At 36.8% G+C, this 288358-nt stretch overlaps 1 protein-coding gene across 1 annotated transcript; it reads right to left on the reverse strand.

The window, feature by feature from the left end:
• Positions 1-50164: 50164 nt before the first annotated feature.
• LOC131079886 (uncharacterized) lies at positions 50165-225599 on the reverse strand. Its single transcript, XM_058017928.2, has 13 exons — positions 225448-225599; positions 224877-225221; positions 154753-154840; positions 138711-138802; positions 138368-138486; positions 82696-82811; positions 82446-82573; positions 82279-82365; positions 51546-51606; positions 51340-51380; positions 51101-51221; positions 50909-50983; positions 50165-50508 (listed from the first exon to the last, which is right to left on the reverse strand). The coding sequence occupies exons 2-12, from the start codon at positions 225209-225211 to the stop codon at positions 50924-50926; spliced, it is 1248 nt and encodes a 415-aa protein (XP_057873911.1). The 5' UTR covers positions 225212-225221; positions 225448-225599; the 3' UTR covers positions 50165-50508; positions 50909-50923.
• Positions 225600-288358: the final 62759 nt, after the last annotated feature.

A 288358-nucleotide genomic window follows, 5' to 3' on the forward strand; every position in this document is an offset into this window, starting at 1 on the left:
CACTCCTAGGTCTGCAGCCTTCTTCAGTAGTTCAGACTCCTTCATCTTTTCTTTGAGTTTCTTCAGCAAGTCCTCAGTGCTTTCTTGAGGCTTGTCTTCCTCACCTAGGTCAGTGGAGGTATTATGTCTTGAAGCCGACCTTGTTTTTCAAGCATACTCTTTATGGCCTCTTGACTGCTGCACCCCTAAGGTGGATTTCTTTTGCTTTGTTTTTGATGCACTGGATCTAACCCTCTGGCTTAACCATTTCTTAGTCCTATTGATAACTATCTGGTAGACCTTCTCCATATCTGTATCTTCGCTTGCAGACCATTTCACTGGGGAGAGGGGCCTCTTGGCTATCCTTGATTCTTTATAAATTGGATCGAGTAACTCTCCATCATCCCTCAGGTCTTTAGGGAGGTTAGTCTCGATACCAAAGTCTCTAACCTATAGCACGGACAACCTATTATAATTCTTCTCCCTGACTTCAAAACTGGCCTGCAAGTTGGCCCAAAAGTCTTCCAAGCTGGGCCTATGTCCCTCATATGCCTTAGGCATAGCTTGCTTAAGTTTCCCTTAGGGATCATAAAATTCCCTAGTATGATTATATTCTTTCAGGTTCAAATCCTGAAGTTGTTGCTTGACCAATTTTGCCACTTGTATTTTAGAACAGGCAAAGTACCCAATGGACACCGAAAAGTCAATACCTATTTTGAGTTTAGAAGATAGCAGTGACTGGAGACCAAGAAGTTGTCTCACATACTCCAACAGGATTACCCTATCGTTGCAATAATAAGGCAGCAGCATTGGATTCCCTGTGAATCCACTAACTCTAATGTAAGTGGAACATGGGTTTTGGATGAACCAACATGCCCACTCCCAGATAATAGCCATGGCTTCTGGGCTTATCTGATATCCTGCGTCTCCAACCAACTTAATGATTATAGGGAAGATGAAGGCATCATTAACCCTCTTGAAGTGTGTCTTTGCATTTGTTAGAGTGAGCTGGGAATAATATTCTCATATCTTCTTTTGTCCCTCCTTCTCTCCTAACTGCCCTTCTACCTGTAGGCCTGGAAACTTTTCAGCTCTGGCAGCTACCCAAATGACATAGGACGTGAAAAAGAACTTATGGGTATGTTGCACCTCCTTCATCTACTTACAAATGTTATCAGAAAGGATTTGCGGCCAATCAAAGTATTGCTTTCCTACCAATATGGTACTCATAAATTGGAACATCCAAGGGTGGAAATGCTTGCAGTCAGGCTTGCCGAAGGCCCAGTTGAGCATAATAATCAAGTCCCTTTGAGGCTCTTTGAAGTCTGCCCTCAGGACCTCTGTAGCTTTGAGACCTGTTTTCCTCTCTTCTTCCAACCAATTAGTATTCATGTGTCTTTTGTTGGCTGACACCTTCTGATTCCATGTTTTTGAGGCCTCTTCTTCCGTGAGTGAGTTTGTCTCTTCCCTAGTTGGGATTCCGAAGACGAACCCCAGCATATCCGGTGACAAGTCAATAACAGTCTTTCCATGTGCATCCATACACTTTCTTGTCCCTGGATTGTAGAATGGAGCGATGGTCATTATAAACTCTAGTGCTTGAAGAAATTGCAGGAATACAGTAGCTTCCACAAAGACCCAACCTCTTTATCCTTCAGTGGAGAGCATCTAGATTAGGTTTATCCAATTGGGTTGCAATATCCCCAATCTCTATGTGTCCCACTTCGGTGTCTGTGACCCATTTAATTTGATCGTCCATCTTCGAAACATGGACTTGTCCTTGATATTGGTACTTCATGGTGGCTGGAAATCTGTCAATTTCTTTACCTCTCTTGTTGATGGATGAGTCCATCTAACCACTGTAACCTACAGGCAAAACACAAATTTTAGTCTTCAATACTAAACATAAAACTTGATCCATTTCGAGACTTCGGGGCCCTGGGGTAAGCACAAAGGAAAAAGGCTCGGAACTCCGGGGATCCGGGGTTTCGAGGTGGAGTCTATAAAACCTCTTAGAACTCCGAGGATCCGGGGTTGCAAGGTCCAGATTTGGGGCGATCCAAAACTCCAGGGATCCGGGGTGGAAGGGAAAGCGAAACCCGAAACTTTGGGGATCCAAGGTTCAGGGGTGGAAATGGAAAATGAAACCCGGAACTTCGGGGATTCGGGGTGGAATGGAAGGAAAAACCCGGAACTCCGGGGATCTGGGGTGGAAGGGAAAGTGAAGCCCGGAACTCTGGGGATCCAGGGTTCTAGGGTGGAAGGCTAAGCGAAACTCAGAACTCCGGGGATCTGGGGTTCTGGGGTGGAAGGCTAGGGCACGCCCACAAACAACAAACACAAAAGAACAAAAAAGAACAAAAACACAAAAAGACATCTAATCTAGAAAAACACAAGGAAAGAAAACTAATTCACCAACCTGGTGAATCAAAAATCAAATGGACGCCAAGAGAGAGAGCTCGGGATTCCGAAGGTTCGCAACTTGGAGCTAGGGAGGAAAAACTCTAAATGCACAAATGAACTCAAAAAGCTCATTATCTCCTATATATAGCCTCCCAAAACCCTTCCGTATGAAAACCATAAACACGACCCCAAGACTCCGAGGTTCCGAGGTTCTGGGGTCGACAGAGAGGTTAAAACAAAAACCACCTTGGGACTCCGGGACTCCGGAGTTCTGAGGTCAAAAGACCCACGACCTCGGGACTCCAAGATTCCGGAGTTCTGAGGTCGGAACAACAAGGAACCTCGGGACTCCAGGATTCCGGAGTTCCAAGGCGAAACTAAAAAGAACCTCGAGACTCCGAGAATTCGGAGTTCCGAGGTAAAAACAAAAAAGAACCTCAGAACTCTGGAATCCCAGAGTTCCAAGGTAAAAACAAAAAAGAACCTCGGGACTTCGGGATTCCAGAGTTCTGAGGTAAAAACAAAAAAGAAACTCGGGACTCCGAGATTCCAGAGTTCCGAGGTAAAAACAAAAAAGAACCTCAGGACTCTGGGATTCCGGAGTTCCGAGGTAAAACCCAAAAGGGACCTCAAGACTCTGGGATTCCGGAGTTCCGAGGTCGACACCAAAAAGGGAAGAAAGAAACTAAAAAGGGGGTCCATATTTTGATTCAAGGAAACCAAATGGGGAAACAAATATGCTAGGCATAACAGTTCATTTTAATTGTTCAACAATGTTATAACTAGAAGACAATGATGAAGCCAACTGTTTAGATTTAGCTGTGATCGTATCTGGTTGTTTGTTTGAATAAGTTGGTAGGTTTGATGTTGTCAATTGATTTGATGATGTCTAATCAGGAGATGAGGAACTAGCTCCTTTGAGAGTAACTTTTTTTTTAGTGTGGGTCACGACATTCATAGTTCGCGGATTGTTTTGCTCATCTTTGGTTATGATCACATTGCAATTTTCAGATTGGGAAGGTTCAAGCATGTTGATCACATTATCATTGTTGGTATAGATGTAATTCATTTTAGCACCTCCCTTGGATTTTGAGGAATCACTCTGCTCATAAGCAGGTAAGGGATCTTTGAAAGCTTTGTGATTAGCATTAGTTGCATGATTTCCAACAATAATTTTACCGGCATCAATAAGGTCTTGAATCTTGTGTTTGATTTTCATGCAATTATTTGTTGTATGACCATTGTTTCAATGATATTCACAGTAATCATTTTCCCTCCATCATTTGGGTTTGACTTTGGGATCATATGGTTTGGAGTTGTTAGGCAATGTGATCAGATCGTTTGCCAATAGAATCTTAAGAGCCGACTCATAGGATTCTCCTAGAGGAGTAAAATCACGTTTAGGATTTGAAAGCCAAGGGTTCTCTTTAAACCACTCTTTTGATTTCTTAGGAGGGTTTTATGTAGTGCTTTCAGCTACTTTGAGGGCTTGTGTGCTGCTATTCATATTAAATACTACTGGTTTTAATTTTGGTTTAAAGGTATCAACCTTTCCATCATTAACAACATTTTGTTATTATCTTTGTCGTATTTCCAGTATTTGTTCTTCTCTTTGGAACTAGAGCCTTGCTATGTTTCTTTATAAAGTGATATGTCTTCTTTCCTTATAAGCACATCTTCCATTTTGAGAGCACTGTCTACCATATTGTTTAATGAAGGGTATACTTGCATTTGGATATTATATTTCAACTTAGGAATCGGATTATTAAAAAAGATGTCCATCTTCTCAGAATCGGGAATGGGTCATGAATATCTAGAGAACATCTTTCTCTGTTGAAGGAAAGTGAGAAAAGGTTCTTCTGTCTTCTATTTGGTATTACAGAGCTCAATCATGGTGACTGGATGATGAGTGTTATAGGAGTATTGTTGGAGAAACAATTCAACCATCTCCTCAAAAGATTTAATTCCCATAGGCATGATTGAAAACCACTTCATAGTTTGTCCTCCTAGACTTCTTGGAAAGAGACGCATGAGATATGTTTGTTCATGCATGAGCTCCATACATAAAGACTAGAATTCTCGGACATGGTCTTGAGGATCTGAGTTACTGTCATATTTGTCAAACTTAGGAATTTCCACTCTTGAAGGAAATGGAGGCATGTAAAGGGTCTTGTCAAATGGGAACAGGCATATCGTGCCCAAAGAATATTGCGTAGATGATTTATCATTGTTTTTCATTTCCTTGATTTAAGTTTGTAATGCTTGCAATTGTTTGTTTACCAATTCTAGTGGTGTCTCTTCTTCTTTAGTGATAAGGCTTTAAATGTTATAATCAATGGGAAGTTTAGCACCTTGTTTTGCCAACTCTAGAAAATGTTCTTCTTTTTCCCTGGCCATGATAATTTTCATCATTTTTCGGAAATCCTTATCCTTTTGACAACTATTTATAACAACTTTTGTAGGTTCAGAAGCTTCAGACTCGCTAGATGAGGAGTCACTATCCGTAGCATGGGTGCTAACATTATCATAAGTATTGTGTTTAGAAACTTCTCTTTCTTGCCTTTCTCTAGACATGGTGGGAGATAAGGGTTGATCAAAAATTGGTATACTTGACAATGAAGGTTTGTCAAAGATGGGGTCTTCTATAAAGAATGGATTAGTCTACAATGAAAAGGATTGTCCCTTACCTTTGGAAGCTATCTTACGAGAACTTCTAGTTTGAACATGCATTTATAATTGATGTGACCGAGAGCTAGACGTGATACAGATGTCAAGATCAAATCGGAGTTAGTTGTTCGTTTGAGGTAATGATTGAGTAAAGTTATTGAGACCAAGTCTAGTTTTAGGAACGATCTATCTTGTATAAGACGTGATCGAAGCAAATTAGGTTGATCAAATTGATGTAGGATTGATTGAACTAGCTGAGATATAATCAACAAAATTGTGTAACACAATGACAGGGGTACACTATCAAGATTATTTATGCTCAGGTTGAAAAAGACCAAATTTATGCTCACTGCAGATTGATTAGGCAAGTATGACAGATTTGAAAAAGAACGCAAAAAGATAGGCTTCTGGACTAATAGAATCAGAGGCTTGTACGACATAATATTATGACTCAAACGAAAATTTAAGGAGTCCTAGATGATACAGACAGATATTCGTATGAGTTGTTGTTTGTACTCGAACGACAATACAAGCTTATCAGACGATAAACTGTCAAAGATGATGATAACTCGTACGACAGTGTATGTATGACCAGACAACAATTCCCACTGGTAGTACAAAAAAATGGCAATGATGACTCCCTACTGTTATGACTTGTACGACAGTTTTCTGTTAACCAGACAATAATTCTCACAGACCAAGACAACAAAGTAGAAGACTCGTATGGCACAGGACTGGACAGGGATGTGTTTCTAACAAGGACAAAGTTTTGACCATTGAGTTTTTGATGTTTTGATTGTTTTCCAATTTCAGGGTTTCAGTTTCTGTTTCCAGGACAGAGACACAACAAACACACAAGATGTAAAGTGACTTCAAATAGCACGCTAATCCTAAGGAAGTTAGCTAAGAGAGAAAACCTTTGCTTGCAGACTTAGGTACACACCTAATAGCTAATTAGAATACAGCCGCTAAGTCTCACGCAATATATTCTCAACACCGTATTAGCTGACTCCAAATGCTAATGGGGGCATGATATGGAAAGTATCTTGGGAGAGTTACTATCTCTCTTGCACAAAGATTATCCCCCTTTCGGAGGTGAACCGGGTAGCTTCTATCTTAGAGTTGTTAGTAAGGATTTCCGTTTGAAATTACCCCTTGCAGTCATGCAAGCGTGATTGAAGCCTATAGCTCGACAAGGTACCGAAACAAGATGTAGTCATGCAAGCGTGATTGAGACCGTGAGGCCCTACAAAATGCCTGATATGAGACATCTCAAAGAGAAAACTCAAATAATGTCGTCCTCCGAGACTTTAATCCTAAAAGGCCTATTTATTATAGCTTGGGTCTAGTTGTACTCTCTTGGGTCGTTCTCACAAGGTGATTACTTTTTCCCATTGTGACAGGCCCGCTAAAGGAACACAAATCTCAAACTAGAAAAGCTTCAAGGGTCTAGATTTTTTATTATCTATGCAAACAAGAGCATACTCTCCTACCTTTTAGACTTTTCTCAAACACAAAAGATAGATTTGTTCATTTACCATGTCACAATTTAAGTGCCTAGAAAATAATAAAGAATACACAAAGTTTACTTGAATCTCCTCAGGCAACCTGCAAAAACAAAGAATCAGTAGTCATATTATTTTTGAGCGACAGGAGTGGTCTTCGACAAACGTTCTGCAAAAACTGGTTAGGCTATGAAAAAACTATCTCAGGTAGACAGAAAACAACCCAAAGTTAGCATTAGTACCATTAAAATTCAATGAGAATCCCTAAAAATCACTCTGCCTTTTGATACGAGAAAATGGAATGTTGTACGAGTATTCTCACCAAACAGTATGACAATTTACCACAGACCGTATGAGAAGCCATAGATTATCATGCTACCCCCTGTAAAAAATCGAACGAGTTTTAGTAGCAATTGTACGGACAAAATCCAAAAAATAAAAATGAGTTGATCTACACAGCCAAAAATTGTAGTCTTCAGCCCCACGGTGGGCACCAAAAATGTGTGTGTGAAAAGTGGTAATCTGTAAGTTGTAAGGCACAAACACTTCAATAAGTCATTGCATGCATGGATAGACATATATAATCAATTAATACAAAAACCATAACAAATCGACCTATTGCCTTCTAAAAGATGCGAGTATAGACTTGCTCTCATATTTGTCTAAGCAATACCAGTGACTAGACTACACCAAGACGAAAGATTTAATCTATATGAGCACAAGATTAAGCTAAATGGATGCAAGATTAAGCTAGATGAATGCAAGATTAAGCTAGATGAATGAATATTAAGATAGATAAATTCAAGCAATCATGATTAAACTAATATGCAAAAAACTAAGATACAATAATCTCAAAGCACAATATTCTCAATGACTCTAGAGCAAAAACTGCATAATAACAATAAATCTCCAGGGTGTTTTGAATGAGAGATGAAAGGCTGAATTTATAGAGAATCCAAAGAGAGACCAAAGGTCAAGATTGATTAATGATGAGCGGTTGAGATTCCTCAAGAAAAAGCACAATGTAGGTGAATTGAAATAATTGGATGCTTTGATTCAGTTTCAGAGACGATTAGATTGAGTTCATCTTGAGATAAATTCCAATTAAAGCTTGATTGAATGCATTGAGATTATAAGTCTGAGTTTTCATTGGAGATATAATCAATTGGAGTCATGCACTTGAGATAAAAAAAGTTGATTCCATGCATTTGAGATAAAATTAGTTGATTCCATGCACATTCCTCTTATTTGCTCAAGATTTTTATTAGAAAAACCCTCTTCAATGCAACTAAACTTCTTTCCTCAAAACTTGCTTTGAGTTTTAATTTTAGAGAAAATGATTTATTCAATTTAATTGTTTTTCTTGATTTTCTGAGATTTCTCAAGTTATCTCAAATTTAGAAAAAGAAATATCTCAAGTTGATTTATTTTCTCAATTTAATTCATTTTTGTAAATTAATTCCTTTTTTGCAAATTAATTTATTTTTTTAAATTAATTCATTTTTGATGATTTAATGGCAAATTTGTTTACTGATTAAATATGCTAGGATATTTAATTAAATAAATAGGATAACTGATTAAAATGATTTACTTGGAATGATTAATTAATTAAATGAATATTTAATTAATTCAAGATGAATTATTTGCCATGTGACATTGATGATTGAGGAATTAATTAATTAGGTGCTCAAGATTGATTTCATTCCCTTTGTTTAGGACCTTGGTGATGTAACCGAGATTAAGTGTAACAACCCACCATGATTCATCCAACAAAAATTGAGTATATTTTTTTTTCTTGTTATGTTTTATTCAATTGCATACTCTAGGCATCCATCCAATAGGATTGGGCATTCATCCATTCGGGATGAGCTTCTAACCATACGGGTTAGGCAATTGTCCATCCGGGACGTAAATTCCATCTATCCAATACGGGATAGGCATCTACCCATACGAGGTAGGCATCCATCCAAACGGGATAGGAGATGCTCTGGCCAGAGACTTAGACTCATCGGGACCATTCGGGTCCTGAGCCACTCACTAAGTACTACATTCTTCTAACAAGAATGCACCGAGGTCGCCGTCCTTAGGAGTAATAAGAAAATAATACAAGCTTGAATTCCGCCTCGGAATTTGGCTTAAAGCCTCGGGAAGTCAAGCGAATCCATACGGGATTCCTTCCGAGTATGCATTGGATTAAATTTGATTAACTTATCTTTCAATTAGGATTCTTACTCAACCAAGCCTAGACCCCACCCACAAACGCCTGAGTACGAGGGACAACTCCATCCCAAGACTGCCTACATACCCGCTTCGGCACGGGATCAAGGCGTAAAGTATGTAGTTCTATTTTCTAATCTATGGTTTGATGTAAACTGATTTTTGTGGGTACGCAACCCTTTCTAGGGTCAGTGTCTCAGACAGTTTCTCTGCGGTTGCTACCCACGAAGGTAGCATTTAAGCGAAGGCTCAAGATGGCCCATTGCTTGTGGCCTAACAAAATAACTAGAACCTAATTCTTATCATGAGCGTCACCCAATTGCAAATCACCAATATCCCTTCGAGGTGAATAATTAAATAAAAAAAAATAAGTAAATTTCACGAGGGCTCTTAACTTGACCATCCCTAAGAGGGGTTTACTATGGTTTATCTCAACGGATGTGGAATTCAATTAAAAGTTATCTTATTAAATCATCGATCCAAGAGGGATTACCCGCCCCTTGGATTTTTAACTTCCAAATGTCCCTTATTACTCCCCGACGATTTATAGGGACGATGCCACAGACGTCGTTAATGCAGCTTTATTAGGCATTAAGTGCAGTAGTTCAACACGACGGCATTACCCGTAAGCGTGACCCAGAGGCACCGTATATACCGAACGCTGCTAGTTTTAGTTTTCCAACTCCATTTGTTTAGTTTTCTAAACTAACATCATACTTGAATATAATTATGAAATGGATGTACATAATTTAAACCATAACTACTATTTGAACAAAGAATATCATTATTCTACAATTAATTGGATTAATACATGTATTGGCATGGTAATGATAATTGTGAACTTACGAGTAATTGCATGAAAATTAAGGAATACGAAACAATCATAATGAAATGCAAAAGTAACGTCATTTATATTCAAAATGCAGAATGTTTTCTCTATCGCAAGACTTAATTAGTTATAAGGTTACAAATTTCTCATGAGTGACCAAATTGAATAATAATGAGACTTTACTTATCTCCAAAAATTATGGGTCAAATAATCCATTCATTTCTCTAAGGAATTGAAATAATACATTGAATTCAACTCTTGTTAATTTTAAGGAAATTAAATTTAACTAAACAAATGTACATGAAAAAGAAATTAATTTAATTTTAATTTAAAACGATACACAAAAATACTTAAATGTTAAATCGAATGTTAAAACTTCCATCGAAAATTCCTACGGCAATCTCGTTTTATTAATATATATATAAAACCAGGGGGTGGGGACCACGGGTCCCGCCACTCCCTACGGTCCTGCATGTGCAGGCCCGTAGGGGTTGACGGGGCCACGTGGTCCCCTCCACTCCCCTGCGGCCACTTGCAGTGACCGCAGGGTAGTGGGGGTACCACTAACCCTGCCGGCTTACGGTAACGCCTTTCTGCGCTCGTATGGTTATTTTCGGGGTCTGTGCGTACGTGCGGTTATTTTGGGGTCTGTGCGTACGCAGTGATTGATAATGTATCATTTAAATTGCAAATTGACAATGGGGTTATATAATCTATATATATATATATATATATATATATTTGTATATATATATATATATATATATAAATATATATATGGTTTCAAATTCTTTACAGGATAATTTTTATTCAAGAAGGTAGGAACAGGTAAAATAACTGAGTAATTCTTGGTTTGTCTCCTTACAGAAACCAGACCTTTAATGTATGTATATATATATATTTTTTTTAAATCAGAATCACAGAAAGAGAGAGAGAAAGATTTATCCAGCCATTACAGGAAGGGAGTTGTTCTCAGACTTCTCAGGAAATTGGTTTGTTTCCAGGGTTATTCTCAAAGTCCAGGAGGATTTATTCAACTGGTAATTTCAGTGAGCTCTTTATTCAATCCACAGAGAGTTTTCAAAAAGAAAATAATAATAAGAATACTCCTTAAATGAGATTTGGATAACAATAACTAGAGAGATGAAAGATGGTCCTTCTTAGCCAGAATCAAAAGAATAAGAGTAACAATTTAAATCTGGATCTAGATTTAATATTACATTATATTTTTTTTTTTTTTAAAAACAGTGAATCTAATTCTTTGTCAAGCAAATTTAATCTACTTCCTTATCAAGAATCTGAAACTATTAATCAACAATTGTTCTATTCTACTCCAAAATTTAAAACTAAATTTTATCAAAGTTTGAAACAATGAATCAACAAATTTATTTTTCTTTCTATCAAACATTTTAATCTACTCCAAATCTGAACTAAATTTTATCAAAATCTGAATAATGAATCAACAAATTTATTTTTCTTTCTATCAAACATTTTAATCTACTCCAAATCTGAACTAAATTTTATCAAAATCTGAATAATGAATCAACAAATTTATTTTTCTTTCTATCAAACATTTTAATCTACTCCAAATTTGAACTAAATTTTATCAAAATAATGAATCAACAATTTATTTTCCAAAATCAAGAATCCAAACAATGAATAAACAGTTTAAAACATTTTAATCTAATTCTTATCAAAGTCTGAAACTAATTTCATGAATGAATTTCATTTTCATAAAATAATCTAATCTAATCTACAACAAGAACAAGATGCACAAACTAAGCTTGAAGGAACCTGGATGCTTGCAAAAATGATGTAGAGTCTTCCTTGATCCTCCAAATTGAAGAGAAATCCTCCCAACAAAACCTTGGCTGCAAATGAAAAATGGACTACAAAGGAGAAATTGCAGAATTTTCTTATGGAATAGCTAGCTTTTCTTTTGAAACTTGTACCTATTTTATAAAGCAAATTTCAAATTCCCACTACCTAATTTTAAATTAAAAAAATGAGATTCTCTCCCAATTTGGCCTCCATGCAAATTAATTGGGCTTAGTGGGAGGAGTTACATGCAAGGAGGTGGAGAAGCCTCTAGAAGCTTCTTATTCCTCCTACAACATGTGCCTTAATGTGAGGGAAATTAAATAACTAAATTAAAATGCATTTTCCATGTGTGTGTGGTTTATTAATTTATTCCCTTACAATATTCAATAATTCATCCAAAGAGTATAAATAAAGTTTTGTATTTAAATCAAAAAAAATGATAAAGGAGGGTTGTGACATCCTCCCCCCCTTAATCTGTGCATCGTCCCGATGCACTTATTAAATGCATTCAAAAGAGTTTATAGTTCATGTTCAAAATAAAAAGGGAAATAGTTGCTGCATCTCCTTAGTATCCTCCCACGTGGCATTCTTTTCGTTGTACTGGTCCCATTGCACCTTGCACTGATCAACCTCTCTGTTGCGCAACTGGCACTGGCGCCTCTCCAAGATTCTGAATGGCTCTATCATTATTCCCCCCATTTCTTGGACCTGCAAGGCATCCCAATTCAAAATGTGTTTCTCGTCAGGTACATACTTCTTAAGAAGAGATACGTGGAAGACATCATGGATTCGGCTCAATTGGGGAGGCAAGGCCAACCGATAAGCAACTGGATTAATTCTTCCCAATATTTCAAAGGGTCCGACATAACGAGGTGCAAGCTTAGTCTTTTTCCCAAATCTTATAGAACTCTTGTGTGGCCTAACCCTTAGGAAGACTTTCTCTCCTACTTCAAACTCCCTTGGTGTTCTGTTTTTATCTGCATAACTTTTCTGCCTATCCGAGGCTTCCTTCAACCTTTGCCTAATTTCCTTAGTTTTCCTTTCCATTTCTTTCAACATATCTGGCCCAATAATCACTCTATCCTCAAGACTATCCCAACTCAAGGGTGTTCGACATGGTCTACCATACAAAGCTTCAAAAGGTGCCATTCCCAAAGATGTTTGATATGTATTATTGTAGGCAAACTCTACCAAAGGTAGGTACTCTTCCCATTTTCTCTGTTGGTCCATGCAGTACATACAAAGCAGGTCTTCCATAATCTGATTTGTCCTTTCTGTCTGACCGTCCGTTTCCGGGTGGTATGCGGTGCTAAAATTTAGTTGAGTCCCTAGAGCTGATTGAAGAGTGGTCCAAAACCTGGAAGTGAATCTTGCATCTCTGTCTGATATGATTTTCTCTGGTACTCCATGCAACCTAACTATCTCCTTAATGAAACGTCTAGCCAAGGTGGGTGCATCATCTGTCAGATTTCCTGGTATAAAGTGTGCCACCTTAGTGAGCTTGTCAATTACTACCATTATTGCATCATGCCTAGAAGGTGACATGGGTAGCCCTTGTACAAAATCCATACTAATAGCTTGCCACTTATGCTGGGGTACATCGTGCAATTGTAACAATCCAGCTGGGTGCCTATGTTCTGCCTTTACTCTTTGACATTCCAAACATTTAGCTACATACTTGACAATATCGCTCTTCAACCCTTGCCAAAAGTATAACTTCTTTAGATCTGCATAAAGTTTGTTAACTCCTGGGTGGCCTGAATAAGGGGCATTGTGAGCCTCCGATAAAACTACTTCCCTTAAATTCCCTGAATTAGGAACATAGATTCTGTTATTGTATCTGAGTAGTCCATCTTCATCAAATGTATACCCTTCGACCTTAGGGTCGGTCGGGTTGTGTCTTATAGTTAATTTGACTTGCTCATACCATGGGTCATGTCCTTGCTCATCCATTACTTGCCCTTTGAAGGAGGTTTTGAAGGTTGCTATAGTCATCAAGTGCCTTCTCCTACTTAAGGCATCTGCCACCCTATTTTCTTTCCCCTTAATATATTCAATCTCAAAGTCATATTCACTTAGAAACTCTAACCACCTTCTTTGTCTGGCATTTAAGTGAGGTTGGGTAAAGATGTATTTTAGTCCTTGGTTGTCCGACTTAAGCTCAAAGGGCTTCCCTAGTAAGAAGTGTCTCCACTTTTGCAGGGCATGCACAATTGCTGCCAACTCTAAGTCATGGGGTGCATAATTGACTTCATGAGTTTTTAGCTTCCTAGATTCATAAGCCACTACCCCTTCATCTTGGACGAGTACTCCTCCTAACCCTTCAATAGAAGCATCTGTTACAACTGTGAAGTGTCCATTTGGGTCTGGTACCTTTAGAATGGGTGCTGAAGTTAGTTTTCCCTTCAAGATTTGAAATGCCTTATCACTTTGCTCGGTCCATACAAACCTTTTGCCCTTCCTTTGCAACGAGGTGATGGGATTTGCTATCTTAGAGAATCCTTCCACAAACCTCCTATAGTAACCTGCTAGCCCCATAAAGCTTCTTACCTCTGAAACATTCTTAGGGATTGGCCATTCTACTATCGCCTTTATTTTATCTGGGTCGACTGCTATTCCTTCCTTTGATATTATATGCCCAAGATAGTGAATCTTTTCCTCAAAGAAGGCGCATTTGGACAATTTTCCATATAACTTATGTTCTCTCAATCTTTGCAAAACAATTTGTAGGTGCGCTAAATGTTCCTCTTCATTTCTAGAATAAATCAAAATGTCATCCAAGAATACCAAAACAAACTTATCCAAGTAGTCATGGAATACGCTATTCATCAGGTTCATGAATGCAGCTGGGGCATTAGTTACTCCAAAAGGAACTACTGTGAATTCATAGTGTCCATATCTCGTCCTGAAAGCTGTCTTCGGAATGTCTTCTTCCTTAATTCTGAGTTGATGGTACCCCGACCGAAGATCTATCTTCGAGAAAACTGCCGCTCCTTTCATTTGGTCAAAAAGGTCCTCTATGCGAGGTAAGGGATACCTATTCTTTATGGTAACTTTGTTCAACATCCTATAGTCGATGCATAGCCTTAAGGTTCCATCCTTCTTCTTAACAAATAAAACTGGCGCTCCCCATGGTGATACACTTGGCCTTATTAATCCCTTAGCTAAGAGTTCCTCTAATTGCATTTTGAGCTCTTGTAATTCGGTTGTGTTCATCCGGTAAGGTGCCTTTGATACTGGTTCAGCTCCTGGGAGTACTTCGATAGAAAAGTCAAACTTTCTCTTAGGGGGTAAACCGGGTAGTTCTTCTGGAAAAACATCCCTAAACTCCTTTAAGAAAGGGGTATTTTCAAATGTTGGTGTATTTTCCTCCTTTCCTTCATCAATTTCGACCATAAAGATTTGTCCTCCTCTTCTCCTTTCCTTCTTTAATTGCATTGCTGAGATAGTTTCTATATTAATGGGTTTAAACTTTCCTTGGATTTTGACCCTTTTCCCCCCATCATCCAAACATTCAACAATTTTGCTATAACAATCTACATTAGCTTGATGGTCTGCTAACCAACTCATTCCCATAATTACATCATATAATCCTAAGGGTGCCACATAGAGATCTACCCTTGTTTCGAACTCAGGGAATTGTACCTTTGCCCTTGGTAAACACTTAGTCACTTCTCTAGTTGCCTTATCCCCATATTGAACCGTCCATGATGACTCCATTTGATTAACTTTTAATGCATATTTGTTCACTAATTCAGGTGAGATGAAACATTCAGATGATCCAGTGTCAATTAAAATTGATATTGGTCGTTCAAATAGTGTACCTGTAGTTTCCACGGGAACATTCTGGTATCTCCTTCTTTGGTTCCTAACTGCTGCATGAATCCTCTGTTGGGGCCCTTGTTGGGGTTGATTGGCCCTAATTTGTCCTTGCATCCTGGGGCAATCTCTAGCAAAATGGTTCTCCCCGCACATAAAGCATCCGCCTGGAGGACCTCTCCTACCTTGATTTCTAGGGGGATCATTCCTTGTTTCATTTCCCCTGGGTGGATAAGTTATCTTGTTCTGCTGGTCATTCCTGTTATAGTTGCCCCTGTTATCATTGCCCCTGTTATTATTGCCCCTGTTATCATTGCCCCTGTTATTATTGCCCCTGTTATCATTGCCCCTGTTATTGTTGCCCCTGTTATTATCATTTCCATTCCTCTGATATTGATTAGGCGGTGGTCTCCTTTCGGAAGAGTTATTCCTTTGACCCTTGTTGAAATTAGTGTTTCCATTGAATTCTTGCTTCCTTTTAAATGAGTGGTTCCCATTATAGTTTCGTCCTGCTAGTGTTTGAATCTTCCTCTCTTGCCTTAGAGACTTTTCAAGAACTTCATTCATGTTTCTGGGTCCATGCATATCAACCTCTGCCCCTATGTTGGTATTCAGCCCCAAAATGAATTTCCTTGCTTGGCCTTCTTCATCCCTTTGGTACATAGGCACATACTTAAGCAACTTGGCGAACTTATCCCAATATTGTTGAACGGATAGGGACCCTTGACGTAGATTATGGAATTCTGTCACTTTCTCATCGAAGAACAATTGAGGGAGCCACCTATCTCGAAAATGGTGAACAAATTGATCCCATGTGATTGTATCCCTGTTATACCCATTTTGTTCCTTGGTGTTGGTCCACCAACTAGCCGCCTCCCCTGTGAGTTGATAGGAGCCCCATAAAGCCTTAGTTGTTTCGCTGAAATCTCTTAGCTCAAAATATTTCTCCATTTCATTTAGCCAATTCTCAGCCCCTTCACCAATCTGCCTCCCATCGAACTTAGGAGGGGTGATTTTCTTCAAATCCTTGTAGAGTTCTAATATGTTATTTTCCTTTCCTTTACCCATCACATTTCCTTGATTGCTACCAGGGTTTCCATTCTCGGTACCGCTTCTATTCTCATAGTCATTCTGCCTTTCCCTAAGATCCTGTAGTGATTGTTCCAGGAAGTTGATTTTATCTCTTTGTTCGGTTAGAAGGTCGATTATAGCTTGAACCCCATCTCCGTTATTCCCTAGGTTGTGTCGATCCTCTTCATGATCTTCCTCATGGTTTCCTTCATGGTTCTCCTCATGGTTTTCCTCACTTTGACTCCTGGTACGTCTCCCATTACCCCTTCCTCTTCCTCTTCCTCTTCCTCTTCCTCTTGCCATTCTAGGTTTTACCTAAAAGTTAAATTGTGTAGTTAGTTTCTTCTTTTTGTAGAATAAAATTTAATTTCTATTATTGTAAAACATTCCCTTAGTTGAATAAATTGAAGTGAGCACAAGGCCTAGATTTGAAACTTGGCTCTGATACCACATGTAACAACCCACCATGATTCATCCAACAAAAATTGAGTATATTTTTTTTTTCTTGTTATGTTTTATTCAATTGCATACTCTGGGCATCCATCCAATAGGATTGGGCATTCATCCATTCGGGATGAGCTTCTAACCATACGGGTTAGGCAATTGTCCATACGGGACGTAAATTCCATCTATCCAATACGGGATAGGCATCTACCCATACGGGGTAGGCATCCATCCAAACGGGATAGGAGATGCTCTGGCCAGAGACTTAGACTCATCGGGACCATTCGGGTCCTGAGCCACTCACTAAGTACTACATTCTTCTAACAAGAATGCACCGAGGTCGCCGTCCTTAGGAGTAATAAGAAAATAATACAAGCTTGAATTCCGCCTCGGAATTTGGCTTAAAGCCTCGGGAAGTCAAGCGAATCCATACGGGATTCCTTCCGAGTATGCATTGGATTAAATTTGATTAACTTATCTTTCAATTAGGATTCTTACTCAACCAAGCCTAGACCCCACCCACGAACGCCTGAGTACGAGGGACAACTCCATCCCAAGACTGCCTACATACCCGCTTCGGCACGGGATCAAGGCATAAAGTATGTAGTTCTATTTTCTAATCTATGGTTTGATGTAAACTGATTTTTGTGGGTACGCAACCCTTTCTAGGGTCAGTGTCCCAGACAGTTTCTCTGCGGTTTCTACCCACGAAGGTAGCATTTAAGCGAAGGCTCAAGATGGCCCATTGCTTGTGGCCTAACAAAATAACTAGAACCTAATTCTTATCATGAGCGTCACCCAATTGCAAATCACCAATATCCCTTCGAGGTGAATAATTAAATAAAAAAAAATAAGTAAATTTCACGAGGGCTCTTAACTTGACCATCCCTAAGAGGGGTTTACTATGGTTTATCTCAACGGATGTGGAATTCAATTAAAAGTTATCTTATTAAATCATCGATCCAAGAGGGATTACCCGCCCCTTGGATTTTTAACTTCCAAATGTCCCTTATTACTCCCCGACAATTTATAGGGACGATGCCACAGACGTCGTTAATGCAGCTTTATTAGGCGTTAAGTGCAGTAGTTCAACACGACGGCATTACCCGTAAGCGTGACCCAGAGGTACCGTATATACCGAACGTTGCTAGTTTTAGTTTTCCAACTCCATTTGTTTAGTTTTCTAAACTAACATCATACTTGAATATAATTATGAAATGGATGTACATAATTTAAACCATAACTACTATTTGAACAAAGAATATCATTATTCTACAATTAATTGGATTAATACATGTATTGGCATGGTAATGATAATTGTGAACTTACGAGTAATTGCATGAAAATTAAGGAATACGAAACAATCATAATGAAATGCAAAAGTAACGTCATTTATATTCAAAATGCAGAATGTTTTCTCTATCGCAAGACTTAATTAGTTATAAGGTTACAAATTTCTCATGAGTGACCAAATTGAATAATAATGAGACTTTACTTATCTCCAAAAATTATGGGTCAAATAATCCATTCATTTCTCTAAGGAATTGAAATAATACATTGAATTCAACTTTTGTTAATTTTAAGGAAATTAAATTTAACTAAACAAATGTACATGAAAAAGAAATTAATTTAATTTTAATTTAAAACGATACACAAAAATACTTAAATGTTAAATCGAATGTTAAAACTTCCATCGAAAATTCCTACGGCAATCTCGTTTTATTAATATATATATAAAACCAGGGGGTGGGGACCACGGGTCCCGCCACTCCCTACGGTCCTGCATGTGCAGGCCCGTAGGGGTTGACGGGGCCACGTGGTCCCCTCCACTCCCCTGCGGCCACTTGCAGTGACCGCAGGGTAGTGGGGGTACCACTAACCCTGCCGGCTTACAGTAACGCCTTTCTGCGCTCGTATGGTTATTTTCGGGGTCTGTGCGTACGTGCGGTTATTTTGGGGTCTGTGCGTACGCAGTGATTGATTATGTATCATTTAAATTGCAAATTGACAATGGGGTTATATAATCTATATATATATATATATATATAAATATATATATGGTTTCAAATTCTTTACAGGATAATTTTTATTCAAGAAGGTAGGAACAGGTAAAATAACTGAGTAATTCTTGGTTTGTCTCCTTACAGAAACCAGACCTTTAATGTATGTATATATATATATTTTTTTTAAATCAGAATCACAGAAAGAGAGAGAGAAAGATTTATCCAGCCATTACAGGAAGGGAGTTGTTCTCAGACTTCTCAGGAAATTGGTTTGTTTCCAGGGTTATTCTCAGAGTCCAGGAGGATTTATTCAACTGGTAATTTCAGTGAGCTCTTTATTCAATCCACAGAGAGTTTTCAAAAAGAAAATAATAATAAGAATACTCCTTAAATGAGATTTGGATAACAATAACCAGAGAGATGAAAGATGGTCCTTCTTAGCCAGAATCAAAAGAATAAGAGTAACAATTTAAATCTGGATCTAGATTTAATATTACATTATATATTTTTTTTTTTTAAAAACAGTGAATCTAATTCTTTGTCAAGCAAATTTAATCTACTTCCTTATCAAGAATCTGAAACTATTAATCAACAATTGTTCTATTCTACTCCAAAATTTAAAACTAAATTTTATCAAAGTTTGAAACAATGAATCAACAAATTTATTTTTCTTTCTATCAAACATTTTAATCTACTCCAAATCTGAACTAAATTTTATCAAAATCTGAATAATGAATCAACAAATTTATTTTTCTTTCTATCAAACATTTTAATCTACTCCAAATCTGAACTAAATTTTATCAAAATCTGAATAATGAATCAACAAATTTATTTTTCTTTCTATCAAACATTTTAATCTACTCCAAATCTGAACTAAATTTTATCAAAATAATGAATCAACAATTTATTTTCCAAAATCAAGAATCCAAACAATGAATAAACAGTTTAAAACATTTTAATCTAATTCTTATCAAAGTCTGAAACTAATTTCACGAATGAATTTCATTTTCATAAAATAATCTAATCTAATCTACAACAAGAACAAGATGCACAAACTAAGCTTGAAGGAACCTGGATGCTTGCAAAAATGATGTAGAGTCTTCCTTGATCCTCCAAATTGAAGAGAAATCCTCCCAACAAAACCTTGGCTGCAAATGAAAAATGGACTACAAAGGAGAAATTGCAGAATTTTCTTATGGAATAGCTAGCTTTTCTTTTGAAACTTGTACCTATTTTATAAAGCAAATTTCAAATTCCCACTACCTAATTTTAAATTAAAAAAATGAGATTCTCTCCCAATTTGGCCTCCATGCAAATTAATTGGGCTTAGTGGGAGGAGTTACATGCAAGGAGGTGGAGAAGCCTCTAGAAGCTTCTTATTCCTCCTACAACATGTGCCTTCCATGCAAATTAATTGGGCTTAGTGGGAGGAGTTACATGCAAGGAGGTGGAGAAGCCTCTAGAAGCTTCTTATTCCTCCTACAACATGTGCCTTAATGTGAGGGAAATTAAATAACTAAATTAAAATGCATTTTCCATGTGTGTGTGGTTTATTAATTTATTCCCTTACAATATTCAATAATTCATCCAAAGAGTATAAATAAAGTTTTGTATTTAAATCAAAAAAAATGATAAAGGAGGGTTGTGACATTAAGGGCCCATGGTTTAGATGACCATTTTTAGGGTATTACAACCCCCACATGACAGAATGCAACCCTCTGCACAAATCTTTCTTCCAAAATCCTCTCCCAAAAAAAATACAAAAGAAGAGAAACCACCCCAAAAAACCAACCATCAATGAACCACCCCATATTCTAGAAATTTCCAGAATATAAAAGAATTCCTTTCCAAAACAACACTCAGGAAAGGAATTTCCAAAAAAGACTCACGCATGCACAAAAGACCAAAAAAAAAACTTCTAAAAGAAAAGTTAAATTAAAACTTTTAATAACAAATTCACATTGGTTAAAATCATAAAATTTATTAATTAATAAAATAAGATTCTAAAAGCAATAAATAGAGCTTTTATTAATTTAAATAAAATAAATAAAGCTTGTTCATTCATTATTTAATACAACTAAGGTATTAATTTATTAAACAAAATATTAATTCATTAATCCAAACTAACTTATTAATTTTAATCCCCTAATAACTTTTAAATGTACAACCATTGTCATAACCCTCTTTTTTTAATCTTGATTAGACTTGTTGTTGTTGTTGTTGTTGTTGTTGTTGTTGTTGTTGTTGTTGTTGTTGTTGTTGTTGTTGTTGTTATTATTATTATTATTACTATTATTATTATTATTAATCTTATGAGTAATGTTAGTTAGAGATGAAAAATTGAATAAGTATGGAATTATTTTGAAATAGAAGAATTAATAAGTGGTGACTCGCATGTGAGGTCATAAATTATTTGGGAAATTATTTATTCTCTCAATATTCTAAATTAAGCACATGGTGTAGGAGAAATAAGAGCATTCTAGAAGGGAATTTCAAATTCAAAATGCATGGTCAAATGTAACTGCCACTATGACAAGTTGTAAGGAATATGTCTTGCATGAAATAGTTTCAAATTCAAAATTTAATATGCATGTAACCCCCACTTTTGCATGGAAAAAGGAATATGTGAATCAATTAATTCCTTTAGTAGTGGAAAAATGACTCCCTTTCTATATAATGGATTTCAATTTTCAAAATAGTAGTTCATGGTTTTTGGATGAAAAGTATTCTAGAATTCTTCATGTTAGTAGTAGGATTTTGTGAACACTTTGTAAGGTAGAAGATAGGATTTTTTTAAAGTCTCTCGGAGGAGATTCTATCAAGCCACAAGGAAGCGTTGAAAAAGATTAACTAAGAGATTGAAGTTGATTCCTACAACAAGTTCTTCGTCCAATTTAGGTTCCCCCTTTTCCATTCACTTGTTGCATGTATGAATCTTGTAATCTTCAAAAGAAATCTCTTTTTAATCTCTTTTAGTTTTTTTTTTAGTTTCCATGTAGGAAAATATCTGATATTATTTTTTTTTCTAAATATGAAAATCTCATTTAAATCTTTTTCAAAGAGAAAATAAATGATCTAAATTTTAGGAATAAAATAATATAAGTAAATACCTTTGTTTTATTAAAAAGAAATCAAGATAGAAAGAGGAAAAAAATCATGTGCTTTTCCCTGTGTGAAATCTTTCCTCAAAATATGCATTGTATAATTTTTTAGCCCAAATATTTTGTACAATTTATTTCTCTGGGAAATTTTCCTCTCTATGAAACTTTACCTCTTATTTCAAATGCATGTGTGAAATCTTTCCTCAAAATATGCATTGTATAATTTTTAAGCTCAAATATTTTGTACAATTTATTTCTCTGGGAATTTTTCCTCTCTATGAAACTTTACCTCTTATTTCAAATGCATCCTGTAAACTATTTGTTTGAGAAATATTTTCTCATTATGAAAACTTTATCTTTATCTCAAATGGATTTTTCTGAGAAATATTTAGCCCTGTGGATAACTGTCTTTGTATCTATTCACCCCCGTGAATGCTATATTTTTCCCTTCCGAGTCTCTTTTTCTCTTATGAGTTCATTTATCTCTCAGGATAAATTATCTCTCTGTGCATTTCATTGGTCAAAGTAATTTGTTTTCCTGTATTTATTCATCTCCTCCCAAAATAATTTACCTTGGTCTCTTTTGCTGGTATGAATTTATTTATATCTGGGGATAAATTATTTCTCTGTGCTTTTCATTTCTCTGAATATTTTTTATTCATGTGTTTATTCTCCTCCCAGAATAATTTACTCCATATGTTTGGTTGACTCTCAGCATATTATTCTCCTCTGTTAAATTACCTCTCAGATTTATTTAACCTCTGCATTTAAACAAAATGAATTATATATATATATATATATATATATATATATATATATATATATATATATATATATATATATATATATATATTATATATATATATATATATATATATATATATATATATATATATATATATATATATATATATATATATATATATGTCTCTGTGTTTATTTCTCTAGAAAATTTGTCTTCGAAAAGTATAATTTGTGAAAAGCTATCTCTCTGTAAAATTTTTGAATTTTTTTTATTCCTAGAGTGAAATCTGTAAAATATATCTCTCTTTTTTTTTTCTTTTTTTTCTCAAAGTGAAATTAGTGAAAAACTCTCTCTGTGAAAATTTTCATTTCTCAAAGTAAAATCTATGAGTTCTACCTCTATGTGAAATCTTTACCTCTCAAAATTATGATCTGTGAAATTCATCCCTTTGTGTACAAATATCTTTGTCTATTTATCTTTGGAATACTCATCTACCTTTGTCTATTATCTCTCTGGATTACCCATCCCTGTGTACAATATCTCTGTAAACAAGAAATTTTATCTAATAAAAATAGGAAATAATAGTAATAATAATAAACCTCAAAATCATTATATATATATATATATATATATATATATATATATATATATATATATATATATATATATATATAATACCCTTCTTTTTATGATTGTTGAATATAATAATTATATCTTTATTTTTCCATGGGTTAAAAGAAAACGCTTTTTGTTGTTTCCTATTTTAAAGAATTCTTTTTAGTATCCGCTCATACTATATTAAGAGAAAGTTTATTTTTTGATTGTTATGAAATAATTAAATTTATTTATTTTAGTTATTTAATAAAATAAAATAAAGTATTTTATTAGTTGAAGATAACTAAAATTTATTAGTAATAATTAAAATTGTTTTATTAAAGGTAAAGGAAATAATCATATCATTTTAAGATTATTTAGTTGAAATTTATTTATATTTAAGTTGTTAGCAAAGATTTATCTGTATCATTAGGATTAATTTGCAAATTTGAAAATTAAAAATTATTCATATTAGTTGAATTGATTTATAGTTAAGCATTACAAATAATTTTAATAGTTAAAAATTTGTTCAATTTATTTAGAATCTAAGAATTTATTCTTAAGTGTAAAATATAGTATTAAAGAAAAAATTAAAGTGGTAATAAATTTCCTAGGAAGGAGGACGACAAATGTAACTCATGATAAAAGAGTTTGATATGGAAATTTAAGTTGTAAATTTGGACCTTTTAATAAATACTTTATCTATAAAGATCTCACTATCTCCCTCAAAGATGGGAAAAGAGCCTTTGGGGGTTTTAAAGGATAAATATTGCATAAGGAAATGGTCAAATTACACTTGTGGAATTCAAATAGATAATTGAACATTAAGAGATTTATTATAATGAATTAATCCTTCTTAGGACGTAGATAAAACGGTTAAATCTCCTTATTAAATAAAATAGTTGACTTGAGGAAAACAAAAGAAAGGGAATTGACATTGCTCTCATGCATCTTGGGAAGCTTTTGCACCAATGAATTATTCCAAGTATTGGATTCTCCCTTACTAGTTAGTCTCAAATGGAACCTAGTAGTAAATGGATTTCTCCAAAACATTCAATACATTTCAAATATTTAATTTCTTTATTTCGAAACTACCCCTTTGTATATTTAAATTTGTTCAAGTTTAAGGGATAAAATAATTTACCTACTATGTAAATGTGCTTAGATTCATATCACTCTTCATGTATTTCGATCAATATGAATTTCCTTCAATCCAAGAAGTCGAATATTTGATTCGTCTCTTTGTTATATTTCAAGGCATAGAGGATGGTCATTTCTATTAATGGTCAAAAACATTTATCTTCTTGCTATAAAGAAACATGGGGCTAGTAAAGGACAAGTTACTTTTATATTGCAAGTAATTAGTATAGATATATTTGATTAACATTTAAGTTTCGAAATGATTTTCATACAATCTAAAGGGTATAATCTATTTTCGAAGAATAGTGGTATTAATCAAGGTGTAAAGAAATTTTACTTGAAAACCAAAATAGTTTAGTAAATGGGTGTGACAAAGGTTGAAATCTTTTACGTGAGATTATTAAACCTGACTTACTTTGCAGACCTCAAATTTAGTACTTATCTCTAACTTATAAATTATCTAATGAAACTTACCTTTGAAGCTGAACAAAGTTAGGATTCATTGTTCTAAGATTATTGGGTTCTATCATTATTAAGCAAATGAGCTTTCAAGAAAACCACCCCATGATCACTTGGAGAGTAATATAATAAATTTTAATTGAAGTACATTTTAGGAGAAATCATTAGCTCACTTCTAAGAATTTGGAATTGAAGAGGTTGTTATATGTAGGAAATATCTAAGGATAAAGTTAACATTACTTCAAGTGGAAGAAATAGTTAGTTATCTCTTGTAATCTTGCAAGGAATTGACATTGGTTCTAAAGCAACTAGAGGAAGATTGATTCAAATTGATTAGGTTCTTTATTTTAGTTGATTAGCAAGTATTAGACTCTCTTCTAATCTTATTTTCGTACAATTAGTGATTAAAATATTGTGGTTATTAAAGCTTATTGTTAATAGTTCTTTTCTTTTTTTCTTCAAATGAGTGAATATTAAATTCATTTCCAAAGTATTATTATTAGATAATTTATTTTTCTTTAAGCAAATTAGTACCTTTCAAGCAATAAGATTCATATTTAAAGTAAGGTTATCATTTGTAGAAAATACTTAAAGATAGAATTCATGTTGCTTCAAGTGGAAGAATTAGTTGGTTATCAATAATGCGGTTACTTTCAAGCTCATTAATATTAAGTTTTTCTTTCAATCAAGTAAGTGTTAAAATTCATTTCTAAGGCCTTCCACCTAGGCATTGGATTTTCTTTAAGCAATTTAGTACCTTCCAAGAAGTTTTTCATGTTATAATTTTACAAGTTTTCAAGCAAAAATTCTTTATATACTATAGTTCTTTTTCATGATTGTATTAGTATATTGTTTTACATAAGATTCATGATTTCAAAATCAGAATTCTTAGTTAGACAACTAAACAAGAGGAGACGAAACCAAAACCTTAGCAACGTTCGGTATCTATGGTGCCTCTGGGTCACGCTTACGGGTAAGGCCGTCGTGTTGAACTACTGCACTTAACGCCTAATAAAGCTGCAACAACGACGTTTGTGGCATCGTCCCTATAAATCGTCGGGGAGAAATAAGGCTCATATGGAAGTTAAAAAAAAATTCAAGGGGCAGGTAATCTCCCTTGGATCGATAATATAAAAAGATAATTTTTAAAATGAATTTACATCCGCTCAGTTAAACCTTAGAAAACCCCATTAGGGTTTGGTGGTGTGTGATAGTTTGGAATTTATCTATCTTGATGATTTTTCAAAGTATGATAACGGATTAAGGGTGACGTATTTAATAGGAAATAGGACCTAGTTGTTTTAGGCCACAAGCATGAGGCCACCTTGAGCCTTTTTGCTATAGAGCTACCATCGTGGGTAGCAACCGTAGAGAAACTATCTGGGACATTGACCCTAGAAAGGGTTGTGTACCCACCAAATAGTTTACATTAAACCATAGTTAGAAACCAGAACTACATACTTTACGCCTTGATCCCGTGCCGAAATGGATATGTAGGCAGTCTAGGGATGGAGTTGTCCCTTGTACTCAGGCGTTCGGGGATGGGGATTAGGATTGGTTATGGGTGAGTAGTTGGTTCTTGAAGCTCCTTGGTCTTTTAATCAAATGGTGCAAATAATAATTGAAAGGTTAAAATTAATTCAATGCATACTCAAAAGGAATCCCGTATGGATTCGCTTGACTTCCCGAGGCTTTAGGCCGAATTCCGAGGTGAAACTCAAGCTTATTTATGTAATTATTTTAATACTCCTAAGGACGGTGACCTCAGTGCACTCCTAGTAGGGGAGTGTAGTCTTTAGAGAGTGGCTCAAGAACCGGATGGTCCCAATGAGTCTAAAGTCTCTAGCTAGAGCATATCCTATTCTTATGAATAGATGCCTACCCCATTTGGGTAGATGCCTATCCCGGATTGGATAGATGAAACCTCATGTCCCGTATGGACAGATGCCTAACACGTATGGTTAGATGCCTAACCCGTATGGTTAGATGCCTAGTCCCGTATGGATAGATGCCCATCCCGGTTGGATGGATGCCTATCTCGTTTGGATAGATGTACCTGAGTATGTGATTGAATCAAAAAAAATAAGAATAAGAAATCAATATTTTTATATATTAGAAAAAAAAAAATCAGTTGAGTTCTTGGATTAAGTTAAGTGGGTTATTACAACCATAAACATCAATAATTAATTTATTAAAAGGGAAAAATAATAAATTAAATTGACTTCTTTAAAACCATCGTTTAATGAAAATTTAATAGTTAAAAATTACCCAACAAAAAAGATAATTAGCCACACTTAAACAAATGACAAACCAACCAACCAAACAAGGATGTTGGATTAATGCCTAAGTGACGATCCCATTGGCTAACAAAGACAACTGACATTGCTCTAACCGAGCAAGGACAAGGGTAACATAGACGACCTTAAGACCAACATAAACCAACATACACTGCTACACAAAACAATAAATAACTAACATACACCTGATATTACCATAGAAGTCAATAATATAAAGTTCACAAGCCAATAGTATAACTTCAACTGCTGCAACGTAGGTTAGTACATCATAATCCCTTATAAATATAGTCATTCTTCATCTTATGAAACATTGCCGAAACATATTCAATATAAGCATTGAGTCCTAAGTCAACCACACATCCTCAATTATCCATATTCCTAACTATATTGATTAGCATTTAATGTCGAATTTACCTATTGACAAAACGATAGCAAAGGTATAATGTCACAATACCTCCTTATTTGTAGCCGGCCTAGAGGGGCATTACACTTCTATTACTTTTTCATATGAATTTGGATAATTTTTTTAGAGCATCTTCACTACATTATTGTGCCTAATACATTTATTGATCAAACTACATAATACAAACAAGGAGAATGTTAGATTTCAAGCTTGATTACTAGTGAGTTTCATAGTAATAGATTATGAGCTCCAAAGATTATGTATTTATGATTTACTTCCTCTCATCAAAGAGAAAGTGTCTTTATGTCTTATCCTTCATTTTCATATCCATATGGTATTGCATATAAGAATGAGTGCTTTATTTGAAATCTCTCATTTATCTCATTATGTTTCTATCACTTCTTATTTCTACGAGGTAACATCAATGTCAAAAAAATTAAAAAGGAGAAAACGACAATGCATCTATTGTTACACATAGTGAGGATCATCATGAGCTCATCAAATAAAAATATTTTAAGAACTCATCAAAATAGAGGAGCCTCAACATTGCACATTGGAAAAAAATGGCACACAAACTTGGTGTACATATGTCGTTTAATAGACTAATCTATTTTTATATCCTATTCTCACTTAGTTAATTAAGTTTACTTAGGGCATTTATACTTTTCTAGTTCAGAAAAATTGTATTTCACATGTGACTACATATTTTTTAATTTCATATTGATTGTACATTTGTATTTCCCAATGGTGTATCGTATATGTGTCCACCTCTAGCTTTCATTTGAGCAATTTCTTGTAACCTCTATTATATCACTTGTATTGCACATTACATTCTCAATATAGAATATCATTATTTTATCATTTTAGTTTCTATATCTTTTATTAGCCCTTCAACATTATAGATATTTGATAGCTAGTTGTTATATGGTATTAAAAAAAAGGATTGTCTAGATTTAGTTTATTTTTTAAAAGACTTGAAAAATTGTGCTTTGTTATATGATAAATTAAATAGGAAAAATGAGGGTCTCAAACCCTTTATAGAAAAACAAAGTTAATTGGTCTATCACAAGAGCCACGTAAACTAGTAAATAAACAAAAAAATATAAAAGGTTGCCAAAAATTAGGGCATAACACAAACACCACAAAGTCTAGAACAAACTAAATATGACAATGGAGGATGGTTAGATCCTCCCAATCCTTAATGATACTATGCAACTCCACATCCCAAGAAAGAGTGTCATCAATTTCAAGCTACATGTATTTCAACTTCTTATTGGCCTTCACAGCTTATCGACATAGATCTACTTCTTTTCCATTAGATAAATCATAACATCATACTTAGAAGTGTTTGAATATTGAAACATCTATATTTACATATTAATTATCTCCTTTAAAAATATATCTCAAAAAAAGAAATGTTATCCTTCATGGAATTCCAACTCATTTATAATCAAAACACAGACACCCAAAATACCTATGCCCCAGAACTTCATGAAAACACACTACAAATAGCAAACAAAGAAAAAGGATTGCAAACCATGCCAACTCCTCTAGTCACTTGTCGACATCCTGAAGTAGCATAGGAATATGACTCAAGACAAATCAATGAAAGATAAGACTAACTTGACCAATGAGTCAACAACCATACTAATCCTTGTCAATGTTGATTACTTGTGTGATGATGTGTAGTATCCCTCCTAGGCTCACATTTTGATTTATGTTGTGATAGACTTGTTTAGACTCGTGGTTGATGTTTTGATGATATTTGATTGACACTTATGATCTTATTTACACTCTAGATGCTTATTGATGATGATGGATATTTGATATGACTCATGGTGTGGGATGACTTGTATGATTGATGATACATTCTAGATTACTTGATGGATGGATTTACATTGGATGGATCATATGCACTTGATATTCCTATGTGGACTATATGATTTATGATGATATGGTAGTGTTAACCCCTATGTCGTGATTATGGTTTCATGTGATGCATTGATGTTGTTATTGTGTGATTGTCTTCGTGAAAGGGACGATGCCTTATCACTCATTGCGAGCATGATATACCATTGCAATTCTCTTTTCACTTGCTTGTTTATCATGATGTATATATGTTGTATATGTATCATATTGTGTTTGGTGGTGGTTGCAGGATTGCAGGTACTAAACATCGACTCCACCTGGTCTCACAAGTTTGAGCATGTCCTATCCCAATGGCAAGTTGTTGGAGATGGTATGAGCTTCCTTCACTCACTCTAGGCTTGGTTGTTCACCTTGTCAGTTGTGTCGTGGCGCAAGTTGGTGGTTAGAGTCTTGTGTCGATGTTGACACTTTTGTCTAGTTGCTTGAGGTGATGTGAGTGTGTGTTTATTGTTTAATTAACAATTGGATTAATGTAATTTAATAATATTTATATTAATATATTTAATTTATTATAAAGTATGGATATTTAATTATTTGAATTATTTATTATTGAGTCTTGACTAATGTGATTGAGTTTGATTTTTTGATTTATTATTTAAATTGATTATTTGATAATCAATTTATTGTTGATATTTTGTATTTATTTAATTGGGATTAATTTTATTAATTTATTAATTCATTTGATTTAAAGTATAATGGATTTGTATTAATTATTGATTGTTTTATTATTATTATTGATTTATTAATAATTTAATGTTTATGTTTTATTGTTGGTATGATTTTTATATTTATTTATTAGTTTCTATTTATATAAGCCTTTTGTTTACTTATTTATTATTGGGACTTGATTTATTAATAATATCCCCTTCGTATTTTTATTACTACTTTAATATTATTTGTATAACTGGATATAATATAAAGTGTACCTACCCTCTTTCCTGATTGGTTGATTTTATAGAGGTAAGTAAATAATACTTACCTCGAAACTATGCAAGGTAGGTAAATAATATAGTTTTTAGGAATATTTTGATTGGCCAGTGCATTTCTATAGTTTTGGTTAATTTTTTTATTTATTGGTTTTTGCTATGCGTTGCCAGGGTTGGCATTTTTGTGATTATTGCTTGAAGATTTTGGATTCTTGATTGCTTGAACTTGGAATTGGATTGATGGAGTTGGATTGGATTGATTTGTGCTTCTTCAATTGTCATTACCATCACTTCTAGATCCAGGTTGGAGGATATTGACCTTCTGCAATTTGTTTTTTGGAAAAATGGTGTTTCCTCTATGTTTGCATTCTATATGGAGGAATGGGGGAAACAAATTGTATATGGGAAATGAATAAGGATATAATTATTTATTTGCAAATATTGAAAGATTTGGGAATTGGTTTTATATATATTTATCTTTGTTTTATTTGCACTGGTTTATTTTTCTGAGAGTTTCACCATAAACGTCTCTGTGTGCAACTTTGATTTCCATGATGGTTGGACTTTGGGTCTTGTTGGAGTAAAATTGGTTTTTCAAAATCCCTTATGAGTTTATAGGAATGATTGTTTTCTCAAATTGTGTTTTCATTTATTGATTTGGGAGTTTTATCCTTGAGTATTGTTGGGAGTCTCTGTGGCAAGTTGGAATGGATTTTGAATCTATGATTCGGTCAATTGATTTAGTTTTCTACTTGATGTTTATGTAATGGATGCTATTGCATCTTTTTGGATGGTTTTGGAGTCCAATTTTATGCTTTAGTATTTTCCCCATGCTAGTCATGAGTTTATTCTTTCTGTTTTCTGAGTTTTTACCTCTCTAAGTCATATGCGCAATTTTGAGAATCATATGCACAATTCTAAGTATCATATGCGTTATTTTGTCATATGTGCAATTATGGGAGTCATATGTGCAATTCTGGGTATCATATGCGCTATTTTGTCATATGCGCAATTCTAGGCATCATATGCACTAAATTATGAGTCATATGCACAAAATTTTGAAATCATATGCGCTAAAAGATAAGTCATATGCGCTAAACGACAGGTCATATGCGCGAAATTGTCTAGTTTTGTCAATTTTGTCCAATATGGTTGCTTTTTCAGATTTTGGGTTTTTACTAGAGGCATTTTATGATTGTTTTGAGTTTCTTAGAAGTGTTTATGATGTTATCTTGATAGTTTTATGTTTTATTTGAGCTCCGGTAAGATGGTTTGTGCCTTACCGTTGAGGATTATGTGTATGAGTTGATTTGCTCCAACAAGAGGATGAATGCCTTGTTGTTGAGAGATGATTTTATGTGAACTCCAGTGAGAGGATTGTGCCTCACTGTTGAGGATGTGATTGGTTATGTTTGAGTAAATAGAATGCATGTCTTTCTCTTGTTGTTTGTTATGCTTTGATGAGTGAAGGATCTAGCTTTATGTGTTGGTTAATTTTTTATTTGTGCTTAGTATTGTATTAGTTATGTTGTGATTTTGGATTGATCTCTTATTGAGCCTACATGATGTTATTGTGATGTTTTTGTGATTCATGTTCACCCTAAGGTCTTGGTCCATGGATAGGGAGAGTGGGCTCTCGTATATGTAGGACCGGGGTCATGAGCAATAGACTCTAAGAGGTTCCTAAAGAAGATGCTTAGGGTCTAGACTTTTCATGAGACCACATGAATAGTTCTATGTTTAATTGCAAGTGATAACCTTAATAATTGAGTAGTGGGTTTGGGTAATTAGGAATTCACATAATCAAGATAATGAATATGTTATTTTTTGTGCCCCACTCATAGCCCTTGAGTGATGACTCGGGATGAGTTTGGGAAGACTGTTGGAGCATTTAACCTATCTCCCTTTATTGGCTCCAAGGTGGAGATGGTTCCACATGTCTATAAAGGTGTGGTATGTCCCCTTATTTGTGAGGATAGCATGTTATGACACTCTTCCCTACCTGTGTCCATTATCCTTATGACTTGGTTATTGATTATGCCTTTGGGAGTTTATTGATTTATGTATAGCCTTATGATGTGGTTTGAATCATTGTTATTGGTTGTTATCTTGTGGTTGTCATGTTGACTCCCTTGGTTGTTGGGTGTTAGCCTAGGTCTTGAGTGTGAGTTGGAATGGGCCATGTCATCTCCTAGTAGGGGGGGTGGTTCCTATTTGGTTACACATGATCGGGTGGTTTGATTCCTTCTTCCATCGAGATGTTCTCCATTGGATGATTGTGTGCGCGACTATGGATTCTATGGCTCTTCATTATGCGAATGAACGTGCAGCTGAATTTTATGTATTGAGATTTTTTAATGTATTCATGACGGCATCAAAAATGTAAAAGACTATGTACTTGTACCATGTAGTCTTATGTAAAAGGTTATGAAGTTGTATGAATCTTATATGATTCATAGAGTACATGGTATAAGTACCATTCATTATATGTTGCATTCTTGTTATGCCACATGAATCTTATTTGGTTTAATGCAATGAGTTCCTAATTTGGAAGGTAGAGTAGCATTTGATGTTATAATCTTGCATGTGAATGGCTAGATATGGAAATAGGAACATTTAAGTTGGAACTTTAAAATGAACTTAGATAATTAATGGGATTATGGAGATATGTATCAGTAGTTCATAATCTCATGATAAGGAAGTAATGAGTAGAACTTCAATGTAATGTATGATATTGTTTTCATGATATGGATATGTTATTAACATGTTGTTAGTAAGTAGTGACGTTAAGATACCCTAAGGAAATAATGAATGGGTATATGTTTATGATTAAGATGTTAATTCCGCTTGCGTTAAAAATTGTATTTAGCTATGGTCATGTTCATGATATTCTATGATTTTTGGTAGATAGTACATGATGCATTTGATATGTTATGGTAGTTGATCTTAGTTGTGTATGTTGAATTAGTAGATTTTTTTTAAAAATATTATCTTTGGTTGTGGTTAGATTATGTTTATTTCTCTAGGGTATTTTGGCAGGAATTACATGATGGTAATAACAATGTTTGTTTCTAGAGATTTAATACATTGTATAAGATCTATCTTTTTGTTTTTGAGGGTATCGTTCCCTATATAAGACCGGTTGATGAATGATAGATAGGGATTGATCAATAGTTTGATTAGACATGTGATTGGTTTGATTTCAAACTTGATTGATTGTTGTCTATTGTTGCTTGATTTGATTGATGTGATGTTTTAATTTATTGTGTATCTTCTTATACATTTGTAGTTGCAAGGGACAAATTTTGCTTTGGATTTTATTGATTGATTATTTGATTTCTAGGTCATTTTTCGGGACATTTTAGGATTTTTAGGATTTTTTCAGGACATTATTTGATTTTTATGGATTTTTGTAGGACTTTTTGAAATAGGATTTTGCCCCCAATCAAGACTAGGACCATGTAGTGCAAAAATAGTTAATTGGACTAACTCAGTGTGAAAAGAAGATTCTAGTATTGATAATTGATGAACCTTGGTCTATGAGAGGTATGTTGACATGGACTCATTCTAGTAAATGATCGCCAACATTGTAAGAAAGTAGAGAAATATTTTTTGTATTTTTTTTGGTGGCACATAGATCCATTAGCATTACAAGATTTTTGATATGTGAAAATTGAGCCACAATTTTTTTCGCTAGCTCACCCCATGAGCATATTCTAGGCAGGAGGTGAGAAAACCATTCCATTGCTTGCCCTCCTAGACTATGAGGGAAGAGGTGCATTAGATAAGTATCACTATTCGCAACCTCTATACAAGCAATAAATAAATTGCGGATATGGTCTCGAGGGTTGCCTTTTCCCTTATACTTTCAAATTTTGGAGCTTCAAAGTTTGGCGAGAAAGGTGGCATGTACAATGTTTTATCAAATTAGTAGGGTATAAATCTTCCATGGTATAACTTTTCTTTATACCCTTGACTTGAATACTAGACATATGGCATTGTAAACTCCACACTTGTTGCATGTGTATATCAACGTCTGCCAATGGAGCCTGGATGTTAATATTGGGATCAACGAACATATTAGTATTGGTATATGTGGATGGTTGCTGAAATGTAAAATTGTCAAAGAGATAAGAACTGATTGAAATTTGAAGCGCTTGATGGGGTGAAATAAGTGTAATGGGTATTGACGTTACGTTGTGTTCTAGTGAAGGGCTTTTGGAAGTTTTTCTTGTGTGGTGAAATATTTTGTTGACTAAATATGGATGGACTGAAGTGGAGATTTGAGATGCCCTAGTCATAGCTTGGGAGCGAGTACTACTATTCGCTTGACATGAGGCATTGATGTTCGCTTGAGAATTTGAGGACGCATTTTAAGTTGAGCTCTTACTTTGGGAGATACGAGAGCTTGCATTAAAGTGACACCGGTTTGATCGACCAGTGGGGTGTTGTTGAGTGTAGAGGGATGATACAATGACTCGCTCAATGCTTTGGGTGGTGCTCACAAAGGGAAGAATAGTGGATACTTGTCATGAAAATGAACCTTTTGAAGACCCCATGCTTTGATAATTTTGAGATCCTAGTTACATTATTGTGGAAATGTTGAAGTTGGGGGCCAAATTGTCACCATTTTGCATAAACAATAGGGAATTCCTATTCTATTTGTGGTTGAGAAGCGCATTTATGACTGCAAGGATTTGAGGAACTTATTGGGCATCCTCAATTTCTTGAATGGTTAACCTGTTTTGAATATTCTCTATGGAATATGTATCATTAGGATTAGAAGTTGTAGCATGATCCATTAAGGTAGCTACTTTTCAACCTTGTTTACAAAAAATGTGATGCAAGGGTTATAGTACTTGCAGGATTGAAATTTGGATAACTATTGGGATCCATTGGAATTTTCACTCTTTGTGACCGGGTATAGGTCATGGGGGACACCTAGAAATGCAGTAAGGATGACAAAGATAAAAACTGTTTTTGGGTCTTTTTGGAATTTTGAAGTTAATGCAACTAAAGAATGGCAATGCTTTTTAGATTTTGACATAATACCTTGGGTGATAATAGAACTATACTGCAACAATATTTTTGGATTTTTTGAGATTTTTAATTAGAGTGTGATGATTAACCTAATAAAAGACTATGCAATTCTATAAGCTTTATTCCTAGGAAATTTATGAGCACAAACCTATGGATGTTCACCTAAAAATTTGAAAGAGGCACCTTGAACTGAAAAATAGGATGATGGATGATTGGGGATTTGATAAAAGTTGTGATATTGTGCTAGACTGATGAGTGTAAGGGTTGAACTTGATGATTGATTGATAATGAAATTTTGATGAGGTCTTGGTATCTTAACAATGACTAAGGTTTAACCCGAAGACCTCATTTTCTTATTTTATTGGGAATAAATAATTCCTATGGTGCAATTTGTTTGAATATGCTAATGTTTGGCAAATTGATTTTTTATCTAATAGATCTCTAAAGGGAACTAATGATGCAAAAACAAGACTAGATGAACCTACAGATCCTAATGACTTTGCCAATCATAGAGTTGAAGTTGATTCTGGATCTAAATTAGACATTTTGTGATTTGATTGAATTTCTAATTTTTGGCAAACAATTGTGTGACTGAAATTGGCAGATGCACAACAAATTGATATCAATTGTGGGAATATTTTGTCAATGTGTGAAAGATTGTGGGCAATTGCATGACATATTTTAGTAGATGCATAGGTTAAAAGCCAATTGCATGACAGATTTATCAGTTGCATGACTAAATTTTCAGACAGTTCTACAAAAGGTTTTCATGGAAACTACATTATCAGGCAATCAGAAAATAATGAATACAATTTGGCTACTGACTTAGACTACTCTAAAATTTAGAGTTTGTATTAAGGGCCTAAATTAACTCGAAGATTAGATTGACACTACTATTATAAACACAACAATTTTGACAAACGCTTTAGAAGCAAGCACTTGTCCTACTCAAGGCAACAAAGGATACTACTTGATAGGGCCCCCGCTACGATAAAATATCTATCCATAGCATATAGATTAGGGTCTGATCCTACAAAAGATTTCCCTTCTCTCTTACCCTAAAGATTCAGAGACCTTATGAACTGAGGAGTTCCTATTTTACTATGGAAGGTACATGAGAGGTATCTACAGGGTACGATCTACACTCCCTGAACTATCAAGAATAGGGTTTTTGGCCTCTAATTACCACGAGGGCTTCACTTAGTGACCCTGGGTTCTATCGCCTGCATTCATATCATACTAAATAATCCTCTTATTTTCAAAAAATATTGCCCTAAACTCCTTTTTTTCCACCCCCTCCCCATACACAGCCTGAATTAAAAGCCCCCCTATTTGCATAAAATATTGCATTTTTTCATAGCCCAAATTAAAAACCCCCCTATTTTCACCAATGGGCAATATATTGCACCCTCATTTTTGGGATATTAAACCCCCCAATATGAACGAATGTGATATGATATTGCTTATTTAGTGAAGCCCTCGTGCTAATTACAAGGAATTTTATTCAATATTTGGGGAAACTAATGCATACACATTCGGCGGTGAGACACTTAAGTCTCTAATCAGTCCTATGTGGCTCTAAGTCCAACCTGAAATTGACATCGTTGGTGTATGATTATGCGTGAATGAAATACCACTCGAGGTTAATCCTAGGGGTGATGGAATTTCCAAGAAAGCCTCTCCTACTAGAATCCTATGATTTTCTCTTTCACCTAGGCTCCACGAAGGTAAGGGGAGAGTATCCTTCTCATAGGATTCTGGGTAAACAACAAAAACGTGTCGAAGCACCAAATAGTCAAGCAATGGTTAATTCCATTAGAAATCCAAATGTTTGCTAACTACCAAACATACAAGTGTCACAACCCTCCTTTATCACCTTTTTTGATTTAAATACAAAACTCTATTATGTTCCTTGGATAAATTATTGAATGAATATTGTAAGGGAATAAAAATAATAAACCACACACACATGGAAAGTACATATATATTTTTAATTTGTTATTTTTTTTTACCTCACCCAAATTAAGGCACATGTTGTAGGAGGAATAAGAAGCTTCTAGAGGCTTCTCCACCTCCTTGCATGTAACTCCTCCCACTAAGCCTAATCAATTTGCATGGAGGCCAAATTGGGAGAGAATCTCTTTTTTTTCAATTAATAATTAGGTAGTGGGAAATTGAAAATTCTTTTATAAAAGAGGTACAAGTTTCAAAATAAGTGTTGGCTATTTCCATAAGAAATTCTGCAAGTTAAATTCTCCTTTGTAGTCCATTTTCATTGGCAGCTAAGATTTTGTTGGGAGGATTTCTCTTCAATTTGGAGGATCAAGGAAGACTCTACACCATCTTCAAGCATCCAGGTTCCTTCAACTTAGTTTATGCATCTTATTTTTGTGGTAGATTAGATTTGATTAAATTATTTATGAGAATGAAATTCATTTGTGTTCTGTTAAAGAATTAGTTTTAGATTTTGTAGAAAATGAGGGTCATTGTTTAAATGAGATTCATTGTTTAAATTCTTGATATGAAATTTGTTTCAGATTTTGTAGAGAATGAGATTCATTGTTTAATTTTTTGATAAGAAATTAGTTCAGATTTTGTAGAGAATGAGATTCATTATTTAAATCCTTGATATGAAATTAGTTTTCAGATTTTGTAGAAAATGAGATTCATTGTTTAAATTTTTGATAAGAAATTTGTTTCAGATTTTGTAATTCTTAGTTTCAGATTTTGTAGAGAATGAGATTCATTGTTTTAATTCTGATAAGAAATTAGTTTCAGATTGAAAGAAGTAGAGTAAATGGAAATTAGATTCATTGTCTTCAGGTTATTTTGATAAAAATTGGATCTCCCTGTGTGTACAAACAATTTTCTCTTTTCTCTGTGAACAAATCTCCCTGTGTGTATAAATAAATCATCTCCCTTCTCTGTGAACAGATCTCCCTGTGTGTACAAACAAATTTACTTCTTTATCTGTGAATGAATTTCCCTGTGTAGGAAACAAAAGAAATGAAAGAAAAAGATATAAACTATTCCTTTCTCTGTGAATGAATTTTCCCTGTGTAGGAAACAAAAGAAATGAAAGAAGAAGATATAAACTATTCCTTTCTCTGTGAAAGAACTTCCCTGTGTGAAAAACAAAAGAAATAAACTATTCTTTTCTCTGTGAATGAATTTCCTGTGTGGAAAACAAAGGAAATGGAAAAATCCCTCTGGTTACTGCTTCATTTTGTCCCTGAAATTAATCTACAAACATTGTTAATTACCTATTATTACCCTGCTCTGAGTAATCTTCAATAATTTTAAAAGAAAAAAATTATAATACTCCTGTATAAGAAAAATGATAATGATAATATTATAACATATATATATATATATATGAATAACCAAAAAGCGAGAAATCTTATCGAACGTTAGAAAAACCTCCCAAAAAAAACTCCCGTAACGCATGGCATTTTCATTGGACGTCGGCAAATGTGCATGGACGGTTACGTTGAACCGTCGCAGAGTACGGAGGGGCCCGCGGGTCCCCTCACCTCTGCGGACCTGCGCATGCAGGGCCGCAGGGGTGATGGGACCCGTGGTCCCCACCCCGCAACCCTACATACCATCAAAATGTATAAACAAAGCCTTTGCCATTTAGTTTAAAATTTGTTTTTTTTACTATTTCGAAATTTGAAGTTTTAATTTGTTTTCTTTTAAAATAATAATCTAAGTTAATTACTATTTAGTTAAATTTTTAAGTTTGATAATAATGACATTTAGGAAATGATGAATTTTTTTTTTCCTTAGTGTAAATTTAAGGATATTGACTTTCAATAAAAAAATGGGATTAATGTGTAGCAAGATCGTAATTAAACTATCCTTAATAAACTTTAAAATTGTAGACTATATTCTTCTAAAAATTAAGAATCGTTGGGACACTTGATTGGTCCTTAGAGATTAACTTACCTTATTACAAATACTTAGATTTAATCGTTATTTTGGATTCGTTAAGTCTTCTTACATCATAGATTAATTGCTTTCGTTAATGGTTCATAGCATGCGAATTATTTATAGGATAATTATATCTTTCATGCAATTACTATTATGCAAGTTTCATTTGTTATGCAAATTACACTTCAAGTAGTTACTTCAATTTATTACGCTTTCATTTTGTTATTCGTAGATTAGAAAACTAAACAAAGGAAGTTGGAAACCCAAAACTAGCAGCGTTCGGTATATATGGTGCCTCTGGGTCACGCTTACGGGTAATGCCGTCGTGTTGAACTACTGCACTTAACGCCTAATAAAGATGCATTAACGACGTCTATGGCATCGTCCCTATAAATCGTCGGGGAGTAATAAGGGACATTTGGAAGTTAAAAATCCAAGGGGCGGGTAATCCCTCTTGGATCGATAATTTAATAAGATAACTCTTAAATGAATTTCACATCCGTTGAGATAAACCATAGTAAACCCCTCTTAGGGATGGTCAAGTTAAAGCTCTCATGAAATTTACTTTCTTTATTTATTTAATTCATCTCGAAGGGATATTGGTGATTTGCAATTGGGTGACGCTCATGATAAGTATTAGGATCTAGTTATTTTGTTTAGGCCACAAGCAATAGGCCATCTTGAGCCTTCGCTTAAGTGCTACCATCGTGGGTAGCAACCGCAGAGAAACTGTCTGGGACACTGACCCTAGAAAGGGTTGCGTACCCACAAAAATCAGTTTACATCAAACCATAGATTAGAAAATAGAACTACATACTTTACGCCTTGATCCCGTGCCGAAGCGGGTATGTAGGCAGTCTTGGGACGGAGTTGTCCCTCGTACTCAGGCGTTCGTGGGTGGGGTCTAGGCTTGGTTGAGTAAGAATCCTAATTGAAAGATAAGATAATCAAACTTAATTCAATGCATACTCGGAAGGAATCCCGTATGGATTCGCTTGACTTCCCGAGGCTTTAAGCCAAATTCCGAGGCGGAATTCAAGCTTGTATTATTTTTTTATTACTCCTAAGGACGGCGACCTCGGTGCATTCTTGTTAGAAGAATGTAGTACTTAGTGAGTGGCTCAGGACCCGAATGGTCCCGATGAGTCTAAGTCTCTGGCCAGAGCATCTCCTATCCCGTTTGGATAGATGCCTACCCCGTATGGGTAGATGCCTATCCCGTATTGGATAGATGGAAATTTACGTCCCGTATGGACAATTGCCTAACCCGTATGGTTAGAAGCTCATCCCGAATGGATGAATGTCTAATCCTAATTGGATGGATGCCCAGAGTATGCAATTGAATAAAACATAATGAAAAAAAAAATATACTCAATTTTTGTTGGATCAAATTTTGGTGGGTTATTACAACAAGAACATAAGGAATAAAGATATAAAATCATATCATTGTCCAAGTTTCTACAAGAGACTTGTTGGTAGTTTGAATGGTTTATGTCTTCGGTCCACAATCACCACACACTAAAAATTAAAAATTAATATCGAAATCTCAAAGCAAGAGAACTAGAAAGGTCGAAAATGGTAACAAAAAATACGAAGAAATAGCATAAAGTAGAAATATATACTTGCTAGATTTCAATAGGCAATTACATAATTTAGACTCACAATTGCGTGAAAACCAATTGTCATATGTGTAAGTCCAACTTCAAATGTGTGATGGATTACATTCAATTGCATAAATCTAGGAAACAATTCCACAACTCCTCTATCAATTGTGTAAATCCTCTGTCAATTGCGTAATTCATAACCCGTAGTTGCACATTTTTTAGAGTTAAGAAAAAATCAAAAGTTAGTTTGATGTTGGTTCACATGAGGTTCACTAGATGTGTATGAGAGAAAAATCAACATGCTAATTAGACTAAATAAGGTAACCACTAAACCTTAAATCTAATAACAAAGCCCAATCGAAACACAATAAAGGAATACTTAAGAGAAATCAACAAAATGAAACAATCATGAAACAAATAAACCCAATTTTGATGCTCAAACACTTGGCCTCCATTGTCCTTCTTTTCCTTGTATTGGATGATGGCTCTCAAAGTTGCACTTGTGAAAAATTTGCAAAATAGATGCATAAGAATGCAAAGATAGTGGTTGTTGATGATAGAGAATTGATGCTGAATTTATAGATTTTTTTAAATTTGATTTGACGATCGAGATAGATTTGAGAAGAGAGATGATCAATGGTTGAGATTTCATGAGACGGGTTGGTGGGATATAATCACTCAATGTAACTGGATTTGATTGAGAAAATCATTCATCTGACTGGCATGACAAGTGAATAGATGAATTGGTTAGAAAAAGGTGATTTTGAAAAAGGGGAAGTGACTAGCTAGTTGGGAAAAGTGATTTTTGACTCACCAGTTAGAACTAAGTGTCACCGACAGTTAGGAATTTCCACATGTGATGTAGGAATTTTGAAATGAAATGTCATTTGGAGGAAATTTTGGTTTTCGAAAACATGAAATTGAAATTGGAATGAGAAGGAAATGAAGTTGATTTGAATTTGGAGGTAAATGAAATTTATTCAAAATAGAGGCAAATGAGATTAAATAAATTTAGGAAATTTACTTAATTAAGAGGACAATATTTGCTAATTAAATAATTCAAAGAAATTATTTAATTAAGAGAACATAGTAGAAATTGATTTTAATTAAACAATAAAGATCACTTAATTAAAGTGAATAATCAAGATTGGTTAAATAATGAGATTGTTTAATTAATATTAGGAGGGAAATGATTAATTGATTAAGATATTAGATGGAAACTTGGATTATGAATTTGGCATATTAGTTTGGAAGAACAAAGTTAAATTAATTAAACAATTAAAATTGTTTAATTAAGAAAGATGAACACTTAGTAAAATTGGCGTATGCAAGGTGCAAGACAATTTTAGGTGTCTACAGTTTGCATTCTACACAATATCATTAAAAAATAGAAAAATTATTAAAATAAAAATCAACAATCCAATTGCTAAAATTAAGCAATAGAAAAAATAAAAAAATTCATCGATAATCCCTTAATCATAGGAGAAATAATAAAAATTCTAAGTTGATTATAGAAGCTAGTAAGGAAAAAGTAAAGGCCATTGAATCTCAAGATTGATCCTTTATAAAATAGGAGCCTAGGAAGTTGGATAGACCAAAGATCGCATTTTCTATTAAACATCCTCCAAAGTTCCAAATCTAATGCCAGCTAGGAAGAACAATAGATAAATCAAGTTATGTGTTGACTCTAGAGATACTAATGGTGCTTCATTGAAGAATTTCTAGATCTAGTTCCATCGATGATTCAAATTTTATAAGCTAAGCCTAACTCTAAAGAATTCTCTATTTTTCATGGTTTCTCAGGGTACAATCAAATTTGGGTAAAAGAAAATGATTAGTATAAGGTGACATTTACAACCAAATGGTATTGTATTCTTACACAAACGTGTCTTTTGGGTTATCTAACATTGAGGTAACCTTCTAAAGAACAATAGATGTTGCTTTCAAACATATCATAAATGAAATCATCACAATCTATCTAGATAGCTTCATAGTGTTCTCAAAAAATAAGGAGGACTATTTTATGTATTTGGAGAATAATTTCTAAGTTTCAAGAATATACCAAATCCCTTAACACAAAAAGGTGTATCTTTAATATTCGCTAAGATAAATTTTTAAACCATGTGACTTCAAAAGAAAGAATTACCAATGATCCTTAAAAATACAATCAATCCTATCACTTATTCTTCTAAATAATAAATAATTACATCTCCCTAAAAAAATTAAATCTATTATTAAATTTGTTTCAAATTTTGAGAAATGTCAAAAGATTAATATATGAAGAGCTAATAGAAAGTGTTTTAGCCAATCAAGAAAATTATATATATATATAGCTCCTATGTTGAGAAGATCAAAATTCTCCAGAGAATTTCACATATGTTATGGACATGACTACAACATTATTGTTATTCTCATACAAAAAGCTAACAAAGAATTAGCATGGGAACTCGATCTCTTTGTTCCCTCATTCTCTCAAAGATTGTGAAGCTAAGTATAATGTGATGGACAAGCAAACTTACACCTTAGTCAAAGGGCTCACTAATTTTGGGCGCTTAACAGGAAAATATATGATAAAAGCATTGGTGATCTATTCAAGTATTAAAGAAAATATCATGGGTGGTGAAATTAGCAAAAATCACATAAACTGTCTAGAGTATGATATTGATATTAGGCATGCCAAGCTAGTTGAACATCAAGCCTTACGTTAGCACATTGTTGAGTATCTCAATGCTCTAATTAATTATGAATAGCAAAATTAAGGATGGATGAATCATAGGATTAAATTCATGTGGAAACCAAGCAATATCCAAGTGATTTATATTCTTCTAAGAAAAAAGCATAGACTCAAGGAATTCTATACACCTTGATAATTGGTATCTCTTTTAGAAGGAACTTTGATACATTATCGTTTAGGGGTGTAAAACAATTCAAAAACCAATTTTGTTATATTAATTTCATATTAAAGTAATTATTAGGTAGTTCACTTTTCTATGCATACTAAGGTCATAAAAATTAAGGAGAGGGATATTTCTAATCTTTTAGGTTATAAGTTTCTAAGTAAGCAAATAAATTTATCGTTTTCTTGTAAGTCAATTGTCATTTTAGTTCAAAATTGTGTACCATTTTAAGTGAATTTATTGGTATAAATAAATTTAAAAAATTTCAAGATAAAATCAATTTCTAAATATACGTTCTACTAGATTCATTATGGTTAAATTAGATCCAAACCACAACTTTTTCAATTGAAAGTGTTCTCTAAATACATATGTATAATCATTTGAGACTAATTTATCAAAATGAAATTATTTGGAAAACTTGATGTTCTCACAATTTCTACTCACTTTAACAATATTTTAAAAAATCTAAAAATATCCTTTTGTAGATCTATAAGTATAGTTTTTCAAAATATAAGTTTTTTAATATTTTAATTATTTTTTATATATTTTTATTATTATTATAACTAAAAGTAAGCTATCAATGCCAAAATATAAACTTGATTGTCTTCTCAAGAAAAACACTAAAGTTACAATAGCAAACAAGAATGTACAATAATAGAAGATAGAAACATAAGAATACAAGTGAGTGTGCATAATCAAAAGATATAACTTAGAGGTCCAAACACTATCATTAATGATAATGCAAAATCCTTAGTGCCAAAATGTTAAATATGGCATATGTCTGAAAAGATCATCAAATCAATATCCCAAGGCAATTGCTTGGTGGACGCCACTAAGGACCATGAAAGAAAGAAAAGAGGAGATTGTGGCAGGCATTGAATCATTAATGATTGCTCCATCCGCTCAATTCAAAAGAGTTTTGATGGTGCAAAGAAATGTCAAATCTCTATGTTGTATTCTTTAACATATACTTTATCATGTCTTTAATTAACCAATATTGTTCGTTTTCTATTCACTCCAAATTTATTTTTAATCCCACGCCTATAAAGGCACCGCACAATGCATTACGCTCTCCAATGAACCAATTAAAACATTTTGATACGTTTAGTCTTAAAATTGTGTGCAACATTCAAATCTACAAATGAATGGCAAGATGCCTTAATTTTCATCTTAGTGACACAGAAAATCGATGCAGTAAAATTAATTTCTAAGGAATTTCAAAAAAACATTCCTTATACAATTAAAATAAATTGAACAAAGCAAAGTACAAAATTATTATAAAAATAATGAGCAACTCAAAAAGTGCTAGTTTAATATCTTTTATGATATTTTTTTCTTTTTGAGTTTTAAGATTTATTAATAATTAAGATTATTAAAATAATTTAAATTTTTTTCAATTTTGAATTTTAAATATAGATCTGTAGTACGTTATTTATAATAAAGAAGTTTTCAGTTAATTAAGAGTTTTTTAAAAAAATATTTTTATACAACAATCATTTTTTAATTTAAGTATAAATAGTAAATTATTCATAATTAAGAATTTTTTTAATCAATCAATAAGAATTTTTGTTTGTCTTATATTATTATACACTCATAATAAAATAATAGAATGAAATTTTTAATTATTAAAATTGATGAGAATTATATATGATTTTATTAGAAATTGATTATTTTGTATTAGTCAGTTAATACTAAATTTGTGAGTACATTCCAACAATCACCAAAATAAAAACACTCTTAATAAAATTCAAATGATCATCAAATTAATTAAATTAAAATACTAATCGATTTTAAATCTTTTCTCAATTTTAAATTTTTTTTAAACAATTTGTTGATAGTATGTTATTCATTTTTATTTTTTAAATGAATTATTAAAAAAAAAATTAATATTTTTCAAACAACAATAATAAAGTATTATCAAAAATAATTTAAATTATTTTCACTTCTAAGTTTTAAAAATAAATCAATTATTCATACATTTTGTTTAAGTCAACGAGTAAGAATCATTTTTTTTTCTTATATTATCATACAACAATAATAAAGTAATTTGTGATGTTGGAAATAATGAAAAGAAGATTAACTATCAAATTTACCTCTAGTTATATTTTTTTCAATTGTGTGAATTAAATATTTATGTATATTTTGAATACAAAAGGAAGGGGAAAACTAGATAGGTTCAAACATGTTTTGTTGTCACTTTAGAGGGTGTTGCCCATGAATAGTGGTACCATGAAGCACCCAAATATTTACTTAAGGGAGTTGGTATTATTTTAAAAAGAGGGTACAATTCAACACTATGTAATAATATTGCACTAGCATCTCTATAGATCAGTGTTAGGGCATGCTAGCGAGCAGCGATTATGATCTCGCCAATAGCAAGCTATGGTTAGTCAAGTAGGCCTACTTACCGATCTAGTGCATTAGTCGGGGCCGAATAGTGAACCAATAGGCCAACAAGTGACCATCCCCATACCTTCCGTAAAGTAAATAGATCTGAGGCCCCTCCATCTACACACACGTGTGTGTGTGTGCACGCGTGTGTGCGTGTCTATATATATTTGCAATGCCCCTTTTACATGGATAGAGACAACATTGCCTCTCTCGTAATGAAGTATTCTCAAAGCCCTTTACATCCATGAGAATTTCACCCAAGTGCATTATGTCTACTCTCTTGTTCAATTGTGGCCACGAGGATTTCCTGGATCATTTCCCATTTCCTAAATGGCTTATGTTACATTTACTCATTCTCCCTATATTTCTTAGTAAGAATTGAATAAAATCAAATTGAGTCCAACATAAACAAATTCAAAGAACAGACACTAATGATAAGGTATTAGAGGTACAATACTATATTTTATAAAAAAATATTAGAATAATTTGGAATGAGAAATATGTACACCTCCAACATATATAGTAACCAATTACTACCTCTAGCCATTTAAAAGCATAGGTCAGCCTCTTGTCACCATTACCGATTATCTTATCATCCCTATGGCGATACAAGGTGTGCTCATATCAATCACATTAGACCCAACTCAAATTGGAAGAATAAGAAAACATGAGAACTTACTGGGTTCTAAAGCAACAAGTACATGTATTAACACGGACCATTTTCTCAAGATAAATTGACAATTCAAATATTTCGTGTGTAATATTTGCAGATTAAATCAAACTTCAGGTACATGGTATTACTCACATCCCCCCTAGTGTTATCATTTGCATGCCCAAATGAGAACTCTCATCCTCACAGCCTCCACCGCAAGACAACACCGTAAAAAATAACTTAAGATGCAAAGTTTTCAAATTTATTGTCTATAATTTATTCCATAACATAATAACTTTGATTTTGGTGGAATAGTGCACCCTCTCTAGCACCTATACCTTCTACCCAATTGAAATTTAAATTGAATGTCAATCTGTCTAACCCTAAAACATGTTTCCTCAAGAAAGTTCGCAAAACCCAATTCCATACTGAAGTATAGGACCTAAGACAGTAGAAAAAGAAAATGATTGTTGTTTGAAATTGTCGCTACAAACATCAATTTGTTTGATCAAATTTGTAATGATCACTAAGGGGTACGCCTGTATTCAATGATTTCTCATTACAAGAAAAAACTATGTGAATATGCATGATCGAGTTCATTTAATAAAAACTTCATTTAGACTTTAATTTCTGCCACGAGAATCATGTTAAAAATCAAACTAGAAAAAGCTTGAAGCTTCAGATTGCAGAATTGAACATTCAAAATTGATGTGACGGATCCTTTTTTCATGATTCGAGTTCTTGCAGAGAAATAAACCCATTCAAATTTTACCAAGCCAATAACTTCACGCAAGTGAGTCATACAACTCGTAATTTAGTACTATTTTACTTTTGCCAGATGACATAAGAAAGTGCTTCAATTAAGCTCCAAGATAAAAAAAAAAAAATTGAAAAAAAGATTAAAATTAAAACTAAATCTAAGCTAAAAAGCTAAAACGATTGAAGACACAAAATATCTACCATTTACCTTGCAATGCCCAAACTATATTTAGGTTGCAATGTCTAAAAGGATGTACGAAAACCCATCAAATTAGGATCAATACTTACCTTTCTTTTCTCGTTCTCGTCTAATATTACTAGTTTAAACCTTCTCAATCTATGAGGATGGATAGATGTCCATGACTAACAATTGTTCAAAACCAGCAAGAATCAAACTTCAAAGTGAGACATAAAGCATCTAGGGTATATGGAAAACAACCATTTTGAAACTCACCTCTTCATACAAAAGAAATACCCATAACAACAAAAATAACATAAGAAACAGAAGTTAATTGAATTCATTATTAGTTCATCCAAAGCAATTTCATTCAAGCTCAAAGTACCCACATTAATGCATTTTTGCAAATATTCTCAGAAAAGGGCATCTAAATAAATGACAAATCTAAAACCAAAAATGGGCTTTGATATATTCTCATTTGAAGTCATTGAATTGTTTTGTATCAAGTAAAACTATTGCTGCAATTGGAAGATGTGAAATGCATTCACCAGGCAAAGAAGCAAACAAAGACGAAATGATGCCAGATGACCTTTGGGTGGAAGCTGATCTATGTTGAATAGATATGAAAACAGAAGTTTGCTACTATATTAGCTTCAAATTTTTATTTTAACAATCTTAAAGCTAAGCTCCTTGTCATCAAAATGCAATAAGCATTCAACTGAAAACTTACCCTATAGACACCAAGCAAGCAGAGGACAGGCCAAAAACCAAATTCTAAAGGGACAGATATGGCTTCACCAATTTGTGTTCGATAATGAAAGGAAATGTAATAAACCCATTTTGAGAGCCTATGTTGATATTTTAATGCATACAAATGAATTCCATCCACTACAATGATATGACTTGAGTACAGAAAATTGTTTTGTCCAGTACGTCCTACTCTTCCAGTATCTTTTTCTTTGGGATTTTCAACTTCTAAAGCTTTTTTAATCATTTTTAAATCCTTACCTTTCTCACAATACCATCTTAACCAAAGCCTATGCACTTTAACAATGAAACGTGAAACGCATACCTCATAGGTTAATAATGCAAGGTGTTATATAAGTTGGAGAATGTAAAGGATAAAAGTAATGCCAAGGTAATATTTAATATAACCATCAAGTGGATAATACACATGCAAGTAGGGCTACTCTCATTACAAATTGCAAGAAAATTGTTCTCAAAGCTTTTCAATATGAGTACGATGACTAATTTGATTGACTTTACATGGGATTTCACATCATCACTCTTAGAAAGGATATGGCTTTCTTTGCAACATGTCCTTGTTTTAGAATATACGTATGGCCTACCAATTCAGTCTAATCTATCCTGAAAATAATTTTCACTATTAACTATTTATGGACAATTCTTTCAAAATGCAGTTCTTCATTCTCATCTCAAAAACCGTATTACCATCAGAAGGGGTTATAAACCAATGAAACCAACCAATGACCGCAAGATGGAAGCTTAACAAAAAATACAATTGAATTCCATCTGGACGAATATATTTGGATATAGAGGCCATCTGTCCACCTTTTAGGATTGTCAGCTATAGCTTAACTAGAACTTGAATTACCTTAAAACAAGCAAAAAGGTCATTCAAGAGTTCATACATTATGTTACACAAAAATAAATAAAAATCTCAATTCTAGAGTTTGATATTCTATTAATTCATGTTAACTAACCAAACAGGATCTCACTGTCTTAAGAATTTGAAGTTTACAAATATGACACACATAATTTGTATTGAAGAATTCCTCATTGTATCCAACATAAAATTATCATGATTGCAAAATTCTGAACCCTTCCAATAGCTTTTGTAATTGCTTTTGTTATATGGTGTGGATAACAATTTCTGATATCATAAAAGGAAGTACAAAACCATCATTACCACCATGTTTTGATCTGTTCCGATAGATTTTGCAATTTAGTTAATATCTCCTTCATTAACTCAACAAATAAAGGACCTGCATTTTGATGAAGACCAAAAATTGAACATTCAGTGTTCAGAAGAAATAGGAGTCCACCTCATTTCTATGTCAATATATGTTTTCTTTCTTCCATCATTGATATTTGTTCCATCCAATGCAACAATATGTGGTGGGAGGTTTTGCAAATAAGCAAAACCAGAATCTGTGGACCAGTACTGAGTCCATTTGCCAAAGAGTACCTCATCAAAGCTTTGTGAACTAAAGATTCTTTTTTCCTTATGTTCAGTAAGAAAGCTGCACAGAAAAACTAAAATTTGATGTGCCTGCTAATTTGAAAAAGGGTACTCGTCAATTACACATCTTTTTGGGTCATCTCAACAAAAAGGCATATACTTACGAAGTTGCTGATTTCAGTTCTTTCATATTCTATAAATCATTCTTTACATTGGTATCATTTATTTTGCCTGTACTTATCATTTGACAAACAAAGGTTTTGGCATTTTCTCTCAATATTCACTATTTTATATTAAATATTTAATCATGTCAAGTTGCGACAAATTTTAGAGATAAAATCAAAGAACACCGTAGCACTTTGGAGTGCAAATTAAACATTGAATGCAAAAAAAAAAGAACATCCAAAATCCTGCTAAACCTTCTCAAGTGCAGGTTGATCAATTCATCCAAGATGGACATTTGGTAACTGATGAAGAACAATGTTACCAGAAATGTGATCTGCAAGGTTCCAAAACAAGGGAAAGGAAACATTAAACTGTCAAATTCACAGAATGCTTAAATATTCCTCTAATTTAAGCAGAAATGTATCTTTAATGATAAAAATTGCTGGCTTTTCTTTAATTTTTTGCAGAAACTAGTTAATTTTTCAGATTTTGGTGATCTTTTTCTGAAAACAGTAACATTTCATATTTTTAGTTTTGTAAGAAATCATCAATGTCCAAAATCCCCAGTGGATCACCAATTTCGGTAAGACTAGAAAACACATCCATATTATGCTCATATTGTTACAATGCAGAGATTCAATTATCATCAAAAGTTAAAACTCTATGTCAATCAGAAAAACAGTAATTGATTCATGAGCAGAAATTAAAAATAAACATGAAAAACTGGGACCTACCCATTGATTGTCAAATTACTTGTACCAGCCAGCCATAAAATAACGGAGACCAAAACAGAACGCACATGACAGAGCCTGCAAAAACAATATAACTTCAGCCATACTATTATTTACTCTTCTAAAATTTGTATCAACATATTTTAACTGAACCATAAAATCATTACAGCCAATTGAAGCTTTAAAAATACATGCCTGGAATGCTAGCAACTTGACACAAAGTGATAGTTCTGAACATCTCCCAAACAATCTTAGAAACAAATTGACAAGATTCATGTCTTTACTTCCTGTGAGTAGTTGTGTCTGAGGATCATAGCTGTTCCAGTATCAAATAATTGGGAACACTTTTAACATTTCATTCCACGGATATTTTTGAATTCAAATATTTCCAAAATTTTGTTTTACAAAACAGTTCTGCAAAAAATATTATATACCTTGGTAAACGATGTCGAGGACAAGGCACAATTTTGAAAAGCTGTCACCATACATGTTCCACAACAAATGCACGTTATTGATACTGTTTGTAAGTTTGTAAGAGATACTAAATATGCCATGTCCTTAACTTTGTATGAGAAAAGAGAACAGGAGAGTTCACAAAATCAACAACCATTTAAATATTGTGGAGACACTGAATAATTACCTGTGGACATGAGTAAAGGAAATTTAAAACTTCTGGTAGGAAGAATAATAGCAGGGTTTCACTGCAAATAGAACAGCCATCAATGCATTAGATCTAGAATAACTAAAATATGTGCAGTGTTTAACAAGTGCTACTGTTAATAGATAAGTAAAGAAATCTGTTTAGTTGATAATTCTGTAATCACGTATAACAGTGTTGTCCTCATTTTTGTTTTCAAAAATGATGGACCATTATATAAAAAATTTGTCAAAAAAAGAAAATTTTACTCTAAGGCATGCTTCCCCAGGCAGAATTTTGCCTTACCCTTGGACTGGACTAATCCTCAGTCCATACTTAAACCACGTTTCAAATTTCATCGCATTTGGAGTTCGTTTGCTATGTTTTTTCTTCAATTTCGGGTTTTTTCTTCCTGACTGCAAGTGGGAAATTTTCCTTAAGTTGCAAGTTTTAATTTTCCCTTTGTTTTAGTATTGTAGGGAAAATTTAAGTTAATTACAAGTGCACTTTATGAAAAATAGAACTTGTAACTTACTTTTTATTTCCCCCTTGTTGCTTTTTGGCTTTTTAAGTCATTGTAGGAACTTTTTAGACATATTACAAGTGAACTTTAAATTATAAAGTTTAAATAAACTTGTAATTCATTTAAAAATTTCCACTTAAGTGATTTTTGTAAAGTTATTTCAATTTCAATTAAAGAACAAGTTATGAACTATGTATGCTATAAATGTATATGAGGAATTATGTTGAAGTCTAATAATTCTGATTTTATCTGCAGGTCTGAAAGAGAGAGATCATTTATGTTTTCTATGTCTCCTCCAAATGAATTTAATTGGTATATATATCTTTTAGGCAACCGGTCAATTGGTGTATTGACCGGTCATGCCTTTTAGGCATGACCGATCAATGCACCCATTGATCGGTGCCTTTGTAATTATACTATTAACACAAGGCTGTTTATCGGTTCAAAACCTCGATAGCATATTGTAATATAATATAATGATTGATCAAGATAATGAATCGGTTCATGTAAACACCGATAATTCAAAATGCACGATGTATGTAATCCAACCGGTGCAGTTGTTAACCACTGTTAATTCCAAATGAAGCGGTGTATGTATTAAGCCCGATAACAAATATGCCCGATGATTAAGCCTGATAACAGATGTGGATCGGTGCCAATAGTTATGCACCCGATAGCAAGTATGTATCAGCTAATAACCCGATAACTTATAGCATTTAATATGCTAGGCAATGTTTGTAAAATCCGATAATCATATGCAATATAAGTTTAGACATGAAGCATGTAAATAACAGAACAAGGAAGGTTAGAAATATCTTATCTTGCATAAGCTACCATGCATTAACACTCCCTCTTAGCTTTGGAAGATAGATAAGGCAACCTGCATCACATTTCCTTTTCATAACTAAGATAATGTCAATCAACAAAAATCATTTATACATGAGAAGTACCATCAAGACATATGATACAAAATAGAAGAACATCACCTGAGTATGTGACATAAAGTATTATTTTAACATGTGATAAAAGTAAGAGAATCATCACCTGATCATGTGAGAAATCACCAAAACATGTGATTTGTAAGATTCATCAAGATATCATCTAACACGTGATATTAGTATTGCCTAATACGCAATACTTAAGGATAAGTCTATGAGAAAGGTTAGTTTCTCATCATATCCAAGTTGTGATAAGTGCAATAACATTTGTAAATGTTTATCACAACATAGTCATGGCAAATCCATGACTTACCAGAGATCCAATCATGATCAATGGTTGAGATATCACCTACACGTGATATCAGTATTGCCTAACACGCAATACAAGGATAACCATATGAGAAGTGCTTAATTTCTCATTATATCCAAATTGTGATAATGCAATAACATTTGTGCAAATGTTGTATCACAACATGGTCATGGCACATCCATGACTTACCAGTGATCCAACATGATTACTGGTTTGACTATCATAAGATCGTCACCTTATGATGTCTACATACAAGTGTTCAGTATCTGAGAGATCGTCACCTCTTAGATATGAACACAGGTGGCAAGAAGCCAAGAGATAGTCCAGACATGACAAAGAAGTTTACACATTAAACATCTTAAATATATGTAAGTATAGATTACAAAGCAGATTACCTTTCTAACATACCTAAACCCTTTCTGAAGTGATCAACCTTCACTCTGGAAAGTGGTTTGGTCAGAATATCTGCAGTCTGATCTCCTGTACACACATATTCTAACTTTATCGCATTCCTGTCAACCATATCTCGTACATAGTGATATGGAATCTCAATATGTTTGGACCTGTCATGAAATACTGGATTTACAGAAAGTTTTATACAGCTTTGATTATCACACTGAATAACTGTAGGTTTCATAGGTTCTCCAAATAATCCCACGAGCAATTTCCTTAGCCATACTGCTTCTCGGGCAGCCATTGAAGCTGCAATATATTCAGCCTCTGTGGAACTCTGAGCTACTGAAGATTGTTTTCTGCTGATCCAGGATATCATGGCTGACCCTAAACTGAAGCAACACCCTGAAGTGCTCTTTCTGTCAGTCACACTGCCAGCCCAATCTGAATCTGTAAATCCATGTAGATCTATGTCAACCTTTTCATATTTAAGACCAAGCTTTAGGGTACCTTGTAGATATCTCATTATATGTTTTACTGCAACCAGGTGTATCTCCTTAGGTTCACACATGAACTGACTTAAGGCATTAACAGCATAGCAAATATCTGGCCTTGTATTTACTAGATACATCAGGGACCCAATCATCTGCCTGTATTGAGTGGGGTCAGTAGGTCTTGATTCTGCTGCTGCTTCTTTAAGTTTATGGAAGTTGGTTTCCATAGGAGAGGTCATGGGTCTGCAGTTTAGCATTCTAAATCTTGTCAATATGTCCAAGGTGTACTTCCCTTGGTTCAGTACAATATTATCAGAATTCTGCCATACTTCCAATCCTAGGAAGTAATGAAGAAGCCCCAAGTCTTTCATATCAAATTCTGTGGATAGATCTTTCTTGCATTGATCTATTAGGTGATTATCTCCTGTAATTAATAAGTCATCAACATATAAAATTAAAATTAACATATCACCTTTATTTCTTTTGAGGTAGAGATTAGGATCTGCATCATTCTTAGAGAAACCCAGCTTTGAGAGGTAGGTGTCAATTATTTCATACCAAACTCTGGGAGCCTGTTTGAGCCCATAAAGAGCTTTCTTGAGTCTACACACATGAGACTTTGCATCATGAATTTCAAACCCTTCAGGTTGCTCTAAGTAGACTTCTTCCATGATCTCGCCATTTAGGAATGCTGTCTTAACATCCATCTGATGTACCTTCCACCCCTTTGCTGCTGCAATGGCTAGGACAGCTCTTACTGATGTGTACCTGGCAACAGGTGCAAATGTTTCTTCGTAATCTATTCCTTCCTTCTGTGAGAACCCTCTAGCTACAAATCTGGCCTTGTGTTTTTCAATACTACCATCTGCAGCATGCTTGATTTTAAACAACCATTTAGAAGACACGATAGACTTCTTGGTTGGCCTAGGAACGATCTCCCAAACATCATTCTTCATAATGGACTGATATTCTTCAGTCATGGCATCTATCCATACTTTATGTTTAAGTGCATCTGAAACATTGTTAGGTTCAGCTTTAGAGAGATCATTCATAAGTGCAACATAGTTGACGAATTTATTAGGCCTCTTGCTTTCCCTGAAGGTTCCTGAAGGAGCAGTGAACTTCTAAGCTTCTGCTATAGTTTTGGTGGCCCATAGTGGTCTTTTCTTGTGATTATCTATAGGTGGGTTTTGTGTTTCACTTATAGTTTCCTCAAGATACTCCCTCTGAAGCTCAGGAATAGGTTCTTCTTCTAGGTTAGACGTAGGATTATGAATTTCAGGTTCTATTGTATTTTGAGCCCTTTTGAAGGCTAAATCTTCTTCGAAGATTACATCCCTATTGAGTTCAATATTTCTCTGTCCTTGTACATAGATTCTGTAAGCTTTAGAAGTTTCACTGTATCCTACAAGTATTCCCCTTTTTCCAGAGGGTTCTAGTTTTAGTCTTTTCTCTTTAGGTACATGAATATAGACCGGACACCCAAATATCCTAAGATGGCTGATATCTGGTTTTGTTTTGGTAAAGACTTCCTCAGGAGTTTTATCTTCAAGGTGTGAATGAGGACATCTATTTTGTATGTACACAGCAGTGTTGGTTGCTGTAATGTCCCAACTTCGCAAATTTAAGAAAACACGTAAACAATGATTTTTAATGATTGATTAACTCATCTAGGGTATAAATTTGTCTAAATTCATTTGAGTTTATTTGTTATCAATAAGTCAATTCCATATTTAACTCCTAGTGGGATAAAAGGGATAAGCTACCTTAGGATGCCCATAGCGCTTATCAGGCCCAAGGACGGTACACACCCCCTTGGCCCTCCTGCCATAAGCCCTTTGTCAACTGCAGTGGGTGGTCTACCTGGCAGAGGCCTAGTTCCTGCTATCCCTGTTGCCTAATTCCTCATTTACCCCGCTAGGTTTAATTATGTAATTGCTTTATTCATAATTTAGTAGTAATGCATATTATATCTATTTGCCCTTAATTGCATAATATTATTATTTCCTTAATCAAGAGTTGTGGTTTATTAATCAGTTCATTTATTAAACTATTTACTAACTTGTTCATTCCTGATAATTTATTCATATTGTAATCATATATATACTCATATATATATATATATATATAATTTTTATATTAACTATAAAATTGGTCTACCATTTGTATAATATAGAATGCATTTAATGGAAAACATATACAATTATTTAAACTTCTATATATATATATATATATATATATATATATATATATATATGTTTTAATTATATTAACTTTATCCTTTGTCAAAATTCATATGTTACGATATAAATTAAGTAACTATTAAATTAAGAGAGAAATAACAATATATGTCATAGTATGGAACCTGTTAATTCCTCTGCGTTTCCCGTTCCCTGTCTTCCGTGCCCTCTTCTTTCTTCCGTGGCCCCCGCTACTGTTATCCCGCGCTTCTTCCGCTTCCGTCTCTCTTCCCTGCGTCTCTTTTCTCCTCTGTCCTCCGTTTTGTCATCTTCGGTTTGCATTTAAGTATCCGCGGGGAGGGTGTGAGCGGCTATCGCTATGAACCGGTGGCGTTTCGGTGGTGGGTTGTGACTGCTGGTAGACACCACTACCTCCTCCAGCCGCACTAACCCTCGGTTTAACTTAATGCAACCCGTAGTTTTACATATATGTTAAACATGACTTGTTTGGTAAATGCCTGGTCAATGTGTTAATGATATCGTATGGCTTTTTTAAGGTATGCTTAGGATGTGTTATTTATTATGTTCTTTTAATGATTTATTTTTTTATAATGTATGTGTTAATATAATAATTTACATTATATATCAATATTGCATTGTGTCAATATAATAATATAGATGTTAATATAATAATTTATATTATATATCAAGTAATAGTTAACATTAATAATTAATTAAAAAATATGATTAATACATATATAAAAATTTAAAATAAGGAGTATTTTATTAAATAATTACAAAAAATGTGGGGTTATGACAGTTGCTTCTGCCCAAAGGTTCAAGTTTAGATTTTGATCTAGTATCATGGCTTTGGCAACTTCTACTATGGTCCTATTTTTCCTTTCAGCTACTCCATTTTGTTGTGGATTATAAGGTATTGATAACTCCCTCTTAATCCCAGAATTTTTACAAAAGTCTTTAAATAGTTCTGATGTGTATTCCCCCCCATTGTCAGTTCTTAAGGTTTTAATTTTGTTTTCAGAGAGATTTTCTGTTAATGTTTTAAACTCTTTGAACCTACTTAGGATCTCTTCTGATTCTTTACATTTCAGAAAGTAGATCCACGTCTTCCTAGAGTAGTCATCAACAAAAATTACATAGTACAAAAATCCCCCTAGCGAGGGTACGGACATAGGTCCACGTACATCAGAATGAATTAACTCCAAAACTTTGCTAGTTTTCCTAGTACTATTCTGAAATGCATTTTTGGTATTTTTACCTAAGGCACACCCTTTGCAAGCCTCTGAATGATATTGCTTCAACTTAGGTAGACCTGTGACAAGGTTCCCCATGGTTGACAAAGCTCTATAATTCAGATGACCTAATCTCCTGTGCCATACTTCATTTGCATTAGTTGCTTCATGGATCAATGCTAGATTGGGCTCTGTACATAGCTCATACAAATAGCCTTGTCTTCGACCAATGACCTTAGCGTCTTTGATGGAGGATCTCTTTGGCCAAGCCAACACCTTGTTTTCCATGAAGGTCACTCTATATCCTTGATCTTCTAATGCTGATATGGAGATTAGATTTCTTTTGATGCCTGGAACATATAGTACTTCTTCAAGTCGTAGTGACATGCCTGACTTCAGTTTGATGGTGCAGGTTCCAATTCCTCTGACTGGATGTGAAGAATCGTCTCCGATGGTTACTTCCTCATCATCTTTCTCTATCATGGAGTCTAGTATTTCTCTAAAGCCGGTGATGTGTCTGGATGAACCACTGTCGATCACCCATGAGTTAGATTTGTTTGAAGTATGGCTTGTAAGTGCTGAGTAGAGGACATAGTTCTCGGAGTCATTTTCTTTTCTAGATTTCTTCACTTTTGCAAATGTGGCTTGCTTCCCTTTCTCCGGACAGTTTGCAACATAGTGTCCGAATTTGTCACACCTATAACATTGAACATGTGATAGGTCTTTCTTAGAAGTGTTCTTGCCTTGTTTGGCTTTTCTTTTCTTGAATTGCTTCTTTTTGTACCTTTTATTGATGTTTGTATTTAGGACTTGCAAGTCTTCATCTATATTCTTCTGTTTTATTCCTACTTTGTTCAATCGGGATTCTTCTTGTAGACAGTCATCTCTTAGTCTTTCAAACTTAGGATATTTGGACCTTGCACTGATGCCTTGGACGAATGTGCTCCATCCACTAGGCAACCCATCTAAAGCAATGAGTGTTAGTTCTTTGCCTCGGATCTCGTAGTCCAAAGTTGCAAGTTCATCTTTTAGAACTGATATCCGCATGAAGTAGGCGTTGATTGTCTCCCCTTTGTTCATGGTGATATGATTTATTTCTCGTTTTAGTGCTAGAGTACGACTTGCATTTGATATCTCAAATGTCTTTTCAAGTGCCTTGAACATTTTATAAGCTGTCTCCTGCTTTCTAATGATGGGCATTATATTATTTCTTACCCCATCCACTATTATTTTAATAGCCTTATCATTTCCCTCGATCCATGTGGATTTCTCGGTTTCATCTTCTGGTTGTGCACTTTCAGTTTGGACATATGAATCAACTTTGTTTTCTCTTAAAATCATTTTGATTCTAAACTTCCAAGCTGAAAAATCTTCGCTACCTCCGAGTCTATCTTCGAATCTGATAGCGTTGGCCATTATGGAAATGTGATGTAGTTTGTAACTTAGTCCTTGAATTTTATCAAAATTGAATAGCCTTAGGTTCGATTACCTTGGCTCTGATACCATGTTGAGACATGGACCAGCTAGGACTCGAACCTAGGACCTTCCATACGCTGCTGGAGTGCTCTACCACTGAGCTACTGGCCCCTCTTGGACCAGTCCATCGTCGGTCCGGGTGTGGCTTATTTCCAACACCAACATATTTCTCCTTGCATGGCAGGTCATCGGACCCAAATTCCGACCTCGCAAGTATGCCTACGTATCGAATCGGTCATCGGACCCAACTTCCGACTTCATCCATATCGTAGGGTCTTTGAGGTTGGCGCAGTGCGCTCAACCCGGGGAGTCGACCCATCGAAACATACACCTCCCCTCATGTTGAGACATGGACCAGCTAGGACTCGAACCTAGGACCTTCCATACGCTGCTGGAGTGCTCTACCACTGAGCTACTGGCCCCTCTTGGACCAGTCCATCGTCGGTCCGGGTGTGGCTTATTTCCAACACCAACACCCCCCCTTAAGCCACACCTCTCGTGTGCTTGGGGCTCCTAGCCTGGACCTGGCTCTGATGCCATGTAAAGTTATTTCAATTTAAATTAAAGAACAAGTTATGAACTATGTATGCTATAAATGTATATGAGGAATTATGTTGAAGTCTAATAATTCTGATTTTATCTGCAAGTCTGAAAGAGAGAGATCATTTATGTTTTCTATGTCTCCTCCAAATGAATTCAATTGGTATATATATCTTTTAGGCAACCGGTCAATTGGTGTATTGACCGGTCATGCCTTTTAGGCATGACCGATCAATGCACCCATTGATCGGTGCCTTTGTAATTATACTATTAACACAAGGCTGTTTATCGGTTCAAAACCTCGATAGCATATTGTAATATAATATAATGATTGATCAAGATAATGAATCGGTTCATGTAAACACCGATAATTCAAAATGCACGATGTATGTAATCCAACCGGTGCAGTTGTTAACCACTATTAATTCCAAATGAAGCGGTGTATGTATTAAGCCCGATAACAAATATGCCCGATGATTAAGCCCGATAACAGATGTGGATCGGTGACAATAGTTATGCACCCGATAGCAAGTATGTATCGGCTAATAACCCGATAACTTATAGCATTTAATATGCTAAGCAATGTTTGTAAAATCCGATAATCATATGCAATATAAGTTTAGACATGAAGCATGTAAATAATAGAACAAGGAAGGTTAGAAATATCTTATCTTGCATAAGCTACCATGCATTAACAATTTTAAGTTATAGTAGGAGTTTTTCTCCTCCATTACAAGTTTTATAAAGTCACTTTTATTTGTAAAAAGAATTTTATTTTCCCTTTACTAGTCTTTTGTTTAAAAACTTGTAAAGGGAGTTTTATTTCCCTTTCACATATATTTTAAACTTGTTGTTTGCTCTCACAAATCCAATTTTGCCTTATGAGGGGAAGTGAACATTTTAAACATGTAAAAAGGTGAAAGAAACCTGATTTCTTTTGTTGCATGCATCTTTAAACTTGTTGTTCTCTCCCAAGAACCCGACCAGCATTCTCCTTCCTAGAGTTCGATTTTGCAAAGACTTCTAGTCCGATTTTTGTGGAGAAATCTTAGGAGGAGGAAGGCGTTTTGGTTTCATGCCTATTTTTCATACATCTTGAAACTCTTTTCACGCCATTTGGTGGATTCATTTGCTGGTTATAAGGCGTTGAAACAACAACACCTGTTGTAGAAATACCACGATTTGCCTTTGGAATTTGCCACGAATCCTCTTCCTCCTTAGCCGTTTTTGCTTGTCTTGCTTAGACGTGGGGTTTGGATGAAGATTTGACCAATTCTCATGCTATTTTGATAGCCATTTTTTGCTGCATAAGGCGTTTTGGAAAAAGGTGGCTAGGGTTTGAATCTCCTTCTTGTATCTATTTAAGAGGTTCATTGTCTTCTCTTTTTGTCATGTCCCCTCCTTGATCATTATATATAACCTAAATGAAGTAATTATTATTAATTAATATAATAATTATCAACAAATGGTTACAAGGAATAATTAAATATTTATTTATTGAATATTATTATTTAATTAATATTTATTAATTAATATTCTTGAAATATTTAATTAAAATGAATTAATATTATATTTGAAAATTATTATTAATAAATAACAGTTTGTAACTGTAATTGATCAATAATGAATTATTAAGTAAACATTCATTATCATTTCTAACAAATATAATAATAAATAAATTCAGAGAACAAATAAAAACAATATATAATAATAGATGAATCCTGATTAATAAATAGGCTTAATTATTAAATCATATGCTAAGTAGACTACTGGTGTGAGAGATTGTCCCCTCAACAATGGACAGTGATAAGTCTAATAATGCAGCGATTAATATAAGGAGTTACAATTTAAAGATAGCATCTTGCCATTACCCATAATAATAATGCCTGCGATTTGTTTGATGAAGTGAATGATTAATAAGTTGTTATGAAGAATGACAAATCTGAAGGGACATTACACAATAAAGACTATCGTAACTCGGTGGCACCAAATGGAGTATCCAATTAATAAAGAAGATTAATTAGTCATAAGCAAACACTAATTAGAGAACAGTGCGATTAAATTAAAGAGGCATGATAAGTAAACAGCGATCATTTTGGAAAGGTGCGATTAGCATATGAGAAGAAGAATTAATGAATAGTTGTATCTTTTGGTAGCGCCACCTGTCATATTCACAATCAAGATATAAAAAAGGCAATTCAACCATCGAATGTGGGGGAATTTTTATATGTTTGTGTTTCATTGTCCTGTATGGGCTTGCTCATAAAAGTGGAAAAGGATATCAGATATACTGATAAATGCTGGGATATATATATATATAATTATTCCAGTTGGATCGCTCTTCTAAGAGCAATTGCCTTTGGCACACCAAACGATTGCAAAGAAATATACAACAGTTTGAATTGTACTTGCAGGTTATTGTTGTGACTTCAGACCGTATTAGGGAAGGAAGAGAACATTAAGTTACTAGTAGATTATTACGTCACGGGCAATATGCTGCGACTACTCATTAACTAATAACTGTTGAATATTAAGTTATGTCTGCATTCTAATTAAGAAGAAAGATTAGATCAGAACTATTAAGTTACAGCAGTAACATCCTTGACCTTGATGGTATGCATGGGAATGTATTTTACTATATGAAGTATGATAATGTTTCTATGCAAAATTTAATATTAATAGGAATATTAACATAGAGTGCAATATGTATTTAATAAGGATACCAAATATCATGACAGTGGCAAACCAAATCTGACATGCATCAGATATGTCATTCATTACCAACTAGTAAACATATTACTAATTAGGATTGTTTTAAGTTGGTAGTAGTATTATATAAATTATATAGAAGGATATCAGCTAATACATAAATAATTGGTACTATTACTTTATATATATATATATATATCCAAATCAGAGTAAGGAATGATATAAGCATTGTAAATATAGATATTGATAAAATATAATAATTATAATTAATATAATACCTTTAGAAATTAGTAATAATTCATATAATTAGTAATTAATAAATACGTAAAGGATTTATAATGGATCAGAATAAGATTAATTATTTAGTATGGTAAGACAACAAGTACTTCATAGACTAAAGAAAGGATAGAACATCCCAGATTTGATTCATGTTAAGATAGTCTTGACTCTTAATCAAGTTAGTTCAAGTCATAAGTACTTTGAAAATAGATTAATTATGGTTAAAATTGACCAAACCCTAGTAGGGGACATTACACTTTCAAGGATTGCTTCTTGCTTCTTGGAGGAAGTTTTGATTGATCAAGGTATGATTCTTTCCTTTCTTCTTTGTTTTTATTTCTTGTTTTTTATTGTTTTGTTTCCTTGGTTAATTTGTATATATGTTAGTTTTGTTCTTGCCTAAAATTGGTTTTGTGAGAGATTTTCCCCTTTGTTCCAAGTTTGCAAAGCAATTTGCAAGTTGCATTGTCTTTCCCCATTTTCCCTCTTTACTTGCCTTCAGGATTTTAAAACCCGATTGCAAGTAAGATGAAAATAATTGACCTTCCCCTTTGGTTGGAAAATTTTAACCATCTTTTGGTGAAATTCCAAGTTTTTAAGTTGGAAAATACTCATCCTTTCAAAATCGGGTTTTGAAAACCGGATTACAAGTTGAAAAGTTCTTCACATTTCCTTGAAAATGATCTTCCCAAAATCTTTCCATTTTTGCTCATACTCATTGCCTTTATCCGTACATACCATTCCCGCCATTTCCCACATGTCAAAATCTCATTTTTTACCCACTTCTTCATTTTCTTTTTTACAAGTATACTTGCATTCAAATTTTAAAAGTCCGATTGCACATTTGTTCTTCCCCACTTGTATACTTGTAAAACATTCCCCAAGATCCGAAATTGGTCAAAAGCCAAGTTTTGAGCATCCTTATTTATTCCCCATACTCCTTTCACAAAGTTGCGAAGTGCAAAGGTTAAAGTTTTTCCCATTTGAAGAAGGAAATATGCTAGTTGCAGCTGATCTTGATGTTGCTTTGACACTTTTAAGCCTTCATCGCAGCATGCCAAATTGTTCTTCAATGTTAGATTTACCAAATCTTCCGTTCCAAAGAAGATGAAATACAAATATGACAAATACCAGAATGAGGTCTCCCCTTCACAAGTTTCCTCTCCTTTGGATCATATCAAGGATATGGAAATTGGGCATTGATCCTAAGGAGGTCATTGATCTGGAGGTCATTGATCTGGATGGCATTGATCCTAATAGCAATTGGAGAGGACAAGATGACCAACCCCCATTGTTTATTGAAGATGAGATTCTTGATTTTGAGAGGCAAGCAATGGAGGATGTGGGTGCAGCAAAAGAAACCATAGGATTGGATGGCATTGATGAGGCAGAGGAGTCATTGACATCCACTAGCTTGGTGTAGGTCGAGTCAAAGCCACAAGCATAGTCTTCTATGTTGAGCGAGAAGCCACAATAGAATCCAAGGATTAAACCTCGACCTCTCCCCAAGTTTTCACTAGATTCAGGAAGAGTAGGATGTAAAATGTTGTATTTTGTAAATGCAATTTATGAATTACAACGATGATTTTCAAAAGCAATCATCATATCCCCTCAGGATTTGTGACATGGTTTAACAGCCTCCTGTGAGGTCTTTAACTGAGACGGTAGCAATTTCCTGAACACACGCATCTTTTGGGAGAAACGGCCAAGTCAATTCCCTTTAAGTGGTATCAGAGTAGAGTTGTAGGTTCAAATCCCCTCGGGTAACACTGAGGGAGATATTGTTGGTATGTGTCTAGCCTAGATTGTCGGTTCAAGTTCGGGCACGAGTTCGGGTTCGAAGAACCCAGTACGCCGGTACGGCAAAATTTTGAAAAGGGGTTTGGGTTCGTTTGGGTTCATTAGTACAAAAACATGTAAGTTTTATATATATATATATATTGATATTTGTGAAGCCTATAAGCATGAATTAAAATTTGCATGTCACATAGCATCATATAAACAACAAAACAAACATAAACTTGTAATCATAGCATCATGATCATACCATAATAGCATTCATATACATCAAGTTTAATATCAAAATGACAAAATATTCAAGTATCATTGTTTCAACTTTCAACAATATAAACTTGAAATTTAATCATCAAATGGATCATCTAATTCATCCTCCTCCTCCTCCTCCTCATTGACATTGACATTAGATGAGCCAATGCCACTTGCACTTGCACTATAAGTTGGCTCAATTTCCGAGTCATCAAATGTCAATGCAAGAAGCTGAGAAGCAAGAGCATCCAAATCAGTATGCTCTCGCTCTATATCCCACATCTTTGTTTCCCCTTGTGTGTAGTCATGTTGTTTGTGTGAAAGAAGACGTAGGTTGGAATGCACATATACTAAATTCTCCACTCTTTTTGATAGCAGCCTATTGCGCTTTACAGAGTGGATGAAAGAGTATGTGCTCCAATTTCTTTCTGAAGTAGATGAACTAGCAACCTATGAAGACAAAGTAAACAATTAAAGTTATACATTAATAAAAATAAAATTACTAGCAACCTATGAAGACAAAGTAAACTATAAATAAACTAAAACTTGTAAATTTAAAATTTTAATTAATTAAACTTACTTGTGATAAAACTTTTATAGCGAGGGGTTGTAGGTGTTGGAAGCATGTGCCATGGAAGTACCACCAGCTATGAGCATCCTTCTTGGATCTATGACGAAGTGCATCAACACTTAGACCATTCCCATTTGCGAATTCTATGAACTCATTTGTAACAACATCTCGCAAATCATCATCGGGATATAGTCTAAGAAATGTTGCCTTGTACCCATCAGATACTTCTAGATCTCTCCATGGTGAAATCCTTCCTAGTTTATCAAGAAACTGATTGCTATAGTACTTAGGTGTCAAGGCATAGGCAAGAAGGTGCAAAGGAGTGGTCATCTTATTCCACCTTTCTACAATAATTACTTCCAGTTCTTTTAAGAATTTCTCCTAAGGATCATTCTCTTTTTCATTTATAGTGACCTTTATTTTTTCAAGCATCGAGTCAATGCCATCATAAATCTCACCTATGCAAGGCCTATCCATGTCTGTATAGCGAATCATGCTCATGATGGGCTCAGTGATACTTAGGAGATATGTAACAAGATCCCACCATTTCTCACTCAATATTCTATCCCTAATTTTTTCTGCCCTCTCAGTGCTACTTTGCTTCCATACAGTCCAATTAGTGTTGATCACCATATTGCATAGTGCCACTCTAACTTTCACAAGTCGTCTTAAGACGATTGTGTTTGATGCAAAATGGGTCTCAACAACCTATAACACAAATTAATGCCAAATGATTAAAAAATAAAGCCAAACTTTAAAGAAGAATACACAATATAGCTTACACAATGATATTATGAACATTGAAAATTAAAAGAAAACAGAAAATGTAAAATTAAATTACTATTTCACTTACCTTCAATAGCTCCAAATTCGAATAGGTTCTAAAAATCCCTTGAGACATGTGGTGGTTTGTGATGAACATCTAGATGTCCTCAGCCTCTACATACACATCTTTGATCCATTTTATTTTTTGCCCAATCCTTTGTAGCATAAGATTGAGTGAATGTACCGCACAAGGTGTCCAAAAGATGTGATCATAGCGTTGCTCAACCAACAAACCAGCAGCTCTACAATTTTTTGCATTGTCCGTTATGACTTGGACAACATTGCGGGATCCCTCAGACTCAATGGCAGAGATGAGAATTTCTGCAATAAATTGGCCATCTTTTATTTGGCCCTCACAATCCACAGCTCTCAAAAACATTGCCCCTTTAAGGGACACTGCTATGACATTGATCAAGGGGCAGTTTTTAGCATCTTTCCACCCATTTGAAACAATTGTTACACCTGTCTCAACCCATGAATCCCTTATGGGTTTCAATGCATCTTCAACCCTCTTCACCTCTTTCTCCAATAATGTTCCACGTACCTTCTCATAAACGGGGCCCTTATACCCTTTTGGAGCCTCATTAACACTTTTTATCATTTGCTTCCAATATGGGGAGCGAACAACATTGAATGACAACCCATTTGCATAAATGCACCTTACTATATCTTCGTCAGCACTGTCTCTACTCTCATTTTGGAATGCGGTTTCTAAAGGCCCCTTTGTTCTTTTACGTGTCAAGGGTGGTTCACTTTGAGGTTCATTTGTGGCAAAGAAGGGGTGGTCTTCTACTACAATAGTGGGCTTAGAAGGGCCTTGCATTCCCTTTGTTTTCTTTGATGCGGTTTGGTTCAATCTACGGGCTTCCCTCTCTTCTGTCGCCTCATGCTCCCTAATATATTTCATCACTGTCTCATCTGGTATAGGTTTACCATTTTTTCCAGGGCATTTTTTGATGCCTCTTTCTTTAATTCCACACAAATGGCCTACCACCCGATAATATGAACTATTACGTTCAATATCACATCCATGGCATTTCCAACGGAATCCCCCACCTCCCGGAAGTTGTTTTATAATGTCCACATATTTCCATAAGGGAGAATTTGGATCATTTCTTTGTTTTGCAATTATTTCTTCATTGCCAATGGAGGAAGATGTAGATGCCATTCTAGTTCCTATGGCAAGAAATAATATAAACATATTCAAAAACAAAAACTAAATAATGAAAAAAAATTCAAGTTTCATGTTTGACAATTTGTGAAACAAAAATAGTTGGAAAAAAATGTTCAAAAACCTACCTCTTGCAGCCAATGGAAGCTTGAAAATGTATGGAAATGATGCTGCAACACTTGTTGAAGCTTCAAAAATCAGTCATCAACTCCTCTTTGATCTTGGAAGCCAAATTTTGTTCACCCTTTCTTCAACCTGCTCTCATTAAACTTTTGTTTGCAACACAAATGAGGTGAAATGAGTCAATAAAATGTTTTAGAAGTCAATTTTAGGTTATAATTTTCACTTTTTACAAGGCGGATTTGAAAAAAAAAAAAAAATTTGCAATGTTTTTTGACTTTACGGGCCACCCAGCCGCCCGGGTTCGACTGGGTCTACCCGGGTTCGACTCTCTGGGTTTTTCGAACCCTGGTCGAACCCAGGTCGAACCGGACCCGTACCACAAACTCGGTCGAACCCGGACCCATACCAGGGCGGCCCAGGGGCGAACCCAATAACCTAGTGTCTAGCATATCCCCTCGATATTTGTGACATGGTTTAATAGCCTCTTGTGAGATCCTTAATTGGGATGGTAGCAGTTTCTTGAATAGATGCATCTTTTGGGAGAAACGGCCAGCTCAACTCCCTATAGGTGAAGTGCATTCAAATAGTAGGGTTCTATGTAAGTGCATGCTTGAGTGCAAGGTTCCAAGGAAATGTATGCTTGAAGGACAAGCAAAGAATTCTCTCAAGGTCTAATATCAAGGGTTTGAGAGATGGGATTCTGAGGTAACCAAATGTAGATGATGAGGGTCCAAGGATTTGTATGCCAATAGCAGAAAAAAATGACAGGGATCCAAGAATTAAAGGGTCTAAATACCACACTAACACTTTCACAAGGTAGATCATTATCAAAAGCCCTAAAAGGTCTAATAAGGAATGTGTGGGTGAAGCAAGGATCATGGAATTAGGACGTTAGGTGAATAGATGGGCACAAGTCCAAAGATCTATGGAAGAGAGGGAAGTGAAATGTGGGGGCAATGGGAACGAAAGGAAGGCATGACAGTATGAGAATGTCTGAAAATCCTCCCAAGGTTAAAAAGTAGCCTAGACATCCTCCTACTTAGGATTTAGAGACATTACACCTAGAGACATAAACATCACACATTTGTTGACCTAAATATTGTATAGAAAGTTACATAATGCAGTTTTGCTATCACAATTCTACGTGTAATTGTCTTCTCTATTTTCCTTGTTCATTTATACTTATTTCTAACATCTCTCATTCATAGATCATTTTCAGTATTGTTGATGTGTTGTTTATGCACATGCGAACACAGAATAAAATACCAAGGTATCTTAGCCTCTCTTGAACAAAGTCTCTCATATGCTGTGTTCGCGATCAAATGAGACAACTCCAAGGTTACGAAATGCCAGGTCTTGACTTGTGGATAAGTTTAGTGGTTTGATGTGATAATGTTGGAATCACAAGGGGACTTACGTTGTACAAGAATGCACAATCTTATCATGGATCGGGATAGGTATGCCGATAACTTAGGATTTAGCAATGAAGCTCCGGACTTAATTCTTACTAAAAAAATGGGCAAAAGGAATAGAGTTCAGGAAATCTATTCTAAACCTAAGAATGTAGGAAATGATGAGTGGATCTAGTGGAATCAAACCAGGCAAGGTCTCACAATTAGGTATTGACACAAGCTTAGTGCAATCGTCTAAGGTATACTTAAAGATTTTCAGGCTATCACCATCAAACGTTGACACCATCCAAGTTGATGCTTGTCAAGGGACGCGTAATAGTTGAAGTTAAGTTTACTTAAATTCTAGTTGACCACACAAGGCGCACTTACCAGCGGCAAGAGGCTAGTGGTATGGATTAAGGATTCCACACAAATAAATTCAACAAATCTTCCACTCAATCTAACATACATGAAAATAAATTCTAATCTAACTTGGAGGAATTGAGAACCATGAATGCAAATACAACACTTGAAGAGCAAAATCACCAACAATTGAACAATGATTATGATTCAAATAGCTGCAGCATATACCAACAATTCTACAAAAACTCTCCCTTACAAATGAGAGACAAGGAGGCATATATAGAGCCTCAAAAGAAATGAATGGCCCAGATTGATTCAAGATCAACGGCCAAGATCACAAGATAAAACCCTAATTAGGGTTTGTACAACCACCATTACATTGGCCAATAAGAAACGAGGGTAGGTAAGATAAATAATATTTGGTGTAGCGTCATGTGTCACCTATTCCCTCCTTGAATGAATGTTGACTTGGTACCCTTTGATTGAACGGATGGTGACTAGGATGCCACCTCAGCTTACCTTGTACACTTAATCAATTTGCCTTGTACATTCTTCATCTTCACAATGTTTGGAAGCCTTTATGATACTTTGCATTCCATCCTTATGTTAAGGAATTCCATGAACTGTTCCCTCCTTATGTTTGGAAAATTTCCCAATCTTGGGATCTTGAATATTTCCTTCCTTGACGCACTTTGATATTGGAATTCCTTGATGTAGTTCTGGATTTCTTGATGTAAAATCCCTTGTGTTCATTTCTTGAACTTGCTTTCCTTCATTTGTTCACCATCAAAGTGAAGTCTTCTTCATGATTGTTCTAGTCCTCACCTTCGCCTTCTGGAATCTCTATCCGGAAATCCCCATCCAATCTTTGAAGTATTGATCTTCCTTATCCTCATTGCGTGCATCCTCCTTCACCTCAAGCCCTGATCATCGTACTTCCTTTCCTCATAAGAGTCCTGCAAAACAAACAAGCATTGAATCAAACACCCATGTGATAAACTTGATTTCAACCTTGGTGGGAAATCCATCCACATATGGACTGATCATTCCTCATAACCATCCACATTATCCTTGTCCATTCTTCACTTGGTGGAAATTTGATGCCTATCTGGACAACTTCCTTCCTTTGTAATTCCGTCCTGCAGTGGAAATCCGACCCTCATCCAGACTCACTGTCCTTGAAAATCTTGTGTTGACTAGATCACCATTCCATGGAGTGGAAATCCAGACACCATCAGGACTTTGTTCCTAACATTTGTCCCAACATGTGATAGGTAGTTTTAGAAAATTGTAACACCAACTTTGGAAAATATGAAGGTCCGGATTGAAATCTAGAAAAATCTCCTCAAGAAAACCAATTTTCAGACTTAGGATAAGTCTGATCATAATTGCTAAGTCTGAAGACATCCATGTAAACTCAGAAAATCAAGTATTTGGAGCCCAAAAACGAATGTCCAGGTCTGGAAATATCACTTGGAGGTCTGAAAACACTCAAAAAGTGATAGATTTTTTATATAAAAGTTGTAATAAAAGTCTGATTTTCTGAGGACAAAGTCTGAATACGCCCTCCAATGTCTGAAAATACTTAGAAAATGGTGTATTGAAGTCAGATTTTTCTGATTCTTAAGTCCGAATACACCCTCTGAAAGTCTGAAAATACTCAGAAAATGGTGTATTGAAGTCTGATTTTCTGATTCTTAAGTCTGAATACACCCTCTGAAAATCTGAAAATGGCTCCAAAAAGTCTGAAGACACTTTGAAAATGATGAATATCAATGGCTGGAAGTGGTCACACCCATGTCACATGCTTGCATTTGAATTATTTTGACCTTCAAAACTCAGAAATGGTCACATCTGGGCACAACTATGTGGCTGGAAATGAAGTTTCAGTCTGAAGACAACCTGGTATACTCAAAAAAATATCAAAAATGGTGCCCGGAAGTATACCACAATTCTGAAAATGCTTGGAAAAGGGTGTGGAAAAGTCTGATTTTTAGTTCTTAAAGTCTGAAGACACCCTTCCAAGGTCCAACAATGGCTGCCCAATGTCTAAAGACAACCTGCAACTTTAATAAATCGGTCATTTAAACTTGTCGCAGTCATAGGAAACACCTCTATTTGATGAATTTCACCTTCCCAAAGTGAAGTTTGTCAAATCTGGACACAAACAAAGAGCTGGTAAAAATATATCTAAGTCTGAAGACAAATCTGAAAATGGAGTTTCAGACTTGGATCAGCAATGGAAGCTCCACCAAATGCCCAAAAAACTCATAAGAAATGAGACCCAAGTAAAATTTTCCAAGTTGGCAAGTGGCTGGAAATGAAAATCAGTCTGAAGACAGCCTGCAACTATGGAGTTTCAGACTGTAACAACAATGGCAGCCCCTGAAAATGCACTGAAAACTCCTCCAAACAGCCCTTAACCAAAATCGCCTTAGTGTGGATGAGCTAGGCAATGAAGAATAATTCTGAAAATGTGTTCCCAGCCAACAATGGAGGTCAAATCACTCCTAGCAATGGCGCCCAACAAGGTCTGAAAATAATGGCAGCCACCAAGCATGAAGAAAATCACCCCAAACAACAGCACAAAGCACTCCCAAATAAAAATCGAAATTTTCCCAGCTATGGCGCCATTCCAAAATTCTGAAAATGTCTTGAATGGCAGCTCAGATCTGCAACAATGGAGGTTGGAACAACCAAGCTGGAAAAAATGGAGGAGGAAAGAATCCTCAACCCAACACTTCACTTCAGCACTTTGCCAAAATTCGCCAATAAGGGAGAAAAATCACCTTTCATGGAGACACCTGGCAGATTTAATAATAAAATAATGTTGGAGAATCCTCTCATATACTTGCTTTTACCTCTCACTTTCACCACACAAGCAATATGGGATAGAACACTTGCTTAAATACTTGCTTGGTAGAAACCTAACTTGCTTCTAAAAGGTTCAAATATTAAATGTTTATTGCAAGTTATTCAATTTTGCTTTCAAAATTTTAAATAATCATTAATAATTATTTAAAAGCAATTAAATGGGGCTTATTTATTAAAATATTGCAATTTAAATCAAAATTAAGCCTCCAGGGGAAAATCGACTTGGATTGGGATTGAAAAATCCCTTCAAAAATCATTAAAATTGTCAAAAATTCCCCATAAGGGAAAATCAATCCTAGCCTGGATAAAAATCCATGCATAACTTCATCAAAAATGCACACAAAACTCCCTAGGGGAAAATCAATGGCAGTCTGGATTGAAAATCCACACTTCAAACTCGCTTAACTTGGAAAAATCACTCCATGGTGGAAAATCGACCTCAGTTTGGATGAAAATTTGGACTCAAAATTCATTAAAATGCTCTCAGTGGAAAATCGACCTCTGTCTGAATGAAAATCCGAACAAAAATCCGCACTCACTTGTCACAAATATCCTGGTGGAAAATTGACCCAGGCATGGAATTATCCTCAACATTGTCCGCACTATAGTCCGCACTCCTGGTGGAAAATCGATGGCAGTCTGGATAAATCCTGACACTTAGCCAAATTTTAGCACTTCCAGGGGAAAAACAACCCAAGTATGGATAAATAGTGGTGGAAAATAATAGCCAGTATGGATTTCAAGGGAAACCCATGTGTAGTGTGGATTTTGAGTGGGGGAATGGGTTGGGTAGTCTGGAATGTGGGGGGAAAAACACCTCTAGCATGGAATTTGACCCTCTAACCCTTGGAATATGGATTTCCCTTAGGATTTTATCATTTTAACCACTTGTTGTGACCATTTCACACATCGCCCCATTAGAATGGGGACCCCCTCTTTTTCGCTTTTGTTTTGCTTATTCTTCTCTCTGCTTTTAGGGTTTTGAGTGAGTGAGTTGTCTGTCTGGGCTAGGGCTAAACCTTAGGGGTTTCTTTTGGGTGTTATTCAAGTAGAGTCCAGTCAAATTTTGAAAGTTATTAAGTGTCCTCCCAAAGGGTTGAGACGATTGAAGTGAGGTAAGCCTTTCAAGGGAGTCAAGTAGGTCTTAAGTTAGGTCTAATCAGGGTTTTTGGGGGTAAAAATCCAAATTTTAACTAAGTGTTAGATTTTGAAGGTGAAATTGTGTGTTCTTGCCTAGGTAAGTTTTGATAAAATTTTGGAAGTAAGATGATGCCTGAGACACAAAAATCGCTCCTGACCCTTGCTAAGGGTCCAGGGCGAAATTCATCCTAAGTGCAAATTCTTGTTTTGAGAAGGCTTGCTAACTGGTTCCAGGCCTTGAGAATGACCTAACTCTGCCTTGTGAAGTGATTGGAGACTTAAATTTTGGATAGTTTAGCCAGAAAAGGTAAATTCGCTCCTGACCCTTGCTGAGGGTCCAGGGCGAAAATGTTATTTAAGGCATATTTGTCACTGACTTTTCTAAATTTTTTTTGTGCAGGGTCTCCAGGAGAGATGATTGGACGTGACTTGATGCTTTTGAAGATTTGAAGGCATGGAAAATGATGAATTTTGAAGGCTAAGGGGAAATTCGCTCCTAACCCTTGCTGAGGGCCCAGGGCGAAATTTTGATTTCCCTCATCTTATAGTGAAAAAAGGACCAAGTGTTGGACATGAGTGGAAAATCAATGACTTTCTCCATCCACCTGAAGGAGTTTTAACTTGAGATGATGAAGGATCTTGTTGGAATCATCAAAATCGCTCCTGACCCTCTCTAAAGGTCCAGGGCGAAAAAACTTATTAGAGTCATTCCTGACCTTGTTTGGTCAAATTGAGATATCAAAGGCGTGGTGGAGGACGAAATGAGCGTGATAAAGCATCCAGACTTGATTGAAGATGATGAAATGATGGAGTTTTGCCCAAGAAGGGTAATTTCGCTCCTGACCCTCTCTCAAGGTCCAGAGCAAAATTCTTTATATACACATTTTTAGACCTTTCTTGGATATGAACTTTTATTCATAGCGTGAAACAAGATGAAATCTTCCCTAGCAAAGGCATTTCATGATGAAAAGTGAAGCATTTTGGTCTAGAAGGCAAAATTCGCTCCTGACCCTCTCTGAAGGTCCAAAGCGAAATTTTCAAAAGGCACATTTTCTTGCAAAGTCAAAGTGATTTTTACAATTGGAATAGATAAAGGCAAGTGTGTTTTGCCCGTTGAAGATAATTTGGAGGGCTAACAAAAGATGGATAAGCTTGAATTTGCAAAATCGCTCCTGACCTCCAGTAAGGGCCCAGGGCGAAAAACCTAATATCCAACCTTTTTCTCCAAAATTGAGCAAAGCTAAGCCTAGGCACAAGGTTGAAACGATGTTTGAAATGCCTTGAGGTGGAATTGAGATGCTAAGATTGCAAATTCTGATGATAATAGGGAAAATTGCTCCTGACCCTCTTCAAGGGTCCAGGGCGAAATTTTCAAGTATGCCCACTTTCCTTGCATTTCGAGATGATATTTTTGTTCTCAAGACTCAGCAGGGAGTGAAGTATGATGTTCTACGCCTTAAGAGTAATTTGAAGTTGGAATGATCAAGAATTTGTGCAAAATCGCTCCTGACCCTCACTGAAGGCCCAGGGCGAAATTTGCAAAACCAACAACTTCCCTTCAAGATTGCGCTAAGGCAAGGTTGTGCTAAGGTGGAAAGGTCCTCCAAAACATGATGAACAAGTATTTACCTCCAAAACTTGATGATCTTGGCCTAAATTGCAAAAGTCGCTCCTAACCTTCACTGGAGGCCCAGAGCGAAAATCTTTGAAGTCCTTATTTTGCATTGCAAAAGCAAAATCAAGCATGCATGGAACGAGTGAAGGAGATCATCGCTTATCCCACAAGGAGAGTTGACAATTAAAAGACGAAGGATTAAGAGCAAAAGTGAAAAATCACTCTGGCCCTCTCTAAGGGTCCAGGGCGAAAAAAATCCTAATAGCACTTTCCTCCTAAAGACCAAATGAAATCAAATTCAAAACTCCAATTAGAAATGCCATTTCAATGCCTAGATGAAGTTTTGGGCAAGAAAAATGAGGAATGCAAGAGCAAAATTGAAAGTTCGCTCCTGACCCTTGCCAAGGGTCCAGGGCGAAGTTAGTAGCATTCTTTATTTTACCATATTTGAGCATTGATATTCCCCAAATCCCTCAAAATTTCGAAGCCTTTGAAAAAGAAATTAATTAAAATTAAATTGGCATTTAATAAAGGACATATTGACATTTAATAAATTAATTTTGAGCCTTAAAAAAATAGAACTTTTATTGTTAAGGCATTTAAAATTAATTTTTATGAAATTAAAATTAAATATGGAGCGCTTAAGGTCTTATTTTTATTTATTTTATCAAGTTGGCCCCTCCTTTTTGCAATTTTATTTATTTTTTAACCTCTTTTTGCCAAGTCGGCCTAGAGGGAGCAAAGGGGTGGGCGCTCTATATATTGGAGGTGTTTTTTTCATCATTCAAATCATTCAATCATTGCTTCAAGTGCGAATTTGGAGAGCAAGAAGGAGGTGCGAAATCTGGTCTATTTGGAGCGAATTTATTTCAAGTGTTGGAGACTAGAAGGAAGTGGAATTGATTCTTGTGAAGACTAAAGGAGGCGCATTTTTATTCAAGGGAGAACTTTGATCTACATTTTGCCTAGCGAAATTCATCTATTTTTGCATCATTTCTTAGAGTTTAATACTCAAGAGGAGGTATGGCGAAATCATCTTGACACCATTGTTGAAGATTTGAATTTTGAACTTTGGTTTTGAAAATTCCAAGTATTGCATAGTTAATTAGGAAATGATAACTCAAGATTTATCATGAAGTTTCCTAATTAAAATCCTAAATCTTCCTTTCTACTCTATATTTCTACACTTCAAGGTATACTACTAATTGTGAAATGTTGTGTAGGTGTCAAGATGGCGACTCCAAAGGCAGGAGCATCTACTAGTCGCCCGGCTCTCATGAAGGAAGATCAGAAGAATGAAGAATTGGAGACTAGGATCGTGTCCAAATGGAGCAATATCGGAGATACCAACTTGGGAAACTTCAATATGAATAAGTTTTGAGAGGTCCCCTACATTGGCAAGCCATCACCTGTTGCGAAGAGAATAATTGAAAGTGGCATCATCAAGGCGGCCGGTTTCCCTCCAACAGTCGAGTGTCATAAGCTGATGATCGAGTGTGCCCGCCATTATGACTCACAATCAAGATCGATCATATCCAAGGAAGGAAACACTTTGGCTTACCTTTCAGAGGAGGCTATAAGTGAGGCTCTCCATCTTCCAGAGCATAAAGATATGATTTACAAAAATTTAGAAGGAGCCAGGTCAATGTATGAGGATGATCCCGACACTTGCCTGAATCTCATCAATAAGAATTGGTTGCTCAAAAGTCGTCCTCGCCTGAGCAAGATTCCCAATACACCACATAGGATCGACTTCCAGGAGGAGTACAGAGATTTGATAACTTTGCTCAATCGAGTTACAGGGGCTCCTCAGGCCTTCTACTTCGAAAAGTGGATGTTCTACTTCATACAAGTGATAGTCCAAGGAAAAGGAACGATTCATTGGGCTAGAATTATTAGCCATTGTCTGGATGTGCAGTTGAGAAGGCTAAGACCTACTAAATCATTCCACATGAGCTCATATGTCATATATGCCCTGATCCGGAGTTTCGAATATGCTGGGCTACCTCACAGAGGAGTGATCGGAAGAGGACCCGGAGAGGTGAGGGTTTGTGACTCTTATGTTCATTTGCATCATCCTCCTAGAGGTGACTACAAGTTAGTCAATGACACCTTCACGATGAACATCACTAGGATATTGCAAGGTGGAATTCATAATTGACTATCTCTAGATGCACAAGAACTTGTGAAGAAGTATGGTGCATGGTTCATCCAGTTTCAAAAGTTTACATATATCAGAGTTCATGGGTGTCCTTCACCTCCCTACATGTTGCCGAGATATCCGACAGACAGAATAGTGCTACTTGAGGTGACTAGACAATTGGCAGCTTATGCAAAGGCATTCAGACACAAGCATGGAAATGGAATTCTCGTGCCCATCATATTGGGGAATTCAGTTGAGGTATGTCCTAATACTCAAGCCTTGAATGATGCAGAGAAGGAATTGGCTTTATATTCATTCACATTCTTTGCCTCGAGGGAGAATTTTGATCCTCATGGTTATATGGAGGAGACAGTTGGTAGAAAGTACAAACACGAATTTCAGGTAGAGGACTTTTGGATGAATCTCTCAAGTGATTTAGAGGTTAAAAGAAAGATGCATTCCAGGCTACCCTTAGATCTTATCAGGAAATGCAAAGTTTATAGGGTAGCAGATCAAGCACAGGATAGCGGTAGACATCTCCAGTCATCTTATGACAGAGAAGACAAAGCAGTGAAGATAGATTGGAATGAACCTGAGGTTTTGGACTTGAGAGCTTTGATGGCTCCAGTTTTGTCATGTACTCGCAGATGGGTGGATGTACAACATCAGAAGCTAAGAGAGCAGAACATACCAATGACTTTTACTTTGGAGGAAAGACCAGAAGAAGGAGGAGCGAGCGTAAGTGAAGACAATTCTCATCCTAGAGGCGCAAAGAGGAAAGAAAGACCTGAGAAAAGAGAGCCCTCCAAGAAGAAGCAGAGTCCAATCGAGATCGCTCATCAGGCACATCTTCTCGACATGGAAAAAAGGCAAGTCAAGCTGAAGGACAAGAGAAGACGGTGCCTGAGGTTGATGAATCTATGGAGTCCATGGTACAGAATGATAAACCTAAGAAGGGGCAGGCACCTCAGCATTCATCAAGTCAATCTCCCCAAGATGATGAGCTACATGAAGAGAAGAATGATGATGAGGCGACATCTCCTCTTCGAGAAGATGAACCATTGCCTAAAGAAATACAAGTTAGAGAGACGAGATCCGCCATCCCGGATTGGTTGAAGGAGAGACTAACGAGGGTGATTGTGATTGAAGATGAAGATGATGTAATTGACTTAGAGAGCCTTATAGGAAATTCTCAAGAAGTAACGGAGAAGAAGAAGGCCACCAAGATGTCCAAGGTGATCAGAGATGAGACAGGATCCAGGAAATTGCAGATAGCTACACCAGTAGTGGACAAATATGAAGGTGAAATCCTTGCAGATGAGTATGATGTAGAAACGTTTGAGCTTGGTCCCCTCACTACTGAACAAGCACTGGATGAGGCAACCGATTCATTTGAAGCACTTAAAGACAAGCTTAAAGAAGAAATGGAAAAGAATAGAAAGCTTGAGAGAGAAGTCGGTGTTTGGAGAGGTTACTTTACCCATCTCAATCAGCCCTTGGGACGTCAGGATCCGGCAGTATCTCCTGTGCAAGCACTTCCCCTCGAATCAGTTGGCGAGGCAGAAAGAGTCAAGAGCTTGGTTCAGCTTATGAGCTCTTGGATTGACAAATCCCACACAGTAGCTGTTGAATTTACAAAAAGAATGATGAAGACAATCCACCGAGCTATCCAGGTCCTTGAGATCGTCCACAACCTAATGATAACTGTAGCCGCTTTCGCTCACACTAGAGATGTTATCATTCCTGTTCTGCAAGTAATCAGGCAAACACCAAGGAAGATCCTAGCACAAGAAAAGATAATGGATGGAGGAGCTCATAACCTACTTCAGTGGTCAACTCTACTCCAGATGAAAGAGGTTCTTTTCGAGGACATTAGCACCAAATGCAATCAAGTTGAAGGTGTCATCCATCCAATTCAGGATAAGGTGTTTGAAGTGTTATGTACCATTCTCGGCAGGAGGATCGAAGTTGAGACGGATGTGGACCTCCAAGAGTTGGAAGAGAGAGTCAAGGTCATCTTTTGCAAAGATGAGAATGTCATCACAGATGAGCAACGGGATCTAATGTTCACTACTATGCTCCTAATTGAGAAGATCAAAGAACTCGAACCTGGATGGGAAGCTGCTCTTCTCACTGCCTTTGATCAGGTTATCCACTTGGAGAAGCGCATGAAGAATCTTCCTGAGATTCCCATTGCTGAGATTGAAGGAATTGTGTCCAGATTCATTGCATATGCTAAGAAAGAGCATTGGAAAGGGAATAAGGTTCTAGAAGAAAGGTTGTTATAGAATGATGTGGCATCTTAATTATCATTGGTCTATGTTTCCTCGACTTTTGTACCAATTAAATATTTGGCTATGCATTAATAATGTTCATCTAAAAGGGGAACTTTTTGTAACAAACCCTAATTAGGGTTTAGGTGTCAGAATCTCAGCCGTTGATCTTCTTTTGATCTGGGCCGTTCATTGTAATTGAGGATGCTATATATACCCTCACTCATTTTCATTTTGTCATTAGAAATTAGATGTGAAGGAGATAGATAATAGTTAGAGCTTTGGAGAGAAGAAAGTTATTTGTAGCAAGATTGAGTAGTGAAGAAAGAATTTCAAACAATTGTTGTCTATTTTGGCTTTGAGATCAATAAAATATTGAAGTTATGGTGTTTTATTGCAATTCTTGTGGCTATCTTCATGGTTGTTTACTTTCTTGAATCATTCTCAATCGAAGTAGTATTTAAGTTTGAAGGACTAAGTGTTGTGCTTGATCTTTGGTGAGATTCATGTTCCAAACCACTAGCTTCTTACTGATTGTAAGGACGCCTTGCATGGTCAACTGGAGATATTTAGATTGCTTGAACCTTCAGTCATTATTGAAATATTGATATGTATCTTTATGGTAGTATCTATAATTCTTGATGATTTGAAAATCACTAATCACCTTAGAAGATCGCATCAATTTCAGTAAAGTTGTAATTCCTTGGCAATACTGAAATTGGTAGAATCTTACCAAGTCTAGCCTACATTGAGTCACTCTTAGGATTAGATTAGAATTCATCTCTTGCAAACCCTATCTTTTGATCTTTTTTTTGAGAATTTGTTAGTATTAGGAAAAATCATGTTCCTGCAGTCAAGCAAGAGTAACACAGACCAGCTTTCAAAGTGCGTAAGACCCCTTGAAGAAACAGCATTCACAACGACCACTGGTGCTTATCCACATGTAGAGATCCTACAACGAAGAACCTTGAAGTCACCCTGATTGATCCTTTTCGCGATATCTTCAGCATTCAGAGGCTTTACTCAAGAGAGGATAAAGTACCCTTGGGTATTTTATTCTGTGTTTGATAGTGTACAAAATACACGTCAACACCACTCAAAATCACTTAGAAACTTTAAATTTACACTGGACTTAGGCAAATTTTCCAAAAATATGAGCAAAACGCTACGAAAATATTGGAATAAAGTGCGAAATCAATTTAAATAATACCTTAGGAGCGAGAAAACAACTCCAAAAGGTTTGTGAATACCTTGGCACTTTAAAATCGCTGACACGCGTGTTTAAAAACACGTTAACGCTCAAATGGTCAACACTTCGACAAAATTTAGGATCATTAAAATATCAACGTTTGCAACTTGATCGTATTCAAAATTCAAAAAACCCTCTCATCGGCAAAGGCAAACACTAGGAGACTAGGCAAAACTTCCACTCTAAAAAGCAAAAAGTGGGGGTCCCCATTTGCAATGGGGCGATGTGTGAAGACGTCACAACAAGTATTAGTTTGGTTTGGCAAAAATGAAACTAGTGGCTGGCCTAGGTAAAATAATTCTATATTAACCCATCCATTTAGTATCTTTCTAATTTGTCAACCTCTCTCATTCACTACAGCTGAGTCTACTGCTGGTTATGGGACTGGATCACCAGAATCTACAGGATCTACTTCTGCATTGTCCACCAGGTCGTCTCCCGAGCTCCCAATCATTTTAATTCAAGTATTGGGTCTTGATTTTATGTGCGTTTAACATGTTTGGTTTTTGTTGGTTGAAATCAAAGCGAAAAAACGGTGTTAGGATTTGTATTTACATTGTCATTCATCTTACCTGTAGCTTTGCATGCATCTAAGTTATTCAATCTATAAATTTTGAATGATTTGGGTGTGTCAAAATTAGTTCACTTATCCTTTTCCCATGTATGCGAATTTACTGGTCTCTGATTTCAGCCAGTCAAAAAGCAATTTTTATTTTAGTTTAGTTGTTATTCCATCCAATTGCAAGTATTTTATAACATAAAACCTTGTTACCTTTCAGGTCTTGTATTCATTCTTGAGATTAAAAGATAGGGCACGATTTCATTTCAGTTAGTTATTTCCTTTATGCCAAGCCACTTATGAAATATTGTTAAGTGTGCATAATTGTGTGTTTGTGCATAAGAGGCAAGGTTTAGATTAGTTTTCTTACCCTTGGAATTTGAAGAGAGCTTTATCTTCACAAGCTACTTTGTTTTGTGTTTTCTTGTAAAAGAAAAACTAAAATGCTAACAAGTTCTTAACAAGAGTATAATTAAAAGATCATCAAAATGATTTCAGAAGCATCAAATAAACAGGTATAGACAGCTAAAAATATGCCAAGATAATTACATTGAGAATCGCCAAAAAAATACCACCACCATAGGTAGTTGAACAAAACCATGGACCAAACAGACATTCAAATTACAATGCCAGTTCCCCTAGAAGCAGCCAAACATGACTTGGAATAAAACTGAAAAACCAGGCCCAAACACCTTCAAACACATTTGTGAGAAAAACTAGTGCAAAAACCTGGTTTAATGAGCTAAATTCTATGGAACGTGGTATAATGGCAATTGAATCCCTATAAACATGGATTAAAAAAAATGATTCACTGCCAAATAAACATCTAATTTTGATCCATACTGTTTATAGGTATATTAAAAGATAGACTTTTAAATATAATGAGTATAATAAAAAGATCATCGCATTAATTTCACAACTACCCGATAAACAGGCATAGACGGCTAGAAGATGCCAAGAAGATTGGATCAAGGATCAGCTAAAAAGGCACCACCACCATAGGTGGTTGAATAAAATTATAAAACCATAGATCCTTAACAAGAGCATAATCAAAAGACCATCACATTAGTTTGAGAACTACTCAAAAAAACAGTCACGGACAGCTAAGAAGATGCCATGCAGACTAAATCAATGATAATAAAAAAATGCGTCACGAACTTTTTTTTTTAGTTTTAGAAATGATGGGTATACCATACTTCAATATCCAAAATATTGCAAAAGCATTATTGTAAATAACAGTGAAGTTACTACCTACTGGATGCTTAGATAGGATATAAATAGAAGGAATGAAAATTCACCTGAAATGGCCAAGTATGCCAGCCACTGCCAGTGCCATTCCAGCAAAGTAAGTAAAAGTATCACCAACAAACACAGATGATGGGTACCTACCATAAACATTATGAATAAGTCAATGCTATGATGTAAGCGAGTTGAAATAGATGTATAAAAATGTCAAAACACATACCAGTTATAAGAAAGTAAACCCAGAGAAGCTCCAACCAAAGGCTGGATAAGATAAATAGAGAAGGCATGGGCTTGTTTATATTCAGTATCTGAAGACATTCCAATTTGCATGAGATTATGGATCAAGATCTGCAAAAAATCAGGAAGGAAGGTTTATATTTATTGGATTCACAGCCAAATTAGCAAAATACATCTAACACTGGTGATAATCACACTTTCAGTAAGGAGAACAAGTGCGAGCTGAATCTTACCGCTGAGGAAATAACAATGGTTTGCCCAACTTCCAAACCATTTATACCAGCATGAATGTTTATAGAATTTGTGCAGAATACTGCAAGAAGAAACATGTACAGCTTGTATATCCACCCTATTTCACCAAGCCACATATGTGTTATCATTTATTTAGTAAATAGATTGCATTTTTCTAAAAGCACAGATACATAAACAAATGCGAGAAATACACAAAAGAAAGAAAAGAAACGGCATGTAACTTGGATCAAAGAATCATACCCTCAATGAAACTAGTGTTTATGAATGCAAAAACTTAATCAGCAAAGAGTTAGATACTCATTTCTATTTCATGAACTGCCAACATAGATGCAACAAACCCTTTAGATGATGGGTACCACACGCATCAAACAAGACAGACACTGGCACCAATAGAGAGGGGTTGGAGCAGTGTTCCCTGGGATTTTAAGGCATTTCTGAATGGGAGGCCGTTTTGGAGATGGGTGGGCAGGGGTAGAACATCCCCATTCCATGCTCTTTTTTTATATTTTTTGGGACACCCCCTCAACATGGGGGACATCTCCTGGAAACATCCTTCAAAAGGGAACACCAGGATACACTGAGGGGTCCCCAATGTCACTGTGAAGTCTCAAGGATGTCATGATATCCCCCGTGGACTGTCCTACTTTAAGTCATAAAAAGAATTAACTTGCTTTTTTGAAATTTTCAGAAACCTTTAACAATTGTGGGAGACCCATAAGTACTCCCAAAATTAAAAAAGTACAAATAATATACCCCTATTTTCTCTGGCCCACTATCATTTTATCATTTCTATTTGCATTTTCAGTTTTTGGGTTTACAAACAAAAAGAGAGTTCAACAAACAAAAAACTGAAGCGAGGTGAAGAAAACAAAGGAAGAAGAAGGAAAAAGGAAAAGAGGAGGAAGAAGTTATGTAACATATCCTTGTGTGTTTATGTTTTCTTCTTTTTCATTTTTTGTTTTGATTTGATAGTTTCAAATGTTTGCAAATACTTTCGAGTTTGATTGCTTTTTTTTTCCATAACCTTGAATGATGCTATTACGAACTTAAATATGTTGAAGTTTTTCAAACCTGCAAAGTTGCTGTTTTTTCTTGTTTTAGGCATGCTAACACTGTTTTCTTTAAATTGATTTTTGTGAGCCAAAACTGTTGTTTTTTAAAGTTCAGATCTTTTAAAAAGTCTGCTGTTTTTTATATTCTTGATGTTACTTTTTGTTGTATCAATTTTCAAGTTGGATTCACTCGGTGACAATAATGACCTTGATTTGGGTGATGAAAATGAAGGAAATGTGTGGAAATCAACTAAGGCAACCAAACCCCAGCCACGAGTGCATTGCAACTGGATGGCCCTTCCATGTTGTTGGCACCACATGCCAAAAGACCATTCGAAATGAAACATTTGCCTAGAAGACTGGAAAGGCAGCAGTACAAGGGTTAATGCACACTTTCTACATACCCTTGGTAAAGGGGTTGGGCCAAACTCACACTTGAGGAGAGGGCTGAGATGGTCAAATTATTTCAAGGGGCATAATGCATCAAGAGTTTCATGTATACTACTAGATTCAAGTATACCACATCCCTTTCCATCATTTAAGATGACTGCAACAGAATTAAGGGGGAAAAAGAAAGCCACAAAAACATCATCACTGAACCAATCATAGATATGTTCAAAAAGTAGGCAAGGGAGGTTGTAGATCAAGCGATTGCAAATTTCTATTTTGGTAATGGCCTTCCTTTCCATGTTGGTCAACCTCTTTTCTACAAGGAGCTTATCAACAAGGTAGGCAGAGCTGGTCCTAGTTATGTGAGCCCTACTGAGACTAGATTCAGAACCACCCTCCTGCAAAAAAAGTGATTCCAAAGTTAACTTGTTGATGGAGGTGAATAAGGCCTGAATGGCTACAACATAATAATGGATGGGTAGATGGATGTTAGACACCACACATCATCAACATTATAATTTCATGCATTGATGAACCTTACTTCTTGAGGGAAATTGATTGCTCAAGAAAATGAAAAGATATTGAGTTTTATTTTTAAACCCTGAGAGAAGCATGATTCAATAGCATTGGAAGCACATTGCAGAACTAAGCATGAATTAACCTCAAAATACCACATAGCATCATATAATACTTATTATTTAGTGAAAAAAACACTATAAACTTTAATGTCATGATAAATATAATTATTATTTAATATTGAAAGATCCCTAGCCAGGTTATACTGAATTTTTTTCTGATTCTTATGCTGCTGTTTGAAGGTTTTAAGGCTGTTTTCTGAGGTTTTTTGCTTGGGTTTGTCACCAATAGGTTGTATAGGGTTTTATCATGAACTGATGCCAATGAACCAACATTTCTGAATTCAAACCAAACTTCAATATTAGAATAATTATGTCATGTTCAACAATCACATTTCAGATGTCATATGGATCTTCAAAAACATCACCATTATCACTTACATTAAATATACGAAACTTGAAGAACCTCAAGCAATGCCACAAGCACTCGCACTAAAAGTGTGCTTTCTATCTAGTTCCTCCAATGCGACATACTGGGAAATGGAAACATCCAAGTCATTACACTCTAGTATTAAATCCCACAATCTCATGTCCCCTTCCCTATAGCCATGTTGATTTTGTAAAATAGGGCACAATTTGGAATACATGATAGATGAAAAACTCAGTTTTTCTGTGACTCACAAGTAATGCAAGTAAATCAGCAAAAAACTCGTGGACAACTTTTTAGAATAAATCACATTGACTTTTTTCAAAAAATCGCAAGTAGAATGCCATAAACTCATCGTCTAAAACACAAAACAACTTAATATAAACACCCTAAAAAGCATTTCAAGATACACAGTTTCTAGTAGTCACAACAAAGACAATTTTTTTCTGCACAGGAGAGGTAGGGCATGACACTGCAGGTGCATTCTATATGTATCTACAGCTCAACAGTGGGAGACAAAATCTAAGGCCGAACAACACATTCATTAGCTCCCATATTTTTTTCTGTTAAGCAGGTTGGACACATATCTGAGCCATTTTAATTTTATGACAAGTCACCTTTGGGAGTATGGAATTCATTCAAATTTTATACTCGTAGCAGCTGCCATAATGCTTGTAAAGGCAAACGATCGACTTTTTTCAACAATCATGATGCATACTTAAGCAAACAACATCAAAAAATATGTCTCACAATATAATAGGATTGAAAATCAAAAGACTCATGTTTTTGCGATTGAAGCCCGAAAATTATAATAGTCACAGAACATTGAAATTTTATTTGAAGTAAAGATGTAAGCCACTACCATGCCGCAATGAGATGAAGGAAAAACTTTAATTACTATTTCAGCCAATTCATTTTTACTTCAGGGTGCCCAAACTAGAGAAAATTTTGATAAAACTTATCCTTGACAAATTACCTCAGTAAAAGACTGTTTTGGCAATCATTTTCCAATATTGAATTGCCAAAAATTTTCTCATTGAATGAGGAAACATTTCAATACAAAATATTGATGAAAAATCCAGATGGCAAATACTTTAGTTTCAAAGGAGGGACAGCTGCTTCCAATTTCAACCTGATTGTCAAAGTTCTACATTTGAGATGTTTATAAGTTTATTAAGAAGTTTTAGTCCTATATGTTTGCTAGTTTCAAGTTTATCTTTCATTAAATCCAGCTAAGTTTAAGAATGTATAACGTTGTCTATGCACTTACTGAAATGCTGCAAAACATGACTGACATATTTTCTTATTTATAGCACTTCCTTTCATAAATGGAATTGCTTTCAGAAATCATTCAAATTTTATATGTATAATCAGATATAGTATAACTAAATATACCTATTAATACAATTATAATTTTCTCTTAAGTTATTATGTTGTCTCTCTTTTTTGCTAGGATTCGTCACAATGGCTTCTGCAAGTAGAGCTACTGGCAAAAAGAGGGATCCTTTCTGGAAACATGGGACACCAGATGCAGTGCAAGGGTAAGTTATTTGTAACCATTGCACGAAACCTGTGAGCAGTGTCATAAACTAACTCAAACATCACCTTGCATGGCTCACTAGAAATTATATTACACCATGTGATGCTTGTTCTAAAGAGGTTGAGAGGGAGGCATAAAGCAGTGCTTGCAGCATATAAGAAAAATAAGACAGATAAAAAGAAGACAGTGGAGGCAATGGTAGCCCCAATGACAGATTTTAGTTCTACAAGATTGGGAAGTGGGGGACGGGCAGCCATATGTCTAACTTTTTTGTTCCCTATAACACTCCTAGTGCGCAACCTCGATTGCAAGGAACTTCATGGAATAAAGAATTTCAACAATGTTGTCCTCATTTTTCTTTTCAAAAATGAAGGACCATAACATAAAAAATTTGTCAAAAAATGAAAATTTTACTCTATGGCACGCTTCCCGAGGCAGATTTTCGCCTAATCCTTGGACTGCCTTAATCCTCAATCCATCGTCGAACCACGTTTCAAATTTCATCGCATTCTAGGTTCGTTTGCTATGTCTTTCCTTCAATTTCGGGTTTTTTTCTCCCTGACTGCAGGTGGGAAATTTTCCTTGAATTGCAAGTTTTAATGATTTCTTTTGTTTTGGTCTTTGTAGGGAAATTTTTGGCTAATTACAAGTGCACTTTATTGAAAAAAGAACTTGTAACTTACCTTTTATTTCCCCCTTGATGCCTTTTGATTTTTAAGTTTTGATAGGGTTTTTTTGGATAAGTTACAAGTTAATTTTAAATTGCATGTTTATAAATAACTTGTAATTCTTTTCTAAAAACCCTATTTTAATGTCTTTTGCTTGTAATAAGGATTTTAAACCCCTATTACATATGTGCAAGTTATTAAAACTTGTTGTAGGGATTTTATTTTCCCTTTACACGTAATTTGTAACTTGCACATCTCTCTCCAAAACCCGATTTTGCCTAGACATGAAATAACGTGACATTTTAAACTTGCTATTTTGCCCAAAAAACCCGATTTTCTCCATAAAGTGCAAATTGAGGAATTTTGAACTTGTAATTTCATTTCTAAAACCCGATTTTGCCTTGTTGAGGGAAAAGTGACAATTACAACTTGCTATATGGGAAATAAAACCCGATTTTCTCTATTTCATATGAATACATGAATTAAAACTTGTATTGTCTTCCCAAAAACCCGATTTTCCTCTCCTAAGCCAATTTTGCCACAAATTCTTCCCAATTTTTTGTGGAGATATTCATGGAACAAGGAGGCGTTTTTGTTGCTAGGCGGTTTTTGTGAGCTATGGGACACGTTGCTGCTGTTTTAGTAATGATTTAACCCTCATTTTTTGCTAAAATGGTTTACCACGTGGTTCTTTGAATCCATGTTTTGGGGAATTTAAACTTCATCAAGTTGAAATCTCCTAAGGCAAAAGCCTTTCATACCTAGGCGTTGAAGTTGGAGGGAGATTTGGCCACTTCTTGTACCATTTAACTTGCATTTGGTGCCACGTTTTATTGCTTATGGCGTTTTGGTAAAACGTGGCAAGGGTTTTCAATTACGGTTAATCTCTATTTAAGAGCTATTCTTCCTTCTTTCAAAGATTGATCATCTTTTGAAGAGGCATTTTCAGATTGAAACAAGGTATGAATTCTTTTATTTTCTTGTTTCATTTTCTTGTTTTCTTGTTTTCTTATTTTCCTTTCTAGTTGTAGATTTGTATATATGTTGATTTGCCCCAAAAATCGGTTTTGTGAGAGAGATTTTCCCCTTTGAAAAGCAATTTTTGAATTGCATTGTTCTTCCCCATTTTCCCTCTTTACTTGTATTCGGGATTTTAAATCCCAATTCCAAATTGGATGAAAATCATTGTTCTTCCCTTACGGTTAAAAAAGTTTAACCATCTTTTGTTGAAATTCCAAGTTGCAAAGATGAAAAATACCCATCCTTTCAAAATCGGGTTTTTAGAACCGGATTGCATGTCTAAAGTTTTCCCCTTTTTCTTGGAAATATCATTCCCAAAATCTTTCCATTTTTATCCATCCATATCGCCTATATCCGTACTTCCCATTCACGTCATTTCCCGCAAGTCTAATTCTCATTTTTCACTCATTTCTCCATTTTCCATTTTACAAGTATACTTGCATTCGGGTTTTAAAAATCCGATTGCATGTGCATTCTTCCCAAACTTGTATACTTATAAAATTTTCCCCAAGATCCGAAATTGGTCAAAGTCAAGATTCCTAGCATTTCCCATCTTTCTCTCACAAAAACGTGAAGTGCAAGAGTTGGAGTCCTGCCCATTTGAAGGAGGAAAAATGATGGTTGCAGCTGATTATGATTTTGCTTTAACACTTTTAAGTCTTCATCGCAGTATACCAGGTTGTCCTTCAATGTCAGATTTGTCGCCATCTCCAATTCCAAAGAAGATGAAGTATAAATATGATAAGTATCAAAATGAGGTTTCACCTTCTCAAGTTTCCTCTCCTTTGGATCGCATAAAAGATACGGAGATAGGGCATGTGGATATGTCAGAATTTGTCAAGAGGGTGGAGGATCCGCAGGATAGCAATATGCAGCGGTTGTTGGACAGCCATATCCATCATGCATCTTCTTTTCCAGTGGCTGCCCTAGAACCTGAATTTGTTCTCGCTTGCACCCATCGCTTTGACAAGGAGATAAGAACCATTAAAAATGATGATGGTGAAGCAATAATCCGCCTTGACGCAGACACAATTGAAAAAGTCTTCAGAATACCACCGGCACCTGTTTATATGGAAATCTCCAAAGATAGTGTAGTTGAGTACTATGTCAAAAGGGAAAAGGACTGTAAATGTCATATTAACAGGTGGATTCATGAGCCACGAGCCGCCTTCTCAAGATGGGCTAAGCTGTACCGCTATGACTTCAAGTGGGAAATTGGAGACATCATAACTCTCCTCAGCAAGATGATGAGTCTTGAACACTCCAATATTTTTGAACCCTGGATGTACCAGTTCGTCATGTTCATAAGGCAGTCCCATCATATATCATGAGGAGAGATTATCAGTGATGCCTTGTGCCAGCACTTGCAGCAGTCCCTTCCACCATGACTTTCTATATGAATTCATACTTAGTGTATTTGGCAACATCACTCAGACATTTCCCTAGTCTTTCTACCAAGGGTGCCCGCTCGCTTATACCTGTATGGGAATACTATGATCAGCTGCCTTTGAGACCCAGCAAATTGCATTTCAAAAGAGTTCACGATGCATTCTTCGGTTACTTCATTTGCCAGTTTGACAAAACTCTGAAGAATAGAATGGTATCAGATGAGGCATGGGAAAGAGTGAATGAGTATGGGTGCTTGTTTCTTCAATTCCCGACCTTTACCTATATGAGAGTCGGATGCTATAGTGGGCAGCCATACATGCTCCCTAGATAACCGACTGATAAGATCATACTTATGGAGTTGGGAAGACAACAACATGGCTGTGCACGCCCATCAGTCTGTCAGAAACAAGGTCGGAATGGGGATTTCTACAACAAACCCATTGAAAATTGGCCGGTATTCTCTTGTCACATCTGTCAAAGCCAAGGCTATGGAGACTGAGATGCGGGAAATTAAACTCAAAATGTTTAAATCCAGAGCTGATTTTGATTATCGGGGTATGAAGGAAAAGATCAAAAAGTCCTTCGTGCATGTGCATCATATTGAGGATATCTGGGTAGATCTCCGTACAAAAGTGGAAATTCTGAAGATGGATTACTGCAGGCTTACTGTTGAGCAAGTTGTTGATTTGAACTTGGTGGATATTCCACAAGGGATGATTGACGATGGGCATGTACTTGATCTTGAATATATTTCACGAAGGGTTGAGGAAGCTCCACTTCCTTTAATCCAATGGTCGCATAAAGAATGCACGTCCATTCTTGAAAGATTTCAACCTATCTTAGCTAACACCAATACTTGGCTCAAAGGTAATGGTGTTAGACTCATCAAAATCAAGGTTGGAAAAGAAGATGATTCTACAGGGCCTCTTGGACGTGAGTCTGAGATTCAGATTGACAATAAGGAAGGTGCATCATCTTCTGGCACCAGGATCAAATTGCGAGTTAGTCGGGCAATAGTGCTTCCTCCTGAGGAGGCGACGGTTCGTGGAAAGGAAAAGTCACGGTTTCATGTTCAAGTGATCGATCTTGATAATCCAGAAGAAGGGCATCAATCTGATGATGCTCCTAAGTCTCCAGCTTCGGACTCACCTCAGGAGATTCCTTCCTCAGTTTCCATTGAGACGCCCCTTTCTCCTCCTGACATAATGGTGGAAGAGTCTCCTCAGAATGTCGTTCCTATTTCAGCATACGAGCGGCCTCCTGATCATCAACGAGAGAGTGTGTTTGAAATTCCTGAGGATACTCCTGCATGTATCCAATTGTCAGAGATTGATACCTCCACTTCTGGTTTTGAAGAATTTATGAGGCAATCTTCATGCCCATTGGTTACTGAGCAAACCATGGTCGCCATCCAAACAGATACTCCTCCCAAGATGACCACAGTTGTTCAAACAGAAACTGCTTCTCCTTTGCTCGCAGCTCCTACTGAAGGAGAGTTGATGGCTTTACCTCCATGGCTTAGTTCTTTTAATCCAAAGAGGAAGAAACAAGAAATCTCACTTGATGCCTTTGATTATCAGCAACTTAACCTTTGATTATCAGCAACTTAAACAGTATAGACCCAAGGTTGCTAAAAAGGCCAAGACTATCTCAAGAGTAACTGTTGATAGCAACAAGATGAAAGTGGTTGAAATTGTTGAGCCTCTAGCAGATAAGCCACTTGAAGAGATGTTAGTTGTTGATTACAAAGTCACAAGGGTAGAATTGGGCAAGCAAACGCATGAAGTAGTTAAACATGATGCCCAGTATTCTGTAGCCTCACTGGTGCAACGATACGATGAACTTCTAACTAAGAAAGATAAACTAGAAGAGGACAACCGGCAACTCGTTGCAGCTGTTCGTAAAATCACAAAACCAACTGGTGAAGTGAGTAATTCTACAAGTTCTTCCAAGGCACGAGAATCAATCCAGGGAGTTGAGAGAGCTGCTCAAAAGGTACAAGCACTGAAATCTTGGGTTGATTAGCTTCATAATCTATTTGCACAAGTCTTGAAGGAGGTTTTCCAAATGATGGCCAAGTTGAAAACTATTGAAGAACAATTGAACCAAGTTTCTGATACTTTCAAACGGAACTTGGAAAAGGTAGAAGACAGCTTGACTATTTGGCTTGAAATTCCTTAGCAAAAGTTAAGCATTCTTCTAGAACGTCAGGTAATTCCTTCAAGAGTTGTATACTTGGAATATCAGGTGCTCTTGGAGAACAAAGCCCTTGTTCTTAAGTCACTTATTGAAGACATTGATGATGCTATGAGGCTGCGAATGGAATTTTTTCAAGATATGGTCTCTCATTGTCAGAAAGCTTCATGCACCATCATGGGTCATGATGGAGAATTGTTGATGGAAGAAAAGGTTCTTTCTGATCTACAGTTGAAGATCCGTCAAGAGTGGAAAAGTGAACCATTTTCAGCAGCATCCATTCAAGCCTTAGTGACTTATCAAGGTTACTGTAATGTCCCTACTAGTTAGTGATCACTGTCCTGCAAAACAGATTGTTAGAATACAACAAATATATATATATAAAACTAATCTACTTGCAATTTTAAATTTAAAATACTTAATTAACACTAATCACAATTCTTATCTAATAAAAAGGATACGACTACCATACGGAGATATGTCCTTAGGCGGCTGTGAAGCTCGCCTTCTTGGAACCCATCTTGGTTCCAAGCCATCTAGGAAATCGAAGGTGAATTTGATTCCTGTCTTGGATGTAATTTTTTACACCCAAGCCATCCAGGAAATCAAAGGTTAATTCGATTCCTGTCTTGGATGTAACTTCTTACACCCAAGCCATCCAAGAAATCAAAGGTTAATTCGATTCCTGTCTTAGATGTAACTTCTTACACCCAAGCCATCCCGGAAATCAAAGGTTAATTCAATTCCTGTCTTGGATGTAACTTCTTACACCCAAGCCATCCAGGAAATCGAAGGTTAATTCGATTCCTGTCTTGGGTGTAATTTCACACCCAAGCCATCCAAGGAAGACCATATGTCAATTCCTTGCCTTGGATGATGCATCTCATCATCCAAGTCCATCAGAGGGGACCGGCCAGATCCGTCTCTTCTTGGATGAACTTAATCAACCAAGTCATATATATGCATATAGATCTTCAATATATACTGCCTTCCAAGGATTATCATAATCCCTCCATTAGGCTAAGGGAGTTTCCTCCCTATAGCCTCCCTCACATTTATATTACATTTAACAATTCATTACTATTTTAGTATTTTTCATTCCATAATCTACATTTACATATTCTTAGTATTCCATAACATATATTCAGAAAACTATTCATTAACATATATTCATATTTATTTATTAACGTATATTCCAAAATATTCATTACTTATATTCATTAACGTATTAATAATAATAATATTCTTTGTAAATTAATAATCTATAAATTAATAATCAATAAATATTATTTTCTTCTTTTGTATTTTAATTGTATTATTATTTATTATTGAATATATAAATTATGTTGATAATATATAATATTCAAATCATGTTCATAAATAATATGTAATTAATGAATTTTAAATAATCATTCATTGGTAATTATTATATTAACTAATAATAATAATTTCTTCATTTAGGGTCTCTCTCTTTCTCTCCGTATATATATAATGATCCAGGAGGGGACATGACAGTTACTTGCGGGTAATTCAGTCTTCCTTTGAGAGAAATAATGCCACAATCCTTCGTTGGAGCGATGTTGTCGTGAAAACCATGATCGTGGCCAACAACACCCATGAACCGGATCCTGATGAGCTACAAATGATCATCCAAAAGTTCGAAGGATTCATGTCTTCACATACTGCAGCTTAAGTGTTTTTCAACACTTAGTTGTATTTTTCCAAATTTGTAACCTTTTAGTTGTAGTTTTTCTTTTGACAAGTTACATGTAAAAGCTTTTTTGTAAATTGCAAGATAAGTCATTACTTGCACTTTTGTAATTACATGTAAGGCAACTACAGTTTGAATTCAGTTAGGACTGTAGTTCGAATAAATCTTAGTTAGTTATTGAATTAGTCTTGGTGGTTGAGAGAATCTTTCTAGTTAGTTAGGATCCTCCCACCTTTTTCTCAAGGCTCCTCTTCTATAAATACTTGAGGGGTCTATTGTAATCTTTATCTTTTTTAAAGCAAGCAAAAACTTTGCCAAATTTGCAGCAAAGAAGTCTTTGAGCTTTTATGTGTAAATTGAAATATTGAAAGGAATAGAAGAAAATTGCTCAAGCTTTGAGTCTTTGTGCTACATTCTTGAGTTTATGTCCCATATTTCCTTTCTTGCAAGTGTTTCTTTGAGAACTTAATCGAATCTGATTTGCACTCTTTGAGCTGCAAGTATTGAAGATTAATTTAGTTAAAGTATAAGTTCTATTGGGAAAAAGTTGTAAGACTTTGTTCTTACACTTGTTCGTAACAGAATTTAGAAGTAGATTTTATGAGAAATAGCTGTCAGTCTTTGAGCTTATACTACTTCCCATTGTTTTAAGTAGAAAAGAATAAGATATTCAAGTCTTTGAGCTGTTATAATTTGTTCTTGATAGAATTAGTATAGAAAAGGGTACATAGGACTTCACATAATCAATTCTTTGAGCTTGATATTGTTGTCCCATCCTGAAGGAAGTGACGGAAGTCTTTGACCTTTCAGGAAACTTCATTTATTTTCTCTCATTTCATTTTGAAAGTTGTTACTGCTGTTTTATATTGAATCGCTATCACTTTTCTGTGAAGAGAAAAAGATATTGTCTTTCTTGAAAGAAGAAGAAAGATTGATGTCCCATCCTATTTTATTTTTAAAGTTGTAGTTAGATAGGGGGAGTCTTCCCTTAATTAGGAGAGTTTTATTCACACACTGTGGTTGAAACCACAATTTTGTATATTTCCCCAAGTGTACAAAATTTTCAACCAACAAACAGCAAACAATGTTGGCATGTGCTAGACTTTGGTATTACAATAGTCTACCATTAGTATTGTTTCTAATACATAGAGCAATTGGTCATTGCATTGATAGTGGTAGGTAAGGCGCAAAGCCCTAAGTTGTCATGAGTTGAGTGGGCCATTATTACAGTATGAGGTCCAAAACACACGACTAGTGGAAGAACAAATGAGAGTTTGGGAAAAGAATGGCTGCACCATTTTATTTGATGGGTGGACAAATGTCAAGAATAGGACACTCATTAGCTTTCTAGTTGCTTCAGGGGGGGCAGTTGGTATTTTTAAATTCGGTTGATGCCTCCAATGAAGTGAAAAATGCAAACACCTTGTGCAACGTGTTGGATGAGGTCATTCAAATTGTGATCGATAATGTAGTTGCATATGTAGCAGTCGGCAAACTTCTACAAGCTACGCATCCAACATTATTTTGGAGCCCTTGTGCAACCCATTGCCTTGCTTGCTCCTTGAGGACATAGGGCAACTAAGCTAGGTGAAAAAGTGGTTGAAGATGGAAGGGAAATCACAAAGTACATCTACAATCACACATGGGTCCTCGAGCTTATGAGACAACACACTGATGCTAAGGATCTCGAGCGATTAGGAATCACACGCTTTGCCACTAATTTCCTCACCTTACAGAGCATATTAGTTGTGCATTGCCCAACCTGAAGCAAATGCTTGTGAATGAAAGATGGTTGGAGAGTCCTTATACTAGTGAGCCTAAAGCAGAGAAAGTCGTGAAGGCCATTTTTTATGATAGATTTTTCAAACTCGTTGTCATTTCCCCCCCTTGATTGTTATATATAACCTAAATGGAACAATTACTATTAATTAATATAATATTTATCAACGAATGATTATTTGAAATTATTAAATATTTATTTAATAATATTCTTGAAATATTTAAATTAATATTATAGTACAAAAATTATAAACAAATATTAAGCAAGATCGCAGCATTATTAAATAGTATTGCTGCCTTAGAACCTTGATAAATTCAGAATATAAAAGAGGCAATTCTCCCAAGGGAGTATTGATAAATATCAATTAAGATATAGATACTATTACTATTAATCGATATGAGGTGAGGCCAAGATTTAGTCATCAGTAATAATGAACAGCGACTTGCAAAATAATCAGTTATCGATAATAAATTGCCAAGTAAGCAATGATGATTAGTATCATTGTAGCTGTTGGGACCTCCAAAATTTGCAAAATTTTGAGGCCCCAAGTTGAGAAAATTTGCTTGAGACACTCAAAGACACCCTTGCATTTTCAGCCCATATAGCCCATGTTGAGGGCAAGTAATTTGAAGCCCATTGATTATCATGCAAAATGCCTTTGGGGAAGTATTGAGCACTTATCAGAGATGGCTTAGGTCATCTTGTAGCCTCTCATGGTCAGATTTGACAAGTTTTTCAAGCACTTGATTTGAGGGGTCAACAAGGGTTCATTGTACGCACATTTTCAGAAAAGCCTGAGTAGCCTACTTTGGAGGCTTTAATCTTGCACTCAGTTGATTGTCATGACGCACTGCTTGTTCCGCTGTGTTCTTTGCAATTTTTTGTGCCCCCTTGTCCGTTCTCAGATTCCCATGATCTTATTTGACATGTTTTCCAAGCCCAAATCATTTGCAATTTGTCAATTTCTGCACTTTGCACAGTGAAATGCTTTTCAGCAGAGCTCACTTTGAGCGTTTATAACTTGTGTCCAAATAATTATTTCATCAAACCAAACGGATCTTGTGATTCCTTGTAGCTAAATGAGCTTGTGTGCAAGGTTCCAGACTCTCATGACATCGTTTGCTATTTTTTTGAAATGGATTTGAAACAGGCTTTGAAGAGGGTTTTGACAAATGACAGTGCAGAAACAGCTGAGTAGTGATCTTTGGTGATTAAAATCTTGAAACTCAGGAAGAATTAAGAGAATTTGCTTTGCAGAATGATACACAATATATCAGACTACATTCTTGTCTGGTGGCATGGTCTCATGAGGCCATTTGACCAGTTTTTAAGGGCGGTTTCCAGAGCCTCCGGGCTTGTTTTGGCCATTTTGCAAAGTGGTCGAAAAATCAAATTTCAGTGATTAAATTTTGCATATTCTCGCTCTAGATGCATTTTGAAGTGGTTCTTGAGCAGTTCCAAGGCTCAGTTGTTTGAGAGCGAAAAAATTTTGAGGTCGGGCCAAATGCCTTCTCAATGTTGACATTAATATTTTATTATTTAAACCAATCCCATTATTTAAATAACAATATGTATATGCAAAAAATGAGGGCATAGTTTATATATGAAGTCTCCTCATCTCGTATGTCGAAATGCATAGGTAGGGGAATGTCGGTTTTAAATGAATTTTAAAGCTATTTTTTCAAATGCAAAGTGATATTTAAAGAAATGTGCGGGGGCCAACATTTTATGAAATGAAGTTCACTTCCTTGCATGCCCACGTAGATATAGGTGAAAAGGGTGAAAAGGATGCGGGGCCATGAGGCAATCCCGCACCCCCGTGGGTACTTTTGTTATTTTTCATTGTATTGTGCGAGCATGCGGATAAAGAGGGATTATTGGCAATGTATGAAAACTTAGGGTTTCTATTCAGCAGCATCAATGGCAAATTGCAAAAATGAGGTAGAATGACATGAAATGTGATTGCAAGTGCAGATCTGAGATCTACGCCCTTTCTTAGCATCATCCCTGTCTGTATGAAATGTTCATGTGTCTCAATGGCTTTGGAAGCAGGTTATGGACATCCATCGAAGCATAAGAAGGATTTTGTTTAGTGTTGTAAGTTGCAACATCTGGTAAACATGTATGCAAAGCATGGAGATGTAGACAAATTTCGTGATCTATTTGAAAATGCCCAAAGAAACGTGGTCTCAGGAGTGTCATGATTGCAGAATTCGCACAATACAGATATGCTAATAGGCACGAAGTATTTGTTGAGAGGGTTTAGAAACTTCAAGTAAATGCTATTGGCAGGTTTGAAATCATTCTCCAAGCCTCTCTTTGTTGTTGTCCCTACCTGTGCCGATAAGGAAGATCGAGACAAGGATGCGAAATAGATTTGTTGAAAGAGCTTTAGAAATTTGCAAGCAAATGCATTTAGCAAGGTGAATGCCAAATTCCACGCTCCTATCTCAGTGCTCTGACAAACAAATACGCCAAATAGGGGAGTTTAGAAATGGTTTTGGGCATCAAGTTCCACAGCATAAAGGATCTTCATTGAATGTTGTAATTGTAGCGTTAAGGTGGGCGTGAAATGCGAAATCTGGAATCACAGAGAAGGCACATAAGCAGTTAGAAACGCTTCAAAGCGATGTCAAATCATGGAATCGCAGTAATCTCAGAATATGCACCAAATCGATTTGTTGATAAGGCTCCATAAACTCTTATAAAATGCACTTGGCGAGTGTGAAGCTAAACGCCACAACCTTTCCCAGCAGTGAACCATATGCAAATATGGAAGCATTGACACGGTATATCAATTGCTTCAAAGCCTCAAAGCGTCGCCATCGCATGGAATGTAAGTAGCAACATATGCATGAAAAACATATATTGAAGAGGCCGCAGAAACTTTATGGCATTGATGGCAACACTCGTGAGAAAAATCCAAAAACTGATATACAGCTATTCGCTCTCATATACTGCTTACATTCATAACCTAATTACATTCCTTGCTTACTTATAAAATGACCTACAAGATCTCATACATATATGAGTCTTTACAATACATCATGTCAGCTATACAAATAATTTTACAATACAAAACAATATTATTTCCATGTCGGCTTAGAGTGCCGGTGTGATCTACTGTCGCTGTAGACTGGATGTCGGTGGATAACCCTATAGTGCCTGCCGGTGCCGGTAGATGATGCTTGTTGCCGGTGTAACCTGTGAACCATATTACCAGTTGGTTGCCATCAATGACAACATCAACCATTCTCATCTAAGTGTATAATGCCAACAATCTCCCCCTTTGGCATTGATGGCAACACTCATGAGAAAAATCCGAAAACTGATATCCAAAAACTGAGTGTGCTCCCCCTAAGCAAATGATCTCCTTTTGTAAATTTTTCTCATACACAACTACTCCCCCTTTGACATCAATGGCAAAGGATGTCAAAAGAATCAAAGAATTCAAAATTTACCTAGAAACTTGTAACCGGTTATGTACAATCTAAAAAATGTCTGCTAAAACCAAGTTAAGACCTTGCAAAAATTTAGTATTATCAGAAATTATGATCTCTGTCTGTCGGATTATCCCAGTCAAATAATGCATTTGTTGCTCTGATGATCTGTTGTCTTGAATAGATGCTTTAGACAGCTCATTCCAGTGTGTTAGTAAGTTGTCCAATCTAGGACCACATTTGTTCTTCAACTCCCGGGTCTTCATTTTTAACCTCGCTTTCTCCCTTTCCAATTTCTCAATCTTCTCTTCATAGATTGTCATTCCTGATCCAAAACTGAAGTAAGTTCCGAAGAACCTATCATATTGTCAGCTATATCATCAATTTCTTTTTGTCTCTTCCTTATTTCCTTATCAATATCCTTTGTTAAATGGTGAGGCTTACATGCTTCCCTGAACAACTCTTTGTGTTCCAAAATGGTGGAATTTAGTGCCGGTAACAAAGAATCAATCTGTACAGTACATTCCTTAATTGTCTTGTCAAAGAATTCACCTTTCTCCTTATTCACCCTTTCCTTAACGGTTTCTTCATTTATTTTATCCACAGTTTGAATATTAGAAGAAATGAATTTGGACAATGTGTCCAATTTACTCACAGACTCAACAATGTGATCAACTTTACATGTCGGTGCAATCATCTGCAAAATTGGTAAAGTATCATCAATAGCCTTAAATGCTAAGGCATTGCATTCTGTGATCTTCTTTATTGAATCTAGAAGTACATCTATAACATTTGTTGGTCTATAATCCATGGTGGAAGTGCTAGGTTCTGCAGTTGGTTTCTTATCTTCTCCGAATGTTTGCACATTAACCTTAACCACTTCTACTATCTTGCTTCCTGTTGATGTGTCTTTTGTACACGACCAAACACAGAATAAAATACCTAAAGGTACCTTATCCTCTCTTGAATAAAGCTTCCCCGAATGCTGAAGATCTCGCAGAAGGATCAATCGGAGTAGCTCCAAGGTTCTAATTGTAGGTTCTCTATGTGTCGATAAGCTCTTGCAGTATGATGTGATTTTGCTGGAATCACAAGGGGACTTACATTCGATGACCTGAGAGTCTGATTTGCTTTGGATATCACTGGAACGTGGGTCTTTACTGATCCTTAATTTTTAAAAAAGGGAAAAGGATAAGGGTTGGAGAAGGATCTAATTCTAACACTAAGAATGTAGGAGCGATGGATGACCTTTGATGAAACTTTAACTAAGTCTTGCTTTGACATGCTAGGATCATCTCCACAAGGTTAGTGCGATCTTCTAAGGAAGGTTTTATGATGTTCAGATCACCGCTACAAGCATAGACACCGTCAGGTTGATGCATATCAATGAAGAAGCGATAATTGAAGTTAAGCTTAAGTTGAATGATTCCAGTTGACTACGCAAGGCAAGTTTGCAATCAACAAACCGCTAGTAGTATGGATATAAAAATTTCACCATTGATCATACAAATTTCTTCCATTCATCTAATAACATGAAATTAAATTTGAGAAGTATAGAGACCATGCAAATTGTAGAATCGACACATAGAATTCACCATTCCTTCAATGAAGTTTACATGTCTTTTGCAACAATCTCTTGGCAACAATCTTTGCCTTCTCTTTCTACTCTACTCTAAAATACTATGTCTATCTCTTTTTGCTAATTCCTAACTATTAACTAATCTCTGACTACTAACTATTAACCTTTACAAATGAGGAGCCAGGGATTTATATAGAGAGCCCTTTACAAATTGACAGCTCTGATTGACTTAGAATCAATGGCTAGGATTAAAGGATAGAAACCCTAATTAGGGTTTGTTATAACAAACTTCCTTAGCCAATGAGAAAATTACATTCTAGAAGTGAGGACCAATAGGAAGCAGGGGTAGGTACACTGAAGTTTGTGCCGCCTCCGATGAGTCAGGTACATTGAATCTGGACATGCTGAGGTGGACCAATCCAATTGGAGGAAAAGTGACTGAGATGCCACCTTGTCTGACGTTTGTATCTTGGTTGATCCTCCTCTGTCCTTGATGCGAAGAATGATGTACCTCCTTGACTTCCATGTGCTTGATGAGGCTTCCTCATTGTCAAGTGTTCTTTCTCTAGTAGCATACCTCGCCTTGAAGTGTCATTCTTCTCTATCATCATGTGGTTTCTTCATGTGGTAGAATGAGGTCTTGAGGCTAGCTTGCAACTCCTCAAACACTTGAAGTCTTCCAACGCTTCAAAACGCCTTGAGTCCTCCTTTATGCATCTGGAACGTCCTTGATGGTGATGGGCTTAGAATAGGTCGTCCTTGTCTTGGCCCAATTATCTTCCACCTGCAAAACAAACCAAAAGATGATTAAGTACACATGATATATTTATCTCACATAGCATTTTCCACCTTAAAAAATCAACAAAAAGGCATTAGAATGAAGTTCGCTCAAGATCCTCCCCAAGGACAGGCCCTATAAAAATTTTGCTCTGGACCCTTTGGAAGGGTCAGGAGCGAAATTTGCATTTTAGCTCAAATTTCATCATCTCCTTGCCTTGAACTTCTCTTGACCTTTGAATTTCTTTCTCTTGAAGACATCATTGATTTGACCTCCAAAAAGACCAAAAAAGAGGATTTTGCTTTGGACCTTGGCCAAGGACAGGACCTATAAGGAATTTCGCTCTGGACCCTTTGGAAGGGTCAGGAGCAAAACTTGCATTTTAGGACAAAATCTTCACATTTTGTGACCACAACTTGTTCAAATGCATGTCTAAGGATGCCTTTAATCTCAATCAACTCTAGGTTTGATGCAAAATTGGAGCAAAATAGAGGTTTTAAGAATTTCGCTCTAGACCCTTTGGAAGGGTCGAGCAAAATTCACATTCTAGGACAAATTCTATCATTTCTCTACTCCAAAATGCCTCCAAGACAAGCATATGCTAGCCTTCTCTCCACCAAAGTCTAGGAATCCACCACTTGACCTTTATCATGAGCAAATTAGGTGAAAATTGAGAATTTGGCTCTGGACCCTTTGGAAGGGTCAGGAGCGAAATTCTTGACTTGCTTGTTTTCCTTCACCAAGGTCTATCCTTTTCACTCTCTATTCTTGGACTCTCATCTTTGGATCCCTCTCCCATGCATGCAACACTTGTTTGACCCTCAAAATGGCTAGAAAGGAGAATTTCGCTAAAAATCATGGCCAAGGACAGGACCTATTTAAGATTTCACTCTGGACCCTTTGGAAGGGTCAAGAGCGAAATCCTAGTTTAAGCTCAAAATCTTGATCATTGATGGCCACAATCAATTCAAAGGCATGCCTAGGGGTCCTTCCAAGCTTAATCTACCTTGATCCACACTTAGCTTGACACAAAAATGGAAGGAAAAGAGGGATTTGGGGAATTTCGCTTTGGACCCTTCGGAAGGGTCGGGAGCGAAATTCTAGTTTTGAGCACATTTCTTCATTCTTTCAACTCCAAACCACCTCAAAAGGCAAGGACACGTCACTCCACACCTATCTATGCCATAAAAACCAAGGATTTGACCATCTCCAAGGGAAAATAGGTGTCCTTCAAGAATTTCGCTATGGACCCTTTGGAAGGGTCAGGAGCGAAATTCTAGTTTTAGCTCAATTCCTTCACGTTTGGTGATCATAAGCAACTCAAAGCCATGCCTAAGGACATCTTCAATCTTGATCCACACTTGTCTAGACATAAAATTGAGAGGAAAGGGAGGTTTTGGGGAATTTCGCTCTGGACCCTTTGGAAGGGTCAGGAGCGAAATCCACATTCTAGGCTTGACTCTTCATCTTTTCAACTCCAATCCATCTCAAAAGGCAAGGACACGTCAATCTACTTCCAAATACGCCTAAGGAGCAAGGTTGGTAGTCTAAGCAAGGAAGCAAATGAGGCTTATGAAGAATTTCGCTCTGGACCCTTTGGAAGGGTCAGGAGCGAAATTCACAATCTTGGACAAAATCCTCACTTTTCAATGCTTTCAATCACTTCCCAAGGCAAGAACATATCAATCTACCTTCCAACATGCATTAGAAACTAAGAACTTGGCCAAAACAAGGAAGAAAATGAGGTCTATGGGGATTTTCGCTCTTGATCCTTTGGAAGAGTCAGGAGCGAAATCCATGTTCTTGGTTGGTTTCACACTTCCTTCATCCAATCCTTCTTCAAACTTGATCAAATTCACCTTCCTTTCACCATATTTAAATGAATCCACCATCAAATTAGCTCAAGACAAGGTCAACCTAGGGCTTAAGGCAAAAAAGAAGGTCAAATTCAGGATTTTGCTCTGGACCCTTTGGAAGGGTCAAGAGCGATATCCATCTTCTAGGTTGATTTCCATCATTTCATCGCCTCAAACCTCCTTTCAAAGACAAACATGTATCCAAGGCCTCCAAACCATGTCTTAGAAGTTACAAATTTGGTCATGTTAAAGAGCAAAATAGAGGAAATATGAATTTCGCTCTAGACCCTTCGGAAGGGTCAGGAGCGAAATTCTCATTTTAGGCTCATTTCTTGATTCCCTTCTCCTTTCCTTGGCTTGGACATAACTTGTTAGGCCTCCTTTGATCTCTATCAAGCTCACCTTGGCATCCATTTGGAGACTTTGTGAAGAAAAATAGGGTTTATATGAATTTCGCTCTGGACCCTTTGGAAGGGTCAGGAGCGAACTTCACCTTAGGCTATGATCCTGACTTCATTTTTTCACATTTCTTCATTCAAACATGTGGTTTTACCTTCATTCAAGCCTAGGAATGGGTTAGCTCATAGTTTGGGTCAAGGTTGAGTGTCTTGTAGAGGAACCCGCTCTAGACCCTTTGGAAGGGTCAGGAGCGAAATTCCTATTCTAGCCTCAATTCACCTTCAAACTGACTTGACTTTGTCTTAGACTTGATCCTAGATCCATTTCCTTCCATATCCTTGCAAATTTGCTCAACCATTCAATGATTTAGGTGAAGAATTTAGGTCCTTTGGGAAATTTCGCTCTGGACCCTTTGGAAGGGTCAGGAGCGAAATTGAAATTCGCTTTGGACCCTTTGGAAGGGTCAGGAGCGAAATTGAAATTCGCTTTGGACCCTTTGGAAGGGTCAGGAGCGAAATTTGACATTTTAGACTCTCCGTCAGGATTCATATATGGAATATAACATTTTCTTTCTTATACTTTAAGTTATATTCCATATATACTGTCAAGATGTTTGAGAGTGGTTTCGGACCTCCAGGAGTTATAATGCAAAATCTAGTTTTTGGAGGATTCTTCAATTTTCCAAACTTAGTCAAATTTCAGGATCAGGATGACATTCCAGACTTAGCCAAATTTCAGGACATTTGAAGATCAAGATGACATTCCAAACTTCATCACTCAACAATTTGACCTAACTCAAACCTTCAAAGATGATATTCACTCACCAAACTTCATTGACCTCCTCAAACTCAAACAAGACACAATTAGCAACAAGAGCAAAACTTTGTCCTAAGGAAGACTCTCAAAGATTACCCTAACCCGGAGCATCCACTGACTCACCTTTTAGCTAAAACAGAGCATGCTATCTTAGTGATCCCTCTGGCAACACTCAACATGCAAAGGCTAATAGACAAAACCCTAAAAGACCTAGAAACAAACCCCAGAAAGCAAAAAAAGTAGGGGTCCCCATTTGCAATGGGGCAATGTGTGAATACGTCACAACACTTCCATCATTAACCTCTTCTTTATTCACTGTTTCTTCCTTATTCTCACTTTTGTTTTCAGCCTTATTTTCAGCCTTACTGTTATCCTTACCGTCTGCCTTGCTGACTGTCGGTTCAGATATACTCTGTTCATGCCTTGTTCCAGTTCTGGTTCCTGTTTTTGCTTCTGCTTCTACCGGTATCTCACTATTAGGCTGAGTATCATCAGGAATGGTTTCTGTTTCCTTAACTTTAGCTGATTCCTTATCCATGACAATATTAAAGTCCTGAGTGTCCACATTCATATTAAAAAGAATGTCTAACTCCGGATCTATGTCATCTTTTGTCATCTCCTCTGCCTTCTCTTCAGGTTGACTATCGGTTTGTGCTGGTGCCTCTACAATTATTGGTGAAGTGTCCTGTGTCAGTGGAGGAAGGTTATCCTTGACCATGATATCAAGTACACTTCCAATTTTCCCTTTACCTTCATCTTTCTGATATACTTTGGTAAATGACTTGTCCATTTTCTGTCTATCCTTCTCTTCTTTCTTCTCTCTCTCAACAAAAAATATATCCCACTTATCCGATATTTCATTTGCTATTTCTTTAACTCTACCGACCATAAGACTAACCTGTTGATGACCACTCACAAAAACTGTTCTATTGGCTTTAGATATCAGATCATCAATTTCCTGCTTGGAATTAACAGGATGCACAGCTAATAGAGCTTCTACCTTTAATTTCTTGTCAAGCTCCATGACAGACATTCTCTTAGCCTCTAATCTTAAGTATAAATCATTAGGTAGATCGTCTACAACTTCAATAAGAACTTTTTTGTATATATCAAGATATAAAATAATACTTTCTTCTATAGTATCCTTATCCGAATCCTTGAAAGAATGATAGAATTTATTCACATTACCAAGGTTACCATCTTGGGTGATTTCATTGATCAACTCTTCCGATGAAAGAGTATCCGGTGCCTTAGGTTCAGGTTTCTTCTTTGGAGTCACTTTCTTCTTCGGACCACTGGGCTCTGTTATAGCCTGTTGTTTCTTTCTCTGTGTCCTTGACTTCTTGGGAAATGGAGCAAGTGTCGTTGAGGGTTTTCTTTTCTTTTTGTCCACTCTCTTGAATTCGGCTGCCCGATTAGTGTCAGAATCAGATGTAGTAGCCACAGGGGAAATGTGAGCTATCGGTTTCTGCTCTGATTGACTTTCTATCACACTAGCAGCAATACCACCAAGATTCATCAATCCTTCTTTAACATCCTTTAGCATCTTTCATTAGTTTCTCTCTCTTCTTCCTCTGCTTCATCATAGCAACACCACTTTCAATAGTTTCAACATTACCAAATATTTCCTCTGTTGGTTCCGATGGAGCATCTAGGAGTATTTTAGCATATGAATCTAAGATGTGAGAATCCACCTCATATCCCATCTCAGTAATCCAGACAGTTCTAGGTCTAACTGCCTCCATCCAAATTTCATCTCTTTTCACTACAAAGCATATCCGTTTATCATACTTATCCACAATGCTTTGGGGAATCCTTTCTCTTTGTCTCATTTTAACTTGGAAATTCTTGAAATAGTGTTTTACCAATTCATCACCATCAGATCCTATATCGGTAATTGCCTCCTTTATCTGTTTTCCAACAAAAATATCATAGGCAGAATCCTTATGTCCTATACCGGGAATCTCTTTTGAAAAGTAAAGCATTAAACACACAGTCAGACTTCCAAATTTAAAGGTTCCTTTCTTATCACCTTTGATTTTGTGCAAATTCTCTAACTGTTCATCCTTTAACCATTCCCAGATGTCAATTTTAGCATTGTTTAATATCATCTCATGAGCACTATGAATGCAGGAACTAGATACAGAATTCAACCTATTAGTATGAGCAACTTTATAACCAATGACCATACTTGCAAATTTAACATTGTCATCTTTTATATCATTGACCCTAAGTGACCCATTGTCGAATGTAGCTCCGGTTAAGCTCATAACCTCTTTGTTAGAGATTTTCTTCTTCTTGTCAGGCCTAGTGCCGATGGATGGTAAACCAGTAATAGCCATTATAGCCTCTTTAGTAATCTTAAAAACTGAGTCCAACCACAAATTCACCATGAGCCCTGCTAAGAACATAGCGGACGGTTGCATTTGAGAATTTCGGCATATGGAGGATATCAATGAAACCTAAATCCTCAACTACCTTGTGTTCCGGTTTTACTACCCCATTCTTGTCAGTGATAACATTCTTGTACGTGCTCTTCAAATCTTCGAACCCTAAACTTTCTATGTTACAATGTATGTATGCCCTAGGGTCTTCAACAAACGCAACTCCCTTCGGGATTATAGAAAATGCACCAATGGAGTCATCCAGTTTTGCTATCTTAGGAATGATTTTGAAAATGGGTCTAGGTCGTTTTATGTTCTCCACAATGGTAGGGTTTGCTACGAATTCAAGAACGGAGGATGAGGAAGCCATTGCGAAAGATAAATACCTTTTAACTAAGAAATCCTTGAATGCTCTGAAAGACCTTTGCTGCTTCGTTTTTAGAATGCCTTTGCTCAACTTCACTCTCTTCGAATGCTTGGATGCTTGGTGAGATGAAATGAGAAGTTACAGTGCCTTTATAACCAAAAAGTAACTTACAACTGCAATAAATGCTTCGTCGTTGAAGTGAAAACTCCACATATCTGTCGGTAAAGAAGAATTATAACTTCTTACCACCAACCAAGGGTACATGCATGATTTTCAATTTGTTGCCTTACCCCTAAGGATTATTCCTTAGTTAGATGAAGAATCTCCTGCTGGTGCAGGATTACTCTATTCTACCAGTGAAGTGACAGATTCATCAATCCTCTGATCTCTTTTCCTAATCCATTGTTTAGAAAATTCTTGCTTGATTTCAGTCACCTTCTCTTTGCCTTTGTCATTAGATCCTTTATTGTTCGCCCATATAGTCTTGCTTCTACAAAATTTTGCAATATGCCCTATCTTTTTACATGCATAACAAGTTACATTGTTTCTCCGAATAGCTTTTCCGTAACCTTGACCGGTTTGAGTTCTGCATTGATTAGATAAATGTCCAAATCTACCACAAACATAGCATTTCACATTCATTCTGCAATTGTCTGAGTTATGACCATTTTTATTGCATTTGGAACATTGATCGGTGGGTAAGTTTGTATTCTGATTATTCCTAAATCTGCACTGATTTGCTCTATGACCATATTTGTTGCAATTAAAACATTTCCAATTGAATTTATGAGCATTAGGTTGCCTTACCGATTTGTTGTGATCATGATCGTTTGCAGTCACGGAACTTTCTCCATGTTCAAATCCAAATCCAACTGTTTCTCCATCAGGTTTATGACTTTTCAGCATATCATCAAGATTATATGATTTTTTCTTGAATTTGTCTTTGTATTCATTTGCAGTGATCAACTCACTGTCCAAAGTGCTAACTTGTCTCATAAGTTCCTCTTTGTCATGTTGCATGTGAATCAAATCTATTTTAAGCATATCATTTTCATAACTAAGCCTTAGAGATTCATCTGATCTTTCATTAAGTCTTTCGGCCAAATCTTCTTCATTCCTCTTTCTATCTTCAATATCCTTGCATAATCTCATGGTTAAATCTTGCATCTCATTCTTCATGTTATTGTTCTCTTGTCTCAATTTCTCTGCAATATCTCTAAGAGTTTCCTTTTCTTCATCATCTTGATTTTGCAATTGCACATGTAATTCTTTTCTCTTTTTCTTTGCTATAACCAGGTTATCTTGAAGTGCTTTGATGAATTCCCAAGCAGTTCTGAGTTCATCTTCTAGTTTGATATTCTTCAATTTTTCTGCATCAAAATCTTCAAGAGCTCCTTCCAATTGTTGTCTCAAACTTTCCATCGGTACCGGTTTCAAAATCTTCCTCAAGCTGTTAGGCTTCTACAAATAGAGGACTAGGCTATGATACCAATTGTTAGATACTTGATCAGTCCCAAAGACACTGAGAGGGGGGCGTGAATCAAGGTCTAACCGGTAAACAAAAGATTTAAACTTGTTTGCAACTTTATAACCCAAATTAATATACCGGTAAGCAAATAATAATGCAGTAAAGAAAAACAAAAGTATAACCATCAATGCACACCATAACACAGATATTTTTGGCGAGGAAACCCGGTAATGGAAAAACCTCGGTGGGATTTGTGACCCACAATATTTACTCACTGGCCAATATGAATAAATATTACTTATACAATAAGGGCCTGCACATGCAGGAAGGCCAACAGCCTAGAGCTCACTGCTCAATACAAAAATGGAGTCCCACTGACTACAATTGGATGGTTAAATCCAATGATAATGTACTACTCAAAATAGCATCTGCAATGCTGGATTTAGTACCGGTTTAAGCTCGCTCATAAAATAATTACATCATAATGCATATACAGTTATTCGCTCTCATATACCGCTTGCATTCATAACCTAATTGCATTTCTTGCTTACTTATAAAATGACCTACAAGATCTCATACATATATGAGTCTTTACAATACATCATGTCGGCTATACAGATTATTTTACAATACAAAACAATATTATTTCCATGTCAGCTTAGAGTGCCGGTGTGATCTATTGTCGGTGTAGACTGGATGCTGGTGAATAACCTTGTAGCGTTTGCCGGTGCCATTAGATGATGTTTGTTGCTGGTGTAACCTGCGAACCATATTACCAGTTGGTTGCCATCAATGACAACATCAACCATTATCATCTGAGTGTATAATGCCAACATGTCTATTGTTCAATTTTGTGCTCATGATCTTAGATATGACTCTATGCCCAATAGCTAGGCACTGATCTGTGATATTTTTCAGATTTGGTTTATAAACAATCAATCTTTTCAAAATCATCTTTCTTTTCCCTGCCCTTTCTCCATGTTATTATTTGTTCTCCATGCTAATCAATGAAGTTTGTCCAATATCTGAGCCAATCCTGAGTGAAATTCATGTTTCTTGGCATATTTTGGAGAGAACGCAATCTGTTATGCAATGCCTAATTGAATGCATGTCTAATCCTTAAGTGTTGCTGAGAGGTCCACCCAACTGGGTTTTGCAGAGCCTGAAGTGTAGAAGAATTCCCTATCCCTGGAAATCTTGTCAATTGGCCCTCTAGCTCAGAATGGTTAATGCAATGAAGCCTTAAATCATCTTTGTTCTGACTACTAGGTGGAAAACACCAACAGTGGCATTGGTAATTAGTGATGGCACAAAGAGAACTATCAAACAATAGTTACTAATGATAAGTAGTTGCGGTTTCACAAGTTACTAAATCAATCGACCAAAAAGGCATGATTTGTTATGGAGGAGGTTTGTTAATAGAAGAGGTATCCCATCGCATATGAAAAGGTGCAATCCTTTAGCTTTGCAAGATATAAATGGGAAGAAAGCTATTAAAAAATAAAAAGGGGATGGGCACTTAGGAGAGGAGAATTGAATCTATTAGGAAGTCATAGGCGGCAAACATCCTTGTTCTCAGTGGTATGCATGAGGATGGCTTAATACGTATGCTTAATATATGAAATCTGATAATGCTTAAATGCAGAATTTAATACTTATTAATATAGACTGCAATACGTATGACGGTCATTCTTAATTTCTTGTGCAGTGGCAGATCATATCTGACGCATGTCAAATCTGTCTGGCCTCACAGCCTCTAAATATAACTAATGCTTTTAGGCAATGGGTATTAATAATTTATATAATAGGTAATTAGAAAATAAATAAATATTTGATAATATAATTTAATTCGTTTATTTATTTATATTCAAATCAGAAAAAGATAATGGATTTATATATGATATTGATTTTAATAATTTATATAATAGAACTGAATATGATATAAGAAGAGAATAATATGAAGACAGTAGAATAAATCAGATAATATATATATATATAAAATCTATACACCAGACTGAAGACTAATCTATAAGAAGATCATATGTAGCGACAATTTATAATATTGAGGCATATACGTCAAGTATACAAATCAGAGGAAGTTGTCAAGATAGGCTCTATCTTCCAAACCAGTCTTAGAATCTTAAGTTTAATATTATAATGAATAGTATTCAGTTTTGATAAAATTATATTTATTAATATGTTATAACTCTCACTTTAAGTTAGAATTATTATCTCAAGACTAAATTACGTAAATCCCAAAAGGGGACATTACACTTGTGGAGGAGATCATCAATTTAAGTTTTCAAACTTTGATTGATGATTTATTTTTTAATTTTCTAATATTACAATTTGCTGATTTTGTTAAAAAATTTATATCTAGGTGTTAGAACCACTAGTGAGGGTTCTATGAATGGTGGATGGGGACAAAAACCTCATGGGATATCTATATGAGGCCATGGATAAGGTCAAAGAGGCAATTCAGCATTTGTATGGGTCAAACAAGACCAAATATGAACCCATAAGGAGCACAATTGATCGGAGGTAGAATTGACAATTCCACCAACATATTTATGATGTTGCCTACGATTTGAAACCCAAGTTTTTTTCTCCCCTACTATCAAAGCAGATGCAAAGGTTCAAGTTGGCCTCGACACATGTATTTAAAGATTAGTTGATGATGAGAACCTTCGAGACCTCATACCTGATGACTTATAGAGTTATAAGAAGGCTGAAGGGCCATTATTTTCTTCACCTAATTGCACTTGTCGGAGAGCCACCCTGCTGCCAAGTAAAAAAAATGTGTTTAATTTTATTTTACCATTTATTTTACTCTTTAAGTTTATTAAAATCTTTACCAAGTTATAAATGGCGATTTTAAACACCTAATCTTCAAAGGCTTGCAATCTACATACTATCTCAGCCCTGTAGTGCTTCTGGTTGTGAGCGCAATTGGAGTGTTTTTTAGGCCATTCACACAAAATAGCACAATAGGTTGACACAAAAGTGCTTGAATGACCTTGTATATGTGTGGTACAACCTTTGATTGCATGAAAAGAAGGTACAAGAGAAGGGTTCACATGAAGCACCTTGACTTTGATTTATATTCAGCAGATTGGATTGTTGTGCCTGATGGTGCTACTAGTGATGTTGATGTGGATTCATTCTTTATTGATGATCACTTAGCAAAGTTGGAGAGGAGGCAGTTGAATGGGAGGCCGAAGTGGAAGCATGTGAGGAGGCAAAAGATGAGGTTTGTCATCCACCAGAGGTAGTTTCCTCACTTGTTGAGGCACTTACTGAGGATATTGCAGCAGCAGCAGCACCATCTACTTCAGGAACACCCACGCAGCGGCAACAAACTTTTTTGAGCTTTAGTTGTAGATGACATTTATGATTTCTAATTTTCATTAATAACAAAGCTTGAACTTAATATGTATTCTGAGCTCCAAAACTTTGCCCACTAGAGTGTACAAAATCAATGAACAAACTCACAACTACATCCTACAAATCAAGATTAGGAGTCCAATAAATGCTACTTTGCACCCTTCAAGGACTTTGAAATCTCTATATGTGGCAATACTTGTTAGCACAAAAAGGATTACAAGTTCAATGAACTCACTAATGACTAAATCCTACAAATCAAGATCAAGAGTCCAATAAATGCTACTTTGCATCCTTCAAGGACTTTGAAATCTCTATATGTGGCAATACTTGTTAGCACAAAAAGGATTTCAGCACTAAAATATTTTGGACTCAATGCAAAGACAAGAAGATGTAGTGGGGTGGTCATTTTGTCCCATCTATATTCAATAATGTCATGTCCCTATTTGAAGAGAATTTCTTTGGAATCTTGCTCTTTTGAATTTTTTATGGTCTTTATCTTCTTTTCCATTGAGTCGATGCTATCATAAAGCTCTCCCAACAAGGCTTATCCATGTTCATATAACAGATCATAATCATAATGGGTTTGGTGAAACTAAAATGTTCCACATTATCCCACCAAATGACAACTAGGATCATCGGCTTAACAATTGTTGCCTTCTCAATGTTGGATTGTCTCCATATGGACCAATGTGACTAATGCAAGTGCCTCTTGAACAATCAGAAGTCATCTCAAGATTATTGTTTTGGAGACAAAATAGGGTCTTAGCAACCTTCAAATTAAAAAAAAAATAATTAAAAGCAAGCATCAAACGAGAATTTTAACATTAAATTAAATTAAATTCTAACATAAATAAATTTCTAACTATTTAATGTGAAACATAAATATTTATATTGTTTCACTTACCTTAAGCAGCTCCAATTTCAAGAATGTTTTGAATATGCCTTGCGACATGTGATGGTTGGTGACAAACATTTGAATCTTTTCAGCCTCGTAAAACACCTTTTTGATCGATCAATTTTGTTGCCAATCTTTTGCAACACAAGGTTGAGAAAATGGACAATACAAGATGTCCAAAAAAAATGTGAATGGCATTCCTCAACTAACAACCAGCTACTCTACAATTTCCACAAAATTGTTTCTGGATTAGATTGTGTTATAGATTTTTTCCTTATGCTCTCTATTATCATCCTAATGATGGATCACGCAGTGTGATTTGAAACATTGATGAAAAAAATCTCTAGCACAATCTAATCTAGAAACAATTTCGCAATAATCTCCATGAATAGTGGAAACCTAATATCATTAATACTCTACAATTATTTGCTTTGTTCATTATGACTTGAACAATGTAACAAGGTCCCATTTCCTTAATGGCCTACAAGAAGATATTAGCAATAAATTTCCCATCCTTCACCTCCCCCTCACAATCCAAAACTTTCAAAAGCATTACCCCTTTAGGGGTCACTACAATCACATTAATAAAGAGCTGATTTTTAGCATCCTTCCATCTATCGGAACAATGAACACCACTATCTCAGCCCATGATCCCTAATGGGCTGCAATGAATCTTTTACAAAATTGACCTCCTATTCTAATGAGATGCCATGCACCTTCTCATAACTTTGGTTCTTGTAACCTTTTGGAGCTTCATTATTTTTTTCATACCATTTCTTGCCAATATGGTGAGCAAACAAAATGAAAATCCAATCCATTCGCATAAATACTTTTCATTATGTGTTGATCAATAATGACTAGGGATTCATTTTGAAATGCCATTTCCACCAGTCTCCTTGGTCTCTTGTAACCAGATTTTCTTGAACCATGATCAAAAATGGGTGGTCCTCTACCACAACTTCATGATTAGATGGGGATGGAGAGAGATTCATTTGTTGAGGTCTTTTCTTTGGCAGCAAAGAATGGTTTGCTCCACAACTTGATTCATCTACTTGCTCTTGCTCTTAAATATAATGTATCACTTTCTTTGATGGAATGGGTACACCATGCTTTCTAAGGCAAGCTTTGATGCCTTGTATAGAAATGCCACACAAATGGGTTTTTAGCCAACTATATGAGCTTGAATACCTCACACCACATCCATTGCAAATGTAAATATACACCCCACCACCTGGAACATGTATCATATCAACATAACTCCAAAAAAAGAAATTTTGGATCCATTTTAAAGCAAGGTCAACTCATGTAGCTTCAACTAGCTGCCATTGCAATTGAAGAATGGAAGGAAAACAAGAAGTTGAAAACAAAAGTACTAATAAAAAATTTCAAAAACTTATATTTTATGAAAAGATCCTCTATAATCTCCTTGGCAACAAAAGTCCTCTTACACACACATAAGTCTAACAACATAATTGCTTTTAAACTTTCAACAATAAATCTTCAACTCTATTTGAGTAATGATAAGCATGAATGTAAGTTTAGCAACAAGGAACACTTTTTGTCTTCAATAATTAAAAAAAAGATAATGCAGAAGTTGATGATTTAACTTCACAAGCCAAGAATCATTTGCAAGCACAACACCTGTCAGATAGAGAAATCAAGCAAGAATAATTCTCAACACAACCCGAGAATTCTATATTGATTGCACAAAAGATTTCATTAAAATAAATTAATGAATCTTTATGAAAGTATGAATGAAACCCTAGATGCTAAACCCTAATGCAAGATTAAATTATCTAGTGCCAAGTGTCACAACCATAATGCATGAGACAACTTAAGCTATTATTAGCCTAAATAAAAGGGAAAAGCACGTAAGTTTAGCTCAAGTGAATAAAGTAATTAAAGGACCTAATTAATTAAATAAATAGATAACATGTCCTAATTTCTCCAACAAATAAGTTTGTTTTCTTGTTTACAATGGCTTAGATGGCACTTTTAGCATTAGCAATTCATTTTAGTCTACCGTAGTCAAATTCAAACAATAAAAATTATTTAAAAAGCAACAAAAGAAAATCTGTCAAAAAATGGGCAAGTTCCACGTTGGCATTGCTTCATTCCCTATCTTCTATCTGGGTTTGCCCAAGTTTGTCCAAGACAAATCCACAATAATATTCACACATTGCCTAAATCAAAAATCACACCAAATAAAAATCTAGATCTAGTGCAATTTAAAACTAGATCCAAGGTCAAAATCAACGACTCTAATAACTTAGTTGCAATGTAAGGATACAATTCCTTCCAACAATTCTAATGATGAAAGTGATAATGGAATTTGTTACGGTTGATGGGAGGTTTACTAAAGTTTATAGCTACCGTTTTGTGTTTCTCAATCATTTTAGATATGGGAATAAGGTTTCCTTTCCTTATTATCTGGTTTCTTCCCTTAATGATTGTCTGGCTGACCACATTAAGAACCCTAAGTCGAGCCCTTTGGCTCATCGGGGATTAATCCTTTTAATTTATGAGCACTTTGAAGCTAGGGTTAATAGGGTGAAGGCTAGTTTGGAAGATAAAGATGAGGATTACAACCCTAGTGATGGTTCTGATGACTCTGAGTCTGAGGTTAAGGTCGTCGCCTCTACCCCCCCTAAGAAGAGGGTCAGAATCCCCAAGAAGAACAATGATGTCTCATCGGCGGAGGAAATCTCTAGTTACAAGGTGAAGCCCAAGGGGAAGGGTAAGAGGTTAATTTTATCTGATTCTGATACGGGGGGTGAGCAACCTCCTAAATTTTCTGGAAACCAGGAATCGGAACCAATGGACTTGGACTCCCAAGACTTACATGACAAGCCTAAAATGATGCTCGATATTTTGGGAACTACAAGAAGTGCCTCGGTTGATATGTATCGGTTCCAACGTTGGGTGTTCCATGATATTAAGACTCTGCATCTCAAGCAGAGAACTACCTTAGCTAAGCTGGAAAGGGTTGAAGGGGTTGTGGAGAAAGAGGGTCAGGCGAGAATTAAGGACAAGGGGAAAGGATGTGCTTCAGAGAGCAATGAGTGTGCCTTGTGGAAAGAAGATGAAAAAAGAATGATGTTGGAGTGCCTTCAGAAAAATAGTGAGGCTATTGAGCTTTTTAAGAATAGATATGATGAAAAGTTTGGGGAGATTAGCCTGAAAATGCAGAAAATTGAGACTGCTCTCAAGAAGATCATGGAGAATAGTGCGGCTATGCTGAGAGTATCTACTACCAATATGTCGGCAATGGTGGCTAGATTGGAGAAGATGCACAATGACAGGAACTTTGTGGATCTGGAGATGGATGTTGGGGTCTCTAGCTCCAAGGATATCCCTCGCTCTACGAGGAGGACCAGACAAAGCACCAAGGCTGTGGAGGTACCTATGCCTCAGGATCCTCTCAACCTCAAGGAAGCTACAAAGACCATGTTGATGCTGGAGAAAGAGGCTACCGATGGTCTTAATATTTTAATGTAACTGGTCATCTTTTTTGTTGTTGTGTTCGCTAGCACCTCGCTGGTTTTTTGTTGTTCTTTCCTCTAGCTGTTGTGTCTCTGTTGTCCTTCTCTCTTGAAGCCTGTTATGTTTCTTTGATGTTAATCTTGGTCCAGTTGCTTTGATGATCTATCTTTGGATTATGATGTAAGGGGTTTCGGGTCCCCTCAAAACCTGTTTTTGCTTAATCAAAAACAATTCTAATGATGAGATTTCTAGATATCTAATTGATAATGAAGACTGATTGTTTAGCTTGTTGGTGAAACAAAAACAACTATGGATGTCTTTCTTCACAACCTCATTTGTCATTTTGATGCTTGTCACTTGTAGACTCTAGATGATACTTTAAACTTTCAGCTCATTTGAAGTGAATTATATTTTCAACTACTATGATCATTGATATTCAAATTATTACAATTTGATGTATGATTCAACAATTGGCATTGTTTAATCATTATGACTTCTATCCAATATCGTGCAGTCAAACCAGCTGTATACTAATCAATTGATCCTTTTTAATACACTTCATACTACATAATGAAGAAAGCAAATTAGTTTGATGCTTTTTGCTTGTGTTACTAAATTTTTAAATACAATCAATGGTATGGCCAGAATTTTTGCTCAACCAAAAGTGGGACTTCATCCCAAAATGTCTCTGCTAGATTTCAACAATTAAAACACCCAATCACCACAATAGGATGCAAAAATCTCCTTATGTTTGCCATGTCATAACTATCATTGACATTTTCCAAAGGAAAAACTAATTTTAGCTACCATTCTTGCAGATCATGGTGTTGGACACAAGCTTGCTCAGGTTTAGCCACAGTTTGTCACAATGCACTTGTTTAAAAGGCCACAATTAAATTTCTTATGGTTTCTCAAATGCTTGGCAACCATCAATAGCAGAAAAATTGTGACACGCCAGTTTCTATTTCTGCAGGGAACCAAAAAACTCAATTACCCTAGCGGTGGCATCTTTCCTTCCATCCCAGGTCTCCATCATGGGGATATCAAAACTTAACCAATCATTACATTTATCATAAATTTTATTTCCCTGATTTATCAGGAACTTGTCATCATATCTTCCATGTTGTTTCATTAATCTTCTATTACTAATCTATCACCCAACTTTCAGTTCCTCTTATCCTTTTTTTTGGGTTCATTCTACAACCACTTTCCTCTGAATTTAAATAAACCCTCAACATCTTACTGATTCCCAAAATTCTTGTCTTGGAATCAAATATTTGACAGATTTTTGGACCTCACCCTACACCTAATCTAATTAGGTTATAACAACAATTATATCTCCCCTACATTGTAATGGATTTTCCTTAATTTAATCCCAAACCTTACATATTAGTCTCTTAGGATACCCCCCAACTTACCCCTAAATATGTATTTTCTGCTAGACTATTTTATGTGTCTTCCAAATTTATACCCAACCAACTTTAAATATCAATCTATTATAGTTTTCCCTAAATTGCCAAACAAAACATTACACCACAAGATACACACAATTTACTATAGATGCGGCATCATTATTATTAAATCATATATTCATTTTTTCTTACAATGAGAAAAATAAAGGAGAGAGAATTTCTACATGTCCTACAAGGTTGCCATGATCATAGAGATTATTTTTTCTTCAATGCCATTTACAGATGACTTAAGAATCAAGAAAATCTTGGAAATCTTTAACTATCATGTCTTCAATGGATCTCCTCAAAATATCAGATAAACAGCAAGGATAGAGATTGTATAGATTCACACAAAACAAGGACAAAATTAAAAACACAACGATACAATTACCAGAACCATATAGTCAATAGGTTTTGTACTTTACACCATGACCTACAGGCTCTCAAAACTCTTTTATTTGCTTTTAAGCATCACCCACAAATCAACCACAGTTTGTCGTGATTATCCTTTTATAACCATGAAATTGCCAATGCCTAGGAATATTGAATAGTCATCACCTTGACCATAGATCCAAGACTCAGATTTGACACGGACTCAGAAAGAGTGACTCAACTCGAGACTCGAGACTTGGCAAAAAAAAATCGGCACAGACTCAGCAAAGTGAAAAACCCAATAAATTTAAGGATTTTTAAGGATTTAAAACTTGTTTCATGCACCCTTGATTAAATAAACCTAAAGGACACAATAATATCATCAAATAGAAGCTAATTTGATCACATACACAAGTATACATAGATCACATAAGTATAAGCTCAAATTGTAGCTGCAAGAAACACCACACTTAGATATATAGATATTGTTAAATGTATACGAAACTCATGGAATATGAAATCCATGACATCAAATGTTCTTAACAAATATCAAAATAATAACTAGAAGTCTATGGCTCTAAGGAGCCTGCATCCTTCCTATGAAGGCAGCTAAGGTAGCACCTGGATGATGTAGCAGCAATAACATATTTTAAACTATAAATATGCAGAAATTTGCCACAAGGGATATGTATTAAGTAGATTTTTATAATCATGATTCATCATTGGCCTATTACTTGCTTAGCCTTATTGTTTGATGGGGGTTTAGGGGCAACACCAAAACGAGGTTAAGTGTAGCACCCCTCTTGGGGGTTTGAAGGTGAGAGAGAGAGGTAGAGAGATAGGTCTAGAACTTGGGGGAGACATGAAAGAATGAGATAGAAGTAGAGAGAAGGGATAGAGGAAAAGTGATAGGGAGAGATAGGTCTAGAGTTCAAGGCCAATATATACATGAAATATAAGACATATACATAAATGTTATATTTCATGAATATATTCTGATGAAGAAAATGAGACTATCTTGAAACAAAGATGGGTAGTTATATGTTATATTTCATGTATATTATGGGGGCATGTCATAAATGAAAAACACATTGAAATTGTGACTTTAAAAAAAAAATTTAAGCCTGGTCAAGTCCACGTGACGAGACTCGCACAGACTTGGCAAGTCTAGCAAGTCCAGGGGACTCAACAAGTCTCCCCAAACTCAGCAAGTTTGACGAGTCTAAGAGACTCAACGAGTCCCGCCCAAACTTGGCCGAATCCGATTCCAAGTTCGAGTCCTTGGGACACACTAAGGATGACCAACTCACGACTTGCCGAGTTTGTGTGAGTCTCGAAACTCTAACCTTGACACACTCAAGCTTTCCAAATTAATCCCATTCTAGCATAAATACAATTACTTACATCATCTTATAACCATTCTCTTACTTCAATTTTTTCAACTTCACAGCTTAGTAATAATTTGTAACTTAAACTTGCAGAGAAGAGGAACCATGTTTACCACATCTTAGATCTCAAGCAAGCTACCACTTACATCAAGTGTTTGGCTTTGGACCAAATATAGACGTATTTTAATTTAACCATCGAATATCCTTATTGAAAATATGGACCAAAGCTTTTGAATATTGAGAATGAGATGTACTCAGAAATAGGTATATGGTATGTTTTTCATTTATGCAAGGACAAGTTAACTCTTAATGATGCCTTGTCAAACATGCTAAACCATCAAATGGATAACTTGCCAAACATCTCTCATACAGTTCTCAAATATTCTATTCATATACATATTTAAGTCATAATATTATTTTTATATTATCATTTTCTAGGATCAACGGCGTAGAGCATTTAATTAAGTCTTTATGTGACCCATCTCTCACAAGTAGTCATTTCTTCTATGCCTCATCTCTCAAGTTTGAATGGTTCACTTGAGACTGCATCAAATCAAGCTAACAAAGGTGAGAAGGTGAGATTGTAACTAGCAAAACGAAATATTGCCTAGCACCAGTAAATATTGTCTTGTCTTGCACAAAGAAACCAGGGCTTTGTAACCCACCTCAGTAGTTTTCCAACTCCAGTGTTCTTAGTTGTGGAGTTGTGCACGCATTCAATCCCACTTAGTTTGCGACTTCTTGATGTGTTTTTTAGGCACCTCTAACATAGAATAAAATACCAAAGTATTTTACCTTCTCTTGAACAAAATCACCTCAGATGCTAAATATTTGATCAACTAAGACGATTCCAAGGTTTCTAATATCAGTTGACATGTGGGTAACTCAATGGCGAATGTGATTTTGTTGTTTACACAAAGGGACTTACACAAATGTTCTAGAGACTTGAAATTATCATGAATTGAAATAGGTTTGCCAATGCTTTCCAATGACATGATTTTACAATATGAGCACTTGATCTATTTCTAACAAAGATTTTCAAATAAAATGCAAAAGGAAAGGGTTTAGAGAGTTCTATTCTAATCCTGTCTTAAACCTAGAATGCAAGAAATAGCAAATGACTCGATGAAATTCAACTAGGCTAGGTATTGTCATCAAAGAACAACTCTACACAAGCTTAGTGCAATCATCTAAGGTAATTAATAGATGCTCAAATTCATACTAACAACACTAACACCATCAATTCGATGCATATCAATGAGCAAGCACAAATTGAAGTTAAGTTCAAATTAAATTCCAGTTGACCACACAAAGCAAATTCACAATCAGCAAATAGCTATTGGTATGGATAAAATGAATTTCATATGAAAGCACTCAACAATTTCTTTTATTCACTACAAATACTTTAAACAAATTTGTAAACTAAATTTGGAGGTAAGAGAACCACACATTGCTTCAAAATCTCATAAACATCACCAAGTTTCAATGATCAAATTCAATTTGGCAACATACAGGCAACAATTCTCAGTAATCTCTCTCTTACAAATGAAAGGCAAAGGGATTTATGTAGAGTCTCCAACTGAAATGACTAGCCAAGATTCATTTAGAATCAAGGGCCGAGATCAAGCCAACATTGCCCTAATTAGAGTTTACATCAAAAGTGGAATCAAAAAACGAGGTCCAATGGGATGATGCCTAGTCATCGAGCAAGGAATCTTCTAGAAGATTCCGACTTGCATCCCTCTATCTAGCTGAATACTCAACGAATCTAGCCAAGACCGAGTTGAGTTCCTCAATCGTAACATTTGGTAAACCATCTTGTTGCAAATCAATCACATCCAAGGCATCCGAGCAAGCATTGAAAATGTTTTCTCAATCTGGCATAAGCTTTTGCAAGTTGTTAATGTGAATCATGAGAGAAACCAAATTGTTCAATTGATTCTTTCTTATGGATTCCAACTGTTTGAAATAAATAAACTTCATTTTCTCCTTCAACTCTTCCAAATTCAATCTGCTAGAAGTGTGGACATCTTGTCCCAATAACTTTTCAATAGATGTGAGGATCTTGGATTGTATCTCTTGGATTGATCCCTCCATCTCCATGCACTCTGCTTCACATGATCAAACACCAATTTCTTCATGGCCAAAGAACAATACCATCCATGGAAATCATACACATTACCTTCTTGAACAACTCCCTTCTCGATCAATGTGGATGTGGGGATCCGCTTCAACACCTTGAGGCAAGGAATAGTCTTTTCTTGCACTTGTTGAAACTCTTCCCATACTCCCTCCAAGTATTGCATCCCGAATATGAGCATTGTTGTCTTATCATATGCTTGGACGAACTGAGATAGGAAATCATTTGCTTGCTTTGGAACATCCTCTATCCATCTTCCAACCTCTTGGTATGTATCCCTCATTGCCTCATGATCAACAGGTGATCCATGAGCAATAGCAATGGGCGAAACAAAGGTAGGATCCTCATGCCTTAGGGAATCCAACCCTTCAATATACTCCTTGAGTCTCCTATTTTCCATCTCTAGCAATCCTTTCTTCTCTTCAACCTTGTTCAATCATGCCTCAATTGCCTTGACAGTATCATTTAGCTCTTGGAAATCTTGCTGCTTCGTAGTAGATCCAAGGTCAATTATAGTAACCTAATAATCCATAGGAGTGATCACATCTCTAGTCTTATCAATTGTAGGGACAGCCACTTGTGCAATGTGTGCTCCTGAATCATCTCTAATGATCTTAGAGAATTTCTTCACCTTCTTTTCTTTAGCCTTACCAATCCGGGCTAGGAAGTCATCAATATCTTCAGCGGGCTGCACCTCTATCACTTTCTTCTTCTCCATGCTGCTCATCAACCAATCGAGAATTGTAGAAAATTCCATCCCATCCTCAAGTTGTTGATCCTCATCAAGTCCTCTCAAGGCTGAAATCACTTCATCTTTTGCTCCTTTCTCCTTAGTCAAATCCACCACATCATTACCCAAATGGACCTCAAGCTAAATGGTGGGAGATCTCGGTTGCTCTTTGTCATCTTCATGTGGTGCCGATTGTGTTGATGCATGTTCATCTTGATCATTCTCCGGTACGATTTCTATGTTGAAACCTTGCTCAGACTCACTGTTATTCTTTGTCATTTCATTTTCCTTCACGGATGAGGAACTCATGGTAGATTGAGGAGTGTTACACTTATGCTTTTTGTGCCTTGATTCTTGACTAACAATCTCCTTGCCTTTCATTTGTGATCCTCCAAGCATACCTTTTCTTCTTTTAGGAGCCTAACTCTCCTCATCATTATGTGCCCTTACATTGCTTATCACCCTTTCATCGTCATTGAGAGAGGACTCCTCACTTCTCATCTTCTCATAAGTTAGGGTGGTCTTTTATTTTCTCAACTCATTAATCTACTCGTCCACCCATGCACTGGAGCACTCATTGACTTCTCTCATCAAAATACTCAAATCTACCAACTCAAGCTACGACCAATTAGGTGATGGAATAGGCTTCTTCTTCTTCACATATTGTGGATGAATATGATTCCCATCATCTTTCACCTAATCTGGAATAGAAAAGTTACACTTCCTCGTGAAGTTGTTGTCCTCATTTTTGTTTCCAAAAATGAAGGACCATTACATAAAAAATTTGTGAAAAAATGAAAAAAAAATTACTCTGTGGCATGCTTCCCGGGGCAGAATTTTGACTAATCCTTGGATTGGCTTAATCCTCAATCCATCCTTGAACTACATTTCGAATTTCATTGAATTCTGGGTTCGTTTGCTATGTCTTTCCTTCAATTTCGGGTTTTAAAATCCCAACTGCAGGTGGAGAATTTTCTTCAAACTGCAAGTTTTAATGATATCCATTGTTTTGGTCTTTGTAGGGGAATTTTTGGCTTATTACATGTGCACTTTTATTAAAAGATGAATACTTGTAATTTGTTTTAAATTTCCCTTTGTTGTTTTTATTGTTTTTATTGTTTTTGGTTTTGTTTAGTTAAAATAGGGATTTTTTGGTTAAATTACAAGTAAACTTGTAGTTCTCTCCAAAAACCCCTACTTTAATGGTTTTTACATGTAATAGGGATTTTAAACCCCCATTACATGTGTGCAAGCAATTCTAACTTGTTGTAGGGATTTTATTTCGCCTTTACAAGTAATTAAAACTTGCATCTCTCTCCCAAAATCCCGATTTTACACATAAAGTGCATTTTTGACAATTTTAAACTTGCAGTTTGTTCCAAAAAACCCGATTTTGGCTTTGTAAGTGAAAAAGTGAAAAATAAAACTTGCTATATGGCTAAAAAAACCCGATTTTGCCTAAACATGAGGAAAAGTGAAATTAAACTTGTCTTTGTCTCTAAGAAACCCGATTTTCACTTACCTATGCAAATTCGAACTTGTCATATCTTCCAAAAAACCCGATTTTCAGTTGGAAGCAAATTTGTGGAAATTTTCAATCGATTTTTGTGCAGATCTTCTAGGAAGGAGAGGCGTTTTGGTTTCCACCCTATTCTTATGCATTTGAAACCACTTATCACGCCATTAGGGGTTTGCATTTACTGGTTTTTTGCTCCAAATCAGCAACCACGTGTTTCCAAAATGCCACATTTTGGGGGATTAAAACTTCATGAAGCTGCAATCTCCTAGTTCGTTTTTACCTCTCTCACCTAGGCGTGGAGCTTGTGATAAGTTTTCAGTCATTCAATGAGCCATTTAAGATGCATTTGTTGCCACGTTTTTTCCACGTGACCCTCCTTTGGCTGCTTATTGGAAGGATTTAATGCCATTTCTTCATCTCCTCCTTGGGCGTTTGGCTTTGATACTTTCATACATGGTGTTTCCCTAAGGATTTGGCCCTATTTACTTGCATCTATTACCACGTTTTTGCAACTAGAAACGTTTTTTCCAAAAAAGTGGCAAGGGTTTGGGGATTGCGGTTTGCTTCTATTTATTGATTTAGCTTCTTCATTCCAAAGATTGTTGCATTTTTGGAGAAGCATTTTCAGTTTGAAGAAAGGTATGTTCTCTTTCCTTTCTTTCCTTCATTTTATTATTTTCTTGTTTTCTTAGTTTTCTTTCTTAGTTGCATTTTTGGAAATATGTTGTTCTTCCCCCAAAAATCGGTTTTTGTGAGAGAAATCTTCCCCTTGATATGCAATTTTTGAATTGCATTGTTCTTCCCTAAATTCCCTCTTTATTTGTATTTGGGATTTTTAATCCCGATTACAAGTTCGCTGGAAATTCTTGTTCTTCCCTTACGGTTAAGGAATTTAACCATTTTTTGTTGAAATTCCAAGTTGAAAAGATGTGAAATATCCCTCCCTTTCAAATTCGGGTTTTAAAAACCAGATTACATGTTGAAGAGCTTTTCCCATTTTCATGAAAATGACATTCCCGGATTTTCCCATTTCTATCCATTCATGTTTCCCATATCCGTACTTTTCATTTCTATCATTTTCCGCAAGTCAAATTCTCCTTTTCCATCCATTTCTCCATTTGCAAATTTACAAGTGTACTTGCATTCGGGTTTTAAAACCCCGATTGCATGTATGTTCTTTCCAGCATGTATACTTGCGAAAATTTCCCCAAGATCCGAAATTGGTCGAAGTCAAGATTTTCCCATTTCCATATATTTCCCCTCTTCCTCTCACAAAATCGTGAAGTTCAAGAATCGAAGTTTTTCCCATTTGAAGAAGGAAGAATGATATTTGCAGCTGACTATGATGTTGCCTTAACTCTTTTAAGTCTTCATCACAGTATTCCAAGTTCACAATCAATGTCAGATTTGTCGGCATCTCCAGCTTCAAAGAAGATGAAATACAAATATGACAAATATCAGAACGAGGTTGCACCTTCCCAAGTTTCTTCCCCTTTGGATCGTATCAGAGATACGGAAATAGGGCACGTGGATATGAAGGAATTTGTTAATAGGGTGGAAGATCCACAAGATAATAACATGCAGCAGCTGTTGGACAGTCATATCCACCATGCATCATCTTTCCCGCTTGCTACCCTAGAACCTGAATTTATTCTTGCTTGCGCCCATCATTTTGATAAAGAGACAAGAGTCATCAAAAATGATGATGGCGAAGCTATAATTTGTCTCGATGCAGATACAATCGAGAAGGTTTTTAGAATACCTCCTACACCTGTTTATATGGAAATCTCCAAAGAAAGTGCAGCAGAGTATTATGTGAAGAGGGAAAAAGATTGCAAGCGACATAACAATAGGTGGATCCAAGAGCCACGAGCCTCCTTCTCAAGGTGGGCGAAGTTGTACCGCTGCGATTTCAAATGGGAGATAGGAGACACCATAACTCTTCTCAGCAGGATGATGGGCCTTGAGCATTCCAATGTCTTTGAGCCATGGATGTACCAGTTCATCATGTTCATAAGGTAGTCTCATCATATTTCATGGGGAGAAGTCATCAGCGATGCCTTGTGCTAACAACTTGCAGGAGTTCCTACCACCATGACCTTCTTCATGAATTCATATTTGGTATATTTGGCAGCATCACTTAGACATTTTCCAAGTCTTTCTACCAAGGGTGATCGCTCACTTATACCAGTTTGGGAGTATTATGACCAGTTGCCATTGAGACCCAGCAGACTGCATTTCAGAAGAGTCCAAGATGCATTCTTCGGATATTTCATGTGTCAGTTTGACAGAACTCTCAGAAACAAGAGAGTATCGGATGAGGCATTGGAAAAGGTGTGCGAGTATGGATGTTTGTTTCTGCAATTTCCCACCTTCACCTATATGAGAATTGGATGCTATGGTGGTCAGCCACATATGCTTCCCAGATACCCGACTGACAAGATCATTCTTATGGAGTTGGGAAGACAGATCATGGCTGTCCACACTTTTCAGTCTGCTAGACACAAGGTTGGAATGGAGATCTCTACCACAAATCCATTGAAAATTGGCTGGTATTCCCTTGTCACATCTGTGAAAGCTAAGGCCATGGAGACTGAACTGCAGGAAATCAAGCTCCAAAGGTTTAAACCTAGAGCTGATTTTGATTACAGGGGTATGAAGGAGAAGATCAAGAAATCCTTTGTGCATGTGCATCGCATTGAGGACATCTGGGTAGATCTCCGCACAGAAGCCGAAGTTCTGAAGATGGATTACTGCAGGCACGCTATTGAGCAAATTGTTGATTTGAACTTGGTGGATATCCCACAAGGGATGATTGATGATGGGCACATACTTCATCCTAAATACATTTCTCAGAGGGTTGAGGAAGCTCCACTTCCTTTGATCCAATGGTAGCACAAACAGTGCATATCCATCCTTGAGAGATTTCAACCTATCTTGGCCAACACCAACGCATGGCTGAAAAGTAATGTTGTTAGACTTATAAAAATCAAGGTTGGAAAAGAAGATGATTCTACAGGACCTCTTGGACGTAAGTCTGAGATTCAGGTTGACAACAAGGAGGGTGCATCATCTTCGGGCACGAGGATCAAGTTGCGAGTCAGTCATGCAGTAGTGCTTCCTCCTGAGGAGACGACAGTTCTTGGGAAGGAAAAATCACGATTCCATGTTGAGGTGATTGATCTGGATAATCCAAAAGAGGGGCAGCAATTTGATGATGCTCCCAAGTCTTCAGTTTCAGACTCGCCTCATGAGATCATTCCTCCATTTTCCATTGAGACGCCTCTTTCTCCTCCTGATTTGCTTGTGGATGAGTCTCCTCAGAATGTTATTCCCATTTCAGCATACGAGCCATCTCCTGATCATCAACAAGAAAGTGTGTTGGAAGTTCCTGAGGATATTCCTACTTGCATCCAGCTGTCAGAAATTGATACTTACACTTCTGGTTTTGAAGAATTCATGAGGCAATCTTCATGCCCATTGGTAACTGAGCAAACCGTGGTCACTGTCCAAACAGATATTCCTCCCAAGATGACCACGATGATTCAAACAGAAACTGCTTCTCCTTTGCCTACGGCTGCTACTGGAGGGGAGTTGATGACTTTGCCTCCATGGCTTAGTTCTTTTACCCCTAAAAAGGAAGAAGCAAGAAATCTCACGTGATGCCTTCGACTATCAGCAACTGAAACAGTCTAGATCCAAAGTTGCTAAGAAGGCCAAGACTATCTCCAGAGTAACTGTTGATAGCAACAAGATGAAGGTAGTTGAAATTGTAGAACCTATTGCAGATAAGCCACTTGAGGAAATGTTAGCTGTCGATTATAAGGTTACAAGGATAGAGTTGGGTAAACAGACGCATGAGGTCATTAAACATGATGCTCAGTTTTTTGTTGCTTCGCTGGTGCAAAGGTGTGATGAGCTTCTAGCAAAGAAAGACAACCTAGAAGATGAAAACTGACAACTTATGGCAGTCGCTCATAAAATCACAAAACCTGTTGTTGAAGGGAGTAAATCCATAGGTTCTTTTGGTTCCCAAGAATCAATTTGTGGAGTGGAAAGGGCTGCTCAGAAGGTACAAGCACTGGATTCCTGGGTTGATCAGCTTCATGATCTATGTGCCTGGGTAATGAAAGACATTTTCCAGATGATGTCTAAGTTAGAGACCATTGAGGAGAAACTGGATCAGACTTCTAATACTTTCAAAAAGAATTTGGAAGTGTTGAAGAAAGTTTGACAATCTAGCGTACCATGCCCCAACAACAGCTGAGTGTTTTACAGGGGCATGCCATCATCTCTTCCAGGGTCATGTACTTGGAATTTGAAGAGCTCCTGGAAAACAAGGCCCTTGTTCTTAAATCCCTCATTGAGGAGATCGGTGATGCAAAGAGATTCCGAGGTGAAGTTTCCCGAGATATTGTCTCACATTGTGAAAGAGCTTCTTGCAACATAGTAAGTCAGGATGGAGAGCTGATTCCAGAAGAAGAAGTTCTTGCTGATTTACAAATGAGGATACATAATGAATGGAGGAGCGAACAATTCTCGGCCGCTTCAATTCAGATATTGATGAAACACCAAGCCTTTTTGCATGAAATCCAGTCTATCCTGGATAAAAACAACTCTACGCTCCTCCAATGTCATGACACTATTGTGAAGACCATGGTTGTTGCCAAGAACACCCATGAACCGAATTCCGAGGAACTACAAACAAGCATCCAGAAGTTTAAAGAATTTGTGTCTTCACGTAATGCAACTTAACTGTTTTTCAACACTTAGTTGTATTTTTCCCCTTTGTAATCTTTAGTTGTAATTTTGTTTTGACAAGTTACATGTAAAAGTATTTTTTGTAAAATGCAAGTTACACATTACTTGCACTTTTGTAATTAAATGTAAGGCAACTACAAGTTGTGTCCAAGGACTGTAGTTGGAATAAGTCTTAGTTAGTTATTGAAGTCTTAGTTAGTTATTGAATAAATCTTGGTGGTTGAGAGATCTCTCAAGTTAGTTAGGATCCTCCCACCTTTTTCTCAAGGCTCCTCTTCTATAAATACTTGAGGGGTCTATTGTAATCTTTATCTTTAGGAAAGCAAGCAAAAACTCTGCCAAATTTACAGCAAAGAAGTCTTTGAGCTTTCATGTGTAAATTCAAGAATTGAAAGGAATAGAAGGAAATTGCTCAAGCTTTGAGTCTCTGTGCTACATTCTTGAGTTAGTGTTCTATATTATCTTTCTTGCAAGTGTTCCTAAAGAGCTTAATCACTTCTGATTTGCAGTCTTTGTGCTGCAAGTAGTTGAGTTTAATATAGATTAAATTAAATATTTTGTTGAGAAAAGCTGCAAGTCTTTGTGCTTTCACTTGTTCTTAAGAGAATTTAGGAATAGGTTCTGTGAGAAATAGCTGTAAGTCTTTGCGCTTATACTACTTCCCATTATTTAAAGTAGAAAAGAATAGTGTTTTTCAGTCTTTGAGCTGTCATAACTCGTTCTTTATAACATTAGTGTAGAAAAGGGTAGATAGGACTTCACATAATCAAGTCTTTGAGCTTGATATTGTCGTCCCGTCCCGAAGGAAGTGACGGAAGTCTTTGCGCTTTCAGGAAACTTCATTTCCTTTCTCTCATTTCATTTGAAAGTGGTTACTGTTGTTTATATTCAATCGCTATCCTTTTCTGTGAAGAGAAAAGGATATTGTCTTTCTTGAAGGAAGAAGAAAGATTGTTGTCCCATCCTATTTTATTTTCAAAGTTGTAGTTAGATAGGGGGAGCCTTCCCTTAATTAGGAGAGTTTTTACTCATGTGTTGTGGTTGAAACCACAATTTTGTATATTTCCCCAAGTGTACAAAATTTTCAACCAACAGAAGTCCACTGACATAGGAGACCACATCTTCCTTCTAACTTCGAGCTCATCAATGAGATTAGCCCAATAATCATCGATGTCAATCCTGTGTGTGAACTTTCCTCCATTAGCCGTTAAGATTCTTTGAAATGGACCAAATCGGTCCCTAGCTCTATAAATTCCAAGATGAAAGAACTCTAGCTCTTCATTAACTGTCTCTGTTGCCGCTGCGGTGGGGCATATCTCCATCATCTTCCCAAGCGTGATAGGAAAAGCAATGCCTTGCCTATGCCTCCCCTTCTAGATGCAATCAAACTCTGAGAGTTGCCTCACTACCTCAAGTAACACCATCTTGTCTGTCGGATAACTAGGAAGCTTGTATGGTTCGGAAGTAAATCCCTAAATCCTTAGCTATGTGAAGGTAGGAAATTGAATATACCATGATCCATACTTCTCAACAAGTGACATTGCCTCCATGGATAATCGTTTATGCATCCCACCTTGCAGCAACCGTGTGATGTACATGGTGAAAGCATCGTTCATCCTTCTATATTGTTCTATCTCATGCAAGTGGAGTTGTGGATAACAATCATACACCTTGTATTGTCCAGGCCTATTTCCAACTTCGCTCTTGCATATCAATCCTTTGTAAACAATTTGCCTTGCTAGCATGTAGACTAGGTAGGAAGTCATGTAGAAAGTCCCTGTTCTTTCCAAACTGCTCAACTAGATGTCTAGGTTGTCACTTATACTCTTTGCCCAGTTGATCATCACCGTTCCATCTGATATCTCCTTAATGAAGTAGAACATTCACGTTTCAAATAGAGCTGCTTGAGGTGCTCCCATGGCTCTATTGAGTAGAAATATCAAATCGTTGTACTCTTCTTTGAAGTCCGAACATAGGATTTTCTTAGGTAACTTAGAGTGGTGTCGCCTTGTCTCAAGGACCCACTCATTATTAATGAGTGTCATACATGACTCCGATCTCTTTTCAAACATAGCTTGGGCATCTTCCTTGGTTCTCTCTTGCATGTCTTGATATCTTGGGACTCCAAATGCCTCCGCAATTGACTCTTCGGCTAGGAATGCAAGCACCAACCGCTTAGGCATTTTGATCGTCCTGGTTTGTGATTCATAGTGCCTTGCACACTAAACAATAAACTCACTGCATTGTATCAATGGTGGGAAACCACTTGTGTGGTAAATTCCACTCTTCATGATATTGACTGCCAAGGAAGAGGGTAGATGATTCTTCGTTCTGTACATTCTCCGCTTCATCCTCTTCCTATCCAAGTACTCCATGTTTGTATCTCCAACTTTCTTCCACTTGGAAGATATCTACGACTCCGGATAGTAACCTTCTTGGACATTCTTCAATTGAATCTTCCTCGCAGCTATCCCTGCCTTAGAAATAGTACTTGTACGAAGCTGGAAGTCAATAACATGTAAAATTACTCAAATAGTTAATTTTCAGAATTATCATACATTCTGATTTTGGAATAATTTTCAGACTTATGAGCTCATTAAAATCAGAAATTGAACAATATATGACAAATTCTGAAAAATGTGGGAGTTTTAATCAAAATAATGCATTTTGCCTCTGACGACCTGAATCTCAGACTTAAAATGAATCTGATTTTGATCACTTAAGTCTGAATACACCTCCTTAAACTCAGAAAATGGGGGAATTTGATACCCGATACAGTGTTTCAGGTCTGACTTTCTCTTTTTATGTCTGAGAACACCCTTATAAATCGAATTTCAATGACTGGAAATGGTCAGAGTTATAGTGCCACCCCCATATTTGAGGCAATCTGCCCTCAACCGGCTGGAAATGATCACACCTTACCCTCAATCGATGGTAGGAAGTGATGTCTTGGTCTGCAAATGATAACCGGAAGCAATGTTTTAAGCATAGTTCCAGGACTCGCCTGGAGAGCCCCGAACCGAGTGACCCTAGCCGAGTCTTAGGGACTCGTGACTCTCCAAGACTCGCTCTAGGCAAAAATCACTAGAAATTGGTTTTTTTGCCAAGTACTGCCGAGTTTTTGCCGAGTCCCGAGTCGGGTCAGCCTTGCCGAGTCCACGCCGAGTCCGAGTCTCGTTTCTTTGGTTTTAAGTCTATTAATGGCGTTTTTGACCAGCAATGGTGTCTTCTTCAATGTTGCAAACCTCCTCAACAATGGCGAACTTTGGTGCCTTAGGCACAAAATCACACATTTCCAGCAATAGCGACTTCAATCCTTCCTTTCCAGCCCTCCAAGCATCATATCAGCCACTTAATAATAATAAAATAGTTGCTGGACTCTGTCTTTTATTCATATTTTCACCTTGAAATGTTACCACCCAGCGAATGTGGGACAAATAAAATGCCCATCCAGCAAGGTGGAAAATCACACCATATAGGGATATTTAAAATTTAACTTTGTTTTGTTTCCACTTTGTCCACCCAATGCAAATGGTGGAAAATCGATATCTATAGGGACTGATTTGCAATTAAAATCACATCCAAATTTAATTTCCAGCCCTTTGGGAAAAATCGTGGGCCATTGGGACACCAAGATCTTCAAGTAAATTTGCCCCATTTTGATATTTATGCTTTAGGTAGAAAATCAATCCCCATCTGGACATGCAAATTCGCTCAAATCGTCACAAATTAACCTCAAGTGGAAATCCACCCTTCATCGGGACTCATTTCCTATTAGAATCTGATCAACACTTATCATAATACCTCTAGGTGGAAAATCAATGTCCATCATCAAATCCTCATATTTTGTCCCAAGTGGAGAATTGACCTCCATCAGGACACTCAAATTCATCATTATTTCGCTTCATTCAATCAATTTTTCCCTCCAGTGGAAAATCAAACCTCATCAAGACACTCAATTTGCACTTTACCTTGGTCATTTACCCCTAAGTGGAAAAATGTGGGTCATCGGGACTCACTTTCTTTATGCATTTTCATTCTTGGGTATGGTGGAAAAACGACCTCCATCGGGACACATCCTTTGTCTTGAGTGGAAATTCCTGAGTCATCGAGACTTTCCACAAAATCATTTGCAAACTAAGTCCAGGAGTGGAAAACCGCACCTCATCGGGACTATGTCCATTTTCATCATTAAATCAACACTTTCTTGCTCAAGATGGAGTGGAAATTCATGCTCCATCGGGACTTTCATCATTTTCATCTCCATTACTGAGTGGAAAAATGCCTCCCATTGGGACTCTTGGTTTTATGCTTTAATTGCTTGGTGGAAAAACATTTTCCATCGAGACTAAGCTGATTTTCACATTGTAAAAGCCCAAACTCATCTAATTTCATCATTTTACACAGTGGAAATTCTATTTCCATCGGGACTTTTAACATTTCGTCAAGATTTGAGGGGTGAAAAATAGGAGTCCTTTGGGACTTTGTGCAATTTTGACTTAATTCACCTCCTAGGAGTGGAAAAACGACTCCTATAGGGACTTTTAACCCTTTAGCACAAAATTCACACCAATTTGCAACATTTTTAACATTTTTGCTCACATTTCGAAGGCTAGTTGCAACTTCAACACTTGGAAGATTTTAGGATCATTTTAACATTTTGACATTTTTAAACATTTTGACCCTAATGACATCAAAACATAAAAAATTAATATTGCTTGCACTTTGAAGTCTTGGAAACATGACCACAACTAAGGGCGAGACTCGGACATTGAAAGCTCAAAATTGCCATTTGACTACCAAAACTCTAAACTAACAAAAATGGAAAGCAAGAAGAGGGGATCCTGTTGTGACCTAATCACACATCACCCCATTCCAAATGGGGACCGCCTACATTTTTGGTCCACTTGGTCTTTTGATTGTGATCTTTCGAGTCTTTTAGCGATAGTTTCTTCAATTTCCCCAGGTCTGCAAATGCTTTGGCAAATTTTGATCAAGTCTACAAGTGTTACGAGTAAATTTGGCTAAGTCTAGAGCTTGTTTTGTCTATTTTAGGGTTTTCGCCCTTCAGACTTGGAGTTAAGGTCATTTTTTTAGGTTTTTGGAAAATATGAACATAGCAATGGAGTCAAAACCCTTCAAGGAAGCTACCAATGAAATTTGAGCGAATTCTAAGCACTTACTATATTTAGTGAGTCTATTTTTAGTTTCACTGCATCTCGAATTGGCCTAATTTTGCATTTAAATGAACTTAATATTTTTAGCGGTTTCTATTTTAATAAGTCTATTTTTAGTGTAACCCTGTCTCGGTTTCCCCTAATTTGATGTTTGGAAGTACTTACTATTTTTAGTAAGTCTATTTTTAGCAGGTCTATCTCAGGCAGTTGGCAGGACACTGATGGCAGAGCATTCCTAAAAATCCAAGTCCAAATTCAGAAATTTGAAAAGACAGGCAATTGATCCAAATTTGGCAAAGGCACGAAAATTTCCTCTAAGGCATGAGAAATCTTCCTCAATCCTAAGATGGCAGTCAAAACTGGAAAGATGAGATACTTACAAGTCAGGGAGGAAAGCCAACATTTTCCAAAAGTCCTTCACCTCCTAAAAATGGCACTCAAGGAAGGGATAGGGCGCTAAAATCAAGTAAAGGAGGAATTCTTTCTTCCAACTAAAATTAATTCACTATGCCCAAAAAGCGCTCCAAGAAGAGTTTGAGCACTAAATCCATGTTGAGGAGGATTTTTCCTCCAAGAAGGAAATTCCTTCACCATAGCTAAAATGAGCTCTAGAAGAGGTTTGGGCGCTAAAATGGGGTCAAGGAGGAATTTTTGTCTTACCAAATTCCTCCTCTACAAGCAAATTGCACTCAAGATGAGAAGTGGGCGCCAAAATGGGGGTGAGGAGGAATTTTCCTCCACACCAAGAATTCCTCCACCTTATGGAAAATGCTCTCAAGACCAAGGTAGGGCGTTGAAGTGAAGCTGGGGAAGAGTTTAAAATTGTGAAATTCCTTCACACCTCCCAAAAAGCACTCCTAGTCAAAAATGGGTACTAGAATCAAAACATGGAGGAAAATTCATTTCTACCAAAATTCCTCCATCACCTAAGAATGGCGCTAGAAGGGGGACATTCAAGCAGAACTTTCACTCAAGAAGCGGCATCAAGATGGGAGAAGTTTTTCTCCAAGTGTGAAGAGGACATTTCATTGTTGGAATTCAAGCTAGAGATTGTGCCAAGTGTCTCCCTAGGAGAGTTGGAAGTCGTCATAGCCAGGTTTGTCGCATTCGCCATAAATGAACAGGATAATGGTCGTCCAATTTGGACGAGAATCTATTAATTGCATGAGAGCATGATGGCGCATTTATTGCTAGTGGACATTTTGACTGAGTGGTGGCATATTCAATGCATGGCAACTGTCATATTTGAGCAGGTAGTGGCTCATTAATGCATGATGGGCGATTTTGAATGTAGTGGTGCATTTAATACATTATGGACGCCATTTTTGAAAGGGTAATTAATAGATAGTGGCGTGCTTCCTCATTAATGATTATTCCCACTACTTGGCGTCATGTTTGGGAATCTTTTGGTCAAACCCTAATTAGGGTTTTGCATGTTTAATCTCAGCCATTGATTGGGTTCACCCCTTCATTTGTAATAGAAGCAGATTTGTGTGAGATTGTTGCGATAAGTTTCTAAAAAATAATAGTGAAGAATTGGCTTTTGGTGTTTACTTGTGTTGTTTCAAAACTTGCATGGTTTCACTTTCCTCACTTAGTTTAGATTTTCTTTAAGTATTTAGATGAATGAAATAGATTGCATTGCTTTATGGTGAGATCCCATGCTCATACCTTTTGCTGGTAGATGATTTATATCCGCGGTGCAAGGTTGGACGGAGCTATTGTACATGCGTTCTTAACTTAAATTATTGGATGAACATTGTTCTTTGATGGTGTTCATTGATGGTTTAAAATATTACAAGCACAACCTCTGAAGATTGCACCTCCTTTACGTAGTTATCTAATAGTGGCGAAGTAAAGTGTGGTTGATCTCGCCTGAGCTTGGTTATTTGTTAAGTTCTTAGATTTAGTTTAGTCTTTCTAAACCCTTTCCCATTTTATTTTCCGCATTATCTTATTGAAAAGTCCCAAAAAAGAGTTATCCATTGCCAAATCATTCGCAAGAATCTCCTTGAAATTTAAGAAATTTGTTTAAAGTCTTCTTCAAGTGTGCATAAGTCCCCTTGGATTACCAGCAACATCAACCAAAAGAGCCTATTTTCATCGTAAAGTTGCTAATACGCAGTTGGAATCTTGGAGTCATTGTATGATCTTCCTGCAATCTTAGCATACATATGATTTTGATCAAGAGAGGATAAGGTGACTGTTGGGAAACTTTATTCTGTGTTGGTGTGGTCACAAAACACCTGTCAACAGGTCCTCGTTTGCAATGGGGCGATGTGTGAAAAGGTCACAACACTACTCCATTTGAAAAAAATCAAGAAGCATTGTGTCGTATGTATAATATGATGGCACACAATCAAACCATCAATACTGATGAACATTTTATTCAGCCCAACAAAATCAATCTGATTGACCGAAATCTCACATTTGAGTGTGTGGTCCTTCATAAATTGTCAACACGAGGATTGTTCAAACTTCAACCAAGGGATGTAATGCATATACCATTCCACAAGAGAGATTTGGACCTAGCCTACTAGAAAGCAAGGAAACGAAATGAATTAAAATAAAACCTCTTCTCTACTTCTACTCTAATGGGCTATGGGATTTTCCTCCTTATTCAAACAAGAGGACCCTTCTTTGTTGCATCTAAATGGCCTCCTCAACCCATAAGTGAAAGTAAGCTAAGACAAAATGTAGGAGAGTTATTGTTATTCCGAAATTACATCACCAAAAATTCTATCTATCCCTATAATACAATATGAATTCTCCTTTATTAACAGGCTACCTCAACATATTATATAGGATCAAACTCTATTAGTGGGCAACAAATCCAACTAATCCTATATAATCCCATCAAATCAGTAGGTTAAAAAAACTGCACTAAATTGAATCTAACTCGCTCAACTTATTTGTAAATTTTAATTCTATCATATCTAACCAACTCATTTCGGAGATATCAAAACCCTATAATTGCTCCACTGTTCTAGTTTACTCATACAAAGTGTGTGTGTTTTGAGTTTTCTTAATTTTATACAACATCCATGAAGAGACTGTTATTACAATAAATAGTCACATAATGTTGTTTATAACATTAATAAAGCATCATTTTTCTGCTTAAAATGATGCCAAGAAACAGACTTTTCGTTGACTCATTATTGCCCCCTTCTGAATATGTGATCTCTTCAACAACACAAATCTCTCACTTACTTGTTGTACTGCCTCCTGATTTATTGAATTCATTTAAAAAATTATTGCTGAAAATTCATTGCCTTCAAAATATCTTCGTTGTTTAGTTATAAACTTATAATTGCATCACCAAACTGGCCTTTATGGGTTTTCCACTTAGTGCTCCCTTAGACCACACATGCAGAAGCCAAACCTTTAATCGCCATCAATAATATTATCTCCTCCAAACAAAAGCTACATGAAAACAGAAAGAAGCGAACTCAAGTTTGCACCTTCTGATGAGAAAGAAAGGAAAGGAAAGGTCAACTTTAAGGTCTAAAATACCTAGCTCCCTGCTTCAACTGCAGTTTACTTATAGCATATGAGACCACCCTGTATTCACAGTAAGAAGGAGATGTATATGCAACCATCTATACCATCAAATTGCATTGGTCTACAACATACAGAATTACCATGCACTTGACCATGCAGATTATAAAGTATTATGGTGTTTGCTTGATTGACTAGTGAATTGTAATTCAGACATATAGACATATTACCACAAAACATAAGGGAATTTTATCAGCTATAACAGTGTCATAAATTTCTAATTGGATTTTTTTAATTTCATTATGCAAAGTAATCCTTGAATAAATAATTTAATTAAGACAACAACAACAAAAAAATCAATATCAAATAACATTGAAAAGAAAACACATAAATAAATTAAACCAAATTATTTTAGTTATAGTATTCAAAGATAAATAAGTTATACTTTTATAATCAAATTTACTAATAAATCATCAAAGGGATTGTGAACAAGTGATGAGGTCACTTGTTTCTCATGTTACTTTGGTGGAGCATGCTAGAGGAATGTAAGGAGGAAGGAGAAAGGACTAGATTCCTTGCAGGGGGAGAAAGGAGGGGAGAACAAACAGAAGCATTCAAGCTGGAAGAGACACTGGAGGATCATATGAGGAAGATGACAGAGAGGAGTGGATGCCCTGCAGCAGGAGATAGGAGGTGAGAAGTAGGAGCATTCAAGCTGGAAGAGTGCAGGTAGGACAAAGAAAGAGTGGCATACAAAGTGAAGTTGGAGGAAGGAAGAAGAAGATCCCCATAGTTTGAATTGTAATTACAGCGGTAACTCCCAATCATAGAGCATTAGTTAAAATGGTATCTCAGCAAAGAAATTGTAAAGGATGTGGATCGTGTGAACAAACCCACACAATTTTAAAGGTGGGACCCCTATAGAAACCAAAACTAATTAATCTTTACAAAAATTACTAATAAATCAATGCTATTTGTGATCGAGCTGGCATTACAACTGAAAGTTAAGGTCACTCTTACCTAGATCCAATACCTGAATTCCCAAGTATGGATGAAGAGGCTTTGGAATGACAATGGTGGTGTGACCAGCATACGCCATCAATAAAGGAAGAGCTGCGATTGAAGGTAAGAACAGTTTTCTGTCATGCAAGAGAAACAAAAACTTTATCAAGTATCTCATTCAGTAGATACAAGGAGTCCAATCAAAAATTCCCAAAAGTAAAACAAATAAGACTACAAACGTAGAGGTCAACAAGAACATATATCGTAGGCAAAATCATGCATTATATGGTGATAAGAATTCCTCACCAAAGTAAATATAAACATCGTAGCAACTTAAGGAAGATGAGTAAGAAAAACTTACATGCGCCAAGGAATGTCAAGGACATCATCCACAAACCCAAGAAAAAGCATAAAGCAAATGGATCCTAATGCTGCATTGTACTCCACAAGCCACTGGTGCCAATAAAATAGCAGAAAAATGTCACAAATGAATTATGATATAAACTGATAATAAACAACCATCTTTATTGATGAGAGTCTTGTACAAAACTAGTAAGAAAACAGCATTTAACATTCACTAGCAATAGACTCACATAGTCACCTGGAGAGATGGGGGTACGGCATTGGTATGAGGATGGGATACCACTTCAAATGAGGTACCAAAATATATAAATAAGGTTATAACTACCAGTATATTTAATATACTCACCAAAAGATGTGAGCAGGACTCTGGTATAACCCTTGTCCCTGTACACAAATTTCTTACTGACTATGCAATAGAGACAGAAGATTCAATCCTCAAGCGAACAAGAAAAAAAAAATTGCTTTCAAGGGAGAAAAAAAAAATGTTCAGTTCAAACTTCAAATAACCATTAGCAGAGCATAATTTCGACAATGAGTGTTTATCAAATTTCTGTCAGAAGTAATATTTTTATTTATTAACTTTGAAGCATTGTATGAAATGTTATACAAAGTTAAGACTCGTATAGAATGTAAACAAAAATTCAATATGATTCAATAAATTTGTGTGGTATGTGAAAATACAGGTTCAATATAACATATATATACATTCACATATCTGTTTAAGTCCAAGATTTGAATTCCGATCATCCACACCTGTCAATCATTTTACATGATTGCAAATGCGTGAGGAATGTTTCACTTCACTCCACATTTACCACGTATATATATATATATATATATATATATATATATATATATATATATCAGGCTTACTATATATCACCCCACAGCATTGCTTGACTTAACACAAGCCAACACCATGGGTTTCAATAACTGACTCTGTTTGCCACAAGACATTAGATTTCACTTTTGTGGGCTTGTGCTAAAAACCTAGCTTAATCTTGCACATTATCCACTACACTTGACACTAAAGCTATAAATTGGTGATTATACACAATAATTCATATACAATAAGATTATGCATTATGCATACTACCGCACTGATTTTATAAAGAACCCCCTTGAGACACCAAATCATTCTCTTTAATTCATAATAATTTTCTTAAACTTTCAAACTTGGTTGTACTAAAACTTTGGTAAATGTGTTCTAAATTTTTGAAAACATGTTGATCCACAATCTCATTTGCCAATATGTGGTAATAGCATAGTTTAAAAACTAGTGAAACAGAAAAACTTGATAGGCCCATATGTGACTCTGACCTAGCAACTTGGCAAGCCCAAATTTGACTCCAACCTAGCAACTCAGCAAGCCCAAATTTGACTTGGACTCAACAACTTGCCAAAAATTAGCAAATGATTGTAAACATCCCCATTCATGACTAAACCGGTCAACACCCTCCTGTGCTCAAACAAACAACAGACATTTAATCAACCACTTACAATGGGATAACATTCCTTCAACTAGAAGAAAATGTACTCTTGATGAGCTGTGACTGGAAAGTGTGCCCTCAACAGGCTGCAACTAAAAAATGTGCCCAAGGGTTGCATTTTTTTGGCATTTGGCATCTGTGTGGTCCAGGGTGTCTTCACATGGCACAATACCTGCGTTCATGTCTTCACATAATGCAATTACTGCAATGTCCTCACAGCTTCCAGTGGGTTTTTGCTAAGTTTTGTCCCATTTTTGGTAATTGACTCGCCAATTTCTGCAAAAAATTGCCCCTGATTTTTTGGGTGAGTGACTCAGGAGTAGTGTTGTCTTGTGTGTCAAGCAAGTTTGTTTGTAAGCTTTTTGCAAGTTTTTAATGTATGGAAAAAGCACCTTGAATTCTTTTTATTTGGCATCAAGGAAGAAATTGGCTGGTTTTGCTTTAGAGTTGGTGTTGCCAGCAGTTGGAATTCTGAATTTAAATAACTTAGGCTAGCACTTGGGTTCACATGTGTATGGCTTATTATGTACAATATTTTCTTGTCTGACTTCCTAATTTAGTGTAAAGTGCCGTAACTCATTTCAAAAAGCAAATAGCAACTGCGCTGGTGTTTCAAAAAGAGTAACACTTCGCTGTACGCTAATACAAATGAACTAGTTTCCTTGTCCCTATGACACACGAAAAAAAAAGAATTATAGATGCAAACATTTAGCATGATTGTAATGTCCCTTTTTTCAAAATTGAGCCAAGTTGAAATCCAAAATGCCCATCAAACATTTTCTATGGGATTTGGAAATTTTGCAATAAAGAAAGGGGATTAAAATTATAATAAAGAGAGCCCTAATGCAAAGTTAAATATAAGATAACGTCTCTTATAATTAAAGTTTATTTGAAACAACTCCCCTCAATTATCAATCAAAGGTCATGAAGGAAATTTGAACAGTTAGGTCTTTTGGGTGAAAGTCTATTTAAGAGAGGCCAAGCAAGGAGGAGGCATAGTTCAGTGTAAACTGAGGACAAAAACCCCCTAGGTGTTGAATTGGAGAACGAAAACCCACAGTTCCTTAGAGTTATTTCATATAGGAGTCACAACTGTTGAAATTTCAGATTGATATTAATATTAAACTTGTACCGAAGAGGTGCTGTGACTTCTGAAGTAAATTCTACATTCTTTTTGGGCAGAAATATGTCAAGTTTGCAACTGCAATCTACATAAATAACAGCTAGGTACCATCTGCCATATAAATCACTGCTACTAGAGCATGATAATGATTTCCTTATGATTGCTGGTTGCTCTTGATACATTACATCATAGGTGCAGCAGTGAAAAAGGTTTCATACAGCTAATTATTATTCACCAAGCTGTTAGTGCAAATGTCAGTGGACTAACAGCTGGGTACCATCTGCCATATAAATCACTGCTATTAGAGCATGATAATGGTTTCCTTGTTATTGTTGGTTGCTGTCAATACATTACATCATAGGTGCAGCATTGAAAAATATTTCATACAGCTAATCATTATGTATCACATATATAAATTACATCATTATTTAGACTGCGGCATTGCAAGTTAGGCCATAACTCAGATATATGGTGGATCCATATGGTATTTGCAGCTCTCAGACCATCTTCGCAACAGCAATCTGAGTCTGCATTATGGTGTGCAGCCCTTTAAAATCACTGTCACAGAAGGACATTGATCATTGTGGTGTAATGTTCCATTTTCAAAATAAGCCAATTTATATTTATAGAAATTTGCTCAGAAAACTGAAACATGGATTTATAAGACATTTGCCCAAGACAAGAAGGTAATTCACTAATGGATAAACTACTCACAAGGAAGGTAACTAAAGGAGATTTAAAAATGGCACGTAAACGAAGATATCTTCAGGTAGGTTTAAAGAATGAATAAATTAAAATTATACTTTATCAAGAAACAAAGGGTGTATGATGGGTTGTCTCCCACAAAGCAATAAGATATATGTTTGTGTAATAGTCTATTTCATTGGCCGGCATCTGTGTCTGCCAGTTCAGTTCCTATTATGACTATTAAGTTGCCCTAACCACCTAACCACCTACACTTCTTTCTTATATATATGTGGGTTCTTTCAATGATCAATACATGAAAACATTCAATATCTGCACCTTTATATGATATCAGAGCAGTTAAAAAAATCCTTGTGCCTGTGCATCAAAATCTAGAGGATTAAAAGGCGTGAAGATGCAGTATATAATGGCAATTTAATCTGCACCTCCCATGTTTTATTCTCTACATTACTCTTGTGCTTGGGAGTATGAAAAGGTGTGGTGATTACCTAGGGCAGCGATGTAGAGCAGGTGCGACTAGCATACCAAAATCACAGGCTCTAACTCTCACCATGATTGGTTATGTCTTTATCTGTGCAGGCCACTGTTGGGCGATGGTTTAAATCTAAGTCACAGGATACGGCAATTTTCATGGATGAGGTTCGAATTTAATCGAATTTCAAACTTCTATAAAAAAATCGAATTTAATCGAATTTCCTCTATAAAGCACTGCTATCCGCCTCTAAACACAACTCAGCTGGTCGTGGGTATTCTTCGTATATGCTTTGTATCTATTGGGTCATGGGTGTCTGCAATTGCTGGGTCGCCCTCGGATTTTCTCCAACAAGGGTTGCTATTCTGATAATTTATTACAAGTATACATGTATTTAAAAATAAACAAAATTATAGAAGGCGAATTTTATCCGATTTTTTTTTCGAATTTTTCCCTTGTCGAATTTCATCCGAATTTCATGGCTGTCGAATTCGAATTCGAATTCGAACCTTGTGACTTAGGTTTAAATGATTGCCCTACTACTACTTGACCCTTAAGATGGAAGAACTATGAGCATCGCAAAGAGGGAAAACCAATATATAGTACATAAGTTGGCCGTAAAAATCTGTGTGTAGACCACCGTGAGAAGGTGCATGGCGAAGAAGTTTGTGTGGAGGATAAACCTAGTAGTGTTGTTATTAATACAAAAGAGGCATTGCAATCTTGTTGAGAATTCAATATATGCTAATATCTTTGCATGAGATAAAGAAATATTGCGCAGGAGGAGCCAATGTAGACCATTATACCAATTCATAGCAGAGCAGCAGTGAGTACTGTATCTTCACGTGCATGCCACTATTTTATTTTTTGAGCCCCCATAGAGATGATAAAATGCATATTGTCTTTTGGACAAGCTCTGTGTTTATTTTCATAGCTATACAGTTGTGTTAATCCGAGAGCATCAAGAGATTGGAGAGTGTTTTGTGATTGACATATGGGGCTTTCTCTAGAGAGCTTGCTGTATATGCTGATCATTCTATACCAATGACAAGTTGATTGCATGAGTTTTGGTAAAAAGGGAGCACAAGAATAAGGTGGTTCCAGGCAATGCACACCCTATTTACTCTTCTCTGTGAAAATAGATTGGCACAATCTAGTAAAAAGGGAGCACAAGAATAAGGTGGTTACAGGCAATGCATACCCTATTTACTCTTCTCTGTGAAAATAGATATTTAAGACATTTAAGTGTTTTGAAGCTAAAGAGATTTGATATTGATAAGTTAGTACTTAAATGTCTTAACTATCTTTCAAGAAGAGAAGTATAATATTAGTTATGTGTAGTTAAAAATATTAGATTATATCTTTAGTTGCACTTGATAATGGAAGAGAAGATTTTCTTCTAAATTGATTTGAGTGCCACTAATTAATGCTGATTAATGTCACATTATGGAGATTGAGTGTGATTGGTGATTTGTGGTTTAGCGATTTGCATTGCTCAGTTTTTTTATCATGGCCACACGTATTATTTGTCTTGACTAGGTTTTTGGAGAGTATCTAGTAGAGGATATTGATGAGGACAATTACATATCTCCAATGGAAGCTTTGGAGTATGGGCTTATTGATGGAGTGATTAATCAGGAGTTTATTGTACCGATGATCCCCCTATCAAAGGTTGTATTACTTACTCTGGTGTTACTTTTGGAGGGTAAGAACTAAGAAATATCATTTTGGAGGCACCAGAGGATGGAGGAATTTTCATCATCTCAAGTTAGCTTCTCGCTTTGTGATGATGCTTTGCTTGAGAAGCATTTTTGGCTTTAGTTTCTTAGCTTTCTTTTTTGATACTAACAGTTTTGGCAGATGTGTATATTGTGAAGTTGGTTTCTTTGAAGATGGATAAGGGGTTTGGTGTAGAGCTCAATATGGATGGTTGCCCAAAGAGTTCACGTGAATTTGATCGGGAATTATCACCCTTACGAGGGTCAAAGACAACATGATGGAGCCCTATGTGTGCGTGTAATGTCCCCTAATAAAATGACCTTAAAATATCCTAGTTATGGTGTTTCAGATCTTAGTGTAGGAATTAAGAGAAAGTACCTCAACCTCTGCTGTAGTCAAATCTGCAAAATAGAGTCAGAAAATACTACAAATTACACTAGGGAATGATTATATAAGAAGCTATAACATAAAAAGAGATTCATGTAGCAATATCAGAAACAGAAACATAAATTATGATAGTGGAGAATATAATCATATAGGGTGTCTTGTTCAACAATTCCCCCTACTCAATATCATCATGTAGGTTGCCTTATAGCAGTTCTCCCTACCCAATATTATCATGTAGGGTGTCTTATAGCAGTTCCCCCTAGCCAATATTATCATGTAGGGTGTCTTATAGCAGTTCTATCTACCCAATATTATCATGTAGGGTGCCTTATAGCAGTTCTCCCTACCTAATGTTGTCCTGTAGGGTGCCCTATAGCAGTTCTCCCTACCCATATTATCAAGTAGGGTGCCTTTAGCAGTTCTCCCCACTTTATATGGATTGGTTTGGTTTATTTCTGAGATACCGGTTCTTGGGGAAAAAGGCTGGGTTCGGGTCCTGGTCCGAGCCTAGTTTTCGCTGGGTTCCACCCGGGTCCTGCCCAGGTGGTCAGGTTCTCTGTGGGTCCTGCCAGTTCCACCCGGGTCCCGCTCAGCTGGCCAGGTTCTTTGTGAACCACAAAGAACCCGGCCACCTGGGCGGGACCCAGGTGGAACCCAAGCGGACGCGGGAGAACCAGGGCCCGTGGGTTCCCAAAAACAAGGCCCACGGGTCATAAAAGTCAAAAAAAAATTAAAAAACAACTATGTATCATTTATCTATTATTATTTATGTATCATTGTATGGAAAAGTTACATTGTATGTTTGAATATATATAATTTTGATGTTTTAACATATATATAATATATGACATATTTATATATATAATATATATATATAATTAAAAATATATATATGTGTGTACGGACATACCCGTACCCGTACCCAAGAAAGGAAAAAAAATTGCCGAATCCGTATCCGTATCCGTACCCGAATCTGTAACTTAGGTTTATTCCGATTGATATGAATATTCAAATTATTACCAGCATTCAGATTTTTACCAATTATTTAAGTTACTGCCAATACTCAAATTATTATTAGTTATTCATTCCATTACCAGTGCTCAGTTCTCATCAGTTATTTAATTTATTACCTGTATTAGAATGATTGTTAAATTCCAGTTATCTGCTCCTTACTTAACTAATTCAAAGGACTGATAATTCTCAGATCATTTCTAGTTTATTATCATTATTTAATAATTACAAAGCTTACTGTTCATTTGCGTGCAGAAGCTAATATTATGGATAGCAGATTAATCTATTACGATTTGGATCGAATATTCATTCTCAGGATTATACGATTGTTGCAGAGCATAGATAACCGTAACAAACTTACTTGATTAGCAGAATCTGAAGAGTGCTGCAAGGACTTCCAAGTAGAAGTTCGTAACAGAGAGAAGGATGAATGCCTGGGAGGGTTTGAAGTGTATTTGGTCTGATCACGAGCCTTTCTATCCTCTGTGTCTTCCACATATTGCGGGAGCCCTCCTTTTATTTCTCTCCACACCCGTGGTGGAGAGTCACATCCTTAGGAGGCGTTTTTAGTGGCGGTGACTCTTTGAAAAGACACTCGATATTAACCACCTCCTTTCCTTTCGGCTAGTCAGGTGATCGTTGATAAATAAACAATGAGCTCTATTAACAATAACACTTAGCAAACAATGTGGATAATAATAATCGGTGCATATTATTAATAATTATTGAATTTTATTATTCTTCTACCATGTCTCATAACAAACAAGCCTGAATATATATATATATATGCAAAGCATCATATTTCATCACTTTTTCCAGAATATATAACCATAAACGACTCTAAAGTACACTGTGTAAATGTACATAACAGTGGACTGTTATCAGATATTAGTATGCAAAGAATATTGTAGAAATATGGTGCACAGGATCACATACCAGAATGTATCAATGTCTTAAACATGGATATGACAGAGAGTTCCTCACTTACTGTGAGTTCAATCTGCTTATGGTAATCACTAAATGCTGTGAATATGAGAAGTTCTGCTGCTGTTTTATCTACTATGGGATAGGAATCGTATTCATGCCTTTCCTTGATATCTCTCAATGTGAGGAAAGGGTCACACCTCTTCATCATGTATGCCCTTTGGCAAGAGACACACCCTTTCACCATTAGCACCCTTTGAAAGAGTGCAACCCTTCATTATTTCTGCCCTTTGAAAGGAATACAACCTTTCACAATCAGATCTGCACTTCTTATTTAAATCAGATCTGCACTTTTGATTCCCAAATTGACCCCCCCTTCAAATGAGTTCTCATCTCCCTTTTATACCTCATATTGGGAGAGTCACAACTTATCATTTCATGCCTTTTGACCATTTGTTAACTTAATTAAATTTTATTTATATTTAATTATATTCTTTTATATTTTAACTCTAATTTTATTTTTGTTCTTTTGTTTTTTTTTTAATTTTATTATTATCGTTCAATATTAATTCTATTCCAGAGTGGGGACATTACAGTGCGGAGCTCAATATGGATTGCTGTCGAGAATAATTCGGTGTTTGTGATTCAAGAGTTTGGGACTGAAAGCCCGAGAATTCAGCTTGGAGCTACACCTTTATGAAGGTTGACCTTCTGGGTAATGAGGCAGCTTGATGGAGTTCCACTTGATTCAGGATTTGTTTCTTCAAAAAAAGATCTCAAAAAAATGCATTTATTTTAGGTAATCAATTTTTTTTGTGATTTAAGGCTTAAGGGGAGGTTCCTTGGTACATTTGCAAGAACAATGTAATAAGGGGGAGGGAAATGTTGGTGTAACAGTCTATTTCATTGTCCGTCTTTTTGTGTCTGCCAGTTCAATTCCTATTATGACTATTTGGTTGCTCTAACCGCCTAGCCGCCTACACTCCTTTCTTATATATGTGTATTCTTTCAAAGATCAATATATGAAAACATTCAATATTTGGGCCTTTATTATATAAGCAGAGAAGTAAGCATCAATGGGAAGAAAATATGAAGTGATTTGCATATAAATAATTACAGCCAAAGAAGAAACAAACCCTCCAAGGAGAAATCAAGAGGTTTAAGGACGAAAACCCTTAACTTCTCATATCAAGTTATTGGATGAAAATTCATAACTTGACCAGAAAATAAAGGACAATCATTTAAGAAAATAGCTGCAAATTAGGAGGAGAAATATAGCAGAAATTCAAACTAAGATTATTATTAAAATTATTTGAATATTATAATAAAATTCATGATTTTTATTTAAGTTATATTTATTAATATTAATGCAATTGCCATTTTAGAATTTGAAATATTATTTGAAGGAAAAAATAAGCAATGATCTAGAAAGGGACATTACAAATGGTATCATAGCAGCAATCCTGCCAGCCTGCAAGGTAAAGCTAATATGATGGATGCATTCTAATCAAAGAGATTGAAGGACTATGAAAGAAAGAGGACATGTAACCTATTCAAGAATTATTGTACAAACTTTAGGCCCCCAAATTATTGACAAGTACCAAAATTTGTCAAAAGATTTCAAAGCTAGTGTTCCCCTTGATGAGTACTTGGAGGCACTCAGGAACCATTATCCCAACAAAAGATATCTATACAAATACCTAATAAAAAAGGGCTATGGCAGAGATCGTGGACCAAGCTCCAAAAGAATCATTAATGACAGCAGAAGACAATACAGAATTAGAACCATAGGAAGTTGCTAAACCCAAGGAAGAAGAAGAGCTGATACTATGTGTTGAAGATGTATCCATAATTGCAGATAATTCCCAAGAAACATTCACCCAATTCTCTGGTGTGGAAGCAATTAAACCATGTGCTAATGATTTGCAATGTATGGAAATGATTGGGCCATGTAATGGTATTGTGAAGAATGGTTTGTCTAAAATTGACCCCCATGAGGAGGAATAGTAAGATTATTAGGAAAACTCCATAATGATACACATTGACTACATGGAGGTTGACTTGGAAAAATTTGAACTTCCTTGTTCCAATGAGTTCATTGATGGGTTAATTTGTAATCATGAGGAGACTTCTGGTTTGCACATGGCGAATCTAGGAGAGGCCAACATGAACACCATAGGACAATGGATGCATTCACCAAGTTGTCACTTCATCACGCTTGAAGAACAAATGGAGACAGTTACTTTGAGGTATTTGAAGCTTGATGAACATAACTATTCTAAAATTCATGTGAGTACAATTCAAACCATGAAAAAGACAATAATAGTGTGTATTTACCTTTCGTTATATCCTTTCAACATTTTTTGTCATCATGGACAGTACTCTAAGCATGGATAAAAAGTGAAAGATACGACCTTTAGTAAAGGACACCTAGATCTTGTCCTTTTACTCAAATACAAAATTGGCTTTGCACAAAGGAGTGGGATCTTGATATTAACAACACTCCCACAATTCATCATGATGGAGGATGCAACATTTTTCTATCATTTTGGACTTCAACCATGGCAATCAAGAGTTTATATTCATTCCCCAAGATCTTTGGTACAAATGAAATGAGAGGGCAAAAGATCATGATAGTGTATGATCTCATTCAACATGATCAAGCCAATCTTTTTTATTCTTTTTTGAGGCGAAAATCTAATGCTATATATATGAATGAGCAGAATTTTTATAGTGCTTGGGTTAAGCAGAGCATATTGCTTCATAACAAACACCTAGCACAGCCACCTGAGAGAGCATGGCACATAGAGATGGATTTTCATATGCAAGGAATAACTTGTGAAACCACCCTATGGGAACTAGACATGATACGGTATTTCCCATCTCCTTATTATGGTATTCATTGGATGGAACCTAAGTTACCGGTTTTGGTATGGGGTTGGGTACAAGTACAGGGTTCTGGTATGTTGATACGGCTAATTTTTCTCTTAGGTACGGTACTTTTTTTGGGTATAACAATATTATGTGTTTGTATACATGCATGTGTGTGTGTGTGTGATAATTAGAGTTTTGTTGCGATTGTGTACTTGAACCAGCGTGGTCCTATGCTTGGACCCACATTGCACCACCACTCTCGAAAATTTGATAAGGGCTTGAGCTCTAGTGGAGCTTGAAGAAGTTAATCATGTTGTAATGTTAAGAGGTTTGGATTGCTGCATGTTTGAATATGAGAAATTTCTATGCCTCTCTATCTATGTCAAAGACCTTGGTCATAAGTGGAGGGTTAGATGCAGTTGTTTTGATTAAGTAAAAGCAAGTATTTGAAAGGTACTCGAACCTTGTACAAGCCAGGAGAACAAAACTGCTAGAAAAAAGTCCCTGATCACTTCAAAAAGACAAAATGATCCCACCGAAAGGGATCAACTAACATAACATATCATTAAAAACCCAGAACAGACAGTGAAAGGAAAGCATAGAGACAGCAAAAAGACAGAACCTAGGACACCAACAGAGACCTAAATACTATTCATAATTTCCTCAGCATGAACCACCATTTGTTTCATGTTGTTCGCTGAGGTCTTCAGTTCCTCCAGCTCACGACCTTTGATGTCGCCCTTGATCTTTGTGTTGGCTCTAGTCCTCCTTTCATGACCCTTCTTGTCCAGCTGCTCTTTATCACCATCCTTCTCAGCATTGTTCTCAAACCTGTTGATAAGGATGTTCATCTTGTCCACCGACGATTTGAGGATTTGGAAATTTTGGTCTGCAATCTTCTTGACGTTGAGTTCCAACCTATCAATTCTGCTACCAAAGTCATTCATTTTATTTGCCATTTCCTTTCTATCTCCCATCTCATTGACCTTTTTTTCCGTGGCTATGACTTTTCCAACCATACATTCAATAGCTTCCTCATTATGCAGAATGGCAACCAATTCTTTAACATGTTCAGCCAGGGGCTTATCACCAACCGTAACTCTTGCGATAGCCTGCATATCTGTTTTCAAACTGTTGATATCCTTCACCATGGTAGCGATGGTCTCACAAAAGGCTTTAACAGTATCATTGTCACCACTGCCACTTTTATCCCCTTTTGCAGACTTGTGGTATTCACGTCCTCAATATTGCCCATCACCGAGTTACCCTCCCCTTCTTTATCCTGACCGTCAACCTTCTTGTTTTCATCAGTCTCCTCAAACTCAACCAGAATGTGGTTGATGTCTGAATTGTTACCCTTTTTAGTATTCTTCCTCTGAGTCTGCCTTCCAGTAGCTTTCCCTTTCTTTTTTTTAACAATTTTTTTCTCAAAGGATTCGGTTTCAGAATCCGACATTTCTGATTCCACAATAATCCTTCTCTTCTTGGTCCTATTCTTCCCTTTTTTGCTAGTTTCTTCCGATTCTCCCTCGGTCTCCGATTCAAAGTTTAATCCGCTAGCTTCAATCTCCGTTGTCTCATCTCTTGCATTTTTGCCTTTAATAGGCTTTTCAATGCACTTCCCCTTAAGCATTTTATAAACCAGGGCCATAAGCCCCTGGTGGAGGGCATGGTCGCCTTTAGGGTCCTTTTGAACCTCCTTTATAGTATGATCCATTGAGCATGCTAGGTAATAGGGTAGGCTCACCTTTTCCCCATGACGGAAGTGGTTGAGCAAAACAAAGTGATGCTCGTAGGCTCTGGTAAACCTACCATCTAAGGTAATGTATGCAATAGAAGCGAATAAAACAAACCTCCATGGCCTGCAAATTCTCTTCGGAGCATGGTAGGAGTTGTCGATTTTAATCATCTTTCTCCTCTCTTCGTCCGTGACAGGAAACTTATCTGCTGCTTTATCTGATATGCCTCGGTCCCTGTAAAATTTCATTCCCTCAGTAGTCATCCCCGTGGCCTCGGCAATGACCTCTTCATCAACATTCATCATCTGGGATCTGATAAGGATTTTGCCATTTGTTAACTATAATATCAAGTAATCAAGTAATCATTCCAAATGTGAATGAAAACCAAACTGGAAATAGTAATTTATATCATTGTTTCACTTTTTTCTTATCAGTTTGGGGCATGATCAATGACTCATTGAGAGTGAAAAGGGTCATTCAAATCTAGTTTATGATCAAATTCTTTGTATAACTCTAAGGTAAGGTTACAAGGTTTTGATCAAACAACCAAAGAGAAATTCTTAACTCTAAAGGAAACATTGAACAAATCCTTTCCAACAACTCCCAAACCGAATACAATGATACAATCACAAGATTAATTTTCAACTAACCCCACTAAATTTTCATTTTCAACTAAAACAAAACAATCACTAGTAGATAGTGAAAGGACTCTAATGTGGAGTGAAAATCTTTTTGTTGTCTTTGGGAAAAGAGGAGGAATTTGCATTCACCACTCTTCCAAGGCAGATAATACCATCTATACTGTATAAGTGTAATCATAGATGGACTACTCGCCGGAAACTCGGCGAGTTTTCAAAAACTCGCGAATTTTTTGTTTGGCAAGTATCTACGACTTTAACTCGCAAAAGAAACTTGCCTACTTCTTAGGAAAAACTTGTCGAGTTCTTAGAAAAAACTCGTCGAGTTTTTGGTGAGTTTTTCACCAAAAACTCCGCAAGTTTCCAAGAGTAACTCGGCTGCATTAAAAAAAAGGCCCAAACATGTCAAAAAATATCTAATTGTTTTTTTTTTCAAGTCAATCTCATTCTCTTCATCATAATATATACATGAAATATAACATTTAAGTAAGAAAGGAAAAAGACATGTCTTTTCTTTTTCCTCTCTTATACTTTAAGTTATATTTCATATTGACAGGGTGTTTGAGAGTGGTTTTAGATCTCTAGGAGTTATAATACAAATTCTAGGTTTTAGAAGATCTTTTAAATTTTCAGACTTGGTCAAATTTCAGTAATCAGTAGGCTCCTATTAACATTCTCTCACTCTCTCTATCTCACTCACTTTATCTATCCTGAATTTTAGACCTATATATCTCCCTATCACTCTTCCTCTATCTCCCTCTCTACCACTCTCCATCTCACTCTCTCTTCTCTCCCCCAAGATCTAGACCTATCTCTCTACCCCTCTCTTTCTCACCCTCAGACCCCTACAAGGGGTGCTACCCTCAACCTAATTTTATTTTGCAGATACTTGGTGGCAAAGTTGGGGTGGAAATACCCCAAATCTCAAAAATTTTGCCCTCAGAATCTTATGTCAAGCTTGTTCATCCAGTTGTGAGTGCAATTGGAGCTTGTTTAAGGCCATCCACACGAAGAAGAGGAGCAAGTTAGCCCAAAAACGCCTCAATGACCTTGTCTTTGTGCAATATAATCTTCGGTTGCACATAAGGAAGGTAGAGGAAGCACCAATTGGTCCAATTGATTTGGATGATATAGATCCTTATAGTGATTGGACAGCATAGGAGCAGCCTCATTGTTTACAGAGGATGACATCAATGATTTGGAGAGGCATGCTACCGAGGAGGAAGGGGGTGGATTTGGTTTCACACTGGATGACATTGAGGAGGATGAGTCATTGCCAGTGCTAGGTGCAGCTAGAGGCAGAGCTACATCCAGGATGGAGGATGAACCACAGCCTGAGCTAGTCATACCAAGCGAGGAGGCACAGTTACGCAGCACACCTACAACAGACTTCTAGGGCTAGACCCTCTAGTTCTACCTCTCCCCTAGTTTTTACTAGAGCTGGGAAGAGGAAGATGTAATTGTAATGATGTATTTACTTTTGGTTTTACAAAAACTATTTATTATTTTGCTTCCAAGCTTCCAGCCATCAGCATTCCTCATGGGGATGCGATTTTGTAGACACTTTGCATTTAAATATATCTAGAATCAGCTTGTTTCTTTTGTGTTCTCATTTATTGACTCATTGGATGCATATTCTTATTATTTTTGCAAAAAAAATGCATTTTTAATTAAATTTAAGCATGTTTTTAAGTTGTCGAATTTTCGCCGAGTTTTTCCGAGTTGCTCCCAAGTTTGTTTTTTCAGGCCTTGGCGAGTAGTTCATCTATGAGTGTAATACTGTTCAAATTGCTCATGTTAAGGAGGTCAATGGTGACATGACCGAATGGAAGAAGCAGAATTGGGATTTGTTGGCCACAATCTTCCATTAGTTCTAATGATGGTTCAAGGTGGTAAAGGTAGAGGTTCTAGGTGTATGGTGCTAGTCATGTGAGGCATGGTCAAGGTGTTGCTGCTACAAGGAATGGTAAGGACATGGTTCCAAAGTTGCTACTACAAGGGACATTGATCCTTCTAGTCATGTATAGAATGTTTGGTGGTGAGTTGCTATCTCTCTAGCAGCCAATTGTTGCACGTCAAAGCTATGGCCCATATGGGCACAAGTTGTATGCTTTAACACTTACTTGTGGCTATTGGAATGAATCCCATATAAAACCCCTCCTATATCTATCCAAAAAAATTTAACACTCTTAGAGAGGGATTTATTGGGGCCCTCACTAATATAATACCAAAAAACCAATAACAGACATTCAATATGAACAACCATAACTACAAACCAGACCTCAAAGAAAAACTAAACCACCAGGTGACAGCAATCTTCGCAAAGGAGGCTTGAAAGGTCTTGACGTTGACAAGGGATGCATGAATGAGATAGTACAGAATTTAATGCATAGATTAATAGCTTCATCTAGGAATCTTCAAAGTTTTCATTGTCTAACATCAACATGAACTCATTTCAAGGCCCAAGATAACATTGAGTGAATCTCCTTCAACAATAACTTATCAGCAGTCATTGTCTAACACCAGATTTGCACCTGCCACCACAGCTATCCATTCTGCTTAATTATTAGACTATAAGTCTTATGGACAAGATCAAGAGAGCCTTTAGAATCCTAGATTAAGACTACCCCACCAAACTTGGACTCCCCTCTAAAGTTCCATCGAAGTTGACCTTGGATTGGCCCTCTGGAGGCAGTTTCTAAACAATGTTCTTTCCAACAATCTTACCAACTCCTACCCCTTGAATGGGGAAAATATTTATACATTTAATCAAACTGTATTCTCCCTTTTGAATAAATTTGCATATATTTATTAGGGAAAATAAAGCCCAAAATACTATCAACATTGGATAAAAAATTGAAAATCCCTTATTGAGATACTAATCCCAAAGACATGCAAGCTCTCCATAAACAAAAGTAGAACACCTATAAACATATCTGGGATTACATTGAAACATACAATAGAATCTGAGGTAAAGTTGAAATGCTGAAACAATATAGCCACCACCAAGTACACAACTCCAGTCACGAGACCAAGTGACTCTGGCCTGCCAACCATCAAAAGGCAATCAAAGACATCATAATTAGAATATTAAGGAAAGGTTTAGTATGTGTAGAATTATCACCCAACATTTCCAAATTTAAATTCTTTGAAATTTTGGTCAAATAACATTAAAAAAAATTCAATTCTACATTTTGAATTTTCTAAAGCATAAATCAATTGTTTCTATAAAAGGGATAATCTTAGAATGATTATCTTGAACTAAGCCCATTGAATATTTGAACTTAATGATCCTTGCCTTCCAAAGTCATTTATACTAGCTATACAAAAATCTTATACTTGTCAAAATAGAAAAACATTGTAGCTTTCAGCAGAATGAATTATAATTCCAAGCCAAGTGGTTCAAATACTTCTAATCTTAATCTTACTTTTGCTTTGCATTGTGTAGATTTAAAATACTAACTACTATCTATAACTAGCATCGCTACGCACTATGCATAATTATGTAGCATCGTATTGAAAGCCAACAACAAAAACAAATTGAACTTTCTGAATTTATAAAGAATAACACAAGTGGTAAATTTTGAATAGAATGGTTAAAAGCACAGAAGACTGTATATGGAAGAGTAGTTATTAACTTTTGGGATGTATAGAACCTCAACATACCAACACTTAAGCAAGAAACCTCAATCTATTAGAAGAACATCTCCATAAAATGCAGTAAACAACAATGATAAGTTATGGACCTTAGATTGGAAGATATCTTCAACAACAAAATTATTGATTGTCCCAAAAGGAAATCCATATAAAAATTTCCTTGGAAAGAAATGGGAACTAAACTAGCACATGGCCCCCACAATGAAGGTATGACTTATTGAAAAAGTAAAGAGAAAACTCACCCATGTGTTGCCTCAAACCACCATAAAAATTGCCTAAAAAGAATCAGGAACTAAATTAAAGCATCAGCCCCATAATGAAATGGTGGATAAAAAGGATATAACTGAAGTCAAGAGGATCCAACCAACACCACAATTGCCAAGTTGAACGTTGTTGATACTTTTGGGAAAACTAAGAAACTTCCATCCCATGGAAGTGGGAGGAATAACTTTATGCCTCCCTTTATCCCTTAGGTACAAGCACAAGACTCGGAACAACTCTTGTCTCCTAAGAAAAGTATTGGAGATTCTGAGAATGAAAGCAGCTAACTCTAAATGCAACATATTCCTATTGGCTAAAGCAAAGATCAGAAAGCACACGCACACAAGATTTGAAAGGACTAATAGCTTAGGCAAACAACAACACAAATCTAAGAATTGAAAAGCTTCATTGCAGGCAAAGTTACAACCTAGGTAGACAAATATCATTAACACATAATATATGTTCAGTTCAATTAATGAAATTACAAACACAAGAATGATAGATTAAACAATAATTTCAGCAACATAAGTGTATCTCAAGCATAGATGGAAAACTCTTACTCAGCAATAACTATTTTTGCCCAACAATTTTAAAAACTCGGGACTCGGCAAAAACTCGGGAAAAACTCAGCAAAAAATTCTTCAAAAACACACATATTACTAAGTTTGTTGAGCATATTACTAATTTCCATCATATATAAATCAAAATTAGAATTTAATACATGCCATAGACCAAAAAACAAGTTCAACTCTAAATAAGTTATAATGTCGTTTCCACTAGCCATGCCATATGTAGAAGTTGCCTCATCTAAACAGATTTTTGGCAAGTTGTTCAATAACATCTAAGTAGGCACACTCAAGAGTTATATTCCAATTCCTCGTCACCCCCTCATTGTAATCAAGTTTTTTATTTGATAGATTCCAATAACTAATGGGGATTTGGGAGTGGAGACCCCAATGAGGAGGGGTAGTGTCCCTCATGGGGATCTAGGGGCAATGCCCCCAACGAAGACAAGGATAGTGCCCCTTGTGGGGGTTTGGGTGCAATGCTCCAACGGGTTCGAGGGGCCGCCAAGCCCAAATTAAGGCCTTTGAAACCTTTACCACCAATGAAAATCGCACTTTTTCAACTGCAAGCAAGAAAAAATAAATAATATGAATTTGGAGTTTTTAATACAAAACTCGCGATTTTTTGCATTTACTCGGGAATTTTATAGGAAAAAATTGTCGATAGTTTTTGGGCAAGTAACTCTTTTGGCATTTTGACTCGGGAGTATTTGCGAGTCAAAAGAGTATTTGGTGAGTTTTTCATCTATGATCTCAAGTATCATTAAGAATTCCTTTGCTCCAATAGCATATTTTTAAGGTCACAAAATATCCAATTTTAGGGATTTCAAATAATAATTCATGTATTTCAAAAATCATCGTCTTTATAGAAAAATGCTTAAAGCTACTAAAAAGGCATAAAAGAATTAATTTTAAAGCATAAAACTATCCTAAAGAATGCATAAATAAAAGGTAACTAAAGCAGCCTAAAAATAGGCCCTCAACCATCTATCCCAAAAATAGGACCTCTAAAAAAGCAACAACCTTTGAAAAATAACTTTCTAAAAATAATAATTCTAAAACAAGGAACTATTGAAAATAAAAAGTTTGATGCATAAATTTTCTCCTTGTGAATCCCTAAAAAAGAAAGTTGCTAAACATAAAAAATTTTAAACATATACTCACTTTGAAACAAATGGATTTTAAAACCCTAACTATCAAGCATGGAAACCTTATTGTGTCCATCCTAAAAACAACAAGATATGCAAGAAATGGACAAAAAGCAACCTCAAACCCTAATGGCACCCTAGCAAACGCAAAAGAATAATAATCAATCATATTGGGCACCCTTTTCAGCAGCAATTACCACTCAAATTGGCAAAAGTAACCTAGGAGTACTTATGGGGCACCTTTTATGCTACAAAACTAGTAAACAACAACTTGGAGCACACTTTTGCCATTTTGCCACTCAAAAACTTGGCAAACACCTCCTAGGAACCCTTCTACTAGTCTCTTAGCCACTTAACCTAGTAAAAGCAGCCCAAGAGACTCCAAGAGGCTCTCTATACTTAAGCTAGCAAACCACTACTTAGAGGACTCTTTTGCTATCTCCACCACTTGAAAACACAGTTATAACTAATGAGGAGTGCTCTTGGGAGTCCTTTGCAACTTAAAACACTTGGTAAACTCATCCCAAGTGCTTTTCTAGAGCCTTTCAACCACTTTTCCATGCCTTAGACAAATCTTGAATATCTCTCTTCTCCAAGCTCTAATTTACATCTCATCTAATGCATTGGGAAACTTATTTCGTTAGCTATGTAATGACACTAATTAAAATCTACAAGCACAACATCCAATAAAATGGGAGACAAAAATTCTATAATCTCTTTTAGAGTACAAAAGGCTTACGCAAACTAGAAAACAACACTTTACAAAAAAATATCATATGGGTACAACAAAAACCAAGGGTGATCCAACTTCTTTTGCTTCTTCAATAGTGAAGGAGCACATACTTGTGATAGTGAGTGTGATATGTGATAGTGAATGTGACATGTGCACAAAATAATATGTGTCAAAGAACTGTTGGAATTTGAGTTGTTGATATTTGTGATCAAATCTAAATGGTGTCTTGAGAGATGATTCTCACAAATAACTTTGGTGTGAAGTTGAACCCATTAGGAAAGATTGATTGAGGTTTCCTTTTGGTGAACAAGATTGAAGTGGAGGATTAATTAAGTCAGCTCAATGGTTGGCAAGCTTTGTGTTTCTAAGTTTGTCTCTCTTACTCAATTTAACTAGTGTGAGGTAAGCTTTTAGACTATGGTTGTGGGTGTCATCTTTGTTTAGTACCCTAGTTTGCACAATCCTGTATTATGTTAGGTGGTTTCCACCTTGTAACGCAAAAGTATTCAACCAAATGTTTACATGCTTCTATTAGATTCCCTCATGTCAAGCCCTCAAAATCTATAAAGGCACCAAAAAGGAAAAGAAATCGCCCTGGATGATGTTTGTTTGAACCAAGATCATAAAAATTTAGCCTTGGAAGGAATTAAACCTAATGTTCTCTACTTGCCCTACAAAAGAAAGGCTAGAATGCTAATTGTTAGTCGTACAAGCTCAAAGCATGATATATTTTAAGTACATCAAAGAATTAAGGGCATAATGAATTTGGTTCTAATTGAGCTTGGTAACCTCTAGGCTCATGTGAATTTACTATGTGAAAAAAGGAGTAGAGCCTTCTATGAAAAAAATTCCCAGATGAAGACCCCAACAAGATTGTAAATAAATTTGAGAAAGAAAGAAAGAGAACATGTTAACATACACGAATGGCCAAAAAAGTATTAAGGGGCAATAGGTACAATAGCAAAGTACTAGGACAAAAAGTGCCCTAGACATTAAGCAATAAAAGTGAGAATAGATAGAAAATGGAGGTTAACATAAAAAGTTAACCCTAAAACTAATACAATTATAAATAGAAAAGTGTGGGGAAAACCCTACAATGTAGTAGAAACAAAGACCACCCAAGCAAAGAATCAAAACACTCTAGTGTTAGTGTTTAGTGACCTAATGTAGAAGCCACCAATATTATATCATTATTGGAGTACCCATGCCAAGTCTAAGAATGTTCATCAAGGAAAGTCTAGGGCCAAGAGGGTCAGGCTAGACAATCCTTGGAGGCAACCAATTCTACATAGGACCTCTCATAAAATTCAACATTGAAGAAATATATGTGGTATGAAAGAGACTAGTGATGTGGGATTGCCCCTAAGATTTGTGTTGTGGAAGAGAGGTGTGATAGGATCCTAAACATCTATAGAGATAGAGCCAAGACCATCAAAGTGGTAGTCAAGATATCCACAAGAATAAGCCATAATAGATTGCAAGGACGAGCAATGTCTCACCAATGTGTCCCTAACCATACATGAATCAATAATTGTAATGTCCCTAATAAGATCGATTAGCTCAAATCCACCAATTTTTCCAATCAACTAAAATTCTACCTCTTTTTTATCACTAAGTTCTCAATGTGGGCAAGGTGAGAGCATATAGAGAGTAGAATGGGGACTATTAACAGATAAGCAACTTATGCTAACTAAGCAAATTACAAACAATATCAAACTAACATAATCGATCGATGCCAAGCTAGCAGATAATGATATGCAAATTCCAATCATGCCAAACTAGCAGATAACAAGCGAATATGCATCAATGCCAAAATGGCAGACTGTATCATCCAATTCTGGATCAATGACAAAATGGCAGATAAAGACATGCAATTAAAGGGATCCAGAAGTGAACAGTCCAAGATATTTAACTATATACATATTGCGCATGAAAATTTTGATTTATGATGTAGAAATATCAAAACCCAAAATAAACAATCACCTTCACAAAACAATACCAACGTTATTTGTAATGTCCCCTTTTTGGGACATTAGAAATCAATTAAAATAATTAAATTTAAGTTGTCAAATAATAATAAATTAAAGACAAGTTAATTTAATTATTTATTAAAGCATATTTAAGTGACTTTAATGTCAACATCAAATTATAAAACAAAGTCACTTTATTAAAGGGAATTCCAAGAGACAGGCAAAGGATATGTGAAGTCACAAGGATGTGCTATTTAAGTACATGGAGAGGCTCATTCTGGTATGCTTGGTTTATGCTTGCTTATTGTTCTCTCTTGAAGAGTTCTGGGAAGCTTTGGCTTTCAGCTGGTTTAAGGATGGAAACCCTCAAGCTAGGAGGCAATGGACGGAAACCCATTGTCTGTTGGAGATATCGCTCAAGTGTCTCACTTTGTGCATTCAAATTCATATTGTTGGTTATCCAATCCAATTGTAAGTTATGTGGCTACGATTGGATTTTTCCATTGTTAATCATCTGAAGATTTTAAGGCAATATCCATATGTAATTTTCAGGTCTTTGTTCTAAATTGTTATTATACGATTTACAATGGAATTTGTTGTAAGTTATTGAATGAATAGAAATCAGTTGCATACAAATTGTTTGTTAAAATTTTATGTGGATCATTTGGCAAAAATCTGGAGCAAATATCCATAAGGGGATATTTCAGTGGTATTAGAGCAGGTTTTCCTGCCAGCCTGTGAAGTTCTATGAGTGACAGATGAGTGCAGTCTTGGTTGCATGGTGAAGCTAATGATATATTTGAATAAAATAACTTAATGAAATTCTTGGCTTAGTCATTAGAAAGATTGATGAATATTATTTATAAGCGTGTGCCGTCAGAAGTTTCCTTCCACAACATGCAGTTGCAATCTGACAAATATCTTTTAGGGTTAATTGAAGAGGGAACGGCTTTATACTGATATCATTCATCACGATCTTCTTTTCTTTGGCACGTGAAGTCAATCTTGGATGCTTGAAGATCTTCAGTTTGGCAATATAGTCCCTCGTGCACAGCAGATTAAATCCTATTATGGCTAACCGCTCCTATTTTTATGTTGCGAGGATTCCCTGAGCGGCGATTGGATGTCAGTCGCGGTGTATTTGTCGCTGGAGAAGTGATGCGTTTCTTTGGCACAATTCCTTCTAGCATCTACGATATCATTGAGGATTATGAACCTTGAAGAAGTCACGACAAATAAAAGGAGGAGAAACTTTGGTGCAAATAATATTTAAGCCATCAATAAGCTTGGACAATGTTTATATTTCATTAAAGGGGCCACTTCATATTGAATGCAAATATTATCAGCTGTCTCATTGGGAATCTATTAAACTTGATACTATACAGCGGTGGCTTTAATATTATATATCTCAATATTTGGCACCGATAATCATTCATACTTTATAAGTGTTGCATATATTAAAATTAGATTTCCAATTTAATAAGGTCAGACTATAGTTCCAAGCAAAATATTTCTTGTCGTCGGGAAATAAAGAAATTTTATCATGTCATTACTCAATGTTTGAGCCAATTCCATTGTTCTTTGCAGGTGGCATTTTCAGTTGACGGAAGGACCTTTTTACGAAGAACTTGGTCTTGCACAATTTCAACATTTCTGAGTTTGGATGCAATTATATTCTCCTCTGCGCAATCTTGAGAAGGATCGTGGAAATACCTCTCGCAGCCACAAAACATTATCGAACACTCTATAGAGTGCTCGTTGGTGTCCTCTATAGTTGCGTTGAGGGTCCTTATTGGAACCACGATCATTAAGGAGCAGTTCCCTTTTCATACTCATCCTATGCCTATCGTGGGTTGAAAGTGGTTACAGTTCTCTGTAGTTTGAAGACATTTCTTCCTGTTCAGATTGGACCACATTGGGAACGATAATCTATTGGTGAGTGTTTAATAAGACTTCATATAAGTTGACTTGTGGAAGAAAATATCTATTGAGGGTCATCATTTCATTGCAGTTCGAAGCAATAGAAGATTAAGTATTTCATTGCATATCGGGTTGAGAAGCGCGGGGAATTTTGATAGAACCCAGAGATCCAGTGACTCATCGTAGGGATGTTTGGCAGCATTTCAAGAGGGCAAAGAGATGTTTGTTCCTTCCATTTTGCCAAGTCGTTTCTAAACTTCATCGCAGTTTACATTGCTCTCTTGCGACTCAGGATACAAGGCATATACCCTTCCTGAAGGTGGAAATATTTGCTGAGCGTGGAGTTTGGGAATAGCCTCAGAATCGAGCCACCTTGCATTCAAGCTGTGATCAGTTTGGAAGCTATCTAATGTTTGGTGCAAAATTCATATTACCCTGCAAGTGTTGTGCGTGACTCCTCAATACTGCTGAACAATATTTGCCATTGCTGGTGGTGTATGTGTGGTACGAAGGGGCCAAGAATTAATTCTAATAGAGTTGGAACAGTAGGGAGGTGCAATTGATGATGTTTTTCATTTTAGTATTAGAGTGGATTGCTACTGATCGGCTTTATGTGTTCAAGCTGTTTGGAAACTTCTAGGAAGTTGAGGTTAGAACTCTTATATTAGTTATTGAATTAGTTGGAGTTTTGCATTTTTGAGGAAATAAGTGTTTTTAGAATTGGTTTGATGCATGTGGTTGATATATTCTTTGAGTTTCTGCTTTGTAATGATTTGTATACAAGTTTATACGACAAATGCACAAATCTGAAATAGCAAACTGAATATGTTAATGAAACTCAGATTTAAATACATTCATTTTGATGTTTTAAGGAAAAAAGTGTCATATCTGTTTGGGAAAATCAGATAATAGTGAGTTGTAAGGAAAGTGTTTGACGAAATGTCAAACATCTAAATTAAGAAAATCTGAACAGAACTAGTGGGGTTCTTACGTTCAAGACAAGAGTTAGTGCCAGATTTAGGGTAGCTCACTACAGTTCAAACATGTTCAGAAGTTTCTTGGGCCAGTATTGATAATTCAGAAACAAATGTTCTTCTTGTGTTCCTGGAAGAAATTGGATGTGATTCGTTGTTAAAGACTCCGTTGTTGTCCTAACGGAATACAGTGAATTGAATATAGAACAGGGGTTACTCCTTACAGTGGAATTCAGAAAAACGAAATGAAGACAATGGCAGATCAGAAAAGTGTTTTTTTCTCAAAAGCATTCAATGATACATTCAATGGAGAACAATTAAGGGATTTACAGAAAGAAAAGGAAGTAGGGAATTGGCTTTATGTAATTGGATTACAATTGAGGTCCATGAAATTACCTGATGGTATTCTTTCTACATTAGAGGAATTAGATACATTTATGTCTCATGTAGATCAATCAGATTGGAGACTTTTGAATTGAGCTTTGCAGCCCTCAATGCTTTTTTTGGTTTAGCACAAGCTCATGGAACATCCATATGAAGAGGTGAGAATTGCAGTTGCTTCTTGTCACAGTGAGATCATAAGAATAACAGCTCCTGTAGAACCCTATAATAATGATATGTTGAAGAAGGTTCTACAGCTGATTGTGGAGAGCCTACAAGGGTTACATGATGTCAAAGCCCCTACTTTTGGTAAGAGGGATAAAATTTAAGAAATTATGGCAAGGTTGAGATCATTCATCCTTATGTTGGATATCCAATGTAATAAGTTGATTCTTCAAATGTTTCATTCAAGGTTGTAAATATCGGCAGAAAATCGTGAAAATCGCGATATATCCCAAGTCATTAAACCTGCCAATTTTATCGTGCAAAAAATCGGAAACGATTTTTTCGGTAAAAATCTTGCATCGTTTAACTGAAAATCGCGTAAAAATCGCGCGCCTAAAACGACGGAACCCTACAAAGTAAAAAAGTAAAAAAGTTGAAGTTCAAAAAAAAAGAGGCGAAATCGGAAATCCGCCTCGCATGGTGTTCGAACCAGAGTTTTTGCCCCCACAGACCTGCTGAAAGGTGCCACAAACAATGGTATGATTGCAAGAGACGCCGTCGATCTGATGAAAACCACAGCAAAAAATGCCTTGAGAGATTTTCGCAACCCTAACGCAATGTATAGACAAAGATATATTAAATAATAAATACATTATAAGCTCACGGGAAACTCCATCGCAATCTTAACATGTATTTATTATTTAATATATAATATGTAATGTATTTACTATTTATTATTTATATATTAATAAGTTAAAAAATAAAATTTTAAACAATTTAAATTATAATGTTTTTAAAATTTATTGTAATGTATAAAAAAATCATTATATAGTTTTATTTTTAATAATTTTAATATAATATATGTAAAATATTTATATTAGTTTTAAAATTTGATATAATATTATTTTATTTTAATAAATAATAAATTTCATCATTTTATTTCAAATCTATTTTATTTTATTATATTATTTCAAATTAATTTTAAAATGTTAAATTATTTTGACAATTTAATCAGTTTATTTATATATTTACTATATACATGTGTTTTTTTAAATATTTTAAGAAATTATATATTTTCAAATGTTCGATAATTTTGCTGATTTATTGCCGATTTTTTCCTGATTCCCGATTCTTAAAAAAATTTCGGCCAAAAGATTTATTGCCGATTAAGATATTTACATCTTTGGTTTCATTGCTGAAATTAGGAAACGTCACCCATACAAGGTGAAGACAGATATGTTCAACATCTTATCCATGATCCTAGACGAGAATGATAAAGTTTGTAAGCAGTTGCGGTCTGATTTGTTAGGCATTTGGAGAAGAGAGCTGCATATTTCAACTGCAGCCTACGATCCCTCAAGAAGTTTGGTTGAATAGAAAATTGAGAAATTCAAGGAAGTATTGACTAAAGAGGAGCTATGTTCATTGGGTTTTCAGATTTCTGGATCTCCCAAAAAGAATAGGAACCAAATGAGGAAAGAGCAGATATGTTTCAGATGTCAGAAGGCTTGGACACTTGATCATATTTGTGGAATTAATAAGGAAGAAGATGTTTTGCAGCCAAGTGGTAATGAAGACAGAGATACAAATGAGAATGGTTTCATGACTCATGAGGAGCAAGCTAAAACTACAACTTTGAATACGTCTCTTACTGGGCATGATGAAAGCAAAAAGGATAATGGCTTTCAATCCGCTACGGTGGATAATATGAAGGAAGAATCAATCACTGCAGGTGAGTGGTATTCCAAACTCTTTATTTGTGATTTGCAGATCCGTATCGATAGAACATTTGAAGCGAAAAACTTCTTTGATGAATCCATAAATGACCATAATGTTGTCCCATTAGCGCTACATGAAGATTGCTTGACATCTGAGAGTGATGGAGATAATGTTCTTACAATTGAGAACAAATCAAAAGATGAAGTGTGTGATAGCTCATGTACCCTAGATGACTGTGAACAAAGACCTTTAGCATTGCAGGATTTGAAGGACAGATTATTAGTCACAGAGGAGAGAGTTGTGCAAGTATTAACCAGGGTAGATAAATCCCACGAATACATTGAGGATCTTACTTGGAAAACTCAAATTGAGGAGAGACAAAGGGGAGTTGCAAGTGGAGTCACTAGTATTCATTTGCGCACCATCAAAGAAGATTTTAAAAGGATAAAATCCAATTACTTGCAACTACTAATGGATAGGGATCTTGCTATCAGGTTTGCAAAAGACAAGGAAAGAGAGGTGGATGAGCTTTGTCTACAACTGACCATGACACATTATAGATCGTTCAAAGCAGAAAATCAGATTTCTATTACAACCACTCTCAAGGAAGAAGAAGTTAATTCTAAGAGCATGGAGATAATGCAAATCATTGAAAAGATCATTGGTAGGGAAGAAACAATGCTCAATATTTCTACCATTGGTTATTCAAATGATGACAATAAAGAGCAGGAGGACCAGCAAGGAAACAAACTCATGAATTTTGATGATGAAAAATCAGTTTGCAGCAGTGAAATGGCTGTTGTAACAAGGTCAACGGGCAGATTTCAGAATAGTTTCAATCTTGGGGCAGCAATGTATAATGGTCTTCCAATGTTGGAAAGAGTTGGGCATGAAGAGATTATCAAGCAAGACAAAGAAGATGAGTATTTCATGAGTTCAAATAGCAGTATGCTAATTGGTTTTGAAGAACACAAGGTGATAGATATGCTCTATGCAGGAAATTTTAGTAGGGAGCATCACTTGTTTAAAGAATTCATGGCTATGTATGAAGCTGTAAGTATGAATCCAATTCCCTCAATAGTTTTTTTCAGTTAAGTTGGGAATTGATGGCATGATGGTGAGTGCTAAATTTAGTCACTTTCAAATTTGGGAAGTGAATGTTAACAAGTTCTTACCATTAGATGAAAGAAAATGCATTCTTGAAGAGGACATAAATCAGATTTTCAGTTGTAATAATGCTGATACCATTTGTTGCAGCAGGTTTGCAAACTTGATTTTATGTGATAACAGGCTTCCAGATTGTAATTTTGACAGAATAGAGCAGCAGAAGCATGACGGATATGAGTTCAATGGGTGTGAGCATGGGTTTTTGCAAAAAGAAGAGAGTACTTGTCAGCTTGATTGCATGGTGAGGAGTGCATATCATTTCTCTTTCAGCCCACAAATTGATGAGTTGAACATGTTTTTGATGACAATTAAGAAGAGACTGAATGATTGGTATAAACCGAGTTGTACTTCATCATGGTATGAGATATCCTCTCCTTTGGAAGGAGGATTGGCAGCATGCAGGATTTTCAGTTTATATTTTCCAAATGGTTGTTGTGCTAGGTTACAGAGAGGTGAAACGGAGAATGAGTTGACTTCTTCAGATAATGAGGGCATTAGATTTCAGACTTGGCCTTGGGATCCAGGAAAACATATGCAGATTGGTTTGATCTTTTGTGGATTGCTCAGTAGTTTAGCAGAATTGGACAGGGATGCTGAGTTTATTTGTATCATGCAGGTACATCTAATAGATGATGGAACATTCTTAAGAATTGTTTGGGATCCTGGCATTGCTTGAGGACAAGGAATCTCCATTAGAAATCAATTAAAATAATTAAGTTTTAAGGTGCCAAATAATAATAAATTAAAGACAACTTAATTTAATTATTTATTAAAGCAGATTTAAGTGACTTTAGTGTCAACATCAAATTATAAAACAAAGTCACTTTATTAAAGGGGAACTCCAAGAGACAGGCAGAGGATATGTGAAGAGTCATAGGGATGTGCTAATTAAGTACATGGAGAGGCTCATTCTGGTATGCTTGGTTTATGCTTGATTATTGTTCTCTCTTGGAGAGTTCTGGGAAGCTTTGGCTTTCCGCTGGTTTGAGGACGGAAACCCTCGAGCTGGGAGGTAGTGGACAGAAACCCATTGTCTGTTGGAGATATCACTCAAGTGTCTCACTTTGTGCATTCAAATTCATATTGCTGGTTATCCAATCCGACTGTAAGTTATGTGGCTATGATTGGATTTTTCTGTTGTTAATCATCTGAAGATTTTAAGGCAATATCCATATGCAATTTCTAGGTCTTTGTTCTAAACTGTTATTATATGATTTACAATGGAATTTGTTGCAAGTTATTGAATGAATAGAAATCAGTTGCATACAAATTGTTTGTTAAAAACATTTGTGGATCATTTGGTAAAAATCTGGAGCAAATATCCATAAGGGGATATTTCATTATTATATTTTAAGTGATTGAAATGGAATGGTGAAAACCTCTAAATGTAATATCACTGCTGAAAATCCAAAAGTTTGTCAATGATGTTCAAACAACTGAAAATACCCAACTGTATGATCTAAAAAATCAATTATAAACCTCTGAATGACAAATCAATGTTGAAACTTCAACATGCGATTGCACCAGTATCCCAATGATGCGATGAAGAACACCATCCAAACTGACATGCCGTTGTTAATATTGTCATGCAACAGAATATTTAACGGCTGAAATCCTCTGTAATATTGAAGCCGCCAACATAGAAATAGATTCAACAAAGATTAGCAGCCAATATTCACTAAAAATTAAAAATAGCTTCAATATATCATGTAAGACCACCTTTACGAGATGGTACCGCAAATTTGAGAAGTACAACCTACTGCAAGACTCTACATTGTTGTGCCTAGAAATGGAATAAATATGAAAACCCTTCAGATTTTTGTCTAGCAATGAAAATAGTAAACCACAATCAAAACTAGACACACCAAACTTCTGGAACTAATACAATTGTTTAGCACAATGAACTTAACAACCAACAAACTGAAAACTACAAACATTCAGCAGGCAAGTAATCCTTAGAATTACTCAAATGGCTATGAGGGTTCTTGTCCCCAAACCATCTTGCCAAATGATTTTCATCCTTAGAAAATAGAAAAAGAAATTGCATTCATTCTCTAGAGACGAAATTTATAACTTGAGCAAGAAGAACTTTTTTCAAAACCAATCCTCCTTATATAACTTTTTTGAGGCAAAATCATATGATATTATATTGTTTTATTTTATTTATCCCTTTTAAGTTATAAACTATAAAAGTATCCTTTTAAACACTCACTTTTAGAACTTTGAGCTTGGCAACACTGTTTTTAAACTCACTTATAACAACCTTTTTAAATAGTTAAATATAAGTCATTTTTTTAGAATATAATGTAATTAAAAACTTAAACTTAATTATTTCCCCTTTTACAACCCCCTTATCGTACGAGAAAAATTGGGGAAAATAGGCTAGGTATCTTCATTAATTTTACACTACATAAAGGGGCATGACAATAATATCCAAAGGGTGCTTAACACCTACAACATCTATGGCAGGCTTCAAAAGGAAGTAATTAATCTGGTAGATCAAGAACCACCATAGAGAGATCTATGCCCTAACCTAGTGAGCTCAAAAAGAAAAATTACCAAGCACCTCTACTCAAGTTTATGAAGAAAGTGGAAAAAGAATTGCTAGAATCTCTACAAAAACTGTAGTACGGTGTACCTCTAAGAGTTGTAGAAGCTGATAGGTAAATTGGTGCTATGATTGAGCAATTGGATCAGGTAAATTGATGCTATGATTGAGCAATTGGATCAAGTGAAATCTTGAAATGTCATTATGGAGATTCATGAGAAGCAAACAGGGGAGATGGAAAAATTATGGAGTACCAAGTTGATACTCTTTTTTTGTCTTGTAAAGACCTTGATAAGTTAGGGAGACCCTATTAATTTCTATTCCACAATTACATGGCCATGGGGCTACCTCTTAGTAAAATCATCCATTGTTTTAAAGCCTATGTTTGCATCAACTCAATCATGCAAGAGTATCTAAAAGTTGAAAATGCCTTTGGTAAATGGAGTGCATGATACAAGTTGCTACAAAACTGCATAGCTGCACTATAGTGCACATACTAAGCAACAAAAGAAGGACGATGTTGGACCTGGAGAAGATGGTTATGGGGTGCAATTGTTCAAACAAACAACTAATATCCCAGTCTCTTGTTATGCGGTTACTCTACTATTGTTTAAGGATATGAATTATATCAACTTTTATGTCATATTTTTCCTTGTGCCTGTTTTTTGGGGGTCTTTTGCAATGGCATTAAAACTATCAATGTTATTAATGCCAGTATGATGGCAATTTTCTACATATATTTAAAGAAGTTATAATTTTGAATATTATGTCATATTGTTATGTGGAGTTGACACATGGATTGTTAGTAGTTTGAAGTTCTTAGTTTCAATTTTTGGAAAATCAGTATGTTAGATCATACAACTTTATGTATTTGATCTTTGATTATGAATCATTAGTAATGTAATGTCTTTGTGCACTTGTTTAAAAACCTTCGAGCATGACATCAAATGGGATGAGCTTGTTTGAGCATAAGACATTAATAAAGATAGTTGATACTTGAACAACATATACTCCGCTAAAATATTGTTCTATGATCTATCTATGTTTTCTTTATTGTGTTCATAATTTCATCAACTGAATCAAAAGTAGATTATGTAGGATCAAGATTTGTTTTGATGATATTTGCCTACCTAGGTTAAAGCTTTGCATGCAAAAAAACTATTCAGTTCTTGAAATCATACGTCGTTGATCTAAATGTCATTCCCTTTGAAATATTATTTGCATATCATTATTGGTCTTTATTTCAGCCAATACAGTTGGTTTTAATTTGTTGGTTGAAAATTTTGTACACTTGGGGAAATATACAAAATTGTGGTTTCAACCACAGTGTGCGAGTAAAACTCTCCTAATTAAGGGAAGGCTCCCCCTATCTATATCTAATCTAAAACTAAACGGGATGAGACAGCAGTCTTTCTTCTTTCTTCAATAAAGCCAATATCCTTTTCTCTTCACATAAAAGTGATAGCAAATTAACTTAAAACAGCAATGACAACCTTTTGAAATAAGATGAGAGAAAGGAAATGAAGTTTCCTGAAAACTCAAAAACTTTCGTCACTTCCTTCGGGACGGGATAGTACTATCAAGCTCAAAGACTTGAATATATGAAGTCCTATCTACCCTTTTCTATACTAATAATAACAAGAACAAACTATGACAGCACAAAGTCTAAAATAACTTATTCCTTTCTACACAAGACAGCAAGAACTAGTGTGAGCTTAAAGTCTCACAGCTATTTCCTATTATAAAATCTACTTCTAATCTCTCTCTCAAGAATAAGTGTGAGCATAAAGACTTACAACTCTTTCCAAGAGAATATTTACTCTGATTTATATTAACCTCCAATACTTGCAGCACAAAGACTGCAAATCAAATTCGATTAAGCTCTCTAAGACACACTTGCAAGAAAGATAATATGGAACACAAACTCAAGAATGTAGCACAAAGACTCAACACTTGAGAAATCTTCTTCTATTTCTTTCAATTCTTCAATTTACACATAAAGCTCAAAGACTTCTTTCCTGCAAATTTGGCAAAGTTTTTGCTTGCTTTCAAAAAGATAAAAATTACGATAGACCCCCTCAAGTATTTATAGGAGAGGAGTCTTGAGAAAAAGGTGGGAGGATCCTAACTAACTTGAGAAATTCTCTCAACCACCAAGACTTATTCAATAACTAACTATGACTTATTCAAAGTTACAAGTCCTATTCTAAATTAGCTTGTAACTTGTCTACTTGTAATTACAAAAGTGCAAGTAACGACTTGACCTGCAATTTACAAAATGTTTTTACCAGTAAACATGTCAAAAGAGAAACTACAACTAACAGATTACAATTCTGAAAAATGCAACCAAGTGTTGAAAAACACTTAGGTTGCAGCATGTGTAGACATGAATCCTTCAAACTTCTAGATGATTATTTGCAGCTCATCAGGATTCGGTTCATGGGTATTCTTTGCCACAATCATGGCTTTTACAATAACATCACTGCAACGAAGGATTGTGTCATTATTCTTCTCAAAAGAAGACTGAATTTCTTGTAAGAAGACTTGGTATGTCACCAAAGCTTGAATAGATGCAGCTGAAAATGGTTCACTCTTCCACTCATGATGAATCTTCAACTGTAGATCTGAAAGAACCCTTTCTTCTAATAATAACTCTCAATTCTGATTCATGATATTACAAGAAGCTTTCTCACAACGAGAAACAATATCCTGAAATACTTCCACTCGCAGTCTCATGGCATCATTAATGTCTTCAACAAGTGACTTGAGAACAAGGGCTTTGTTCTCCAAGAGCTCCTGGTATTCTAGATACACAACCCTCGAAGGATTAACCTGATGTTCTAGAAGAACACTCAACTTTTGTTGAGGAATCTTGAGCCATGTTGTCAAGCTATCTTCCACCTTTTCCAAGTTTTGTTTGAAAGTGTCAGAAACCTAGTTCAATTGTTCCTCAATGGTCTTCAATTTGAGCATCATTTGAAAAACCTCCTTCAAGACCTGTGCACACAAATCATGAAGTTGATCTAACCAAGATTCCAATGTTTGTACCTTTTGAGCATCTCTCTCAACTCCTTGAATTGATTCTTGTGGACCGGAAGAACTTGAAGGATTGCTCCCTTCACTAGCGGATTTGGTGATCTTTTGAACAGCTGCAACAAGTTGCCTATTCTCCTCTTCTACCTTGTCCTTCTTGGCTAGAAGCTCATCATATCGTTGTACTAGTGAAGCTACGGACTGTTGGGCATCATGCTTAACTACTTCATGTGTTTGCTTACCCAACTCCACCCTTGTGACCCTGTAGTCAACAGCTTGCATCTCCTCATGTGGCTTGTCTACAAGAAGTTCAACAATTTCAGCCACCTTCATCTTGTTGCTGTCAACAATTACCCTTGAAATTGTCTTGGCTCTCTTAGCAACCTTGGGCCTAGATTGCTTAAGTTGCTAATAATCAAAGACATCAGGAGAAATTTCCTACTTCTTTCTCTTGGGAGTGAAAGAACTGAGCCATGGAGGTAAAGCCATTAGCTCTCCTTCAGTAGCAGCTGAAAGCAGAGGAGAAGCAGTTTTTGTTTGAACAACCGTGGTCATCCTGGGGAAAGTATCTGTCTGGATGGCAGCCATGGCTTGCTCGGTAACCAAAGGACATGAAGATTGTCTCATAAACTCCTCAAAGCCGGAAGTAGAGGTATCGAATTCTGACAAATGATTACATGCAGGAGTATCCTCGAAGATTATCAACGAACTCTCTTGTTGATAATCAAGAGGTGGCTCAACTGCTGAAATGGGAATGGCGTTCTGAGGAGACTCATCCGCTACTATAGGAACATCATGAATAATGGAAGAAGCATCCACATCTGTGTCAGGAGGAGATAAAGGTAGCTCCATGGGAATTGAGGAAGGGATCTCATGAGGTGACTCCGAAGCTGGTGACTTAGGAGCATCATCTGAATGTTGTTCTTCCTCTAGATTTTCAGAATCAATCACATGAATATGAAGCTGGGATTTTTCCTTCCCACGAGCTGTCTCCTCCTCAAGAGGAACTACCATTGCCCGACTCACCTGCAACTTAATTCTAGTGCCTAAAGATGATGCACCTTCCTTGTTATCTATTTGAATCTCGATCCTCCGACCAAGGGGTCCTGTAGAGTCATCTTCCTTACCAATTTTGATCTTGATAAGTTTAACACCATTACCTTTGAGCCAAGTGTTGGTGTTAGCTAGGATAGGCTGAAATCTCTCAAGAATAGAAGTGCATTCTTTGTGTGACCACTGAATTAATGGAAGTGGGGCTTCATCAACTCTTCGTGAAACATATTTTGGATCAAGCACATTCCCATCATCAATCATTCCTTGTGGAATGTCCACCGGGTTCAAATCAATAATCTGCTCAAGGGTGAGCCTACAATAATCCATCTTATGAACCTCCTTTTCTGTACGAAGATCCACCCAAATATCCTCTATGTGATGCACATGTATGAAGGACTTTTTGATTCTCTCCTTCATACCACGGTAGTCAAAATCTGCCCTTGATTTGAACCTTTTGAGTTTTATCTCCTGCATTTCGGTCTCCATAGCTTTGGCTTTGGTAGATGTAATGAGGGAGTATCAGCCAATCTTCAATGGGTTAGTTGTAGAAATTCCCATCCCAACCTTATGCCTGACAGATTGATGTGCATGAACAACCATGATCTGTCTTCCCAATTCCATAAGAATAATCTTATCAGTTGGGAATCTAGGAAGCATGTACGGCTGCCCACTGTAACATCCAACTCTCATGTATGTGAAAGTCAAGAACTGAAGGAACAAACAACCATACTCATTCACCTTCTCCCATGCTTCATTTGACACTCTTCTATTCTTTAGTGTCTTGTCAAATTGACACATAAAATAACCAAAGAATGCATCTTGAACCCTCCTGTAATGCAGTCTGTTGGGTCTCAAAGGCAGTTGATCATAGTATTCCCACACAGGTATAAGCGAGCGATCACCCTTGGTAGAAAGACCAAGGAAGTGTCTAAGTGATGCTGCTAGATACACAAGATATGAGTTCATATAGAACGTCATGGTGATAGAGACTGTCACAAGTTGTTCACACAAAGCATCACTGATGATTTCAGCCCATGAGATGTGATGGGATTGCCTTATAAACATAATAAACTGATACATTCAGGGTTCAAAAACATTACAATGCTCTAGACCCAACATCATATTGAGGAGAGTAATGATGTCTCCAATTTCCCACTTGAAGTCACAACGGTATAACTTAGTCCATCTTGTGAAAGCGGCTCATGGCTCATGGATCCACCTGTTAATGTGGTGTTTGCAATCCTTTTCCCTCTTGACATAGTAATTAGCTGCACTATCTTTGGAAATCTCCATATACACAAGTGCTGACGGTATTCTGAAAACTTTTTCAATAGTATCCGCATCAAGACGGATTATTGCCTCCCCATTATCATTTCTGATAGTTATTGTCTCTTTATCAAAATGGTGAGCACAAACAAGAATGAACTCGGGTTCTAAGGCAGCCACTGGAAAAGAAGAAGCATGGTGAATGTGGCTGTCCAACAATCGCTGCATATTACTATCCTGCGGATCCTCCACCCTTTTGATGAAATCTGACATGTCAACATGCCCTATTTCTGTATCCTTGATATGATCCATAGGAGAGGAAACTTGTGAAGGGAAGACCTCATTCTGGTACTTATCAAATTTGTATTTCATCTTCTTTGGAACGGAAGATGATGGTAAATCTGACATTGAAGAACAACCTGATATGTTGCGATGAAGACTTAAAAGTGTCAAAGCAACATCAAGATCAGCTGCAATTATCATCTTTCTTCTTCAAATGGGAAAAGTCTTATTTCTTGCACTTCACAACTTTGTGAGAGGAAGATGGGAAATAAATGCGGATGCTTGGAACTTGCCTTTTGACCAATTTCGGATCTTGGGGAACATTTTACAGGTATACAAGTGGGGAAGAACAAACGTGCAATCGAGCTTTTGAAACCCGAATGCAAGTATACTTGTAAAAAGGAGAATGAAGTAGTGAGTGAAAAATAAAATTTTGACATGTAGGAAATGGCGGGAATGGTATATACGGATGATAGCAATGAATATGAGTGAAAATGAAAAGATTTTGGTAAGATCATCTTGATAAAAAATGGGAAGAACTTTCAACTTGTGATCAAGTTTTAAAAACCTGATTTTGAAAGGATGAGCATTTTCCAATTTTGAAACTTGGAATTTCAACAAAAGATGGTCAAGGTTTTTCAACCAAAAGGGTAGATCAACTATTTTCATCTCACTTGCAATCGGGTTTTTAAATCCCGAATGCAAGCAAAGAGGGAAAATGGGGAAAGACAATGCAATTCACAAATTGCTTTGCAAACTTGGAACAAAGGGGAAAATCTCTCAAAACCGATTTTAGGCAACAACAAAACAAAACTAACATATATACAAATTAATCAAGGAAACTAAAACAAACTAAAACAAGAAAAGAAAACAAGAACAAGGGAAGAAAGCATACCTTGATCAACAAAACAACCTCCCAAGAACAAGAAGCAATCCTTAAAAGAAGAGAAAGAATCTCTTAAATAGACAACAAACTAAACTCCAAACCCTAGCCACGTTTTTACAAAAAATGTCATATGGAGCAAAACGCCTTCTAAATGCATGAAGAATCGGTCAAATGATGCATTCAATCTCCACGCCTAGATACAAGAAGCCAAAACGACTTAGGAGAACAAAGATTCGTGGAACAAAGATTCGTGGCACTTCAAGAAGAAAATCGTGGCATTTTGTGAAACACGTGTTTGCTGTTAGAAAGCTTTTGAACCAGCAACACGTATTCCAAATGGCATGAAAGGAGTTTGAAGATGCATGAAAATCCGTATGAAACCAAAACACCTTCCTCCTCCTATGATTCCTCCACAAAAATCGTTTGAAATCTTCAACAAAAACAACTTCTATAGCTGGTCGGGTTCTTGAGGAAGAACGAGTGTAAAATTGCAAAGAACATGTGAAATCGGGTTTCTAAAACCCATTTGCAAGTTTAAAAATGTCACTTTTCATGCAATAAGGCAAAATTGGGTTTGTGAGAGAAAACAACAAGTTTAAAATACATGTAAAAGGGAAATAAAACTCTGCTTACAATTTTTAAACAACTCAACAAAAGACATGTAAAGGGAAAATAAAATTCATTTTACAAGTGACAAATATAACTTAAAAATAAAACTTGTAATAGGGAAATAAAATCCCTATTACAATTTAAAATGACTTTATAAAACTTGTAATGGAGGAGAAAAATCCCTACCATAACTTAAAATCACTTAAGTGGAACTTTTTAAATGAATTACAAGTTTTGTTTTAACTTTATAATTTAAAGTTCACTTGTAATATGTTTAAAAAGTTCCGACAATGACTAAAAAGCCAAAAAAGCAACAAGGGGGAAATAAAAAGTAAGTTACAAGTTCTATTTTTCATAAAGTGCACTTGTAATTAACTTAAAATTTCCCTACAACACTAAAACAAAGGAAAAATTAAAACTTGCAACTTAAGGCCAATTTCCCACCTACAGTTAAGGAGAAAAAACCCGAAATTGAAAGAAAAACAAAGCAAACGAACTCGAAACACGATGAAATTAGAAACGTGGTTTGAGGATCAACTGAGGATTAGTCTAGTCCAAGGGTAGAGCAAAATTCTACCTCGGGAAGCGTTCCATAGAGTAAAATTTTCATTTTTTGACAAAAATTTCTATATAATAGTCCACATTTTTTAAAACAAAAATGAGGACAACATCATTCTTAATATCTAAAAATCTCGATTGTGAGACAAGTTGTTAGCAATAACAAAATCTACTCTTTTAGGTTGGTTTGGTAGAACCTAAAGCATAATGGGAAGCCCCTTGCTTTATTGCAAGGATCTTCTACAAGATCTTGGTACATGAAGGGTATTAAGTGTTTTGAGGATGTCATTATGTAATGGCCACTTGAGAACTTGGGCATCACTAAGTACTGATTTTTTTTTACCTCCATCCAACTAGAGGACATATTCCATTCTCAGGGAGGCATGCAGAAGCCTCCATTTTCCTGCCTGAAACTTGTATAGCAGACTTTCTTAAATGGGTTGATGGTTCTGATCTTCAAAATGTGAAAGCTAAAAATGTATACAAATAGTTAAATGACACTAACTGCATGACTAGATATCTTAATAATAGCTGCACTATTGAATTACCTAATAAACAGTAATATGTTTAATTCCCTATGGATAACCGTTCTAGAGCCTAAAAAAGGCCTGCTTCAAATGTCTATTTATTCTTCAGAAATTGCATGACTACATATCTTAATAATAGCTGGAATATTGAATCACCTAATAAACACTAGTCTAATATGTTTAATTCCCTATGGATAAGTGTTCTAGAGCCTAAAAGGACCTGCTTCAAATGTCTATTTATTCTTCAAAAATTGCTTTGTAATGTCGCATCCTCAAGAGTAAATGTATGTAATATTTGCAGGAAACCTGGAAATGTTAAACACATTTTTTTAGTCTATTTTTACTAAAGAGATTTGGAATTGTTTTTGTGCTGATCTGGAGGGTTGGGGTGATAAAGTAGGTTTAATTGGAAAGAAATTCTTGTTGGTTCTGTAAATGGTTTGGAAAAATCTTGCAATTTGTTTTGCCTTCTTTTATCAGTTATAGTTCATCTTGAAATCTTGAAATGAGGAAAATTTCAAGGCAAAAGGACACTTACTGGGTCTATTAAAAGACTCATGTTCCACGATGCTTCTGTGCAGGTCACCTTAACAATGGAGGTATTTAAAGACAAGTTTGTTAAATTGCTGAAGGAAGGTACAATGGAGGTAAATAAAGCTGAAATCAAATATGGACAGCACTGGCCGTTTAACAGATCAGACAATATCCCCTTCATGAGAGAATATTTGGAATTCCTAAAGAAATATAATAAAAAATACTCAGTTGAAACATTGAAGAAAGACCTAGGATTCCAAGAAGGACCAAGATTCCATATCAAAAAATGGTGATGACTTCACAGTTGAAATTGTGAGGTCAAGTGATAACATATCAGAAATTAACCCACCCCTTGGATGGAAAGACCTTGATGAATTCAATGATAGTAGAAATTTCTGAAAGATTTTTTGATTAAATTTTGTACATGATTGTAATGAATGATATAAACAGCTCTATCAATCAGGTTTATTATTTGCTATAGACAGAATATATGGACAGTTCTAACACTCGCGTACAGATTTCTATTTTGCTTTATACATGGTATATGAACAGATCTTATGGAGTAATGGGTCTACTACAGGAATAGACAGGTATAGACAGTTTTTGTTGATGCTTAGTCAATGACCCTGCATAGTCTAATCTTTGTTGTGAGCCTGTGTGATCTGCCATTTACTAGTTCAAGACAATGTGAGGCTTGAAATATGTAACTCATTTGATATACCATCTTTTGTGAGGTTTTCACACATCGCCCCATTGCAAATGGAGACCTTCACTTTTTGCTTTTTAGGGTAGTTGTTTTGTTAGTTTCTTTAGTCATTGACCTTTGCAAGTGTAAGTAGGTCTTAGGGTTTATGAGGTCAACAATGTCAAGGATGCAAAAAGTCCTCATGAAATCAAATTCCTAATCTTCCTTTGGATTTGAGTGAAAATAATGAAAATGGTTGCAAGATAATGCGAATTTTGTGATGACAGGTGAGAAATTCCTATGGAGATCAATTTTCCACTCCTAGTAAAAAGATTGAATGAAATGAATTTAAGGAACGAATTCGTCCCTATGGAGATCAAGATTTCCACTCCTAAGGGTTGAATTGAAGAAATTGATGTTGAAAATTCAAATTGGCCCTATTCAAATCGGAGTTCCACTCAAGGATAAATTGTACAAAGAGAAGCGAATTTTATAAGGACTAAATTGTCCTTGTGAGGATCAATTTTCCACCATTGCATTTGGTGGAAAGAGTTAATAACAAGTGAAGTTCATAAGGGTAAATTCCTATCGAAATTCCACCAATGAGGGATTGAATCGAAAATGAAAATCAGTCCCTATAAAATCCAACCTTCCATCAAGGGGTTCAAAGCGAATTGAGGATCAACGAAATTAAGGACTATTTTGTCCCTATAAGAATCGGATTTCCACTCCTTGTGTGGTGAAGGAATTCAAGATGCTAAACGAATTTCATCATGACTGAATTGTCCCTATTCCTATCAATTTCCCACCAAGGTGATTGAATTTGAAATTAATCTATCCCTATGCATTACTACTTTCCATCAAAGGATGTGAAGTCAAATAAGGACTAGTGAAAAAAGCAAGGACAAGTTTGTCCCTGTTAAGAATAGAACCAGAAAGATTAAAACTCAGAAATTAGAAACACAAGAACAAGAAGCACAAGAATTTATCCTGGGAAAACCCTCCACCTAAGGGTGAAAAAACCCAGCCACACCAAAAATTAAGTTTTATTGAAGATGCAACATAGAATACAAAGCTCTCAAGCTTGAATAAGCAGTCCTCTAAATTTGATTGCTAACACTTAACGATTAAGAGATGAAGCTGATTATAACTTCTGAAGACCGAAGCTTCCTCAATGCAACTAGAGCATAATCTTTAGAGTCGCTAAAGACTATACAAATAAAAAAAAAACACTTTACACACAAAAGAATGCCAAAGCATATAAAATAGATTGTCTTCCTTATGGACTTCACCCGAGCGCCAGACAAATTGCAGACCCTACTTTAAAGGAGAAAAAAGGGCTCGAACAGATATCTCGAGATGGAGGAAGGCAAAAAGCCACGGCGCCAAAACTTCGACGACGGTTACAAAGCAAACTGAAGCATACTCCCGCACCGACATGAGCCACATAAGTGTTGTCACAAATGAACTCACACCGACGAAAGCCAGATAGACGATGACATGAATGAATCTCTCCTCAGAAGGAATACAAAGAGAATAAGAGATGAGCCGCAGGAGACATGAGGCATCCATAAATGCGCAATCAATACAAGAAGTGTGGTGATAGTTATGATAAAGAACCGAAATGCTTCCAGCAAACTTAGAAGCGATGAAATAAGCCACAACGAACATAGAGCTCAAAACGGTCGAGCAAAATTTATGAACTGTGAAGAGATGCGACAAGATAAACAAAACAACAGCAAGAAGAAATTCACAACCATCGCAAGTAATGATGTCTCCTAAAGTTACAAACATTAACACTTCCTCTTAACAGGGGAGATATCATTTACTGATTTTCAAGTCATGGAGTCTATCAACATGACAAACACAATGGCTACTCCCATATGTGTAAATAGCAAAATTTAATCACAAATTCTCTCAACGTGATAGCATCATGGATTCACTCAACATGATGTTCACCATGACTACAACCATGAGTGAAATAAACTCAAGCTCTCATCACGGAGTCACTCAACATGATGTTGCATGGACTCTCTCAACATGACATCCACTCTGGCTACTCCCATGAGTGGAAAGAACAACAAGGACTTTCACCTCAAATTTCTCCATCACAAAGAAAAATGCATTACAAGAGCTTTCACCTCAAATTTCTCCATCATAGAGAAAAATGCATTACAACATAAAATGAGAATCATTGAAGCTGAGACTCTCTCTCAGCAAGAGGATCATTCTCCACAATGCCAAGCTTATCTCTAAAATAAGAAAACTTCACTCTAGGAAGTGGCTTGGTGAGAATGTCAGTTGTCTGCTCATCTGTGCAAATGCACTTGAGCTCAACTGCTTTCCTTTGAACCATATCTCTTAAATAATGATACTTGATCTCCACATGCTTGGATCTATCATAAAAGATAGGATTAACCGAAAGCTTTACACAACTTTGGTTGTCACAAAGAATCACAGTTGGTTCCAAAGGCTGCCCAAACAGTCCTCCAAGAAGCTTTCGAAGCCAAAACTGCTTCTCATGCCGCTACACAAGCTGCAAAATATTCAGCTTCTGCTGTACTTTGAGTCACACATGATTGCTTCCTGTTGCACCACGAAATCATAGCTGAACCTAAGCTGAAACAACAAACGGAAGTTCTCTTCCTGTCAGGCACACACCCTGCCCAATCTGAATCACGTACATATCTCAATAAATGTTTAGCTGCAACAAAATGAATCTGTCTAGGCTCACACATGAATTGACTGAGAGTGTTAACAGCATAACATATATCAGGTCTTGTATTGACTAAATACATCAATGATCCAATCAATTGCCTATACATAGTGGGATCAACTAAATCTGAACTAGCTGCAAACTCATGTAAATTTTTCAGATTTGCTTCCATGGGAGTTGCCATAGACTTGCAATCTAACATACCAAATCTTTTCAAAATGTCAATGGCATATTTCCCTTGACTCACTTCTAAACCAAGAAAGTAATGCATAAGACCGAGATCTTTCATCTCGAATTCCGAAAGCTAACTCTTCCTTACATTTAGAAATAAGATCATCCTCTCCAGTAAGAAATAAATCATCAACATAAAGAACTAAAATTAATGCTTTATCATCAATTACTTTGAAGTAAATATTTGGATCAAAATCATTTTTGAGGAAACCCAAGCTCAATAAATAATGATCAATTCTTTCATACCATGCACGTGGAGCTTGCTTAAGGCTATACAAAGCCTTTTTCAATCTGCATACATGTGATTCTTGTTGGCAGCAATATTGTACACGGAAATAAAACTAGTTAATTAAGTTGTAATTGTGTTGGTTAGTTGGCAGCCGAGGGGTGGTAGTTGCAGTGCAACGGTTGGCGCTCGCACCCCCTTGGCATCTTTATATACTTCGAAATGTAACTTGTAAAGGAAACTGATTATGACGGGAATAACATCTCTTATATTACATCTGATATCTATGGCATTATTATTATGCATTACGTGTTTTATCTTTATGCTTTAAGTATTCACCCGAGAGGGTAAACATTTGGCGTCGTTGCCTAGACGTACTCGGGAACGGAAGACGCAGATGGCGCACGGACGCAATGGGCCTACCCGTCGGTGAGATGAACCCAGAGGCCGACGACGCTCACACGGAACAATCGGCGAAGAGGAAATTGAACCCTGTAATAATCCCGACACAATGTTGAGATAAATTGTGGCCGAAAGGAAAAATAATAAAAGTTTTTTTGTGTACATGGCGTGTGCTTGCTATGTACGGAAGTGATTTATGCCCAATATATTAAATAAAGATAGAAATAAAAAAGCAGAAACAGACGAGTGGGAGATTCTAGAGCAACAAGTAGAACGTAGACGGAGGCTGAGGCAACTTGCCGAAGGACGACCTGCCGAAGAGTGGCCCGAGGGGAACCAAGGAGGTGTCACGGAGGGTGCAGAAGCCGACGGAAATTTCTATGCGTCACCAAAACACCGTAGGGTGCGGAGCCACGAAGAATTTCTGGAGGAAACAAGGTTAAGGAGAGATCTAGTCAAAGAGACCCGGGATCGGTTCAGAAACTTATCCCTTACACCACAAAGTGAGGATCGCCAAAGGGAGCCAGGAGTGGGTGCGGGTGACAACAAAGGGAAGGATAACCGTACGGTAGGTGCCACACTCGGCAGGCAAAACACCGTACCTCCAATCACCCACGCAGGACACACCACCGACACCAGAGGGACCGGAGGGAGCGGCGCAGGGGCCCAGACACAGCCTTAGCCACCTCCAAGAAGACGACCCCCATCGATGGGGAGTAAACAGAAACTGCCGAAGTTCAATGGCTACGGGAAGGAAGATCCCGTCCGCCATTGTCGAATGTGCGAAACCATATGGTCAGCGAACGGTGTTACCGACCAAAACGAATGGGTAACACAGTTCCCAGCAACTTTAAGGGGAGTGGCCATAGACTGGTACTCAGACATGGATAAGGCCAAAGTCGGCACATGGCCCGACCTGAAGGAGGAGTTTGGGATAGAGTTCCACCTCCTGAGAGATGACAACGAAATAGTCACTGAGATCTATGGAACGAAGCAGAACAAGAACGAGACTGTCCGAGCCTATAGTCGACGGCTGAAGGAACTATTGGGAAAAATGGAGAGTCAACCAGCAGATGGGTTGAAAAAGCGATGGTTCGTGGAGGGACTAAAGCATTCCCTCCGAAAGAAGATGAAAATCGTTCCACCTACATCGTACGAAGACGCATACAATAGAGCGATGGATCTCGAGAGCGAGACCAAGACATCGAAGAAAAAGAAGAAGAAGGATAGCTCGTCCGAGGAGGATGACTCGTCACAGGAAAGCAGCAGCGACAGCGAGGCTGGCAAGCGGGTGCAAGCGCTCTAGAAAGACATGGAGCGAATGAGGAGGGAATTCAAAACAATGAGAAGCACCGGTGAGACCGAAGGGGACATATGGTGCACTGAGTGCAAAGAGGAGGGGCACACAAAGGGTACTTGCCCGAAGAAGGCATTCTGCGAGATTTGCCAAGTGATGGGACACTCTACCAAGGAGTGCCCATACAACATGAAAACCCGAAGTACGCAAATGAGCCAAGTGTTGTTCACGGAGCAGGCCACAACATCCGCACCAGCGGGTACAGCCCAGCAAACCAACACAACGGCATCATCTGGAGGTTACCGGGACAACAGACACGGTGGCGGAAGGAATAGCAACAATAACAATAACGGAAGCCGTATCCAGTATGACGCCAAGGGCCGACCAATTATCCAATGTAGGGCCTATAATCAGTGGGGGCACTTCGCCCATGATTGCACGAAGGAAGCCACCCCTCAGCACCTCTGCCAATGGTGTGGGCCAGGCGACCATGAGGACGCAAATTGCCCACAGGCAGGGGTTAATCTCCTCAACATTGAGAAGGCTAAGAAGACTGGTGAGAAAGAAGTACTGGCAATCACCCGCGCCCAGACAAAAAAAACCAGTTATCCCGACCCCCGTACGGAGGAGAGATTACGGGAGGCAAAGGCCAATATTGAACGTGAGATGACGGCCGAACAACGGGACAACGAGGTGGCAAGTACATCATCCCGTACGGAAGCGTAAAATAACATCATTGAGCAAGCACTGCAGATGGAAGTACCTATAAGGGTAAAGGACCTTCTAGAAACAATGCCATAGTTAAGAACCAACATTTTTAGTTCCATACAAACCACTACGCAGGCACCTTTGCGTGCCACACGGGCAGAAGATCCGGTCAGCCCCTCGGCTGACCCAATGTTGTTGGCCTTAAATAGTGGTCAGCATCCTGTTGTAGTAGAGATGGGAATTCTCAGGGCTATCCTCAAAGACACCATCGTGGACGGAGGTTCGGGGGCGAATGTACTGCCAGAGGATACGTGGAAGACGCTGGGGAAGCCAAAACTATGGCCACCCACGTTCAACTTGGTAGGTGCAGACCAACACGGCATCAAGCCACTCGGCACCCTGATGGCCCAGCCGGTCACCATCGGCACGCAACCTTCCATACTAGATTTTGTGGTAATCCCACTCAAGAAGAAGGGGTACGAGGCCATCTTAGGCAGAGGGTGGTTGGTTACAGCAAAGGTGAACCACGACTAGAAAAAGAACACCCTTTCTATGGAGAAAGGGGGGCGGAAGTACACCATTGATCTGAGGACCCAGGTTGTTGACGAGGAACGGGCATCATCTTCGGAATCAGAGGATGAAGGAAAAGGCGACCCGAGGGACGAAGGACGAGGCTGCAAGGAGCCCAACGACGAAGGGATTCTCAAACTAGGAGAGTGCTTCGAGGATGAGATAGGGTCATTGAACGGGCTCTTCCATTGGCAAATGGAGGATTACAAAATGTTCCAGAGCTACAGGCTCGAAGTAGAGGAACCAGAGCAAGCAACAGAGGAGGTGTACCTGCCGGAATACAGAGAGTATTGGAAGGGAGACGCCCCAAACCTCAATGATGTAGATAATCCCAAGATTATTGGCAACAATTGGAACCCTGTGTGGAAGGCCACAGCCTTCAAAATCTTTATTATTCTTCTTCTTCGTATGTACGGGAAGGAGACCGTGGTTGCCGTAGAATTTGTAGTTCCAGGTCTTCGGATGGCCATTGAAAATAGACTTGCCACCAACGGGTCCAAATTGAAACCCTACCACGCGAAGCGTGCAGGGGACCCGAGAGGGCGGAAGGACACCCGAGAGGCCGGAGGGGGACCCGAGAGGATGGAAGGGGACTCGAGAGGCCGGGCAGGTGACTTGAGAGGCACGGGACCAACGCAGGAGACTCTTGGGCGAGGAAAACCGAGAAGGATGAAGGGCGATCCCAGAGACAGGGGACCCAAGCCGAAGACTCTCTAGACAACTAAATTGGGAAACTGCAAAAAAAAAAAAAAAAAAAAAACGTACGACCGTATGGGTCTGTACGGCAATTGACCGTACGGCAAAAAAAGAGAAAGCCACGGTGGAGCCACCGTGCGGTGGCAACACCGACGGTGGAACCACCATGCGGTGGGACCACCGACGGTGGAATCACCGTACGATGGCAACACCGGCGGTGGCAACACCGACGGTGGACCACTGTGCGGTGGCAACACCGACGGTGGACCACCGTACGGTGGAAACCACCGTTGGCGCAAGGAATAAAGGCGCGGAGAAAACGCAAACAAACACGCAGCCCCCGCACAAACAAACACATAGCCGTACGGTGGAGGGGTGTTGACCGCACGAGAAGGTGGCCATACGATTGGAGGTGTCAGTGTTGTTGTTGATCGTACGGGGAGGTTGTATGGTCGGGGTGCCATCGGGGACATTACAGTGGAAAACAAAAAAAAAAAAAAAAACCGACGATGACGATGACGACGACCAGATTGAAAAATTAATCGATGACATCTGGAGCCTGGACACTGAAAATATTGGAGTGTAGAAGAAGGGTTTTGACATCATAAAATATCACAGAAATGATGCGCTGCCCCCGGACCCCGCGAGGGGCGCTACCCCAGACCCCGCGAAGGGTGCTGCCCCTCAACCCCGCGAAGGGCGCTGCCCCTCGACCCCGTTGGGGGCACTGCCCCCAAACCCCCAGTTTATATTTGAGCTACAGTACACTTGTTGGAGTTGGGCGAAGGGCATTAAAGATGTCACAGTAAGTGTTGTGGTTGTCCGTACTGTGAGAAGGAAGCCTGAAGCTAAGCGTTGGTGAGGGAAGGCATTGCAGGTCCGCACAGTAGTATGACACCAGGGAGTTATTCAGTTCAGTTATTAGCCTTTGGGGAGTGTGATGGAGGATTTGAGGTGTCTCCTAGCCTTTGTGCCAACGGGTTGTGGCCACCTCCAGGCAGGAATGGTACGCTTTGAGGAACTTGGAGTATGTCTCGGCTGGATGTGAGGTTGCCTTGGTGGATGCAGAGAGGGCTCGGGAGGAGCTGACCACCAGGTTGGAGGCAATACTACCGTGAGACGTAGCTCAGCGTACCCAAGAGTTGGATGCCGAGAGGGCAACGCCGGTGGCTATCAAGAACAAATTAGCTAGGGAGACAACATCATTTGAGTAGCAGTTGGTGGAGGCTGAGACTGAAAAGCATGTTTTGCAGACAAGTTTGGTTTAGGCACAGGAGAACTGTGATGTCAAAGAGGCACTTGAGCATCAGATGGTAGCAGCCAAGGGTTTTCAGGCGAGGACACAGCAGGTGTATAAGTTTCGGGCTCGACTGGCATCAGCAGTTCTGTTTCATGTCATCTCTATTTTGTATTAAGTCGTCCGGAGACGACTTCTTTTCTTTTGGGGGGATGATGTTGGCGGCAATATTGTACACAGAAATAAAACTAGTTAATTAAGTTGTAATTGTGTTGGTTAGTTGGCAGCCGAGGGGTGGTAGTTGCGGTGCGACGGTTGGCGCTCGCACCCCCTCGGCATCTTTATATACTTCGGAATGTAACTTGTAAAGGAAACTGATTATGATGGGAATAACATCTCTTATATTACATCTGATATCTATGGCATTATTATTCTGCATTACGTGTTTTATCTTTATGCTTTAAGTATTCACCCGAGAGGGTAAACATTTCTTTCTCATGAATCACAAAACCATCTGGCTGCTCAATAAAAAATTCTTCAATTACACCATTCAAGAAAGTTGTCTTTACATCCATCTGATGGAGTTTCCATTCTTTAATCGTTGCAATAGAAATGATAGTTTTGATTGAACTGTACCAGGCTACAGGAGCAAAAGTTTCCTCATAGTCTATACCTTCTTTTTGAGAAAAACCTCTAGCTACGAATCTAGCTTTATATTTTTCCACACTTCCATCAACTGCATGTTTAATTTTGAACAACCACTTAGAAGAAACAACAGATTTACCTTGAGGTCTAGGAACAATATCCCAAACGTCATTCTTGATGATGGATTGATATTCTTCCAACATTGCATCTCTCCATACTTGTTGTTTTGAAGCCACTTCAAAACTTGAAGGCTCGGATTCAATAATATGACTCATTAAAGCAACATATCCTGCAAACTTATGAGGTCTCTTACTTTCTCTGAAAGTACCACGAGTGGCTGAATACTTTTCAGCCTCTTGCATAGTATGTTTGGCCCACAAAGGTCTCTTCTTGTCACATGAAACATTACTAGGTTCAACAGAGGTATCTATAGGATCAACAAGATCAATAGGTTCTTCTAAATCAGGAGTCTCCCTCTGAATCTCAGAAGGGGAATCAGGGGTAGCAATATCCATATGTTGAGAAATTTCATGATCTTCTCTATCAGTTTCCATAGAAGACCCTTTAGATATTTTGCAAGCTACATCTTCTTCAAATGAAACATCTCTGCTGATTTCAATCTGCTTTTGACCCGGAATGTCGACTCTGTAAGCTTTTGAAGATTCACTGTAATTCCCCTCTTGCCTGAAGGTTCTATCTTAGACCTCTTATCTTTAGGTACATGAATGTAAACTGGACACCCAAAAATTTTGAGATGACTAACTTCTGGTTTAATACCTGAGTAAGCTTCTTCAGGAGTCATATTGTCTAGAATTTGATGTGGACTATGATTTTGAATATAAACAGTTGTCCTGCAAGCTTCTGCCCAAAGAAAGATTTGAAGACCTTGATCATGGATCATGGATCATGGCTTTCGCTGCCTCAACAATAGACCTGTTCTTTCTTTCAACAATTCCATTTTGTTGAGGATTATAAGGGACACAAAACTCCCTCTTAATCCCAGCTTCAAAACAAAAATTTTGAAACAAACCAAAAGTATATTCACCCCCATTGTCAAATCTTAAAACTTTGATCCTCTTATCAAACAAATTCTATACTAGAGCTTTAAACTCTTTAAATCTAGACAGCACTTCATCAAATTTTTTAGATTTCAGAAAGTAAATCCATGTCTTACGAGAAAAGTCATCAATGAAAGTAACATAGTACCAAAAACCACTTAAAGAAGCAACAGACATAGGACCACACAAGTCAAAATGAATCAACTCTAGAATTTCTTTTGATCTACTTTCACTAGAGTGAAAAGGACTTTTAATGTTCTTACCTAGAGCACATCCTTTGCAGACACCATCATGATCTTGATTGAGCTTAGGAAGACCAATGACCATCTTCTCCTTGGAGGAAAGAGTTCTGAAATTTAGATGAGCAAATCTTTTATGCCACAGCTCACTAGAAGACATAGAATCATGTGCTAAGGCTTGAATAGGGCGAGCTGAAAGTCTATATAGGCTATCATGACGAACACCAATTTCACGAGTTGTATTGATGCTAGTGTTCTTCCATGCAAGAACTTTGCCTTCAGCAAAAGCAACTTGATATCCTTTATCTTCCAACGCTAAAATAGAAATCAGATTTCTCTTAATTCCAGGAACAATTAGCACATCACTCAGATGAAGAGGGATACCTGAATCTAAATGAAAGGAAGTGGTTCCAGCTCCTTTCACAGAATAACAAGCATCATCACCAATGATAACATGCAAATGAGAATCCTTTTCTATCAGATTAGAGAGATGCTCACGATATCCTGTAATATGGCAAGAAGCTCCACTGTCAATTAGCCAAGTGTTACTATCAGAGGGAACATTACTTGAAAGAACAGAAATAAATAAGAAACTCTCTAAATTTTCACTTGATTCTCTATGAGGAGAAGCATTTTCAACATTTGTGACAATTACTTGATGCTTGGGTCTCGAAGGACATTCTCTAGCAAAGTGACCAAACTTGTCACATCTGAAACACTGAACTCTAGAGAGATCCTTTCTCTTCTTAGTTTCAGGAGCTGAATCAAAATTCCTATCTCTGTTCCTCTTGAAGTTTCCTTTCCTTCCTTTTCTTTTAGAAGTGTGGGCAGCAAGAACATGATCTTCTTCATGGTGAGATTTTCGCCCAATTCCTCTCGCCTCCAATCTGCATTCCTCTTGAATGCAATCAGCTCTCAACCGATCAAACTTGGGTAGTTCATTTCTTCCACTAATACCTTGAATGAAAGATTCCCAAGAGTGAGGAAGGCCATTCATGGCCAGCATAACCAGGTCTTTATCCTCAATAAAATCTCCAATAGCATTGAGTTGATCCTTCAATTTTGTAATCTTCATAAAGAAAGAAACATCAGATTCACCTCTAGCCATTTTAATATGAAGGAGTTGACGTCTCAAGGCTAGAGCTCTACTAGTGTTGTTGAATTCATACAAGCTTTGGAGGCACTCGAACATCTCTTTGGCTGAACCCAACTTGGATATAACAAGTACCAGATGATCCTTAACAGAATCAATTAGTATCTTTCTTGCCATGAAATTATTCTTTCTCCATTGTGCTTTCTCAGAGTCATCCGATGGTTCATCTACAACAAACTTCACGAAGTTGAGAAGATCATTCTCTTCAAGCACAATAAGGACTCTTAATTTCCATGAGGTATAATTAGCTGCACCATCCAACCTGCCTTCAACTTTGAGTCCATTCACCATTGTTGAAAACTGAAATAAACAAGCTAAGCTTAAACAAAGAATATTTCAAAGCTGAGCAATCTAGTTCTGGATCTTTTCTTTAGACCTGCATTGATACCATGTTAAGAATAGAACCAAAAAGATTAAAACTCAGAAATTAGAAACACAAGAACAAGAAGCACAAGAATTTATTCTGGGAAAACCCTCCACTTGAGGGTGAAAAAACCAGCCACACCAAAAATTAAGTTTTATTGAAGATGCAAAATAGAATACAAAGCTCTCAAGCTTGAATAAGTAGTCCTCTAAATTTGATTGCTAACACTTAACGATTAAGAGAAGAAGTTGATTATAACTTCTGAAGACTGAAGCTTTGACTGGCACCAAAAAGATTTTACCTGACAAATCAAGGAGAACGCAGAAAGGCGGGGTGTCTCACAGGGATCAAGGGTTTTGTCTGGACAACGCAGAGCTCATGATGATCGAGGGTTTTTGCCATTTGAACGTGTTGACGTGGATGAAATCGCATCGCTGCAAACTCCATACGGCCAACGCAGAATAGAATAAACTCACTGAGTATCCTACCCTCTCTTGGAATAAGGGAATCCCTAATGCTATTTTCTACGTTTTGATCAAAGGGGATAACCTCAAGGTTTCTTTTGTCAGGTCTTGACTGCGGGATCTCTCAGTGGCTTGATGTGTTTATGCTGGAAACACAAGGGGACTTACGTTTAATTGGCAATTCTATGTATAAATTCCCGAGGACCTTTTACGGTTTTCCTTCAGGTGATGTTGGTTAATTTGAAGCTGATTTAGCAGGACTGCAGGCTTCTAAAAAAAGATAAAATAGGGAGAAAAGAAAGGAAGGATAGGGAGAGAGATGAACTGAAAATTCTAAATAGGACAGCAGATTCAATCAAGCAGACAGACACCTCCAGGAAACTAAATTAGGCATCAACAGTCATTCAGATACAATGTTTGCATAAACTTAGTGCAATCTTCAAAGGAGAAACCAGATTTTCACATTACCAAATACGATATTAGAACTTCTACATTCATGATATATATATTTGATAATCGAACTGAATCATAAGATAGTCCAGATTAACCATGCGGAAAGGAAAAACAATCAGCTATCCTCTAATGGTATGGACTGTGAAGGCTCTATCAGATGCTTGATTAAAAAACTGCTGTGCAAAATGAATAGACATAATTAAAAAAGCTTTCAAAATTAAGTGAAGAAGGAGACCATGCACTCACAAGGAGACTTGAAAATAGTTTTAATCCATTGTATTAATTCCTGCAAATTCCTTCAAAGCTTTCGCAACAATCCAAGAACTTCTTACAAAATGAGGGAAAACCAGTCCCTTAAATAGGCCTCAAAAAAAAAATGAATGGCCTGGATTAAATCTTCATAAGTGGCCCAGATTCATCTATAAAGCAGGGCTGCCCATACCCATAAATGGGAGGCAAATATCAACAACCACCCCCAAAGGGAGTAATAACTACCAAAAAAGGATAATTACAACAATTGGAATAATCCAAAAAAAAGGTGTATAAAAGTTTTACAATTTGTTGACTAGAAGTCAACTGTCACCTTTTTGGGACAAAAGTGCACTTTTAAGATTTGGAGGGAAAAAGGCACTTTTGAGAAACTACTTTCTCTATTTTGGTTTCACATTCTTTCTTTAGAAACTGGTCCTCGTCATGCAGGTATTCCCGCCATAAATCACGACCTGCCGCTCGTTCCCTGCGAACATATCCCTGAAATTTGATACATAACTGGAAGAGGAGGCTAAAAGATGGCATGGGAGGGTGGCAAATTTTGTACTGCATGCCCTCAAGATACTGGTCCACGTGCCCTAAACCGTCCTTCCAGCTGGAGCGATTACGCTCGAAGCACAATATGTCTGAATGGAACTGACCAGCAAAACTCAAGTCTTCAACGGAATAAGAAACCTTATCTGCTCCCAACCTTTCTTCCCAATCCGGCCGGATTACACTGTCGGATAGGTCATTTATCCACCCCGAAACCATTGATCGGAGGATGGTCTTGCCTAGTTCTTGCATGTTCCCCAGAATTGCCTCACATGCGTCATTTTCTTTGTCAATAATTTCCTGGGCGTCGTTCTTCATGGTGACGGTCCAGTACCATTCCTTGAGAACACTGATGCCATGGGGATCTAGGATGTCAGGCAGTGTGGGAATCTGTGTATGCGTCCAGAAAAGAGCTCTTATGAGGGGAAGGGTAGAGGCCGCTACCTCGTGCATGTGAAGGGATTCCCTCTTTACCTCCAACAGCCTGACTAAAGTGAGCTCTCGATGGAGAGCCATTTCCTTTACTTCTCTAAGGATCTGTTCTCCCTTTTTCTTGATGTCCTGCATCCATTCCTTGACGGCCTTTGCGGTATCCCGAATTCCTTCAAATTCAGTGGTGGTCCTTTGTGCCAATGCTATTGGGGGAATATGGGATTCAGAGGGGTTGTGTAATGGCCGTAGGAGCTTATCGATGTATTCCTCGGCTTGTTCAGCACGGGCCCGATACATATCCTTTTCGGCAGTGATTTCCTCGAGCTGTCTGAGTATGTTCTGCACTGAGTCCTTAAATTCCTCCTTTTCTTGCTCTTTTGTAGCTCGTCCGATGGGGACAGTCGTAATGCTATAATCTCTTCGAACGCCCTTTTGGTTGCTGGGGTCCATTCTATTTTGGCGTCTTTCTTCAACATATCGTTGAGAGGGCGAACTATTTCGGCAAACCCAGTTATAAATTTTCTAACAAAATTTATCTTTCCGAAATATGACTTAAGTTCCTTTTTACTTGCAGGGAGATTGATTTGCAGTATGGCTTTGGTCCTATCAGGGTCAATTGCTATGCCCTTTTCTGAGATAACATGGCCGAGGAGCTTACCTTCGGTCACTCCGAACATACATTTCCTTGGATTTAAAGATATCCCGAATCGACGACAGCGCTGGAAAACCTTTCGTAGGTCATTCACATGATCTGCCCTTTGCTTGGAGAAAACGGTCAAGTCGTCCATGTAGACGATGATGCAGCGACCTACAAGGTCTTTGAATGCGATGTCCATGGCGCGTTGAAATGTAGCTCCTGCGTTGATCAAACCAAAAGGCATTCTCCGATAAGCAAATATCCCCCACTTAGTGGTAAATGCAGTCTTAAGTCGGTCCTCGTACTCGACCATTACTTGGTTGTACCCGGAGTAACCATCTAGGAAAGACATCATCTGGGATCCGTTGACCATTTGCAGGACTTCGTCAAGGGAGGGCAGCGGGTAGTTATCCTTTTCTGATGCTCTGTTTAGATTACAGAAATCGACACACAGTCTGATTTCCCCACTCTTCTTTCTTACTGGGACTAGATTAGCGACCCAGGTAGAATGTCGTACTGGAAAGACGATGCGAGCAGCCAGCAACTTCTTAACCTCTTGATATATCAATGGTTCGAGGAGGGCATTCACTGGACACTGTCTCTGCCTGAAAGGTTTTGAATTTGGCTTAAGGGGTATGGTATGAGTTATCACAGATGTATCATAGGTTTTGAGATCCTCATACCCCCAAGCGATGATATCTGGGAATTCCCTCATATTTTTGAGGATTCCGTCTCTTTCTTGGGGCGTACACACTTTGCCAATCAGTACGTTCTTTTGATTCTCTTGCGTGCCGATATTGATTTTATCACAGGCGCCTCCTTCTGCAGTGCCTTCCTTGCGAGACTTGAGCTAGTCCCAGTCGAAAATTCGTTCTAACTGCACCATACCCTTGGGGATCGTATTTGTTCTAAGATTCAAGACCCCCTCTATGTCGATCTCGGCTTCTTGAGGTTCTTCCTCATCTATAATCTGAGTTGCAAACACATCTGAGCTTGTAATGAAGTCGATGATGTGTTTGTCATCATCGAACACCTGAAAATTAGTAACATTGTCTGGGACTGATGGAACTGATGCTAACTCTACTGTAAATCTCTTCAAACTTTGCATTGATAGTGGCTCAAGCGTGCTTGCGGCCTGGGCTAACGAATCAGCGACCTGGTTTTGTGATCTGAATATGGTCTTGATGTTGAAAGCGTCAAAGCTCTCCATTATGTCCCACACGCGATTGCAGTAATTGCTGAGTCTCTTGTCATGGCAGGTATATTGTCTTCGAACTTTCCGGACTACCACTTCGGAATCTCCGAAACAATGCAAGATCTGGGCTCCCTTTTTGGTGGCTAATAGCAAACCGTGAATTAAAGACTCGTATTCTGCTATATTGTTGGTGCAGTGAAACTGTAATCTGTGGGAAGCTAAATAGGTTTCGCCAGTAGGGCTTATCAGTTCTACCCCTGCTCCAACCCCTCGCTTGGATTTAGAGCCATCGAACCTTAAGGTCCAAGTTTGATTTGGGCTGGTAACCTTGCTTGTTGCGGTTGCCGGACCTGTGATTTCATACTTTTGCCGCTCAGGGGGTGTGGTGTCTTCCGGCCTGAGAGTATGAGTTTGCAGCACCTCTGAATGTCTCTTGCATGCCTGACTCAACGCTGCCCTGCATAGTGAACAAGTTGTTTCTGAATGGGCAGCATTGTGAACTCTGCACCAACTGGTTAGGAGCAACTTCCCAATAGAATCTTGATAGTTAAGTTGGGATACTGGTCCCTCACATTTGCAAAAGAATTCCCTGAGGCTGCTGAATAACTCACCTTCCTCTGGCGACGGGGCCTCCTTATCATAACTTTCTGCAATTTGTCCGAAATTTTGGACTGGGTTTGAGCATTGTACCAATAAAACTTCGTTCATTGACCCGATATCCGCCCTATATGTGCCCAGGTCTGATTCTAAGAATAGGGTTTCATTGGCCTGATTATATTCCGTAATCATCAGCTTGAGCCGAGGTTCGGACTCAATCCGGATCTGGTTTGCTACCCCTCTCCATGGTAGCCACATATGGGTGAAACTAGAATGCAGCCAGCCGTTTAGGACGCGGGTCCAATCTCGGCTGAGTAACATGCCATAGGCCCCCGGGATGTCCACCACTTGAATATCGATGTACATCTGAATACGTGGATCTGCTGTTAATTGCATGTGTATGTTGTTTAGCTCGCCCACTACAGTTACTTCAGATTTGTCCAACTGGGTAACCTTTCGGTTAGTCTTGGTGGGGGTCAAGCCTAAAGCACTACATACTGACAAGGGCATAACATTAGCTGAAGCTCCTGAGTCAATGAGGCAGTTGTGCAAGTTCTTACCAAAGATTCGGAGAGTTAATAGGAAAGGCGGGGGTTCTAGCTTTTCGGTGAACAAGCTAATTGTAGGCTCTGATGGTAAGGTATCATTGTTCATGATTGAGATATCCTGAGTTCTTCCCCGTGCACGTGCTCCAAAGCCAGCCTCCATAGGTTGATCATTTTGGAACTCAGGTGGTGCAGCATAATTCACTGTTGCACCCCTAGGAGTTGTTGGTCCTCTTACCTCACCACTGATCTTCTGGGGTTGTCCTTGTACTATTCTCTGTCCGGAGTGGTCGTCCATCCCTTTGGACTGAGTCGGTGTGGGTTCCTTAAGGCTATTCAAGACCGTGTCCCTGACTTCGGAGACTTTCATTAGTTCAGCAAGGGGTAAGTTGACCTTAATCCTTTTGAACTCGTCTGCCACCAACTGGCCTAGCTTAGCGATCTCTATATTGCTGGACGACCTATCACTGGAGCCTGGATTTGTGACGGTAATTGGCTGGCTCTGCGGAACGAGCATTCTTGGCTGGGGGGGGGCCTTCTGGGACTGACCTTGGCTCGCATACTGTTGCGATGCCTTAGGATAATTTGGGTTATTACTGGCATTCTGATCTGGAGGAACCTGGATGTCCTTGGGAGGTGTGGAAGTGGTGTAAGGGCTGCTGTTGCTGTTCTGGTTGTTATTGTTGTAATATCCCCGATTTGCGCGCTGGTACTGCTGAAATGCATTTACATCGACGGGCTGATTCGGGTCGGCCACCTCATTTTCATCCTGACTGGGGAAGAAAAATGGGGGAATGTAGTTTCTAGAACAAGTGCGGTGTCATACCTTGGTGACGGCACTATTTCAAATCCAGAGGGAGGGAGCACTGTTTGAGGTATGGTGTTCTCCACCTCCCGCTGGAATATGTTGGCAGCAACCTGAAATTCATCGCATTGTAACTCTGAGTGTTGGTTAGTGTTGTGTAACCTGCACCAGTTAGAAAGTGCTGCCTCTGCCAAAAATACCCTATCTGTTGGCCTGTTTTCTGATACTGGCGCATTGTCGAGTGGAGTAGGCACTCCTCCGTTGTTGGGACGGGTGTTCCATGTCCTTGTGGGTCTTTGATATCCTTGATTCTGTATTGACCTTGGTGCTGACCCTGCTGTTGGTTCCTTTGATTACTTTGCAACTGATTATTCTGATTTCGCAGATAAGTGACTTCAGAGGACAACCTTTTCATTTGGTCAGTCAGCTCCCGCATTTCATCCTTCTCCTCTTGGGTTCTTGATGACACAGTGGTATTTTGCAGATAGATGGGCTGCTTAGGAAGGATTTGGGATATAGGTGGTCCTGGATGAAGTACCAATTGACTGGTGGGCTGCTGAGGCTGATATGCCGGTTGTGGGATTGGGTTTAAAATGGGCGTTTGGTGGGCCAAAGCCTGACTGATTCCCTGGACTTGGCTGAACGCAGCAGGGGGTCCTAATTGCATCAAGGGCCCAGCGATATTTTGGCCTAGTCCCTTACTGATTTCCATAGCCTTAGCATAGGCCTCAGTCTACGTAGTCGGCGCAGGATGTGATTGTCGGACGAACATGGCTGTCAAATAATCCAGCGCTGAATAATAGATTTCTCTTGCTGAAGCGTCACTCACCACATATGGATCCTGCAATCGGGTGAAGGCCTTATGGAACCTGTTGTTAAAGGAACTAATAGGCTCGTGTTCCTGTCTCTTGACTTCTACAAATTGCCTGTACAGCTCCGTGGGGGTTATAGGGATGCCATACTTTCCTGTGAAGGCTGTCTTCAGCTTCTCCCAAGAGTCGATAGAAGATACCGGTAAATGGATGAACCAGTAAAATGCGTCTTCCCCTAATGAATAAGGAAAAAGCCTGCATGCCACATCTGCGTATTCAATTTGTCTATTGCGCAACGCATCCTCAAATATTTTGATATGCTCTTCCGCTGTCCTGTTTGGGTCATTTGGATGAAAAATGGAACAGAACCTGTCCGGGCTCTTGGGCATATCATGGTAAGCTGGAAAAATTAGCGGTGACGGGTTGTCTACCAACCATGTGGCACCATTTGGAGCAGGTGGATTGTGCGCCATCTGTGGCTGATTTATCTGTGTTGTGATAGGAACTGGAGTTGTAACCGCTGGAACTGTAAAAACTGAACTCTCTGGAGCGGCAAACTGCTGATTTGCCGAGCTGGACTCACTGGGATCTGAAGTCTGGCGATAAACCCTGCGTCTGTAGAACTGAAAACCAGTAAATCTCTCCCGTTCTGGGCTTGATTTTTGGACTCTTTCGAATCTCTCCGGAGAGAAAGATCCAATTCGTTCCAGCGTGAGTTGTCTTTGGAGTTGATTTTGCGGATGTGGTGCGGATGTGGTGCGGATCCTTCTCTGGCTGAGGAGGGTTACTCGGCAGGCCCGCTGTTACACATACTAGTGCGAGGGAAAGAAAACAGTCGGATTTCCTTGAGGACTTGCTTGCGGATGGCGGCAATCCGCTGCGTTTCTAGATTTTCTCTAACCACAACCTCTATTGCCAAACCCTTCTGCTCTTCCTGGTTGATAGTGCGGCTTACCTGTCCGAAAAGGGGATGATCTTCCCCTTTTTCCAAGCTAGGGAGTGTAACTGATCCACAATATATGACTGATTTAGCCCCTGATCTGGCTGTTCAAGGGGAAGGTTAAGTAGGCATTCACAAGGCAACACCATACTGCATCTTGAGCTGCCTTCCTAGTATCTGTTGTACGTGAGAAAGGGTAAAAGCTGATTCTGCGGCTCTTTACGAGAGTAGGCTGATATGATCTTGAGCTAAATTGCTCCAAGGCACATCCTTCTAGCGCCAATTCTGTTGACGTGGATGAAATCGCATCGCTGCAAACTCCGTACGGCCAACGCAGAATAGAATAAACTCACTGAGTATCCTACCCTCTCTTGGAATAAGGGAATCCCTAATGCTATTTTCTACGTTTTGATCAAAGGGGATAACCTCAAGGTTTCTTTTGTCAGGTCTTGACTGCGGGATCTCTCAGTGGCTTGATGTGTTTATGCTGGAAACACAAGGGGACTTACATTTAATTGGCAATTCTATGTATAAATTCCCGGGGACCTTTTACGGTTTTCCTTCAGGTGATGTTGGTTAATTTGAAGCTGATTTAGCAGGACTGCAGACTTCTAAAAAAAGATAAAATAGGGAGAAAAGAAAGGAAGGATAGGGAGAGAGATGAACTGAAAATTCTAACTAGGACAGCAGATTCAATCAAGCAGACAGACACCTCCAGGAAACTAAATTAGGCATCAACAGTCATTCAGACGCAATGTTTGCATAAACTTAGTGCAATCTTCAAAGGAGAAACCAAATTTTCACATTACCAAATACGATATTAGAACTTCTACATTCATGATATATATATTTGATAATCGAACTGAATCATAAAATAGTCCAGATTAACCATGCGGAAAGGAAAAACAATCAGCTATCCTCTAATGGTATGGACTGTGAAGGCTCTATCAGATGCTTGATTAAAAAACTGCTGTGCAAAATGAATAGACATAATTAAAAAAGCTTTCAAAATTAAGTGAAGAAGGAGACCATGCACTCACAAGGAGACTTGAAAATAGTTTTAATCCATTGTATTAATTCCTGCAAATTCCTTCAGAGCTTTCGCAACAATCCAAGAACTTCTTACAAAATGAGGGAAAACCAGTCCCTTAAATAGGCCTCAAAAAAAAATGAATGGCCCGGATTAAATCTTCATAAGTGGCCCAAATTCATCTATAAAACAGGGCTGCCCATACCCATAAATGGGAGGCAAATATCAACAACCACCCCCAAAGGGAGTAATAACTACCAAAAAAGGATAATTACAACAATTGGAATAATCCAAAAAAAAGGTGTATAAAAGTTTTACAATTTGTTGACCAGAAGTCAACTGTCACCTTTTTGGGACAAAAGTGCACTTTTAAGATTTGGAGGGAAAAAGGCACTTTTGAGAAACTACTTTCTCTATTTTGGTTTCACATTCTTTCTTTAGAAACTGGTCCTCATCATGCAGGTATTCCCGCCATAAATCACGACCTGCCGCTCGTTCCCTGCGAACATATCCCTAAAATTTGATACATAACTGGAAGAGGAGGCTAAAAGATGGCATGGGAGGGTGGCGAATTTTGTACTGCATGCCCTCAAGATACTAGTCCACATGCCCTAAACCGTCCTTCCAGCTGGAGCGATTACGCTCGAAGCACAATATGTCTGAATGGAACTGACCAGCAAAACTCAAGTCTTCAACGGAATAAAAAACCTTATCTGCTCCCAACCTTTCTTCCCAATCCGGCCGGATTACACTGTCGGATAGGTCATTTATCCACCCCGAAACCATTGATCGGAGGATGGTCTTGCCTAGTTCTTGCATGTTCCCCAGAATTGCCTCACATGCGTCATTTTCTTTGTCAATAATTTCCTGGGAGTCGTTCTTTATGGTGACGGTCTAGTACCATTCCTTGAGAACACTGATGCCATGGGGATCTAGGATGTCAGGCAGTGTGGGAATCTGTGTATGCGTCCAGAAAAGAGCTCTTATGAGGGGAAGGGTAGAGGCCGCTACCTCGTGCATGTGAAGGGATTCTCTCTTTACCTCCAACAGCCTGACTAGAGTGAGCTCTCGATGGAGAGCCATTTCCTTTACTTCTCTAAGGATCTGTTCTCCCTTTTTCTTGATGTCCTGCATCCATTCCTTGACGGCCTTTGCGGTATCCCGAATTCCTTCAAATTCAGTGGTGGTCCTTTGTGCCAATGCTATTGGGGGAATATGGGATTCAGAGGGGTTGTGTAATGGCCGTAGGAGCTTATCGATGTATCCCTCGGCTTGTTCAGCACGGGCCCGATACATATCCTTTTTGGCAGTGATTTCCTCGAGCTGTCTGAGTATGTTCTGCACTGAGTCCTTAAATTCCTCCTTTTCTTGCTCTTTTGTAGCTCGTCCGATGGGGACAGTCGTAATGCTATAATCTGCCAGTGTTATTTGATCTGCTGGCTTGTCCACGGGCGGGGTGGCAATATGAAGAGTGTGGTTCCTTTGCTCATCCCTGGTTACCTTAGAGTATGCTCTTGGTTTCTTCTTCCCTTTAGCTTTTGCTTGATCCATTCGTGAGAAGATGTCCTCTAGATCGATGGGTGCCTTGGCGGCGGCCCTGCGTTGAGCTCTAGCGATCAGCCACTCTTGAGGCACCGTCTGGGTTGAGGATAGGGTTAAGTTAGCACCCTGTTCTCCTATGCTCTCAACCGGCTGATCACAAATTAGCAGCTGCCCCGCCATCTGAGGGGTGAAAGAAGGAGGAAGCTCCTTGCTTGCATCTGAGTTCTCCCCTATTTCACTGAACAATTGTCTAACATCCTCCTGTGAAGGTTGCTCCTCGGTTCTCTCGAGCTCATGAATCTCGTCTGTTCTTTGTTCCCCTTCGACGGTCGAGTCGACCTTGGCTGTATTGAGGAGTAGCAATTCGTGACGGCTCTGCTGGGTAGGTTCATGCACTTCGATCCCCTGGGTGGATGGGATTTCTCCTTCCTTTATTTGGTCACCCAGCTTGGCCGACCTGGGGCCCTTTGGCTCGATGTCCGGTATATCAGGTGCAGGAGGATCATTGGCCTCAAATGCATCGATGTCGCTCTGGGAAGGCGGAGCAGGTACGCAATCCAATTCTATGGCGTCGTCGGACGAACTGGGGTCCTTTGAAGATGAAGTGGCCTCTGGCCTCCTTATGGGAATCTTCTCCCTTCTTGTTCTTTTGGACGTCCGAGTCCCTCTACAGGCCTTAGCTTTCTTTCTTTTTTCTGGTTTCTCAGCTGATGTCCTTTCGTCTTCGAAAGACTGAGAGTCGAGACTACCCATCAAATGGTAAGTAAACTGGACCCCCTCATGGACTAGCCTCTCGATCTGGTGATGCAACCATTGATCTGTATATCTCGCTGGGGCGGCCATAATTGCTTCGAAATCCGTGATTGGGTTTTGAGACCAATCAACGCCTGGTAAGAGGTGCCTTACTGCCTCGAATTCTCGGACTTGGAGGCAGTTCCCCGAGTCCGTGAGCTGATCTAGGACCTGACGGTATTCAAAGAGTCGCATCTGCTGCACACTCAACCTAGAATATTCCCGTCGCCTGACTTCGTAGTCATCGGAGCAATTTTTCCAATAGTCTTCAATTGACTCCTTTGCTCTGTAGCGCCTACCATAGGCTCTCTTCGCCAAATTGTCATGATCAAAACATTTCCTTGGGAAATGTTCCTGTAGGCCATAAGAGGCTAGCTCTGTAAGGGACTCCTCTGCTAGGGTGGGGGTTCTCAATTGGACGTCATGGCTGCCTATGATCATAGGAAATGTGAATCCAGCCTGCTTGCTCTCCCGTAGTAATATGCTGGCGGGGCGTGATTGCCTTGCCACCTCCATGAGGACTGCTTTATCGGTTGGGTATCGCGGAAGTCGAAGGGGGGCACCATCGAAGCCAGCTATTCGGATGTATGAGAACCTTGGGAACTGAATGAACCAGGCCCCATACCTCTGCACTAAGGTGGTAGCTTGCTCCGAGAGCCTTATGTGTAACCCTCCCTGCATTAGCCTGACCAGGCGCATTGTGAAGGCGTCGTTGACGCGTTCGTACTGACCAACCGCATAAGCCGGGCTGTTCTTTTCCCTTTGAGCTATATCCTGGTAATGCAGCTGCGGGTAGCAATCATAGACCTTCACCTGACCAGGCCCATTCCCGATCTCACCTTTCATTATTAACCCTGGCAGCGGCTGGTTCTTTGCGAACATATAGACCAAATAGGAGGTCATGGTGAAGTACTTCGTTTCGAGCTCAATCAGCTGAGCGTGGATGTTATCACTTATGATCTGGGCCCAGTCAAACTTAGACTTTCCGGCAAAGACCTGCTCTGTAAAATAGAACATCCACTCTTCAAAGTAGCTGGACCTAGGAAGTCCCATGACTCGGCTGAGTAAGGTGACCATGTCCCCATGTTCATTATGAAAGTCACTTCTGGGGGTCGTTTTCACAATCCTGGTGTTCGGAGGCCTTTTCTCCTTGAACCATTCTTCGTTAATCAATGCTCTGCATCGGGCCGGATTCATATCATATGCCCCTTGTGCTTCGTCCATTGTTGTAGCTTTGGGATTATTTGGAAAGGGGATATCCCGCATCACCGATAGCCTCAGGGGAGAAGTCGGCGATAGTCATATTTTCCAGAAGCACTAATCTGGACTTTGGTTCGTAATGCCGAGCAGCCTCCACTACTAATTCATAGTTCTGGATTGCAGGAGGAAAACCTGCTGCTTGGGCGATGCCACTTTCCACCATTTGCCTAGGCCTGCCATATGCGTTGGGTGAGAAGACCCGATTCCTGAAGTCCTGAATATCAATGTGGCCAAGGTCGGTGTCACCAATGTTGTCCCAGACGCTCTGAACCTTCGACTCTCTTAATCCTCCCCTCTGATATTGATACTTCATTCTTTCAACTTTCCGCGGGATGTCTGATTTGGATGCTCGTGAAGTTTTGGCTGCAGCGGGTGTTTTTGATGATTCCGCCGCCGATTTAGGCATTTATCCTGCACAGCCAGACGCGGATTACGAGGTGATACAAGAACGATAATGTGGGTTAGATAACAACAGAAGTGTTTCAACAGGCCGGGATTAGTTTAAATATCATTTTAGCTAACAACTTGATTAACTTTAACAGCATCATATTCCTGAAGATTTACGACTACGCATTATCACTTTCGGATTTTGGATTAATTTTCAACATAGGCAAAACATGAGAAATTTGAATTTGAAAAGAGATGCAGTTTCTGGCTAAACCTCGGGAGTGAATTCTAAATTTCGAATGTTTGAATAACGCTTTACAAAAAAGAGATGTAGACCTCAAGAATTCAGGCATTTGCCTATTTGATTTACACATTTCAAATGACCATATGCGTTAAAGCGTACTTACCTGATGGGAGCGGAACGCGAGAGATTACCCGACCTCGTCGCGTGAAGTGAGCGGACGATCCTGCAAAGTTTGAATCCCAACGGTTATCCTTTTGATTTAAATTTTCGCGGCTTGGCGGATGAAAGAGGATTTATCAATTTTAAATGGTTCTATCCTTGGCAATTTGAATTTAAATGGTCGACGGGGAGGGTGATGCGGCGTCTTACCTCCTTGTTTTCGGATTTGAGAGCTCTTTCAAATTTTGAATTGCATTCTCTCTTCAACTTTGGATTTTGACAAATTTGGAGGCTTCGGAATTTAACCTAGCTTCACTCGGCCTGCACGAAATTCGGAGCTTGGACGCTATTTGCAACCATGGAGATCTCAACCTGCTGGCGAATTTCGGAAGTCTCTGGGGTTTAGGCGGGCTGGAGACACTTTCGAAGCTGGGAACGTCTTTTGAAGCTCTTCAAAAAAACTCGGACCTGAGCACTCACCTTGCGTGCCTTGGCAACTTTGGAATTTCGGAGCTGGGAGCGCTTTTTGAACCTCGGCAAACCTTGGAGATCCCAGAGCCCGTTCAAGCCTTGGCGAATTTGGAAGACTCGGAGGACTCGCCGTCTATGCTGAATGCCCGTCCAAACTTCGGGGTTTTGTTTTTAAAAACTTTTCGCACTTCCTCTTCGCGACTTCGGACCTGGATTTAACTTTGGCTTCGCGATGCGAACTTTGGCTCTGGGGTTTAAAACTTCGGCTCTTCCGTTATAAACTTCGGCTTCGCGTTTTAAGTTCGGACCTGGGGTCCGAAAAGGAGCCTCGCGTTATAAACTTTAGCTTTCCTAAAGGATCCGAAATTCGGACTCCAACGCGTTTTAACTTTGCTTTGCGCTTTAAACTTTTAGTTTGCGTTAAAACTTCGGACCTCAACGCGTTTTAACTTACTTCGCAACCTCGGACCTAAGGTCGAAAATGAGCTCCTTGCGTTTTACGAACTTCGGACCTGGGGTCCGAAAGTGAGCGCCTTAAGTGACTTCGGGTGTTTCTAAAAGACGTCGCGCTAACTTCGAACTTGGGGTCCGAGAATTGGGAACTAAACGCCTTTTCGGGCTTTCGGACCCTAAGCGCCCCCTTTTTGTTTTTCGCCCTCTGTTAAAACTTTCTTCGGGGGGGCCGAAAATAAAGGTTTGCTTTTTAAACTTCGGACCTGGGGTCCGTTTTAAACGTTTCGCGATATAAACTTTAACTCAGGGGTCCGAAAATGTTTTACTTGACTTTCGGAGCAAAGCACCATTTGTTTCAAAATATTGCATGATTTAAACTTCGGACCTGGGGTCCGAAAATGGTTTTTATGTGTCTTTCGGACTTTCGGACCTAATGCATCCTTTTCAAAACATTCCGCCTTCATTAAAAACTTCGGACCTGAGGTCCGAAAATCATTTTTTGTGATCTTGGGGGGGGGCAGAATCTGCTCTTTAGAGAATTTTGGAAACTTGCACAGAATGTCGGACCTCCCACCAGCTTCGCCAGAATCCACAAATCTGGCCTTGGGAGGCATCAAAATACCGAGGGACTCGGCCGAGCAATTTGATCCTTTAGGAGGCGAAAATCATCTCTTGCCCAAACCTTGCAAGGGTCGGGTAGCAAACTTTATGCAATCGGCCTTATAGCTCTGGCTTGGCGGGGTTCGTTAGTTCTTACCAACTTACGCCTATCCAAGGCAATCTTCAAGATTTTGGAACAAAGCCCTTGGCATTCACGCCCGAGAGCTAGACCAGTCAGGAGGACTCACTGGTCCATTACTCCAACGTCAATCAGTTTACGGATTGGTCACGAACTCGCTCGAAGAGACACGAGAAACTCTGCTTGGATCCTCAGGACAACGATCGAAAACTCAAAACAGGAAAAGGGGACCCTGTCAGCGACAGGGAGCGTGTGCAACGCACAACAGAACGAAAAGCACAGGTAGCAGAACGACATAGGCTAGAATCGAGAAAAGTGGCTACAAGTGAAGACAGAGAAGATCCAGAAGGCCCCACTGGCCCACAAAAACAAGTCATCCACCCCTTTTCTTGTTTCTCTTTGCTTTCTTTTTTGTTTTTTAAGTTTATTTTGTCTCCTTTCTGCAAAAGAAGACAAAACTGGCAACCCATAAAATTGGAAAACCACAACATAAAATTGGAAATTTCCTATCATTGGCATGAATCACCCGCAACATAAAACATTAAAATCAGACAATATGGTGGAAAATATCACAGAGCAGGAGGTAGATTTACTTATAGACTTTTCAGAATACAAAGGGGACGAACAAAATATCTCATTGGAAGAGTTAAAGAAAAGCTATGAGAAGAGGACTAGGGATGATCATGAAAGTGTGCTTCAGATAGGCAATATGGTGTCGTACACCACAAATATCTCAGCAGGGAACATGGAATCTCATGCTTGTGGGCAAGGCAGGGACCCAAATGTAAAAGGACTTACATTTGTTAATGCCAAACAATATAAGAGGATTTTACAGCGAAGGCAAGCTAAGATAGCCAAGAGGTTAAGGTGCTTGGGGCACACTAAGTTCATCACTATCTTGCCAAGGATAGTAAACTTCAACCAAACAGCAGTTATTCATAAGGTGCATCAAGAGCAAGTAAGCACAAGGATGGAAATGCAAATGGATCAAGAAGATCAGGCTGAAAGAGCACGCCAACAAGAGCATCAACCCAAGTGTATTAATGGTATAGAACAAAAAAAGGCAAAAATTGCAAAGGAGTTGGAAGATGACAGCAAGATGGACTAGTACAGCCCCAATTCGACACCTTTAACTTGGTCCTCAAACCTATACGTTGAGGAGTTGATGGGATTAAAGACGAGACTGGAAGGCTTGGAAGCACGGGAACGCCTGAAGTATAATAAATGGCAAGAGGCTATGGACACCAATCATAAAATAATGCAAGAAAACAAGTCTCTCAAAGAGGAAATTGTCAAACTGCAAACTAGTTTGAAAACAGGGCAACAAGAAATCATGGTTGTGAAGGAGGAACTAAAGCAAATTAAAAGTGGAAATTTTCTTGCAACATCAGATGAAAGTAACACCTCACACCTACAAGGGCTCCAATCAGCAGTTGCAAACATAGAGATGGAAGAGGCTAAGCTAAAGGAGCAGCTAGAAGAGGCGAAATCTTGGGCACAAGTAACGAAGGGGTAAACAGAGAATCAAAAGGAACTCATAGAGAAGCAAATCATAATGCAATTAGGGGAAGAAAAGAAGCAAAAAGAAAGGGCAGCAAATATAATAATAAAAGGTTTGAAGGACTATGGGGAAGGTGAGCATACCGATTGGTTAGTAAAAAACTTTCTAGCAGACAAGTTGGAGTGGACAGGGCATATTCATCAAGCAAGCAGAATTGGTAGAATATCACAGGATAGTAGAAATAGAAATGTGAGAGTAACTTTGAAAAGTATTGAGGACAAGAGCAAAATTTTGAGGAACAAAAGGTTTCTCAAAGGCACACGATTCTTCATAGATGAAGATTTAACTCCTTTGCAATTAGAAGCGAGGAGGAAAGAATGGGAGAAAGTCATAGCAGCGAGAAGTGCAAGCAATGAAGCATGGATGTATGGAGGGAAGGCCCAATTCAATAACAAAACAACACATAGTAAAAGGCGGGGCCCCCGGAGCACACCTCTCAATGGTAAGCTAGAATTGTAGAGGTTACCTTGAAGGAGAGGGCCGGTTTAGGGCCCATAGAGGAGGGGATGGATGTGATTGTCCTCCTTGAAACACACGAGTATGAAGGATGTAAGGTCCCAAACTTTGAGGGATATACGAAGTAATCAATATGGAACGAGTTAACTGAAAATGGAAAGGGCCACGGAGGAGTAACCATCTTAGTAAGAGACTCTTGGGAAAACATTATTCACGTGGAAAAGGAAGACCCAAATAAGCAGTACATACGGATAAAAGTGGAAGATAAAAAGTCCACAATTTACCTTGCAGCATGCTACTTTGCTCCATATGGTTCAAAATTCTCTAAGAAGAGGAAATTAGACAAAGAAGATCCCTATGCAGCATTGAAAAAAGATATATCAGCATATAACCACAAAGGTAAAATCATCTTAATTGGAGACTTTAATGCTAGAACAGCCAATAATCAGTCTCTTTGCCTTAATATGGAGGAGGGAATAGGGGACAATCCTCTATGGTTAGAAGAAGAGGGGAGCCAAAAAAGGGAAAGAATGTCTCAAGATGGAAAAGCTGCTATCACACATTATGGGGCAGAATTGCTAGGAGTTTGCAGTTTGTATGATCTGATTAAATGCAACGGATTAAAGGCTTGGCCGAGCTCTGGGAACATTACATGTCACACTTACAATGGTCAGAGTGTGGTAGATTATGTTATAAGTTCAAAGAAACTTGTGACAAGTGTTATAGATATAGAGGTAAACGACTGTCCCATAGAAATGAAATCAAATCACAATCCAATATATGTAAGGATCAAAATGCAAAAGGATAATCAACACCAAAAGGAGATGCAACAAATAGTAAAGAAAGAGGTTGCCCAAGGGAGTATCCTCTTGACACATGAAAATCAAGAAATCTTTCGAACAACGCTCAAAAAACAGCTGCATGTTGAGGGAGCCAATGGGCTAGTCAATTCAAACAAGGAAATGATAGGCAGCGTCAAATTAACTTCTATAATCCTCAAGGCCCTCAACTCATGTAGACAGTATAGACCCAAAAGGGACAGCAAGAATTGCTTCCCTGCAAACCTATGGTATGATGAAGAGTGTAAGGCAGCAAAGAGAATGGTCAAAATACGGGGTAATAACAAGGAATATACAAAACTAGTGAGAATGAAAAAAGAGGATTACATGCAAACAAGGAGAAAAGAGCTGATTAAGCTTGGGAAGCACAACCCAAGAGGTTTTTGGAAAGAGCTGCAGCAGAGAGACACAGGAAAAGAAAATAATATCACGGATCTTCAATGGTTAGAGTATGCAAAGCAGTTATATGAGAGGGATCAAGACAGAGGTACCCCACCGATGATAGAATCAGGAATTAAACTCTTCTCCTCGGACAATATCAAAGAAGGAATTGGAAGGCTTGCAGTGGGTAAAGCTCGAGATATAGATGGCATACAAGCAGAACATTTAAGATGGGGGTTGGAATTCTCACACCTCACATCAAAAGAATATTTAATGGAGTTATTCAAAATGGATTTCCGACAAATTGGTCAACTAGTGTTGTCGTCCCCTTGCTTGAAAGTGGAGACATCAATAACCCCTCAAATTACCGCCCTATAATGATCAATCCTCTCTTCGGTAAACTTTTTGGGAGCATGATTGAAAGACGAATCAGCATATGGGCTGAAAAAGAGGGTAAGAGAGCAAAAGGACAAGCGGGCTTTAGGCCTAAGTATTCTACCATTGATCATTGCATTACACTCAGACATTTGATTGAGAAGGTATGGGATAAACAGGGAGGGGAAGTATTATACTGCTTTGTTGATTTCAAAAAAGCTTTTGATACAGTACCTAGAAGCAAATTGTGGAGCAGAATGGAGGAGTTGGAAATTCCAGTGCAATATAGAGTTGTTGTTCATAGATTATATGACCAAGTTTGGGCCAAGATACGGACCAAACATGGCTTATCAGAATGCTTTAGAAGTGACATTGGAGTTAAGCAAGGCTGCCCATTATCCCCTACCCTATTTGGGTTATACATTGACAAGTTAGAGGAATGGATAAATAAGTTTGGTGGTGGGGAAGTTCATTTGGCCAATTATGTTATAAAGCTGCTTTTATATGTTGATGATCTTATCTTAATGGCAAAAACAACACAATATTTGGAAGAACACTTGAAGGCTCTAGAACATTTTTGTCATGAGGTGGGGATGCAGGTGAACACTAGCAAAAACAAGGTCATGATCTTCACCTTGAAGAGAAAGAAGGCTCATAGAGAATTTGTTTTTGAGGGCAACTTCTTACAAACGGTTAATGAATATAAGTACCTTGGCCTAGACTTCCACAATAAACTCAGTTGGGAGACATGTAGGGCAAAAAGGATTCAAAGGGGCTGGAAAGCCTTATGCTCACTTCAAAATAGATGTAGAAGAGCTGAGTTATGGGATTGAAAACTCTTTTTGGGCTTCTTGTGGTTCTGGTGGTACTATATGGATGTGAAGTATGGGGCAGCAGCACTTCAACAAGGAAATGGAAACAAATAGAAAGACTACAAAAGCATTTGATTACGGCTAGCCTCAAGATTAAGTCATCTATCCCATATGAGATTGTCCTAGCAGAGGCCGGGGCCTTCCCTATTGAAGAATCAGCTATGTTCCGATTGCTAAGTTATTTGAGGATAGAAAACATGGAGGTACATCGCTGGCCAAAAATAGCAGCAAGAGAAAGACTAGATAGAAGGAAGAGCACATGGATGAAACAAAACATTAAGTGGATGAATAAATGGGGCATTAATCTAAACGATTGTCCAAATAACAATGGAGAAATAAAAAAATATGTGCAAGACAAATTCAAAGAAAACATGTGGACAGGTCAATTAGGGAGAAAAAAGGAATACTATATCAAACATTTCAATCCTACACATGACCATACACAAAAAAACTATATAGGAATGGACATAAAGTGGAAAGCAAAAATGTTAATTGCTCGGATAAGGACCAGCTCACATCAGCTTAGATGTGAAACAGGGAGATGGATGATACCCAAAGAGGAATGGGAAGATAGAAAATGTAGATATTGCACTCAAGGGGTTGTGGAGACGGAATGGCACTACATCATGGAGTGTCCAACCTACAATGACATTCAGACCAATTATGTTGAGAGATTAAATGTAGACACCTTGAGTAATTTATTGGTCGAGGAAAAGATAACAAGAGTTGCGGATCTCCTAATCAAGATACACAATAGAAGAACCAAGTTGCAGAAGGAGAAAGAGGCCTAGCAGTCTCAGTTTTCAGTCTGGGTTTGTTTTTTGGCTTCACATGCTTTGCTAGCTATCTGTGGGTCCCATAGGTTGTTCGGCCTCGTGGACGTTATTAAAAACATCCATTCAATGCAACTAGAGCATAATCTTTAGAGTCGATGGAGAATATACAAATAAAAAAAAAAACACTTTACACACAGAAGAACGCCAAAGCATATAAAATAGATCGTCTTCCTTGTGGACTTCACTCGTGCGCCAGACAAATTGCAGACCCTACTTTAAAGGAGAAAAAAGGGCTCGAATAGATATCTCGAGACGGAGGAAGGCAAAAAGCCACGACACCAAAATTTCGACGGCAGTTACAAAGCAAACCGAAGCATACTCCCACACCGACATGAGCCACATAAGCGTTGTCACAAATGAACTCACACCAACAAAAGCCAAATAGACGATGGCGTGAAGGAATCTCTCCTCGTAAGGAATACGAAGAGAATAGGAGATGAACCGCAGGAGACATGAGGCATCCATAAGTGCGCAATCAATACAAGAAATGCGGTGACAGATATGATAAAGAACCGAAACACTTCCAGCAAACTTAGAAGCGGTGAATTAAGCCACAATGAACATAGAGCTCAAAACGGTCGAGCAAAATTTACGAACTGTGAAGAGATGCGACAAGATAAACAAAACACCAGCAAGAAGAAATTCACAACCATTGCAGGTAATGATGTCTCCTAAAGTTACAAACATTAACAGTCCCTATGAGGCGCAAATTTCCGCCCTCATACTTCAAACATTCAAATAAATTAAAAAATGATTCAAATAGCACTCTTTGATGTTTGATCCATAAGTCAACTAGAAGGAAGGAATGCTAAGGGTTATCATGTGGAAAGACACGAACTGACCAAGGAAATCAATTCAATCATTCAGATTTCAAAATTAATTGTGATCCAAGGTAGAGCAAACTTATTACCAGCGACTTTCAAGAAGACTTTTTCAATTTTAACTCAGAAAAGGGGAGAAGGAGAAGGGGTTGATCATAGATCAAAGCCCTCGTCGCTTTCAAGCATCTTCAAGACATCCTTTCAGGTTTTAGCAATCAAATTTAAGAACAAAATCGCAGAATTCAATCAATCATTCTTGAAATTTTGATGTGAAAGACAATTTCCAGTTTTTTGGTGGATTAATGTTTCTGAGTTTTAATCATAATCAGACCTAAGTGAAACATGTAAAGGATTATTTCACACTTGAAGATATGATTAATGTTTATTTATGATGTTTTAATTCAAATTATGTCTCTTTTGCAGGTATGATTGCAAGAGAATGAGGAGTGGAGCACAAGGATGTGAGACAAAGAGTATCAAGATCAAGTGGTCAACCGGGGCTACACTTCAAGAACAACATCAAGATCAATATAAGGGAAGAACAGCTCAAGATGTCTACGTTCATTGGACAACCTGAAAGGCATGAGGTGGAATTGGATAATAGGCAACATGATGGCACTTCACGGCATGAAGGGACTCAACATCATTGCACCATACATGAGGACAAGACCAAGACCTATCCATGGAGATATAAAGATGTTTTACATTGCTAGTGTGCCAATGTGAAAAGCTTCAAGATGAAACAATTCAGTGGATCAAAGTAAGCTAGACAACCAAGGTTATAGGATCAAAATGATGTAACATGGGAATAGTCCTTCACCCACATAACAACAGACTCGAAGATGTTGAGTATCAAGAGATATTGCTCGAAACATCAAACTTGCTTGTGATAAGGTATCAATTCTACGATGCAAGTTGAGGTGGCATCCTAGTCATCACTCACCCAATCAAAGGGTACCAAGTCAAGGATGTCCACATACAATGCACCTAACTCACCTAATAAAGGCGTAGAGTTCGAGATACCTAGCTTCATCACTCATTGGTCAGTATTCAAAGAAGAACATGTGTCCAAATTATTGTAATTATTTCATTGGCCAGAAGGGAGTTTGTTGTAACAAACCCTAATTAGGGTTTTATTATAAAATCTTGGCCATTGATTTGAGAATCAATCTGAGCCTTTGAATTGTGAAGAGAGCTCTATATAAGGCTCAATCCTCTCATTTGTAAAGGTTAATAGTTAGAAGTTCATGATTAGGAAGCAAGTAGCAGTAGAGTAGGAGGAAAGGAGATTGTTGCCAAGACTTGTTGTAATAAACATACTATTTTCATTGTAGTGATGGTGGATTTTGGTGTGCTATTTCAACTTGTTGCATAGTCTCTACTTCTCATAGTGTAGATGTCAATTAGATGAATGAAAGATTTTATTGATGATTAATGGTGAACCTAATGTTCATACCACTTGGAGTTTGTTGATTGCAAATTGCAGTGTGTGGTTAAAGTGAACTTGATCAAAAGCTTAACTTCAATTACTTAATTCTCATTGTTCGTAATGTTGGTGTGCATTGGTGATGTGAAAATCATCCACTCATCCTTAGGAGATTGCACCATCTTTGTGTAGTTCTTGCATGGCGAAACAAAGCTTGGTTTGGTGTCACTGATTTAACAATCATTTCTTACATTGTTAGGAGTAGCATAGGCTTTCGAAACCCTTGTCCTTTTTATCTTTATTTTTCCAAGCAGTTAGAATAGATCCTAAGTTCCAGCAGAGTTCAAGTATAAACGGAAGTCCCCTTGTGATCCCAGCAATATCACATCATATATCATTGAGTCTATCCACAATATAAAGTCAAGACCTGACTATCAGAACCTTGGAGTCATCTCGTTTGATCACATAGTTTAGCATCTGAGAGGTTTTTGTTCAAGAGAGGATAGAATACTGAGTATTTTATTCTATGTTTGAAGTGCATAAAAAGCACATTAACACAATCTATAATACAAAAAAAAAAAGTTATTACCAATCTTGTGCTCATACACCAAGTAAAAAGATAGCCAGTTAGTTATTTATTCTATGCAAAATCCTTTGAAGAAATGTTATACTATGTATCAAGTAGTTTAAGATCTTAGGGAATTTCCCCTTATAATTTGAAGAGAGGTTCTACCTTGCATACTATTCTAGATTGAGTTGTCTCGAAAGAGACAAATCAAAACACTCACACATTTGACTACTTATTAAAAAAGAGAAGAAATCATACTTTCAATTGTTGAGTTGCTAAACAAATAATAGCTGATATAGACAAATAGTATGTACTGTTATAATTGAATTATCTTTCACTAGAAACCTACCCATGATCCCAAAATTCCTAAATGCATTATCCCTTCTAACCCAAATACGGGTTTAGCTAATTCATATACTTCATTGTTGGGATTAGCATCAACATATCTTTTATACTTGTTCAATAACATAATTTTTTAGACATTATAATAATGTCCCTTTGCTAATTCATTTCCTTTATCGTTGACTATAAACATGGGTATTTCTTCTTAGTTGAGAACAATAATGATCTTTTGATATGATAACCAAGTCCCTTAGCTTATGGCATAAATATCAACAATTCTTCTTAGGTGATAACTGTAACAGTCATTAAACTGAACATAAAATATAGAGGATGTAGCGAAAAGAGGAGCTTCAATTGAGGGAGCTTTATGAATTGGTGAAGGCAAGATTTGACGAATAGAGGGAAGAGTAGCGATGTGGCTGCAGAGTTTGTCAATTTTCATGAGTCCACTTGGGAGAAAAGTAATATTAGTTCTAAGGTGCGATCCAAAGCCATTTGTCCTACCACGGAAACCAATGCAATCCTTATTGGATAACATAGGTCTACAAAAAGCATGCTTCTGCCTAGGCATTGTTGGAATGCTCAAAGATCTCATTACATGGCAGGAGAAATCCCTTCAATGGATCTGCTCCATTCACAAGAGGAGGAGAGACAAAACAAACTAGCCATCATTGTATCTTGCTTGGGAAGACTCTTTGTTGTAGAATGTATGGATTGGATTGAAAAGGTATGGGTGGTAGACTTTTCCCTTCATTCTCTTGTACTAATCACCCTCTTAAAGATTTGTTTCCAACGTGCAAATTCTCTGATTTTTTTTCTTGCAAACCTCTAGTCAAACACTTTGCATACACATTTTCCAAATGCAATGATTTTTGAACAGCCACTAATATAGATTAAATCATGAAATTTCCTCATTAATCATCATACCATTCATTCATTCATTCATTATCAATGGGGCATTTTGTCAAAAAAACTGTCATACATTTGAGTTTGTAGATATTTCAGTCTTGTTTGCATAGAACATCCTGTCGTCTCAATTTTTGAATTTTCAAAAATAGACAGCCCCTACAAATTTTTACTCAAAATTGGTAGTTTTCTTCTCTAAGGCATGTTTTACGAGGTTTAAAACTTGTACTTGTTAATGTTAAATCATTAGTGGGTGTGTTTGTCATCGTTGTCCAAGTTTTAGTTGGCTTTTGTTTTCATTTTCCTTCCTTTTTGTACAATTTTGGGTTTTGTGTCAGACATTGCAAGTAGGAACTTTTTGCTGTCATTACAAGTAAATGAACTTTACTTGTAATGGGGTTCTAGAAACCTGATTACAAGTCAACACATTGTTTTAAAGTTTTCTTTACTTGCAATCGGGTTTCTAGGACCCGATTACAAGTATGTTTTATAAGAACAAAATGAAACGCATATTGCACTTGCAATTGGGGTTCCAAGACTCGATTGCAAGCCACCATTATGTGAGCATTTCGATGTGCTTACTTGCAATCGGGTTTCAAAACCCTGATTGCAAGTTTGTGTGTACCTTGCAAACCTTTCACACTAGCAATCGGGGTTCCAAGACCCGATTGCAAGCCAATATTGCATAAGTGTTTTGATGTATTTCACTTGCAATCGGGTCTTGAAACCCCAATTGCAAATTTATTCCTACCTTGCAGTCTTACTTCATCTCAAACTTGCAATCGAGGTTCCAAGACCCGATTGCAAGCTAATGCCAATCATGCAAGAATGCTTACTTACATTCGGGTTTTCAAGACCCGATTGCAAGTGTAAGTGTCAACGTTTTTTCCTAACTTGCGTTCTTCCATTTCCGCATTCTAAGTTCCCCATGATCCCTTGCACTTGCATTCTGCCTCCCAAGATCCAAAATTCGCCTTTTGCCTCCACAGTCTCATTCCAACATCTTTCCTTTGCAAGATCAATACTTGCAGTCGGGTCCTAGAGACCTGATTGCAAGGGATTTCAATGCATGTAAGGATAGTAAGCAAAATTCAGTGTCATATGTTGATGACATTAAATGAAGAGTACAATGTCATATGCATAGAGAGAACTTCTCCTAAAGAATCAGTATTACCCCAAGCAAGAAGATGGGGTTGGAGTTCATTGGCAAAGAACATAAGAAATATCAATGATGCAAGTTGATGTTCTTGGACAAATACCTTCACCGATCTCGAATACTTCAAGTTTCAACATCTTGTAGCACCATGAAGACCTCTTAAACAGAGGATGACGTAAATAAAGTCGTGTCTTGGACACTTAGATTAGTTTCAATTATGCATTTGTAAATTCCCTTTGAAAAATTACATGTAATGTCAAAAATTGTAATTGCAAGTAGTCACATTACTTGTATTCTTGTAACTTGTAATTACATGTAAACAAATTACAAGTCGAAAGACAATAGGACTGTAATTTAGAATAAGTTATAGTTAGTTGTGGAATAAGTCTTCGTTAGTTACACTTTCCCACTTTTTGCTCTCAACCCCTCATCTATATATAGGAGGGCGCTCTACGTATTATCTATCTTTTTAGCATGCAAGAAAACTTTGCAGAAATTTACAGCGATAAAGACTTTGTGTTTTATACTTGTAAATTGGATTCTCAAGCAATATAAAGAAAACATTTGAGTTTCAGACTTTGTGTTGAAGCTTTGTTTATATATCCATTGTGTTCTTATGTCACAATGATATATTTTCTACATGCAATTGAGATTCTAGCGAGGTTGTTGAAAAGAGATTCAATCTAATTTCTTGTAGACTTTGTGCTGCAAATATTGAGGATTAAATTAGCATAGTTAAGTGTTCATAATAGAGAAAAGTTACAAGACTTTATGCTTGTAATTGTTCCTATTCATAGTAGTTTGGAGTGCATCATATCAACAGACTTTGAGCTATTGTGTATTGTATGTTGTTATCATACTAATCATTTTGGAAGGTAGATAGGACAATAGAAAAGCAAAGATTGAGCTTTGCTTCTACATTGCCGTCCCGGGAAAGTGATGGAAGACTTTGCGCTTTCATGGAAACTTCGCTTCCTTTTATATAAGCATCTTTGTAGTTGTTGGAATTTCTTAAGTTTTTGTATTTGTTACTCTAGTTGCAGTTTATTTTTGTAAAAGAAAAGAGAATATCATCTTTAATGAAAAAACAGAAAAGGATGTTGTCTCACCCAAGTTAGATTAGTGTTTATATGTTGTGGTTAATTTGTAATAGTAGAAAAGGGGGAGCCTTCCCTTAGAATTAGGAGAGTTTTTAACTCACATGCTGTAGCTGAAACCATAATTTTGCACGCCTTCCCAGGTGTACAAAATTTTCAACCAACACATCCAAATGACAAGAGATATGTTTGTAATATTCACTATTGTACTGCTAGATTATCACAGTTCAAATAGAATGCTCAGTGCTGTCATAACACATAATGCTGATATATATATCAATGTTCTGAGTCTACTGACCTTCAATTAAAGCTGTTTGTGGATGGAATTCCATTGTATACTTTCCAAACAATGCCCAGTTATCATTCAGATCACAAATTACTACCCAAACTGCCCATTTGGAGCTGTACGGCACCCCAATTTACTCATTATGGAGCAGCAAACACCTTCCAAAATGTGTTCAGCTTCAGGAATGTGGTGGCTAGGAAAAAAGCATCCAAAACCATTTATAAGTGCATCAACTCCCTTTCCTAATGCTCACACCCCTTTTCAAACCTGTACCACATATTAAAAAGGATGGTACAGCAAGCATTTGATGGAATGGCTGCTATGAGTAAGTGCGGCAGGATTGCAATATCGAAATCTTCAATGAGTTGTACTGTCCCTGGTTTGGCTTATACTAAAATCTTCAAAGGTCCACGTTGGCATAGGTAATGGTATTAAACCCTTGAATAATACATCAACCAAGTATTAGCTTAGACCCTCCTTGTCACATGCATGGACTTCTTTGACATGTAAAGTGGCTACAATAACAGCTGTGAATTCCCTTTGGAAGCTTTGACTAATATTTTTAAGTTGCTGTTTGGAAATAGGAAAGGCTATAAAGTATAAAGCCTAAGGAATATCAATAGCCACTTCTTTTCACTATATGAGATGGTACGGCTATCCTTTGTGGAGATGGTGAATGGAACAGCTGGGTATACCAAACTGAATAATATAATAATGATTTTTTCAATTTAATTCACCCTTTGCACACACCGCACATAATTCCTGTTTTTTGCCCATGCCCACACACAGCACAAATAAATTTATCAATGCTTGCAGAACTTTCACAATGGTACCTACAAATCTGGCAAACCTATGAAAATGATAAACCTTTCAGCACCAAATCGATCTGGCAGATCTTCATCACATGCAAGAAACTTGTATGACTCCACCTGTAAATTAGATATGGTAGATCTTTCACTACCGAAACCAATCTTTGTCGTAGGGGTTTCCGTCCCAGGGCTGAAAGGCTAAACGACAGCTCAAACTCCCACAAAGGGTTTCATCAAAATGAGCAATCCCAAATGACTCAAGTGAGTCTCTTCAGCCCTTTTATAACTTTCTAGGGGAAATTCCAAAAACTATAATATAAAATCACTTTATAATTAAAAATCCCTTTTTGCTTAAAAATATAATATAAAATCACTTTATAATTAATAATCCCTTTTTGCTCCATAATGTGAGAATGTTTCATTTTTAAACCTTTCCAGCACTTTAGTCACTAATAATTCACCTTATTTAATAATTAAAATAAGTTGTCTTTTAATTTTGCTTTTTGACAACTTAACATTTCATTATTTAATTGTTAAATTATTTTCCACACATCCAGCCAAGTTGAGGAAAATATGAAAATTGCCCAAAGATGAATTCAGAATGTGCCAACATACGCAAAAGCTCACTGGAGATTCAAGTCATTAAAAATTGACACTTTCCATAAATAGAATACTCCTCCAAGAAATTTGGAATGCACCCAAAATGGCAAAACTGCCTCCAGAATGCATCAATGGACTCACCCTAATCCCCTGAACACAACTCCAATAATTGATTTTCCATTCCGAAAAGGTTGGCGCTCTCCAACAAAGCTGGAGCTCACTACAATGTTGGAATGACCGAAAATGGGAAAATTACATCTCTTCCTAAGAGATTTCAATTGGTGAAATTTTCATTGCAGCTTTAGGTGAGTTTCTAGGACACGATATTCAAATCTATAAATATTCCCTGCTTCTCTTTTGGAGAAATTCCTACCAGTTTAAAACTTTAGGTAAGACTCTATGGCTTGCCCTTAGAATTTTGGGGAAAGAGAAGTTGGAACTAACTAGAAAATGTTGGGGGAACTTGGTTAAAATAGATAGCCAAACTTGTAGTAGATCTCATGAAATTCATGAACCAAATATTATATAAATCCTCTAACACCCTCAAAGGTTTTTGTGCAAGATTTAGATTATTAAAGCATCCCTTTCAGATGTTGTGCTTGCCATAAAACTAGACATTTGGCCACAAACTATGTTAATCAATGAAGAAATTCGCAAAGAGTGAGCCCCCACTCTCCCCATGCCTTACATCTTCAATGGCGAGTATAGTTTTTTACTAAAAGGTAAAACAAGTTTTAAAGGGGCCCCGGAACCCTTCATATCAACATAAAATAGGCATAAACACAACAAAACAGCAACAAAACATTTGCCACCACAAAACCCAAACACCAACAACAAAAATCACCCAAACTACAAACCACACAAAAGAAAAACATCTTTAGAAGTTCAACTTTGATACTTAAGTATTTTCAACTTTCATCTTTGCGACTTAAGAGTTTCATCTTTGTAAGAAGCTAGTTTTAGTCTTGCTTTGTTTAGCGAATTCACCTCTCTTATCTTCTAGCGAACATCGTCTCATCCAACTTGCATCTTCCCAACTTCTTGGTTTTGACTTCTTAAATTCGCCTTACTTAACCCTTCAAGTGTAGACGTTGATCTTCATCTTACTTGCTTGGATACTCCTTCCCACGAACTTAGGTTGGTTTGCATCTTCTTTCTTTTTTAGGGAGATTGACTTCCTATTGCTAGAGGTTGACCTTGAACTTCCTTCTTATTGTTGAGAGTTAATTTTATAAGTTTTCGCTTCTCATCATAGTTTTTGTGAATTCCGACCAGCCTAAATTGATCCGTAGGATGCTCTCTATTACCCCAAGTCAAAGCGTTTGAGCTGAGCGACTTAGTTTGATCAACCTTCTCATTTTGCAAAAGTTATACCTTAGTCACTTAAGAAGATAAAACCTTCTCCCATCGACCTTGCTCATGATCTTAAGTTAATTCGCCTTGTCATCCTTTGGGAAATTCGCCTTCCTTTTAACTAAAGTTGATTTGCACTTGATTAATTAGACTTTATTTCTTCCCAACTCAAGTAGGTGCGCAAGAGGTTCAATACTTGTTGAGGTTGAAATGCTCTACTTAGATTGATTTGCAGCCTCTTTCTCATCATTGGAGGTTGGCATTCATTTAAGCAATTTCACCTTCTTACCAACCTAGGTTGATCCACAGGCACTTAGAGACTTCCTACCAACCTAAGCTGATTCGCAGGCACTTAAAGACTTCCTACCAACCTAAGTTGATCCACAGGAACTTAAAGACTTCCTACCAACCTAAGTTGATATGCAGGTTCCCATACTTAAGAAATTTTTACTCATCATCAACTTCAGTCAATCTGCAGGGTCTCCTATAGAACTTCTTATCAACCTAAGTTGATCCGCAGAATTTGATCAACTTCGGTTTGAAGACCTATCTTTTAATTTGCAAGGAAAGCATAGCCTTTTCAAAATCGACCCTTCTTGACAACCTAGGTTGATCCTTGCAACATATTGACATTTTTGACAACTTCTTACAACCTCGAGCAATTTTGCAATGTGACCTCAACCTGACATCTCTTACTCATAAACAAAAAAAACAACTAAAGAAACTAAGAAAACTAAGACGCCTAATCTAAGCAAAAAGTGGGGGTCCCTATTTGCAATGGGGCGATGTGTGAAAACATCACAACAAGAACTAACAATTTCATTAATTAGTTATTTACATGATGACTGTATTAAGCAAAGCAACTCTGATTACATTCAAATAGCATAATACAAATATATCGAAGAGACTGTGTATATCAAGCATGAAATAAACTTTATGGCCATCATTAATATCGCCGCTGCTAGGAGTTGTTAAAAAAGCCAAACAAGTGTTGAATTCAATATAATGGAGGCATTATAAATTACGTGATTGAGGTGGAGCAATTACAATACACAATTAATTATAAAAGGTGCAATTTGCATAAAGAGATTTGTTATGAAGAGGTACGATTAAAAAGGAGACATATCCCTTATCCTTCAAGGGATGCAACCATTTGGGTTTGCAAATTATATAATGAGGGTTGACCCCATCCCAAAAGGGAAGAATGGCATAGGATAAGAAATGGAATAATAAGATATTATTATTATAGCTGACAGAGGAGTTACTCTGCAGATCCATATTCACTTAAGGCTGATTATGGCCCACATTATTGTGACAGAAGAATGAGGAAAAAAAAGTTAAGTTTGTATCAAGGGAAAATGAGGAATTAAGTCAGAAAGAGAAATCAGAAATAAGACAAAGGGATAGGATAGAGATAATAGTAGAGGCAGAAAATAAAGAAATTGGGAATCGCTGAAGATACAAAAAGAAGGAAAGAACAAAAGGCAGAAACAAATCCAAGGAGGGAAGAAATACTATGACAGCATAGGCTCAGTTGGAAGAGCCTATTCAGCATACTCACAACTGTAAGAATCTACTTCTCCCACCCTACCATTATTGCATAAAAACTAAGGTATGTTCAGATGTTAGAAATAGATATTTACTAAGCAATATGCTGTGCACATCTGAATGAAGACATAATAATTTAAATGTGAATTCTATTGAATGGTATCTCTGTTAATCCAGTAGAATATGAATTAGCCATAAGGAAACAAGTCTGCAATATGAATCATATCAGACTGTAACCATTGATGATATAGTGACTAGTTTATTAATGCACTTTCATTTCATATGTAATGAATAAGTTTGTTTGTGCATCTTGTGAGGGATGGATAGAGGTATAATCCAATGGCAACGAGGGGCTCACAAGTGGTATTGGGACCCTTGGAGTCAAGGAGCCAGATTGCACCCTCTATGCCAAACCCATAAGGTAAGACTTGTATGGGTAATGGACTTGAGGGGCAAGCCACATGGGCCGCCAAGTCTAGCGAAGAGGTTAGAAGCAACCGTTCCTTGGGCTTGGTAGACAACAGACCAGCACAACCCCTCTCATGTTCCAACTGCCCGACTCTATCTGCTTGAATAGATTATATCTAATTATAATAATAGACTAGACTATGTATGTAGGTGTTTGCTTTCTTGGATGCAAGTTGTTCTCCCAAGGCTACATTATTCCAATACAAGGTAAGTCACAACTATTACTTTTAATTTATAAACTGCTGTTAGTATCCAGATATAATAGTTATGATTCGTATGATAGAGTTAAGATCATAATTTGCTTCATTTATTCATAAAAAAAAGAATTTTAATTAAAGACATTGGATATTATTTGTCTCCTCATTAATCATTTTAATTCAAGTTATAAATATATTAAAATAGGAAAATCATTGCTAACAGGCCTATAACTAGTAGGGGACATTACACCAAGTGTGTCCCTAGCAGCTCCCAAATCCTTCATATCAAATAACCCCGAAAGTTGAGCTTTTAGCTCACTAATTATTGCCTTAGAATTACTAATAAGTAGCATATCATCCACATACAAGACAATAATAAGAATTCATCAATACATTTAATGTATACATGATGATCTTCTTTACTTCTAAGTTCTAACAGTTCCAGAATTTTGAGAAAAAATGGGAGCAGCCAAGGGACATCCCCTGCCATTACACCATCTTAAAAATGCCATTGCGGACAGAAACACTAGTCTCAAAGCTAGGGATACATCCTAGTGGAGAATAGAAGAATACACATCCTTCCAAACCCACTCAAGCTTTGCTTGCACAATCAAAGCCAAATGTGATCTATCAAACTGCAACTTCTCCAAACTGAGTGGAGTGGTAAACTCCTAAAAGTAGCCAGGAATCCTATCTTTCAAAGGAAATTGATCACTTCCAGCTGAATGGATGCCATAAACTTTTGCATCTATCCATGAACATCCAAGAATGCCCCAGAAAAGGCCCTTGCAAAGAGAGAGGAGCAGTAAAAAGGAACTTGAATTCAGCTTGTAAACAACCCCAAAAACCTCTAAATGTTGAAAACTTCCAAAAGATATGGCTCAACCACTGTCTCCTCTCTGCCACGTACAATGCAAAATGCATCCACAGTACCCATCTTACTTGACCATGCTTTAGCAATGAACCCTAGTGCACCATTGGGCACTCCAACACTTCTTATTTGAAAAAGGTTTTTGCTTTGCAAATGGCTTGACAATGTAATTTCCATCTCAATTCAGGGTTCTTGATCCACAATTGCCTTTTCGATCAAGAGGTGGTATAATAATAGTATTATACCGTTTCACTGTGTTTAAAAGAATTTCTTAAACTCATTAAGGCTATTATCTATATAAAATTCTAAATCATAACCAAATTAAATGAATGGATATAATGGATGCCAAACCCTCATTTTTATCAACCAGAGAATACGATGCAACTTTTTCTCCTAGTAACCTGGGGGCAAACTAATTTCTTATCATATTAGAGACTTGTCCTATTTAAAATCCTGCAAGCATCCAACGGAGCTCTCGCAAGAGATTGAAGAAGCTCATTGATTACAGACTTCCTATATTTCATACCACCAAAAATAAATCTACGAGGCCAGAAGGGAAAAATCTCTCATAAGCACCAATATGAATAAGAGCCCTTTTAGGGATATTACTGAAGGCTTTGCCAGTGTTATAACCATATAGACACAAGGAAACCACTGGATGAAAAAGCAGATACTTGCGCTTTATGGTTAGCCATCTTAATAAACAAGCAAGACATGTATAGTTGGAGTAAAGAAGGAAGCAAAGAGGAATTACCCAATCTGATTAGGTTGTAGAGACTCGAGACATTCAATATTCAAGTTTTCTTACAGTTAATTATAATTTTGGTTGAAAATATAGAGTTGAGCTTTAAAATATATTGTTGTATTGATACACTTTTCTGCAACTTCCTCGTTCATTTGAGAAAATGTAGACAAGAATGAGTACCATCACTCTGAATTTATGTGAAAGGTGGAACATTGTAATGTGGATTTGAAGATGTGTCATGCTTACTTACCCCTAGAACCATCATTTAGATCAAAAGAGGTCTAGTTAAACATTAAGGAAAAGCAGATATGATTTAACCTTGAATTTGTGTTTTATGTAGAGCCTGTTAATTCATTAAGGACTATTTGATTCCATCAATGAAAATACAGAACAGATTTGGTTGTCAACAGATGATCTCCTCTATTTAGATCTCATTTCTCTCTGATATCATAAATGCTGATTGTCAGTCGTCCAAAAAACGATTCCCATAAATGAGATCTGTTCTATGCAAATGTAACGATGCAGTAAACTAGGAGCAATGACTGCACAAGTGATTTAGAAACAGGACAAGATCTCAGAAACTGAACTTCATAACAAACCCTAAATTCCAATATGAATCACAACCTTGTTGTAGCATGGACACTGTAAGAGATTTTTGGCCATGTTACCAAAATCATGTATCAATACCAATCAGAAAGGGTCCCGAAAAGATGAGTTGTAAAAAGATAAATAGAAACTGGCAGTTCTTTCTCTTTTTAAGTAACTAATTTTTTTGTAACAAAATTGAAATAGTATCAACATAGTGATTATTGAATATTATACAACATCGATTTTGTAAACTTGTGCAAAAAAACCAACAACCCAAAGAACTAGAATTGCAAACGTGTAGTTCACAAACAAACTCTACTTTCTTTACCACTTTTTATCTAACTGATAAGTAATCATTATTAATAGCTATCAGTATTATGTGCTAAGTGTTTCGGGGTTGACGAGGCTCAGAACCCAGACACCAACAATTACTAATTGAATGCCTGAGGTAAAATTTTCCAGTAGGGTGTATACACTGGTTAGTGGACGCCACGTGATCCCAATGACACAAGCTTAGTCCTAATTGTAAAAGGAATCATCCCAGCCTGGAAGTATTAAAAACCTAATGGCATCACCTCTGCATGGTCGATAAGAAGGTTTGTCATTTCTAATTGAGTAAAGTGCAATTAAAAGGATCAAGTTCCCAATCAAGTATAATGACGGCTATGGAAATCTGCTATACTGAATCTGCTATACAATGAAATATCCAAACTAGCCTCATTTGAAGAAAAATATATGACAGTCCAACGCCTCCTACTGTAATGAAGTGAAGCCACGAGAACTGAGTTCATGAATGCACAAACTACTGGACCCAACAATTTCAACTCACTACAAGTTCAACATTTAAAAACTCTGGAAAATCCCAAAAATAAATATTTTGCAGTACAATTTAGGAAAAGAAACTTCAATTGTAAAAACTTTTTCAAAAATCACTAAAATTCCAATACAATTCAGGAAAATGATGCTTAAACCTCGTGACACTAAAAACCCTAAAACTCAAATCACCTCCAGTACAATTCAAGAAAATATAACTTACACTTTAATGGAGCCTTGAGGAGAGCCCTTCTTGTTGATATCATACCCAAACATATTTCTCCTAAGAACATATTTGGAAGCCACTGGGATAATAAAAACTGTGGCGAAAAATGCTCCAATGCTCATCACCATGTTTATCAAAATGGATATCCTCAACTCCCCTTCTATGTCACAGTAACATAGCATATACAAATATGGGCAGAGGCAGATCAATGCAATAAGCAGTATTTGTTTGTATTTGGGTTGAATCAGGGGACTGTCGTCTTTGGATACTGTAGCCTCTGCAGGTATAGTTTTTGGAGTTGTAGACACAGATCTCTTCCTTAAGTCCCCCATTTCTTCAAACCTGAGATGATTTGCAATGCACCAAAAACTAGATTATTCGTAAGACAAATTTCTTATAAAATGAGATCGTTCTTCAGACTATAATTGAACCGGTCAAGTCTAAATCAAGTTGCTTTGGTTTTGGGTATATTCAAATTGAAACCAGGTATCCATTAGCGTGGATTTTAATTTTTTTATCGCCTCTCATTTATTTTCTGCAAGTTAAGGTAGTGGAATTTATATATCACCTAGCTTGCAAATTTTGACGGGCGTTGGTGGCGGTTTGTACGTGATGAGGAGAATTTGTGTTTCATGGACGGGGTTTCCGGAATAGGGACCAAGAGTGTAAATTTGGGACGGTGAGGGGACGGCAAGGATAAGTCGAAGTGGAGCACAGCGCTCATATATAAATGCAGGTGAATTAAAAAATTTAAGAAAATTTATAACATTTGTATGAATACTTCATGAAAGGTAAACTAGTTTTTGTGAAGTTAAAGGTTGCAATCAGTATGTAATAGTATGTAATGGTATGTGTCTTATAGTAAGTGGTTTGACGGTGTTTCTAACAAAGCTTGCAGAGATGGTGATGTTGTGGGGGACATTTCTTTGAAGTCCCCAAGTCTCTAAAACGTCTCTCTTGTGGAGATGTGGGGTTTTTTCGGGGGTGGGGGCGTGTCCTTGTGGAATAGTGGAAAAATTAGAGAATTGTTTATATAGATAATTTATAATAATTAAATAAACAAATTAAATTAAAATAGAAGGTAACGCATAAATGTTTTGTAAATTGATATGAGATTTCAATTTAATTTTCTCTGTATTTTGAAAATTGTTTTTATATATGTATATAATAATCAATGGCTCAATTTTGTATGAAGTTGGATCCATTCTTTTAGTATTTTATCTATTCATATTACACATATCTTTATAACTTAAGGCATGTGTTATCTTTCTACATGCACTTATACACATTCATTTTATTTGTCATATTTATCACATTCATCAAAAGGCTTATACACATTCACTTTATTTGTCATATATATTGCATTTACTTGTAGACTCACATAGCTATATTTTAGCCATTTGAAACCAACAATTTGAAACCCTTTTTCAACTACAATCTTGTTCCCTCTCTAAAATCAAAAATTCAAATTTGATTGATTGGTTCATTTACCTTCTTACCTCAAGCCAATTAAACACACATTTGATGCAATTTGGTGTTATGCACTAGTATTAAAAGTTATTCAATGCATTAATTTTAATCATCATCCAATCATCAAAGATGATCTCATTCTACGATATTGGAAGCAATTAATCATGACACATTTCAATTTGGTGCACTCAAAGGAACAATAAATCTATATATTAAGGATCTTGCCTACTATTTTCAATCTTTGTTTGTGTAGCGTCGTAAATTGTACACCCTTAATTGGGTGGTACAATTCCACGCTTAGGTTAGCACCCGCCTAGTGTGTTTGCATCATGCATCTCAATTTCTCTTTAAGCATTTAATTAATTAATTAATTTAATTAAATCTAAAGTCTTCTTTCATCCCTCTATACATCATCCCCTTCTTATTTTATTCTCTCAATTAATCATTTCATCAAATACCCTAATTATGTCCTATTTTGACCTTCAAGGTCCGATTTCGCTTATCAAAACGTCACAAATTTCAAAAAAAAACTCCTAAAATTTTCTTTAAAATCACAATATCTTGCTTCCTTGAAAATTTGGCAAAAAGTTGGTTAGACTGTGTGTTCGGACCATGTTGGTACCAACATGTTCTCCCCGAATTTCAGGAGCATGTTTTGGCGGTATTTTAATATTCAAATCCAAGAGATGGGCAAAAAATATTATTTCTAGGTCGACCTATGACTCAAAACAAAGTTAAGGTCTCCTACATAAAGCCTTTCTTCCCTTATTTGAAGGATCTAAGATCTAGCGATTGAAGGAGCCTCTTAAGAAGTGAATGTGCAGGTTATGTGAAGTCTACAACAACAAATCAAGTATTCACCAGGTCTACATCAAGTATTTTCAACACCCTTTAGGAGCTTTGAAGACATTGAAGAATAATAGGAGATCACCAACTGATGATTGGCTTGTACCTCTCCCTTAGGGTTTGGTATCGTTTCATGTTGTTTTCATGTCTTTGTATGAGCTTCATAACATTCATTTTTAGATTTACATTCATGTTTTAGATCTCTAGATCATTTGTGATTTGAAGCATTTGCATCTACATTCACAAGCATTTAGGGTTTGCTCTCCAAAACATAGGGTAGAACTCTAGATTTACTTTCTTGTTCATTTAGTGTCGTGCACACACATTTTAAATACATTTTTGGTTATTTGTGGAGGTGGAAATCACCAAAATAAGGGGTTTGACTAAGGCAAAACCCTATATAGCCACCTACACACCCCTTTTCAAGTTGCAGGTGCAGGTTCAGAAATCTAGTAGACGCGCAATCTTCGGAACCGACATAACACACAGATACAAACCCAGCCTCCAAAATTAAACTCATTATTCAAGGACTAGGGTGTGGTGCCCTAGTCCAACTCAAGACTAGAGCGTGGCCCCCTGGTCCTCTATGTTTTTCTGCATTTTTTAACAATTCAGCCTTCCAAACCATTGGGACCCAAATTCCAGAGTTTCAGCTCATTGTGGTGGAATTAGGGACTAGGGCATGGCACCCTAGTCCTACCCACTTTGCTCCAGATTTTAGTCACATGTACACATCAGAATTGCCCTCCCTACTCTGCATTCAGTCTCTCAGTTTCAGATCTGCAAGTTTCAGTATTTTCAGTTTATGTATGCATCTTTGCTTATCTCCTAGCACAGTTGATCATTGCATCATATTCCACACATTTATTCTTCATTTATAGCAAAGGAATAGAAACCCTAAGAGATATTTTGTGGCTCTCTCTTCCTCACAAGAAGTAGCCAAAGTGAATTATCTCCCTAGGCTCTTTCGTATTCCACTGTGTGTACATGAGAGTGGGATTAGGTCCTAATCACCCGATTCTATTTTTATGCTCCACATTTTGGTGAACCCAACATGAATACCTTTAATTCTGATTTATGTTCTTAGATCTGAGTTTTTATGCTATTTTAAATTCAAATTTTTATTTACAAGTTTGATTTCCTTGCAAATTTCAAAAAAAATAGAGGTTAATTTCATTGAAACCCTAATTTTTAGATTCAAAACTGGACTTGTGGATTGCTTAATTTGGATCAATAATTTCATATTTGATTTGTGAACACTTTGCAGTTATAGATCTCATTTTCTAAAATCAAGATTTAGAGTGCTTGCATTGGTAAAAATTGAACATTATTTTCTATTTTGCATATGTTATCATTTGAAAAAGGAAAATTGTTGTCATGATGCATTCATTTCATAGATGTGGTAATGGGTTGGCCTCCCTTGTTTCAATTTAATCCTCTCTTAAAGATCCTCCTATACATAAGGATATTTTAGTGCAAAAAAGAGTTGTTACCAATTCCTTCAAAGCTCTCTCATGAAAATGAAGATTTGAAGAATGATTTTGACAATTCTCCTAAAATGTGCCTCTCCCGTGAGGCTATCCTAGAGGAAGAGGATGATATCATAAACACCTTTCTTAATGTCACACTACCTTCCTTACATGATTCTTCTCTTAGAGAAAAAGTATTGATGGACATTGACTTATCTTCTCCTAAATTTGATCTTACCAATGGGGGCACATTAGTGCAACAAGAGGTTATGAACATTCTTTTGAAAATCTCCTTCCTAAGTATGAATCTTTGAAGAGTGATTTTCATTTTCCTCCTAAGAAGCACTTTCCCCATGAGGATCATTTAGTGCAAGAAGATGGTATTATCCCTACTTTTCCTAGTGATATCATACCCTCTTTTGATTTCAATAAAATTCCCACTAGAGATGAAGCATTAATGAGTCATGCTCGTCCTTTTCCTAAAGCTTGTCTTAACCATAAAGGTATTTTGGAATAAGAAGATGGAATTATAAGTACTTTCCTTAATTTGCTATCTCCTAAATATCTCACTAAAGACATTTTGAGGCAAGAGGACGATTTCAACAACACATGTATTGATGCTCTCCCTTCTGAGGATGAAGAATTAATAAATTGTTTTATTCCCTCTCCCAAAATTGGACTTAACAATGGAGACATCGTAATGCAAAAAGACATTTTTAACACCTCTCTCAATGATCTCCCTCTTTGGGGTGAACCTTTGGAGAATGATGTTGATGACTCTCTTACTATGTCCCTCTCCCGTAAGAATACCTTGGTCAAAGAAGATGACATCATGATAAAAGAGGGTGATATGATTGACTACTCCCTTAATAAAACCCCACCTTCTATTCATTTCAATAAACTTCCCTCCAAGGATGACACATTAATACATAATGCTCTCCCCGTTCCCAAACCTGGGTCTACTCATAAGGATACCCTAGTTCAAGAAGAGATTGTTAATAATTCCTCCCAAGATCTCCCTCTCAAGGATGAAGCTTTGAAGAGTAATGTTGTTCCTTCTCCTAAAGAGTCCCTCTCCCATGTATATCCCTTGGTGATAGAGGATGATATGATCTTTCCTACTAACACTGTACCCTCTTTCAATAACTTTACCTTTAGGGATGAAACGTTAATACCTAATTCTAGTCTATCTCCTAAAATTGACCCTATCTATGATAATATTTTGGTGCAAGAAGAGACTATCAACAATTATTTCAATAATCTTTATCATACGAGTGATGTTCATCCTTCTTCTAAAATTCATAAGAACACCTTGGAACGAGAGAATGATCTTAGGTCACAAGGGTTTGATATTCCTAAACCATCTTCAATCAATATGATACATGTGAATGGTCATGAAACACCTAATAAACCCCTATTCATAGTTCAAGGTGCTAGTCCTTCTCCAAAGTCTCAACCTCTAAAAAAGCCTCTCTTGGTGGTTCAAGGTTGTTATAGGGATGATTCATTTCACACTCCTAACAAACTAGTTATTAATGTGTAAGGAGGTTATCCTACTAAGATCCCTTATGAGTATGCTAAACAAATCACCCAAGAGAGTTATAATGTGGCTGCTCACACATATAATACACGAAACAATAGGCAACCTATTCCTCCTCTAGTTATTCCTTCTTCATTTCCCGCTCCTCAACCTATTCTTCCACAAGTACCTCGTATCCCACAAACTTTTAGTAGGGAGTATGTTCTTATTGAACAACTTAAAGATACTCCCGCTAAGATATCTCTTTGGGATCTGATTCAAACTTCATCAACTTATTATGGAATGCTACAAGATGCTTTAAATAATTTAGATGTCCCACCCGCAGTGACACCTTTGATTGATCCTATAAGAACTCCTAAAGTTCAAATTGTATTCACACAAGATGAGTTGTCTTCCCATGAGATTCAACACCATTATGATCCTCTTATGATTGTTGTTATTATCAATGACAATGCTACAAGAAGAACCCTAGTTGATAATAGATCTTGCCTATATATTTTTAGCATGGATTTATTGCATAAGATTAATGTGGACTGTTCTCTTATTCAACCTAATTCTCTTACTATTTGTGGCTTTGATAATATTTCTAAACAATCTTTAGGTACTATAACCCTGCATGTTAAGATGCAACCTATTATTTTGCCTACACTTATACATGTCATGCCTAATAAGCTCACCTACAATCTTCTATTAGGACAACCTTGGCTTCATAATATGCAAGTTGTCCCTTCTACTTTGCATAGGTGACTTAAGTTCATCTACAACAACAAGATGTATACCTTGTTGGTTGATACCAATTTGAACACTCCATTGCAAACCAAATCTTCTTGTTCAACTACTTATAATCTTTCTTCCAATTCTCCTACATCTTCAAATATATCTATTTCCTTGAATACCCTTGTTCCCTCTAGTGATTCCACGACTCTTGAAAAGGATTCTACTCAATCTGAATCTTCTCCCAAAGATATCTTTTCTCCCGAAGGGGTACTCTTAGATGACGATTGGGGATCTCTAGACTTTAACCCTACTTTTGTGGGAGAATATAGGGTATCTTGGAAAGGATCTAAATTTGAGAAAGAGAAAGATAAGGAGGAACCTGAAAAGCAACCCAATTTGTCTAAACAACTGAGTAACAATTTTGTGGTTGCTTCTAATTCAAACAATTCTTCAAAATCTTCTTTTATTTCATATAGCACTGAGACATACGAGGCCCCACCATCTCTTTCTGATTTGGTATCCCTTTATGGTCTAGGTTTTCACATTTTAGCTAAGAGTGGATACAATAGCAATGGTTGTGGCACAAATGAACAAGGAATTAAGGTTCCTTTAGAAAATAACATGCATGAAGCTTCATTTGGACTTGGATATAATCCTTTAAATCCCACCAAAGCGTCTAAAAGACCATGTCTCAATGTGAATGTTATATTTAGTAGTGATGATGACTCATCTCCATTAGATCATCCTCTATGTCTCTCAACACTCATCACTCTCATAAGGAAATTTTGGTGATGAACAAGTCTCTTTATGAATCTCCTTAAGAGATTTCCAATCCCGCTTTTGAGGTTTTATCTTCTATTCATTCTAATATCCTCTCTTCTAGAAATAAGGCCCTAATGAATTATACATGTCCTTCTCCTAAGGTTTCTTGTGTGCAAGAGGAACATGACTTAGTGGCTTATTCTTCTCCTACAAACTACTCTCTTGATCAAGACTTCTCAATACCTATTGTATGCCTGGAATGTGGTATCAACCTGCAAGAGGAGAAAACAATTCAAACACACACATGAAACATTTCACTAGAGGTTAGAAATCCAAACAAAACAATTTAAATGAATCTAAACTCTTTAAAATCGTTCCATGCTCGTCTATCTTCAAGGATATTCAAGATTCAAGGTGGCTCTCAGCTTGGAAGAGCACTTGATTCTTTAAGATGACAACATAAAGAATGAGATTTTAATGATTCTAAGATCTAAATGGAATGCAACCAAGATCCTAGTGATGATTTAGATATGAAACTAGATGATGATAGGATGTGAGATGTTGATATGAAGCTCAAACTAGTATGAAAATGATACTAATATGAAGCTAACATGATATGAGATTAACACGATATATCGAAGATTATAATGTTATCAAAATGATCAAAAATGTTATTCTATTAAAGAGAGATAATATGCTTAATGTTATGAGACTATAAGTTTGATGCACAAAGACTTGGATCTATTTTGAAGAAGGAATGGGCTCTATTTATAGGGAAAATAGAGCAATGGGGGTTTGAGATTGAATAATCTCAACAAGGGCTAGGATTGAAAGTTAATCAATTCATGTTTACAATTCTCACCAATGAAATGGTGACAATTGTCAACAAGAGGTTGCTTGAGAGGAGATGTAAGAATCATTAAATGTTTGAGAAGACATGAAGGTTACCTTGGGAGGTAAGGGTTAATGTTAGGTTAGGGTTATCCATTGGATAAAGCTTTTTTACCAAGGGGTAAACTCTTGTGCAAGGGTTAAAGAGATAACCAAGGTTAAAGCCATGAATTCTTGATAAGACCCTTGGGTTAGATGGGAGGTGAGTTAGAGAGAAAGTCTCTAATCATGCAAGAAGCTTGAGTTAACCATTAATGGTTAGGAAGACTTTGAGGGTTAACTTGTTAAAGACATAAATCCTTTAATGGTTTTCAAAGACTTTGGAGGTTTTGAGAAGTGACTTCTCTTTGCTTAGGAATGTGACACTAATTAGGAGATGGATTAGTCTAAATTGGAAGTGATTAGAAGAATCTAGAAGGGGTTTAGGAGACAAGTGGGAGATGTAGGATTTTGCAAGTGAGTGGGGAAAATAGAATTTAATTAAAATAAAATTAATAGGAAGAATTTAAGAATAATTAAATGAATAAAATTCACTTAATTCATTCTGCAACTTTTAGGTGTCTACATTTTGCCCCTCTTTGAGTTAACGTGTGACCACATGTTGATTCAAAGAAAATTTGTCCGATATGATGTCCCAGATATGAAGAATTGATTTGATATGAAAAGTTGATATGAGATTGATGTCGATATGAAACTGGTATGAAATTGATGTCGAGATTTGATATGATAATGCCCCCTCTGGAGATCGTTCGTGCACAAAAGTCATGAATGATCTCTCGAAAGAAGAAGAATGTTATTTGAAAGATAGAAGAGTGGATAGTGACGACATGCATGGGTTTGATAAGATTGATTAGATTGGTTGGATTGATAGATTGATCAGAATTGATAAGAATGAGGTCAAGTCTGGTTTTAGGTATGACACCTCTTGTATAAGACAAAGATGATCGAAACGTTTGGTTTTAGGAACGATATATCTTGTATAAGAGCTGATCAAAATGTCTAGTTTCGGGAATGATACATCTTGTATAAGACATGATAGAATGGGTCAGATGAAATGAATTGATAAAATTGATAAGATTGAGATCAAGTATGACACCTCCTATATAAGACAAAGATGATTGAAACGTCTGGTTTCAGGAATGACACTGCCTGTATAAGACAAAGATGATCGAAGCGTCTGGTTTCAGGAATGATATATCCTGTATAAGACCTGATCAAAACATTTGGTTTTAGGAACGATATGTCCTGTATAAGAGCTTATCAAAATGTCTGTTTTTGGGAAAGATACATCCTGTATAAGACATGATAGATGATAGTTGGAAGAATGATGAAGATATGAAAGTGAAGAAATATTCCATGATGATGCGATAGATATGCATGCAAGGGTTTCAATGATGAATGTGACTAGATGATGATGATGAGATGTATCTTGAAAATGAGAAGTATGATATGAGATGTTTATTGAAAATGAGATGTATGATATGAGATGATAATGAAATGATACTAATGGAATATTAAAATGATATGCAACCTAATGCAAGATTAAGATGATAATGATGTGCAGCTAATGCAAAGCTTAATATGCATTCTTGTTCTCAATGTTGCCATCTGTTTTGATCAAAGGCCAGTGCTTCCTTTGTTTTCATCATCGAGCCTTGATTTATTGAAATTTGATACAAGCCTCATGGTATAATCGAACCATAACGACCTAAGTATAACTTACATGGATTTTGATATTGCAAGATGACACCAGCATCGAGGTATAATTGAACCAAGATGACCTAAGTGTTGTTTGCGTAAACATAAAAGAGTTAACCTTTGTCCCATACAAATCCTAAATGTCCTCGGTGATATGCCACCTGATTGCTTCGCAGGACAAATTTGCATGGTAAAAGACTTCACTCACATATATAAGACAAATAAAACATCACATTCCTTCCTTGCTTCTCTAGTCGTAAGACATCTTGGAGGTGCTCAAGAGATATGATAAGAAAAAATTAACAACCATAAGTAAGCATGCATGTTATTTGGAATGTATTCTTGTCAAATAAAACATCTTGCAAATAGATATTTGTTTAGTTGAAATCAGTTCAAGTATGTGATGTCTAGCCTTCTCGCATGGTCATTTGTCATTTGTTGGTTATTTTGATCCTTGTTGTCTTGATATGTGTTTGGTTCGATGTTGAAAACCCTGAAGGCGAAATGCCCCTAGCGAGGTTAGGATTTTGCCCCTTGTTGTTGATACTAATTCGATATGGATATGTGCACTGATCACCAAGCCATGATGGGATGTGATTTGGATAACTGATTCAGATAAACCAAGGATAGTGACTACGCTAAGTATGTCCAGGATTGATAAGCATTTGTGAATTTCTGGTGATGTCTCAGATGGGTGGATATGATATGTCCAATATGATTTGTGAAACATGTACCGCCATCGATTGATAAAGATAAGGCTAACTTAGAACAAAATCTAGCAATCATACTGATCTATGTCATTGTTTTTATTTGTTCAATGATTGATAAGAATGTCTGGTTTCAAAGAGTGAGTACCCCGTATAAGACCGATCTATCTGGTTTTGAGTGTACCCATCCCTATATAAGACATGTTGATATTGATAGACTTCAAGTGATGAATTGATTAAAAATACATGTGATCTGTTTGATTGCAGACTTTGAGAGTTTTCATGTTGTTGATCTGATTTGATGGATGGTCCACAAAGAGAAGTCACTTCTCAAAGCCTCCAAAGTATTTGAAATGCATTAAAGGCTTTATGTCTGCAACAAGTTAACCCTCAAAGTCTTCCTAACCATTAATGGTTAACTCAACCATTCCCACATGGTTAGAGGCTTTCTCTCTAACTCAACCCTCATCTAACCCAACAGTCTCATCAAGCATTCATGGATTTAACCTTGGTTATTTCTTTAACCCTTGCACATGAGTTTACCTCTTGGGTACTTCAGAAGGAGACGTGCTTGATGAACCAACCAACAATATCCATCTAAAGAAATTCTATACTTGAGTCGTCTAATGCATGAAAAAAGCAAAAAATACAAAAAAATAAAATATCAGAAAAATGCAATTTTTTTTTTTTTAAAATCACAAGCAAAACAAAAATAGAGAGTGCAATAAAACCAAGTAGTGAAAACCTGGCAATAGGTGCTATTTGGGAGAGAACAACTCCTCTATCTATCAATACTTCTATTTTTTGATCTATCTAGTCTCAGCTAAAGGCCATTGCCCACCACTTTTCACGCAACATTACGTTGATCACCAAGCCATGGTGGGATACGATATGGAGAAACTGCTCATTTTGGATAATCAAGGACAATGACTATGCTAAGTATGTCCGGGATAATGCTCCGTGAAAAGTATTGGGAGATGGCCTTTAGTTGAGACTAGATAGATCAAAAGATAGAAGTATTGATAGATAGAGGAGTTGTTATCTCACAAATAGCGCCTGTTGCCAGGTTTTCACTACTTGGTTTTATTGCACTCTCTTTTTTTGTTTTGCTTGCGATTTTTTTTTTTTGCATTTTTCTGATATTTGATTTTTTTGTATTTTTTGCTTTTTCTATGCATTAGACGACTCAAGTGTAGAAGTTCTTCATATGGATGTTGTTGGTTGGTTCGTCAAGCAAGTCTCCTTTTGAAGTTGTTAGCTGATAAGCGCTTGATCTGTAGGCTGATATAATGACAAAGGGACCCAACCAATTAGGTTCAAACTTCCCTTTCTTTTCTCGATCTTGTTAATTTCTGGGATTTTCTTTGAGTACAAGATAGCCGACTTTAAAAACCCTAGGGATGACTCTGTGGTTGTAGCTTATGCACATTCGTTGTTGGTATACTTTGAGATGATCATAGACATGTTATCATTTTTCATCCAGAAGCTCTAGTTCATGCAATCTGTTTACCCGATATTCCTCATCTGGTATGAGGTATTTCAAAGATACTCTAAGTGAAAAACTTTCTACCTCAAGAGGTAGAATTGCTTATGATCCGTACACCAATGAATATGGCATAGCCCCTATAGGTGTCTGAATGCTACTCGTGTATGCCCAGAGTGTCGGATTGAGTTGTACATGTCAATCCTTACCCGCATCATTTACTGTTTTCTTGAGGATTTTCAAGATTGTTTTTTTTTATGCTTCTACTTGACCATTCCCCTGTGGGTAGTAAGGTGTAGAGAAGCGATGTTGGATTTTGAATCTTTCACATAAATCTCATACGTCTTGATTTTTGAAAGGACGCCCATTGTCTGTGATGATGGAACTTGGAATGTCATATCTACAAATTAGATAATTGAGAATAAATGAGGCAATCTGTTTTCCAGTTACTGTGGTCATTGGGACTGCTTCAATCCATTTTTTAAAATACTTTGTGGTAGTGATAATGAACTTGTGTCCATTTGAAGAGGAAGGATGGATTTTCCCTACTAAATCAAGTCCCCATTGACAGAAAGGCCAAGATGTTGTAAATGGTTGCAGTTCATGTGCTGGTGCATGGATAAGATTGCCATGAATTTGGCACTTAGGACATTTATTTGCAAATTGATAAGAGTCTTTCTCCATTGTCGGTTAGTAATATCCCATTCTCAAAAGTTTCTTGGCGAGAGTACATGAAAGCATGGACCATCCATCAAATCAGATCAACAACAGGAAAAATCTCAAAGTCTGCAGGAGGGAGGGAGAGGATTTGATAGAGGGAGGGATAGAGGATGAGGGGGAGATGGTGGGAGAGATAGAGGAGGAGATAAAGGATGAGGAGGAGATGGAGGGAGAGGAGGAGGGCACCTTCTTGGTGTTGGTGGTGTTGGTAGGGTAGGTGCAGCGTTAGCAGCGGTGGGTGGTATAGAGGATGTTAGGCGACCCGCTTAGAGGAGGAGATCTGATGTTCTACCTCCACCAATGCCTCAGAATGGGACAGGTATAGGTGGGACCATGACACAAGTACTCATTTAGATTAGGGTACCCACCCATCGCCAGGATTCACAGATTAGATCCCTACCGGTCACAGTGCAAGAGCTACAAGCATAGGTTCTAGCACAACAACGCCAGATTATGCAGATTATGGCAGAGCGTGATACAAAGAGAGAGCGTTGGGGCTGGGCAGAGGATCTTGCTAAAATATTGGAGAGAGCGACGATTGGTGCCCCGATGCAGGACATGCCAAGGGTGATACGGTATACGACCAAAGCTACTATACGGTACTATAAGCGTCTATATGAGGAGTTGGTCCCTAGAGAGAACAAAGCTCCTAGCTATGTAGCCATTCAATCTGTTCGTAGTCAGATAAGGATGGAGAGCAGAGGTATTATGGGGCCTCCCCGACATGATCCACCTAGTGGAGATCCAGGAGCTGGGCCATCTAATGCAAGACCGTTAGCCTCAGGAGATAGTCATACCTGAGAGACTTGTCTCAGTTGTTTTTTGATCATTTTGTTGTATTTTGATAGACATGATATCCCTTGTACATTTCGACCATTTTTGAGAGAGATATATATAGCATTGATTTCTCTGATCCACATGTGATGTGTTATGGATGATGATTTATGATATGCATTGTGTTTTGATATGAGATTTCGAGGATGATGTTTTGATGCTTAGATAATAATGCTCTTGATTTTGATGATGATGTATGATCCATGATGAAATGAGAATATGATGATGCATTGTTACCTTGATTTATGTGATTTATGAGATATATCTTGAAAATGAGATGTATGATATGATAATGATGTGAGATGTATCTTGAAAATGTATGATGATGATAATGATGTGAGATGTATCTTGAAAATGTATGATGACGATAATGATGTGAGATGTATCTTGAAAATGTATGATAACGATAATGATGCGAGACTAATGCAAGATGAAATGTGATTTTAGAATGATATGCAAGTTTTAAAATTATATGCAACTAAATGCAAGTTTAAAATGATATGCAACTAAATGCAAGATTAAGATGATAATGATGATATGCAACTAAATGATCACCTTCATAATGTCGTTGTCATTCTTGTTTAGTCACTTGGTTATGCTCTATTTGTGTTTGTCATCATTGAGCTTTTGATATGTTGGAAGTTTAGACAAGCATCATGGTACAATTGAACCATAATGACTTGAGTAAAACTTACATGGATGTTTGATATGGCAAGGTCGCACAAGCATCAAGGTATAATTGAACCAAGACAACTTGAGTGTTGCTTGCGTAAAACAAATGAGTTAACCATTCTATGCGCAAAGTGGAAGATGTCTTCAATGATATGTTTCCAATCATGTCTCAAGACAAATTTGCATTGTACAAGTGATCACCTCATAGACAAAATAACAAAAAAAGAGTATCAGATTCCTTCGTTGCTTCGCTAGCTCAATGCATCCTCGAGGAGCTCAGGAGATCTAATGATTTAAAATTTAAGATGCAAAATAGTCAAAACTTTATGCAATATGTAAACAAGTCATAATTCAGAAAATCATCCATCATGTGTGTGTTTTTACAGTTGGATAATGGTCTGGTTTCTAGCCTGATGAGCAATTTTTGACATTTTGTTCTCTTAGCATGCTGCGATCTTGGTTTACCTGTTATCGTCTAAGTGTTGAAGTGTGAGGAATTTTGACCCTAGTCATAGATATCTACTGATGTGGATATATATGTTGATCACCAAGCCATGGTGGGATATGATATGGAGAAACTACTTGTTTTGGATAATCAAGGACAGTGACTATGCTAAGTATGTCCGGGATAATGTTGCGTGAAAAGTGTTGCGTGATGGCCTTTAGCTGAGAGTAGATAGATCATAAAATAGAAGTATTGATAGATAGAGGAGCTGTTCTCTCACAAATAGCGTCTATTTCCAGGTTTTCACTAGATTTTATTGCACTATCTTTTTTTGTTTTGCTTGTGATTTATTTTTTTTTGCATTTTTCTGATATTTGATTTTTTTGTATTTTTTGCTTTTTCTGTGCATTAGAAGACTCAAGTGTAGAATTTCTTCAGATGGATGTTGTTGGTTGGTTCGTCAAGCACGTCTCCTTCTGAAGTTGTTAGCTGATAAGCACTTGATCCGTAGGCTAATATAATGACAAAGGGACCCAACCAATTAGGTTCAAACTTCCCTTTCTTTTCTCGATCCTGTTGATTTCTTGGATTTTATTTGAGTACAAGATCACTAAATTTAACCCTAGGGATGACTCTGTGGTTGTAGCTTCTATACATTCGCTACTGGTAGGCTTTGAGATGATCATAGGCATGTTGTCATTTTTCATCCAGAAGCTCTAGTTCATGCAATCTGTTTACTCAATATTCCTCATTTTGTATGAGGCCTTTCAAAGATACTCTAAGTGACAAAATTTCTACCTAAAGAGGTAGAATTGCTTTTGATCTGTACACCAATGAATATGGTGTAGCCCTTGTAGGTGTTGGAATGCCAGTCTTGTATACCCAGAGTGTCGGATTGAGTTGTACATGTCAATCCTTACCCGCATCATTTACTGTTTTCTTGAGGATTTTCAAGATTGTTTTATTTGATGTTGTAAGGTAGGAAATCGGAAATCATCACAAGCAATTCAATATTTGTAATCTAGCTCAATCACGAAAACTAAATTGCAATGATCAATCCTAATTACATCCAAAGAGACATGAAAGCAAAACATTCAAGATTAAAAACTAAGCAAACCAAATGCAGATCTGAATGTCTCCTTCATGTGGCTCCATTGTCCTTCTTTCTCCTTCAAATAGCTTTGTTGTGGATCTCACCTACTAGTGCATGATCATGATATGAAAGCAAGTAGACAAGATGATTGCTCAAGAATACTCGAAGCGTGATTGATTCGGGAATCGATTTGAAAAGTGATTCGTTCGATAATGTGATTAGTCTTGATTGAAGAAATTCATCCAATTTATAGACAAATTGGAGAGATGATCAAATTAGCATGAAGAGATTCAAATGGAAATTGCAAATCAAGAATGTCAATTATGACAAATTTATGACAAATTTATGACAAATTTGCACTTTCTATGCAAAATTGATTGATTGATAATTTATGACAAGATTATGACAAATTTCTATGTCAAAATTGATTGATTGTCAATTATGACAAATTATGACAAATTGAAATGTCATTCCCATGAAATTAGGAGGAAAATAGGAGGAAATTGAATTAGAAATTAGGAAAATTAGAAAAATTGGAAAATAGGAATTAGGAAATTAGAAAATGAGGAAATTAGGAATTAGGAAATTAGAAAATGAGGAAATTAGGAATTTAGTGAATTAATTAATAATTTTTCATTTATTAATTAATTCACAAAGAGGGAATTTAGAAATTGATGAAAAATTAGGAAATTAGGAATTAGGAGAAATTAGTTAAATCAATTAATAATTTGTCATTTATTAATTAATTCACAAAAAGAGGAATAATTAGTTAGCCAATTAAATTAAACATTTAATTGTGACACGAAGACTTAGGATAAATAAATAAATTATTTAACCTAGAGGGAAAATGGCAAACAAGGTTAAATGAATAAAATCATGAAACCCTAAAAGATGAATTAGAAATGCAAGGATGACAATTAGGTCTTGACAAAGGATAATTGATATTGATTCGATTTGATCATGATTTTGAATTGATAAATGATTTGATTGATAAATGCGCCAATTGACGAGGAACAATGACTAATTGATCCAAATTGAGAAAGACGACGATCGATGACAAATCGATCGCAAAATGACAAAATTGACAAGAAGAAAAGGATCGATGACAAAATAGATCACAAGACGACAAGATTGATGACAAATTGATCAAAAGACAAGAATCGATGACAAATCGATCGCATGATGACAAGATTGATAAGAGGACAAAACCCTAATTAGGATTGACGATGTCCAAAATGATGACAAATGAATACGCACATAGATGCGACAGGATAAGATTGACCAAAATCATGACTGATATTGGTGCTGACAAGACCAAATTCGAAGATGAGACGAATGATGAATGTAGAAGAATGACTCGATGCTCACAAATGATAAAGACCAAGTGCGAATCATAGGAGAAATGTTAATGCGACGCAAAAACCCTAAAATAAGGCAATGCACAAATGTTAAAGTATGACTCCGCAAGCGTTGACCATTTTTAGGTGTCTACAGATGCTTCTGCTTGACCATTCCCATGTGGGTAGTAAGGTGTAGAGAAGCGATGTTGGATTTTGAATCTTTCACATAGCTCTCGTACGTCTTGATTTTCGAAAGGACGCTCATTGTCTGTGATGATGGAACTTGGAATGTCGTATCTACAAATTAGATAATTGAGAATAAATGAGGCAATTTGTTTTCCAGTTACTGTGGTCATTGGGACTGCTTCAATCCATTTTTTAAAATACTTTGTGGCAGTGATAATGAACTTGTGTCCATTTGAAGAGGAAGGATGGATTTTCCCTAATAAATCAAGTCCCCATTGACAGAAAGGCCAAGATGTTGTAAACGGTTGTAGTTCATGTGCTGGTGCATGGATAAGATTGCCATGAATTTGGCACTTAGGACATTTCTTTGCAAATTGATAAGAGTCTTTCTCCATTGTCGGCTAGTAATATCCCATTCTTAGAAGTTTCTTGGCGAGAGTACATGAAAGCATGGACCATCCATCAAATCAGATCAACAACAGGAAAACTCTCAAAGTCTGTGGGAGGGAGGGAGAGGATTTGATAGAGGGAGGGATACAGGATGAGGGGGAGATGGTGGGAGAGATAAAGGAGGAGATAAAGGATGAGGAGGAGATGGAGGGAGAGGAGGAGGGCTCTTTCTTGGTGTTGATGGTGCTGGTAGGGTAGGTGCAGCGTTAGCGGTGGTGGGTGGTATAGAGGATGTTAGGCGACCCGCTCAGAGGAGGAGATATGATGTTCTACCTCCACCGACGCCTCGGACCGGGACAGGTATAGGTGGGACCATGACATAGGTACCCGTTTAGATTAGGGTACCCACCCATTGACAAGATTAAAAGATTAGATCCCTACAGGTCACAATGCAGGAGCTACAGGCATAGGTGCTAGCACAACAACGCCAGATTATGCAGATTATGGCAGAGCATGATATAGAGAGAGAGCGTTGGGGCCAGGCAGAGGATCTTGCTGAGATATTGGAGAGAGCGATGACTAGTGCCCCAATGCAGGACAGGCTAAGGGAGATATGGTATACGGCCAAGGAGGCCGAGTACTATAAGCTTCTATATGAGGAGCTGGTCCCTAGAGAGAACAGAGCTCCTAGCTATGCAACTAGTCAATCTATTCATAGTTAGATGAAGACGGAGAGCAAAGATGTTGTGGGGCCTCCCCGACATGATCCACCTGGTGGAGATCCAGGAGCTGGGCCATCTACAGCAAGACCATCAGCCTTAGGAGATAGTCATACTTGAGAGACTTGTCTCAGTTGTATTTTGATAGACATAATATCCTTTGTACATTTCAACCATTTTTGAGAGAGATATATATAGCACTGATTTCTTTGATCCACATGTGATGTGTTATGGATGATGATTTATGATATGCATTATGTTTTGATATGAGATTTCAAGGATGATGATTTGATGCTTAGATAATAATGCTCTTGATTTTGATGATGATGTATGATCCATGATGAAATGAGAATATGATGATGCATTGTTACCTTGATTTACGAGATGTATCTTGAAAATGAGATGTATGATATGATAATGATGTGAGATGTATCTTGAAAATGTATGATGATGATAATGATGTGAGATGTATCTTGAAAATATATGACGATGATAATGATGTGAGATGTATCTTGAAAATGTACGATAATGATAATGATGCGAGACTAATGCAAGATGAAATGTGATTTTAGGATGATATGCAAGTTTTTAAATTATATGCAACTAAATGCAAGTTTTAAATGATATGCAACTAAATGGAAGATTAAGATGATAATGATGATATGCAACTAAATGATCACCTTCACTATGTTGTTGTCATTCCTGTTTAGTCACTTGGTTATGATCTGTTTGTGTTTGTCATCATTGAGCTTTTGATATGTTGGAAGTTTAGACAAGCATCATGGTATAATTGAACCATAATGACCTGAGTAAAACTTACATGGATGTTTGATATGGCAAGGCCGCATAAGCATCAAGGTACAATTGAACCAAGACGACCTGAGTGTTGCTTACGTAAAACAAACGAGTTAACCATTGTATGTACAAAGTGGAAGATGTCTTCAATGATATGTTTCCAATCATGTCTCAATACAAATTTGAACCGTACAAGTGATCGCCTCACAAACAAAACTAAAAAAAGAGTCAGATTCCTTCGTTGCTTCGCTAGCTCAATGCATCCTCGAGGAGCTCAGGAGATCTAATGGTTCAAAATTTAAGATGCAAAATAGTCAAAAATCTATGCAATATGTAAAAAAGTCATAATTCAAAAAATCATCCATCATGTGTGTGTTTTTACAATCGGATAATGGTCTGGTTTCTAGCCTGATGAGCAATTTTTGACATTTTGTTCTCTTAGCATGCTGCGATCTTGGTTTGCTTATTGCCGTCTGAATGTTGAAGTAAGAGGAATGTTGACCCTAGTCATAGATATCTACTGATGTGGATATATACATTGATCACCAAACCATGGTGGGATATGATATGGAGAAACTGCTTGTTTTGGATAATCAAGGATAGTGACTACGTTAAGTATGTCCGGGATAATGTTGCGTGAAAAGTGTTGGGAGATGGCCTTTAGCTGAGACTAGATAGATCAAAAAATAGAAGTATTGATAGATAGAGGATATGTTCTCTCACAAATAGCGTCTGTTGCCAGGTTTTCACTAGATTTTATTGCACTCTCTTTTTTTGTTTTGTTTGCGATTTTTTTTTTTGCATTTTTCTGATATTTGATTTTTTTGTATTTTTTTCTTTTTACCTACATTAGACGACTCAAGTGTAGAATTTCTTCAGATGGATGTTGTTGGTTGGTTCGTCAAGTACGTCTCCTTCTGAAGTTATTAGCTGATAAGCGCCTGATCCTTAGGCTAATATAATGACAAAGGGACCCAACCAGTTAGGTTCAAACTTCCCTTTCTTTTCTCGGTCCTATTTTTTTCTGGGATTTTCTTTGAATACAAGATCACCGACTTAAAAAACCCTAGGGATGACTCTGTGGTTGTAGCTTTTGCACATTCGCTGCTGGTATGCTTTGAGATGATCATAGGCATGCTGTCATTTTTCATCCAGAAGCTCTAGTTCATGCAATCTGTTTACCCGATATTCCTCATCTGGTATGAGGCCTTTCAAAGATACTCTGAGTGATGGAATTTCTACCTCAAGAGGTAGAATTACTTCTGATCCATATACCAATGAATATGGCATAGCCCCTGTAGGTGTCTAAATGCTAGTCCTATATGCCTAGAGTGCCGGATTGAGTTGTACATGCCAATCCTTACCCACATTATTTACTATTTTCTTGAGGATTTTCAAGATTTTTTTATTTGATGCTTCTGCTTGACCATTTGCCTGTGGTTAGTAAGGTGTAGAGAAGCGATGTTGGATTTTGAATCTTTCACATAGCTCTTGTATGTCTTGATTTTTGAAAGGACACCCATTGTTTATGATGATGGAAATTGGAATGTCATATCTGCAAACTACATAATTGAGAATAAATGAGGCAATATGTTTTCCAGTTACTGTGGTCATTGGGACTGCTTCAATCCATTTTGTAAAATACTCTGTGGCAGTGATAATGAACTTGTGTCCATTTGAAGAGGAAGGATGAATTTTCCCTACTAAATCAAGTCCCCATTGACAGAAAGGCCAAGATGTTGTAAACGGTTGTAGTTCTTGTTCTAGTGCATGGATAAGATTGCCATGAATTTGGCACTTAGGACATTTCTTTCCAAATTGATAAGAGTCTTTCTCCATTGTTGGCCAGTAATATCCCATTCTCAAAAGTTTCTTGGAGAGAGTAGGACCACTTGAATACATGCCACAAATACCCTTGTGAAGCTCATGTAAGGCAGAGTCAGATTCATTACGAGCAAGGCAATGAAGAAGAGTACCATCTAGACCTCGATGGTAAAGTGTGTCAGCAGTTAAGGTATAACAGGCAGCTTGCTGGATAAAGATGTGTTTTTGGTTATGAGATAGGTCGAGTGGTAGGGTATTGGTCTTAAGATATTCATAGATTGTCCCGTATAGAGGGGAGTCTAAACCGGTTAAGGCATAGATGATGTGGGATGCAAAATTGTCATAAGCTGGGGAAAAAAGTTGCTCTACTAGGAACTCATAACGACTCTGTTGCTCTGGAATTTGTAGCAATGAAGCAATAGTGGTCATTGCATCTGTCGCTCTGTTGTCCAACCTTGGTATTTGCTTGAAGGTGATATGTACAAAGTACTATTTGAAATCATCCACCATTCTCTTATAGGGCATTAGTTTATCATCCTTTGTCTGATATTCATTGTTGATTTGATTGATAACTAATTGTGAGTCTCCATAGACTCTTAAGTCTGTGATTCTCCATTCCACTGCCATTTTGATTCCTATTACTAGGGCTTCATACTTAGCGATGTTATTGGTGCATGGAAACATTAGTCTATAAGATCATGGAATTGTGTGCCCTTCTCGAGTGACAAACAAGATGTCGACACCCGATCCATGTTGGGTATAGGAACCATCAAAGTACAAGGTCCATTGCTTGGTTGTGATAGTAAGGACATCCATGCCTGGAAATTCTACCTGCATTGGTTCTTTATCTGGTAGTGGTTCTTCAGCTAGTTGATCTGCAATCACCTGTCCTTTGATAGACCGACGCTCTATCTATTGGATATCAAACGCACTGAGAATCATGACCCATTTAGCCAGTCAGCCTGTAAGAGCTGCTTTGTTGAGTAAATACTTGAGTGGATCAATTTTTGCTACTAGCTTGATTGTGTGAGCTAGCATGTAATGGCAAAACTTTTGAGAGGCGAACACCACAGCTAAGCAAGCCTTCTCAATGAATGTATAATTTAGCTCATATCAGTTTAATATTCTGTTGATGTAATATATAGCTCATTCCTTGCCTTCTATATCTTCTTGTGCTAGCGATGCCCCCAATGATACTTCAGTTGTTGATATGTAGAGAATGAGCGACTTCCCTGCTATTGGTGGTACCAAAACTAGTGGATTCATTAGATATTGCTTGAGTTGATAGAATGATTCTGCACACTAGGCTTCCCATTTGAAAGGTATGTTCTTATGTAGCAGATGATTGAATGGTATAATTTTATCTGTTAGTTGGGCTATGAATCGCCTGATCGATTGCAGTCATCCTTGTAGAGATTTGAGTTGGCTAATGTTCCTGGGAGGTGGCATCTCTATGATGACCTGTACCTTCGTTGGATCTACTTCAATGCCCTTTGCAGACATAATGTAGCCTAATAGTTTGCCTGATGTGACCCCAAAGACACACTTCTTAGAGTTTAGCCTGACTTAGAATTGCTCCAATCTTTAAAAGATTTTATCTAATATGCCCAGATGTTTGGCTCGGGTGAATGACTTAGCCAGTGAATCATCCACATAATCTTGCATGAAGGTATGCATCATATCATGAAATATTATCGTCACCGCTCTTTAAGAAGTTGCCCTAGCATTCTTTAAGCCAAAAGGCATGACGTTCCAACAATACTTTCCCCAAGGATAGGTGAATGTTGTTTTATCTTGATCCTCTGGAACTATCTTGATTTGATTATAGCCAGAGAAACCATCCATTAATGATAGAATTGCATGGCCTGTTGTTAGGTCCACAATTATGTCGATGCTGGGAAAAGGAAAGTCATCCTTTGGGCATTCTTTGTTGACATCTCTAAAATCTGTGCATATTTTGATGCTTCTGTCCAGTTTTAAAACTGGTACAATGTTTGAAATCCATTCAGCATAGTCTATAGGTCGCATGAATCCGACGTCTAATAACTTCTTTAGTTCAACTTTGACCATTAATGCCACATGCAGATTCATCTTTCTTAATTTTTGTTTGACTAGCTTAGCTCTTGGAGCAATAGATAAATGATGCATGATTAGGTTCAGATCTATTTCAGGCATATTAGCATAGGAACAATCAAAATTGATTTGCTTTTCTTTGAAGAATCTGATAAACTCTGGTTGTTCCTCTTCTGTCAGTGATTTTGCTAGGTGTATGTTTTTAGCTGTTGCTTTTGTACTGATGTTTATTGATTGAGTTGGCTCAATCAATATGGGTGACCTTTCTTGATAATGTTCTGGAAGAGTGGCAAGTCTCCCATCCTTAGGTGCCTTAAAAAGGTTTTCACCCTCAGATGTGTCCTTTATTTTGACTTTTTTGTGATCTAGTGCTGCCATTGACTGGTTTTCAGCATTAGATTTTTTGTTTCTTTTATTTTTGCGACTGAGAGACTTGGCACTCCCCTGATTGCAGATATCGTTATTTTGTTTGTTGATAGAGCATGTTTTCGGGTTGACTGTACATAGATATATCACGGTGTTCAGGTTCTTCCCAGTCTATGAGATCAAAAAATACGAGCAGTAGAGAGTCATTTGGTGGGTTGAGATCGGCTGCGGTAAGTGTCCTGATAGAGGTAGCATTATAGTTGTTTGGGATGTTGGTTAGGTTAATGATATTTTCAAGGTCTTTGATGGTATCATCTTCAGTGTAGACTTGTTTGTAGTGTTGCTGCTTTTTCTCCTTAGCCTCGTAGATATGTGGTGGTTCGAATTCAAGTGATTGAGACTCTGCGCCTTGTCCCTCTCGAGAAAGGGGTGTGTGTGAATTGATAGTACCTTCCTCAACATCCTCAGTAATATTTGAACAACTACTCCATTCATAGTCATTAGAATCAGTTTCAGAAGTATTGTCCCAGAGTCGCTCATTGCTGCTAACAGGTATGTTGTAAGGTGAGAAAAGATCTTTGATAATTGATACCAGTCTTGTAGTTTTTTTTATTTAGAATCAGAGCCTTCTTGTACCCTTTGCATTTGTTCATACATTGTTTCTCCTCAGAGAGTAATGATTTCTTTGGGTGGTGAATCTGCCTTGTTTTGAATAGGTTCCTATACATGATGCACTTTCTTATAAGATGCTTCTTCCCTTTGAATGGCCAGTTCCTCTTGTCGTTTCTCTTTTTCCTGGTGTTTTTTCTCTTTCCTTGTTATTTCTACTACTTGGTATAGTGCCTCTTGCCATGAGTTCTCATTGTATTTCTTTTTTGCTTTCCATTGAGGTTTCTGATATTTGTTTTGTTTTTGCCTAGTTGGTATGTTGTGTCCATATCCTAGTCTTGTTTTGTCTTGTGATAATTGTGAAGGAGGTTCTAGCGGTTCTGTAATGTCTTCTTGGTGCTTACCTATAGGTCCTTTGTCATTGTATCCCATCCGTTGAATGATTCATAATCCTTTTTCATATTGTTGTGTTGGTATGGCCACCTCCAGAGTAGCAGCTCTAACCTCTTCCTCATCCTTGTATAGCCAACTAAGGATGTCTTTATCTTCTGATTCATTTGCTAGTGTGCCCAAATGGATAAATTTTCCATCAAACTTGGTGATGGGCTATGTTGCTTGATCTGTCGATGTAGAAGGTTGTCCATGAGATTTTGGCGATGTTGGCAATTTTGATAGACATATGGGTTCGAAAGAGTATTCTCCCATGCCTTGATCTTTTATTTTCATCTTTTGTTTGAAGTCCATGGACAAAGACTTGAGTTTTTCTTGATGATGATCTAATGCTGAGGAAGTTGGAGCTTCCCTCTTGTGTGGAACCAGGTTGTCTTGAGCTGCCCCCATAGCATTGCAATGTTGAAAAGGGTTATTATCGGCAGATATGAAAATTTCCTGCCCATTATACGAGAATTTGACACACTGATGATATGTTGAAGGCATTGTGTGCATTTCATGTATCCAAGGATGACCCAATAGAATATTGTATGTTAAGTCTATGTCTAAGACTTGGCACATGGTGTCCCTTTGTATTGGTCCTACCTGAATAGGTAGTATCACTATTCCTTTGGATGATTTTTCTTCATCATCATAGGCCTTGATGGTGATCTCCTTGTTTGGATCAATAGACTACTTAGAGAATCCCAATGCACAGATAAGCATTAAAGTACAAATATTGAGACCAACTCTTCCATCTATTAACACTCTTTTAACTCGATGTTTATAGACTAAGACTTCGATATGGAGCAGCGTGTTATGTAGATGATTCAAGGAGACATTATCACGTTCGGAAGAGGTGAGGTTATGAGGCCTTGTAATATGAACCACCATGGCTTGGAGTTTGTCAATGTCCAGATCTTGAGGAACGTTTGTTTCAACCAGTGTGTTGGTCCTCACAACTGGAATGACAACTAGGTAATAGAACACGATTTAGAGATTAAATATCCTTGAATAGCTAAATTTCCTGTGGCAAAGGCTTATTTATTTATCAACTAGGGACGTAAACTTGAAATGGACCAATACTGTATGTGCACCAAGTTCATATCGCAACCATTCTAGATTAATGCAGGAAAGGAAATTATTCTAAAGTAAACACGTGAAATCTTAATCAACGAATACTTAATCTTAGAACTGGAAATTACTTTAAACAACTATTGTTAAATGATAAAGTTCTGGCAAGCAACATGAACTACTCTATTGCTGTGGCTATAGGAACAGACACAAGAACTGTTTCCAATGGCTACAGGAACAGACAATTGTAGAAACAACTATTACAAAAGTATGAAAACTAATAGGAACATACAAAGGATTACTCACCAAGTGGCTCCCCTTGAGTGAGTATCTCCAAAATTTCAGATCACAATTGTTTAAGCATTCAAAATCATATCGATCTCTTTATTTCATCTTGACTGTGAAAAATACATAAAATACCAGAAGACTGCGTGTTACAAATATTATATCGTTCTCTACCATCCTCAAGAGGAGAGAGGTCCCTTTATTTACAAGAAAACTTATAACAAAATTCTAATTGATCGACCACATTCCTACAAAATAGGTGAACAAGATTTATTAACAAGAGAAGAAGAAGACGTCAGCACAGGAAAATAGAACAACATTTGTCCTGCAGCTGAGAAAATATAGCATGACTTGCTTCCTGGATCTAAGCTCCACTAACAATAGTTATAAATGTTTTCATAAATCAGTCTACTGAAGAACCGGTCAAGTGGTTTCAATAATTACTGTATTTCTCTGACTGGGTCTGCATTGCGGTTATATACTTGATGCTCCTTTAAACCATCATTTAGTCTTTACTTCACCTTTGCTAACCCTGCATCATGATATTAATGTGCAAAACAAACATGTGTATATACTAATGTTAACATGATATAATGTAAACTATATTTAAAATTGATTTTAGATATTTGCATAGATAGATCATTTAAAACCATTGTATGACATCCTTAGGTATAAGTTAAACCAGTTTCAAAAACACTTAAAATGTATCAACTTAGGAGAGTATTATAATCCAAATGTCATCTAATCACAAGACCTAGGCATGAGTATTATATAAAAAATCTATCAAAATAAAGCCATTATTTAGGCTCATCATCTCCCCCTAACCTAACTTCTTGTTGATCCTCCAGCAACAGGAAAATTTTAGATTCTGGCATTGATTCGGAAATTGCTTGGAGTAACCTGTCTAGAACCGCCTGCAGATAAGATCCAGTAGAATCCTTTCATTTTCTCCAATCACTTCCACCTGGTACGTTATGTTTCTTCATTGTATGGTGGGTCACTCTCCCTACATCCCATCAATGGCCATAGGAGGATTGGAGGCTGAAAGCTAAGAGGCAACCAATGTCGTCCCTTTTTTCTTCCCAAGTGCATATACTTGGGTGCTCTATTTAAGGCTGCATGGTAGTTTTGCACAGAGTATGGCTTAGATTGCCTTAACTCATCTGGCAGGCTATTCCAATGTTGGACTATATGTCCTATTGCTATTTGTCCTTCCCTTGGAGCCATTTGTTCGTATTCCTTATACACTTCTTCCCTTAAGGGTAGGATATCCTTTGCATAATTTGGCTCATATGCTATCTTTTGCCAATCAAAATAAAGTCACCTAGGTTCCCTTGATTCAACCCTTAAGGGCAGTGAAAGCTCAAATTCTCCCTTATTATGCACCTGAAACTGCTCTCCCCTTGATATTTCATTCTGCGTGCATGACATAAGAGCTCTCAATTAGATATCTCCAATGTAGAGGAGATGGTTCCAATCAACATCGTTAGGAACAACATAGTTATGTACATAAAGTTCACAAAGTAGATTTTTAATTGTTGTAGGAGATGTCTGATAAGCACTGTAGAATTCCTCTGGTGTCTGCAATGAGGGACTTAAATCCCTGACAATTCTCATCATCTGGAATCTGATGTGTTGTTCTCTTAAATACAAAGAGTAAAAACAAGAAGGAGCTCGACACTGCATTAGTTGTGGTACCATGGTGAGTACTATTTCCATCTTAGCTTTAAGCTGAGAAATTTCCTCGTCCTTTTGTTCAATAATTTTCTTCTACCAGTCAATTATCATCTGCATTTTTACCTTTTCCAAATCCCAATCATCATAAAGAGGAAGTCCCACCACATGACTAGTAAGGGAAGTAGGTGGCCTATGAATAGGTGCCCTAGGTTTCTTCTTTCCAACTTTGCTCCCCACTTCAATAACCTATTCTACAACAAATGCTAAGTTGTCCAACCTTTCAAAACCTACTTCCTTTTGAGGCTGCTCAATATTCTGGAGTTCCCCCCTTCTTGCAGTTGTAGTTCCTATTCTTCCTCCATATTTTGTAGTTCTTCCTCTTTTTCTTGTTGCCTTTGGGGTTCATTAGGTGGAGAAGGAGGGACATCATCATGAAGTGGACTGTGTTGTTCTTGTTCTGGGGAGTCAATCAAGATGATAATATTTAGCTCTATTGATTGGTCTTGGTTTTTAATCTTTTTATGGGGCCTACCACTACTTCTCTGAGATTTTCCTTTTTCAGCTGCAGGACTACTTCATGTAGCAAACTCTTCAACCACTTAATGGTTACTGGAGAAACTGGTTTTACAACTTTTCTTTCCTTGGTTGCAGGAGGGGGTAAATTCTCACTTTTACTTTTCTCTTCCTTATGTTCTATGTCAACCTGTTTTTCTTTGCCCTTTTCCTTTCATGTGGTAGCCCTAGTTTTTATTAGACTTTGAGAAGGAACCCCTGCTATAGCCTCTTCTTGTAAGGGTTCCTCTACTACAGGAATATTTTGTTTTGGTGATATCATGGAGGATGAGGGTTCAAGAGGGGAACCAGGTTTTTCAAGGTTTTCCAAATTTGCTTGTTCTTGAGATGGAAGTGGCTCCTCTATAACCATGTTATCTACCCTAAACATTCTAATTTCAACAAATTCATTCCAAAGCATTGGAGAAACATCTCTCAAAGATCTTTCAACTAATAGATTAATTAGGCAATGATGAGAAACAAAGTGAGGCCTACCTTTCTGGGTCTTTGTTGCACTATGGAAAGAAGGTTGTACAATAGGCTTGGAACATTCATCCTTCTTTCGTGGCGTAGATGACTTAGAAGCTTGAAGTGATGGGAATGCAGACACGCGAACCTTCCTTCATAGGTTAAATACTTTAAAACATACAATGTTACTGCTTTCCATTCAGGCAAAAGATATTCTCGCCTAGTTCCTTGTCTATCTACTACTAATGGGGGGTCTCTCGGACGTGTAAATTATTCTCTTGCACTACGTGTGTCCTTGGATTCTAAGTACCTCTTCCCGTCTGTTGGTAACCCAGTTACCTTTGCAATCCATTCCTCTGCAACCACCACTGTCAAACCCTTTACCTGGGCTTCTCCATTTGAAAGTGTGCAGGTAAATTCCCTTGCAATTTCCTTATTAAACTCTGTCAACTTCAAAAAATAATCCAGCCATCCACTGTTATAGAATATTGGCTCACAATCTTGGTCCTGAAGAAGGACTTCATGGACTATCAGCTCATAACATATAGGTGGACCACCCATTGCAGTGATAACACTTTCTACTCTATAATGGCATAAATCTACCCAATTTTTGCATTAATTTCTGCACTACAATATGCTCAATGTGCCTTTACTTGGTCAGAACCTAGCTGCAATCTAAAAATAGCTCTAAGGAGACAGAAAAGCAGAATACAAGATATCACCTAAAACTAGAAATTTGAAAAATAAAACGCAATCTGAGAGGACATAGGAATTATCTGCTAGAGTCATTATCAACGTACTTCCCTCCCCCAACCTAAGGTTTGACAAGTGTCCACATGCGAAGGAGGACCGAAAAAGGACACTATGCAAAATATCATAATTATAGTTAATATGGTTTATTTATATACATGCAACAAAAATAAATACACACGAGCGTACCTGACATCACGCAAGAATGACTGCAACTTAAAGACATTGAGCCATCATGCATGGAAAATGAGGCGAAAATGGATGGAGTGAAAGGAAAGAAATGAGTGAATACGGAATGGAATATTTATTATGCAGAGAATTACTTCCTCCAGATGTGGAAGTATTTATTATGATCAAGCCGCAAAGTCGTCACCAGTTGCTGCAGGAATCTCGGCATGCTTGGCAGTGGAAAACTGTTGTAGAAAGTCATCTTTGCTCAGAGGTTTATGGTATAAGCGTAATCGATGACCATTCACTAACAATTTAAACTTATATGATCTACTGTAGATAATCTGACAACACCATTAGAGAATGTTTCAACTATCTCATAGGGTCCTAACCACCGTGTTTGTAATTTGCCCAAATTATCTTTATACCTCGAATCATAGAGAAGAGCCCAATCACCTGGCTTGAATGATTTATTTTTGATATAGCGATCATGCCACTTCATGCACTGGTTTTGAAGAAATTTGGTATGTTGTAGGGCAGACTTTCTTATCTCATCTAAGGCATTAAGCTACAGGAGCCTTTCCTCTTATGCTGCAGAAAGAATCGTATCTAAGGAAATAGTTGTTCTCAAAGTTTTATGCTTAAATTCTACAGGCATCATTTCTTTTGTCCCATAAACCATTTCAAATGGTGTAAACCCTATTGTAGTTTTCCAGGTGGTTCTATAAGCCCATACAACTTCAAATAATCTGCTAGACCAATCTTTTCGGTTGAGTGCTACTGTTTTGGTCAATATTGATTCAAGCTCCCTGTTAGTGATCTATGCTTGTCCATTAGCTTGAGGATGATAAGGAGTGGTTTTCCTATGCCTGACATTGTATTCATTAACTAGGGCTATGATCAGAGTGGAAATGAATTGTGCCCCTTGATCAGTTACTATTTCTCTAGGAACTCAATACCGAGTGAAGATTTCTTCATATAAAAATTGTGCTACCTTATTATCTCTGGCATGCTTGAAGGCTTTGACCTCTACCCATTTAGTAACATAGTCGGTACAAACAAGAATGTAGGATCGAGCATTTGATGATGGATCAATTGGCCCAACAAAGTCTAAGCCCCATTTGTCAAATGGTGTAACAACTACATGAGGGTGTAGAGGCATTTCATCAGACCGAGTTGGTCATCCCATTCTTTGACATCTGTCACATTTCCTAGTGTATTTGACTGCATCCTTGTGCAATGTTGGCCAATAATACCATGTAGTTAATATCTTGAGAGCTGTTCTTTTGGCTGCAAAGTGACCTCCACAAGGCTCATCATGACAGGCGTGAAGTATATCATATGTCTCATCTTCCCTTACACAGCGCTTCATAACTTGATTTGGCCCTGTATAAAATAAGCAATCTGCTATCCATGACAAGTTGAAACTCTTTTCTACCAACAATCTTTTTTCTTTGGGTGAGAAATGTGGGGGTATCTTGTTAGCTGCTAGGTAGTTAGCTATGTCAACATACCATGGACTATTCAAAGTGATGGAAAACAAATGCTCATATGGAAAAGAATCATCAATGACCTCAGCATTGTTTGATGTTTGAATTCTAGATAGAAAATCTACCACTACATTTGCTTTCCCTAGTTTATCTATGATAGTAATATCAAATTCTTGCATTAACAACAACCATCTTGCTAATCTACTTATAATGGAGCTTTTGTTCATGAGGTACCTGATGGCTGCATGATCAATATGCACAAAGATTTGATATCTAGTTATATAATGTCTGAAGTTATTAAGGGCATAGATGACAGCTAACATTTCCTTTTCAGTAACAGTATAATTCAGTTCTGGTCCTTGCAAATTTTTACTAATATAATAAAAATTGCATTTTCCAAAACTCCTTGCTTCTGCCCCAAAACTGCTCCTATTGCAAAATCGGATGCATCTATATGAATGTGAAAAGGAATTGACCAATCAGGTCCTTTAAGTACAGGGGCTTGGGTTAAGGCTCCTTTTAGTTTAGAAAATGCTTCTTCACATGAAATTGTCCATTCAAACTCAACATCCTTTGCAATAAAGAATACAACGGCCCTGCTATTTGACTAAAGTCCTTGATAAATCTTCTATAGTACCTTGTATGGCCTAGAAAACTTCTTACATCCTTTTGTTTAACAGGGTCAGGAAGAACAAGTATTACTTCAATTTTAGCTGGATCTACTTGAATACCTGATTGAGAAATACGAGGCCCCAACACTATTCCTTCTTGCATCATCATAAAACATTTTTCACTGTTTAGGGATACATTGTGATCTTCACACTGCTACAACACTTTGGTCAGATTTTGTAATGCCTCCTTAAATGTAGCCCATACGTAGTAAAGTCATCCATGTAAATTTCCATACAATCATGGGATATGTCTGAGAATATACTGAGGATAGCCCTTTGAAAGGTTGCAGGAGCATTGCATAAACTAAAAGGGAGGACTGAATAGGCATATGTGCCCCAAGGGTAGGTAAAGGTGGTCTTTTCCTGATCTTCTAGAGCTATTCTGATCTGATTACAACCACTAAACCCATCCAAAAATGAAAAGTATTGCTTACCTGCTAGAGAATCTAACACTTGATCTATGAATGGAAGTGGGAAGTGATCATTTTTGGTAGTAGTGTTGAGCTCCCTATAGTCCACACAAACTCTCCATTTCCCTCCTTTCTTTGGAACTATAACCAGAGGAGAAACCCATTGACTGTCTGAAATAGGGTAAATGAATCTTGCATGAAGCAACTTTTGTAGTTCCTCTTTGACTATTTCCCTTAAAGCAGGATTAATCCTTCATTGAGACTGTCTAATTGGTTTACAGTCTTCTCTGATATAAATCCTATGGGTACACAATGTAGGATTTAATCCTTTCATGTCATGATAATCTCATGCGAAAGATTGTTGTTGGACTTTGAGTAATTCTGTTAATGATAATCTTTGATCTGTTGCTAAATGACTATTGATATATAAATTTCTTCCTATAGCAACCTCTATTTGAATAACTGACTCATGACTCAACATTAGATATTTCAGACAAACAAGAGGTTTGAATCTTATGTGGTAGCAATTTGTGAAATATGTCTGTGGCTGCAGGAGAATCTAAAGAGCCTGCAGATGGAAGAAGAGTATGCAGAGGACTTACTAGTATACCCAATGACAGTTGAGATGCTCCATAATGATTTCTTATGATTTTAGAGAGTACTGTATCATCCTCCTAAAGTGCTATGAATGGTTCCCTTGCTAATATCATTAGTTGTTGAAAAATATTAATTTCCTCTACTTCTTCTCCTATGTCTGGCCATACTACTCACTCTTGATCAAGTTGTGGTTGTGCTGGGGAATAGAGTGCAAGTGTTTTAGTAGTAATACCCTCTAAAATTGTCATATCTCCTTATCTGCAACCTATATATGCATCAGTTGTTGCAAGTTAAGGTCTTCCCAAAATAATTGGATATCCACCTAATGTTGCCTTAGGTGAGAGGATTATTAAATCAAACAAATATTCCCAAGAATCTAATGTGACAACAATATCTTCAACCATCCCTTCAGACCAAACAGTAGAGCTATCAGCAAGCTACAGGACCGTTGGAGTTGATCTAAGACTAGTAATGCTGAGTTGCTGCATGACATCCTTAGTCATCACATTTATGACCGCTCCTAAGTCTATCAAGTCATTTTTAATTCGAATTCCATTAATAACTACCTTCACAATAGGGCTACCTGGGTCAGAATATTTAGGGACAACAATTTTTCCTAACATAATATTAGCCAATTGTCCTTCTACATGCACTATTTTTGGGTATTTTTTCTTTCTCCCAAGTTTCTTCAAACATGCCTCTTTAATAGCTTTTCCATATATGAGAATGTCTTTAATAGCTTGAAACAATGGAATCTTGACACATATATGTTTTAGCTGATCTATAAGATCAAAAGCTATATCATCCTGCTGCCTAGACACTTCTACCTATAATCTTTGAGGAAACAAGGGAGTTCTTACATATGTATCTGAAGTTTCAGACTGTTGAACCTGCTCAAGGTTTCCGAGTTTAACAGGTATGGTTTCCTAAGCAGTCTCCTTTGATGGTAACTCTGTTATAACTGGAGGAGATGGAGTAGGCAATGTTGTCCTTGACCGTAAATGAATATCACTTATATTGAGAGAGTATGCAGGATAGTTGTTAGGATCAGTCAAAAAAACTTATTGCTGTTGCTGTGGTTTGTTATTTGGATTGGGCACAGGCTGAGTTGGCAATTGGGTTGGCTTGGATGGAGTGGCATTAAGAGCTTATGGCATTAAAGTCGGCTGTTGGGACTGTTGTTGTGGCTGCAGGAAACCTAATGACTGGTTTGCCCATTGTTGTCCTCCCCTCCATTGTGGTGACTATTGCTAGTTACCTCGAGGGGGAGACCAATTCCCTTGTGGCTGCTACCATTGAGATGAGAGACTCTGATAATTAGGTCAAGGGTTTTGAGAGTATGATATTTTGCCAAGATCTAGAGGCAATGGAAAACACAAATAAGAGAGAACAAAATAGATGATACAAATAAACTGTATTCTATCAAGATGCAAAATGTGATCAACTAGATAATCAATCGTTACATATAATGAATATGATCCTGCACATATAGGCAAGACAATATGAATATGTGAGAACACAAACATGACATGTGGCTAAATAAGAAACAAGGGTAGGTAGGAAATAGGTGTGGTAGGTTGGAGAAACAATATAATATTTCACATGAGGTGGATCACCCACCGAAGGTGGAATTATCATCCCACAATAAGTGGATATGATAGAGTAGTAACAATATCACACCATAAAAGGTGGAAATTCTCCTACACACACTATCCCAATGTGGCACAAACACCCAAGTGTCTCATACCCAAACTACTATGAAATGCATTATCCTAAGTAAACTTAAGTAAGGTGTAATAATATCCATGATGAATAATTATTTACACCAGCACCCCCCCTTAAGTGCAACTTAGGGGAATGCACTTAAGTCTACAATGCAACTAAGCAATGCAAGATGGCTCCCGACTACGAGGTCATGTTAGGTACCCATGTGAAAATGCAAATGTAATCTCCCATAAACGGAGAAAGAGAGAAAAAACCAATGGGAAAAAACCCTCCCCAAAAGAGAGATGATGAAAGCACACAATGCTCTCAATGATGAATGAGAAGAACAAAAATATGTCCCCCCCATAAGAGAGAAGAAGAGACCATGAAGCCCTCCCTCAATGTCAAATCTCCTGCAAAGATGGTCCAATGATGTTGACCAAAATACCTCCCCATAAGGAAGAAAGAGAGCCAATGCTGCACCAATAATTTCAAAGTGTGACAAAACCAGGTACCAAGTCGATGATGATGAATCACTCATTGCAACAAAATGAAGATCAAGCATGGAGACAACCTGCTTTGAGCATCATCTGGATACTCATAAATGACAAAAATACTGGTACAATCTAAGTCTCACAGGAGCCATGCACAAATGTGTACAATCTAAGTCTCAACTGGAGCCATGCACCAAGTCTCACAAGATATTCATAATCTACATGTACAAGAGGATTACATCAAATAGTCAACAAAGACAATATATAAAGAGGTGTGGCACTTTATGATAGTGCGAGTACAACATTTCTCAAGAAAGAGCATACATCATGATAAAATATTCAAATGTGGAAACATGAAAATGATGCCACCAACAAGGAAGCCATGTAGAATACTGCAGATGAAGATGCCTCCGAATGAAATTTCACCAAGAGATATAAATGAACAACTGACCCCCCATAAAAAGATCATGTTGGCACTTGCAAATAATGGAAAAGTGGACTTCTAATTTCAATGATTACAACTTCTCAAAATGAGATATAAGAGACTTCAACAAATAGTGCTAGTGATCTAAACTGAGATCCAAGCAAAATACAAGTACCAAATAGGCCAAAAAATGATCAAATACTAAAAGTACAATATCCACTCAAAATCACTACAACCTAATGGCAGATTATGAAAATAGACAAAAAATTATGCACTCTAAAAAAAACGACACTTGAAAAGGAGTCCATATGAGTCCAAATGAAGCCTCCAAAGTTGTAAAAATTGGGATTTCATGATTTCTGAAAAACCTGTATCCGAAAAATAGAAAAATCCTACACCACTGTACAAATCACAAAATCCTACCCCAAAACAAAAAAAATTGCTTGAAAAAAGGAGTCTGGATGAGTAAGATATCACTAATTGAAAATTGCTTGCAAAGTTATAATTTTTGAGAAATTTCCGCCGCAACTTCAAACTTCAAATGCCTTTAGATTTGGTCTCCGAAGTCCGATTTGGATGAAACAAAAGGCAAAACTGACTTTCTTGGACCTCCTCAATCCAATGGTGACCTTATATTTGACCCATCAAGCTTCAATAATAAACTACAATAGAAAGCTCCAAAATGCAAACCTCAAATAACATCAAATTTTTCTCAATTGGCAAACCAATGACATTGTAATGGCTCTGATACCATGTGAGATTTTGCCAAGATCTAGAGGCAAAGAAAAGAAAAAATAAGAGAGAACAAAATAGATGATAAGAATAAACTGTATTCTATCAAGATGCAAAATGTGATCAACTGGATCATCAATCGTTACATACAATGAATATGAGCCTGCATATATAGGCAAGGCAATATGAATATGTGAGCACACAAACATGACATGTGGCTCAATAAGAAATAAGGGTAGATAGGAAATAGGTGTGGTAGGTAGGATAAACAATATAATATTTCACATAAGGTGGATCACCCACTGAAGGTGGAATTATCATCCCACAATAAGTGGATATGATAGAGTAGTAACAAGATCACACCATAAAAGGTGGAAATTCTCCTACACACACTATCCCAATGTGGCACAAACACCCAAGTGTCTCATACCCAAACTACTATTAAATGCATTATCCTAAGTAAACTTAAGTAAGGTGTAATAATATTCATGATGAATAATTATTTACACCAACAAAGAGTTATTCCAAGACCGAGGAGTATAATTTCCAAAATTTTGGGAATATGGAGGTTGCCACTAATTGTTTTGTGCATTGAAGTTCATATAAGGATTAGAAAATGACAATGGATCTTGTGGTATACCTTGTCTTGGAGGCCAAGGCCTTCATTGTGCAACATAAAAGAGTTGTTCATCATCTCCATAGACAGGCTTGAAATCTGGGGAACTCTGTTGGCTATCAATTTTAGCTAATAGTTTGCATCTACAACCCTTCTTCTTTTGTCGATAGTGAGGACAAAATTCAACAAGCATAGCCTCTACCTCCTCATGCTTCTTCTTTGCTTGAAGTGTATCCAATTGGGTAGTCATATTATTAATTACATCCTCTTTTAAATCCCTTAACAAATGAGTTATTTCCATTCTTGAAATTGTTGAAGATGACTTTGCAATTGAAGAACCAGGCCTATAGTGTCTTCCCCTTTTGGCTGGAGCTCTGGAGTACTTTTGATAGATTTGTCTGATGTCATCCCATTGAACTTGAGTAATATCTCCTCCTCCCATTAGATCTAAGGAGTCAACACAATCATCATTAATGCCCCTTAGAAAAATCAACTTCATAGAATCTTCACTTAGAGTACTATGCTTGGATTTCTTGACACTAAAACCTTTCCAAATAGTCTTCTAGGCTTTCATCTTCTTTTTGTGTCATCCTAAAGATATCATCACCATGTCGGTCCATTCCCCTGCAATAGTCTTTATACTTATCCAAGAAGTTTGTCTTCATCTCCTCCCAGGTAGTGATTACATCTTCCTAAACTCATAAACCATCTCAAGGAAGCTTCTTTCAAAGTAGCAAGGAATAACTTGAGTTTATGAGCATCAGTGGTATAATCATAACTTTTGCAAAGGATATAAAATTCAAACAAAAAGGTATCTGGATCTTTTGTTACCAATCCATGAAATTTTGGAAGCAAAGAAGTTGGTATGTTTTTCAAATTTGCATTATCATGCTGGTCAGGAATGGAAAACTCAAATGTTGGGTTTATAGGTGGAGGTGGAGGATTTTCTGCCATTGGTCCTTGATAAATGACTAGAGGTAAAATGTTTTGTTCAGGGGGGTCATTCAGGAAGTCTAGGTCTCCTTCTGACAAATTAAAGACACCTCTATTTAGCATATAAGTTTCTGCAAAAGGGTTTACTTCAGGTGCTTGATCTGATCTTATATCTTGAGTAGAATGTGAGGGAAGAAATATTCCTAGTGCATCTCTTCTCCTCCTATGCATGCAAATTAATGAAGAAAATTCAAAGAGATAATTAAGAAAACTTAGAAACTAATGGTTACAACAGGTTCTTAGCTTGGCACCATCCCCGACAATGGCACCAAAAATGTTGGTCCTCACAATTGGAATGGCAACTAGGTAATAGAACACGATAAAGAGATTAAATATCCTTGAATAGCTAACTTTCTTGTGGCAAAGGCTCATTTATTTATCAACCAGGGACGTAAACTTGAAATGGGCTAGCACTATATGTGCACCAAGTTCATATCGCAACCATTCTAGATTACTGCAGGAAAGGAAATTCTTCTAAAGTAAACACACAAAATCTTAATGAACTAATACTTAATCTTACAATTGGAAATTACTTTAAACAACTATTGTTAAATGATAAAGTTCTGGCAAGCAATAGGAACTACTCTGCTACTGTGGCTGCAGGAACAGACACAGGAACTATTTCCAATAGCTGCAGGAACAAACAATTGCAGAAACAACTATTACAGAAGTATGAAAACTAACTGGAACATACAAATGATTACTCATCAATTGGGCCCCCTTGAGTGAGTATCTCCAGAACTTTAGATTAAAATTGTTTAAGCATTCAAAATCATATCGATCTCTTTATTTCATCTTGACTATGAAAAATACATAAAATACCAGAAGACTGTGTGTTACAAATATTATTTCGTTCTCTACCATCCCTGAGAGGAGAGAGATCCCTTTATTTATAAGAAAACTTATAACAAACTTTTAACTGATCGACCACATTCCTACAAAATAGGTGAACAGGGTTTATTAACAAGAGAAGAAGAAGTCAACATAGGAAAATTGAACAACATCTGTCCTGCAGCTGAGAAAATATAGCATAACTTACTTTCTGGATCTAAGCTCCACTAAGAACAGTTATAAATATTTTCATAAATCAGTCTGTTGAAGAACAGGTCAAGTGGTTTCGATCATTACTGCATTTCTCTGATTGGGTCTGCATTGCGGTTATATACTTGATGCTCCTTTAAACCGCCATTTAGTCTTTACTTCACCTTTGTTGACCCTGCATCATGATATTAATGTGCATAACAAACATGTGTGTAGTCACATAAATCTGTCCACTTAATTAAATGAATATTTAATATTTATTTGATTATTTAACCATCAATTAATAATTAATTAAATTAATATATTTAATTAATTCATCTTAACCCTCTTCTCCTATTAATTAAATAAATTATTCAATTTATTTGCTTTAATTCACTTAACCAAATTCAGACCATTAATTAAATAAATAAATCATATTTATTTAATTAAATCTTCTCTCACATTTAAATAAATTAATATTTATTTAAATCCCCCAAAATCCCACCTCTCACATTTAAATAAATTAACATTTATTTAAATCACCTTTATCCTCTACCCACTTGCATTTTCCTACAAATGCAAGTTGCACAACTATTTTAAATAAATCATTTATTTAAATCACCTTTATCCTCTACCCACTTGCATTTTCCTACAAATGCAAGTTGCACAACTATTTTAAATAAATTATTTATTTAAAATCCTATTTATCCTCACCCACTTGAAACCTTTAATGGTTTCCCTTAAAGTCTTCAAAACTTGATGGCTTTAAAGTTTTCAAACTTGATGGCTTCCTTCTATAGTCTTCTTAAGACTTTAATGGTTTTCCTTAAAGTCTTCAAGCCTTTAATGGTTTCCCTCAAAGTCTTTAAGCATTTTAATGCTTTATCTTCCTTTTTCTCATTTAAATAAATTAATATTTATTTGAATATTTATCCAAATGCAAATTACACCATTTAATTGAAATAAATGATTTTATTTTAATTGAAAATACCAAAATTTCTCCCACTTGCATTTTCCTACAAAATCCACTTGCATGCCTAAACCCCTTCTAGAATTTTCTAATCACTTCTAAATAACCTAACCCCTTCTCTAAACTTTGTCACATTCCTAAGCAAAAGGGAAGTCACTTCTCAAACCCTCAAAGTCTTTGATAACCATTAAAGGCTTTCAACCTTCAACCACTAAATGGCTCAAAGTCTTTGATAACCATTGAAGGCTTTCAACCTTCAACCACTTAATCCCCAAAGTCTCCAATAACCATTAATGGTTACCTCAAACCCTCCCACATGGTTAAAACATTTGTTTTGACTCAACCTCTACCCAACCCAAAGGTCTCATCAGACCATTAATGCTTTGACCATGATTATCTCTTAAACATTTGTACAAAGGTTTATCCTTGGATTAACTCTTAATCCAGTGGGTAATCTTAATTTGGACTTGACCCTTAGCCTCTAGATAACCATGAGGTCTTCTCAGGCCTTTAATGCCTCCAACCTCTTCTCTCAACCCAATCCTATGTTGACACTTGTCACCATTTTATTGGTGCCAATTGTACACATGGATCCCCAACTTTCAAACTTGGCCCTTGATTAAACCATTCAATCTTAACCCTTCATTTCCCCATTTCTTCTATAAATAGAACCCTTCTCCTCAAGCAAAAAAAAAAACATTTAGAGTGTTGTTGTTATACTGGCATTAGCATAGAGCTTTTTCATAGCATCACTATCTACTCTTGCATAGTATTTGCTTATCATATTCAACCATCTTGAATCTCCATATGGCATCCATGGCTAGTGCTAAAAGTTGAGAGCTACACTCATTTGGGACTTGGAGAGGAGAGGAACAAGGGAGGAACAACTATGAGCATCTTGATTAGCTATTTTATTCTATGTTTATATGCTTTCTATTTCATGCTTAATATCTCTCTTGATATGCCTGTTTAGGATAATCTTTTGTTGCTAACACTAACGTTTGTTTCTTGTGCTCTTGTGTGTGTTGCCATCAAACAGATTTTCTAATCCTTTTTGCAGAGCATCAATGTGTATATACTAATGCTAACATGATATAATGTAAACCATATTTAAAATTAATTTTAGATATTTGCATAGATAGATCATTTAAAACCATTGTATGACATCCTTAGGTATAAGTTAAACCAGTTTCAAAAACACTTAAAAGGTATCAACTTAGGAGAGTATTATAATCCAAATGTCATCTAATCACAAGACCTAGGTAGGAGTATTATATCAAAAATCTATCAAAATAGAGCCTTTATTTAGGCTCATCACAATGCTTGTTCTAAGATGTCCTTATGTTTTGGTGAGAGTTTGACTAACTCGAGTATGGATATTTGAGTGGGGGTTCTCCGCAGTTGATCAACGAAATTATATTGTGTCTTGGGGATAGTGGTGGATGTTGATGTATGCCCTTTCAAGACATATTTTTGAGCTCTGATTGTCACATTGATTGATGCATGGTCTTGTTTGTCCTTGATTTTTATGACATTTATTTGGTTTTCATTTGTTGATATGTGATTGATGGTGTTATTATACAGGTGATTTATACGAGCTCCTCCTGTATCATTTGATGATGAAGCTCCTCCCTTGTTGTAATTTGGAAGAGGATTTTTAAAGGCGTCATGGTCACCATTTGTTTTGAGACCATCAACTATTAAATCAACTCTATCGATCATAAAATAAACGATGTTCTTAAGCCTCATGCAATCATTTGTGTGATGTCCTTTGTTTCGATGAAAATCACAGAAATGTGAGTCATTCCACCAAGGTGGTTTGACCTGGGGTTCAAAGTTGTTTATGGCCGACAATGTGATAATTTTGTTTTCCATAAGTTCTCAAAATGTTGATTCTAAGGTTTCCCCTAATGGTGTGTAGATGTGTCTATTCGGGAAAGTGTTGGTGTTACCTCTTTGGTTTGTATTATTCCCTCAGTTAGCATTGTTGCCTTGGGTATTGTTGTTGGTGTTTGAAATTGAATGTCCTTGATTGGTATTTTGTGGATAAGTGTTAGTGCCTTGATTAACACTTTTTTTATTTTTGTTAGATTGTGGATTACCTGATAAAGCTAATACTGGTTGTTTGGACTTCATATCATTAGCATCAACTCCTCCATCATTAACAACATTTTTGTTTCTTGTCCAAAATCTGGATTTGTCTAAAGTGTTATTGTTGTTTTGATTATTAAAGGGAAGAGTGTTTGATGAGTTAGCTCCTTCCTTAAAGAACTTCAATGTTTCTTTCTTGATGCAGGCTTCCTCTACTTGGATTCTATTTTCGATCAACTTGGCAAAAGATGGTATGCATTGGAGTTTGATTTGATAACTCATCTCACTATTTAGATTATCAATAAAGATCTCCATCTTTTCTTTTTCAGGCACCTCTCGAGGATATCTTGAAACCATGCATCTCCAACGCTGAAGAAACACCATGAATGTCTCATTGTTCTTTTGTTTGGTGTTACATGCATCCAACATGGTGATTGCGTGTTGAATATTATAGGAGTATTGTGTGATAAATTTGTTTACCAACTCATCAAATGATCTGATGGGAGGTGTAAGTTTAGACAACCACTCCATTGTTTTCCCTCCCAAACTTCTTGGGAATAGCCTCATTAAGTAAGTGTCATCATGAGAAAACTCTAGGCTTATGGTACAAAATACCCGAACATGATCACGGGAATCACTTTTACCATCCTACTTGTCATACTTTGGTATATCTGAATTTAGGGGAAAAGGTACCATGTTTAATCTCCTGTGAAAGGGATAAGGACAGATCTCATCCAAGGAGTATCGCACCATGGTCCCTTGTTTTATGTCTTGCATTTGCCTTTGCAACATTTGGATTTGTTGTGTAAGAGCGACCATGGGTGCATTTGTACGTCGAGGGAGAGCTTCCTCCCTTTCATTAAGATTATCCTGAGTTTGGGTGTGGTTGTGTTCGGGGGTGTTATTTTGTTCATGTATGATTTATGGGTCGTGTGTTTCTTCTTCTCTTTGTTGGTCTTGATAGGTGTAATTTCTAGACCTTGTTCTAAAAATTTGTTCATCTACATTCCTTAAGTTTTCGGTATCGAAATCTTCAGGAAGTCTAACTCCTTTTCTAGTTAGCATGCGTATATATTTTTCCTTGTCTGCTTCAATAAGTCTTTCCATGAGGATTTTTCTTGACACTCTTGGATATGTTCCTCGGTGATCTCTATATCTCCCATATTAGCATACTCATCAAAAGGGTTGGATAATCTACGAACCATACTTGATTCTGGTTGTGATTTGCTTTGTTTGTTTCTCTGAGAGTGAGTGACAGTGGAAATTTAGTAAATTTCTACCGTGATGAATTCTTTGTTTTCTATGGGAGTTCTGGGTGGTGTTGGTGCCCAAAACCATAGATTGGAAAACCTAAAGATTTGCCAAATCCTCAAGTAGTCTAATCAGCCTTGGCCAACAAACAGGGATAGTCAAAGACTAAATCCCTCTGCACTTTAGGCTCCACTAAACCTAGGTGGCTATACCTCCCCCTCTCAAGCACAACAAGAGTTATTTAAAGTGGATTTAAACTTTGCTAAGACAACTCTTTTCAAGAATGGCAATAATTTCCTACTAGTGCTGAGTGCTTTTATTTGAATGCTTTTGAAATTGAAAACTGAATGTAAAGATAATTGTGTATAAAGATTGTTGTATTTTGGAAATAAAATGCTTTCAGGACATACAAGAAATATGCAATAGATTAGTTCAAAAGGCTTTAGAAGAATGTTTCTCTCTCAAGGACCTTATGCGTATCAAATCAGAATCTCAGAGAATGAATAACATACTAGTGCCTCTATCCAAGAATATATATGATACTTTGTGGACAAATAACTTTATCAACTTAGGAGACAATGTTAATCATCACTATAAAGGTTCAATATGTGTCACATAAACAATAAGAATCCAATCTCACATTTAATGTAATAGCATGTGATTCACATTATAGCAAATCCTTAAACAGATTTATCAAGAGGACAAAGAATATTTCATCAACACAAAAGTATACACTATATTTGAAGTAGAAACAATGAACCTTGTATATTAATCTCTGAGAAATGACATCACACAAAAGCTACACTTGGAGATACTTCATTACAATTTTCTTGCACAAAATGATACTTCTTCTTCCTATAGACTTCCCTAATACAAATGACTTTTAGTCCTTACAACAGCCTGATGTTCTATCCCCCCATCTCCCCTATCCCAAACAAAATTACTCCATATAAGTATGTCCATGAAAATGCATATATGAAAGGACACACCCTTTCATACACAAGACAGAGTTACAGACAGTTGCATTCCCAAAGGACACACCCTTTAAAATCAAACTAAAGAAATGCTTTAATAATGTTTTTTTATTTTCTTCCTTGATGAAGTTCCTCCGTAAATCTTTAAATATTCATTATCTTCCCAAAATCTCCTGCACATAAGATAAACCAATCAAATCCCTTGGTTTGAACATTAAATATATCTCACCTTCAATTAGGTTAGAAAATATTATTTGCAAAATCAATCAAACTCTTATTCATAAGATATAAATAATTTACGCTAAAGAACATTTTAAATATATTGACTTAGGGTAAATAGCATATGAATAGATTTCCTCATAACACTAAAATCCATTTTAATAAATGCTACACATCATTTTACCTTGGGTAAAAAGAAAAGAAAATACATTTTCTCTTTTAACAAAATAATAATCACACTTTGATTCCTCACATACATTATATATATTTACCCTAACACGTATTCAATTAAATGTTTTTAGGGGTAAAAATATTTATAAGAACACAATATAATATCCACTTTGGCAATAAATTTACTTTCAAAACACCTCAAATAATAAAGAACATTACATCTCAAAATAGAATATTAAAATATTATTCTTGGATAAGGAATACTCCCTGCTCCTTAATGTGCCTAGAAATTTAATTTTTCCCATGTGTAACATCCTCACAAAAAATGATAAAGTTAGTTTATTGATAAATTAAAATATTTATATTAAGGATATATTAAAAATATAATCTTTAATAATGTAATCCCTAAGGCAAAATATTTAAAAACAATAAATTTGCCTTAAAAGAGATATATGTATCATTTCTTTATAATATAACACTTTTAAATTTAGGGCAAAAATATAATGTGAAATATTCCCAAACATCTTATTTTAATAATGAAGTGATTTTTCTTCTTTAAATAAACTTTAATAATAAAAACCACTTTAATAATGAACTTTAATAATAAAATCGAGCTAGTTTAGGATTTGAATTTTTTTTTTCTAAGGATGCCTTGTTGATTTCAAAATTGTTTTCTCTGATAATCAGTTTTGAATTTTGACTGTCGGGTTTGACATAGGACCAAAAAGGGTACTCACAACTGGTGATAAAATTTTCCTGAAATGCTTGGTTTGCTCTCAGTTTTTCTTGATTTTTACTATGCGCTAAGACAGGGACTGCATGCGCTAACAAATGGTTTAGATGCGCCACAGAAAGTTCTCTATGCACTAAGATGCCTCTTCTACACGTTGACTGAGATTTGTTTGAAACTGTTTTGATTGGAAATGTTACGTGCTAATATGTCCCTAAAAAGCGCTAGTGTTTGAGCTGAAAGCGCTAAGATATGCCTCTTACATGCTAAGCTGATGTTAAAATGCGCTAAGCTAGTATCGCAAAGTGCCACTAAAAGTTTACTTAGTCTGAAATTGGTTATGCGCTAATGTGAAGGCTGATAGCACTATATCTTGGTTCAAATGCGCTACAGAATGGTTGATACGTGCTAGGAAGTTGCTCCTATGTGCTAAGCTGCCCTGATTTCTTTGTTTCTGCTGTTTTAAGATTTTTAACACTTGTGTTTTTTTGATGGATGATTTTTTGAAAAATAAATTGCAAACATGACACACAAAAGAGATAACAAATTTTGCCTATGCTAGATAAATAGTGCATGTTCTATGAGGATGTGTTCAAATCCCTGATGTTTTCACAGGTTTAGATAACAAGTAAGACAAATTAAATAGAATCTTTATTCAAGGGTCATCAACAATATCATAGCCCACTAGTTTCGATACTTTGTCAGCTCAAACAACCTTTTCACCCCCTAGGGGGGGCCCGTTTTTTTGCCTTTTGCCATAAATTAACTCAAAGTGAATTGCTTCACAATTGAGTAGTTATCTTGGGAGATATATGGTGAGTGATCTTGGGGGTGGATTTTTTCCCACCCTTGCACTAGGATATTGAAGATGTTTGGATACTGACTCGACTCAAATTTTATAGTGATAAGGTTTTTAATTAGACTTTTATTCGGTCTTCAGTGATAAACTCCCTCGGGAGGCTTCCCAACCTTTAGAACAAAGGCTTTACATATCTTAAAGATACTCGGGGAAGGCTAATCGCTGAGCAAAACCGTTGAAGGGGACTTTTGTCAGCCTCCACTTTTGATTATAGTGGGTTGGAATACTTGGCGATAAAGTCATTTCCCACTTAAGTCGTTCCCCTCTCACCAGCCATTAATGGCGCTCTAAGAGCAACTCGGGAGGGCAGGCCTGCTAAAAGTTTTAAATGTTTGAAATGAAGAAAGCATGAAAGAGTGGTTTGGATTTTTGGTCACCCAGTTAAGGGGCGAGCATATACCTTCCACTTTCGAGACAAGGCAAACAAGATTCTTTTTATCCTTCAAGGTAATGATTCGCTAACTTCTATTTGGAGATTTTACTCCAAAAAGCATGGTGTTCTTTTTAACTTTGTATAGCAATGATTTTCTATCTAAAAATTGGAAATCTTGGTCGACAAAAGAAATCGTAAATTTTGGTCAACAAAAGTAAAGTCGATAAATGAAAATGGATCCTTTTATGCACCAAAGGAAGGTGAAGTTCTTTATCCCTTTGTAAACTGAGAAAGAAATTTGTTTTGTTTCTTTTAAACCCAAATTGAAGTGTTTTCCTAACTTGCAAGAAAAAAATCATTTTGTTGTTCTTTTTAATCCAATCAATGAAGTTCTTTTTATAAACTAAAGGAAGATGTTGTAGATTTTAAACCCAAAAAGACAAGTGAGATTCTTTCGAAACTTATAGAAAAGTGAATTCTTTTTACTTTAACTAGAAAGTTAAAAGAACTAAAATTCCTATCTTAACTTAATCTAAACCTACAAGAAAATGGTTAGCAACCTACAAGCAGAAAGTTAGTTAAAATAAAACCAGAATCTGATGTGGGCTTACACAAGCCTAAAATTATTTTCCCTCGGTTAGAGTTTTGTGTTTTTCTTTGTTACAATCATGCGCTAAACAACATCATAGATTGGCTACAAGAATTCACTAAAGTGCTAATAAAAGGTTCCAATGTGCTACTCTGATTACTGGTTGCGCTATGTTGTTTGTTTCAATATGTAGGGTAAAAACCAGATCATTATGCGCTAACATTAAGTCTAGATGCACTAAGGAATGGGTCTTACATGCTAAACAGTATACCAGAAGTGCTAATAAAAGGTTTCAAAGCGCTAACAAAAGGTTCCTATGCGCTAAAAATATCTTTCCACGTGCTTGCAATCTTGCTCATGTATCAAAAATAATAAAATTAATGGGGTCTTGCCCCACGGTGGGCGCCAAAAATGTGTGCCTGGAATGTGGTATCAACCTGCAAGAGGAGAAAACAATTCAAACACACACATGAAACATTGCATTAGAGGTTAGAAATCCAAACAAAGCAATTTAAATGAATCTAAACTCTTTAAAATCATTCCATGTTCCTCCATCTTCAAGGATCTTCAAGATTCAAGGTGGATCTCATCTTGGAAGAGCACTTGACTCTTTAAGATGACAACATAAAGAATGAGATTTTAATGATTCTAAGATCTAAATGGAATGCAACCAAGATCCTAGTGATGATTTAGATATGAAACTAGATGATGATAGGATGTAAGATATTGATATGAAGCTTAAACTAGTATGAAAATGATACTAAGATGAAGCTAACATGATATGATATTAACATGATATCTAAGAATATAATGCTATCAAAATGATAAAAAATGCTATTCTATCAAAGAGAGATAATATGATTAATGTTATGAGACTATAAGTTTGATGCACAAAGACTTGGATCTATTTTGAAGAAGGATTGGACTCTATTTATAGGGAAAATAGAGCAATGGAGGGTTGAGATTGAATAATCTCAACAAGGGCTAGGATTGAAAGTTAATCAATCTGTGTTTACAATTCTCACCAATGAAATGGTGACAATTGTCAACAAGAGGTTGCTTGAGAGGAGATGTAAGAATCATTAAATGTTTGAGAAGACATGAAGGTTACCTTAGGAGGTAAGGGTTAAGGTTAGGTTAGGGTTATCCATTGGATAAAGCTTTTACCCAAGAGGTAAACTCTTGTGCAAGGGTTAAAGAGATAACCAAGGTTAAAGCCTTGAATGCTTGATAAGACCCTTGGGTTAGATGGGAGTTGAGTTAGAGAGAAAGTCTCTAATAATTCAAGAAGGTTGAGTTAACCATTAATGGTTAGGAAGACTTTGAGGGTTAATTTGTTGAAGACATAAAGCCTTTAATGGTTTTCAAAGACTTTGGAGGTTTTGAGAAGTGACTTCTCTTTGCTTAGGAATGTGACACTAATTAGGAGATGGATTAGGCTAAATTGGAAGTGATTAGTGTCATGCCTATGAAGCGTGTACCTGTTATACCTGCAGCTGCAACACAAAACACTCAATAAATCATTACAAGCAATGGTTAGAAAATTAATCAACGAAAGATAAAACCATAACTAATCGATCTATTGCCTCCTAATAAATGCGAGTATGAATTTTGCTCTTAGATCTGGTTATGCAAATTCCAGTGACTTGACTACACTTAAATGGAGAATTTAAATGATGAAGATGCATAAGCTAGTAATGATAGCATGATTAAGCTACATGATTTCATGATTATTCTAGAAAATAAGCTAGAATGAAGATGCAATTAAGCTAGAAATAAGCTAGATTTAAGCAAAAATTGATAAATATGATAACAATGCTAAAATGATAAACTAAGAGCTATATGGCTATAGTAACAATGCTTTAATGAAAATGAGATGGGATCAATAGGGGTCCTTTTAACTTCAAAATGGGGTCTATTTATAGGATTTACCAAGGCTAGGGGTGAGGTGGCAGGAATCAATGGTCAAGATTAAGTTTGAAGATATCAATGGTTAAATTGGAGGAAGTTGGCAAAGAGGTTGGATTAAAGGGAACAATGTCATCTCCATAGTGACAAGTGTCAAGAGGCTTCTAGAAGAGGTTGGATGAAAGCGAACATTTAGTGACAAGTGTCACAAAGCTTTGCTCATGAGAGGGCAAAGTGTTCAAGTAAAGGGGACATGGTGGTTAGGATGTGCAAGCTAGGATGATTAATTAAACCCGAGGTTAGATGGAATGAGTTAGGTTTAGAAGGGGTTAGGTTAGGTGGTTAGAATTTAGGAGAATTTGAATTTAAAAATTCAAATAATAGGAAAAGAATAATTAATCTCAACAACTCATTATTGATTTGTTTTAATTAATTATGGGATTTAGAAGAAATGAATTTTATGGGGGGAATTAATTAATTAGAATTAATTAATTGAAGGGGATTTATTAATAAGTAGATGAAAGGGGAAATTTAATCAAATTTCTTAGTGAATTAAATTAAATTGGGAAGGGGGATTAATTAGATAATTGCTTATTTAATTAATTATCTTCAGACTATTTTTAGGTGTATACATTTTGCCCCTCTTTGAAGCGAGGTGTGATGACTCGTTGATTCAAAGAATAATCTCATTTTGATGATGATATTGGTTTGATAGGATGCCCCAACTATTGATTGATAAATTGCAATATGATGATGCCCCCTTGGGAGATGAATTGAGATTTGCGAGATTGATGTCCCGATTAGATTATTGATTTGATTTCTGCAACTATGGTTGATGAAAATGCGAATTCTTTGATTAGCTTGATTGATCAGATTGATAAGATTGAGATTCTGTCTGGTTTTAGGAATGACACCTCCTGTATAAGACAAAGATGATCAAAGCATCTAGTTTCAGGAAGGATTCATCATGTATAAGACATGATCAGAACGTCTGGTTTTAGGAAAGATACATCCTGTATAAGACATGAGAGAATCAATTTAGATTTGGTTGATTGATTTGATTTGATAAGGTTGATTAGATAAAGAACTGACAATTTGTTGATATCAAGTTGCAGAAAGATTCAAATATATTGATGTTGATTCTGTTGAGAGAGATAGCATAAGATTTTCGCTGGGTCGATAATATTTGAAGAGATATGAGTCATTCATCTGATTGCGTATACACTTGTGATGATTCTTGTGATAGAGTTAACCTTGAATAAAAGGAGCATGCGGGATCCCATGCAAGAATGAAATGTAAAGCTATGATCGGACTAGTCACTAGATTATTGCTTTTTGTCATCATTGAGCTTTTTGAAATGTTGGAAGTGAGTGCAAACATCAGTTGTATAATTAAACATGATGACCTGAGCATTGCTTTCCTGGATTTTGATATAGCAAGTTAACACAAGCATCAAGGTATAATTGAACCGAGATGACCTGAGTGTTATTTGCGTAAAACATGCAGTATTAATCATTTCAATACGCAAATCAAAAATGCCCTCAATGATGCTTCGATGATCATGTCCCGAGACAAATTTGCACATATTGATGATTAATTTTTAGACAACAGATAGGAAAAATATCATGTTTCTTCCTTGTTCCTCTAGTCAAAGACATCCTGGAGTTACTTAGAAACCATGATAGCGAAAATCAAGATAGCAAATAAAAGTTGAACAATCATGTTAAAATCATTATCCAAAAAGATATCATCCATGTGTTTGACTTTGTGATAGTTTGATGGTTGATAATTTGATCTCATGTTCAATGTTGGATATGTCTCATTTTTCGCTTGTTAAGAGTTGTCTAATCGTTTGTTCTACCTATTTGATTAAGCTCGTAATTGATCAAGAGTTTTGCCCCCAGCTAAGTACAGGATTTTGCACCAAACCTAAAAACAAATTCAGTATGATATACCCAATGATCCAAACCATGGTGAGAGAGCAACTGTGATGCCTGCGTATGTAGAAAGGCTTCATGATGCATATGGATAGCGCTGATGGAAAATGAATGCAAGCGAAAAGATACATGAACTAATAGAATCTGTGTTGGATTTTGAATTTATCACATAGTTCTTGTACATCCCGATTCTTGAATGGTCGCCCATTATCAATGATAATGGTCATTGGTATTTCATAGCGACAGATGATATAATTCAATATAAATGTAGCAATTTGTTTTCCTATGATATTTATGAGAGGTACTGCCTCAATCCATTTTGTGAAATATTCTATAGTTAAAAGGATGAATTTGTGACCATTAGATGAAGAAGGATTTATTTTTCCTACTAGATCAAGACCCCATTGACAAAAAGGCCAAGATGTTGCTAAAGCATGAAGTTCTTGTGTTGGTGCATGAATCAAATTTCCATGGATCTGACATTGTTTGCATGTTCTAGCTATTTGAAAAGAATCTCGTTCCATAGTCAACCAATAAAATCCCAAGCATATGAGTTTTTTCAAAAGGGTAAGACCAAATGAGTGCCACAAATGCCATTATGAACTTCATGTAAGGCCTTCTTAGATTCTTTTTGTTCGAGACATATTAAAAGAGTACCATCTAGACCTCGTTTAAACAGGGTATCCGCGACGAGAGTAAAATGGGAGGATTGGTGAATAAAGTTTCTCTTTTGGTTCTTCGATAAGTTGGGAGGTAAGATGTTATCTTTCAGGTATGTGTAAGTTTGGCCATAGTGGGAGGAATCATGTCCAATAAGTTGACAGATGGTTTGGGAATCAGGACAATTATAGGCAAGATAAAACAACTCTTCCACCAGGAATTCATAACGCTGTTGATTTTCCTGTGTCTGAAGGAGAGAAGCAAGTGTAGCCATGACATCTGCTATTTTGTTGTTATTTTGTGGAATCTATTGGAAAGTTATTTCTACAAATTATTTCTTGATATCATCAACCATCTTTTTATAAGGCATTAGCTTTTTGTCCTTTGTTTGATAGTCATCATTGATTTGATTAATGACAAGCTGAGAGTCTCTAAAGACTTGAAGTTGTGTTATGTTCCATTCTATAGCCATTTTGATACCTGTAACCAAAGCTTCATACTCTGATGTGTTATTGGTGCATGGAAAGCTTAATTTGTAGGCTTTTGGGATTGTATGACCTTGTGGTGTGATAAATAGAATGCCTGCTCCTGATCCATGTTGTGTATATGAACCATCAAAGTATAATTGCCATGTTTTTGTGGTGACTGTTAGGATATCAGTATCGGGAAACTCAATCTGTAGAGGATGAGCATCTTGAAGTGGTGCGTCTGCTAGTTGGTCTGTAATAACTTATCCTTTGATAGCTTTTCTGTCAATATACTCAATATCAAACTCACTCAGTATCATGATCCATTTTGCTAGTCGTCTTATTAATGTTGCTTTGCTGAGTAAATATTTAAGAGGATCAATTTTAGCTATTAACTTGATGGAGTGAGATAGTAGATAGTGCCATAATTTTTGAGAATCAAAAACTACTACCAAGCATACTTTTTCTATTGGTGAATAATTGATCTCATATCCTACTAGTGTTCTGCTGATGTAGTAGATGACTCGTTCTTTTCCTTCATTATCCTATTGTGCAAGCAAAACTCCTAATGATGCTTCGGTGGTTGATACATAGAGTAATAATGGCTTTCTTGGAATTGGTGACATTAGGATAGGTGGTTGCATGAGATAAGCCTTGATCTTGTTGAATGCATCTTCACATTGGTGGTCCCACTTGAAATGAACATTTTTGTGCAATAGATGAGTAAATGATTGAAATTTATCTGCTAGTTGAGCGACAAATCTTTTGATTGACTGGAGTCTTCCTTGGAGTGATCTTAGTTGACTTATATTCTTGGGAAATGCCATTTCCATTATTGCTTTAACCTTAGCTGGATCTACTTTGATACCTCTAGCTGAAACAATGCATCCCAATAGCTTTCCTGAAGTTACACCAAAGGAACAGTTCTTAGGATTTAGCCTTAGCTTTTATTGTTCTAACCTGTCAAAGATCTTTTCCAGTATCTCTATATGTTCTTCTCTATTATATGATTTAGCCAATATGTCATCCACATAGTCTTCCATGAATGTATGCATCATGTCATGAAATATAGTTGTCATAGCTCTTTGATATGTAGCACCAACGTTCTTCAATCCAAAAGGCATGAGGTTCTAGTAGAAAGTACCCCATGGGCATGTGAAAGCTGTCTTTTCTTGGTCTTCGGGTGCTATTTTGATTTGATTGTATCCAGAGAAACCATCCATTAAAGAAAACATGGAGTGTCCAACAGTTAAATCTACAATGATGTCGATGTTAGGCAAAGGAAAGTCATCCTTTGGACATGCGTTATTAAGATCTTTGAAGTCTGTGCATTTTCTGATGCTTTTATCTGGTTTTGAAATAGGAAAGATTTTGGATACCCACTGAGGATATGCTATAGGTCTGATGAATCCTACATCCAATAATTTCTTTAGTTCTGCTTTGACTAGAAGAGCGATATGTGGATGCATTTTCCTTAACTTCTGTTTGACCAGTTTGGCTCCCAGACTAACATTTAAGTGATGCATAATAAGCCCTGGATCTAACGCTAGCATGTCTGCATATGACTAGTCAAAATTGATTTCTCGTCTTTTGAAGAATTCCACATATTGTTGCATTTCTTCTTATGATAGAGAAGTCGCTGGATGAAGAATCTTTGGTTGCTCTGTTGTTCCAATGTTAACTGCCTCTATTGGTTCGATCAAAATGGATGACCTTTCTTGATAGTGCTCAGGTAAAGTGTCAAATCTCCCATCTTCCAGCACCTCAAGGAGGTTTTCATTGTTAGATGCATCCCTTCTTTTTACTATTTCCTGATCTAATGTTGCCAATAAATGGTTTTCAACATTAGATTTGATATTCTTTTCATTATTTTCACTTTTGCGACTAAGAGATTTGGCACCCACTTGACTGGATGATACGTTGCTGAAATTCCTAGTGGAAGTTGTTACAGGTTCAATTGCGTTAAGATATACAGATATGGCATGGTCATTTGGAAAGGTATCAATGGCGGTATGTCCTTCATTTTCTCAATCAATAAGCTCAGGGTGGATTAGAGGTAGGGGATCTTCAGGTTGGGATGTTTCGAGGGTTTCAAGGGTCATGATAGATGTATCAAAGTTTTGAATATGTATGTCGATGTCTAGAATGGTACTCTCATCAGAATGACCTCGCATAAGAAATTCTTGATCGTCCTCGGTTAAATCCAAGTCAGCCGAATGTGATTCTAATTCAAGTGAACTAGTTCCTGACGTTTGTCCTGCATACGTGTGAACTACATCGACTCCTACATCTCCTTCAAAGCAATTTTCTTCAGTTGATTCTTCAAAGTGATATGAATCCCATTCCCATTCATTAGAATCTATATCACTTGCAGCTTGCAATCTACAGATTTGGTCATATAGCATTTCTTCTTCTTTTCTGGCTATGTCTTTTCTTCTTTCATATTCAACTTCTTCAGGGCTGAGATTAAGTTATGTCAACTTTGCTATGATCTCTCCTGGATTTATATTAGCTTATTTCTTGTTTTGATTTAGATTTAATGTTGCTTGAGAGATGCTATTAGTTTATTTCTCTTGTTGATTTGAAGCTTGCTTCTTTTCCCATTTCATGTTTTCTCGTGTTTGTTGCTTAGCTGATGTTTCTTCTCTTTCAATTGCCAATTATTCTTGTCTGTTTTCATATTCCTCTTGTTGTTGATTAAAAGATGTGTCTTCTGGAAGAGTGACTTGTCCATACCCTAAGCCTATTTAGTCTGTAGTCTACTGAGTGTAAGTATATGTTCTGAGATACCTTCTTTTCTTTTTCCTGTACGACCTATTCCGGTATATCCCAATCTTCTGAGAATGTTAAATCCTTTTCCATACTTTTCTGTAGGTATTCTGACATTGTTGATCTTTTGTTGACATTCTTCATCCTTGTATAGCCATTGTAGCACATCTTTGTCTTATGTTTCCTCTGATAAGGTTCCAGCACTAACAAATGCTCCATCAAATATCGGAAGATGTTTCACAATTGGGTGTTGTTTAGAGTTTGATAGTTTTCCAAAGGATTTAGGAGAGAGTGGTAATTGTGATATTGAATATTCTCCATTCCCTCGATCTCTTAGCTGCATTTTTTTTTCCATACTTGATAGAATTGACACAAATGATTGTCCTTTGGATTGTGTGCTTGAAGATGACGCCTCCCTGTTATGTGGAACAATGACTTCTTGGGCCATTTTTAGATTGTTGTAGTATTGAAATGGATTCTAGTCTGTAGATATTATGATTTCCTACCCATTGTAGGGAAATTTTACACACTGATGATATGTTGATGGGACCGCTTGCAAGTCATGTATCCAGGGTCTTCCCTAGAGTACATTATATGATAAGTCCAAGTCAAGAACTTGACATGCTGTGTCCTTTTGCAAAGGTCCCACTCTAATGGGTAGTATCACAATTCCCTTGGAGGAACGTTCTTCTTCATCATAGGCTTTTATAGTGATCTTTTTTCAGACATCAACTGCATCTTCTGAATATCCTAAGGTACAAACAAGACTCAATGAACAAATGTTTAGACCAGCTCCACCATCTATTAGAACACGTTTAGCACGCGTTTTGTGAATGAGGACTTCAATATGCAAAGGAGCGTTGTGGGGATGTTTTAAGGACATGTCATCTTCTTCAGTGAATGATAAGTAGTGAGGTGTTGTGAGGTGTCCCACCATGGTCTGGAATTGATCGATATCAAGATCTTTGGATATTGTTGTATCGATTAATGCTCTTTCTAAAATTTATTTGTTTGCAGTTGAAAGCTTTAACAATTCTAAGATGGATATTTGTGCGGGTGTTTTCTGTAATTGATCCACTAGATTGTATTGTTTTGTAGTGGATGATGTGTTTGTTGTAGGACCCGGCAAAACAAATTTGGCTTTGCTTTTTGTGATATCATGATCATGTTCTTGATTTTGTTTTTCTTTAACTACAATCAAGTTTACCACATTATCATATGTATGAGCATAGTTTACCTTCGCTTTACCCTTACCATTGTTTGTTGTTGATGATTCACCTTTCTCATAGTTTGGAAGCGGAGTTTTAAAAGCTATATGAGATTCATTTGTTATATGTCCATCCACTGTTATTACTCCATTATCAATCATATCTTGTATGATATGTTTCAACTTTTGACAACTATCTGTGTGATGTCCCTTGTTTCGATGGAAATCGAAAAAATGGTTATCATTCCACCAAGGTGGTTTGATTTGAGGTTCATAGTTCCTTTCTTCTGGTAAAGTGATCAATTTGTTTGCGAGAAGTGTCTTTAGTGTTGACCCAAGGGGTTCACCAATGTTTGTAAATTGTCTTTGAAAGAAAGTTTTGATAGTTGCTCTTTGGTGATTGTTGTTTTGCTGAGCCGCTGCCGAGTGAGTGGATAAATTAAAAATCGGCTGTTTTGGTTTCACATTGTTGTTATCCACTATTCCATCGTTGATGATATTTTGATTTCTATTCCAAAACTTTGGTTTATCATTGTGATTAGTGTTATTGTTGTTGTTAGGAGGATGGACTCCTTCTTTGTATTCACCTTTCTTTATCATGGCTTCCTCCATTCTAATTCCATTATCAATCATTTTTCCAAAACTTTGATTTTCTTGCATTTTTAAGTAATAACTCATTTGATCATTTAAGTTGTCGATGAATATGTCCATTTTTTCGTATTCCGACACTGTACGAGGATATCGTGAAGCTAACCGTCTCCATCGTTGTAAAAATGTCATAAAATGTTCTCCATTCTCTTGTTTGGCATTACATAGGTCTAGCATTGTTACTTCATGTTGTATGTTGTAAGAGTATTGTGAAACAAACTTATCTACCAATTCTAAAAATGATCTGATTCCAGGTGGAAGTTTGGAGAACCATTCCATAGCTAGTCCAGTTAAGATTTTCGGAAATAATCTCATCAAGTAGGTATCCTCATGTGCAAACTCCATACTCATTGTGCAAAGTTCTTGTATATGATCTTGAGGGTCAATGCTTCCATCATATTTTTCGTATCTAGGAGTTTCAAAACCTATAGGAAATGGTATCATGTTTAGGTTTCTGTCGAATGGATAAGGACAAATTTCTTGAAGTGAGTATCGTCTAACATTTCCTCTTTGCATATCTTGAATTTGTGTTTGCATTGCTTGTAGTTGTTGTGTGAGAGTTGTGATAGGATTATCAACATGATTTGTTCTTGCATGACCATGATTTTGTATTCTAGGAGGATCTGGATCTCTTCTGGTGTCATCGCTAGTCCTTCTTGTATCTTCATTGGATTGGATGTTATTCAGAATTTCTACTTCATCTCTTTTGGGTATGTAAGTTTCTTCATTGGTTCTGGTGTTATTAGGAATTGGTGTGTCATTCATGTGGAAACCAAAAATATCCTCATATTGTTTGTTATTAGGGGGAGGGTCACTTTTCTTTTGTGTCAATTTGTTTACATCAAAATCTTGGGGGAGTGTAGCACCAGATTTGGCTAACATTAGGAAGTATTTTTCTTTTTCTTCCTCCAATAATTTTTGCATAAATTTGTCAAATTGAGGATCCTTTTTGATGTCTCTAATGTTTTGTTTTGTTATTTCTCCTTCAACTTGTATTTCATCTTCATGTTCCATGGTTATATGCTCTTTGGTTGTTTCCAATGTTTTGATTTCCATCTCCGCGATTCTTCGTCTCTGAGCTCTAGTTAAAATGGGCATACACGTGTGTTATTTTGCTAGGATTCGATTGTCCAAATGTTTGTTTTGATAAGTGATGAATTGTCAAGGTAAATGTGATAACGCGATATGACACAAAAAGATGGTTCAAGTGTTTAAAGGTTTGCAAGTTTTTTGATCTTCGGTTTTGGAGTGCAATGATGATGATTGGATAAGAACTAAGTCCAGTAGGAACGATATATCCTATGATGTGGGACAAGATTATCTTCACCAAACATTTCAGTTTCATGATAAAGGATGATTGATCCTGATGAGAAACTGTGTTTGAGTGATCAGTTTACCAAAGAGGGTGATAATGCACTTTGAGATGTTTAGATCTTGAACTTGTTAAGGGTGAGCACTTTGAAAATCTTAAGGTGTTTATGTTTTAAAGTTTGATTTTGATGGATGATAACTTGACCAAGCCAACAAAGGAGACAATCCAAACACAAAGCAATAAATAACAAATGTTTATGAATACTGCAAATTGATCCAGGAAAATGACAGACCTGAAAAAGTCATCCAAAGAAGTAGTTTTGGACTAGTAAACACAGAGACTCGTACGACAATAGTTCATGAACCATACGACAAAATATACAATACCAGACAAAAAATCAGAAATTTCTTTTGAAAGAGCACAGACTTGTATGAAAAAACTTTATAAACCATATGACAAAACATATATCTCATATGAAAGATCACCTAACTCATACGACAGAGAACAGGCCAATGAAAAATATGTTTGTTTTTGCCGAATTTGATTAGTGATTTTTTGTGTTTTGCTTATGTTTTCCAGATTTGTATGATTTTTTAATTTAGGGATGAATACACAACAAACACATGATGTGATAAGTGACTCCAAGCATGCTAAACCCTAAGGAAATTGGTTGAGAATGAAAACCTTTGCTTGCAAGCTTAGGTACACACCCAATAGCTAATCAGAATACGGCCATTGAGTCTCACGCAATGGATTCTCAACATCGTATTATCCGACTCCAAATGCTAATGGGGGCACGATATGGTAAGTATCTTGGGAGAGTTACTATCTCTCTTGCACAAAGATTATCACCCTTTTGGAGGTGAATCGGGTAGCTTCTATTTTAACTAGCACTAGTAAGGGATCCGTTCAGTGTGTCGGGGTATAAACTCAATTAAGAGGTCTCCCAGCCTTGAAAACCAAGGTTTGATATACCCGAAGGTACAGAGGAGAGCTATTCTCGAACACTGCCATTGAATTGATTTTCATCAAATCACATTTATTTTATAGTGGGTTGGATTACTTGGCATTAGCCATTCCCACTTAGGTCGTTCCCCTCACACCGACCTTAATGGCTTTAAGAGTTTTTAAGCTCCTCGAGAGGGCATGCTTGCTAAAGATATGCACTAATAAAAGTAGAAGATGAGTCTAGCTTTTTGATCACCTAAGAAAGGTGAGAGCATACTCGCCTATCATGAAAATCACATAAGACATGATAGTTCATTTCCTTTAGCAAAATTGAAGTGTGCCTAGAAAACTTTAAGGAATACACAAAGTTTAGTCAAATTTTCTTAGGCAATCTGCAAAATAAATCCATTAGTAGTCATTGATTGTTTTTTTAAATTTAGTCTTTTACAAGCCTAGCTTTGACAACGTCCTGCAAAACTTGTTAGGCTACCAAAAATCTCATAAATAGGTCAGGATTAGCATTAGTAAATGATCAAATTTCACATGAAAACCCTAAAAATTGCAGTCTATTTGAAGACACAGATGCAGAGATTCGTACGACAGAGATTATCAACCGAAATGAAAAAGATTTAAATCTCAAACAGAAGCCAAAATAGACTTGTACGACATTAATCTGGATCTAGTACGACAAGGTAAATGAGCTCGTACGACACATGATTGAGCTAATATGAGTCAGGGATTTACCAGCCAGAAAATTGTACGACATAAATTTAGCTCTTGTACGACAAGGCAAATGGGCTCGTATGACACAGGATTAGGTTTCCTCCCAGCCCAAAAGGAAGTTTGTATGAGACAAATAATGAACTCGTACAACACTTTGAATCAAACCTGATAGATATGAAGTCTTGTTGAAGCTTGAGAGGCCAAAAATGATTATTCCGGCCCCATGGTGGGTGCCAAAATGTTGTGCCTGTGAAGTGTGTACCTGCTATACCTGCAGCTGCAACACAAAACACTCAATAAACCATTACAAGAAATTGTTAGAAAATTAATCAACAAAAGATAAAACCATAGCTAATCGATCTATTGCCTCCTAGTAAATGCGAGTATGAATTTTGCTCTCAGATATGGTTATGCAAATTCTAGTGAGTTGACTACACTTAAATGGAGGATTTAAATGATGAAGATGCATAAGCTAGCAATGATAGCATGATTAAGATACATGATTTCATGATTATTCTAGAAAATAAGCTAGAATGAAGATGCAATTAAGTTAGAAATAAGATAGATTTAAGCTAAAATTGATCATGATAACAATGCTAAAATGATAAACTAAGAGCTATATGACTATAGTAACAATGCTTGAATGCAAATGAAATGGGATCAATCGGGGTCCTTTGAACTCCAAAATGGGGTCTATTTATAGGATTTCCCAAGGCTAGGGGTGAGGTGGCAGGAATCAATGGTCAAGATTAAGTTTGAAGATATCAATGGTTAAATTGGAGGAAGTTGGCAAAGAGGTTGGATTAAAGGGAACAATATCATATCCATGGTGACAAGTGTCAAGAGGCTTCTAGAAGAGGTTGGATGAAAGGGAACATTTAGTGACAAGTGTCACAAAGCTTTGCTCATGAGAGGGCAAAGTGTATAAGGAAAGGGGACATGGTAGTTAGGATGTGCAAGCTAGGATGGTTAATTAAACCCGGGGTTAGATGGAATGAGTTAGGTTTAGAAGGGGTTAGGTTAGGTGGTTAGAAGTTAGGATAATTTGAATTTAAAAATTCAAATAATAGGAAAAGACTAATTAATCTCAACAACTCATTATTGATTTGTTTTAATTAATTATGGGATTTAGAAGAAATGAATTTGATGATGAGTTTGACGGGGGGAATTAATTAATTTGAATTAATTAATTGAAGGGGATTTATTAATAAGTAGATGAAAGGGGAAATTTAATCAAATTGCTTAGTGAATTCAATTAAATTGGGAAGGGGGATTAATTAAATAATTGCTTATTTAATTAATTATCTTCAGACTATTTTTAGGTGTATACAATTAGAAGAATCTAGAAGGGGTTTAGGAGACAAGTCGGAGATGTAGGATTTTGCAAGTGGGTGGGGAAAATAGAATTTAATTAAAATAAAATTAATTTATTTCAATTGTAGTTGCAACTTGCATTTGTAGGATTTTTCAAGTGTGGGGATTTAATTAAATGTAAATTTAATTAAATGGGCTAGAAGGGGGATTTAATTAAATGTGAATTTAATTAAATGGCTTAGATAGAAGAAGGGTATATTAATTAAATCTTAATTTAATTAATAGGCGATTAGAAGAATAGGGATAGTAATTAAATCTTAATTTAATTAATAGGAAGAATTTAAGAATAATTAAATGAATAAAATTCATTTAATTCATTGTGCAAATTTTAGGTGTCTACACCTATCATCTTATACATGTTTTTAATCTCACAAATGGTAGAGCATTTAACATTTCATATTCAAATTCTTTACCAAATCTGTCATATCTTCAAATAACATTAGTGGCTATTATGATGCTCATAATTATGTGACATTGGTAGCTCACTTATTGGGGGCTCATTGTCATTCATGATGGTATAATTTCATGTGCAATCATACTTTGGTAGCAACATAATAGCCTATTTTTGTCCTATCTCTTGTCTCTATGCAAGAGTGATTTTAAACATCTCTCCTTCTTAAGGTTAAAACCTTCCCCTTTGTGAAGTAGTGTCTTCTATAGGGATTTCTTATTGATTGTAGAGGTGTATATTCCTATTGGGAGCTCCCTCTCTCTTATTGAAACAAGTATCTCTAATGAGGATCTTTAGTACATATCCTTAGTTGGACATCTTCCTTAGTGTATGAAGTCTTTAATCATTCATCAAAATTTTTGCTTCGTTGAGTGGTATCTTTTATAAGGAACACTTCTATGTTATGAGTTCATGTGTATCTTTGATGAGGATCTCTTACCTTCTTTTAGAAGAATGTTTCTTTTATAAATGATCTCTCTTTGACGTCCTTGCCTCTATAATTGGGAGGCAAGGGCGGTATTTCAATCTTCTTTCTTTCTCCAATGATTCACCTTTCCTTTGTGGAGTTGCATTTTTCATTTTATGCAATCTCTTACATAGAATATGGGTATTTCTTATTTAGGACCTATTCTTTGTGAAATGATGCATCTTTCATGAACAATCTTTCCTTAGTGAAAGTGTGCAATATTTTGCTAAAATCCCTCTTTTCCTACATATTGGAGGAGGTGAGTATTCTTATTTTCCTTCTCCTCTTTTTCAAGATGTTATCTTTATCAAATATTCCCTTCTATTCTTAAAGGTGGATGTATTTTGCATAATGATCTCTTTCTCCTTTTTCACAATTTAAAAGGTAATTCTTTTCTAAAGCCTAACTCTGCATTCTTCTACTTAATCTTTCATCTTGTGTTAGAGAGCTCCAATCCTCACACTCTTTGTTGTGTTGGAATTGTGATTTATTTCTCTTTCTTACCAAATAATTCTCCATCAGTTTTGATTTTGCATCAAACCTTGTTGTGATATTTTATCATCAAATTCTCCTTAACAATTCTTTGTGGTAAACATGATACCTTGTTTCACCTCACTAAATTAGCAAGTCGAAACAAGGGGGGCATATAGTTACCCACAAATTTCATCACTTCCCTAGTAAGAATTAGGTGATTTTGTGATTTTATCTAACATGTGGTTCCTAATAGTGTACTGCAAATACCGCTGGGGGCTTCGTCTAATACCATATTGATATATCCTTTTTCATGAAATGTTTACTTTTCTATACTTTAGCTTGCATATGCATGTAGTGTCATATGACCACTGAAGTGAGGGCTAAATGTAGTGTCATAAATTGTACACACTTAATTGGGTGGTACAATTCCATGCTTAGGTTAGCACTCGCCTTAGTGTGTTTGCATCTTACATCTCAATTTTCCTTCAAGCATTTAATTAATTAATTTAATTAAATCTAAAGTCTTCTTTCATCCCTCTATACATCATAAAATTGGGCCCTTTACCCTAAGTGTGCCCCTTTTTAATTTATTCTCCCAATTAATCATTTCATCAAATACCCTAATTATGTCTTATTTCGACCTTCAAGGCCTGATTTTGCATATAAAAATGTCACAAATTTCCACAAACTCCTAGAATTTGCCTTAAAACCACAATATCTTTCTTCCCAAAAAATTGGCAAAAAGTTGGTTGGACTGTGTGTTCGGACCATGTTGGTACCAACATGGTCCCGACTTTTCCTCCCCGAATTTTGGGAGCATATTTTGGTAGTTTTTTAATATTCAAATCTGAGAGATTGGCAAAAAATATTATTTCTAGGTCAGCCTATGACTCAAAACAAAGTTAAGGTCTCCTACATAAAGCCTTCCTTTCCTCATTTGAAGGATCTAAGATCTAGTGATTGAGGAGCCTCTTATGAAGTGAAAGTGCAAGTTATGTGAAGTCTACAATAGAAAATCAAGAACTCATCAAGAATTTACCAAGTCCACATCAAGTATTTTCAACACCCTTTAGAAGCTTTGAAGACATTGAAGAATAATAGGAGATAACCGACTGATTATTGGCTTGTACCTCTCCCTTAGGGTTTGGTATGGTTTCATGTTGTTTTCATGTCTTTGTATGAGATTCATAACATTAATTTTTAGATTTACATTCATGCTTTAGATCTCTAGATCATTTGTGATTTGAAGCATTTGCATCTACATTCACAAGAATTTTGTGTTTTCTCTCCAAAGCATAGGGTAGAACTCTTAATTTACTTTCTTGTTCATTTATTATCTTGCATACACACAAGATTCTTGCACACACATCAATACAGTTTTGGATATTTGTGGAGGTGGAAATAACCAAGATAATGGTTTTGATTTAGGAAAAACCCTATATAGCCACCTAGACACCCTTTTTCAAGTGACAAGTGTAAGTTCAAAAATTTGGCAGATGCGTGATCTTCAGAACTGACAGAACACACATATACAAACCTGACCTCCAAAATTAAACTCATTTTTCAGGGACTAGGGCGTGGTGCCCTGGTCCACCTCAGGACTAGGGCGTGGCACCCTAGTCCTCTATGATTTTTTGCATTTTCTGACAGTTCATCCTTCCAGACCATTAGGACCCACATTCCAGAGTTTCAGCTCCCTGTGGT

The sequence above is a fragment of the Cryptomeria japonica genome, chromosome 10, assembly GCF_030272615.1.
Source record: "Cryptomeria japonica chromosome 10, Sugi_1.0, whole genome shotgun sequence".
In the NCBI taxonomy this organism is placed as follows: Eukaryota; Viridiplantae; Streptophyta; class Pinopsida; order Cupressales; family Cupressaceae; genus Cryptomeria; species Cryptomeria japonica.

Excerpts from the sequence above, each read along its gene's own strand:
- LOC131079886 (XM_058017928.2), bottom strand. The coding sequence starts at position 225,211 with ATGGGGGACTTAAGGAAGAGATCTGTGTCTACAACTCCAAAAACTATA. Across the intron at positions 154,841-224,876 it reads CCTCAAGGCTCCATTAAAGT|GCCAGAGTCACTTGGTCTCG; the intron begins GTAAGTTATATT and ends GATGGTTGGCAG. Across the intron at positions 51,381-51,545 it reads TCCTTTACTCATGTCCACAG|CTTTTCAAAATTGTGCCTTG; the intron begins GTAATTATTCAG and ends GTATGGTGACAG.